The 235337-nt window shown below is 55.0% G+C and overlaps 1 protein-coding gene across 6 annotated transcripts; it reads left to right on the forward strand.

Moving 5' to 3' along the window:
- Positions 1-26300: 26300 nt before the first annotated feature.
- NBEAL2 (neurobeachin like 2) lies at positions 26301-199218 on the forward strand. Of its 6 annotated transcripts, none has more exons than XM_045003706.1 (55): positions 26301-26366; positions 87362-87450; positions 101162-101326; positions 116073-116154; positions 117764-117888; positions 118217-118299; positions 127196-127281; positions 128837-129143; positions 129881-129987; positions 137335-137418; positions 142882-142965; positions 145132-145230; positions 150648-151228; positions 153808-153940; positions 156102-156221; positions 158248-158575; positions 159335-159417; positions 161162-161254; positions 163704-163875; positions 164061-164194; positions 164582-164741; positions 164968-165070; positions 165900-166053; positions 167177-167335; positions 167452-167611; positions 167911-167996; positions 169402-170139; positions 171611-171789; positions 172939-173098; positions 173454-173591; positions 173846-174151; positions 174833-174982; positions 176750-176907; positions 177291-177415; positions 177860-177980; positions 178982-179139; positions 179697-179830; positions 180778-180885; positions 182050-182145; positions 183524-183648; positions 184178-184318; positions 185194-185324; positions 185892-186001; positions 186147-186264; positions 187126-187223; positions 187446-187562; positions 187982-188071; positions 188797-188906; positions 189644-189816; positions 190348-190442; positions 192124-192240; positions 194506-194667; positions 195232-195380; positions 197424-197559; positions 198210-199218. In XM_045003706.1, the coding sequence occupies exons 1-55, from the start codon at positions 26316-26318 to the stop codon at positions 198309-198311; spliced, it is 8373 nt and encodes a 2790-aa protein (XP_044859641.1). In that variant the 5' UTR covers positions 26301-26315; the 3' UTR covers positions 198312-199218. The 6 variants fall into 6 exon arrangements, with proteins under 6 accessions (XP_044859641.1, XP_044859643.1, XP_044859642.1 ...); XM_045003707.1 differs by lacking the exon at positions 26301-26366 and adding an exon at positions 82069-82131; XM_045003708.1 differs by lacking the exon at positions 137335-137418.
- The last annotated feature ends 36119 nt before the right edge of the window (positions 199219-235337 follow it).

Consider the following 235337-nt stretch of genomic DNA (forward strand, 5'->3'; position numbering starts at 1 on the left):
GGTGTGGGAGGGGAGCAGAGGGGGTGGGGCAGGAGGAGGGAGCAGGGTGGGGGAGGGGAGCAGAGGGGTTGGGGCAGGAGGAGGGGAGCAGAGGGGTTGGGGCAGGAGGAGGGAGCAGAGGGGTTGGGGCAGGAGGAGGGAGCAGGGTGGGGGTGCGGGAGGGGAGGGGCTGGGGCAGGAGGACGGAGCAGGGTGTGGGAGGGGAGCAGGCTGGGAGGGGGGTAACAGGACTGAGAAGGAGGAAGGGGCACGTGGGGAAGTGAATGGGAGAGGAGAGGGGAGGGCAGGGGAGAGTCAGGGACAGAACAGCAGCAGCTGCCCTCAGGAGCAGGCCTCCCTTTCCCTGCTAGTCTCTAGGCTTGCCGGGGTTGGTAGGCTGCTGTCCCTGGCTCCCCACATGCCACCCAGGATTCCTGTCATTGGGAAACCCCACCTGGCCCCTAGGTCTCTCCAGCCACAGGACCACAGTCTGGCCTAGGAATCTCTAGCCCCATCTATCCCAAAGCACTGTGCGAATGGAGACACAAATGGGACGCTGGGTTCATTTCACCCACTCCTGGGCTGGGAGGCTGCAGCATATGACAGCTCTATATGGCAGTCCCACGTCCAATTGAAACGACAGATGGATTTAGGGGGCATGAGTATAATTGGCTGAGACGGATTTTCTAATGTATAAAAACAAGAAGAAAATAACCCTTACACAATCCCTCTTTCCGCCCTTTATATGGCTTTAAAAAAGCTAAAAGGGCAGAATCCCAGGATTTTTCACCTTGTTTTCTTTGTGCTCATCCCCCAGCCCTCTGACTGTGAACCATTTGTTTGTATCACTCACACACCTCCTCCTGGGGCTTGACATCTACCCGGGGGGCACAGCTGTCTTCAGGGATCGTGACTAGAGCTGTGGTCATGAATGTAGCTGGGTCCAGACCTAACCCACCAGAGGACAGCAGAATCCCCGTGACCCTTTCAGTGCCTGGCCTCTCTGCTCAGAGTGACAACCATGGGCAAAAACAGCCCGAGGAGAATTCCCCTTGTGAAAGGGACCTTCCTGTTGGGTTTGTGCCAACAGAGGCAACTTCTGCACCAGCTGCAACTCTTCCCTTCCAGGGTAGCGGGTACTCCAGCGGTGTGGCAGACCAGAGCTCTGATTCACTGACTGCTGGTATAAGGTCCCTTGGCGAGGCCGGCAGCAGAGGAGAACTGGGCTCAGTGACTCCAGTTAGTGTTGACTATTCTAGTGGTTTCTGGGATGTGGACATTTGAGACCCACCAAATTCATTTCACCAAAGAACCCACCAGTAAATAAGTAAATATTAGTAAATAAGTAACACCTTAGAAGCAAATAAGTTATACTAACTTAATTCAGCCTTTAAGTTAATAATTTTCCAGCAAATCTGCCAACAAACTGGAAGCTGCTTTGCTTTTTTTGTTACCGGTGTGGGAACCTTTAACAACCCAATGCACTGAGCAAAGATCAAACAGGACCCCTAGGGGGAAATAACCTTTCTGATGACACAGTGCGGCACAACCTTCAAACCCAGAGAGGAGCCCTGGTTCAACCGTTTTTACAGTCACTGCATCCGCACTGAGTCTATGACATTATACAGCAAGCTACCTTGCCTGCTGGTGATAAAGCACGTTTGCAAGCTTTGCATTTCTCGGATGGCAGCTGCTGTAACTTCTTGGCTGCCAGACTGAACAGAAGCACACTTGGCTAGGTTTCAGGACAGACACTTATGTCTGACTAAGATTCTCACATGATTTAGAGTAACCATTTTAGGCCCTGATCCAGTGCCCATTAAATTCAATAGGAAGAAAGTATCATTATCCCCATTTTACAGATGGAGAAACTGAGGCACAGGGTGGTTAAGTGACTTCCCCAAGGGCATATATACAGTCACTATAATAGACGGGTTAGAGCTCCAGGGGTCCTGACTCACAGACCCGTAATCAGACCACTAGAAAACACCTCTCTCAAGTTAGGTGTTCGTATTTCTTCATGCACAACACAAATGTGGCTCTGGGCTTGTCAGAATTACGTTAGTGTCATGAGTTGTTTTCAAGAGAAAATCAGTCCCACAACAGCCTCTGTCAGTTAACTAAACAGGAAATCCTGCTTTTAAAAATAGCTAGAGACAAAATCAAAGAAGAATTAAACAGTTTAAAATACAGTAAATTACACCGTTAAAACTTTATAGAGCTCCATGCCACAGGTATTAGGCAGGTCATTTTGGAAGGGAAAATATCACACCCAAACAACTGGTTCACATGCTGCATTAAAGAGTACTGTTATGTGAAGGTCTCCTGAATCCACATTTTAGCTGGTTTCTGCCTAAATGTAAACAAAGCGTGAGGCTGTCTAGATAGATTCAGGTAGGAGGGCACTGACTGTGCACAATACAAGGCCTTGGGAAGGATACTAAGCTAGATGGGCCCATTGGTCTGACCCAGCGGGACAGGGAGGGGGAATACCCGGCTAGGTGGCCCCATTGGTCTGATCCAGTGTGGCAGAGAGGGAGGGATACAAGACTAGATGAGTCCATTGGTCTGATTCAGCCAGGCAAAAGGAACAGGATCAAGCCAAATATATATCAGGTATTGTTGAAAGTGTATAAAAACTGCAAAGCTCCAGTTTGCAAGATCTGCACAAACATTTCTGGTTTCCTTAAGCCAGATGTTTGCATTTTAAAGAATTGAAAAGTGGTTATATTAAGCAGATGTCAAGGCAAGCCTATGGAAGTAGCATTGTCAGCAGCCAGAACATGCATAATGAGACATCGGACGAAGGAATCTGTAGGTCAGTGTCAGAACGGGTGAAGGGCAGGAACGAATGCAACTCGTTAGCATATTGCTTATCTGCTCAGAGGTCTTTTGGAGACATCCAGCAGGAGAGGGGACCTATTTTTAAGTTTAAATTTGATAGAATGCCTTTTTAAACATGCTTGTTTGTTATGACCTGTAGAGTTCTTCACAGAATTTGTACTGGGGCCATCTAAGTGCCTTCATTGTTTTAAACTGATGTGTAATGAGATTTTATAAGAACTATATTGTGTATGTAAAGATAATAAAACTGTATTTTCATAGTTGCAATCTACACATCTCTTTTTTAATCTCATCCCATTTCATTTGTTGTCCTAGAGGCCCCACTGCCCTGAGAGGGGACGTCCAGGATTCTGGGTTCTACTCCCAGCTCGCCAATCTTAGCTAAATCGTGTCTCAGCTTTGTGCCTCAGTTTCCCCACATGTAAAATGCAGCTAACACCTACCTGCCAGAGCAGTTAATTTATTAATATTTGTAAAGTGTTTAAAGAGCCTCAGGTGAAACACTCATGAATAGGGCCCTACTAAATTCACAGCCACGAAAAACGCGTCACTGACCGTGAAATCTGGTCTTCTGTGTGCTTTTACCGTATACTATACCGCAGGGGTAGGCAACCTATGGCACGGGCAGCTGGGCAGCTGGAGAGCGGTGGCTGTTGGCCAGGCACCCAGCTCTGACAGCAGCGCCCTACCAGCAGCAGCACAGAAGTAGGGGTGACAGTACCATACCACGCCACCCATACTTCTGTGCTGCTTCCTTCAGAGCTGGGCGGCCGGAGAGTGGCGGCTGCTGACTGAGGGCCCAGCTCTGCAGGCAGCAGTGCAGAAGTAAGGGTGGCGATACCATATCATGCCATCCTTACTTCTGCGCTGCTGGTGGCGGCGGCTTTGCCTTCGGAGCTGGGCACTCAGCCAGCAGCTGCTGCTCTCCAGCTGCCCAGTTCTGAAGGCAGCATCACTACCAGCAGCAGCGCAGAAGTAAGGGTAGCAATACCACAACTCTCCTACAATAACCTTGTGACGCCCCTCCACATACACACATGCACAACTCCTTTCTGGGTCAGGATCCCTACAATTACAACACCGTGAAATTTCAGATTTAAATAGCTGAAATCATGAAATCATGGCACAGAGCGGGAGCTGTAACGCACACTCACCAGTGGATTACACATACACCGAACTGCACGTGCAATAGTGCACATCTCGATAGGTGCACAATTGCACATGCACAAATTTTCTGGCTGAAAATCAGGCCTTCAAAATAATATATCCAGGGCACAAGTTGCAATTTCCTCCCCCCGGTCCCCCGCTAAATAAGCTGTAACGTTGAAGCTGTCATGAATGCCTCAGCAATTTATTCTGTTCATTTTCTTCCAGCAGTAATGCTGCATGGAGAGTAATTGGTCCGAACAGATGTTAATAAAATCATTCCTCAAAACATGCTGAGTCAATGAAACCCTCCTGGTGTTTAAATAAAGCCAAAGTGTTTGTGAGAACAGCTGACTTTCCTCCACCCCCAGCTCTAAAATGTAGTCCACATGCCCTGGGTTGTGTCAAAACTCACTCCCTTCCTGGGTTTTGACTCTGTTAACAAACACACAAGACAACACAAAGTGCTGCCCAACCCTTCTTCCCAGGCTTGACTGCTCTTCCGGCTCCTCATTTAGGCCTGCTCAGCTCACCCCCTTGGTCCTCTCTCTCTGCCTGAGGCTATGTCTACTCTGCAGCTGGAGGTGTGAGACCTGTGCTAGCTTTAATCTAGATAGGGCAAGTACCAAGAGCAGTGAAGATGCAGTGGTGAGGCCTTCAACACGGGCTAGCAATGCAAGTACGTGCCCAAGGTTCCGGGCAGGCTTGTACAGCCCACATTTCTGCGTTATTTTTAGCTACACTAGTTCAATTAAAGCTAGCGTGGGTACGTCTTCCCAAGCTGCAATCACACTTCAATTGCAGTGTAGACACAGCCTCAGACTCCCAATCCCTCTACTAGGACAACCACCCTCTGAAGTCTGCTTCCTCCCTTATGATTGCCTCTTAGGCTTGATGTTCCTGACAACTGTTTCAGGGTGGGACTAGCTTCAGGACAGACCCCTCACCCTTCCAGCCCTGGGCCAGTGTGTGTAGGGTTGTGGGGGGCAGTCTGGTCTCTCTACCTCAGTACATTTCTGTCTCAGGAAGCTCATTCCTGGGAAGCTGGCACTGAAGTTGGAGCAGCACTGGGTCGGTGAAATCATCCCCTCTTGAAATTCACAGTGCGGGTGGATGAATTCCCCTAAAATATAAATCAAGCATAGACTGCGTTCCAGTGCAACGATCCAAAGGACAAAATGAAGACGGGCAGGTGCTGTCCCTCGCCGTGTTTGCCGATGGCCTCCCTGACCCGGTGCTGAGATCTGCCACTCACGTACTAAATAATGATGGATGAATGCTTTGCGCTTCTCATCCATGGACTTCTAAGAGCTTTATGGGCATTAATTAATGGAGCCTCCCAGCAGCCCTGGGAGCTGGTATGTGTCTTATTCTCATTTTACAGCAGAGAAAACTGAGGTCTGGGAGATTAAGTGGTGAGGTGACCCGGCCTGGAGGTAGCAGAGCAAGACAGAATACAAGATGCTTGGTTTCCAGTCCCTTGCTCTAATCACTAGGCCCTACTCCCTCCTGGATCTGAGCTCACTACAGTAGCAACCTTTTCCTTAAGCCTCCGCACTTAGACACTATCCGACTTTTTAAGGATTCCAGTTCAGTGCTGGCCCTCGCCAGGGGTCCCAGCTTTTGTCGTGGGGTGTGGTGCTTGCTCTGTAGGACTCCCCTCCTCTGCTTTAAATGGTCTGGCTTTTAGAAGAGGAAAATATCCGACATTTACATAGCCGCTTTCTTCCCGAAGCAATTCGGACACTTCCCACACTGCAGCGACAACCTTCTCTAGGGATTGCTCCCTCCAGCAAGGAGATGCAGCCAACAGTCATGGTCAACAACAGGATAGGACCAGAAGTGAAAATGAATCCCATAGCAGGCTGACCGCACAGGGCGAGGGAGATGCAGCACAACATTAGGACCTCCACTGGAACCGAGGCAGATGTACTGACTTGCTTTTTGGTTGTGTTACACCCCTTTCCCCAGACCTGACCTAGGGTAGGTCTACACTACTGCTTAGGCGAGAACCCCCAGGGTACATACCCTATACCTCCCACGTTTACACTGCGATTTCTAACAGTGCCAGAGCCTTTCCCCACTGCCTCCTCTCTGCCAGAGCCTTTCACTGCCACCTGCCGTGTGGACACAGCCAGCCTTTCACTGCTGGGTGTAGCTACACATACCCTGCATGCCGCCACAAGCATAGACATGGCCCTATGGAGACTGTAAGCTGCTCGGGGCGGGGAGCTTGCGTTTGGACTGGACATGCTGTTAGTGCTGCACAAATGAAATGAATAGAAAGTCTTGCAGAAGCACCGGGGGGCCTTTCGCAGCCAGGCCCAAGGTTTTCAGGCTGCTGTTAGCTGTATGGCAGTAGCCCTTAGAGACTCCAGCCGAGCTCAGGGCCCTGTTGTGCGAGGCATTGTACAGACCCATCGGAAGAAAAGCTCCCTGCCCGGAGGAGCTTACAGTCTAAACAGACACAACAAAGGGAGAGGAAGTGACTTACCCAAAGTCATACAGCAGACAAGGTCTTACCACTTCCAGTCAAACATTCCAGCTATTAGACCACACTTAACAGTGATGATGGTGCAGCCAGTGCCCTTCCCAGGGCATGATTTTAATACTGGTTCAAGGCAAAGCACACCAACTACTGACTGATCAACAGCATACCTACAGTGCCCAGCTCTTTTCCAAGGCAGCCTCCCCTCCAAGGGCTGACCCTGCTTAGCTTGTGAGAGAGAAAGGGGAACTCAGCCAAGCTGGCCTGGCTGTAGGATGGGATGGTTTCCTTTATTTCAACAGCTTCAGCACCAATTGCTAAAAAAGGCACCTGGGGACAGAACTTAAAATAACACCAAGCCTGAGTATCAGGCACCTGGCTCAACAACCCAGCCACGGAGATCATCAGCTCACGTGTGTCGGGAGCTAAGTATCACGTGTTCACAGTTATTAGGCCAGCTCTGGAGGCTCTGGCCTGTTACACTGTTTATCCACCTGGCCCACTCAGCGGAGAGGCTGAGGAATGTTAATATAAACCCACAGTCTCGGGTTCAAAGGTTTCTGAACTGCTGTGACCCTTAGTCAGGGGCCCAGTCCTGCAGCCTGAGCGGGTTGGTCCATTGGCCTCAGAACACTGCTTGTTTAAATACAGATTGCAGGATCAGACCCCGTATTGGGATGGTCCTGCCCACGCCTCTGGATTTTTAGGTGCCTGGTCCTGCTCCCAGTGAAATTAATGGGCATCAGGGTGGGGGCCCTCTGTGTGAGGAGTGGGTCAGGAAGGCTGTTTGGCTATTTGGTGCTGTAAAATAAGCAGCAGCATCCCTGCCTGCGGGCTAATTATACCACCAGGGACTCAGCCCCCGCTGAGTGATTATCATGCTGCAACCAGCTCACTAGCACCCATGGTTCCTGAGCCGCCTCAGGCGCTCCCAGCAGGCCCCTCCACATCCGGAGGGGTTCCCGGGTCAAACTGTGATGCCAGCTGATTGCCGGCGCCTGCGCTGTGCTCTCCCCAGCAGCGAGGGCAGAGGGGGGCGAGTCCAGGCCCCGCGAGATGAGTCCCACTGCTCGGGCTGTTGCTGATGCCTGGGGACTCACACAGCCCTTTGCCTCAAGGATCTGGAATAAGCGCCTCTCCCTGGTAGGGGGGGATATCGTATGGCCAGCCTGCCCAGCACCCCTGGGCACAGGGGACATTTCAGGGTGTGCCGGGGCAGAACAGGAGAGGGCCACGGGGGGTTGGGGGGGTAGGAGCAAGGCCTGGCACACCGGCACCCTAGTAGTTCTGGGTGACTGGGCAACAAAATGGCAGATGAAATTCAATGTTGATAAATGCAAAGTAATGCACATTGGAAAACATCATCCCAACTAGACCTAGAAAATGATGGGGTCTAAATTAGCTGTTCCCACTCAAGAGAGAGATCTTGGAGTCACTGTGGATAGTTCTCTGGAAACACCACTCAGTGTGCAGCCACAGTCAAAAAAGCGAACAGAATGCTGGGAATCGTTAGGAAAGGGATCGATAATGTGACAGAAAATATCATGTTGCCTCTATTATAAATCCATGGCACACCTTGAATACTGTGTGCAGATGTGGTCGCCCCATCTCAAAAAAGATATATTGGAATCATAGGCGCCGACTTGCCCCTTTTCGCATGGATGCTCGACCCCCTGCTCTGCCACCGGCTCCGCTCCCACTCCATCCCGTCCATGAGGCCCTGCCCCTGCCTTGTCTCTTCCAACCCCTTCCCCAAAGTCCCTGCCCCAACTCCACCCACTCCCTCCCCCTATTCCAACTCCTTCCCCAAATCCCCGCTTCTTCCCTGCCTCCCCCCCTGAGCGCACCACATTTCCACTCCCCCCCTCCCCGACCGTGCTAATGCTGCCAAACAGCTGTTTGGCGGTGGCCGGGCGGGAAGCACTGAGAGGTAGGCGGAGGAGCGGGGATGCAGACCGCTTGGTGGGGGGAGGAAGAGGAGGAGGTGGGGGGGAGTGAGGGGAGCTTGGCTGCTGGTGGGTGCAGAGCACCCACTAATTTTTCCTCCTTGAGTCCTCCAGCCCCAGAGCACCCACGGAGTCGGCGCCTATTATTGGAATTGGAAAAGATACAGAAAAGGACAACAACAATGATTAGGGGTATGGAACAGCTTCTGTATGAGGAGAGATTAATAAGACTGGGACTTTTCAGCCTGGAAAGGAGCTGACTAAGGGGGGATATGGTAGAGGTCTATAAAATCATGACTGCTGTGGAGAAAGTAAATCAGGAAGTGTTATTTACTCCTTCTCATAACACATGAACTAGAGGCCACCCAATGAAACTAATAGGCAGCAGGGTTAAAACAAACAAAAGGAAGTATTTCTTCACACAGCGCACAGTCAACCTGTAGAACTCTTTGCCAGAGGATGTTGTGAAGGCCAAGACTATAACAGGGTTCAAAAAGGAAGTAGATAAGTTCCTGGAGGATAGGTCCATCTAGGGCTATTAGCCAGGATGGGCAGGGAGGGTGTCTCTAGCCTCTGTTTGCCAGAAGCTGGGAATGGGCAACGGGATGGATCACTTGATCATTGCCTGTTCTGTTCACTCCCTCTGGGGCACCTGGCACTGGCCACTGCCGGAAGACAGGATACTGGGCTAGATGGACCTTTGGTCTGACCCAGCATGGCCGTTCTTATGCTCTTCACCCCAAAAATCCCCATAGGCCCATAGCAGCAGGAATGGCAGGTCCCTGAGAAGCCAGGCTGCCTTAGCCTGTGCCAGGTCCCCCATCATCCCCTGCAGTCCCTGAAAGGGAAGATGCCAAATGTCTCTCCGCTCTCCTTGTGCCAGTGCAGGGATGATGATAGCTCCGAGGAGACAGGGAGCAGCTACCTAGGGGTGATAAATGCAGGGGTGCTCAGTGGCTAATGTTGATCTGTACCCTACCTTGTGTTTCATGTATGGGATGGCTAAGCTGGGGCAGGGGGAGTCAGAGCATGTGATTTGCCACAGCATTACCAATTCTTGCCATCGTAGAGCCCTAGAACCCAAGCTTGCAGAGCTGCTAGATAGCTGGTATCTCCCAGCTGCTGTAACCAGCTTATGTGCTACTGCCCCTGATCCCCAGTGGCCACAGACTATGGGAAGTCCCGCCTTAAGGGGTCTGACAGGCAGCAGCCCCATGGCTTCTGATTGGTGCTCCATCCCATATAAACCCAAGGGGCAGCCAAGTAACAGTATAATTCTCCTGTAGCTGCCATGGTTATTTCTGGTCCTGGCTTTGACCTTGACTTGATTTGGATTTTGCCTCTTGAGTGGGATGCTGACCTGGAACCTGACTATGCACCACTCCCTCCCAGCCTAGGGTTTGCCCCTGGGTCCTGACTGCCCTGGTTGGGATCCTGACAGCAGTGTTAGCGTCGATCTTGCCATGTTTGATGTTTTCCTGAAGCCCCAGCTCCCGGAGCCATGGGCTTTGCTGGGGATCACCACTTGCATTTTCTTAAAAAGAGAAAGATTGGAGCCCTTGCGTTGGGAGGAAACCTTGAAAATGTGGCCTGAGGCTGACCTCAAGGCTCAGAAACCAGAAGGGAAATAAACAGAACCAAAACATTCCTTTTAAAAAAACCCTGCATGTGATTTCTAAGCCCATCCTGTGATTTCTGAACAGCTGGGATTGGCGAGACAGGTTGACAGAGCAACTGAGCTGTCAGCTGCAGAGGCTTCAAACTAAGTGAATCTGGTCCTGCTCTGAAGTCAAGGGGAGTCTTTCTGGTCCCTTCAGTGGGCTTTGGATTGGGCCCTGTGTGAGCACTAGGGTCTTTGATGGGGTGAAACCCATCCTGGGCTAGACAGGGTTAAAAGTTAGTCTCATCTGCTACACGTGTGCTGTAATTAATCAATTAGCTGCTCCTCAGCCAGAGGGGTGGGACTGAAGTGTCAGGTGATAATTTAATGGACGCATGGATCTCATACAGAGACATTTTTGGCTGTTAGTCACTCTTGGTTACCCCAAAAAGGATCTGAACTAGCAGCTGCTCAGCTGAAGGTCTGAACTGTACACAAAGGGGGGTGCCCAGCAGGGGGCACTAGGGTTTGAACCCCGGCAATGCGAAGCCCTGACAATAGGGGGTGCTATGGCAGGAAGTGCAATGGCTCACAGAGGCCTATGGCGGGCAAAATTAGATTTATCTCCCTTTCCATTGGCCAGAGTTTCCCGTTCTTCTTTTCCAAGGCCTGTCTAATGCCCCTTCTTAGCAGGGGTGTTGCAAGGGTGGTCTGCAGCCCCCTCAAATCTGAGCAAGGGTGTAGGGCTACCACAGTGGCCCAGAGCGTCACCCGGGCCCCTGAAATCCAGGATGGAGCTGTGTGCTCCGGCAGCTCTGCCTTGCCGCGTTCTGAGCTGCCCCATGCGTGTGCCCAGCTCGGCAGGCGAGGCCCCGTGTCTGAGGGCACCAGGGCTCGGGAGAGGGCGTGACGTTGGGGGAGGCGCTGAGCTAGCACTGTCTGTCCTTGCCCACCCACCCGAAAGTCGGGGCCCACCGAAATGTCCACTCCTAGCTCCGCCACGGCTTCCTAGCGGCCTGAGCTTAACGGATTGGCCCAAGAATGGCCCCTGGGGCTGTCCGGAGGGAGGTGGACCAGCACCGGGACTTCAGAGGGAGCTGGGATTGGAATCTCAGGCGCTGAAGACCCTGCTCGCTCCTTAGCTTGGGTGCGAAAGACAGAGCTACAACCACACACACAAAACAAGCATGGGTGTGTGTGTGTGTGAGGGGGGGAGAATCCGGATGCATGAGAGCGGCAGCCAGCTTGAGAGTAGAGCTGGGCCACATTTTTTTTTGGATGCATCGTTTATTTGCCACAAAGCCGTTTGGCGGACCTGAAACGATTTATGAATGAGACACACGCAGGTTCAGTCAGGCACCAAACGGATGGGGGAGGGGTTGGTTCTGCTGTCACCTCCACCCCCCAAACCCTTTACTGAAGGAGTTGGTGGTAATTTGCGGCTTCAACCCCGAGGCCACTCACTGCTCTCCCTCCCCCCTGCCCTTTCCTCCTGGAAGGTGGAAAGTTTATGAAGCCCGGGAGGAAAAATACTCCCCTGCTGCTGAAAACATCCCTGACTAATCCCCTGGCTGGCACTTCCCCTGCGTTGTTAGCCCAGCAAATGCTGCCTTGCATTGCAATGTCTGACAGGATGGCACTGGACTTTCTGCAGAATCAGGGCTCTGCCAAGAGAGGAGCGTTCACGGGCACTCGAGCAGGCATTGGGGGAGGAGGTGTACGTGCTGGGTGAGGTGCCGCTCTCATTCCTGCTGCTGCTTTAGGTGGCAGTAAGATCCAGAGGCCCAGCTGAGATCAGGGCCCCATTGTGCTGAGCACTGCCTGGACACCTAGTCAGAGACAGTCCCTGTCCCAGAGAGCTTGCAGTCTAAATAGACAAGACAGGTGTAGGGTGGGAGGAAGGGAGAATTACTATCCCCATTTTACAGGTAGGGAAGTAGAGGTTAAGTGATTTGCCTGAGGATGCTCATGGAGTCTGTGGCAGAGCCAAATCTCCTGGGTCTCAGGCCTGTGCCATACCCATCAGGTCATCCTTGCCCTCTCAGCACTGCTCAGAATGGGTCCTTCAATGTGATGACCACCCCAGCTGGTTGCATCCACCCAAGCTAGCCCACACTGTTGTGGCCTGGATAGGTGCTGCGTGCATTTTAAGGAAGTTCCCGGCAGGGCTGTGATAGCACCTGCGTGGCCTTGGCATTCTTTGCCGTGGCAGCATCCCGCTGGAACAGTGGCCCTTCACAGAGGACAGCCTGACTGTTTCCCCTCCAGCCCTTGTCTGTCCTTCCTATTGAGGCTGCAAGATCCTTGGGCGGGAGCTCTCTGTTCACTGTGATGTAAATGAGTGGCGTCTTCCCAGGAGCCCCCTCGGAGCAGGTCTGCAAGGGGCCGTTGTCTCAGTTTCCCTCTCAGGTCTCTGGTAAATCTATGCCAGTTTGTCCTTTAGCCCAGCAACATAGTTTATTAACAAAGCATAGCGCAGCCAGTCCATAACCAAGTCTCTCAAGCCACAATCCAGACCACCCCCATACAGGTAGTCCTTCAACCTGGCTTCCTTCTCCCCATCCTCCAGTGTCTTCTGCCACACCTCCATCCCTCTGCCAGGACATCCACCCCTAACCCTTCCTTCTGGAATGCAGCCCCAGCCTCTCTGCCAGGAGCATCCCTCACTCCCTCTGGCCCTCTCTCTGTTCCTCTGGGCTCAGCTGGAGAGAGCAGAGGGTAAACGCCTCGCTGTTCCCCTGCCTTCAGCCCTCTCTAGCCATGGCTCGGGGATGCCAGCAATGAAACCCCACTTGCTGCTCTCCTGCCTGCAGCCTTCTCCTAGGAACCATCTTCTGCCTCTAGCAGCTCTCTTTTCCTGTCTGCCTCATGATTGCTTTTATAGATTCCCAGCTGCCTGTCACGTTCTGGGGTGCAACCCCGACCTGCAAGGGCTTGTGACGCTGCCTGCCCTGTGTGCCTTAAACGCTTTGCTATGTGGCTCACCGCCCAGACACCAGCAGACAAGCATGTCGCATCCTGAGTGTCTGGGAGCTGCACAGCCTAGGATCAGCGCTTCCGAGCCCACCTGCCTTCCACACAACAGCCCCACCCTGCTCTCCTCCACCAGCTTTGGTTACACCCGGCAAGATGGCACCAGCACACTTCCAGTCCCAAATTTCCCCCAGACTGCCTGTCCTGAAGTGTCCAGCCCCCTCCCGGACAACTTGGAGAAATAATAAGGTTTATTTGCTTCTTTAAAGAGATAATAATTGGAGATATACCAATCTCCTAGAACTGGAAGGGACCTTGAAAGGTCATCAAGTCCAGCCCCCTGCCTTCACTAGCAGGACCAAGTACTGATTTTTGCCCCAGATCCCTAAGTGGCCCCCTCAAGGATTGAACTCATAACCCTGGGTTTAACAAGCCAATGCTCAAACCACAGAGCTATCCCTACCCAGCAGCTCACCACACAAACTAGAGTTAATAATAATAATACTTCCATTGACGCACTGTACTGGGTTGGTTTGGACTGAAATAAAACAGGGTTATTAACAGGAGGACAGAGGTTAAGTGATGCCCAGTGGAAGAAGCAAAGGCGGAGCTGGTTACATGCAAAAAAAAGTGAGAACGCGCCTGGGAAAGGCTAACGCTTCATCTAGCAAGGGACAGTCTTCTTTGAGATGGTTTCACTCCCCAATTACTCTTCGTCCAGCCCGGCTCGCTGCCTCTCAGTCAGGTCCTTCCACTGCAGGATAAGTTGCTGGTTTCCGTTGTCTTCATAGGAGACAGCTAAAGATGGAGTCTCTCTCTGACCCTTATATTCCCAAAGAATTGTCATCATTCTCAAAGTCAGAAAGGCCTGGGGATCATTCAGTCTCCTGTCTCTCTCTGGGGTGCAGCAGCCATATTCATTCTGTCTCTCGAGTTCAAACCCCTGCTGCTTTGCTTGATGGCTTTGTTTATAGCTAATATGTACATTGAGGTAACTGCTCTAATCACATTATACAGAGGAAATTCGTAACTTCGAGTCTAAGGATAACGCATGCATTTGACAATGGCAGTGATGACCAGCGTGCTCTTAATTTTCAAATGATACCTCACAAGGCATATTTTGTACAAGTAGTGTATGGGGTGTGAATGCAGGGGTGTGGGGGTGTGTGAATGCAGGGTGTTTAGGATCATACCATCCTCTTAACTGGCCCAGCTAGGAGCGCCTGAACTGGAATAGGAGTGTTGAGCCCAGGTTCATGTAATGGGCTAGCTCCCCTGTTCCATGCGTATATGTACAGCACCTAGCACAATGGGACCTTATAGGGTGACTAGATAGCAAATGTGAAAAATCGGGACGGAGTGGGGGGGGTAATAGGAGCCCATATCAAAAAAGCCCCAAATATCGGGACGGCCCCTATAAAATCAGGACCTCTGGTCACCCTAGGCCGTTATCTTGCTTGGGATCTCTGGGCATTACTTTAATACAGATAATACATAGTAATGGCCAGATGTCAGGAGTCAGGCTATGATTAGACCTTAGTATTATTTCAGCCAAAACAATAGGAAAGGACTTCACGCACCACTGACATGCAGCCAGCTCTGGGGTGGAACGCAGCAGCTGCACAGTATAGCTACCTCGTCTCCAGACTGGCTTTAACAAACTTCTGCCCTAGCCACCCTGGCCAGCACCAAAGTGTTAACAGACAAGGGGTATACAAACCACATCTGGTCTTGCAGTCAGTGAAGCTACGTTACCTGTAGGCCGATCTGGCAGCATATAGGGATCTCAAAGTGAGCGGGAATGTCCCCACGAGAATACCCCCTGTGCAGAGAGCTCGCCAACTTGTGCAGCGGGGACACGTGCCTTCTCCCAGTGCCTGGTGTAGGGCATGGATCAGAGCGATGACAGGAATCTGGTGGGGCTATTTGCTTCCCACGGCCCACAGGGGAGAGTTTAAGCCACAGTAGCCTTGAAGCTGCTCTAACTTACACCACCAGCTGCATGGATTCAGAGTACGGGGACCACAAAGGTGATTAAAGCCACCCTAACCTCCCCCTCCATCCCTGCCTCACGTACAGGAAAGGAATGACTGAGAACCAGGCTCCATGCTTAGAAAAAGCTTCCCGACAAGGCAGATATAAACAAGGCCAGATAGCGCCTGGGGATCTTGAGAAGAAGCGTTCAGGACCTGGGCTTCCCACCCTTTCCAAAAGACACCACGTCCAGCAGCATGTCTTTCCCTCCGGCTTCAGTTCAGCACTGTCCCAGAGGGAAGAGCTCCACCTTCTGAATACTCAATAGCACCTCCTCTGTGGGCTGGGTTTCCCTGGGAGGAATGCAAGTACATCCCGAGGAGGCTGGGGTCGAAGGCAGGGTTAGAACCTTAAAAAGCCATAAAAAGCATGAGCCTGAGCTGCAGAAATAACTCTGACCTGTAGCAAACTCATAGCTTCTTATGGGCACCAGCCAGAAGACGGGGACAGATCGGTGGGGCTCACCCAGGGTGAAAGGGAGGAGAGTCCAGCCCATTGTGTTGACAAACCAAAGGCATAAAAGCATGAGCCTGAGCTGCAGAAATAACTCTGACCTGTAGCAAACTCATAGCTTCTTATGGGCACCAGCCAGAAGACGGGGACAAAGACCCGTGGTTTAGTGTGGTTTACACAAGGAGCATGGGAAACAAGCAAGGAAAGCAAGGGCCCAGATCCTCAAAGATAGACACCTAACTCCCACTGATTTCCCCTAACTACCTTTGAGGAGCTGCAGCTGGGCTTGGGACCAGGTCTCTGTCCTCCAGCAGACTAGATGAGCAAATGGTCACTATGAATCTCTGAAGTCACATTACACGATGGAAACAGAGATCTGCTGGGAACAGCTGCAACCCGGCGTGATGATTCCCCTAGGTGGGTTCAACCTCCCCGCTCCCCACGCTGCTTGTGTGTTCTGTCCCTTTCCTTTCCCCTGTCCTGTCCTTAGGGTCGTGCACAATTTGAGGCAGGGACTGGCTCTTATTCTATGTTCGTACAGCGCCTAGCACAATAGGGCCCTGCCCTTGACCGGCTCCTAGAATAATAATAGAAATAATAAACAAGGTTAACAACATGATGTGTGTGGGAGTGATCGCAGAAGAGGAGGTGGGGTGGGGTATGTGGCACCCACTTGGGTTTCTAGTGCTGTGCAGTTCCCACTCGTGCTATTGACTCATGCCCCTGGCAAGTGTTGATTTTATTCGATGGGATCAGCACTTGCCTTTGGTTTGTCAACATGATGGGCTGGACTCTCCTCCCTCTCACCCTGGGTGAGCCCCACCGATTTCAGGGTAACCAAGAGAGGAGAAGTCGCCTCGGAGCAGCTGTATGGATTGCACAGAAGCACACAGAATTAGTCCCCAAGGCCAGTGTAGAAGGCAGTACGGTCTAGTGGCTAACGTACCACGCTGGGAGTCCGGAGCCAGGTGTTGTGTCCTCTGCCGTGAGGCCTCGAGCAAATCCCTTTCCCGCTCCTGCCCTGGGTCTGCCTTGTCTATTTAGAATATAAGCACCTAGAGGCCGAGCCTGTCTCTCTCTTGGTGGCAATACAGCCCCTGGCACAATGGGCCCCCGATCTCAGCTAGGAGCGCCAGGCACTATGGTGATATAGATAATAATGGGAGTCCTGTGGCTAGGTCCCCTGCACTAACCATGAGATAGCGGAGTTATTCCACTCGTGGTCAGCAAGTGTCAATGCGAAGGCAGGTAAAAGAGGACCAATCACACCGCATTTTATAGCTTGTTTCTTTCTCATGCAGAGAGTGGGGGATACCAGACCATGCTCTATTTTATGTATTTCAGTATTCGCTGTCTACAATCCCACTCCCATCTAGGAACACAGCAACTGTCAGATGGGATCAGACCTGAGATCCATCTAGCCCAGTAGTCTGTCTCTGCCAGCAGACGGCACCAGAGGAAGGCGTAAGAACCCTGCAGCAGCAGAGGTGGGATAATCTACCCACCTACCCTCTTACCTTTGTTTCCTGTTGCCTTTCTGGACTCTGTGCTCACGATAACCCTGCTGAAAGCTCGTGTGTAGTGTGAGACCTCCCAGCCACAGCTACCCCCTGCCACCATCTAGCTGGGCTCACAGTGACGGCTGTATGGAAGATCCTGCCATAGAGTACAGGTGACCGATAGTGCACGTACTCGGTGATCCGAGTCTGAAAACTCTTCTGAGCAGGGATTTGGGATCATTCACACGAATTCAACAGCAAGCCTGAGGCAGGCCCGGGAACTGATTTTCCAGTCACCTGACACATAGTCTAGTGCCCACCCAGGAGACTCTCCTTCCCCGTGACTTTTTGGGTAACGTTTCCCAAGCGCCTAAGGCAGGGGCAAGCCAGGGGGCCATGGCCCTCCCCCTTTTTGACAGTGGACGGGCCTGGCCCGTTCACTTTTCACCACAGGCCCCGCCCCTGCCCCGCCTCTTACCCTCCCCCCCCGGCCAGTCCAGCAGCGGGAGCCTGGGCAGGGAGCCGGGGCAGCTGCGGGGAGCTGCAGCCCCTCCACCTGCCTGCAGGGCGGGGATACAGGCTGGGGACTGCCCTTGGGCCTTCCCACCCCGGGCAGGTGGAGGGGCCCGGGCTCACCGGCCCCACTCCAGCTTCTGGCTTGGCCGGGGGCAGGGCCTCGGGGGGAAAAGGAGGAGTGTCAGTGGGGCCGTGGAAGGGCGGGGCTCCTGCCCCTCCCCTCCCCCCACTTTTGGGAAGGCTCCGCCTAGGCACCTTACTCCCCCCTGAAATCACCGAAACATCTTTGAGGAGCTGCACCTACAGCACGGTTAAAGAGCCTAATTTCCAAAAGTGCTGTAGGCGCCTCAGTGCCCATGGACTTCAGTGACTGCTCACGTGCAGAAGCGTTGACGGGCTCCGAGCCTTGCACTGCAGGCTCTCCGCAGCTGCAGATCCAACTCCCCACGTCCTGTCCCAGCATGTACTGGGTTCTGCAGAAAACCCAGGGATGCGCCTCTTGGAGGACGGACTCTGCTTTGGATGGTCCAAAATCCTAGGGAGGAGTTGGAAGGGAGAGTCCCACTTGCGCTGCCGCAGTAGGTGTCACTGTTTGGATTACAGTAGCACCTGGGATTGGAGCCCAGGGTAACCAGATAGAAAGTGTGAAAAATTGGGAGAGGAGGTGGGGGGTAACAGGCAGGGCCGGCTCCAGACCCCAGCGCGCCAAGTGCGCGCTTGGGGCGGCTCCGGTGGACCTCCCGCAGGCATGCCTGCGGAGGGTCCGCTGGTCCCGCGGCTCTGGTGGAGCATCCGCAGGCACGCCTGCAGGAGGTCCACCGGAGCCGTGGGACCGGCGACCGCCAGAGCGCCCCCCGCGGTGTGCCACCCTGCTTGGGGCGGCGCAATTCCTAGAGCCGCCCCTGGTAACAGGCGCCTATATAAGAAAAAGCCCTGAGTATCAGGACTGTCCCTATAAAATTGGGACATCTGGTCACCCAGTTGGAGCTCCACTGGGCTATAAGAGGAAGAGACGGTCCCTGCCTCAAAGAGCTGCGGGTTAGACACAGCTGAGACAAAGGCAGAATTACCATCCCCATTTTACAGGTACAGAACTGAGGCTCAGAGAAGGGAAGGGACTGGCCCGAGCAGAGACACACAGAGAGCCCCCATCACTTGAGTTCCAGGCAGGCTGGGAGCAGCAGAGCTCTGTAGAGGAGCCAAGGTCACTCTTCAGTGCTTGCAGCGGTCAGCAGTACAACCCCCGCGCCCCGTTCCCGAATTAGTTGCTGTCCAAGGCAGCAGTGCAGTGGGGGGTTCAAGAGGTGTAGGCTTCCCCCACCCCCATAGACACTACCCAATAGGATATGGGGGAGAGGTTCCAGCCGGTCCCTCTCCCCCAAGCTCCCCACTTCCCAGAACTCTGGGCTGCCTTCTCCTCATGCTGCCTCCTCCACCTCTTCCATTTCTGGGCCGGCACTACTTGGCAGGTAACCTGCCCCACCACCCCCAGAAAATTCTGGCTGCCCCCCAAGTCCAAGCGCTTCCTGGGACAGGGAGGCGGCAGCCCAGAGACACAGTTACAAGGTTAGCACAGGATGAGTGACCTCAAAATAAAACATACTTCCCTTTGTCGGGCAGGGCCAAAGAACTCGTAGCCCACCTCAGGGCCCCTGCCAGGCACTGGGTTCTTTATGTAACCCATTTCCATGAACTTTGGCTCTCTGCCTGGCAAGGATCTGGATGGCCTGACCTCCAGGACTAGATGCTTCCTGAGCAGGCGTCTTACCGCATTGTGCCAAGCAACACGTTCCCAGAGAGGGGAGTGTGGCAGGCTGATGTCACAGGAAGGGAGGGGCGCGCAGGACAAGGAGTACTCAGAATACATCAGCCAAGATGCAGGCCGGATCATGCAGAACAAGGCTCAGCTGGGGACTGTAGTGGGGATGTGCCAATTTACGCCAGGGGAGGTCCTGGCCCCAGAGAAGCAGCTGGCTGGAGAGGTGCTCTACAAACCCAGCATATAGCACAGTTTGGGAATGAGTCTAGCAGGGGCCAGGAAAGCCAATATTTAAGTCAAGACTTGCCCTCCCCTTCTTATCCTGGGAGAGCCCTGATGGAAACGGGATTAGAGCAGCTCCACAGATCAACGGGCAGCTGGCAGGATTCTGGGATCTCCTCCCTGTTATGTTCACAGCACAAACTCACACACACAGACACCAGATTTAAAAAACAAACATAAATACTCTTGCCAGAAGGTTGCAATGAAGCATGACTTTATTTCTTAGAATCCAGACCAATAACACACAAGAACCAAAACCAGAAAGAGACAAAACAGACTGCTCCTTAAAACAGCAAGGCACAACTTACCCCACCTATAGGCTGCCTATCTGCAGAACTGACTCTGCTAGTCCCTGGTTGCATGCTTCCCTACAGAATCCCCAAGCCTGCAAGTGGGAAACACTCCTGAGCATTTAAAGTGGTAGCTTACAATTTTAATACAGATTTCAATACACTACACTCCCCCCCCTGCGTGCCATAGAACTGTGCTTTCTAGCAGTTCTCCGGGCAGGATGCAGGGGATTTGTGGAGTGGTGGACAGGCCAATGAATCTGCAATTACTTTGGGTAGCCACAAGGTTTCCTGGAGCCCTGCAGGCTGCTGAAAGAGCAGTAGGCAATTGTGGGGCTAGAACACTGAGTGACCTATGGGTCGCTGTCAGGCAGTCTGGGACACAACAGGCAGTCTGACCTAGCAGTTAGAGACAGGGATGGAATCGGGGTCACAGCTGGAAGTCACGCCAAGGGTCAGTGCCAGAGCTGGAAGCCACACCAAGGATTAAGTCAGAATTGGAGTCATAAATCAAGCCAAGGGACAAGCTGGAGTCAGCCACTGGAGTTAGGGTGAGGAAGCAGAAGCGGTAGCAGGATCAACCCGTGGAAACCAGGCATGGTGGCAGGAGCTAGGAACAAGGGGCAGTAACAGGAGCAAGAGCCAGGCAAAAGGGGAGGCAGGAACAGGGGTCTCAGCAGCAGCAGCAGCAGCAGCAAGCCTAGCAACTAGCTGCTCAGAAAAGAGGGTGGGACAGCCTGCAGCAGGAAGCTTTATGCTCAGTGGTGTCCAATCAGCAATCTGCTTCAAGTCACCTGACCCAGCTCAGTCAATGGAGGTAACCTCTGGCATTCGGTGATGTGACCTAATGGTGCAGAGGGTGTGAGGCACTGGCAGAAGTATTGTCTCCCAGCTAAGCCAGTGGGCTGGGTTTCAGGAAAGCTGCCTTTGATTCTTGGTTCAGCCACAGGCGACCTTGGCCGAGTCATTTAACCTTTGGCACCCCCCTGGACGCCCCCTGACCAACAGAGCGCAGAAGTCTGTAGCGTAGACACAGCCTGAGATGACCCATGGGTGTAAATTTACCCACGTGTGTAAGTGTTTGCAGGATCAGGGTGAAATTCCGAGGGGAGGGGAGGAAACCCACTCCAAGCTGCAGAGGAGACAGCCGGCATACCTTAATGAGTGAAAATTAAACCCATGGTGCTGTAGCAGAGAATCTGGCCCAATATATTTAGCAAATCACTGGGGAAGTGTCTCATATTTAATTAAATGGGGGCTGTCAGGGAGTTTAAATAAAGCCAAAAATCACAACATGGGCTTTAAACTGATTTTTAATATGATAATAAAGATGCCCTTTTGTTTGGATTTCCAGGGGTGCTGCCTGGCTATGAATGATGCGCCTGACTCCCCAGCCCTGCACTGTGTGTTGCCATATACAGCTGTAAGAAGTGAGTGAGAGGGTGTGTGTGAAACACTGCTCTTCTGATCTGGGAGAGCTTCCAGTGGTTACAAGATACAGATGGGAGACTCTTGTTGCCATGTACCTTGTCTACATGGGAAGGTGATAGCAGTGCAAGCTAAGGTGTGAATTTATACCACTACAACCTGCCATGTAGACACTCTTATTCCAGTCAAAGAGTGTCTTTTTTTCAGTTTTGCTGATGTCTCCTTGGAAGGGATTTTGGTTCTGGTGCAGATGTAATTCCGTAGGCGAGTGAAGGGAACTCAGCCGGAGTTCGTGAGTGGCTTGCAGAGGCACTAATGGATGGGAAGTAGTGGTGAAGACTGATGAAGAGGCAAAGAGCAGAGAAATATGTGCACTGAATGGGATTAAAGAGGAACAAAGGCTCTTAAAGCGTGTATTCAAGATGTACTGCTGGATATGGGCATAGTTTTTAGCAATCCTATCCGCAGAAATGAATCACAGCCCATATCTTTAAAAGCTGCAAAAGACGTGGCACTATCAAAAGAGGAAGAAAGCGCTGATGTCAACAGTAACATGGAGACTCAGTCTGCAGCTGCTAAATTTTTATGCAAAAGCGTATTGTCCTGCAGGACGTGGGAGTTTCATAGCTGATGCTTATCTCTTGGTAGTGTCCAGATCTCAGCGTGGTGTTGATTTATGTGAGACTTTGGGAAAGTGCAGGTTCTCCATGGTACCACGATGGGCGTTTGAATGCGACAGAACAAGGTATACGTGCAGGTGAAAAGTAAACTGATGCACATCTTCCATCTTCTTCCTAAACCAGCACCTACTGACGACGTGACTGGTACCTTACACCAGCAGATGCCTTTCAGCGTAGCAATCATAGGTGGTATGGCTGATGTACAAGCTCTTGACAAACCAGAAACTGTGAACATCTGCCGCGATTTAGCTGAACACTTCATTATGAGGCTAGAGAGAAAATATTGAACCTATGACGAAGTCCACCTCATGTTTGACACATATGCAGAGGAATCAATTAAAATCCAAAACCATGCTCTGAAGTGTCTCTAGCCTCTGTTTGCCAGAAGCTGGGAATGGGTGACAGGGGATGGATCACTTGATGATGGCCTGTTCTGTTCATTCCCTCTGGGGCACCTGGCATTGGCCACTGTTGGAAGACAGGATACTGGGCTAGATGGACCATTGGTCTGTCCCAGGACTGCTGTCCTTATGTTCTTATTACCAGAAAGAAGAGACTCCATGGTACTACATTTGTCCAATACAAAATCCCTGACTCCATGAACATCTCCAATGTCACAATGAAGAAGCTACTGTCTCATACTTGCACGGAGGATGAGTTAAACACATACCTTGCAGGAAAAACTCCCCAACATGTGAAGAATTGCTCAAAGAATTTCATCATCATATGGCATATTGAAGCCACTGCTTCCTCGCACTGTTCAGTGGACTTTGTTTGTAGGTCCCATGAGGAGGCTGATACTAAAATGATTTTGCATGCCATCAGTGCCACAGAGAGGTGCTACGAAACTCCAGATTTTTGCACAAGATGCAGATGCTCTAGTGCTCGCTGTGAGAGGCTACCCAAGACATCTTGCAAGATTCTGGTTTTGGGCCTGCTGCAGGGGAACAGAATCGCTGCATATCCCTCAGAGATGTGTTCCTGTCACTCAGACCATTAAAAGCCACCCAACTGGCAGGTTTCCATGTTCTTTCAGCATGTGATACTACTGGAAGGCTGGCTGGAAAGACCAAATAATTTTACTGAAAGACATTTGATTCAGCCTCCGAAGACTCTCCTTGCTCTGAAGGTGCTTGGAACAACTGAGACCATCGCTGATGAGCTCATTGGTTCATATCCCAAGTTTACTATTTGAAGACGAACATTACGATGCTTGCACAGCTACATTGGTGACTGTTTTCCAAGAAGCAAAGAAAAATTGCCACTGGCAAGGAATCAAGAGGGTAAATTATCAAGCAATGGAATGGCTCTGGGATTCTAGCCTGCCCAACTGGGTATGGATAGGGCTTGGAGGATAGATGGATCACACCAATTATGTGTGAAATACCATGCCCTCCCAAATCAATCCTTCAGTTAATCAAGTGCTTGTGTGCAAAGACTAGATGCTCACCAGCCTACAGATGTTTGGCCAGCAGCCTGCCTTGTATGGAGATATGCGAGAGCAACATGGAAGAGAATCAGTGTGACAATGTGTCTAGCAATGATGCCCTAAACAGAGAGGACACTGATGATGACCTTGAGGAATAAATGCATTCATTCCTACATGTCAAGGCTAACTTCCCTAGGATTACTAAAGATCAATGTCTTTTTTATGGAGGCACTGCATCCCTGTGTTACAGAATAACAAAAAAGTTGATTTTAAAACATTTTCTCAAATATATATCGACATACAGTAGAACCTCAGCGTTCCGAACACCTTGGGAATGGAGGTTGTCTGATCTCTGAAACGTTCATAACTCTGAACAAAACATTATGGTTGTTCTTTCAAAAATTTGCAACTCAACATTGACTTTAATACAGCTTTGAAACTTCACTATGCAGAAGAAAAATGCTGCTTTTAACCATCTTAATTTAAATGAAACAAGCACAGAAGCAGTTTCTATACCTTGTCAATTTTTTTAAAAAGTTCCCATTATTTTTTTAGCAGTTTATGTTTAATACAGTTCTGTACTGTATTTGCTTTTTTTTTTTTTTTGGCTTTGCTGCTGCTGGATTGTGTACTTCTGGATCTAAATGAGGTGTGTGGTTGACCGGTCAGTTTGTAACTCTGGTGTTCATAACTCGGAGGTTCTACTGTAATTGTTCTAGGTTTGTCATGCTTGGTATCATTGTGTTCATGGGAGAAAAGGCTTTCTAATGACACCCAACTCAATCCATTTCCAATGACATTGGGTTATCAATATCCACCAACAGGATGACCTGGAGCTGGGACCATGGGGGTGGGGTGGAGGGGGAGGTCACTGAATCCACCCACCACACTGCAGAGGGTGACACCATTGTAATTATGATTCTGTAGATTTTTACAAATAAAATGACACTTCCTTTACATTTCTATCAGTACCCTGCCCACAGAATGAGATTTTATTACATAATGGTCCCAGATGGTTAAGCTACACTGGAAAACAGCCTTCTTATTGCAGGAGTGTCTACATGGGTAGTTATACCGGTATAACTATAGTGGTTTAATATACCAGTATCATTGTACTGATGTAACTAGTAATAATCTCCCCTGTACACAAGCCCTTAGATACTACCAGATGGGAATGATAACATTTTACACCTGTAACTACACTTTGCGGCAGCGGTAAGGAGCTGTGGAATGGGGATCTATGCATTCGACATGGTAAAGTGAGGAGAGTAGCATCAGATTGGGGGAGAGGGTTGGTAAGGAAAGGACAAGGTCTACAGAAGGTCACAAAATTATTTGTCATATGGCCTCGTGGTGCTAGTTCCTATTTACTCCTTTGATTGTGTTCTTGTGGATTGTGCTGTTAATTTCCTTTTAAGGGTGGGGATGGGCAATGGAAGCATCTAGTATCTGAACCAGAAAGGAAAATGGATTGTAAACAAAAGAGAAAATGACCAACCTGATTGCATTTGCTATTTCCCCATGCCTAGACTTCACCCATGGGAATACCACAGAGGCACAGGTGTTGGAGGGAGCAGATCCTAATGCAGGACCAGAGCCATAACTTGTAAAATGCTGTAGAAAAGATACCTAAAGATTGTCATGACAGCTTATCTGTCAATTACAAATCTCATCTATCTGCCATCGCTCACGCATGACCTTAACTTTGCACACATAACTGGGACCACCCCCATGCTTATAGCTAAGCACCCGCATGTTTGCACCCTGCTAGAGATATTTATAATAGGCCCGTCCTTTGGTAGCCTAGATACTTCTAGCCAGATTTTTAAAAGGTATTTAGGCTCATAGTGGGATTTGCAAGCAGGCCTAGATGCTTTTGAAAATCCCACTCGGTGCCTTTCTAACATTCTTTCAGAAATCCAGCCCCTTGAGGCTTTACACACTGAGGCCGCCATCTGCAAATGTTTTTTAGCTTCTTTGGGGGGGGTGTCCCCTTGAAACAGGCTGGGCCTGATCGGAAGGCGTTTATCAGCCAGGCATCCAGCTGAATGGGAGCTGTGTGGGAGCTTGGTGCCTCTGCAAATCAGCCCCCAGGCCCCTCCAAAAATCAAGACACTGAAAATCAGGGGCCACTTTTGAAACTCTTGGTCCAAAGGCCCATAATCCTTTGGATTCTAGGGCTGCCGGGGGGGGGGGGGGGAGTGGGGCAATTTGCCCCCCATGAGAACATAGTATTCTATAGTGTTGCCACATTTTTTTTAATGGAAGGGGCCCCTGAAATTGCTTTGCCCCAAGCCCCCTGAATCCTCTGGGCAGCCCTGTTGGATTCCCCCGGCCGCTGCCGTTCTCTGGCCGGCTTTAGGGGCTGTTCGTTGGGCCCTGGGCCCCGGCTGCACCTGTTGGAAGTCAAACCACTGACTCCAGCGGGGCCCAAGACACCCACGTGCCTTTGGCAGCTGGGGCGCCGGGGCTCCCTGCTCGTCAATCCGCGGGGGTGACTGGCCCAGCAGCAGCAGCAGCAGCAGCAGCCGCCCCCGCGGGCAGAGCGGCGCACCCCGCCTTTGCTAACCCAGCCCAATGGGCTGAACACACACCCGGGGCCGGGCGGGGCGGGGCGTGTCCCGCTCCGCTCCCCCAGGCCGGGGCAGCGCAGCGCAGCGCAGCGCGCAGGCTGGGTGCGGGGCCAGGGCGCACCTGGGGGCGGCTCCCCGCGCTCCGGCCCGGGGCTGTTCGCTAATCAGGCGCCAGCGGAGGAGGGGCCGAGGCCGGCCGCCAGGCGAGCCGCGCTGCCCCCCAGCAGCCATGGCGGAGGCGTAGCGCGCACCGCCGGAGGAGGAGCAGGAGGAGCGGGGCGCGGAAAGTTGCCATGCCCGCCGGGCGCACGGGCTGGGGGCCGCGCACAGCCAGCGGCCGCGGCCGGCGGCGCTAAGCAGGGGGGAGCCGGCGGGGGCGGCGGCGGCGGCGGCAGGATGGCTTCCAAGGAGCGGCTCTACGAGCTGTGGATGCTCTACTTCGCCAAGGTGGGTGTGGGGCGGGGGGCGCCTGCAAACACCCCCTCCCCGCCCGTTTGCCCCGGGGGGGGCACCTGTCACACCTGTCCAGGGCGCCCCTGTTAACTGCCCCCCTCTCCGGGGCGCGGGCCGCACCCCTTGCCCGCCCCCACCCAAAGCTCGCCCGGGATGGGCTCGGAGCACCAGCAGGTGCGTGGGTGCCGCCTCCCCCTGCCCTGAGCTCGCGGGGAGAATCCGCCCCCTGCCCTGGAGGAGGAAGCTCCCCCCCCCGCCCCGGCTTGGCAATAGTTCGGTGTCGGTGCTTTGCAAACAACGGGGCAGCCCCCTCCCCGACCGGCGCCGGCAGCCCGGGGCACCGTCCGCTCACTTCCTGGGCGCTTGTTTGTTTGATTATTGTGCCTCGGCTGCCGCTGGACTCCTGGCCCCTGTGCCGCAGGCCCCTAGCAACTGTTACCTGGTGTGTGCGCAGGAGAGGCCGGCTCCGGTAACACAATAGCGCGGGGAAGTTTAGACACCATCAGGTCGAGGTGGCAAAGCCTTGCACGTGTGAGGTCCTTTGCAGGTGGAGCAGGAAGGAGGAGACCCTCGGGTTTAAAATCATTGGGGGGGGGGCAGTAACGTGCCTTAGTCAACTATCAGGGGGTAGCCGTGTTAGTCTGTATCCACAAAAACAAGGAGGAGGCCGGTGGCACCTTAAAGACTAACAGATTTATTTGGGTATAAGCTTTCGTGGGTAAAAACCTCACTTCTTCAGTGCCCCCGGACTCCTTGTTGTCTTTGTGCCTCAGTTATAAACTGTCATGGTTAATGCCGTTTGATGCTACACCTGCCTCTGACTCACCTTGCCAATTGGTGTGGTTTTACCAGCACGCTTGGCTGTTGCTGTGTGTGTGAGACTCTAAGCAAACATGAGGGAACCTGGGTGGACGCACAGTGCAGCCGGATGCACAGGAAAACGGGGGAGGGAAATGTCCTAATCTCTCTTCAGTTACAGTCATGGTGCTTTTGACAAGAGTAAAACTTTTTCGAAGCAGGAGGCTTGCAAAGTCTGAGCGTGTAGGTTGCAAGTAACCTGCTAAATTAAAAGAGCAATTTATTTAAAAGATCTTAAATTCGCTGTTTACATTTGTTTGCTTTTTGCACTTCACCCAGGCTAGGCGATGAAACCTGGCTACCCAGTTTCACTGTTTTTTGCTGGCACTTCCGTTTGACTTTGTGTCTGCCAGGCACCATGCGTCCTGGTTGTGCTTTGATAAGGTTTGAGTTGCAAGTGCTCTATAGAAATACTTATTTGCTAAGCTGGTTCCTTTTCAGAATTTTTAAAAAAAGATGAAATGTTTTTGTTGGTCTCTTGTTTTGTAAACATGCTTTTTCACAGTGCTGCCCAGATTTGAGCTGCTGATGTCCTTCTAAATGACATTTGGAATAGGGGACACTTAAACTGTCTCTTTAAAATTAATTTTGGTCTCTGCCTGTAGAACACTGTTTTGCAAAGAGGAGACAGGCATTGTATGTTCATGTCAACAAGATGCATGTGGGTTATATTCTTGTTTAATGTCTGAGTCTTCCCAGAACTCTCTTGTTTTGGGCACTAGCTGGCACTGATGATTACATCTGATGTGTGCCTCATTTTATTCTGCTAGTGCAGCTCCAACAAGCAAACCCGGCCCCCTACAGCAGAGCTTTGTTTTAGTGCTGTAAATATGGCATCAGCTGGGGGAATTCCTCTTTTGTTCTGAAAAGGAAGTTTTCTCAGCTTTTAGCATACTGATAAAGTCAGTTCAATGTCATGGGGAAACACGGGATAACAAACTGTCACTTCGTCATCCAAAGAAACCATTTGTAATGCAAAATCATATGGCCTTTGCCTTCCTCTGCCACCTCTTGCTTTTCTAAAGGCGCAGGCTTGCATGGAATAAAAAGATTGAGCCGGATGGGGAGATGAGAGCAGCAACAATGAAACATTCCCAGTTCTGAAATCGATTTTTCTAAAGGTTGAATTTAATCCTGAGTCCACTGACTGTAAAGAGGTAATTCTAGTGCACTAGCTTGATTCTTTGGGGAAAGTTCCCACCCTCTAAACCTGAGAACGTGATGAACCAGAGCTAAGATTGGTGCTTCACCTGCACCCACCTGAACAGTTCCAGGATAACAGCAAGATTGAAGCCTTCATTCTGTATCTGCCTTTCCCCTTGTGTGGATTGTTCTGTCTCTTCCTGCTGTGTTGAATCTTGCACTTGAACTGGAGTGAGAAGGTAAATTGACCGCTGGAAAGTCTGCAGGCTGGGGCTCATCCCTGAGAACCAAAAGAGGGTGATGTGTGCATGCAGCAGAATGTCAGAGGGAGGGATATTACAGTTGACTTCAGTTTTTCTTAAAAAAAAAACAACAACCAACCTCCCCACCCCAAACCAACAACCTTTAAGAAATTAAAATGAGTAGATTCCTTGTGACAAGAGTTGCTTCCAAGCAAAAAATCACACTTAACATTCTGGAAGGATGCACAGAATGTTCGTTGTAAGCAAAGGGGAGTGGATGCTATCTCAAGAGACCAGGTAGTTATGAATCACAGAATTGACGTGTGTGTGTGTGTGTGTGTGTGTGTGGTGCACACACGCTGTTCAGAGTTATCTGGGTACCTGATGGAGGAAGAAAGGGAGGTGAACAGAGAGAGAAGTGGATAAGTAAAGGCCTGGATGTCTGGGGACAGAGGGATACATGATACCTATGCCTTACTGGAGGAGATGTATTGGCTATGTTGGATCTTGTTGAACCTCCGAGGAGGAGGAGTATCCATCTAGATTGTTGCAATGGCATCTTCTCTGTGATAAGCACCAATATCCTGTGCGGGTAGGATCTCTGCTTAACTGGGATATGTCACCATTACCTTGCAATGTGTTAATAAGCATTAACAGCTCTTCCTGCAGGCGTCTGAGACCTCATGCTGGATAACAAGGAAAGCTGGAAACTGAATTTAAAATGCTATTTCTGTTTGCAGTGGAGGTGTCACTAATGTGCAAATACAACTCTTCAGGGGCCTGCAGGAGGCTACGCCGTTCGTTATGTTAATACTGGGTTTTTCTACACACAGCCTTCATGTTTTATGGCATGATCTGCTATTTATGTGTACGAATACTTACAATTGAAGTCTCTAGGAATGTCTGTACACCAGGGTCTGACGCATTTGCCTGTTCCTACGGTGTTTGCTACGTGAAAACACCAACTGCTCTTAGGAGTCCTCTGATCGTGAAGATTTACTCCAGCCACGGTGTCCTGTGAAAAATCCCCCTACAAAATCTCTGGGGGCTGCTGGTTTTGGCTAGGAGTCTGGGCTGAACCTAATGCTGGGAATGTAGGCCAGTCGGTCCAACAGCAGGCCCTGTCTTCCGGCAACTGCATTTGAAAGGCAAAGACAAGAATCATGCCGAGATATCGTTATCTCTCTTTAACATCCTAATGGAATGCATGGCTTGCTAACTTTGATCATTTGATTTGGGCTGAATATCAAATGCTGCACACGAGTCCGTTTCTCTTACATTGTCCTTCATTGTGTCATAAAAATTAAAATAAAATCCAGGGGGGCTTGTTAGGCGGCTCGGGAGACAAAATCAACATGATGATGGAGATCAGCGAAGATGCCATGTGTGTCTACTAACCCACCAGTAAATTGCATCTTTTCCAGTTAAAGAATAATTAACATTGCTGATGGCGTCTCAGCTTGTAAAAATGCCTTTGTTCATGAGCTGTGTGAGTTCTTTAACAGATCATACTAAAGCCTTATTGAGCAGATGATGGATCTTCAGTATTCTTATTAATCATCTTCCCTCTGAGCTTTCTCTGTTAAGTACATTAAGTACTGGGGAGCGAAAAATGATCACTTATGTTGTATCATGCCATTAATTAAACCCATCCCTGCAGCGTAGTGAAATGGGACTAGAAGTAAGTGGCCTTTGGGGAGGATGTGAGCTGCTTCCAGCCCGCTGACCACCTGACAAAACCCCAACTTCTGATATTCGGTAGTGACATGACTGATATCACAGTAGTGCCTAGAGGCACTGAGATCAGCGTCTCCATGGTGTGAGGCACCGCACAGAAAGACAGTGCATCTCCATCTAAACAGAGAACATAAGAACGGCCATATTGGGTCAGACCAAAGGTCCATCTAGCCCAGTATCCTGTCTTCCGACAGTGGCCAATGCCAGGTGCCCCAGAGGGAATGAACAGAACAGGTGATCACCAAGTGATCCATCCCCTGCCACCCACTCCCAGCAGAAAGGAAGTATTAGCCTCATCTTTTGGCTGAGAAACTGAGGCATGGGGAGGGGGGCACAGAGTCTGTGGTACAGCCAGGAATAGAGTCCAGATCTTAAGTCCCAGTCCAGTGTCTTAACCACAGGTCTGCCTTTCCTCTCGGTGAGGAGACGGCTCGGGCTTCGTATAACAGCTTGCCCTGGGAGGGCCTTGGAACTGGGCTAAGGCCTGCTTGTTTTGAAGAACTGTGGAGAACTTGAGCTAAACTCTCTTTTCCATTTAGAACTAGGTATGTGGCCGTCTCCGTGCACCAGCTGGCCTGGAGGCTCGTGGTGAGAGGAGGACATCCAGAGTGTCTCTTTGTGGGGCTGCTAGACTCTCGCAATGCACTACACGGCGTTGACTAGTACCCTAGAATGCCCTTGTGGCTCCCGGCTAGTCTGAGCATTGGGAGTTGCTGAAAGCCTCGAGGTGTGTGGGGCTGTGCCGTCTCTCCATTTGCCAGAGGAAACCATTCTGGAGCCGCAGGTCTCTCTGCGGCTCATGGCAGAACTCCACTCTTCCTTGTCACGGCCCGTTGCAGCCACCGGCGGCTCTTATTAAATGACTGCATGCGTGTACCTTCTGTTAACGTGGGCCAATCAAGTGTCCGATCAGCCAGGTCCGTCTGCTCTGGGTTTGTTTAGAACTTGGTAACCAGATCTTGCCTCTTTAAAGGAGTTTCCCTGCTGCTGTTGACACTGCAGGGCTGGGCTGGCTTTGTTCGTTTTCCCCACCCACCAAGGGAACTATGCAGCTTTGACAACAATACAGTGGACAGGCAGGCACAGACAAGCCTCGGTGTGCACAGTGTCTGGGGATGTCAGGCAGCTGGAGCCAGCTCAGGGGGTGACAGCATCCTCAGCCGAGCCCTCTCCTCTGAATATCTTCAGAGCGTGTTTCTATTTTATCTTGGCTCCCGTTTTCCAGACACCCTCCCCTTCATCTAGGCCTGGTTTGCGCAAGCATTTTCCTTCTGGTTTCCCATCTGTGCACTAGTGCGGCTCCCCGGCGGTAGCATGTGTAAAGGCGAATGTGCACAAGGTGCTAGTGGTGTCTGGCAGTCTAACCGCGTCGCCTCGGCCAGCTCCGTGCAGTCTTAGGCCTCCACTACATGGTTAGGTTGACATAAGCTGCCCTGCATCAACTTAGCTGTGGAAGTGTCTTTGTTAACTTTGGCTCCCACCAGCATAAGTGCCTCTCGGCACCGATTTAGCAACACCGCCTCCCTGAGTGGCAGAAAGTCCCGCTCGATGTAGTCGGGTCGGCGCAGTGTCAGCGTAGACTCCACGTTGCTTGCGTCGACTGTTCCCGGCTTTCTGGAGCTGTCCCGCAATGCCCCGCGCTGACCGAACGAGGAGATGCACCCCGCTGCACAAGGTGCCGAGCGTGCACGCGCACAAGCGATTTAATAACCGCGGTGGCTGTGTGTCAACGTCATTGTGTAGCATCGACATGGCCTGAGTGTGGCACTGGTTAAAGTGCAAGTGGCTTGGCTATTAGTAGTGGTAATAATCATGTTTATCAGAGCGGTGCTGAAAAACCAACCCAGCTCGGGGCTCCAGACACAGGGTGGGAGAAGGGGTAGAACACACCACTGACAAATGGCAAGTTCTGAGATTTCTTTGGGTGGGTTTAGTTGGGGGAAAGGGGGAGAAATCAGCCAAACGGGAAGGGGGTGAGGATGACAGGGCAGAGGAGAAGGGGCTAAGAGGCAAGGCCTGGATTGAAGCTGAGGTGGTACAAACGGGTAATCGGCACAAGGCAAAGTCGGTCCAGTCAAAGCTGTGGAAAGTTCCCTTCTCCGGCAGCTTCTGCAGCGGTTCCTTCCGGCTGGGCCTTCCTGCCGTTTTTCCCTTAAGTCTGCATGGTGTGGGGATCTGGGGTGTGTGTGTGCTGGTCTCCCCAACACAATCCTGGGTCCGAGAGGTGTGACCCTGGCTAGGCCCCTTCTTACCCCTTCCCCTAGCGCCTGCGTCAGCAGCTTCTGTAGCTGCTTCTACTGGCTGGAGTTGCTGGCTTGTTCCTCTTCTGTTAGTGGAGGTGCAGCTGGGTGATGTCAGTTCGAAGCCAGCGGAGACCAGCTTTAGTGGCCTCGGGACGTAGGGCTGGTCCATCCTGGGAACGGACATTGGCATGGCTGCGTCTCTCGAGGGTGTGAGAAATATACTCACACCCCTCCCCCCGTGACATAGCTGTACTCTCAGGGCGGTGGATTAACTGCAGTGATGGGAGAAGCCCTCCCCTGGCTGTAGTGAGTGTCTACACGGATGTGCTGCAGCGGCACAACTGTAGCGTGTTGTGCGTAATCATACCTGTAAGCTCTGGCCAGCTTGCTGCAGGTGTTCCCAGCATTGCTGTCTTTGCTGGGCTAAGGAAACTGGAGAGCTTCCTGGGTTGGGTGCAGGTGTCTTGTGCTTGCTCTTTGGAAGGGATCCTGGCTTCAAAGAACCTTTACTTGGTAACCTTTCCCTTGCTCGGAGCGTACAGAAACGTACGGCTGCAGCTGTAGCAGCAGACCCGTTGGCAAACCGTCACGATGAATTGCAGCTCAAAACCACAGTTTGTATACTTCAGTGCTTCCTTAGGCCTTTCTCCACCATCAGCAATCCCACTTCATGTACGGAAAATAGCTTTCCTCCCTTAGTTGAAGGCTTTAGGTCCAGGTCTCTGGAGGACCTGTCTAGTGATGTCGACAGGTGGGAGATGAGATACAGCTCTTCTTGCTCTGGGGGAGTGGAGAGGAGATGCAGGTTCTTGTGCTGTCTCCTGGGATCTCCTCACCGCCCCCGGGGCTGGAGCTCAGGTTTCTGTTACCTGAGGCCTCCCCAGGTCTCTCCAGGGGAAGAGGGACGCAAGCACCTGGGATGAAGTGCGTGTGTCATACAGATATGCCAAGGCTCCTTCAAACAACACTGGATCTCGTGTCCGGTGTTGCAACGGAGCAGCGGAGGACTGGATTGCTGCCGTGGCTGGTGCTGAAAAAGGAAGCACTCCAGAGGCTCCGGTTTGTACGGACAGCGCCGAATGCGCTGTGCCCGGCACTGAATGCGCTCTGCTAGTGCAGTGGGGTCTCTGCAAGGCTACCAGAGATGATGGTAGCAAGCAGAGTACAAAGGACTTAGTACGTGTGAATTACATTTTGTCCCATTTACGGGTCCCCTTGTGCTGTCAGACTAGTGTAAAGGGGTCTTGGTGTAAGTCCTGGTCTAAATGGTTCTTTTTGCACAAGTGTAACTCTTTTGGATTAAGGTGTGACTTTTTTTTACTGATACAACCTTAGTGTGCAGGCATTATACAGGTATAAAGGTACTTTCTACCACTATAGCGTATTCCCCTTCCCATCTGGGAATAAACTGTACTTGTAGAACGGAGAGGTATGCCACTCGGTAAAACAGGCCAGCTGTGTAGCGTAGACGAGACTTAGATGAGAATCCAGCCCTTAGTTTAGTGGCTTGTCAGCTGATGGTCACAGCAAAGGAGTTTCGTCTTGTACAGTATTTGTCTAACCACACTTACAGCACATGTCCAGCAAGGTGAGTGTGTTTTAGTAAGTGCCTTTCTTGTAACTGATTTATATGTGCAGCTGCTCTGTACCTCTGCAAACTACATCGACTTCTGTAAGCCATCACCACTGTCTCTCATCTGTTGATGAAATGCCATTTAGTGTTGCCTGACTTGCTTTGTTTTGATCACTCTGTAAGTCTATTTAAACAGATTCATTTACATTGGTACCGCTTGCGTTATTTTCCAGACTTATTTCATGTCTCATAATCGCAGCTCCATCAGCCAGCATCTTGCCCGAAATGCTGTGTATTTTAAGTCAGTGATGAACACCTCATTTGTATAATGAACTAATCAAAGTTCATTTAGTCTTGAGTTACACCCCGGTGGACAATTGTCCGCATACCAGGAAAAAAAAGTCTCACAACTGGCATTAATTGGCCATTTGTCAATCTTAAGAGAGACCGTTTTCTAGGCCTATTTAGCCCTCAAGTTCCCCCCTAGGTCAGGATGGAAGTACAGTAGAACCCCGTTTAACGAGCCTCCATTATCTGGCTCTCCATATTTACCGAATCACCAGCCGCCTGGGGCTGACAGCGGCTGGGGGCTCCAGCTGTCGGCCCCCAGGCAGCCGGGGGCTCCAGATTTTCGGTTATCTGATCTGACTGCAGTCCAATTAGGTCTGAGATTTGGGGTCCTAATGTGCAGAGGTTCGGAAGCTTGCAGATTAGCAGCCTGTGATGAACTTAGGCTGCAGCTCTGTCTAGGCATATATCGTACTCCTCCTCATGTGGTGGTCGTCATCATTATTGAATGTGCATGTCTCAGATCCTTCCAAGAAAGACTTGTCAAGTACCGAACCAAAGAGTGTAAAACTTCTTTCTCAGGTGCAGTTCTTAAACTTTACAATGTCAGGGAATTGTACCATAATAGCTACAGGCAGGCTCTGAATGAACAGATTTAGCATGAAAATGTAGCATAAAAATCCAATGGGGATTTTGCACACTTTGCAGGTCTCAATTATGCCCCCTCTGAATAGTGACAGCTACTACTTGATATTTGGATCAATAACAGAACTGCTTCCCCATTTTTTTGTGCACTAGGAATACAGCAGGATCCCTATTTTAGGAACTAATTGGAGATTGAGGTGCTAAGAACATGAAATTGAACATCTCAGAATTGCAGGGGGTACAGTGCACAAGTTAATGTATCGCCCAGTGACAGAGTACGTAGCAAATAGTTACACATGTATAGTGTCTGATTAGTCTTCGCTGCCAAACTGCTCAGTCTATTCAAACTAGTACAGCTGCTTGAAAGTTGGCTGAAGGATTGAAGTCCCCTTGGGTGGCAGAAAAATGGTTCATATGATGGGTCATTCATTAGATTGATGTTCATAAAATCGGAGTTCTGCTGTCCAGGTTACTATGTCATTGGCAAAGCAAGCGGCGTATGAAAACAAAGATTTGACTAGGAGAGAATTGTGGGAATTAGCAGAGATTTTGGACGTGTGGGGCCGGGGAGTGGAACGGGGCTGGCTGTTGCCAAGCACGTGGCTGCAGCGTGTAGCCACATCTGAAGAGTTAAAGGTGACCCTGAATCAGGAAACGGAACGTTTTGTGCCTTTTCTCTGCCTAAGGGTTTTCTTTACTACTGGTGAGGACGTGCTGCGCACGTGAATGGCATCATCGTGTAATGAAGCCCATAGTTGACTTTATGGACTTTTTGTTTCTCTTACCTGGTTATTTTTTATTTGTATTGCAGTAGAGATCCAAACTGGGGCCTCATGTTAGGTGCAGTATTTACATGTTGTACACGCTTCAGGTCTGTTCCTTAGACCGTGTCTGACCACGCAAGTCACTGCTCTAACAATACCACCGTACTGTGTGTGAGACAATAGGGAAGGTCTGACCAGTGTCTGGACAGCACCTAGCACAATGGGGTTCTGGTCCATGATGAGGGCTGCTGGGAGCTCCCAGGATACAAATAACACAGCTGCGGAGAAAAGAATGGGAGCCTGCCATACGAGCCCGAGATTGGGAAATGAGGCACAGAGATTAAATGACTTGGCCTGTGTCCGTGTAGGTGAGCCAGGCAAAGCTTGGAATAGAACCCAAACTTAGCACCTTAGCAATAAACTCCTCCTCCTCCTTCCACCGTTCACACTCGCAGCCCATTTGTTTTTCAGAAAAGAGAAGATTGTTGGTAGTGCCTGGGAGCCTGGCGATTCGTACCGTGTCATGACATGAGCTGGCTGGGGATCTTTCGTGGCTTGTTGAGTTTTTTGGTATGCGGAAACCACTGTGACTTTTTTGCCTGGCTGCCGCCATGGCTGAAGTGTCGCCCATCTGCCCATGGTGGTGCACATAGAGTTGTAACCTGTGTGCACACGCACGAAGCTGTCTGTGCTGTGAACACGACGGTCGTCCCCTTCTCCGGAGGTACAGGGTGGCAGCTCTCTCTAGCTTCCTGCTTCAGAGACGCCCTCCGCCTGCTTCTTTAGATGAGAGCCCCGTGGATGCTGACTGCCCTTGGTGCTGCTTCTCTGAGGGCAGAGCATTATCAGTCCATTGAGCGGGCGCTTCTCAACGTCCGCCTTGCTCTAGTCAGAGGGAGGGTGATTAACCACTACAGCAACTTGCTGAGCGCTGTGGTGGATTCCCTGTCACTTAAGCCTTTCAGTCCAGGCTGGCTTCCCTTCTTAAAAACATGCTCTAGCTCGACCTCAGGAGATGGGCCTGCTGCCGGAAAGGTTGGGTGAAATCCTCTAGCCTGGGTTAGACAGCAGGTCAGACTAGATGATCGTAATGGTCCCTGCTGGTCTTAACAGCTCTGAATGTTGAAATGCAGGGTTATCTAGCCACACGTTTGTATTACAGTACTTCCATCTAATGGTTTAGCTGAGATTGGGTTCCCCCTTGTTCTGGCTGCTGTACAAACACATTGAGACAATCCCTGCTCCAAAGGAACTTAGTCTGACTAGGCAAGGTAGGCAAAGGGAGGATTGTAATCCCCATTTTATAGATGGGGAGACTGAGACTGAGACCCAGAGGTCAAGGACTTAATCCTGCAGAGGGCTGAGCACACTGAGCCTGATCCAGCATTGGACTTCAGCCCATGCATGTCTCTTGAGCATTCGCCTAGTCAGTGGGAGTGCACACGTGCTTTGCGGGGTCAGAGCCAGAGCATGTTGCAGCATTGAGCCCTACGTGACCTGGCTCAAGGCCACCCAGGAAGTTTGTAGCAGAGCTGGGACTCGAACCCAGATCTCCTGAGTCCCAAGTGCCCATAACCACACCAGTCCATTAATTCTCCCCCTACCTGTTTTAGCCCCTCTTCCTCCCCACCCCGTGTGACTGTGTAGAATGTGCCTGTTGGTAAAACACCTGTCCAGGTCGTAATCGCTATCCTAACTTTGTGTCTCTGACTGTGGAGTTGATCCACTTTTTAACGCCCCGGAGTCGATCCACCTTTTAACGCCCCGGAGTCCACTGCATGTGTTCATCCCATGAGCCGGCTGCCCCCCTCTCTTACGTTGGTGCTGCATCTGTCATCCCCCTGGTCCTCCTCTTTCCGCTGGCTTTAAAAGCTCATCTGCACTATCCTCCTTGACAGGTGAGGGCCCATCACTGATTCACTTCTTCTGCTTCTGGCGTTTATACCACAAATAGCAGCGAGGCAGAGGACTTGCTCTGCGCTCCCAGTGAAATGGATGCGAAGCAGGCCTGGCTTTGAAGTGGTTTTAAGTAGCTGTCCCTGCTCCAGGACACTCTAGCACTGTCCGGGACGTGGGAAGACTAACAGATCCGAGTCTGGCTTGGCTGGCCCGCACGGTGTTATGGGACCAGGACATCAAGCGCTGTGTAAAGGCCTGTAGGGAAACAACTAACCAGCGTGGTGGTGAGAGTACAGCATTAGGCTCTTGTAGCCTGTACAGGCTGAGGAGGTGAGCGATTGTCCAAGCAGTGTGGCAGTGATGGGATATTAAGAAGAGCTCGGCCTTATAAAAAGGTCCAAGCGGTGGTGTCTGCCAGACTGACAGTCAAGCTCCCAAGGGAGCAGGTGGAAGACCCTTGAGAAATGTGGAACCAGACCAGGCACTAGAGAAAAGGCTGCCTGGCTCAGTCTCCTCCTGGTCCTTATGAGATGGCCTAGTGGGATCTGATGTGGCACCCTTCCTCCCAGCCCTCCTCCCCTGTTCATGTGATGGGCTCCTCAGCCCGGGCAGCAGCTCTGCACCGTGCACGCCAGCCCGCTCTGTATCGCCAGAGAGGGGGACACAACATCAGACTGGAGCAGCTGCTGCTCTCCTGCTTGGTTTCTAACCTGGGCCCCTGAGTTCGCTCCTTAGGTGCCAGGTCGGGCTGGTACCTCTGCATCCCGTCTTGGTGCCAAGGGCTAGAACAGGCTGGGTCGGGGGACGCCAGCGAGGCAGGAGAAGAACAAAGGTGACAGTAAGCTCTCTGGACAAGCTGTCGTATCCTTACATTTGTGCGGTGCCTATTGCAAGGAGGCGTTGGCTGGCGCCTCTGGTCCCCTCCACGATGCTAATGGGAAGAGAAGTGTCTGTCCTGGGAACGTTTTGGTTCCTGCCCCACTGAACGGGTCCAGATCCCAGCCTCCTGCTTCCGCTGGTGGGGGCAGTCAGAAGGGGCATATGCCAGTGCTGTCGTTCCAGGCCCTGATCAGTTCCATCCAGCCACGGGCCATGCTCAGACACTCGCCAACTCATTGCAATGTTGACACCTCATCAGACATTGCAGGTCAGAGCCCACAGGTGGATTGACTTCAAATTGCTGGCTTCAGTCAGCAAGGAGGAAACCTTGGTTTAAATCATGCAGTTAATTTGGTTTTGCATTTGTACTTTATTTTCCTAAAGAGATGTTGATACTCATTGGTTGGTGACGTGAATTTGGAATTAAATATAGCTTTTACACTAAATTTGGTACTATGACTTGCTAAACAGGAGGATACGCTGGAGATCTATACACATTTAAGCAGTTATGTAGCTTAATTTGTTCATGTTCTTAATTTTTACATTTGTGACATTTAGAAAATGGCAAATGACTCTTCCTATTTACTAGATTTTTACTTGTCACGTTGCGTTTGGATGGCACCTGGAATTCAAGTAAACACACAGCATGTTAAAACATTAAAACTATCTTAAATGTGCTGGATACATAAGAATAGAGTTTATCCAAACATTTTACATTTAAAACTGATTATGAAAGGAAATCTCTGTAGCTAGTGAATTGAACAGATTGTTTCTGGTCATATGTCCAATAAGGTTTTAGCGCTAATAGAGCTCATCTTTACACCTTGTTGTGATTCCTGGATCAGAAGAGGAAAACAAGCTTTCATGCTTTAATTCCCAGTTGGCTTTTAGTTCTTTCAGAGTTCGATCATGTAACTGAACTAGATGACTAAACGGAACTGAAGAAAATATTCCGTCTGTACCCGCAGAAGAGGCTACTGCTGGCAAAAGTTGATTTAGTCCTTCAGCTGGGTCCATCTGTTTAGCTAGTGACTTCCACCAGTTGAGTGGCTGGACTTTTTCATGTCCTTGAATATTTTAGATGGGCCTTAATATTGCTTCCCTTCTATTACCCAAGTGGCTAGCCAAAGTTTTGGGTCCTGGAGATGTTCTAGTTAGGAAGAGAAATTGGTGACAGTTGGGTATTTCTTTGCAATCTTCTTATTTACAAGGAATGTACAAACTCCCATGTCTCTAAATATGGAGGGAATCAAATAGCAGGAAAACCGCTGCTTTTGCGCTCAGCAACCACGGGCAGCCTCCGTCCTTTGCTCAGAAACCTCTCTGCAGGTTTCTTCCAGGGTCAGACACCTGGCTTTCAGCTGCCCCTTCAGGCTATCTGTTTCTCTTCTGTCCTCTGCGTTCTGCCTGCCCTCACTCGCATCCCTACCCAAAACAATCCTCAGCTAAAGTTCCTGGCCCAGTTCATAGTCCTTTGTCTTAGATGGGGGCTTAACTGTACATTTACATTAATTCAGTCGCCGTGAGGATGTAACTCAACCCATCACAAGGTTTCATCCCATTCAGAACGGCATTGCGGGTCACATTTTAAAACCGTAGAGGTTTTCTTTTAAAAAGAAAAGTAAAACCCACTTGTCTTGATAAATCCTCAATCTTCATCCATCCAGGAAACCATCAACCTAAACTGGGGACACGCTTCATCCCGCTCCTGGTAACTGTCCCCATTACAATGAGCCTTGGGTGGATCCCTTTGGCTTGCTAAGCTGTACCAGGGCAGCAGCTTGCGTGGAGATAGCACTGGTCCTACTCTACAGCCAGCTGAAGAACGGGGGGTAACCATCCTGGATCGGCAGTGTTTGCGGGGACCACCAGCTCGCTAAGATGTTAAACCAGGGCTGCCTTTGCTGTGCACGAGGATGCGAGACTCCCATTGCTCTCACTCTTGCAGTGGTCTGAAGCCAGAATTCCCTCACGTGGGGCTCTTTTTGGGGCGTGGGGGGGCGCGCATGGGTTGGCTGCTCCGGGGTGTCTGCCCTAGGGTGGCTGTACCTAGAACTCGTAAAGGGATGAAGGATGCCATGGGCGTAACTTTCAGTGAAGTGACACCAGCCCTCAAAACTTCATCCCCTTAGACACAAATTTTCGAATTCCGTCTAGCAGCCCACCATGGCCCATGGCTGCAGCTCCTAGGATACAAGCTGTGGCCATGGTGGGCTGCTGGATGGAAAAGCACCATCCAAATTGCAGCTGTTAGATTAGTGACCTGGGGAGAAGAGGGCCCTGCCCCCTAGACAAGGACGTTCCATACAGGTGAAGAGTGAGTGGGTGTGCACAGGTGCACCCCTGCTTTTAAGATGGGCTGAAAACCTGAGCCCCCTCTTTCCTCACACAGGGGTCCTCTCTGAATGCGGTTTGTGTTCTGGTAGCAGCTAGAGGCCTCTGCCATGCTCAGGGCCCCAGTGTGCAAGGCGCTGCACGTACGCTGCATGAGACACTGAGCCCACCTCGGTGTTTACCGTCTGCTACATAGACAAGACGGATGGAAGATTTTTATAGCGGAGGAACCGAATCCTGGAGAGAGGAAGTGACACAGCAGCTACTGGCAGCTGAACCCAGATCTTCCGAGTTGTGATCCATTGCCTGGAACTCCTGACCATCCTCCTCCTGCTCTAAACAGCAGCGTGGGAGTGGTCCTTGGCAGCAGCTGCGCTGGGGAGGCTCCCCGGTGGACACTGCAGGGTTTGGATGAGAGCGGATGCCGAGGAAGGGAGGCCTGCGCTGAGCTGCGTCTGGCTGGAGCTGGCCGCGGCGTTGGGCTTGAAATGGTTTTTCCATCAGGAGAACGGCACCTTCTGCAGGAAATGTTTGGTGTTCAGCAGAATTCGGGGTTTTGTTGAAAACGCAAACTCCTCAGCAGGAAAACAAACTGGTTAAGGATTGCAACCAACCCCCTCATTTTCCACCCCAGCTTGTCTCAGGAACAAGCCCCCTGCTTCTCTTCTGGCTCTCATCAGGATATGGGCTCCCTGAGCCATTGGCCTACAACTGAGCCCCAGGCCTTGGTTTCTGGAAGGCGTCTAGCCTGGAAAGTGTTCAGACTCGGCCACGCACTGCTGCAAGGGGACCCGCTCTGCCTGGCAGGTGGGGAAACCCAGCATGGTGTGAACGGAGACACTGGACTCCGTCCTCTCCTGAAGTGTAGGAGCTACCTGGAAGGTCCCTCACGTTAAATTCCACCGACTGCAATGTGTCCTGGTCCACTCTGGTAACGAGAAGGCCGAGAACTGAGTTCAGCTCAGCTCCCTGCTGGGTGGACCTGGGTTAAACAGCAGTTGTGTGGGAGACCGGTGAGGGTCACGGAGGAGCTGATGGGGGTGTGGTAGGCAGCGCTCTGCTCCGGAAGGTGGCACTGACTCAATACCGCAGCGTGGTGCAAGGGGGCGCGCCGATACTGGAGGGGGGCCTTCATTCAGATGAGATGAGGCAAACCAAGGTCCCTGCTTTCTTGTCTCTAAAGATTCTCGGGCCCTTCCTGTGATTGGGGCGGCTGACAGCTTGCTGCCCTAACCCCAGGCCAGCGATGATCCCCTGCAATTTCAATGGTCCTCAGATCTCAAGAAAAGGGCTAAAAAGAGGAGGGGTATTTAGAAACTTGGTCATCTTTTAAGTGTACTCCGCTCTCCCCAGCCAGTGAGATAAAGAACCTGGCTAACGATTCTGGCTATTAACTAGCCCCTGAATAAGTAAGGAGCATTGTACAACGTAGTGTGTTAATGTTGTGTTGTAACTTTTGCCTTTTATTTAAAAGGTATCTAAAGAAATAGCTGTGAGAATGGCAGGGCCGGCTCTAACTTTTTTGCTGCCCCAAGCAAAAAAGAAGAGCGCCACCTTGCCATTACCTCCCCCCCCACGAGCGCCGCACCGCCGAAGCCCCGCCCCCGAGCACCACGCTGCCCAAAGCCCCATCCCCCAAGCGCCGCACCAAGCCTCTGCCCTTGAGCACCGCGCCACACCAAGCCCTGCCTGCCACACCGCCCGAAGCCCCCGCCCCCCTGGAGCGCCGCACCGCCGAAACAAAAAAACAAATCCTCTAGTGCTGCCCCGCCCCGCCCCAGGGTGCCGTCCCAAGCACGTGCTTGGTTGGCTGGTGCCTGGAGCCGGCCCTGGAGAACGGGCACCCTTCACTTCCAATCCCAAGCTGTTGGATAGCGTTGCTGTATGCTGTCATACAGCTGCCATGGCCCACCCCAGAGGTGGTTGCAATTTGTCGGTGAACCCGGTTTGTGTGCAGTTCACGTAAAGCCATTTGCGATCCCTTGGGCTAGAGGTGCTGTATAAATGCGAGTTACTATCTGTTCGCTATCTTGGTGTCTGGTGCTGTATGTTCCAGCAGATCCTTCCTGCAGCCCAGCCCCACAAATGGCTGTCTGGACACACCCCTGGAGGCGTTTCCTTTCGCTGTTCTGAGCTGGGCTGTTCTTGAGTGACTCGAAACTCTGTGGCGTCGTCTTCTGTCCTTTTCTGGGAGCTAAGCTGTCGGACGTTGTCTTGTTTTTCCTCGAGAACCTTGGCACTTCTGCCCATGTGGCCCCCTATTCACAGGCAGAGCTCCCTGTAATGATCCACGGGGCTGCCACGTGGTCCCCTTTCAGCCACCGTTTGCTGGGCAGTGGGAGTGCTGGGACGACGTCTCCTTATTCAGCTAAATGGACCAGGTGACCGCTCCAGGTCCTTCCAACCCTGTGATTTTGTTGACCTCCCCCCGTTTGTTATCTCTGTCTCATCGTATATCTAGCCTGTGAGCTCTTTGGTGCCGAGAGTGTCTATTAGGTATATGCAGCGCCTAGCGCAGTGGGGCCGAGGCTGCGCCCTCGGAACAGAAATAACACACTACTATACAGGGAGAGGACAAATCCATTGGTATGTTTTGAGGACCGGGGGTCCATTCCTGGCATTGCCACTTGAGTGACCTGGCATGTCCTGGGGCATGGAGAGGGGACTGGAACCCCCTGTGTGAAGTGGAGCGAATCCCCCTTGCTGGAGTTGGGTGGGGGAAGCGACACCCATTAAAGGGTTTCCGTTGCACTCGTAGGCTGTGCTCTGGAAGGAAACAGCCTCTGTCCTTTCGGAGCCACTCCGCCTCTTCCCACCTTGCTCTGACCTCCGCTGCTACTTCCCTTAAGCACAAATAGTGCCAGTGAATTGACCAGCCCTTCCCCGCCGCCTGCCTTGTCAGCTGTCTGGCGCCAGGTGCCAAGGAATTAGCCGCCTTGCAAACCTGTTCTCCTTCCCCTATTGTGTTATCAGCCCCTGCTCCTCTCCGCCCTGGGAGCTCAAGGTTATTGGCTGGCTTTGTACGTTCTGCAGATTGTGTAGCCCTGCAGTCGGCATGGATCCTAGAAACCGGCATGGATCCTAGAAACCAGCGTGGTGGTCAGCTGTGGCTGGTGCCTTCAAAGTGGAATATGTTCATCCGCTCCACCCCTTTGTTCCACCCTCTATCTCCCATCCCCACCGCACAGAGCTGGAGTCATTGCTCAAATGCAGCCCCTCTCCACCGGCCTCTCTAGTCCCTTCCTTCCTCTCTCTGCCAAGGCTCTTGTATCTCTTCTCTCCCCTGGTTCCTGGGGAGCAGCCACCCCGGGAGACAGTTATTTCTGGCCAGATGTCACTGTGGCTGGCACCTCCCCGACGGATCGGCAGCCAGGGAGAGGGCGTGTATTTTTCCAGTCGCTGGTGCTGCAGCATTTCCACAGTTCTGCCTGGTTTCTGGTAGGCTGAAGCAGCTGTGCGCCCTGTGGAGCTGCGGACTTCACGCACAGCGGTGACGCAGTTCTCACCAGCTCTGCCTTGTGGGGGGAAGAGGGCTTTCCCTTGGAGAGAAACTGCAGGGGAGGAAATACGATGATTCATGCTGAGAGCCGCCTGGGCTAGTGGATAGGATACTGGGCTAGGTGTTCAAAGACTTGGTTTCTGTTCCTGACTATGACATTTAGCAAGTCGTGTTCCTCCATGACTCAGTTTCCCCTCCCACCCCGTCTTGCCTCTTAGACTGTAGTCCCTTCGGGGAAAGGGCGGTTGTGTTCGTACAGCGCCTCACGCAGCGGGCACCCCGGGGCTGCTGTAATGCAGTGAACAGGGAGCAGCGAATTAAACATTGAGTCGTTCCAGCACTGAAATCAACAGCGAGCTCGAAGTGTAGATCCCGACAATGCGCAAAGCCCTGCCTGCCCCTCTGATGCTGTCCCTTGGGGAGGGATCGCTCAGTGGCTTGAGCATTGGCCTGCTAAACCCAGGGTTGTGAGTTCAGTCTTTGAGGGGACCACTTAAGGATCTGGGGCAAAAATCAGTACTTGGTCCTGCTAGTGAAGGCAGGGGGCTGGACATGATGACCTTTCGAGGTCCCTTCCAGTTCTAGGAGATAAATTAATAAATAATTGGAGATATACCTAATTTAATTGGGGAACCAGGCCGTTGTCTAATACCCTTTTCCTCCTGACCCTCACCCTAAACTTCCCCTCTTCAGAACGGGATTCTTCTTAGTCCTCTCCCCTTGTACTGCCCTCGATAGCCCCTCCCTCTGCTCGGGGGTCACGCCCTGTCTCCACACCCCGCCTCCCTTTACATCCCTGCCTGGTGGGACCCGGGATGCAGCACCCCAAGTAGGTGATGTGCTGTGCAAGGTTTTCCCCAGCTTTGCTGTGAAAGCCACCAGGCCCACAGACCCTCCAGAAATGGGGAGGGCAAGGGGTGGGGGAGGTTTCTCTGCCCGTTGGCCTGGTAAGAAGCAACTCTCTCTTCCTCCCCCCCCCCCCCGTCCACCTCCCGGGGAAGTTAAACCCCATTCAAGCTGCTGGGGGCCTCTGACCTGGCAGGAGCACGCTGGGCTGCAGGAGCTGATCGAGGTCCTTGCTGCTTTCAATGCAATCCTGAGTGAGGGGTTTAGGGTTCGGGGGGCCCTGGTGGCTCCCTGCAGAGCCCAGCCAATGATTCTCCCTAATAAACCTTGCTGGGGTTCGGCTGAACCCACAGGGCCTGCAGCAAGCCTGGGCAGGAGGGAAGCTGCCCCCAGGATCGAACGTACGGACAGACCCAGACAGCGCCCATGGCTGCAGACCCAGCCTCGCTGCCCCCGCTAGGAAGGTGGCTGAAGTTGGTGGCAGAGAGACCTCAGGGCCGGGCCCGTCGTGTGGCCGGTGGTTCAGGAGGGAGCTTTTGTCTGTGTATTGGCCAGAGTGGCCAAGGCGATGCCTCCCTGCCCCCAGCTTGCTGCAGCTGCCAAGTCTGTGTCTGACCCGACTGGCCAACAGTGGAGGTGGGAGGAGAGACCCAGCTAACGGGAGGCTCTGGTGCGAGTGTTGGGCATGGGTGTATGGGGCTGGGCTGTGGGGCAAGCCACTTGCGAGACCTGAAGGAGCCTCTGCTGTTGCATGAGGGAGAAAGTCCAGTTCCTAGGGCTGGCTCTTCCCATCTCCTGTCCCGAGCTGGCCTCGAGTTGGGCATTGTGGGAGGGAGTCAAGAACAAGCAGGCATAGGTGGGGAGCTGCCCAAATCTCAGCCTTGCTCCAGGAAGGTATTGTGACTTCCAGGGAGCAGACAGGCTGCTGGCTCCTTGGCAGCTGCTCTCCTGCCCGGGGGTGGTAGGAGACTGCTGTTCCCATAGGTGCTGGTGGAGGTCGACTCTCGCCAGCCGGCAGCATAAAACTGCCAGAGGCCTGGCATGGGGGTGAGGAGCACGGCAGAGACGCTGGAGCAAAAGGGCCCTTTGGTGATGGCCAAGGGTCCTTCTCCAAACTTCTCAGGCCTTCCCTGGCCACCTGGGGCACCTCAGGCATTCTCCTGAGCCTATAGGCCTGGTCAACATCACGAGGCTCAGATGAGCGCAGGGGGATGCGGAGACCTTCATGGTGCCTCCAAGCTGCTTAGGAGGGAGAGCTCAAGCTCCGTCCCCCCCGCCCCGGTGTGAGATTCTGTCCTCGTGCCTTCTGCTCACCGCTCAGCCTAACCAGGCTGCGCCCACTTCTTGTTCCTGGAGCCTTTGGGATCCCCCCTGCTTCTCGCTGCTGGTGCTGTAAGGGGGTCCCTGCCGAGCCCCCGCTGGCTGGGGAGGAAGTTTTTGGCGCTCTCTGTTCAGGCAGTGCCAGGCTGCCCCACTGATGGGCCATGGCGCAGTGGAGAAGGTGGCTCAGCCTCCCGTTCCTCTATCTTCCCCAGCCCTTCAGAGCAGTTATTGAACGTCGCCTTGACATAGGCTGACTCTGTCCTCCTTGCTGGCCAACTCGTGCATTGTCCTCGTACCGCAGCTCTGCTCCTCCGGCAAAGTGCCTTCATACTGTGGTGGGTGCCCCTGGATGGACTTCCAGTGGGAGCCATCCGTGGTGCTGTGTTGTCTTAGTTCAAATCAAGATCATGTCTCACTGCCGCACGTCAGTCTCCTACAGTGCACTGGTGACCGTGAGCGTTATAGTGACAACTCAGAAAATATAACTTACCAACTTCCTTAATTCTCCAGTTCCTGACAGAGTGAGGGGACTTCAATGTGCTGTCTCACTCTGTGTTCATTAGCAATGGAACGATTGAGAGAGGAGATAAAGGCATATTTACATCATGCTGTCAAGTAGCCTGTATCTAAATCTGACTTCATTCTTTAAAGGTTTATTGGCCCGAGAGTGGGATGAAAACGCTGGTGACTGAACCAAGAGTGACTTGTACAAGATGTGCGTGCTGCGTGTAAGCGCACTCAAGATTATCTCTAGGCTGGGAAGGATTCGATTTTTATCAGTCAATGTCGGTAAACCTAGATTTCACCCTACACAAACTGAAAAATATTTCCATTGATGATCAAAATATACAGATAAGCAAAGGAAGACTTTGTGGGCGAAAGCTCGTGACTTAGACTTTTGAATTAGGCTTGTTACAAATGGACCAGTGAACGAATAGTAAAAACAGATGAGTTTTAAGGATATCGACTTTGTGTATTTTGACATGTGATGTTCATGGCTTATGGAGCTTTAACTTTGTGAATCAACGTCTGTCATTGTCTGGCCCCCTCTAATTTCCTACAACTGTGAAAACGTAAATAGACAAAACTTACAAAAATGCTTAAACGTTGATATTATCCCTCAATTATATAAAAACATTCTAATTCCGCCAAGCCTAATTATCTCAAAATGTAGCCTAGAAGTCTTGCTGCTATATTTAAGACCCAGAAAACCTGTAAAGCTGTCAAATGCGCAAAGGAAACAGACTGATCTAATCCCTTTCATAGAGGCGTAGCATAACGCAAGTTATGGTGCAAAAATCTCAGAGAGAAATGTGATTTCTTGTTTCAATGTATGGGGCGGGGGCTGGTTCCTCTAACTCCAGCTGATCCCTTGTTCATTCTAGCCTGCCCCGCCCCCTCACCAGTGGAGTGCGATATAGTCTGAAGTATTTAGCTGTCTTTATTGGCTCCATGTTGCAGTGGGGGAGGTCTAGGTTGGATATTAGGAAACACTATTTCACTAGGAGGGTGGTGAAGCACTGGAATGGGTTACCTAGGGAGGTGGTGGAATCTCCTTCCTTATTGATTTTTAAGGCCCGGCTTGACAAAGCCCTGGCTGGGATGATTTAGTTGGGGATTGGTCCTGCTTTGAGCAGGGGGTTGGACTAGATACCTCCTGAGGTCTCTTCCAACCCTGATATTCTATGAGATTCTCTGGCTCCTCCTTTTTCTTCGCTTGGCAGGCCTACTTAAATATTTGCCTTGCTGCTCTAATGGAGTGTGTAGGTGGTGGTTTCTTGTCAGGCTTGTAGTAGGGAGTAGGCCGAATGCATGTGATGGAGAGACGATATCACAATAAAAAGGAGGAGGAGGGGAAATGAAACTCAACTTCAGATCAAGATTTGTCAACAGAGATTCAGTGTTGCTGATGTACCAGTTGCTGCGGTCCCATCTAGCCCTTCATGTACATCTGCTTTTGAGTCTCTGGCAGATTATTGATTTAGCCAATGTGGCAAAAACAAGCTTGCTGGGGGGAGAGATGGTGAAAATATGGCATTTGACTTTCCATAGCATCCCGAAGTGTGCTGATGGGCAGCTAGATTGGCGCTGGCACGTGGCAGGAGCGGTCAGGGGTCCCACTAACCAGCATTATGAAGGTGGAGGGACCAACTTCTGCTGGTGAAAGAGAGAGACAAGCTTTCGAGCTGCACGGAGCTTTTCTTCAGGAAATATGGGTCAGTGTCACAGCTGAACGCAAGGTGGAACAGATTGTTTAGCGTCGGTAGCTCTCACCCATTGTAAGAGACCACTCGAGGTGAAGTGGCCAGTTAATCCAGACTGTAACAGGGTGCGGTGTCCTTTTAGGGCATGTCTACACTCCACGCTGCATCATAAACCTGGGTTTATGGTTTCTGGCCCCAGGTCTCGCAGCCATGCTAAGACGTCCGTACTGCGCTACGCAGTTCTTCTGACTCTCCTCTGCCTCCGCTCTGCAAAATGCCAGGCCTTGGACAAGAGTCGCAGCGGGACTCGGGCTCTGACGCCCCCAGGGCCCTAGAAGTGGGGTGCTGACTGCTTGCTGACCCAAGTCACAGCTTGGTGTTACACGGTGAGGGGGCTTGGGGTCAAACCGGAGTCAGAGCCTGGGCTTAGAGCAGGGGTGGGCAAACTTTTTGCCCCAAGGGCCACATCTGGGTAGGGAAATTGTGTGGCAGGCCATGAATGCTCATGAAATTGGGGGGGAGGTTGGGGTGCAGGAGGGCGTGAGGGCTCTGGCTGGGGGTGCGGGCTCTAGGGTGGGGCTGGGAAGGAGGAGTTGGGGGTGCAGGAGGGTGCTCTGGGCTGGGAGCCAAGGGGTTCAGAGGGCAGGAGGGGGATCAGGGCTGGGGCAGAGGGTTGGGGCATGGGAGGGCGTCGGGGGGCAGGATTTGGGCAGTGCTTACCTCAAGCAGCTCCCAGAAGCAACTGCATGTTCCCCCTCCGGCTCCTATGCGGAGGCGCAGCCTGGCGGTTCTGTGCGCTGCCCTGTGCGCAGGCGCCACCCCTGCAGCTCCCATTGGCTGCAGTTCCTGGCCAATGGGAGCTGCAGGGGCTGCTCATGGGGTGCAGGCAGCGTGCAGAGCCCCCTGGCTGCCCCTACACATAGGAGCCGGAGTGGGGATGTGCCGCTGCTTCTGGGAGCCGTGCGGAGCGTGGCAAGACCCAGACCCCACTTCCCAGCTGGAGCTCAAGGGCTGGATTAAAACATCTGGAGGGCTGGATATGGCCCCCGGGCAGTAGTTTGCCCACCTCTGGCGTAGAGGGTATTTCTGCCCTGCACACTAAGGCCTGGGGGCAGCCGGCCCTGTTGGGAAATGATGCCTTTTTTCAGAACAGGTGTTTGGGCCTGGGATGATCGGACCCAGCTGGGTCAGGGGATTCCTATCAAGGGCTGGAAGAGCTGCAGGATGCAGGGTGGCTCGTCCTGTGTTTGGCACTGGAGCGGGGGGAGATGCAAGGGGCAGGGGTCTCGCTGAGTTCCGGCAGCCTCCTTTGGTTAGGGACCTGGCCTGTGTGTGGCTGTGAATCTGTGTGAAGATCCAAACCAGGCTGGGAAGGAAAGGCCAGAGAAGGCATTGGTCCCTCCTGGGCAGGAGGAGACAGGCTGGCAGCCTGAGGGACCAAACAGGGCAAATGGGAAATTGGAGGACCTAGGAACTGAAGGACATACAGTCCACAGTTGTCAGTGAGGTTGATCGTGGCAGAGCAGTGCTGAAGCTGGTGTTAAGTACTTGAGTTGACCAAAAACTTTCCTTTGAATTTTTGGGGGATGGAAAATACTGGTTTTTCAACCAAATTTTGGATCAAAATTTTTTTTTAGTGCACAATATTAATTACAAAAAAAGTGTGTGGGAGAGAGCCACTTTCGTTTTCGTACATTTCCCCCCCTCCTCCCCCACTTTGCAAGTGGGGAGTAAAAACGTGAGGGCCCCCCCACTAACTAGAACATTTAAAATCGGTTACAGAATTTCTAACCAAACAAAAAAGTTGATTCCTTTGAAACTTCTCGTGAAACAGAGGCTTCCCTCTTTTTTTGTCCCGTCAGCGCTGTTAATGAGGATGGTATGAAAGCTGTTGCACTTCCTTGTGTCTCTCAACTGAATAAACACACGCTACTGGAGTCCCTGCCAGTGGGTGCCCTGCTCATGCTGAGCCTGCGGTAGCAGCTAGCAAAGCTGGAGCGGACTGTGAGAATCATGAAGTGTTTGTGGATGGAGCGGCGCTCGGATCCTCCTGGAAAAGCCCTTTGGCTTCTTTCACTGCGAGTTTTGGGTTAATGTGCATGGAGGACGGATTTCTGGCAATGTCTAACAGTCCCGTTTCAGTAGCGATGGGCTGTTTGTGGGATTAGATGATTCTTTTGTAATTTTCTCTTGCATATCCCTAAGGGAGAATATGATAGAGGTATATAAAATCATGAGTGATGTGGAGAACGTAGATAAGGAAAAGTTATTTACTTATTCCCATAATACAAGAACTAGGCGCCACCAAATGAAATTAATGGGCAGCAGGTTTAAAACAAAAGGAAGAAGTTCTTCACGCAGCGCACAGTCAACCTGTGGAACTCCTTGCCTGAGGAGGTTGTGAAGGCCAGGACTATAACAGGGTTTAAAAGAGAACTGGATAAATTCATGGAGGTTAAGTCCATTAATGGCTATTAGCCAGGATGGGTAAGGAATGGTGTCCCTAGCCTCTGTTTGTTGGAGATGGATGGGAGGAGAGAGATCACTTGATCATTATCTATTAGGTTCACTCCCTCTGGGACACCTGGCATTGGTCACTGTTGGCAGACAGGATACCGGGCAGGATGGACCTTTGGTCTGACCCAGTATGGCCGTTCTTATGTTTCTTGCCACTTTTCACAGTAGTAAAAATAACCCCCCTCTGCGCTCCACTCCCACCAGGTGAGGTGCGGGGAGTGACTTTTAAGGTGATGCCACTCGTCAGCGTAAATGGATTTTGGTTTGTGCTACTGTTCTTTTGACTAAAATCTCCGAAATTACTCAGAATTTCTTCTTCCACGCTTACAGGGTATTGTATTTAGAGACGGATTCCCCTATCTCCCGCCACCCCTCCAGCTGTGAATTATACAGCCCGATGGTGAGTAAGATGATGCAATGAGTAGGACCTTACTGCTGGAGTAGTCAGTGGGGAGGGAAATCGAGGCCTTACGGAACTACTCAATGGAAGTAGGAGCGGCAGAATCACTGTGGCTACAGAACATAAGAATGGCCAGAGTGGGTCTGTCCAATGGTCCATTGAGCACAGGACCCTGTCTCCGACACCAGTCAGTGCCAGCTGGAGATAGCATGAGGTTGCATCCCTCACCCTTCTGGCTAATAGCTATTGATAGGCCTATCCTCCATGAACTTGTCGTCTTCCTTTTTTTGAGTCCATTAATGATAAAGAGAGGGCTATTTAAACAGGGCACGCCCCAGTCTGAAATTGACTGCTCTGTATATTTTTTTCTTCTTGAATGTACACAACCAAAGCATCTCTCTTGCCTGTGAGGGCCGGGTTTCCAGAGGCCCGTCTTTGACAATTGTTTGTTGGCTTTGTGTTGGCTTCCCTGTTTTGATTGTCCTAGAATCCAGCACCGGTTGCCAAAGCAAAGCTCTTTGTTCTTGAGAAGAACCCAGCCAGCTGATACTTTGGCACTCAACGGCTTTTGCTTTTTTCCCTATAGCTTATGAATAGGCCATTAAAATGATGCTTTAATGTTGTAGGTGCAATAGACTCCTCCAGTTCTAGGGTTACAGGGATCTATGCAGACTGATCTTTATTGAATTCCATCAATGTCCTTGGTAACACAGGCTCTTTGGCAAAGGGTCCCCTGTTCTTTGCAAACAACTTGCTTCAGATCTGACAAACTCGCCACACCAAACACTGCTTGCAGGGTATCTTTCCATAGAGAGTAACGTGTAAGGTATCTGCAGAAAGCGCGGGACTTGTCAAGATTCAAAATGATTGCGAGATGTATGGACAGGGAATGTATTTCTACTGAAAGCATGCTACTCCCTTAGCTAGGAACGGTAACTTCTAATAAATGTAGACCCCGGTCAATGTGGTATGGGTTTGGTATCGTAACCACTTGTTTCCACCACTCCCTTGTTTCTACATAACTCTCAGTTTGTTCTTTAAGAACTTTACTGTTTGAAGCACTCACGAGTGCAGTGTGACTTTTACAGAGTGGTGACTTCAGGTAAAACTAGTAAGCTGGGGTATATGCCTTTGGGGGCGCAGGAGTTAAGATTTGAGTGGCCCGTGTCTGGGGCTGGATGTCCTAGAGGAACAATGCAAAGCGACTACAGGACTGGGGTGCGCCTGTTAATCTGCAAGGCAAAGGCCGGGCTGGCATAGCCCAGAGGAGAGGGCTTGAGTGGCGAGAAGGCTGGTGGTGGTAGCCCTGCCCAGGATGGCTAGAGGCAGTGGAGTACGAAGGTGACTCGCGGTCCTGGGTACCCCAAGAACCGTCAGTGCTGTACAGCACATAAACGGTGGTTCTAGTCCCAGGGAGCTCACAGTCCACTTAAACCGTCCATGCACGATACAACCCCATCCCACCTCTTACGGCCCTTGCTCTGCAGTGTCACTTGCTTTTGTGCAGCTAAGGGTGAGAGCAGAGAATTGTACGTTGTGAGCAACCAATATGTATTCAGAGGTTCTCCCCGGCTTCCTGCTGGGTGTGTCCTAGACCCCTCTCCTCTTACCAGCCCATGCGGTCTCAAAGTGAAAAAACACGAGCGCCCGTTTGGGTTGCTCGGTGCTAACTCAAACATCGGGTCACAAAGGAGTGAGAGGACCTGCCGGGCTCTGAGCTCCTAGACGGCCCTGAGCAGCTCTGCAAACAGCAGTGGTACAGAGGACGCTGGTTAATAGTCTTACCCCATATCTGCTCCTACTTAATTGTGTGTGTGTTGGGGGGAATCTCTTGTGATTTTGTTTCCCGTAGGCCTGCACAGCGTCTAACTCGGCAAGGGCTCCGGGTTACCGCAGTACGATATTAGAGAATCCTATTCGTATTCTCCCTTTTGGGGGGGAATTGGGAAAGCTGAGCTATTTCAGTACAGCGAGGTTTAATGTTTGCTTCTGCCCCCATCCCATCCCCATCCGGGTTCTTGTATGCCTCCTCTACGGGGCAAAAACAGATTTACTGTTCTGATTTGTTCCCACCACGCCCCTGAAAGATGACTCCTGACTCCCCCTGCGTTGCCTGGGTGCTGCGCCTGCCTTTTGTGCCTTTGAAAATCTCCCCCATATTAATATCTCCTCAAAGGTCAGGAGATGCTGTGAGAGCTCCACAGACGCTCTGCCCAGGCCTCTTGGATCTGGTCTGGCTCTCCAGATAAGCCAGTCTCACTCAATGCTCCCTTCTTAATCCGGCTCTGACTGGCATATAGATATAGATATATTTTTTGCTGGCCTATCGCTGCTGCTGTCACCTATTTAAGATAAAGCTTGTTTGCATGGTGCATGTGAAATGAGTGATTTCTGCTGACATACAGCTGATTTCTCAGTGCATAATGCGTTTTTAATCAGTCAGAGGAAGGCAGAGTGGCCTGGAAGAATGGCTGAGAGTCAGGAGGATGTAAGTTCTATTCTTAGCTTGGCACTAACTTCCCGTGTGAAAGTCACTTTACCTCTCTGTGCCTCCTGGGAATGATGCTACTGACCATGTACCTATGCAGGGGATGGAGAGGATTCATTAGCTTATTATCTGGCCCGCATTCCTGCAGTATCTGAGCGCCTCACAAGCCCGAATGTGTTTATCCTCCCAACGCACCTGTGAGATGTGGCAGTTCCATCAGCCCCATCTTACAGATGCTCTGGACATGGAAAGTGCTGTATAAATGCCAGGTGAACTCTAAATGAGTGGGTGAACCCAGACTTGAGAGGTTGATGTGGAAACTGTGCTGCCTTTCACGTTGCTTGTCAGTGTGTCTGTCTGACTCCAACAGGAGTTTACACAGCTCTGAGAAACTGCCACGCACCCTTACGTGATGCTTTGGAAAAGATGGGGTATTGCCACTACAGGTGTATTCCCACACGTAGGAACTGGACCGCACACACTGGGTCTGTCTCCTTGGACTGTCTCACCCTCTCCGGGCCGAGCTGCTTGCGTGTGGTCTGGGCCCTTCCCCGCAGGAGCGCAGTGACACCATGGACGTGCGTGGCATGAGTGTGCAAGACGAGTTTCTGCCGGGAGGGCAGGGTTCAAAGATGCTGCCTGGGATCCTGACCCCTCTGCATTGACTCTGATCAGATTTCTGTGGCTTCCCATCTAAAGCAAGACACTCCCTCCCAGGGGACCCCAGCCTCTGAGGACCGCACCTGAAGGCCACACCACTGCTCTAAAAGCTTTGCTGAGTAAGTGGGGTGAGACCATGTGGCAGGGTTAATGAGCTCCTTGGTTTGGGGATCAGCTCTGCTGTGGCTCGACTGTGCTCAGCCTTTGACTTTTCAAATGCATCCAGTGTTTTGGGTGTTGGTTGAAACGCCCTGACGGCATCACGTCAAATTCATTGGGATGTTGGTCGTACGTGCCCTGAACTGAACATGTTGCTTTACTGATGGGGAATTTAGTGACTTGTGGTGGTTTTCATTCATTTTAACCAAAGCAACTCTTTTCTGTACTCTTGTCACCCAGAGTCTGTCTGTCTGTCTGACTCTATCCAGTGTTACAAAGACATTAATACAGATATGGGTTGGATGACAATATTATGACACTTCTATTACAGTGTTGTATCTTGTAATACACCAAGGTAAATTAACATTGGGGGCCCATGAATCAACACACAGTGTGAAATCAACACGCTGTCTTGGAAACAAATGTACAAAAAACAGGAGATCTGCTAAGCAGAAGAGTCTAAGGACAACCCGCCCTCCAGGGCAAGTTCTTAATTTTAAGATCACCTATATGATGTTGGCCACATCTTCTTGGCCCCTTAACTACCTGGTAACATTACGATGCTTTTCACCCATGAATCTCAAAGCTCGTCTCGAAGGGGATTATAATAATCCCTAAATAAGGAAACTGAGGCACAGTTATGACTGTGGGCAAGTTACTGGTGGCCAAGCGGGGAATAGCATTCTGATCTGCTGGCTCCCAGTCCAGTGCCCTATCCCCTGGACACCACTCCACTAAGGAAGGGGAGAGTGAAGGCAAACTCCTCCCTCCTGCTGCTGCTCACCACCTCCAAAGCAGCCTTTGTGGGTGTTTCCTCTCCCTTGGGGACAGGTCGCCCGGGGTGGCCCTCTGGCTGCAGAGTGCACAGCTGTCACCCGCACCTACCAATTACCATCGTCCAACCCTGGCCTCCCCCATTCCTCAGCAACTGGATCTGCTGCCGAGGAGCCGTTCCCTGTCCCCAAGCCCGTAGTGCTTGAACACTGCCTGTTGGATACACATCCTGTGCTCCGCGAGGTCTGCCGTGGTTCAGTACTGGGAGATGGGGTTGCTGGCGTTCAGCTGAATGGCACGGGACTTCCTCTCCTGCGTACACCTGTCAAAGGGCCGAGATGGGGTTAACTCCAGCGCTGCGAGGAGACGTCAAACTCCCGACCGTGAGAATTTTTTGCCCCCTCCCTCGTGACCTCGCTAATCAGACTGCTCCTTAGACCTGTCATAATTTGTTTGAGTCAGCTCCCCTCTCTGGAAACGTCACCCCTGTTTCTTGTTGCTCCTTGGTCTGGCAGCTCAGCCACGGGGTTAACCCTGCCAGAGCCCCTTTTTGCGTGGCTCCCTTTAGGGAAAGGTGGTCCTGGGGATGTGCTCACTGCTTATGGCAAGAGGCGAGCGGGCAAAGTGTCTGCAGTATCCAGCCGTTATCCTTTTCCCGCCTTTAAAGTATCGTCCCTGATCTCCTCCTGCTCCTGCTAGACGGCTGGAACTGGTTATTGGGGAGTGCGGAATAACTTTACCTGGCACGTAACACTCTCTTCTCCAGCCTTAGCTAGTCCGTGCAACACCCTTGTGATGCGCGTATTTATTACTCAAGTATCAGAGGGGTAGCCGTGTTAGTCTGGTTCTGTAGAAGCAGCAAAGAATCCTGTGGCACCTTATAGACTAACAGACTGCAGATTGCAGACTGCTGCAAAACGTCTGTTAGTCTATAAGGTGCCACAGGATTCTTTGCTGTATTTATTACTCACACTTTACAAATGAGGAAACTGACTCAGAGGGTAAGTGATTCACCTGGGGCCACAGAGTGTCCATTAGAATCTCAGTACTCTGCAGGCCGCTGGCACCCAGCTCTGCTCCCAACACCGCATTCTTCAATGGGATTCTCACATCGCTGTCCCCCTCTTCTGAGCGACCCTCCCACGATGGTGGTGGTCTCTCCAGAGCAGCCTTTTCGGAAGGCTGGGTCTCTAACGTGCAGGATTGGGGCTTGGGGTGGTCATAAAATCATAGAATCTCGGGGTTGGAAGGGACCTCAGGAGGTATCTAGTCCAACCCCCTGCTCAAAGCAGGACCAATCCCCAGACTGATTTTTGCCCCAGGTCCCTAAATGGCCCCCTCAAGGATTGAACTCACAACCCTGGGTTTAGCAGGCCAATGCTCAAACCATTGAACTATCCCTCCTTGTTTTTGGTGTGTTTCTGGTCACAGTTCTGTAGCTGCGGGTGCAAGTGCCAGTTGGGGAAGCAGAGCTGCGGAGAGACCATCTGGGCGTGGGGCCAGAAAATGGTCTATCAGGATTGGTTTCTTGACCTGTGTGTTCCTCCCAAAGAGAGGCTGCCAGTTAGGGGCGCTAGCCACTTAGCTCAGGGTGCAGAAGCTTAAACTTTGAGGTGGCGGGGTCCCAGGTCCAGCCCTGCTGGTGCCCCTCATATGGAGTGGGGTTCGTCAGTGGATTTGGATAGAATTATGAAATCTCCCTGACGGTTGCTATGATACAGGCCGTGGTGTTTCAGGCCTTGGTTAGAGCACTTCCCATACAAGTATTTACTAAGCCAAAAGGGTCAAATGCAGCTCCCTGTGTCACCCCCAGCCAAGGAACTTGGGGCAACTTCTGGGGGGAGAAAAAAGACCGTGTAGAAAAGGCCTCCATGGCTTGATTATCCAGTGCTGGTTAGGGTAGGGTCTGCTAATACCCCACTTCCCCACGGCCATGATCTGCAATGAGTTCTGCCTGCCTGCAGGACTCCTGTTGGTGACCTGTTTGAGGGATCCGGCTCGCAGAGGAGGCACCGTGAGCGCAGTTGTTTGTGGACCTGACTGGCTGGCGGGGGAAGGTGGCAGGATGGGTGTGTACATGCAGAGCAAATATTTGACATCTGCCTATTGCAAAAGTACACACCACCTGGCTACACCTCCGCTCCGTTGTTCAGCCCATTCTCTGCTAATCAGAGCAGTGAGGCGCGCTGCCGCGCCCCTCCTCCTCCATGTGAACCGAGCTGCAGAAACGAGCACTGCACCTCAGTCGGAGAAATCAGGGCCTCTTAAATCCCCGGGGTTGGGCCGGGAGTCTGGTTCACTTACAAAGCTGCAGTGCAGCAGGGTTCATGCTCCGTAGTGCCTCTGTCGGTGCAATTCTTTAGTGGGGTTCATACAGCCCCGTGGCTAGGGTGACCAGATGTCCTGGTTTTATAGGGATAGTCCTGGTTTTTGGGTCTTTTTCTTATATAGGCTCCTATTACCCCACCACTCCCTGTCCCGATTTTTCACGCTTGCTGTCTGGTCACTCTACCTGTTGCATTGAAAACTCCTTTGGTTGACCTGAGCTGTGCTTCCACAGTCACCTCAGTGGATTGCGGCCTGCTGTTCTCAAAGCTCTTTGCAAAGATCAGCCAGTGGTGGTGGTATAGTAAGGAACCACAGCTTGTATGCTTATCCTAGTGTATTGCTTTTATGAGTTTCTGCCAGCTAGCCTGCGTGCTTTAAAGAGAGAAGTGGAACACATGCAGTCAGTTATACACAACTATAACTTTAGGGTTTTTTGTTCTCTTTAGGAAGTACCTAGCCGCATGATGAGCAGGCCACACCTGGAGCTGCTAGGTGTGATCACAATACAATAGTGAATATTCGCTCGCTGCACTGGAATAGTGCATGCAGAAGCAGAAGAGGGCACGCTGGTTGCAAGTCGTGTTTGTGCGTGAGGTTGTGGAGTTTTTCTGGTACAGCAGTTAATGATGTTCCGAGGTATCTCGTCTGTGTCTTTCCCATTCTCTGGGTCTGTCGGTGTAACTCTAGAAGGCTCCCTCGGTGCTTGCATTCACACCAATGGTCTCTCTGATCTCTGCTGGCTGGCGAATTTATAATTGCAGAGGAAAACTGAACGCAGCAGACAGGTGTGAAAGTCTAGAATAAATGGTGCCCACTGGGGGCAGATTGTTAGTGGATGTGAAGGGGTGTTCTCTGCTGCTGCCTGGCTGGGTGGCTAAGAACTGCCCACACAGTCTGTGTTAAAACATCCTACAGTTACCCTCTCTCATCCCTTTCCCCTCCCCTGCACGTCTCCTCCACTGGTTATGTCTTGTCTTGGGTTAGAAACTCTTTGGGCAGAGATTGGCACTTCCTGTGTGTTTGTGCAGCGCCTAGCGCACTGGGTTCCAGCCTGGCTGAGGCTTGCTGGGGCTACTGCAATATCAAATGCGTCCTTCCGCTTTACAGGCAGGGGCCTGCCACGCAACCTGCAAGTCTTGGCCAAGATCAGAATCGTGGGCTGGGATTGCAACATGGAATTTCCTGGCTCCTGGTGCCCTGCTGTGACCATGGACCTGCTTGTCAGTGTAGCTGGCTCATCCTGGGTATTCACAGGACCTGCTGTGGGTGCTGATAGCCGACAGTCACGGGAGTGCCATGCATGGGGTATCACCGCTAGCTCAGCAGCCATCTCCCCTTCCCCCCGATATCCCTCATGCTAACGGCACCGAGATCATGAATTCTCTGTCTCTGTCTCTGTCATAGCTAGTCTACATCGCTGTGTTCCCCGAGCTGTGTCTCCTTCTCCCACTCTCACACCCCCTGTTGGTCTTGCCTTAAATTAGACCAGGGGCTCTCAAACCTTTGTCCTGGTGACCCCTTTCACATAGCAAGCCTCTGAGTGCAACCCCCTGTGACGATGCGGTTCTGGCGGGACCCAACTGAGAGTGCCAGTTCAGGACAAATCGCTTCAAACAGGGCAGTCACAGCCCTAGGCTGGGGTTTTTCCACCTCTAAGGCAAACCAAACCAGCCAGACACAGAGGACTTTGGTCTCACCCCACTGGCTAACCACAAGTCACAAGCAATTCCCTTAGACACTCCAGTCTCCCAGTATCCCCATCAGTGCCACTCGTTGTGGAGATGAATGGTTATGAAAACCAACACCCCAGTAAAAGAGAGAGGTTCTCTCCATCCCAAAGAATCAAGCCCCAGACCCAGGTCAATATACAAATCAGATCTTACCCACAAATCACGCTGTTGCCAATCCTTTAGAATCTAAAGGTTTATTCTTAAAGGGGAAAAGGTAGAGATGAGAGCTAGAATTGGTTAAATGGAATCAATTACATACAGTAATGGCAAAGTTCTTAGTTCAGGCTTGTAGCAGTGATGGAGCAAACTGCAGGTTTAAATCAAGTCTCTGGAATATCCCCCGCTGGGATGGGTCATTCAGTCCTTTGTGTAGAGCTTCCATATGTGGCAAAGTCCCTCCAGAGGTAAGAAGCAGGACTGAAGACAAGATGGAGATGAGGCATCAGCCTTTTATAGTTTTTCCAGGTGTAAGAACCTCTTTGTTCTCACTGTGGAAAATTCCAGCAAAATGGAGTCTGGAGTCACATGGGCAAGTCCCTGCATACTTTGGTGAGTTACAAGGCGTATCTGCCTCCTCTCAATGGGTCAGTTGTATAGCTCGTGGTCCTTAATGGGCCATCAAGTAGGCTAGGCAGAGCTAACACCAACTTGTCTGGGATGTCACCCAGAAGCACAGCATAAGTTTGAAGTACAGACAGTATAGAGCCAATATTCATAACTTCAACTACAAAATGACAGATGCATATAGACAGCATAATTATATCCAGCAACCCATAACCTGGTCTTAGACACCTTATATGACCCCCTTTACCTAAGATTTGGTGCCACTACAGGACCTCGGTTGCAACCATGTTCTATATGGTCCCAGATTATATCAATAACGTCACCCCCACTTATAAATTAAAAGCGCTTTTTAATATATTTAACACCATTATAAATGCTGGATGCAAAGCGGGGCTTGGGGTGGAGGCTGACCGCTCATGACCCCCCATGTAATAACCTCGTGACCCCCTGAGGGGTCCTGACCCCCACTTTGAGAACCCCTGAATTACACTATAGGTTCTTCGAGACAGAGACTCTTTTCATGTGTTTGACTCTTCCCCCTCCCCCCCGTGTCAGGAGCTGTACAATCCCGATGGGGTGGCACCGTCGTATCTGGTCTGGGTTCCTTTCTACATGGCTGGATTCGAAGCCAGCGGTTCCTGGGAACCCCACTGTCTTTGAGCACGTGTCATTTGGGCTGGCTCCTGGGGCCCATCTGGCCGCAGCAGTGCAGCCTGTGTTTGCGAAGAGCAGGTGTTAGGTGGCATGGCCCCATAGCTGCTGTCTGCTCAAGGCTCGGCCTGGGGTCATAAGAGTTGCCATCTGTCTCCTAGGCTGGGTGTGCTCTTCTGGGGGTGATGGGGGGGGCTTCAGTGGATCCAGAGTGGAGCCCCCATGCGTTGCAAAGCAACAGCTGTGCTGCGCCCACTGAGCCATCCCCCTCGTTTCGGGAGGAGAGCCAGCAGCCCCAGTGTCCGTGAAATGGTGCCCCAGCCCGAGGGAGGTGGTTGGCATTCCATTCCCAGGGCTGGGATGGGTGTGATGCTCGCCTTTCAACTGGGGAGCCTCCTGGCAACCGTCCCCGAAGCTGATCTGCACAGATGAGTGAGTTGTGAGGGGCGGAGCGCTCTCCTGGCCTGGGGGATTAATGCCGCTGGCTGCCCCCTTCTTTCTGGCTGCTGCTATAGTCTGACCCAGGTGAGGCAGTGAAGGAGGCAGTCCCTGAAAGGACAACATGGAGCTTGCGACATGACCCAGGGAGCAGGTGACTTCCAGAGACGTGGTGGGGAGACCTCCCCTGGGCTGGAAGCCCCTAACCCACCAGTAAACCATTCACTGCCACCTTACGCTTGGAAGTGAAGTCAGGCTTTATGTGCTGGTGGGTGGCTAACGAGCCCTCCTCCGACTTCTGAAGTGGAGACTGGCACGTAGCACGGCCAGCGTCCCACCAATGAACCTCCCCCACCAAGAATCCAAAGTCCCCGACCCTGTGGCACCCCTCCGCCTGCTCCCCTAATGCCTGGACTAAAGAAGGGCTTGGCAGGGCAGCCGTTGGGCTAATGAATCTGGACTTCCGTGGATCGAGGGTGGGGGAAGCAAGTTCCAAAGGGATTTTACTTGGACGCCCCGTCCCAGCCCTGCTGAAGGGAAGACCTGGATTTTTAGCCATTGCTCCCATGGGTCACTCGCTCCATCAGTGTGACGTTTTGAACCCCATGACATCAACTGCACGTCAGCCTTGCTGGGTGGGCCCGGGTGCCCCAGCAGGAATAAAAGCTGTGGGTGGAAAGCTGTGAAAGGTCTGAGGCTTGGCACAATTCTCCCTGAGAAACTGCCCTGGTATCGGAGAGGGGTGGATGTAGCTGCAGATACCAGGGTGGTGAGGCGGTGCAGGGTGCTGGCTCAGCAGTATTCACGCGCTGCTGCCTCGGATTTTTTTTTTTTTCTAGGAGCTCTCTGCAATTTTTGCTGCCATCTCCCAACTTTTGGCAAGTTCCAGGCTTTCAAAAAAGGAGTCCTGCTCCTACTCCCGTTGAATTCAGTACCCCGACTCCCCCGGTGCCTCTTCCCTGGAGGCTTTCTTCACCGAAGGGGGAGAGGTATAGCTCAGTGGTTTGCGCATTGGCCTGCGAATGGGTTGTGAGTTCAGTCCTTGAGGGGGCCATCTGGGGGAAAATCAGTACTTGGTCCTGCTAGTGAAGGCAGGGGGCTGGACTCAATGACCTTTCAGGGTCCCTTCCAGTTTTAGGAGATAGGTATATCACTCTTTTTTTTAATGAGAAGGGACCAGGTGTGGGTATCTGCTGACTGTCTGAAGTGGAAAGCCATCTGCAGCTCTCAGCCCCTTCTGGATCTGACAGGTGCAGATCTGGCCGCGGCAGTGGAGAGGATCAGTGTCTGTCGCACATGCCGCACACTTGCCAACGCCATAGGGGGCTTCCAAATAGCTGCTGTATTTTGCTTGAATCAATGTAGGCTAACAGCTATAAGAAACCTATTCACAAGGAAGCCTGCCCAGTTCCCGAGGTCTGATCTGAACTCGCACCAGGTTCATTGTGCCAGTGAGACCGTAAAGCTCTGTCTGCACCGTGCTGCGTGGGAGGTGATCTTACATCCTTCTCTGCCATGGCTCTGACGCTACCTCTCTGGGAATATCGTGTCCTAGAATTCAGTGCCCACTTCTGGACATGGGGCCAGAAAGAGACGAGAAACCGATTGATCTGGGGGCTGATCAGTATCAAAACGGGGAGAAAATAGAGGGCTGGATATGTCTGACTTGGCCATTAGATAATAACTAAGACAAGAATGTATGGACTTTAGTGAAGGACTGTTCAGGGTGGATCAGGTGAAGGAGGATTAAGGGATAAAGAGAAATGAGCAGGGAAAGATAAATTTAGTCTGTAAAAATATCCTAATGGCAAACTCTGGTGGGATGCTCTCCCCAGTGAGGTTCTGGAAGCAATGGATCAGTTAAAATGAGACTGAGTGAAAGCCTTATGGGGAATAGCCCTGTGCTGGTTTGCTGGGGGACCAGTGAGGTGGGATTCGATTGCCTGGGTCGTGCAGGAGGTCAGGCTTAGGGGGTGTGGATTTAAAACCACTGTGCTTATTTACACGCAAAGTTGAGCCAGTGTAACTTTCAGGTGCTTTGGGGCACTTTTTTTTTTTTTTGTGGCTTAAACTGATTTTTATTTTGGTTTAACTTCAGCTGAGTGGGACACAGGAACCAAGAGGAACTCCAGACCAACCGGAGCGCCCACACCTGGGTTTGTAGAGGTTTAACGAACCCGGGTTGATCAAATCAGTGCAGGTTTGTGTAGACAAGGCCAATAACCTGAGGTCTCTTCTAGTCTCCAATTTCCAAGATCGAATCCCGCGAGCCACAGAAATGATTCAGGGGTTGGAGAAATTGCCTTGCACGGGGAGCCTTTAACTTATTGAAAAGATTGAGAGGGTTACTTGTTACACTAAATACCTTTCTGGGGAGAAACGGCTGGGTACCACCGGTCTCATTAATCTAATGGCAAAGGGCCTAACAGGCTCCGCTCTTTTAGGTGAGGTTGCTTTAACCATTAGAACACGCTGCCAAGGGAGAAGGTGGATGTACCCCCTCTCGAGGTCTTCAGATCGAGACTGGAGGTGTTTTGGAAGATGCTGCAGTCCCACACAAGTCACTGGATTCGCTACAGGAGTCACTGGACGAGAGTCCCTGGCTTGTGTTACACAACAGGGTAGCGTCGATGATCTAATGGCCCCTTGTGGCGTTCAGATCTCAGCGCTGGAGCATCTGCAAAGCCTGGGGTCCCGGTGCATGGAAAGCTGGGGAGGCCAGAGATGTTTGCGTGGTCTGAAATTGACAAGGAAACTGCCCTGCAAGCAGTTGGTGACTCAGAGAAACAGCGAGCGCCTGGCTCCGCTGAGCCTGTCACTTTGATAAATCGCAACTTTCCTACTCAGGGTGAGAGAGGCTGAGAGGCAGTGATAAGTCAGCCTCGCCCCTCCCCCCCCGCCCAGCCAGGTGGAAAACGTGGGCTGTGTTACTGGCCTGTGCTGGGTGGGGACAGGCTGCTTCAGCTCAAATCAAGTTGAGGCAGGAAAATGTGAGTGGGGTGAGGCTGTGAGCTAGCCGGGAATGGGGGGAGGGGGTGCCCTGACACGCGTTCTGACTCGGGTCACGTCTGCGCAGCCCCAGCCAAGCTGTCCCCACTGCAATCAGTGGCTACGTCTGCCCCGCGAAAGGACAAAACCCCACAGCAGCAAATCTTGGAGGTCAGGTCAACGGGCTCAGGCTCGTGCTGACAATAGCAGTGGAGACTTTCCTGCTTGGGGTGGAGCCTGGGCTTGGAGACCCTCCCTCCTCCCCGGTCTGAGTCCAAGCCTGAGCATCTCCGCTGCTATTTTTCAGTTGACCGGGGTTCGGAGACACGCTGCCGCGGCTTTTGTTTTTGCATGAGTACCCGGTGCGGCTGCCTGGGTGTAGATCAACATTCATTGGGATTCCCATTCGCTAGCAAATCCCCTTTGGTTTTCATTTCCTTGGCACAGCCAAGCGCGCAGTGTCGAACGCGGCGTAGCTAGTGGAGACCCTTACAGAGCATATTTAACATCCGAACCTAGAGTTAAACTCTAGGGAGAGGAAGGATGGTGCAGTGGTGAGTGGGCTCGCCTGGTACTTGGGAGACCAGGGTTCGATTCCCTGGTTTGCCAGCAGGAGAGAAGCCCGTAGTTTGTCGCCTACATAAGTGGCTGAGTGTCCAGGAGTGAGCTGTGTACGCTCAGCATGTCCTGCCTCTCACAGTATGTCTACCCTACAGTGTGTGCATGGCCTCTGATGTGCAAGCCCAAACCCCCCTACTGTTCACACACGCGGCCCTCTGGTATGTGCCTGTGCCACCCCTGAACGAGGCGGTGCTGGCTTATCTCGGGGTCTGGGTACAAGCCCGTGTCCTGCTGTAGCATGTCCCAGCCTGTCTGCTCTGCAGTGAGGATGTAGCTAAAGCGGCCATGCTCTGACAGGCCACTGCTGCTATCCCACAATTCCTGGGGCCTGTGTTCCAGCCCCCATATACACTACAGATATATACATCATATCCATATTCATATGTATTGATTAGCGGGTAGTGCCCCCCAAGGCTCAATCATGAAACGACATTCCTCAGTCAAAGTCCCGGGCCCACCATAAGGCTACTCTGCTGGCTTATCTGGTGCAAAGACAAAAGGGTGGGTCCAGGTCTCAGCTTATTCCTGGCCATCTTATCACAAGCTGAGGGCCCAATGGAGGCCTGAGAGAGTAGCAGTCTCTCTTGCCATGGACTCTGGTAGCGGGCTTCCCAAATGCCCCGTCTCAGGCTAGAGCCGCTCTCCAGGGTGCAGCGTCTGTCTGCCTTGCCGTATGCACCATTGCTGCTGGGATTGTTTAGTTGAACCTTCCCGGTCTCCACCCTCCAGTGCAGTTTGCTTTATCCCCCTCAGTTTCCCCGTTTGTTTAAGGCAATGGGAAGAGAGGCAGGGAGCCAGCGCTCTTATCTGAACGGGTCATCTAGCAATTGCACACTCAGATTAAAAGCACCTGCCGCTTTCAGGAAATGAGCCGCCTTTCACACAGCTCGGTCCCAGGTGCTGCCTGCCAGAGCAGCCCTGCACCTTGCCACCCCCGGGATGGCAGGACAGAGGTGATCCCCCCCAGGGCACTGGGGTATTAGGCTGCTTGGGGCTTCGTAGATCAGCTGCATTTGAAGTAACCGGAGTAAGATCTGGTGAACTCAGGACTCCATGAGCAGCCATGGATCTCCTGTGGACTGAGAAGCCCAGCAAAGCTCAGGCGTAAACCTCTCCTAACCTGGCCTGTTCCCTTGAGTGTTTACCCTTCCTATCTGCAGAACTTCAGCTGAGAGCTGAAGCCACAGCTTTGGTCTGTTTCAGACACTGGCCATGCACAGTAACTGCTGGGTCTGGACTGGAGCAGGAGGAAGGCTGAGGTTCTGAGTCATCTGCATGTGGATGACCGTGTCTCTTGCTGCTTCCCCCTACCCGCAGTGGATCTCCATGCGCGTGAAGTAGGAGGGGTGGCGAGTTGGAACCCTGCAGGGACCCACCCCACAGGCGAGTCCTGGGGAGGGAAGAGGACAGCCCCACTGCACCGCTTCGGGTGCAGCCCACTCGCACGGGATCCCGCCGCAGGGAGCGGACCACAGCCGGCCCGTGTCTCGAAGGCTGCGGCGGGATCTTACGCTATCGGCAGGGATGCTTTACCTTGGTCCCTCGCTAGGAGGAAGTTGTGAGCCAGCGATAAGAATGTAATCTGAGGAAACCAAAATGACTAATGACTGTGGGTGCCTCAGGGCTCATTCTAAGAGGGACCTTGTTCTCAGAGGGCGGGGGCCCTGCACGTTCTGAATCGGGGCCCTCTGTTCACCCAAAATCCTTCAGCCAAGAGTGTGCTAAACCAGGAGTGTGCAGGGGGAGCTAGGAACTTCTTGTCCAACCGAAGTGGGTCTGGAGCTGCTTCAACCTCACCTCAGTGACCCTCTCGGGCAGTGGGGAGGTTGTAGACGGGGCAGCGATGGGATGGGGCTGGATTGCACAAGAGGGCCAGAGATGACTCCCTCGATCTGTGCGCGTTTTGTCTCTCCGCCTGCCCTGCGGTTTAGAGGATTTAGTGCGGGGGAATTAGCTGGTAAAATTGATAAGGCTGCTGCGTGCGCTTTGGGTTTTTGCGGATAGAAGGGAGGGTGAGAGCACATCATTGCCCTGGCGAAGGGGCTTTAAGACTTGCGTCATGCACTCGTGTGTTGGAGGAAAGGCGGCTTTTTGACCTCCTGCTTGCCTCTGTTGGGCTCATTTTGAGATTCACCTTGAGCTTTGACAGATCCCGGAAGCTTAAAGGAACCTCTTGGATTCTGTCCCTTTTCTCTCTCGTTCTGAAGGTGCCGCCACATCGGTTAACTCCGAGCGCCCTGTGGCACGAGCCGACTCCAGCAAAAAAAAATAATTAAAAATTAAATAGGTGGGGCCGTGAGAACCTCAAATAAACTCGCTGGCGCCAGGGGGCCAGAACAGCCGCCTGCTCGTGGTGTATTGCAAGCTCCTGCAGCCGCTGTTCTCTGTAAAACGCTGTGATAACTGGGGGGGCTGCATTGAGGCAAAATGTTGCTGCTGTTTGGGACAGAAACTGGCATGTCCTCACATTCCTCTCCCCGCTCCCCGTAAAGCCAGTTTCAGTATGAAACGGCAAGGGGTGTGGGCCGCTAGATCGGTGTCTCTCTTGCTTGTGGCTGTGTTGACAGGAAACGAGGCGGGTCGGCTGTGCCGAAAGGTGTAAAGTGCAGTGGGAGATGGAGCTGATCAGCAGGAGCCTGTCCAATCCCCTGCGTCTGAGGGTGACCAGAAATGTTCAGATGGGGGTGCGGGCGGGGTGTTCTCATCCTGACGCTGTTTGCGGTGGCTTGTAATTCTCAGCAGTATTTCATCAGATTAGGTTGGGGGCTGGCGCGGCCTACGGTGCTGCCATCGTGAATCTTCCAGTCTAGAGCGAACCTGGGCTTATGCTTACGTCCTGTCGCTTCCTCCCCAAGCGAGTCAGTAACTGAGATCCCGTGTCCCAAACACCTTTCTGCTCGCCCAGACGCACGGCCTCTGCCGCTCCTTGCGGCTGGCTGGGAGAGGGAAGGACCATGGAGGCCCCGTATCAATCCAGGGACCGTGTCTTGCAGGATGTGGGGAGCCATTCCAGCCAGTCTGTATGGGCTGGGTGTGCTTCTCCGCACAGAGAGGCACAACCGTGTGTCCAACATCCTCGGCCAACCCCGCTGTTCCCTATTTGTTGCAGGGTTTAATGATAAACACCTCTCCTCTTCAGCCGCTCCCACCCCTCCGCTCTGCTAATCCAGCACTAGCCACTCCTGTCCCTTCCCAGAACCTTACCTCTGCCGGTGCCCTACGCTTGGTCTGCTGCCCTGCACCTCGGGGGGTGGGCCCCACCAGCCCACCAGGGGGCTGTAGATGGAAACAGGGGTGTATGACATCCATGCGGCTCTAAGGCAGCAGGGACTTGGCTCTCTGCTACTGCCTGTAGAATGGCTTTCCCGATCTCTCAGCCTTGTTTCGTATCACAGCTGAGATTCTATTGTCGCTCTTGCCTGGTCGCCTCTCGGACTGGGTCCCCTGCACGATCTCTCTCTCGGCCGCGTGCCGCGCACGATACGGAGGATGAACCGAGCTGATGCGCAGCTGACGCCCCTGTGACCTTTTTATCTTAGTGTTAGGCAGGAGCACGTCAGCTGGGCGAGTCTCCAGTATTCTTTGAATCCCTCTGGATGTCCCGTTGGTGAGCCTGTGTGTTCGGGCGTGGGGAGAATAGTCGGGACAAATACCAGGCGCCCCCTGAAGGGAACGCATGGAAGGGCTCCCTCCTGCCCAGCTTAGTGGAGAGCGGCTACGCGGATGTGACTGATTCCATCAGTCCTGGGTATTATGCAAGCTGATCCATAGCACGCTAGCATGTCAGCACCAGGCGAGATGCTGTAGACTCTCTTCCACCCTGCGGCCAATAATTCTGACACCGGCAGTCCCCTGGCTCAGTATCTTTCTCTACAGTGCCAGTTGCTCTGCTTCCTGGTGACCTGTGAGGTGGGGCCCAGAGCAGTGTTTCTCAATGAGATCTCCCTGGCACAGGTTAGGAGGGCAGCAAACCAGTCCCTGGTATCCTAAAGGCTGAGAAACACTGGCCTAGAGGCACGTTCTGCATTTTTAAACCATTTCATTTTGCATGAACAAGGCACAAACCTGAGCCCTCTGTGGTTAAGCCTGGGGACGGATGCTTGCTCTGTCATCACTTTAAAGTAGGACACCATACACATGACCCGGGCTTTGCGTGCGAAGCGCAAGGTGTACGCAAGCAGTTCTGATGGCCCCTGACCCATATCCGCAGTCCTCTCTGCTGCTAACCCCTCGCTGCCGTGGGCCTCGGGTTCACCCAGCTTCCCACCCAGCCAAGTCTAGGACAAGAGAATCTTTGCAAAGGTCTGTGACCTGGGAGCCTCGGCAGGGAGATCCCGCTTTCCGCTGGGAATGTGCTGTGCCTAGATCGGCGAGGCAGGCTGACTCCGCTGGCATTCAGAAGCAGGGCAGGCTCTACCAGGTGGCAAAGGGGGTCACTAGATGTCCACGTCTGCATCTCCGGTGTGCCCTACTGCACCCAGCAGAGCGCTGTTGGGCAGCTAACAGGATGGGTGGCTAATCCAGGCCTTTTTGTTCCTTGCTGACTCTCCCTCCAATGTGCCCATCCTCTGCAAGCCAAACTGGCATCATTTACTCCACGTTCAGCTGCATATGTAACCATGCCTGGAGCTGCAAGCGCTTTTGCCTCCTACCAAGTAGGTAATTGCATCCCCTCTGCTGTCCACGCTGGCTCAGGGCTGGGCTAGTCTCAGCCGTTGGGATTCTTTAACTTGCCCGGTCTTCTGAGGGGGGAATGAAAGACCTCCCCCCCCAATCTTAAAAACAAACCTACAAGGCCTGCATCGGGCGAGTTGCAGAAATGGCTTCTCTGCTAACGGCCTTACTCTCCTTGTTTAGCTGCTGACAGCCGATGTGAAAATGTTTAAGTATCTGTGTCTTTGGCAGCATTGCCAGCGCCTAGAACTCGCTAGCCCATGAGTCAGGCTCCCCTCCCACCCCGAAGCATGGGACTGGATTAAAAAAACCAACCCACGATCTCTTGAATACACTTTGGATTCTTTATTCTTTTGCCTTCTGGATTCAGCACCTTTAACTCACTTTATGCTTTTTAGTTTTCTCCAGCAGTGAGGGCTTTCCAAAAGTTTTAGTGAAAGCTGCGGGTCTCATGTTACCACTTGATTTCAGGGGTTGGAGCTCTTAGAAGAACACCAAGTATCATGAGACCCGTGAGAGTTGGCGATGCTGTATCTCTTGGAAATGAGGCTTGACACCCCATGGGAGAGATTTACGTCCTCCAGAACTGAAATCCATCTCCTGTCATCCTCATTCTGGATAGCGCTCCGTGATCTAGGTTCAGAGGACATTTGTCTTAGGTACCTGTCTGGTTCCCATAGCTATCCCATCTGAGTGCCGTAGTATTGATTGGCTTTACCCTGCCAGGGCAGTGCTGTTATCCCCATTGTACAGCTGAGGAGAACTAAGACGGACTAGGTGACATGCCCAAGGTCACACGGGAAGTCTGTAGCAAAGCAATTCCCTGGCTATGGGCCTGGGCCGTTGTACCAGGTCATCTGCCGGGATTGAACCCTGAACGCTGGATCTAAAAACAGGAGCTCTGCTGCTGCTGGTGCCAAAGGGCCAGGTCCGGTGACTTAGGTTGGGTAGCAGATTCTGAAACCAGTGGGTGACAGAGCCGCGTGAGGCGCATGCGGGTTACGCAGTGGTTGCTAGAAAGGCAGGGGGGATACTGTGTTGGAAATGCAAAGCAGCACTCTGTGTAAAGCTGGGGGTCCCCAAGGTTCCCTGGAGAATCTGTGTGGTGCACCGTTCCCTGCTGCTGTCACTTCTGCTGGTGTGGGACCCCTAACTGGGGGATCCCTGACTGCAAGGGGGCAGAGGGTTCCCCAAGCAACGCATCTCATCCTTGTCGTGCTCTCCACTGCTGCCGTCAGGGGCTGCTCCTGGCCCCAGCACTCCAACCGCGTGCTTGGGGCGGCATGCCGCGGGGGACGCTCTGCCGGTCGCCGGGAGGGTAGCAGGCGGCTCCGGTGGACCCCTCCCGCAGACGTGCTTGGGGCGGCGAAATGGCTAGAGCTGCCTATGGCTGCTGTAACCCTCTGACTCTGCCTGAATGCTCGGCTGGCCTGTCCAGGTGAGGCTGTTCCAAAGCTGAGCTCCCCTGCAGCTCCCAGGCGGCCGCACTGATGGCGTCCAGGTTGCTGGTGAGGCTGTAAACGTGCCGTTCACCCTGACAACCTGTCAAGTTGCTACCCGGGGTGACAAACACTTGGCCTTTCTAGCCATCTGGTGCCACCAGGTGCTGGGAAATGCAAGGCACCGAAGCCGTAATGTCAATATTGACGAGGCAGGCGGAAGCCGTGTGACCGCGGAGACGGCTGGCGTGCATTGATTTGGTGGTTTTTCTTCCCTTGTTGGCAGGTTTTCGTTCTCCCCTGGGAGAGTTTCTCCTTGGGCCCAGATCCCTTTGCACCGGTTTGCTCTGAGAAGGGACAATGGGCCCCTGAGTGATCACTTAAGGCACAGGGAGGAATCACAGGTCTGGAGTATCTCTAACGGCACCTGTCCAATCGTTTTCTTCTCCCTTAATCCCCAACCCCATCCCCTTTCTCCACAAACCCGCCAGCTGTATTGGAACAAAATTGGGCCACTTCAGCCTTGCTGCTTGAAGTTTTGAGAATCCTGCTCCAGAGGCACAGATCTCTATTGCTTGAGCTAAGGAGAATCTGTTACCATTATAGGGCTCATGACGCGCAGTGGAAAAGTTGCAATTCCATCCAGTAGAGGGCAGCGGTGTATAGACTCCCAGCTGGCGGAGGCTTGAATCTTGGGACGCAAAGTGTGTCAAAGACCCGAAATAAAGAGGCCCAAAAACTATTAATGAAGGAAATGGAAAATTCTGGCGGTGTTCGTTGCTTTAATGTAAATAACTTCCCATGGCCTCGGTTTCATGAGTCGTTTTTGTTTTGGATGTAGATCCCTTTCAACCCTGAAAGTGAAGGCTCAGCAAACTTACGGGGATCTCTGGGACTGAAATGTGACAATCCTTCAACATACGTCCTATTTGAGAGGTCTGCCTGCACCCATGAGCTCTGTGCTCTGGAATTTGAACTACACGAGTCCTTTGGAGAGGAGGCGGATTTACCCACTGAGTTGTTGGTCGGGCTTTATTGTAAGGGTCCATTATAAGTTTATAAAGGGCTAATGAATGATTGATTGAGAGGTTAATATACAATTAGTCCGACAGTTCACTAAGCTGCTTATGACCATCTAGACTACATGCTACTGATGGTAGAAGAACTAGATAAGTTCATGGAGGTTAGGTCCATCAATGGCTATTAGCCAGGCTGGGCAGGGAGGGTGTCCCAGCCTCTGTTTGCCAGAAGCTGGGAATGGGCGACAGGGGATGGCTCACTTGATGAGGTCCTGTTCTGTTCATTCCCTCTGGGGCACCTGGCATTGGTCACTGTCGGTAGACTGGGTACTGGGCCAGATGGACCTTTGGGCTGACCGAGTGTGGCCGGTCTTATGTAGATGCCTATTACAGACATCAATTAATTTGTTCATTAACCTGTTTGTAAACTCTAATTGGAACCTTAATATAAGTGTGGCCAAATCCTCGTTAGTTGCAGGCCATCCAGGCCTAGCTGCCGCTCGCAGGGCAGCATGACCAGTGTGTGGGATTGCCAGGAGAGCCTCTTGGCAGTGTAGCGCTCTGAGGATCGCGAGCAGCTGAAAAGGGGACGTTCGAAGTGTGGGTTCCTTTGTTGGTCACTGTCAAGATGTTGAGAGCTCAGGTGCTCCTCCCCAGCACAGCTCTGCCGTTTGTCTTGTCTGCTAGATTTGTCCATGTGCGTCTGGTTCTTTGGGCTGGAGAGGAAATTGATTTTTTTGTTTCCCTTTTTGGGAAAGGCTCTTGCATCCTTGCTGCTTCCCAGGTGCCTGGAGGGGAGAACGAAGATACGGAATCTCTTGCAAGGGTGGAGTGGGGGGAAGCAAGGTCATGTGGGGTGATTGGCCATGCGGGCCACAAACCTGGGCTCAGTGTGCAGCGTAGACCTGCTCTGAAAGGCAGTGGCTGTACGCGCCCGGGCTGAGACGGGGGCTCCGTTGCGCCTGTGGGTGCTAGTGCTATATAAATAACACACTGCGGTGCAGCTCCTCTGGCCAGTCCCAAGTCGTAGGGTTTGCCCAGGGCTCGGGGAGGGCACGGAGCACACGCCGGCGCAGCATCTGAGGGGTGCCGAGGCCCGCGGACACGTGGGGAGTAGCGGTCCGGCGGAAGAGTACGACAGCCTTGCATCTCCACCCTCTGAATTCACCCCACGCGCTGGGGGGATTAGAGATAGGGTTGTCGCCTCCTAAGTTTGCTCCTAAGTTTGCACCTGCACCTAGTTTCAGCTTGTGTCCAGGTGCCATTTGACAATGACCCGGGAGATGCCCTGTCCAGCCGGCCTAGAACCCACTCTGCAGGCCGGGCCGTGACTGCGGCTGGATACGGATGCGGCTGTTCTGTGGGGCCCTTTGGCCAGCCGGGGCTCCCTCTTCTCCGGAATCTCCTGGGCTCCTGAGTCCAACCTCTTCCTTCAGCGTGCAAGCGGCTAACGTAGGAACGCCTCAGAGCTGCCGAACAGGCTCTGCCAGCCAGGCCCGGGTGTGAGCCGGGGCCCGGTCCAGCTGTGTGAGTGTCGGTGTCTGGACATGTCGTTTCTGGGTGTTGCTTGCTGTGTGCTGTGGAGCACGCCCCCACCTCTCCGAGGAGGAGCCTCGGCGGGCGAGAGCTGTGGAGCCGGGTCCCAGCTGCACCATGGTTTCTCAGCGCTGCGGCGGGGAGCATACGGTAAGACCCGAACCCGCTGTGCGTCAGCCCTGGGAGCACCCCGGGGGGGTTGAAAGTCTCTGGGAAACAGACACGGAGCCCCCAGGGTTAGGGTTCACCCCCCACAAGCAGCTTTGTTCAGGTTCCTGCGGAAGCTGCATGTCGGATGCCGGCTTGAGGGCTGCCTCTCCTTGTCATGCTGGCCGGGCCAGGCGTGGGCACTGTTGCCATGAAAGGGTCAAGGGGACCTGGGCATGGTCCTATTTCCAATCAGACCCCACCTCTAAATTTTGTGTGTGAAAGAGGGAAATTTAAAAATGGATGTGAGGCGGTGTGGCCTAGTGGATAGAGCACCGACCTGCCAGGTGGCCTTGGGTTAATCATGTGACTCTGGTGCCTCAGTTTCCCTATCTGTAAAATGGGGGTGATACTGACCTTTGAGATCTCATGAGCACTACATCAAAGATTGTGGAAGAAAATCAAAATTTTGCCAGCAGGCAGGGTGCCCCAGGGTTGATCCTTCCCTGAGACTTTTATGCAAGGTGGGGGGAATGTCCCGACCCAGCACTCTTCCTCCCTCTCACCCCCAACACTTTTGTCTTGACATCAGGGTCATGCTTAGCATTTTTATAGCACTTTACAATGGCTTTCTTTAAACATGTAGAGACACTATCTCATTAAACCTCCCAGCCTCCCCGGTAGGCAAATACGTGGTGGGGGTCCCACTTTGTGGGTGGGGAAACTGAGGCACAGCAAGGCAGTGTGACTTGCTCTAGGTCAGTGGTGGAGCTAGGATTAGAACTGGGGGCCTCCTGACTGCAGCCCTAGAGCTGTTCTGTCCACGTCGCTTTGCACAATAGCTTTTCCCCTGTCCCATGTTCTGGGCGGGGTGAGGCTCGGTGGCTCCGTTACGACTCTGGAGGGACGGGGATGGCTAGAGCCGCTGGAGTTGTCCCGAACTCTCAGCTGAGTGTCTGTGTGCCAGGGTAGTGCTGACTCGACCTTTGGGGCTCCCATGCCCTGCCCCTCCCAAAGACACTAGGGGATAAAATCAGAGTGAAGTGAATGTGTTTAGGTGGCCACTCGCGGCTTCCTGGAGTCCTGGCCGTTCTGTACCTCCGGAGGCACCTCGCCTGCGAGGTCATGCCATGCAGTGCGTGCCACTCTGCCCCCACCGGCATGACCTTGTACGCACTGGGCAGGCGAGGCCACGCTGAAGCAGTGCGCGTCGCAAAACGGCGTCCCACGGCTGGGATTAAAAGCACCTCCGGTTTTGTCTCAATACCAGCTGGGGAACAAAGTTTTAAAAACAGGCCTGTTGGGCTTAAAACCGCACGAAGGGCCTGCCTGCTGTCCGTCCGTCTGTCCTCCCCGGTGCTACGCCGCTGGCAGCTGTTACTCCAGCCTTGCCCTCGACCACCAGAAGCAGCGGTTAGGGTGCGCTAGCTGAGCTTACGGCTTGCCCCGTCCCGTCTACACTGGAGAAGGCCAGACACGGATGCAGCAATGCCCTCTTCCGGGTCCCACCAGAACATCCAGCCTAGAGCGGCCACTAGGCTGTTTGAGCCTGTTGATGAAGTCGGTGCCACCAACAGCTGGGTTGGCTCTCCCAGCCCTGTTTCCTTCCCCGTCTGCGTTGCGTGGCCCCTTGTTGTGAGAGGGGGAACTAAAAAGAAGTCCACAGCGGCTGTTAGCCACTATCCTTTGGCTGTATCAGAGACTGCCGCTCACCCTGCGGTCAGTGTCCTTAACAAACCCACTCGGACTAAGAGCAGGTGTTTTTGTAGCCTCTCCCTTGTAGCGGGTCTTCTTTCTGCCTCTCTTAACGTGAGGGAGAAGGAGACTGAGACACAAACCCCTCTGGGGATTTCAGGGTTAATTCAGCCATTGCCCGAGTCTGACCGGTCACTGTTTGTGCTGAATTTTATATACAGGGAGTGCACCTGATGCTGGGGAGGCGCTAAAACAGGGGTTGGCCAATGGCAGCCACTGGGTCAGGGCAGCTGGGGGGAGAGGGGGTGTTATGGAGAATGCAGGTCCTAGGGTTGAAACTCCATCTGGATCTGAATGTATCGAAGAGATGGGTGGTAATGGATCCATGTTCTTCAATTTCAAGGACATAAGGGACCCGTACGATCATCTAGTGAGCCTGATCTCCTGGATGATGCAGGCCAGAGAATCTCACCCAGGGATTCCCGCCTGGAGGCTGGTAACTCGTGTTTGAACAAGAGTAGATCTTTTTAAATAGCTTTGTGCGAATCAGGTCTGGCCCCGTGGCAGGCAAGGTGCCAATCAGGCCCTGAGCTGGGCTGAGCTGTAAAGGGGAGACATGGGGTTTCTGTGCTTTGGAAGATTGTGTCCTGCAGGGGGCATTTGTTTTAGTAAAGGGGGTCTTCCTGAAAGATGCTGCACTCCAGATATAGATACTGTCGGCCACCGTGGCCCTGATCCTAATGCTAAGAGAGCAATAGTATCTGCTTCGATGCTCCGAATGAACACACGCCTGGTCAGCGGCACCCCTCATTTATCCTGCACAAGGAAAGAACCTCTAAGAAACGTGGGCTTAATGTAGAACTTGAAACGTACTCCAGATCTTCGGCCTGGCCTGGCCTGGCGGCTTAGTCAAAAGATGGAGGGCCAGGGCCTCATCTGGCACCAGTTCCCATAGCTCCCTCAAGGCCAACACCTGCATTGAAATTCTGGAACTATTGAAGCCAATCAAGTGGGTTTGTCTGTGTTCTGAGAAGTACAGAGCCATTCTTCAGCTAGTGACGCTAACAGCAAAGTTGTTTCACTTGTGACCCATGATGGGATTTGAACCTGGTTCTCCTGCTGCCCCTTCTCCTGGGGTTTGTCTAGACTAGAGCATGGTCCTGTTCTCACTCCAGCTGAGTACCCAGGACGGCATTAGGGTGAAGCACAGATGTTTGTGTTATGTCCAGAGCGGTAGTTAGCTCAAGGACCACTAACGTTAGACAGACCCATTGTGCTGCAAGCCACCTGGCCTGGTTTGATTTCCTCCCCCTCCCGCACTATAATAACTAATACCTAGCTCTTACCTGTTGCTTTCTAGCCAGAGATCTAAAAGAGCTTTCCAAGGTCGGTATCATTACCTCCATTTTACAGATGGGGAAACTGAGGCATGGGGGCAGGGAAGTGACTTGCCCAGGGTCACCTAAGAGGGGGGAGAGGTCAAGCCAGAAACTCAGGTATCCTGTGCCCCCGTGCTCTGTCCACTAGGTCACACTGCATCCCATGGATTCCCTTTTCTGTTTTCCTGTAAATCAGACTGAAATGTTAAAAGTCCTTCCATGACCACGTTGACTATCTCAGGCAGTCGATCACTCCCCTGCTATGGGCTTCCCCCACCCATGTCTGGCTCCGTCTAGAATCGCAGCTGCCTCGCAGGCTGAATGGGCTGGGGGGGACGGGTTAAGCACCTGAATACAAACCAACTCCGCCAAAACATGAACCACTGAGCCAGGCAGCAGGCGAAAGGCTCAGCTGAATGGGAGCCAAGCACCGAGGTTCTGTCGGAGCTGGGAGCAGTCTGCGCTGCGGCTGAGAAGCGGATGACTCAGCCTGTCATATCCTGCCTTGTCACGATGATTGACTTTGAATACAGGTGGATCGCTTCTTTGCCACTCTCCTTCCCTTTCCAGGAACCCCCCCCCCCTTCACTGCCGCACCTGTCGGCTCATGATTGGTCCCGGCCATGGGAATCCTGGTGCGGTTTGTTGGGGAATCAGCCTCGGCAGCTGCTTGCCGGCTGTTAGTCACTCTTGGGAAGTCAGGCTCTGATCCCTTGGCTGTTTAAGAATCCTCCTGCGTCCTCATGCAGACAGTTGCACGTCAGGGCTAAGGCCTTGCGTATCCACCGTCTGCGCAGTCAGCCCCCCAGCACCGCCTTGAGGGTCTGTCCTCACTGCAGTGAGGCCAGGCTGTTACCCCCCCACCCCCAGCCCTCCTCGTGTTCGCACACAAACCGCCCCTGCGAATCTGCTGCTTTCAGCCTGGGCTAGCTGGCCTGGCCCTGGAGCACAGGTGCTGCTTTGCAGTGGGGACGCAGGCGAAATCTCTGGGGGTGGGGGGCTGGTAGTCCTCCAAAGCCTTCCCCCGGTGTGCCCAGAAGGACAGATGAGGTCACCCACAAATCACTGGGTGAGCGGCTCAGCTTAGTGCAGCATAAAGAACCATGGGCTGTGCCCCGGCAATCCCAGCGAGAGAGACAGAGCCCGGCACCAGTGAGGACACGATAACGCATGGAGGGCTCCGTGGTGGGGCTGTTCGTGCCCAGGCTAGGCTGGCCCGGGTGCCCATCAGCTGCGCTAGCTCTGCTGTGAGGACACCCTGAGAGAGCGAGTCCCTTCCAGTTGTATTTCCTTCAATGGATGATCTTCTTTAACATTTATATTGGGGCAGCCCTGGGTCAGGCCCCTGCTCTGTACAAAAGCCCTGCCCCAAAGAGCTTGCTGCTTGAGCTTCAGGAGGGATTGAGACCTAGTGGCTAGAGCAAGTGGGACTGGCTGTCATCCTGATTCTCGCACTTACTCACCATGCGACCTTGGCCAAGTCTAACCTCTGCCTCAGTTTCTCCATCTGTAGACTGAGGGTGATTAAGACCTGCTTCATGCTTAAATGAAACCGCATCCGTCACACAGAATCATAGAAACGTTGTTTTCCAAGGGTCTCAAGACAATAATTTAACTATCTGCTTTTATATGTGATGGCATTCAAGTGCCTTTACGTTGCACAAATGGCTCATGGCGTTTTATGACTCTGTAACAAGCACTGTCGATTTAAAAGTAAAACGCGATTGGTGTATTCCGGTTGCAGACTCTGACTGGGATCTGAAAGTCAAGCTGGGCTCCTTCTGGCAAGCACAACACCCAGCAAGAAGAAATCTGTGACTGGAACTTAATTAACACTCCACTCCGTGCGCGAGGTGGATTAGAACCCAGCTCCCTCTCCTTTTATGCCTAACAGGCATAAAAATGTATTGCTGTCTAGAGCTGGCAAACACTCCTTCGCTGGCCCCAAAGGAGACATTTGTATTTGATTCCTCTTCTGACTGTAAGCGTGTTCCAGTGAAGCGTGATGTCTTTAAAATTGGCTTAGCCACTGGCTCTTCTGTATAATCAATTTTCATGCTTCAGGGCATCAAGCGATTTTCACAGGGGTCAGGCAGGCTTGGGGCAGCATTGCGCAGCTGGCTGGGTGCATTGTGGGGTTTATTCACATCAGGTGTTGGTCACTGCAGGAGGCTACTTGATTGGTCCAAATCCGGTATGGCAAATCCTGTATGATAAGATAGTGCCGGGTAAGCCCCCAGTTGTTGCTCTGAGTGCCAGTCCTGGGAGGCCCTCATCACCCTTCCTTCCTGTTGACTTGCATGCTATATCCCAGGGATAGGCAACCTATGGCACGCGTGCCGAAGGCAGCACACAAGCTGATTTTCAGTGGCACTCACACTGCCCAGGTCCCGGCACCGGTCCGGGGGGGGCTCTGCATTTTAATTTAATTTTAAATGAAGCTTCTTAAACATTTTTAAAACCTTATTTACTTTACATACAGCAATAGTTTAGTTATATATTATAGACTGATAGAAAGAGACCTTCAAAAAACGTGTATAACTGGCACACGAAACCTTAAATCAGAGTGAATAAATGAAGACTCGGCACAGCACTTCTGAAAGGTTACCGACCCCTGCTATATCCTATTGCCTGATCACTGCAAGGTACATTCTAAATAGGTCCAGCACGCTCATTCTAAGGCCTTTCAGAGTCCTAGAAGCCACTTCCCCTTCTAGCATCCCACCTCTCATTATGGCTTTTCCGGCTGCACTGGGGCTGTTACCCAGGGAGCAGGTGGGAGCTGGCTGGAGGATAATCTTCCCCGCTCCTTTGCCAGACTGCAGGGTGTGAGCCGCCTGCTGGTAAGCGGTGACCTGGGCAGGCACTCCCAGGGCAGGTCGATCTAACCACCTCTTCTTGCCCAATATCCTCTTCTTGCAAAACCCTCACTGTAGAGAGGGAAGCTTTCAGGGCCCTCTGCAAATTCTTCCTCCCATTGTTGGCTTGGGGCAGTCGGCTTGTCGCTCGCTTGTTTCCATTTCTCCTGCCAGCTGGTTATTCAGGGGTGTTCTGACCATGCGTGGAGAGATGCAGGGGCCAGGGCTGCCACAAACAGGGAAGCAGTTGGGGCAGCTTGGGAGCCTTCCCCTGGACTGAGAAGGGCCTGAGATCGGAACCCTGAAGACCCCTGAACTTTGGGAACGGTTGGCAAAAGGGTTGGGCTCATCTCTAGTGCAGAGATTCATAGATTATAAAGGCAAAAGGGACACCTGTGATCACCCGAAGCACCGGATGTAGAACTTCCCTGAATTAATTCCTGTCTGAACCAGAGCCGAGCTTTCAGAAAAACAGCCGGTCTTGACATAAAAATTGCCAGAGCTGGAGGATTCACCACAACCCCCAGGCAGCTGTTCCAGTTAACTAGACACGGGCTTAATGTCTCTGCAGAACGCCAGTTCTGAGCTCAAGAACTGGCCAGGTCGTGTGCTCCTTAAAGGTGGAATTCAGCGTCTCTAGAAGATGATAAAATCCAAATGGAGGGTGGAGGTGGGCAGAAGAGAAACAGAAGGTATGGGAAAGATCAGACCACCTTAATCTGGGCACTGCCAAACTCCAAGGTCCCTCCAGTGGACCTATGTCCACCTCCTCCAGCCCCTGACAAAGCAGTAAGTGGGTGCGTAGTGAACTGTTTGTACTTACCCCTTTTTTCTTACCGTACTCCCCTGGTGTGTGAGTTGCGCCCACATGAGTTCCTTTGTGCTCACTGAGATTCAGAGGCCGAACTTTGTGGTGCAGTGTGCACGTGTGAGAGTTACGTCTGGCTCTGTAGATAGGAGCCCTGCGGTTGGTGTAACCTGCTGGAAGAAGGTAGAAAAGTCCTATAGAAAACGTTAACCTTTCTAGGGCATCCTTTCTAACCCTGCTGTAGAATCCAGTAGGCAATTCTATCCCCGGTGAACCTGGCATCTTTCGCTCCTGCAGTCTCCCTGCTGAATTTTAGTGCGCAAGGAGTAGTTTGATGCACTTGCCAAGTGTCGACTGGCTGTGAACCCTTCTCTGACACGTCGCTACGTTTTGGGCCTGGTTCTCGCCTTGCCCCCTGCGTGTATCGCACGCTGGCGAGTCTGCCCTTAGTCCCCCGGCGCAGGCTTGTCCAGAAGGCGTTCCCGTGGCTGGGCAGCCTGCGAGCTGGGCGAGGAGGCCCTAGGGGCCTGTTTCTGGTTCCTTTGGGACAGCACTGTGCCAGAGGAGGGCATAGGAAGGGAAGGCGCGGTGGCTGAGGATTGAGGTTAATCAGCGGAGGTGGCCGAGCCTCCTCCGTGGACTAGTAGAAGGGGCTGCAGCTCAGGGATGAGGTTCGTGGGTAGAACTGGCGGCATGGGAGAGCCCAGGCCTGGGAACAGCAAGAGTTCCTGGGGCTCCGGCTTGAGGTTCGCACAGCAGGACTGGAACAGTAGGGGGCGCTGCAGGGCAGGAGCCTGGGCTGTTGATTGGGAGGTGTGGGGTGGTGATGCTCCGGACGCCCTCTGGGGGACCTTGTGTGGACTCCATAAACCCGACGTGACGGGCCGCCCGTCCCTGGAGTCGCTCCGTCAAGGTTGGCGGAGCTGACCCCGGGATGGACCTGCCCCAGTAGCCTTAGAGAGGTAGCTGGGAAGGAACAAGCTGATGCTGCTCTGAGACCCACCGGTGTCCCCGTCTCGGTGCGGCCAGGGCCTTGGGCTGGTGCTGTTAGAAGCAAGTGCCTCTCGGAGACCCAGCCTGTCCCCCGGCCGCTGCGGCGCTGCGGGAGGAAGTGTCGCTGATGTTTCTAGTGACTTGGCATTTCCTGGCTGTTGCTTTACACAACGCGGTTTTTTAAAGTCACTTTCTTGTTTTGCTGCTCTCTGCGCTCACGTTCTCCCTCCCCCCCGCCCCTTCCCGGAGCATCGCCGACCTTCGCTGGGGCCGCCCGCGCCGCCAGCGGCTCTGCTCTCGCCCCGTCGCCTGCATGGGCTCCCAGCTCAGGCGGCTGCCTCTGGATTTGGCTTAGCCCTTGGCCGATGATGGAGCTGCCCAGCTGTCAGATGGGATCTCCGGCCATGGCCTGCCAGGTAACACCTGCACACTGGCTTTCAGGTAGCTGCGGCACCAGCTTGGACGGCGTGCAGGTGGGAGCCCTCTGGGTTGCATCGGGGGGGTTGTGGGTGCAGGCTAGGTGGGCGTCTGCCTCTGAGCTTGCGCTTGCAGGTGTTTGTCGTTACAGGAAACAAGCTCTGTGTCTGGGGTGTGAAAAACAAGCTAGCAAATAGAGCTTCCACTTGCTGTCTCTGCAGTGCTGGGCAGATGGATCGGTCGATCGCTTGTAGCAGGAGGGAGGCTTGCATGTGTCACGTGGGGGAGAGCTTTTACTGGTCCACTCTTTGGGCCTGATCCAGCCAGGTGCTGGGCACTCCCTTTGAGAGTGCTGTGCCGCTGGCAGGCTCAGGCCCTTTTGAGGACAGCGACTCTTACACCTGCGGGTCCTGCTAGGCTCCCCCAGGGAGAGGAGCCATGTCACTTGGAGCTAGGCTAGGCAGAGGTCCATGAGGCTGGCCTGGTGTCTCTTCCTGTGGCGAGCAGCGGGTGTAGGGAAGAGGTGCTGGGACAAGAAGGATAGGCCAGGCATGTGAAGAATATCTAAAGGGTGTATCTGATCCCCTCTTCGCCTTCCTGGGAATGCCCTGTAGACCTTCACAAGGAGCACTCTGAAAAGCCGTCAGCTGAAACAGAGTGAAATCCTTGCTCCAGGGACTTTCGCCACCCTGCGGAACGATGTAGGAGGGTTAAGAGTCTGTCACGTTCTAGTGGCTGATCCAGAAAGTCTGCAGAGGGGAGATGAGTCTCTAAAGCTTAGAGGGCTTTTCCATAAGGGTGCGACTTCTCCTCTGCTTCTTCCCTTCCTTTAAGACCATCCGTGGTGGGAAGGAATTGGAGCATGGAATCTCCGTTTACTTTCCTGGCAAAGGTTACCTGCGATGGGAGGCGTTGGGAACCTTGGTTGCTACCAAAGCTTAACAAAAGCGCATCTTGCTCCTGGTGTGCTCAGTGGGCAGGAGACCGTGACTAAAGACCTGCTTCCTGGCTTCCGTGACACCAGGATTTAGATGGGGAGCTAGGGCCCAGCCCGTCTGTCTGCCTGCTGCGAACTCCACCCTCCCAGACTGGCCGTGAAAGCCCCCGCAGGTCTCCTAACCCCAGAGCTGCAACTGTCAGCAGAGAAGCAGCTACCTCTGCCTGCAGTGACTCTGCCTTATCGGCCTATCTCTTCTGTAGAACTATGGTGAGTTGAGACAGAAAGAGCGATGGAGCGATAGGCAAAGTGTTCTCAGGGGAAGAGGCTTCACTGTGGAGCGTCCAGAGGAAATCGGGCTGATCCGGCATCAGATGGCTTTCAAGGCACCCTGCCACTCAGAGGAGGAGGGGAGACCTACACACACATACACCCCCTGCGGTGGGGCACAGAGCTCTACTAGCAGGGAAAGGAGAAGGGCAGAAGATTCTGGGAAGTGCCTAGATACCAGGGTGATGGGTGCTAGAAAGGTGCAGCAGCAAGGGAGTGCAGAAGAAATGGAGGGAGGGTCTCTCTGGCCCCCTGGTTTCAGCTGTCCGTCTGTCCCAGGGGAATGGCTCTTGGGGGAGAGGCTGGACTGCAAAGGGGCTGGTGCGTGTGCTGCTGGCTGTTGGTTATTGGCTTCCCTGAATGTGCATGTCTGTCTCTGGATTCTGGCATTGGGTGGGAGGTTCCAGGCCCTGGTTTAGCGCATGGGGCTGAATGTACCATTGCAGCTGGTTAACCCAAGCTCTGCCCTGCCTGTGCCGCTCCGATGGCATGAAGGGAGCTTGGGGATTCCCCCAGGGCCTGTGTAGTGCGGGTGGGGAGGGGGAGTGGCTGGTGCATAGAGAGCTCTGGCGCTCTCTAGCTGGCACATGGTCCCTCGGGCTCACAGCCAGCTGGCGTGAGTTGGAGCAGCCCGCTGGCTGGGCTGGGGCTGCCTCTCCGCACTGAGCCGGGGGGAGCAGCCTTGAGCGGCACTGCAGAGCCTCGCGGGCAGTATGCCAGACCGTGGGCATTGCACTGTGACCCTGGCTTTACAGGCTCCCAGAGTAACCCGTGTTAACCCAGTGTGGGTCCTTGTCCCTCTAGTCAGTGGACCACGCAGAAGTGATTTGAATCTGCCGCTGCCTCTGAGCCAGCACATCTGGCCCTTCCGCTCGTGCAGTCAGTGGTTCTGGGTTCAGTCCCTGCAGGTAGCCCCAAGGTTGCTGGGAGAGGGACCGATTCCTTCTCCTGCACCCCTGGCCTATCCTGACTGTTCAGTCCCTTTGTTTGCATGGGAGAGAATAGCGTGGGTCTTTCCTCCCCTCCCCCAAGAGTGACCTATGTGACCTTACAGGCAGCTTGTCTGATACGGCAGTGATGGGGGAAGGGCTTCTGGTCCCTCAGAATGGGCTCTGATTGCTGGAACTGGCTACCCTGTCAGCTTGCATTTTGTAAAGCACCAGCTCCTGGAGTCCTGGGATTATGCAGCAATCTCAGCTTCTGGGAAAAGTTTCCAGCCCTCGTGGCTGCAGAGTGACCTGAAGGCTCAGGAACTAGTGGACAAAGCAGAAGAACCCGAAAGGTATTAAAAACCTCAGGAGAGATCAGGTGGGTGAGAGAATCTCTTTTGTTGGACCAACTTCTGTTGGTGAGAGGGAGATGCTTTCAAGCTTACTCTGTGTCACAGCAAAATACAAGATTGAACCTATTCTAAGGTCCATTCACACTGAGTGGTCCCCTACAATATATGTGCCAACTACTTATGCTGAGCTATCTATTCGGTCTTGTATTTAGCTGTGACACCCTCTTTCCTGGACTTGAAGAAGAGCTCTGTGTAGCTCAAAAGCTTGTGTATTTCTCACCCACAGAAGTTGGTCCAATAAAAGAGGTTACCTCGCCCACCATCTCTCTCTCTCTCTCCTTGTTTCCTGGCATTCACTGGGAGATGGTCACCAAGGTGATGGCACGAAGCCTCTCCGACTCCCCTGGATTATGGTCTCTGCTCTCCGCTTTGGATAGTCGGCTGGTCTCCGGCCTGGTTTCTGATGTACCCTGCAGTGGAATTGTCACAGAGACCCCGGGCGATGCTCTGGAACTGTTCCCCACAAAGCCAGGCAGGACTTTGGGGAGCCTCCTCTCCCTCGGAGCAGACTGTCTGCAGGGCAAGAAGCTCACATGGCTTCACCTCCTGGGTCTCTCAGAGCATTCAGCATATGCCCCTCCGTGCGCCTCTCACAGCGAGTCCACCAAGGTGGGGAAGCCACAGGGTCCTGCACCCCCACTTCGCAGTCAGCCGTGACTCTCAGCCAGCCAGTAACACAGAGGTTTATTCGATGACAGGAACACGGTCCAAAACAGAGCTTGTAGGTACGGCGAACCGGACCCCTCCGCCGGGTCCATTCTGGGGGGCAGTGAGTCAGACAACCCCGTCTGCACTCACTCCTCGTCCCCAGCCAGCTCTCAACTGAAACCCCCTCCAGCCCCTCCTTTCCAGCCTTTGTCTCTTTCCTGGGCCAGGAGGTCACCTGATCTCTTTGTTCACCTTTAGCTATCCCCTTGGGGGTGGGGGGAGGGCTCTGGCCATTTGTTGCTAGGAGACAGAGTGTTGGCCATTTATGCACACTGGAGACATAAGAAATGCATAGGGGAAACTGAGGCACCCACACAGTATTCAGAGGAAACATTAAGAACAGTCCCACTTGGTCACAGGAATCTGTACCGGCTGGCCTTGGGGAGTTTTGCATGGATGTCTAGCAGTATCTTTCCCCTCACCCTCGAATAGGGGGCACGTGTGCAACCATCCTATAAGGATTTTAAGATCATATCAACTTATGGCGGAGCCTGAGTTTGCTGCTCTGTTACTGCTTGTGTTCTGAGTTGGGGTGAGTTTAATAAACATTTTATACAGTACCGGGTTGTAAACGTACATGGCGCTTTATAGCGCATAGATGAGATGTGCAACCTGCCCCTCAGAGCTTGACATCTGGAGAAAACAAACCCAGCATGCAGGAGAAGGGGGCTAGGACTCGGCCCGCCTCACCTACGTGCTGTCTGTGCTGCTAGAAGGGCCAGGGTTACAAAAGGCAGAGAGCTACTGTCTCGTTTGGGGGCTGCTGAGAGCAAAAGGCTGTTCCAAAAAGTGTGTGTAGTAATAACTGTATTGCACAACTTGCACGGCATCTGTTTTGAAATCTAGCCTCGCGTTCTACAAACTACGGGCACCGTGGCTGAAATGCAGCCCTCTGTGGGGGTGAAGGACAGCGACCTGTGTGTGTGTGTGTGTGTGAGTGAGAGAGAGAGAGAGAGAGAGAGAGAGAGAGAGACACGCCTCTCTGAGGAGGAGCGGGGAAATTTTAGCCCAGGATACTGGAGCAGAACTTCTCTGTCGAGCACACCGGGCCCCTGGAGGTCAGATCAGTGAGGTGCCCGGTGAAGCTCCTGGAGCTCAGTGCGCCTCTCAGAACATGCAGGGCTGGGTCAGCCTTGCTGAGAGTGGACAGTGACTGATGGTGACTGGCTGCTGTGTGATAGGAGAGCTCCCCTCCCGGATATGTACCATATAAGGGGGTGTGTCACAATGGAGGGGACTGAGATGGGCTGCTGATCATGTGACTTGTCAGCCTGTCCAGGCTTGGGTGCCCATTGCTCTGGGCTGAGGTGGGGCCATTTAAACCATCTAGTCTGACCACCTGTACATCACAGGCCATTCAATTTCACCAGTATACCCCTATATTGAGCCCGAAGGCTCCAGTTCACGTCAGTCCTTGGGAGACTAACCTCTCAGGCAGAGAACAGGAGAGATGGTGGGACCACCAGTGCCCGGGCAGTGACAGGGAGGTGATGAGGTGAGATCTGCCCAGTCGCGCCTAGCAGGTGAGCTATGCCCCATGCTTCAGAGAAGGGCAAGGAAACCCCCCAAGGTTTCTGCCAATTTACCTGGGGAGGCAATTCCTGCATGCCCCCAAATCTGGCCGGCAGTTTGACCCTGACCATGTGACCCTCTTGCATGTACATACGGAATGCGTGGAATTATCGTGGATTCTGCACTGCTGTGTATCCTGCACTCTCATCTATCGGTCAAGGTGTGGGAAGCTTGAATCTGGAATTGCCTCTGTTTCTAACTTCCCCCGAAGTCTGAGGGTGTTCAGACTAGCCGGTTCTAATTCGGGCCTGTCTCTTCAGCTCACAGCTCTGTGTGTGGCGGTAACCTTTGGTTTATATTTACTCCTGACTTCTCACCACGTCCTCGCTTTGTCTTTTAGAAAGACTTGACCTACCTGCAACAGTGGCTGGAGGCGTTTGTCATGAACTTTGAAAAGATCATCGCGGTGCAGTCTTTGGACCCGAGGAGGTGAGTCTCTCCCCTCCCCCTCTCTGGATATTGGGTTGGGGGCTGCCTTGTGGTCACGCTGGTTAGTGCAAACACTTGAAGATCACACGGGCAGTTAAAGAACTTGGATCGAATGGAACAAATTCTCGTGGGAAGCCAGTGCCTTCAGTGGATTTCACTTGTTTCTCTGCCTAAGGGGTTCACAGATTACTATCTAATATTATTCCTTAAACCAGTGTGAATGGAGTGCTGGGCGAATAGTGCCAGAACAATAGCATCTGTGGAGACTTCTTTGTACGCCCACAGATAATGAGAGCCAGTGGCTGAGAAGCGGAGTTAGGCAAATTCAGCCTAGCGACAAGTCACGCTGCTTTTAGCAGTGAGGGGAACTGACCATTGCCGAGGGACACACAAGATTCTCTGTCGCCTGATGTTTTTTTTAAATAGTCTCTCACTGAACCAGAAGCTGGGGGCTTGATGCAGGAGGTGCTGACTGAAATTCTCTCACCTGCTACGGTGGAGGTCAAATGAGATGATCTTAATGGTCCCTTCCGGCCCTTAAAATAAAACAAACAAAAATCTGTGAAGAGGAGCAGCCTACGCCACGGTGCCACGAGATTCGCCTGTCCTGTCCTCTCAAATGTGCCTGAGCTTTCTCCTAGACTGACCACCACCCAGGGCAGAGGGGCCAGTTTCCATGGCCCATTTGGATTTTAGCTGCTCTCTTGCCAGGACCGGGGCCAGTTAGTGCCACTTGGGGTTATTGTTGTGAAGTGGACCCTCTCCTTCCAGGGCCTGCACTGAGACCCCCATATCCATTGCTGCTCAGCTGCTAGCGTGAAACCAGGCGGCAGTGACATTCAGGAGCCACCTGCTCGGGCCAGGTCCAGCACCTTGGAGGTGACTGGCGCTGTAGCCAGTGATCCATCCCAAGAGCTATCCCTGTCTCGCCTCACATGGCTTCTAATCCTCCTCCGCCTGAGGGTGCAGGCATCACTTCTCCAGGAGGAAGAGCTTCATGACCTTGACTCGTGATATTAATGTGGAGGCATCATTGTGCTCGGTGTATTACCTGGAAGGGAGGTCCCTGCCCCAAGGAGCGTGCAGTAATAGTGAATCTAACAAGGATTCACAGGAATGGATGTTCCTGCCCTGCTCTGCGCTAGCTGCTGTTCCCTGGAAGCCCTAGTTAGTGGAAGTGAGGGTCCCACGGTCTCCCCCCAGGTTGTATTTGTTTCCAGGCCTGTTCTCCACCGTCCATCCCAGGCAAGAGAAGCCTTCTCTCTAGATGGGACGTGCAGGAGGGTGAGACTTGACTGCTAATGCTGGAGAAGATCTTCCTGCAGGACAAGACTGAGGATGTGCATCATTGTGTCCTGCGGCGCCCACTACTTATGGGGGATGGTGCACCTTGCTAGTGCCCATCACTTGTGGCTTTGGGGCTCTCGAAAACCTCCTCCTAATGCAATTCCACCTAATACAGAATTTCTCCAGTGGCAGCAGCCAATTACTGAGCTGCTTCTGTGCTGGGGAATAGACAGAATGGGGGCAGCCGGCTGAAAGTGCGAGGGATTTGCACTTACAACAGTGCCCTGAAATCCCATGTGCTTCATTGCTCGCGTTGTTCAGGAGGGGCAGGGATATAAATCGTTTGTGGGACTTTCCACTGCAGGACTCGTGGCGAGACGTGATGCAGGCAGCTGTAGCCAGTAAAGCTTTTCTTTCCCTTCTGCTCCTCTGTGCTCCAGTGCTTGTACTGGCTGAGCTCTGTGTTTGTAACTCGGCCCTGACCCACAGCACCCCCTGCTATTCCAGTCTTGGGCTCCTGCTCTCCCTGGCCATGGTTATTCCCATGTCTATAGGTACGATTAGTCATGTCATACTTCCTAAGTGACGATCCAGGAGCTCTGTGCTGGGGAAATGGAGCCCAATCTGGATGGCTTAAGGCAGAAGGAAAGCCAGGCTCCAAATATCATCTGTATTTAGCAAGTCCCCTAATTGTTATACAGTAATTGCACTTGGCCCTGTCAACGATCAGCTAATCTACACTTAATGCCATTTGCGGCTGCTCCTCGGCCGGCATTACACACAAGCGGAACGCGCCTGTGGTTGTGCATTGTGAAATATTTCACAATGCGTTCATTAAAACCTGTAATCTCATTGGGCTACCTCGGTGTAACAAAAGGAGGAATTGGATTTAGGGCGTGCCAGGCTCAGGAATGGTGGGAAGGAGGTTTCGCTAGTCGTCTTCTGCTTCATTTATGCAGCTGAGCTTGTTGTTGACGCTACCAGCGCTCCCTGCTCTGCGTTGGCCTTTTCCTTGAGTTCTCTCCCCCACCGCCAACTGATCTAGATTCTTTGATTCAGCTCCTGCAGCCTCTGTAGGATCAAGGAGCATATTTCTGAGACTCTGGAGGATCCTAAGTCCTTGGTCTCCTGCCTGAGTGCCTGGCTTGTGGCGTGGCTGGTTCCTGGACTCCTAGCCCCCTGCATTGACCCCTCTGGGGGTACATCTGGCACTCGAGCAGAGAGGAGCCTCCAAAGTTCTCACGCGCTCCTGCCTTGGTACCTCGGGGTGGATTTAAACGTACTTGCTGTAGGAGGCTAAAATCTGGACTCTCCAGCTTCTTCATTCCACTGGCCAGTTGTGGAAGGGACATAAGATGGGCTGGGACTGCCCCAGGCTTTGAGATTAGGAAAGTGCCCATGAAGAGATCTGGAATAAACCTCCGGCAGGTCAGAGGGCGCTCTGCCCATTAGGCGAGCTGACTGCATGGCTGAGGATTATGTTCACCCCTTGGAGAGGATTTTTTTTTGTTTGTTTTTTTGTATTTATCCAAAATTTATTGACAGTCAGATGGGTGAGGCTACAGGGACAGTATCTGACCAGCTCTGAGACAGTAAAGCCAGACTGTGCTCCTTGTGGGTGGTCGTTCAGATGAAACTCTTCTCACGCTCCCACCCTCCCTTGCTCAAATTTTGGCCGATAACTGATGCTTGACAGGAAGTCCTATACCACCTCTCCACAGTACAGAACCTGATCCTGAAAGGTGCCGAGCCCCTGCAGTCCATATTGAAATCAATAAGGTGACTCAGGATGAAGCCTGTAATGCATCTGACCTTTGGAGCAATGCTGGTTTTTCTGTGACTGAGTCCTTCCTGACCCATTCTTTGGTCAGTTTTATGACCTGAAGCATGTGGATTGATAACTCTTACCCAAGCTAGCGTCAGTGCAGATTCATGCAGGTAACCACAATTGGGCCCCTGGGTGAGATTAACAGTTAGGCCCTGGATAGTTGAACTCCAAGCAGCCATTTGTGGAAACCTTTGCGTCCAGGTTTCAGATCATGCAGTGGCTGTGCCTCTCTCTCCCTCTGCCTGCGGTTAACACCGACACAGTGTTGATTTCCACACCCCTTTGTTCTATTGCAGCGAGCGGACGAAACGTTACAATCTGTCCTCGCGTCTTCCAACCATCAGTGCAATTTCCTGGCGGCTTCCCTCCTCTTGCGGGGGTGGGGCAGGATGACAGAGAGCTGATTTCCCTGCGCCATGCATGGGGAGGTGGTGACAGCAAGGAGCTCTCCATGGAGATGACATTGCCACCTCCTTTGTACTGGGGTATTAGTCAGTTCTGTTTCCTTGTGCAAACTGCAGGGCAAACAACCTCTCTAGCTACTGAATTAGACCAAAGTATCACAGCCCGCAGAAGAGGAGGCTATTATGCGCCACAGGCAGAGAATAAGGGGGATCGAGATGCACCAATCTGTGAGTCCCCTGCAATGGCAGGCAAATGTTTGAGATACACCCATTATTCCTGGCAAGTGGCCCTCAACCTCACACTGCAGAGCAAGGCAGACCCTCCCCTTCTTCCCCCCTCCGGTCACTGCCAATCTAACCTGGGGGGAAATTCCTCCCTCACCCCATATGTGGTGATCAGTTAGACCCTGAGCACGTGAGCAAGAACCAGCCAGCCGTGCCCCTGAGAGAGAGAATGCTCAGTAACACCTCAGAGCCCTGACCCTCCCCATCCAACATCTCCTCTCCAGCCATGACAATCTCTGGTGTTTCAGAAGAAGGAGATTTAAAAAAACAAAACAAAAAAACCCCTCCCAGAGTACACTGGGGGAAATCCCTTCCTGACCCCTGCCAGTGGCCGGCTGAAGCCCTGAAGCATAAGCTTTGGTACATAAGATATAAAGCAGAAGTAAGCCCTGAGGCCGTTGTGCATACTTAGGACTGTCTATATACGTGTACTTACAAAGTCCCCACTACACAGTACCCGACTGCCTTACCATCTTGAATCAGCTTCACACTATAGGAAGACTATGGTGGAGCACAGGCTCAAAGCCAGCTCTTCAGAGTCCCAGGCTGCCTCCCTAACCACTGGGCCATTCAAATTCTGCTGGCGGCGCTAGTTAATCTGAGTTCTGGGGCTGGGAAGAATGTGTCTGGCTCTTATCTCCCTCTGAGCTCAGCTGCAGAGAAATCCCTTTGCTCTCTGGGGCTGGGCTCCACGCTTAGCCTGCTGGATCCTGAGCGAGTCTATTTTTGGAAGGTGGCTGTGTGTGGAGCGGGAGATAGAGCTGTGAGTGGCAGCTCATTGAGCTCTTAGCTCAAGCAGCCGTAATCCCCTGCCAAGGGACGCCGTCTTAAGCCTCTGCCTATCCCAGTCTGGTGAGGGTGTTTTCAGGGGTTTTATCAATGACACTTGGCATGCCCTGTCTTCAGTGCCTCTCCGCTGAGAGGGACATGCCAGCGTGTTTAAATTTGTGCTAGGCCAGAAAGAAGAGGCTTCTGGGCAAAGTCTTATTTGCATAAGTGCCACGCAGCCTTCAATGCACCAGCAACAATGTAAGCCGGGGGCATTTCTGAAGCTTACGTGCTGTCCCACAGTTTCCCAGGACACTGTTTGTTGGCGTACTCCTCTTCCTGTTCCTTGCACCTTCCCCTCCCCCCGGCCTTTGGAGTCGGGCTCGGAGCACAGTCACTCTGCTCTGCTAGCCCTTGTCCTGCGGATGGCAGCAAATTTGATGGCAGTGCTGACAGCCGTGTATTCCGTGGCGGTGCATGCACACCCAGTGCACCGAAGCTGGAGCACTTTGCCTAGCAGTACCCGTAGGGGGAATGCCCGTGCCTTGTGGTCCTCGCTCCTCCCCAAACTATGTAAGGGTGCTGCCACCCCGACCTGCCTCAGTTCCTTCTCACCGCCCACAGCTAGAGTCGGCACTCGGTGTGGTGTGTTCACGTCATGTTTTCAGTCTGTTTTCTGAGGATTTTTTCCCCCCTCTAGTTAATAGTAATTTCAGTTTAGTTAAGTGCGTCTAGAGTACTTGGCTCTCACTGTAGTTCAAGCATTGTTTGGCTTGGGGCCTGTGATTCCCCACCCAAGGTGCTTGTGTCTTGCTGAAGGCCATGTTAAGGAATGGTGCTCCATCTGTAAGTCATTCCAAAAGAGGCCTCGGATGGCCAGAGATGCGTGGCTGACGCATCAAGGCCCTCATCTGATCGGTGGTCGCCTTCAGAACCGGCAGGTGATGTCACTCCACGTTCGGACTCTGCTGTTTCACCCAAGAGGAAGCGGAGTTCTCCCTCCTCTAGCATGTTGAGGAGGAGGTGGTCCCATAAGACTGATCGGAGCTGCTCCAAGGCTCAGGGAGACTCTTCCTCCATTTCTAAGAGTAGTGCTGACTAGTGCCGTACTCTTTCCAGCACACGGGATGGAACAGGTCTGATCAACCGCTCCCCAGTGTCACGTCAGGATCAGCATGGAGAAATCCCCTGTCCAGCTTCAGTTCATGCTAAGCTTATTCAACTGTCTTAGGTTTCATCCTAGGATCCTAAATATCAAATGGAAAGCTTGAATAATCAGAGTGTAGCAATAGGCATATACTACCGACCACCTGAGGAGGATGGTGATATGCTCAGGAGATTAGATTCCAAAACAAACGCCAGCAAAGAGAGCCATCATGGGAAAATGGGAAGGTCCTCTCAGGGACAGTGGAGAGAGGTCATTAGTGGGGTCCCTCAAGGATCTGTACTGGGACCTGTGCTTTCTCAACATAGTCCTAAATTGTCTTGAAAAAGGGGTAAAACGGTTGTGAAGGCCAAGATTATAACAGGATTAAAAAAAACCTAGATAAATTCATCGAGGCTAGGTCCAGTGGTGAGCTGGAGCAGGTTCCCAAGAACCGGTTGCTAAAATTAGACCTCCGTGGAGAACTGGTTGTTAAAGGGCCAGGAGGTGGGCAAAGAACTCTGGTCCGTGGGCCGGACCATCCTGTTGCTCCCAGGATTCCCAGCTGGGGAGGCTGAGGCTCCCCCGGCCCCTCCCCCGCTTCCTCCCAGCTGCAGTGTGGCCAGCCACCGGCACCAGCTGGGCAGCTCAGCTGAGCTCCGGAGTCATCCTGCTGCCACTTTTTGAATGGCCCAGCAAGGTGGGGGTGGGGGCTGCTGCAAGCTCCAGGGCTGGCCAGAGGAGAGGGGAGGGGGCAAGTGGGGCAATTGGCCCAGGCCCTGCAGGGCCCCCCGGCCCCACGAGGATCTCTCCCCGGCCCCTCCCCCCCCCTTAAATCAGAACTTTTTATAGGGAACCGGTTGTTCAGATTTTGGCAGCTCATCACTGGCTAGGTCCATCAATGGCTGTTAGCCAAGATGCTCAGGGATGCACCCCAATGCTCCAGCTGTCCCTAAGCTTTTAAGTGCCAAAAGCTTGGACTGGACTAGAGGGGATGAATAGACAATAAATTGTCCTGTTCTGTTCATTCCCTCTGAAGCATCTGACACTGGCCACTGTCAGAAGACAGGATACTGGGCTAGATGGACCATTGGTCTGACCCAGTATGACCGTTCTTAACATCAATATTGGTCCCTACTCGAAGAATTGAGTTCATTGGGGCCCTGCTAGACTCTACAAGGTTAAGGGTATTTCTGCCAACTGACCAGTTCCAGGCAAATTTGCCACTGATGTGTGGAGCAGCAGTCTGTCCCTTCAACCACAGCCTGCGTATGCCGGAGGTTGCTGATCATATTGCTACTTGCACACAGGTAGTCCAGTCTGACAGACGGTGCTTTCATCCTCTTCAAACGTGGCTGAAGTCGTGCCATCATCTAAACAGTCATCCCACGGGCAGACGGGTCCGACTCACTCCACTGATCCTGGACTCTGTACGGTGGTTAATGGTTCAGTGCAATGTGTGTCAGGGTGTTACTTTCACTGGTCCCCTCCGCCCAGGACTGTAGTCACCAGTGGATCCTTCATAGGTTGGGGAGCACATCTGGGGTTGTTGAAAGTTCAAGGCCTGTAGAAGGAAGCTTCTCTGCATCTCCGTGTAGCAGGGCTGGCTTTAGTGCCAGCTACAGCGGCTGTCAGGCCCTTCGAGATGACATCAGGGACTCAGCAGTTCCATACTCACTCACAATGCCATTGTGACGTATTGGGTGACCCCGACAGGGAGGAGCACACACCAACATGCTGTGTCGGGAGGTGATCAGGCTCTGGCAGTCTTGCATCAGGGAAAACGTTACCCCTGTGGCCGATCACTTACCTGGGATCCAGAATCACCTGGCGGATGGCCTCAGCAGAAACTTCTCCCTGAATCATGAGTGGTCTCTGAAGCCCAGCATCCTGCGGGCCATCTTTGCAGTTTGGGGCATTCTGACGATCGACCTGTTTGCCGTGAAATGCAACAAGAAATGCAGGCTGTACAGCTCTGGAAGGGGTTTCAGTCCAGGCTCCCTGATTGATGCTTTTCACCTGAGCTGGGAACTGGCATTCCTGTATGCTTTTCCTCCAGTGCTGATCATCCCGCCGGTCATTCTCAAGCTGAAATTGGACCTTGCCAAGCTCACTTTCATTGCTCCAGCATGGCCGAAACAATGTTGGTTCTCTGACCTCCTCACGTTTATCAGTTCAGCCTCCCATACCTCTTCTTCACCCCGACCTCCTGACTCAGCGTTATGGTCAAGTTTTGCATCCAGTGTTCAGCTCCCTGCATCTCATGATGTGGATGCTGCCTGGTTAGAGGAGGAATGACGTTTGAGGCAATCTGGCAAAATTTAGAATCATAGAATATCAGGGTTGGAAGAGACCTCAGGAGGTATCTAGTCCAACCCCCTGCTCAAAGCAGGACCAATCCCCAACTAAATCATCCCAGCCAGGGCTTTGTCAAGCCGGGCTTTAAAAACCTCTAAGGATGGAGATTCCACCACCTCCCTAGGCAGGGCTGGCTTTAGGCCTATTCCACCAATTCCCCCGAATCGGGCCCCACGCCTAAGAGGGCCCCGCGCCCAGTGAGAATCCCTTCCCTGGCTAGAGACGCCTTTTTAATTTTTACTCACCTGGCGGCGCTCTGGGTCTTCAGCAGCACTTCGGCGGCGGGTCCTTCGCTCGCTCCGGGTCTTCGGTGGCACTTCGGCGGCAGGTCCTTCAGTGCTGCCGAAGACCTGGAGCGAGTGAAGGACCCGCTGCCGAAGACTCGGAGAACCGCCCAGTGAATACAAGCCCCACATGGTTTTGGTTTTTTTTAGTCATCCCTGCCGGAGCCCTATCGAAACTGTTCGAATTGGGCCCTGCACTTTCTAAAGCCGGCTCTGTCCCTAGGTAACCCATTCCAGTGCTTCACCACCCTCCTAGTGAAATAGTGTTTCCTAATATCCAATCTAGACCTCCCCCACTGCAACTTGAGACCATTACTCCTTGTTCTGTCATCTGCCACCACTGAGAACAGTCGAGCTCCATCCTCTTTGAAACCCCCCTTTCAGGTAGTTGAAAGCAGCTATCAAATCCCCCTCACTCTTCTCTTCTGCAGACTAAACAAGCCCAGTTCTTGCCTAATAGTAGAAAGCCTTCCATCAGAGTGGGCTACTTGGCCAAGTGGAAGCAGTTCTCCATGTGGTCGTTAGCCTAGGGAGTTAAACTGAAGTTGGCTTGTAGCCAGGACATTTTGAAGTACCTGTTACACCTTCAGTCTTCCAGTCTTGCACTTAGTTCGTTGCAAGTCCACTCGGGTGATTTCAGCATTTCATCCACTTATCCATGGAGAGTTGGTGTTTTCGAACTCCATGGCAGAGAGGCTCTGGAAAGGAATCACTCGTCTCTACCTGCCAGTTAAAGAGACGGTTCCTTTGCAGGATCTTGGTATGGTCTTAGCGGCTCTTACGGGCCCTCTGTTCGAGCCTCTGGCAACGTCTTCTCTCTCCGTTTCGTATCAGAAAACACTTTTCTTTCCTCTTGTGGCCATAACATCTGCCAGCGGGAGAGTGAGTTGCAGGCTTTGAGGGTGGCACATCCTTACATGTAATTTTCCAAAGACACAGTAACCCTGCAGCTGCATCCTGAGGTGGTGTTTTTTTTTTAATCTAAAGTGGTTTCTCAGTTTCACTTAAACCAAGATATACATCTCCCAGTGTTTTTTCTCTAAGCCGCATTCAACCCCAGATGAGCAGGATCTTCATACGCTGGATGTCAGGCCAGGTTTGGCTTTTTACCTGGATTGGACTAAACCGTTCTGTTCTTTATGGTGTCTGTTTCATATGCGGACAGAATGAAGGGGCAAGCAGTTTCTGCACAGACAATCTCCAGGTGGATAATAACTTCCTGTATCATGACAGGATTCGGGGCTAGATGGACCTTTGGTCTGACCCTGTATGTCCGTTCTTATGTTTTTAAATGCCAAACTCTGTGGGGCTACATAATCCCCGCAAGTGTCCATAGAGCCCTGATGAAGATGAATGGGATGGTTCACACTTCTCCGAGCTATTGGTTCAGGCTCTCTGCAGATTAAGGCAGGCATTACCCCATCGGTTCACAAGGAGGTTCATATTGGCTAGGGTATCTCATAGCCATGAAGGCTAGAAGCATACTTTTAAAACACAGTGCATCTGGAACAAAATTCTGCAGCAAGGAGGTGAACTCTGGAGCCAAGGCGCATGCTGTGTATTATCGGGATGATGGATTTACCCCACCGAGCTGAGCTTTTGTACTGGAGTTAAGCTGAAAGTCTGTACCTGAGCCAATGTCTCTCCAAGTTCCTACGATCAAAGGCTTTGCCGTCCTTTTGTAACTGCCTGGCAGTGCTGCTGTGTGACGAAGGGCGCCCCGGGCCCCTGAAGAGAGAACTGGACTGGTGGGCACAAATAACCTGCTGGTGCTGCCTGGATGGATGGCAGTGGGGATGGTAAATGGTGGCAGCAGCACGAAACAGGCCAGCTGGCCTGAGGGAGACTCCACCTGATTGTTGCTCCGTTGTCTTGGTCCTGGCATGAATTGTTGCCATGGAGGAAGGGCTGCTGCTGCTCGCATCATGTACGTGTCTCCCACCTCCCTTGCCAAGCAAATGAGCGGCACTGGCATCCAAAGAGCCCGGCTGCTCCTTAGGTCCTGGCCAGGATGTTAAATTGTGACTCCCCTAGATAGAGCTCTGCTGCCTGGGGGTATGGGGAGGTGGAGGGGACAGGGAGACCTGGCCGCGGTTATGCCGTATGTTAATGGGGGAGCTCTGGTGTGGCTCTGAGCCATGGCTGCGGTGGGGGAGATGGAGCAGAGGGCATGCAGAACACCACTGCAGCAAGGGGTAGCTGAAGACATGAGGAGCGCGATGCAACGTGCGATGAAGGTAATGGAAAGGCTTCCACTGACTTCACCGGGCTGTGGCTTGGGCCTAGGCCTGCGGAGGCCAGAACTGGGCATGCAGCTTGTAGGCTGAGTGACTTGCTAGCATGCTTACTGCCCCTGTCCTGCTCATGCCCCCCATGACACCCCACTGAGCCACCCCTAGGACCTTTGCATTGTCCAGACCCCTGCTTTGCAGGTTGTGGGCGTAGCCAGCCAAACCACAGTGCCTGCATGGGAGAGGTGAGGAGGGACTCCCTCCCCTCCCCCCCCGTACTGTGGGGCTTTCACCCAGACCAGGGGCAGTCTCCTGAGGGCACCCATGTCCCTGTACCGATAGGTCACTCACAAGGTGGCCTTGCTTGCTGCCCTTGCCGCCGCCTCCCTGCTTCCAAACGTCCTCAGCTGTCCGTCTCGCTGGGCTGCCTTCCTTTCCCTCGGAGGCTTGGAGAAGCAAGTCTGACATCTCCTCCTCACTTGGTAAATCCTGGTGCCTAGTGCTGTGGTTCCAGGCTCCACATGGTCCATTGGCCTGGACTTGTCTGAGAAGCTGCTTTCTGTCCGGCGAGGGGGAAAAGGGCAGCTGAAGGCACCTGCCCGTGTCGGGAGAGGCTCTTGCTCTCCAGTGCAGTGGCCTGTGTAAGCTTAATACCATGCAGCCTAGACAGTGTGGCACAGACACCACCCCCGGTCTATGGCCTGGCACTAACCGGGGCCTGGGAGTTGTCCTTATCTCCCTCTCCCCAGCACTGTGCCCAAAGCTCACCAGACCCAGTCCACTTCTTTCATATGACATCTGGTGGGTCCCTCTTTACCACCAAAGCCCGTGGTGGCTCTGTCACACAGGGCATTTAGTTTAGTTGTCATGATGAGTGTCCGGTAACCAGATTTCAGTTTTCAAGAGCTCCAGTAAAAGTCAGTCCTGCAGCTGCCCCTGAAGTCAGACAGGCCGTTATTGAGCATTGCTGACATTCCTAGAACTATCCAGTTACCACAGCTCTGAACCCACTGATTCTGGGTCAGCGATCAGGTGCAGTTGTGGGATAGACTGCCATGGGGGACAGGGATGCGTATGTGAGGAAAATATCTTGATAGGTTTCAAATATTGGAATTGGGAAAGGTTCAGAAAAGGGCAACAAAAATTATTAGGGTATGGAACAGCTTCCATATGAGGAGAGATTAATAAGACTGGGACTTTTCAGCTTGGAAAAAAGCCGACTAAGGTGGGATGTGATAGAGGTCTATAAAATCATGACTGCTGTGGAGAAAGTAAATCAGGAAGTGTTGTTTACTCCTTCTCATCACACAAGAACTAGGGGTCACCCAATGAAATTAATAGGCAGCAGGTTTAAAACAAACAAAAGGAAGTGTTTCTTCACACAATGCAGGCAGCCTATGAAACTCATTGCCAGAGGATGTTGTGTGAAGGCCAAGACTGTAACAGGGTTCCTGGAGGACAGGTCTATCAATACCTATTAGCCAGGCTGGGCAGGGAGGGTGTCCCTAGCCTCTGTTTGCCAGAAGCTGGGAATGGGCGGCAGGGGATGGATCACTTGAGGATTCCCTGTTCTGTTCATTCCCTCTGGGGCACCTGGCACTAGCCACTGTCGGCAGACAGGACACTGGGCTGGATGGACCTTTAGGCTGACCCAGTGTGGCCGTTCTTATGTTCAGCTAGAAACAATCGGCTGTGCTGCTGCAGCCCTCACCTGTTAGGTGCGAGCTGGGAGTGTCAGTGCATTGGTGGTGACCATGACAGAGCTGTTCTCTTACCCCTATACAACAAACAAAAGCAGAAATTTCCTTTAGCTGCTGCCTGCTTTGCCCTAGTGTCAGTGACCTACTTCGTGTCTCATTTGCAAATAATAGCCCAGGGCAGGTTTTGCATTGAAGCCGCGCTTGTTTCTGGACAGCAGTCACTCGAAAGAACTGGTTGCTTCTATCCTTCTGGCCATCTTTGTCCCAGTGGGACCCTGGAGACTCCACTTTGGATGAAGCTACACTGGACCAATGCAATCTTATTCTGGAATAAACGTGACCCCACATGGAGTTATTCAGGAATAGCTTTTGTCCTTTAATGTGCCCTCTGCCTTAATCTGAATTAACTTGCACATGTAAACGAGGCCTAACAGAAATGTTTGCCCCAAGCCCACAAGGAGTGACTTCTGTTTCCCTCCCTTTCAAAGCTAGGACATGTTGGCATGGGCTGGAGAAAGATCCCAGTGGTTCAGTAGTCACTGAAACGTAGGAAGGGACCTCAAGAGGTCATTTAGTCCAGTCCTCTGCACGAGTAAACTAGACCAGCCTTGCCACGTTTTTCTAACTTCTCCATAAAAACCTCCAAAGAGCTAGAGTTTGCACAACCTCCCTTGGAAGCGTATTCCAGTCCTTACCTAGTCTTCTAGTTAGGGGCTTTTCCTAATATCTAACCTAAATCTCTCTGCTGCAGATTAAGCCAATTTGCTGCTTGTCCTACCTTCAGTGGACATGGGGAACAGTTGATCACCATCCTCTCTGTATAACCACCCTTGACCCATTTTGAAGACTGTTAACGACTATGTCCAGCCTTCCCGTAGCACTTCTTACCTGTAGGTCTTTGTGTTGGTGCAGAGGTGGGTCAGGATGACTCCCCCGCCTCATGGATGGAGGTGTGTGTGGGGGCGGAGAATGAAGATGACCGAGTAGAAGTGACTCCAAGAGGGGCCATAGCGGGGCAGGACTGGGATTAGAACCCAGGAATTTGTTGCCAACCTCAAGCATTCCAAAAACCACGGGTCGGAGCCACACAAAATCAGGAGACTTAGAATCCAGCACTCATGAGTTTTTCCCGCCAGCTGTCTTTATTATTGAGACCTGGTAGGGGTCACACTTTCAAGCCTCTTCTCTGCCACAACAAGGGCTAGACCCTTTACTTTACTTTTTTTTTTTTAATTAAAGCTGAGATTCTCCTGGAATCCCATGACTCCCAGAGTTGGGGCTTGAAGAAAAACACCAAATATTGTGAGACTCAGGATTAAAAACAGCGCGGTGGCAGCATCTCCACCCTCCCAGAATGCCGAGGCTGGGGGTGCCAGCTCTTAGACTCATTGTTTTGTTCCCTCTCTTCTCCCCCACCCCCAGGCCAGAAGATTCAGTCTCCGAGATCCCGCTGCTGCCACGCGACGTCCTGCATGTGCTGAGCCAACAGCTGGCGCACTGTGTGGCCCAGATTGCCCGCGAGGAGGCGGCCGAGGCGGGCCTTGGCCAGGCGCTCCTGCACGTCAAGTTTTTTATCATCATCTGCAGGTAGGCTGGAGAGTCGAATCATTGCTCTGGTGGAGTCTGAGGGTATGGCTACACTTGCGAGTTGCAGCGCTGGTGGAGGCTTTCCAGCGCTGCAATTAGTAAGTGTCCACACCTGCAGGGCACATCCAGCGCTGCAACTCCCTGGCTGCAGCGCTGGCCGTACACCTGGCTCAGCATGGGGAATAAAGATTGCAGCGCTGGTGCTGCAGCGCTGGTCATCAAGTGTGGCCACACACCAGCGCTGTTATTGGCCTCCAGGGTATTAGCAGATATCCCAGAATGCTTTTATAAATTACTCTCTTTGTTTTGTTATGCAGCCTCTCTTTGTTTTGTTGTGAGCTCCGTTGATCCCGGAGCTGCTTATCTACAAACACAGCTCCTGTTTGCTGTGATCAATCTGTGAACAATCAAATGAGATAATGAGGCAGGCAGGGAGTGAGTGTTTGCTTGACAGAAACGGGGCAGAGGGGAGAGAGGGAGTCCGTTGGCTGCAGGCTGTTTGCAGTTAAGGGTAAGGGGTCGGGAACATGTTCTGATTTTTCAAGGCAGGAAGCTAAACACACAGTGTTGGCTCCAAAAATCCACTCTCTCTCTCTCGCCCGCTCCCTGTCACACTACGCCCCACCCCACCCCCCTCTTTTGAAAAGCACGTTGCTGCCACTTGAACGCTGGGATAGCTGCCCATAATGCATCACTCCCAACAGCACTGCAAATGCTGCAAATGTGGCCACACACCAGTGCTGGCCCTGGACAGCTGGACGACCAGCGCTGCAGATTTGTAAGTGTAGCCATACCCTGAGAGAATGTAGCACCTTCCCGCTTGCAGGCCTCAGGACTGGATCCTGCTTCCCAAGCCCTCCAGAGGCAGGAATGCAGGGCTGGGCCCCAGGATTTTGTATGTACGTGCCCCCAGCAACCCGGGTAGTAAGTAGTGGCTCTTGTTTTCTGACCTCCGAGGCACAGAGAGGCTGAGTGGCGGGTCCAGGCGTCAAACTGGGAGGCAGAGGTAGAGCTGGGAACAGAACCCAGAGCTCCTGGCATGCAGGGCTGTGCTTTGGCCACAATAACCAGGCTCCCTTTTGGTTATCCATAGTGGAAAATGAAACGGAGTTACCCATACAGCTGACCCCTGCCTTAGCCTCGGGCCCAAGGAGGGCTCCCAATCTTAGCTAGCCAGCAAGGAAACCTGAGCCCAGGACCTTGGAGTCAGAGCATGGCGTAGGGTAGAACCGTCAGAGAACGGGGTCACGCAGCGAGTGCGTACAAGCGGTCGGTGCCAAGGCCGGAGAGGCAGAGCGGGGGCTGTGAGGCCGACCTGAGGGCGTGTGAGGTTTTCAGTGGGGCTGGGGAACTGGAGAGGCAGAGGTGGCAGAGTGGCGGGGGGAAGAAGGCGCTCTCACTAATATCTACATCACCGGGGGCAGGGGGGAAGCAGAGAGACGTACTCTGGTAATGAAATAAACCTGTTCGCTCCCTGTCTTCCACACTGACCGGGGTCCTAGTGGGGGGCCAGCTGTGGTCAGTCACTCAGGGTGAACGTCAAAGAAGGGGGCAGCCAAACTCAGCATATTCCAATACTTAGGATGTTTAACCCTTTCTAGCCATGCGTCACACCCCCAACATGAGTTTCGTGTGGAAGGGTGAAATTAGAGCTCCTGGATGCACCTTAAGGACCTTCCAACATTGATATGAGCTGTGTTTTACACTGAATTCTTTGTAAGGCCAAATTATTGATGCCTGATTTGGCCCCAGCCAAAAACTTAGCCCATACTTTGTGCAAGACTTTAGTGATTCCAGGGTTTGGTCTATGTGTTAACAGAGCCATTAATGTTTTTTAAAGAGCACTTACTCTGGCATTCAGCCATGAAGGCTGTGAAGTGTTGTACTTCAGTTTCCCTTTGTGCACAGCAGTTCAAGCTTGTGGTGGTTTTTGTGCTGTGTACAGTTTTTCATGATCAGATACAGACACTAACTGTGAAATATCAGTATCACCAGGCCATTTAACATAGTGTGTTTTATCATGTAATGAAACAGTATAATCATGAAGGCTTTTACAGCATGATGAGTTCTTACATATCACCCCCGACATGTTCAGGGGTTTTCCCCCCAAAACCCTGCACATTGTACGTTTTTACAGTTCTTGCTGTCAGCAACAAGTTAGTTACAGCCACTAGTAATAACATCAGTTTTATCACGTGTACATTTAGAATTATTTTGGTCATGCCAAGCCTTTGGTTTAGACAAATCATTCTTTAGGTCAGCTTGTTCAATATCCCTTTTGAATCTTCGTAGCTTTTTCTTGACCTCAGGGTCTTCCTTAACAGAGGCTTTCAGTTTAATCACTTCCTTGGGGTTTTGGTATTTTAGGGTTAACCGGTGGCTTTTATTTGCAAGGTTTAATCCTTCCCTCCCTCCTTGTCCAGTAGGGTCAGAGGGCATGGCTACACTTGCAGATCTAGAGCGCTTTGAGTTAAACCAGCCTTCGTAGAGCGCAGTAGGGAAGGTGCTGCAGTCTGTCCCCACTGACAGCTGACAGCGCACTGGCGTGGCCACATTAGCAGCTCTTGCAACGGCCACAGAGAGCAGTGCATTGTGGTAGCTGTCCCAGCATGCAGCAAGTAGTTGCATTGTGCTTTTCGAATGTGGGGGTGGGATGGAGTGTGATGGGGAGTGTGTTGGGTGTGTGTGTGTGTGTGTGTATATATGGGGGAGAGAAAGTGGGTTTTTTTGGGGCTGAGAGTGTGTCAGCTTGCTGTCTTGTAAGTTCAGACAACAGCAGACCCCTCCTTCCCCCGACCTCTCTCTCTCACACACAGCATTCCACAGTAATGGTTGCTTTATCTTGGAGCAGATAAGCAGCTGGCTGAACAAATCCAAAGCAATGACAAGAGTGGCCACTTGAAGGGATTCTGGAGGCTGATCAGAGCACAGTAATGCAACATCTCATTCACACTGACGCTGGGGCACTCCAGCGGGGGCGCATCAAACATTATTCCTCTCGCCGAGGTGGAGTACCAGGAGCGCTGTAGCCATGGGGTCAGAGCGCTCTGCGTGCCTTGCCAGTGTGGACGGGTAGTGAACTAGGGGGCCCGGGGCTGCTTTAATGCGCTGTAACTCGCAAGTGTAGCCAAACTCTAAATCTGAACTCTTTTATGTAACATAATCCGTTGGCTGGCTGGGTGCATTCTCTTTGCTAACAGCTCTGCGGAAGTCTTTCTCCCTGCGGCCAGTCAGGTAATTTACATCAACACAGACACTAGCTTGTTTACTGGTTTTCAGATCCTCACACTTGATCAATTCCAAGGCTGGACTCTTGTCTTAAAGAGATTCCATCCATTTTCACTAACAAGTCTCCTGAACAAACTGTTGCTTTCTCTATACAGTGATTCACCCTGAGTTAACTCAATCAAATCACTTCCACACCCATCCATTGCAGCAAACTGCTTGCAAAAACTACTCTGAAGATTTTTCTCTTCAGGAATCTTTCTAAGCAACAACCCATTTTTCACAGAAATTCTTCCCTTACTCTTTTAACTTAGGATTTGCTCTAAAGGAACATTTTCCTGAGCAACAACGGATGCTTTCTGGGTTTCACTTAAATCCAGAATCACCTCTGTCCCATCAGGAGGATAGTCACAAAACCTCCTTTTCAGATAAACTGCTAGACTTCACAGTCCAAGATTAGAAGCATTCTCTTCCTTGTTACAAGTTTCCACACTGTCAGTGGGTAACACAGTTAAATCACCTTCATGCTTTCCTTGTGCCCTGGCTATATCATCACCCTGATCAGACAAGGTTGTCATATCTTTACCCAGCAACACACTAGCAATAGGCCAAATAGAAGCACCAGAATCTCTTGGTCTCTGGGAGCTATTTATGACATTGACTGGATACAACCTAGTTACAAAGTCATCATCCCTAGCAGACACAAATTTAGGACCACTTCCTTCCTGGGCTTTAGTTGTATCCAGAATCAACTCTGGGTCAACTGATAAATTTTCAACCATCATAGGCTGACAGGCTTTTTCTGTTTGCTTTATAGACAGAAAAGAGCTGGAGAAACATTCCCCTTTAACAGACAAACAGCTTGAGATATCCTTTCCTTTGTCCTAGCACACATGGCTATTCACAGCCAACTGCTTGGAGATTGGGGTAGCTCCCTTCATAGGCAAGTCATTACCCCTAACTGACACAGGAACTTTTCCTTCACTGTCACAATTCTCCACATTGGTAACAGGTATGGTGTAGGGATACTCACTTTCCGCTAACCTTGCCTTCCCAAACTGCTGATTAGACAAATCCATCAGCTAAGAAGGCTGCCTCTGCTCATCTAAACTTTCTTTGCCTTTCCCTCCCTTAACAGAGAAACTGCTGGTTTCCACAAATACATCTTATTACACTGACATCACTTTTACCTGGGTCAGACTTACTTTCACAAACTTTACTTGCCAACAATCCATCACTCACCAAGACTGTACCCCTTCCTTCCTCAGTTAGGGCTTTAACCTGATCACCAACTTTAGTTTGCTCTAGAGAAACATTTTCCTGAGCCTTATCTGGTGCCAGATTTGTTCTGAGATACCAGACAGACACTCAAAATTTTTTTCCACATATGCACTGCTTCTTTGCACAGACAAACAGCCATCTTCCTCAGACAAACATTTGGAGAAACCTTCCACAAGCCAATCCTTGCCCCTAATAGACACAGGTTCAGGATTATTTCTTTCCTGTGACTGGTTTATGTCAACCTGACTGAACAAAGCTTTAATATCATCCCCAATCAAAAGATCCTTAGGCAAGAACTTCCTTACACCAGCTATAACTTCGTGTTTAAGAATGGATTCTGGCTCAAGGCACACTTACAGTGAACTCATAGAGGATCACAATATTCACACTCTTATTTGGTAAGTAATCTTCCTCTTTGACAAGATCTGCTTTAACAAGAATGATGTTAGAAGCTGTAATTTGCCCTAAGCAGCTTTTACCATTGACTTTTATGTTCTCTGCACAAATTATGGGGTTACCTTCACCTGAGCTCCCAGTAAAAGCATTTACATAAAAGATGGCAGTGTTGGGGTAAATTTGGTTACACCCAGACAACTGCTTAGAGTCAAACAACAGACCAACATTGTTACAAACTGGATAGATTCTATCCACATCTTTGCTGTTGAGAGGAGCTGGCTGTCCAGGATGATACAGTTCCTGCTGTTCCTTTATTCTCTTGAGTTGGAGCTTAAGTCTGTCCACTTCTGCCTTAGCTTCTAGTTCCTGCAAACAAATATATGCCATTCTTTGTTCATGTTCAAAACCGAGGCGTTCTCTTTCAGCAGCTTCTCCTTCCATATCAGCTATTTTTTGCTTTTGTTTGGGTTCTAACTGCTGGTTTCTTACTGTAAGCATTTTCGCTGGGTCTGCTTTCTTATCCCTGGCAATTAACAGATTTTTCAGTTCCTGCTCTGGAGACCTTTGCTTAAAATACAACAGTCTCTGTAAGCACAATTCTTCCAGGGTTTTCTGTCAGGATCTTGATCATGGGTCATTCACTGTAACTGATTTTTACCCCTTAAATTCTCCAAAATAAAAATTAAATTTTGACAAGCGCGTGGTTCTGATCCAAAAATCCAATTAACGGTGGTAATGTGTATCCAAGCAGCACTATGCCACTGTGACCGGGGTCCCAGTGGGGCCAGCCGTGTTCACTCAGGGTGAACTGCAAAGAATGGGGCAGCCAAACCTCCCAAAAGCTGGTGGATATTCCAATACTTAGATTTACCAGGCCAGCATAAAACAGCATCTTTGTTACCTTACTGGTTACTCAGAAGTCCAAACAACACAGTTCCCTTAAAGTGATCCAGCCTCCGGCCCCCATCTAGGTACCCACACCAAATATGATGAAAATTTCTGTAAATCTCATCATATAAAAGGAAAGGTTCTACCAATCCCAAATGATCAGACACATCACTTCCCAGGTTAATGAATGTTTCAGATTTTACCCAAATTTGCCACAGCCAATTCTTACTAACTAAACTAAAATTTATTAAAAAACACGAGAGAGAGTATGGTTAAAAGATGAATATACATACAGATATGAGTTCAGTTCTTTTAGGTGCAGATTCATAGCAGAGATAGTGAGCTTTGTGGTTGCAAAGATTTCTTTCAGAAATAGGTCATAGTTTATAGTCCAGTGTCCAAATCTCACATTCAGGGCTTACTGGCATAACTGGGACCTCAATCTTGCCACTCAAACTTCCCCTGAAGAAGCTTAAGCAGATCTGAGATGACAGAATCAGGACCCAAGGATCTTGTATACAATTTCATGTCCTCTTTGAGTTGGGAGTTCCAAGGTAATGAGGATGACTTTGAAGGAGGTCCATCACTGGTACTTAGCTATACGAATTAACATAAGGCCATTTGCTTGTTCCTTCCCCATTCATAGATTATTCGCTATACATTTCAGAGAGAGATGAGTACCGAGAGATCCCCTGTTTACGATTCATTTAAATGCTAGGATCTCCTTTTGACCTCTGAATGATCAGAATACAGCATAGACAGGGACTGTTGACCCTACTCATACATATGTAAATACACAAAAACACAAACCACCTCTCCCCACATGTCTTCTGTGGGTTATTTATTTTTCTAGCCATGTGTCACACCCACAAACCAAGCGCCCCCTGCCTGGTTTTGGGGGACCTGATGAGGCAGAGCCCTCTCCCCCAGAGATGTGCTGGGGGGACCCTGTATCCAAGACAGCAGGTCGTACAGTTTCTATCCTCGGTTCTGTTTCCATGGAAACCAATCCACCATCACTTTCAACATCTGTGTTTTAAGCTTGGAAAAAAGACTCTCCCGTCCCTGCTGCCCCTTCCCTCCCCTGCCCCGTCCTCAAAGCGGCCGCATCTCCATTGTGGCTGCCTGCAGACAAGTTTTGGGGACCTCCTCCTTTTCTTAAGGGGCGCCTAGCGTCCCTCACGCCTAGAGCGTAGATTTCCACCTAGTGCCCTGTCTACTGGCTGTGTGTGCTGTAAAACACCACTCGAGGCGGCCTGCCACTGATCATCCCGTGATGAGTAGGACTTTAGCCAGAGGCTGACGCGAGAAGGTAACCTCCCAAGTCTTGCTCCTCTCCACTGCATCCTCCCCGCAAGCCAGAGCTCCCACTACAAGCCCACCTGTGCGTTTCCATTGCTCTGCAGCCTTGGGATTCATGCATTCAGGCAGACGTGCCCGGGCTTTGCAGGGCTTGGAAGCGAGAGAGCCTTAAAGCATGTGGGTCTGAGTTTTCCTCAGTGTGCTGGATTTGGGGTACTGTTGGGAGGGTTCCTGTTTCATCTACCTCAAGCCTAGTTTCAGATCAAAATGAGCCCAGGGCCCCGGCTAGTTCCTGCCTGTGGTCGGTAGCCCTCGGCCCTGGCCTCCCCTTCTCCTTTCAGAGGACGAGCTGGTGGTTTTTATTCTGTTGCTAATTTTTGTGGTGAGACCATCGTGTTCCTTCAACGGTTACCAGGATGTGTGAAGCCTTTAGCTTATTTTCCCGCTATCTAGCCACCCTGGCCTTCTGAAGTGGGGAGGGGGGACGGTCCGACGCCACGTGGGGGTAGGGGAAAGCACCGGGGTCTGTCTCAGTTCTGCTCGAGGCGAGTGAGCAGGAGGTGGGTCCCTGTGCCCAGGAGTCTCGTGGCCAGTTACCAAACATCTGTCTCAGCGCTGGGTGATGATGGGGCGCGGCTTAGCTTTCAGCAGCCTTATCTCCTGGAATTTCAGGGGCCCAGTCACTGCTCGTGTTTTGGGTTGGGAAGGGAGGGATGGCAGAAGCGTGGGGGTGGGGGAGCCAGGGAATGATGAGAGAAGGAAGGAAGGTAGCTAGAGGGGAATGAAGGGTGAATGCAGAGGATATGGTGCTGTCCAGGGGCTTAACCTCCAGACCGCATGGTTCCCCCAACACCAGCCATCCCCACCCCCAACTTTCACTTTGCTGAGATGCTGAAATCTGCCAGGACAACATCGAATGTTGCTGCACCCTTGACATGGCTGGGGGCGGAGGAGGGGCTTTCCCTGGATCAACCCTGCCAGAGCCCTTGATTCTGAGCCAGCCCAAGTCTCTGCTGAGCCAACTTAGGTTGGTTCCCCCACCCGCCCTGTTGACACGTTATTTCTCAGCGACTCCTGCCCAGCTGCGAGGTGCGTGCTGCACTGTCACGTTGCCCTGCTCCCCCGCCTCGCCCGGGAGAGCAGCCCGTCCCGCTTCAGTCCAGCGTCAGGGGTAGGTTCGTGCTGGAGAGATGCTGGAACTCGTTCATCCTTCGAATCCTCCACCTTGCAGAGAGAAACTTGGGCACTAAGCAACACCTGGGGCTTACTCTGATCTCTGCTCTGCTGGGGGTGACTGAGTTGACCCTGGTGTGACCTGAGAGCACAACTGGACTCCCTCCTTTGAGGTGCCCCTGATGTCCTGCCACGTCCTGCTTCGTTCAGGAAACGTCTCCAATTCCCGACCCTCCCTTGCTGCCTGCCTCCCTCCCCCAGCACTTGCAGTCTGCGTGGTTCTTCCTACCCAGGTCCTCCTCTGGTCTTCCATGGCCATAGGATCAAAGCTCCTTGCAATCGTGAATGGGCTGTCAGTGCCCCCAGGAGATAGGCAGTGCTAGTATTCCCCATTATGTACACAGGGAAACTGAGGCACAGAGGGAGTGATTTGGCCATAATCACACACTGTGTCGGTGGCAGAGCCAGGAACAGAACCCCGTCCAGTGTTCTAGCCTCTAGGTCACAAAGGGCCTGGCCCGTCCTTCTGACCCGTCGCGCAGAACATGCTGCAGCAGGTACGGTCCCTGCCTCAGCTCGGCAGGTAATGCAGCACTGAAGTATTTAGCTTCACAGCACCCGTGAGAGGCAGGTGCAGTGTTTACCCATTCTACCCATGGAGCGACTGAGGCACACAAAGTGACTTGGTGAGGCTCCTCCAGCACTTGCCTGGCAGAGCTGGGGGTAGACCCAGGAGTCCTGTCTCCCAGGGCTGCGCGGTAACCCCGAGTCTGTCCCCGCCTCGCTGACAGAGCCTTTGCTAGGGGGATGCAGCTGCTTGTATTGTCAGTTTCTCCCCCACGTCCTCCCCGCAGCAAGAGCGAGGGAGGAGCCACACGCTGGCTCGGGAGGTGGGCAGGTGCTGGGGGGGGCTCCGTTTACTTGCCATCGAAAGGGGAAGTGGAGCAGCCACTTCAGTGCCTCTCTCCTGACTGCGGAGCACTGCAGCTTGTCCCCAGCCTGCTCGCCGGGGCTGCCTGCAGCGCTCAGCGGGAGCCCCGGCGGTGCCGGGGGAGCACATCCAGCTTGCAGGAGAGCAAAGGGGACAGGGCACCGGGAGACGGGCTACGGCGCGGCACGTCTGTCCCCGCTCCGGTGCCCAGGGTGTAAAGATGCCCAGCTAGTCTGTGCTGTCCGCTTGGGCGGATGATGAGAGGAAGGAGGGTCTGTGTTTACAGCACCGGACTAGGCTCTGCCACTGACTCACCGTGTGCCCTGGAAGTCACTTAATTGCTCTGAGCCCTAGTTCCCCATCTGTACAATAGGGTTAGTGACTCTTCCTTCCTCCCACACTCTGCCTTGTTTGTTTAGGTGGCATGTTCTCGGGGTCCATGTATTTGTACAGCACCTAGCACCGTGGGGGCCCCCATCTCGGCTGGGTGTCAAGAGCTGCAGTAATACCAGGAATGGGCTATGAGCAGAGAAGCAGCCCCACTGATGCTCAGAAAGGGGCCTTGCTCCTGAGGCTCCTATCAGACAGCCCTGGTCGTCTTGCTGGGGGATGAATGGAGCTGGCAGCCATCAGGGGAGGGAAGAGACTAATGTGGGGTTTGCCAGGCTGCTTGGGGTTTGCCCTCTTAGCTGCGTGTGGCTAACAGAAGTCACAGGAGTGAAAACCTTGTGCGTTAGATGCAGGTCTAAGCAGGAGGATCTTTAGCATTTGCGCTTCTGTCTTTACATCAGCATTCCTAGTGTCCTCCCTGTTGTAGAGCGGGAAACTGAGGCACCAAGCAGGCAAGCGACTTGCCCAGAGCCACGTACCATGTTGGCAGCGGAACTGAGATTATAACCCAGGTCTCCTGGCTCCCAGTTCCCCTATTCTTAGCAGCTAGATGAGCTTTCAGTAGCTAAAAATGACACTGTGGCAAAGTTTCTCACTTCTCCCTGTCCTGTGGGCTGGTGGTAGGCTGGCTTTGTAGGAGATGGTGACGGTGGGATATTGGTTTTAGGGGATGCTGAATGGCTCTGAACATTACAGATTGCCTTTGGGAGGGGACTCTTAGATAGTGCCCTGGTCACTTCCTGTCTCTCTCTCCTTAGCTTCCTATCATCCCCAGAGATGAAACATGTCCAGTAGGTCTCTTTCAGCCTTTGCGTCCTTCCCTCAGCGCACCCTCAGGATGGGGATGGAGGCTCTTTAGGAGAGAATGCCGATCCCCGAACGTGAGTGCTAACCTGGTCTGAGGATGTGGACAGCTGGAGCGGGAGCTGTCAGGTCCAGCAGCAGGAGCCAGACCCTCACTAGCTCTGATCAGGCTAGCGCGCTGGAAACGGAAGTGTGGTCGCAGCGGCGCAAAGGGCTCGCCCTTCCCCGTACACTCCTGTCTGAGGCGCTGGGCACGTCCTCGCGCCACCTCTGCTCTGCGTCCGTTTTCAGCCCCCTAGCCCGCTCGGCGCTCGCGTGGGTGTGACTCCAGGAGCTGGCGTCGATACGTCCAGCCCGTAGTGCGGACATCCCCGAAGACACAGCACTTGTTTTGTTCTTTCTCCCATTGTAACTTGCAAATCTTTCCGATCCCTGGTCAGTTTAAATGATCGACAAATGAACAAATCAGCATTCCCGTGGCCTTACAAATCTCATTCTTCCACAGTCTAGTACAACCCTCCATTAGAAAATGTTCTTTGCTAGTGATTTCCTCCTCCATTTGGTCCTACCTGTACCCCTTGGTCCGCCCTCAGTGAAGAGCGCTAGCAGCATTACTGTTATGTATTATGGCAGCATGTAGAAGTCCCAGTTGAGATCACAGGCCCATTGCACTAGGAGTTGTGTATGAATCTAGTAAGAGACAGCTCCTGCCCTGAAGAGCTTACAGCATCAATGGAATAGACAGGGGGTGGGAGAAAAGTAATAGTATCCCCATTTTACAGATGGGAAACTGAGGCACGGAGATTTAGGGGCATGCCCAAGGTCTCATAGTGAGTCTGATGTCCCAAGTGTCATGACTGGGGCATGTGCAGTGAGGACTAGTGGATGGAGCTGGAGTCTGGACCCTGAGACCCGGGTCGGGAGCCGGAGTCAAAAGTCAGAGCTGGGCTTAGAAACCAGAGACAGGAGCAAGGTGAAAGAACAGGATCTGTTGTAGCAGCCAGCTGGGGATCTGCGTAGGTGCGCGCACACTCTCCGGGTGTCCTCTCCAGATTTTAGTAGTGCACCGGCGCCTACCAGGCCCTTTGTGGGCGGCACATCCCGTGAGGCTTGGGCCCATGAGGTTCATGGCCCGTCAGTCGCCGTTCTGCCAGAGTGATCAGGTGGCAGTGTGGATGTGTCAGCCGCCCAGGCAGCAGCAGATCCAGCTTCTAGCCTGTGGATCCTCGCGCAGAGTCCCAGTTGTGTGCCTGAACCACAAAGGCCATTGTTCCTGCCAGGGGTTCCTTCTTCCTTACACCGATCACGTGCAATTCTGCTGGCATCCTTCGTCCGCAAGAGACGGTGGGCATTGCGACCTGTGATGTAGATGGTTTGCAGTGTATGTACATGCATGTAGCCGGTTATTCTCTCTTCCTCCCCCCTGCTTAAGTAGTGCCTAGCTGGGTTAAGAGACCTGCAGTTCTTCTTAATCATCTCAGTCAGTCCCTGATCACCTCAACCACTTTCTGGTGAACTCCTTCTGGTTGGGCTGTGAAATAAGACTGGGGGGGGGTCACCCCTCCTTGGATGGCTGTGGAGTCCCTCCTCCACTCCCCCAATACTCCCCCCAGATGCTTCTGCCATTCTCCGCACTCACAGGGGGAGTCCCTTCCATTGCTTTTGAAGAGTTAAGTGCAGCGGTGTCTCCTTTCCACCCCTCCCCTCCCCTTCCAGACTGTGAATTTTGGATATTCCTGGAAGGAGGCTTTGGAAACCCTTGTTTTCTCTCCCTTCCTGCATTCCTGCCTGCTGGTGCCTGCCGTCTGCCAGCCAGAGATAAGGAAAGGCTGATAATTGACTCATGTTCATGGTGGAGCGTGGGGGCCAGGGCCTCAGATTCAACCCGGTAACTTGGGAGACTTGGCAGCTGCCATCCTCATTAACTGAGCTCTTGAGGGTCCCTTTGAAGCATGATTCTGAGGAGAACCCATCCACCTGCCTCCTCCCAAGTCTTGCAAAGGCTCATCTCTTTCACCCCTCACCCCCGGAACGGGCGCTGCCTTTATATTTAGCTCTGGAGACAGGCCAGTTCTGAACAATTGGACTTGTGTGTGTCAGGATTTGTGGCTTGTTTGTGCAGACCAGTGACGTTCACGCTCTCTGGCTGGGCTGACCTGCTCTTCTCCCCTCTCTTAACCATTGCGGGGGGGAGGACGTTCTCAACCAGCGAGCTACCCCTTCAGTTCCCCTCAGCAAGACCAGGCTCCATCACTTCCCTCACCTGCCTCGCTCTCCACAGCCAGCTGTGGGCTTCATCCTTCATTCCCCCAGCACGGCCTCCCTTCTAAGCTGCAGCCAGAAGAGCTAATTGGCAGCAGAGAGGGAGGGGGTCCCAATGGGAGCTCTGGCCAGCTCAGCACTGGGGGAGGTGGGTGGCAATATCTATCGAACTTCAGGCTTTTTGGCCCAAAATGCGGGTTTTTCAGGAGGTTTCTCAGGACCCCAAACCTCAGAGCGTTTAGCCACACTGTGGTCATTGTTGCCTCCAAATGCTATGGCTGGAGGTGCAGCCATGATGGGGACGCTGGACTGAACAGAGGGAATCGAGAGACTGGTCCTGCCAAGAAGAGAGGTCTTGACTAAAGATGGTTGGGGCGGAGGGAGGAATTTGGGCAGAAAATTTAGTTTTTCTTAGCAAAAATTTGAAATTTTAGCCAAAATCCAAAAGGCCTTAAATTCTGAAGTGCTGCTGCAATACCTCATGGGAGTTGTAGTTTGGGTGACTCACACCCCATTCTCATCCATGGGGTGGGCTCCCTGGGTGGACTACATCTCCCATGAAGCAACATGGTCTCTCCTCTTGGTCAGGGGAGGTCATGCATCATGGGAGATGTAGTCCGACCAGGGAGCTCAGCCTATAGAATGGGGGGTGGGGGGGAATAGGAGGTGAGGCAACATGTCCAAATACTTCAGGTTTCCACAGAAAGCGGACGCTTTTTTGCAAAAAATTAAGTTTTTGTAGAAAATGGTTTCAATGGAAAATTCTTGACCAGTGCAAATCTTGAGCAGCTACCCACTCCCCCATGTCTGTCGGGAGCATTTCAAATGTCCTTTGCCCATCACGGTTCTCTCTGGTGCTCGAGTTGGACTAAGGGGTTGGTAGAGGAGAATCTCAGGGGCTGTGATGGCTCATTGTGGACTGATGTAACTGGAACCTGCTGTACACCAGATCCAAGCTGACCTGGTCTGGCACGGGCTGGTAAGCTCTTCCTGGCACCTTCTACTGTCCCAGCCCTTGGAAGTTCACTTTTCTCTAGGCAACGTTCACTTGGGACTGAGTTAATTTCCTAAAGGGAATTTGTGTGTTTGCCTCTTTGTGTCCTGATCAGAAAGTTCCCCTGGCTGAGAAGGGCTCCCGCCCTGTCTGACTCCCCCGTTGCTGGGGAGGTGGATGGACAGACATGGCCGCCCTTTCCTTTCCTCCAGTTTACCGCCTCTCTGGGTGGCAATTGTCAAGGGACTTCCCTTTAGCTGAGGGGAGCTGGGTGGGACTCCACCAACGCCTCTCTGAGAGAGGGCACTGGGCTTGGCTGTAGGCTTGGGACTGGTTCTGCCTTCAGTTACTTTCCCATCTGGGGCAAGCACAGCTCTGCCTCTGCAGCCCTCCAGTGCCTCCCCATTGCGGATCTAGAATCACAGAATATCAGGGTTGGAAGGGACCTCAAGAGGTCATCTAGTCCCACCCCCTGCTCAAAGCTGGACCAATCCCCACACAGATTTTTAACCCAGTTCCCTAAGTGGCCCCCTCAAGGATTGAACTCACAGCCTTGGGTTTAGCAGGCCCATGCTCCAGAGGAGAACGCTCTTCTTGGGAGTGAATGGAATGAGTGGCCCCATTTGCTACCGTGCTCAAGCACTTATTCCAACAAGCACTCTGAAATGCTAGTCAGCCAGCAGGGTCAGCGTTACTCTCGGCTGGTGTTTGGTCTCTCTGTCTGACTGTTCTCATCTGCTTGAGTGCCTGTAGGGTGCAGCGAAAGACACAGCCGGTTGAGTTAATTGACCTTGGGACAGTATTAGGGGTAGGGTGATGGCTCTTTATTTTTTTTTTTTTAAGACCCAGCTGATGTGGCTAAAAGTTGCCCTGAGGCCAGGGGAGCCATGGGTAAATCGCTAACTAGTGTGGGGATCGACTAATTCACTTAAAAACCCGGCAAAGCTCAGCTGATTCCACCGCCTCCCCCCCCCCCCACCAATTATTGCAAACCAAACTGTACGCACTTTGCAGCTTTCGCCTTTGCTGCTCCTTATCTAAACCAGCTGCAAGAATTTCTCATCCTCCCCCTTTTTTCTCCCCCCCCCCCCCTTTTGCAGGAATTTAGAAAATGTCCAAGCCGACAGGACGCCAGTTTTTATCCACGAGGTGCTTAGCTTGCTGGTTGCATGTACAGCCAAGGTAAGCGCTGGCTTCCTAGCATGTGTGTTTGTGCCAGGCACATGACCCGTTACACAGGGCCCCTAGATAACCCCACATGCAGCAGCAGAAGTTGCACGCTGTGAGCATGGAAATGCTTATGTCTGGGCTTGGCCTGTTGTTGAAATCAACCTGAAATCCATAGATGGGCTAGTGATATTAAGAAGCCAGCAAAACGCAAGGGTTTCCCCTGGCCTGTGTTATACAGATCAGACTAGATCAGTGGTTCCTTCTGCCTTCGAATCTATGAACCTGGAATATACTGGCTCTTGGGCCATAGAGCTCTCTTCTAAGGCCTCATCCCAGATGAAATGTGTCACTGACATGTCATACAGGGGCCAGGACACTGAATCCCGCAAAGAACAGCCATGAAGTGACATGTTCCTATGCTGCACACATGTTCTGCACTCAGTGAGTGAGTCTCCTGCCAGCGCAGCAGGCCCAGACAAGTACCATGTAATGCCATAATGTGTGGCTCTGAGTGGGGCCCCTATGCTGGGATGAACTGTTAAATTATGGAGCTCACATTTTCATGACTTCTGGGGGACTGCCGTGACTTGAAAGAAATTCTGATGACCTGCTGGTTCACTTCCCATCTCCAACACTCCTTACAGGTGACCCACAAAGATGAAACAAATTGGACGTGTGCCTGATTTATTGTGTTTTATGATGAACAAAGGCAGCTTGAAAATGATGCTGCCTGTTTAACGCTAGACACCCAAATCCTGTCTAGCATGCAAGACTAAGTGGAGAGCTGAACAGTGGCCTCATAAATGTAGGGAGGGAAAGCTGAGCTATTATGAGGGGCAGGGATTTTTTAATTAGGCTGCATAAACTTTTTTGGTGACATTTAATGCCAATGCCTAATCAACACTTTGGAAAAGGAAGCCTTTGTTAAAGACTTCACACCTTCAGCCCTTGTTAAAATCCACAGTAAGCATCCCCAAGGCCTCCCAGAGGTCGTCCAGAAACACCAGGAATGATCAGACTTGGGGGGATTTCAAAGGTAAATAACCAGGAAAAATTAAAACAAAACAAAAAAAAATCAAACAAGCTTTTTCAGGCTGCATTTTTCTACCAAAGGAAGCCAAAAATGGTCAGTTTGGTTGTTAAAAAGATCCTTTGTGGTCATGGGCCACATTGCAACTGCAGTTAGTATAACACACCCCGTCATTTGGCTGTCTTCCCCCTCTGCCTTTTTTGTTCATCTCCCCCTGTTGTGCCCCATAACCTGTTAAGATTGTGAGATCTTCAAGGTGGGGACTGTCTCTTTAGGGTGTGTGTACAGCACCTGGCGCAGAAAGGCCCTCCGGTCCCAGCCCGTGTCCTCTGGAGGAGGTAGTGATGATAAAGGTCACCTTCAGGAGCAGCTGCGACAGACTCAAACACACGCTCTTCCACTTCCTCTGAAGGAGCTTATGATCAAATGAGTGAAATTAGCCTGAATAATAATACAGCCTCTCAATAGCACTTCACATCTTCAAGGCACTTTTCAGCAGCATGACTGAATGTTAATGAAGATTATTTAGTGGGGGATGGGCAAAGTGGTTTTAAATGCTGCGGATTAACCAAGTTTCTTCTGTCCTTGCAGCTAAAGAACACCCCAGAGCAGTGTGCCCCCGGCAGGTCTCAGCTAGAGACCGTAACCGTCTATGCATTGCACCTCTACGAATGCCTCTTCGACCCCTACCAGACGTGGAGGCGGCAGCTGAGCGGGTGAGTGGGTGTGGAGCAGTGTCCTGTGTGGATGGTCTCGCTGTGCTGTGGTCTAGGCAGATTGTCACAGCTCGGCTGGCCTGCGGGGTCAGATTTGATGAGGAGCCATAATCCATTGCATAAAACACATTGGTGTGGGGTGTCGGAGAGTGGGGTCTCGAGGCATGTCACTCCCCATTTCAAACGTGCAGCATCTAATGACTCAGTGCTATACCACTCGGATGCCTTGGCCGAGTAATTTCAACGCCCCCGTCTCCAGCTTGCTCCCTGTTAGCTGCTCCCTGCCCGGAATCCTGTCTCACTTCCCCTGCGTTTCCTGTGTTTCTAGGGAAATTGTCAGCATGAAAGAGAAGAGCAAGTACAAGTTTGCACCAGCTGCTTTGCCTCTAGAGTTCAGCACTTTCTTCCAAGGTAAATGCCAAACAACCAACTCCCCCTCCTCCAGCCCTGATTGGAGGTTGGTCTGTCTCCAGTGCTCTTATCTCTCCGTTCAGGAGCCCTCATGCTGGAGTGAAATGTCACCCTAACCTTTCCAGGCCTTTGCAGGCAGTGATCGTCTTTAACGACCCTTGATTTCCTCCTCCCTGGCACCGGGGGCTCTCTGTGGTGTTGAAAAGCGCAGTGTGTGCACCCAAAGAGCACGCTTGCGCTTCCCAGATTTCCTCCCTACAGGCGGGACCCCAGCGCTGCCAGATGGCGGCTGTGAGCCGGCAGTACATGTTGAGAAAGTGTGTTTGCATATTACCCAGAACCCCATTCTGCCTCTCATGTCCCTGTATGCCAGAGGAGTGGGGACCGAGTGCGTTGTTTCAAATGGGGATGGGGAGCGAATGTAGTTTTGGCGAAAGGCACTGGTTTCCCAGCCTTGGAGACTGGACCTGCCTGTTTCTCCACGTAGCGGGGGCAGCAGCCGGTGTGCTTACTGCTTAATTTGAAGGTCCCGCTCCTTGGGTGTCCGAGAGGAATTGACTCTCCAGACCCATTCAGTCCAGGCCCTCTCCGCTGAGGCCGTCTGCAAACGGGCAGAGGGTTCGTAATGCGGACGCTCCTCCACTGGGACGCTGAGCAAGTTCCACCCAGTAGCCTTGGCCTGGTCACGTGTGCCAATGTATAAAACTCTCCTGCGGGCCGTTGAATGGCTGGGTTTTGTTCTCATTTTGCTTGGACACCAGGAAGGCTTCCGGGGGGTTTTCCTAGCTACCAAAGCCGCCTCCCATCCCTTCCGGGCCCATTCTCTGTGGGCTTGCAAGGGGAATTCCACACGGTGGTTGGCGTTCCCTTTGCTCCTTGCTTTCCTCTGGCTCTTGGAATCGTCTCGCCAAATGTGCCGTGTGCCTCTGGCTGAGCCTGGGAACTACTTCACCCCACATCCCTGGGGCAATAAATAGCCTCGTGTTAGTTTCTAGGCAAGGTTCCCCCAACTAGCGAAGGAATTTCCTTCGTTGCCAGAGCCGAGCGCTCTCTGTCTTGGACTCTGAGCCTGACCACGTTGGCTCTCTCGGCTCATTGATTCGTTAACTTCTATAACGAACTTCCTAAGGAACACTGTACAGTAAAGGGGCGGGGGGCGGTGGATATTCCTGTGTGGAACCCACAGCTCAGAGGCCGAGGAAAGGCCTGGCATTTGGGAGCCGTCTGGGGGCTTTCACTGGCAGTGCTGAGACACACCACAACGGGGGAGGCTTTGGAAGCGCTGTAAGGGGGACGAGATGGAACGTCCTGACTGAGACTGTCTTCCTGTGGCCAGGACAATGGGGCCCTTCTCAGCTGGTGCTGCCAGGAGCTCGTTCATTTCAGCCTTCCTCCAGGAGAGGACAATGGCAGCGAAGCGAGAGGGAATGCTACAAATTGAGGCAGCAGCGTGGGTGGCCCCCCCAGTTCCCTTTCAGCCTCCCAGTGGGAGCCTGCACCGATCAAATGGTCCGGAAGCTGGGCATGGGGGATGGCTCGGTGGCTAGCATCGGTACACGCCATGCAGTCTCCTACCGTTGTGTGTTTGCTCTCTGTGGCCAGCTAGGCTCAACCTGGGGCTCTCGTCTTGGTGCCATCCAAGCGCCAAGTGATGATGGAGACTCCGGGAAGCGTGACTGAGTGCGCCCAGCCGGTTTCGTTGGGTTCTCCACCGAGAGCTAGGGCTACCAGAAATAACCAGTGCTAGCAGCTGCCTGATAACCCGTTTCACAGGGAAACGGGTTTGTCCTGCCCCTCAGAGCGGCAGAGTCCTCCTGGCCCCGGCCACTCCTTCCCAGCTACTTCATCCCCGAGGAGCAAGTGACTGCTTCCGAGGGGTGTCCGTGCTGCTGCTCCGTCCCGTTATCATGTCCCTCCGTGTGCTGATGGCATCTAAAGAGGAAGAGTCTTGATTGAAGGGGGCGGAGCTGTTTCAGAAAGCTGGGCGTGTGGCTGTCTTGCAAGGAGCTGCAGCCCATGAGCCTCTGGACTTGATCCCATTCACTTCACAAATGAACTTTTCCTTCCTTTGTATTGGAGTGAAAAGCCCACTGCAATCTGACTGGAAGGGGGGGAGAGACGAGAGCTGCTTGCTTGCCATGCCGTAGAAATATGCTTTGGACATTTTCTTTACTTTTTGAAAGCCCCATCCCCCACCCCAGCTTGGTGATTTTTTTACATTAGAAACTCAGGTCTTGGCTAACCTGCTGTTCTTGGAGGACTCTGTGGCTGGCTGGAGGGAAACCCGATTTAGGGAAAGGGATTATTTCTGTTCACTCTTAAACTTTATTTTGTGCTTGCTTTACTCAAACACTGAGAGAAACAGACCCCTTTATGAACCATTCCAGCCTCCCCCCCAAAAAAAAAACTTCTGCGTGTTTGTTTTAGAGATGTCAAATCTCATTTCCCCTATTCTTGGTGGAAGTTCTGTTGGAGGACCAGGGAGCTGGAGTAGAGCTTTCTTAGCCTTTCAGTGAAGGAGGTTTTGTTTTTATCGAGAGCTTTTCTCCCAACTGTTTCTCGGGCGTTGCAGTTAAAGAGGCATTGCACACGATAAAGAGTTTTAGACAATCTGACTTAAAGCTTTGTAGGTTTTGCTTCCCAGATGACACAACCTCTTTCATTGTCCTATACTTGGAAATCTTCCAAGAACGAGACCTGAATTTCTAATATAAAACATCATTTTTGAAAATACCCCTGCAGGCTTTTCCACAACACTATAAAGAAGGAAGAAAGTCTGCAAACACAATCCTCTCCCCATGTACAAGTTACTTTTTTAACTAGGGTGTGGGAGGGTTGGGTTTCATGAAATTCCCCCACCCCCATTTCAACATAGCTCCTCATTTTCTAAGATTAACTTGAATTCACCAATAACTTCCTGACTAACTGGAGGCCTGTAGTATCGGAGGAAATAGAGCGGGGGTGGGGTTACAGAAAAACCCTGGATTCAGGCACCCCGAAACTGCAGGGATATGTGAAATCCAAAATCTATATCCAGGCTCCGATTTGAACAAGTCCTGTGCTTTGTTGATGAGCTGAGCTGAAGCCCTGTATTTTAGTATGACGAATAAGCTACACAGGGTAACTCCTTGCATTGGGAGACTTTCGATTGGCTTTTGTATTAAACACTTTGGACTCTATGAACGTGTGGGTTACTTACACACATGTAGGAGGTGACCAGTAGAACTGCGCACGGTGAGTATCTGATTAGATAACACATGGTACTTGGATGACTAGTGCAGGGGTAACCTCCCAGGGCTCAGAGTTTGGCCTGGCTCAGGATTACCAATATCTGCACAGTGCCCTAGACATACAGGGCACAAGTAAAGATGGGGGCCTTGGCCTGGGGTGTTTAGTCTGAATTAGACCACACGTGTCTGAGAGGACTGAGCGGCGGGGGCAAAAATCAACGCCAGGATGTTAGCGCTGCTTTTAGAAGAGGCAGCTGTTCCCGTGGGGGCAGGAGCCCGTTGGAGTGGATTGATTGCACGTTACTCGCTGGCTACTCAGGTTTTTAATATTCTCTGTTGCTAGCTGGGGATTTGTCCTCGCCGGCGCTCTTTCCTTCGCATGCTAATGGGTTTGCTCTGCGCACCAGCAAGCGCTCCCTGTGCAGCGGGGAGGCCGTAGACTCCAGATTTTTCAGCTTAGGACTGGGTGCCCCTAATGCTTTAGTTACCATTTTCCATTGATCACACGGCACCGGAGTATTGGATATTTCTAGAGAGGGAACAGCAGACTTCCTTTTTCCTCCGGTATCTCAGCCCCTGTTTGGTGTACTCAGTAGAAGCGTGACATTGTATCCACGCCAGGAGCTCCTGCCAGGCGCCTGATGCCAGGTTGGACAGGAGGGTGCGTCATTGGATGGACCCTTCTTAAAGCTACACACACACACAGAGTCACTGAATTTTCCACACCTGAGTCCATGCCGCTGAGCTACGAAGCTGCAGGGTTGTGGCTGGAGTTAATAGAACTTGCATCTGACTGCTGCGGGGAAGCTAATCAGTAGCCCCTTTCTAGTCATGACAGGGCAGAAAAAGCCCCTAAAACTACGCAGGAAGTTTTTCTTTGACCACATGGTGTAAATCCCCTTGCCCAGTTATTTTTAGGAGGAAAAATGCCCTTTGCATCTGGGCTGATTTCTCACATAGCACGTTCTGTCCTGGTGACTATTGGACATATAAAGCCGTAAGCACTGTGCACCTGCAAGGTTGGGGCCCTTCGCGGCGCTGTTAAAATCCCACCCTGTCCCACAAAGAATCGGGGCACCAGGAAAACCTCCCCTGAGCCCCATGTCCAGCAGCCCTACTAGATAATGAGCTTTCAGGCACACGCTGTGCCTGGGGATGAGTCTTCTCGTGGAATTAATTGGCAGAATTTCCTTTGGGGAAAACCCGCTTCTGGGCGGTGAAGCCTCGTGGGGTTTTCAGTGGCTGGTGTTTGTATCGATGCAGGTAGCTGGGCTTCTGACCATGTGCCTGCTGGTATCATCTCCAATCTGTCTCTTTTTTTCCTTCCCTTTTCTGTAGCACCCTCCCTTCTGCTGCCAACCCACCCACCCGACTCACAACCTCTCTTCTCTCATCCTCACTCTTCCCCTCCTCAGTGCCCATCCTGCTGCTCGCCTGGGGAGCTGGGTTCTCATCCCAGATTGCTGTGTGGCGCTGCGGGAGTCTCCATGTGCCTCGGCTTTCTCGGCTGTAAAACAGGGTTAGCGCTAGTGAGCCTCCCTTTGTAAAGGGCTTTGAGATTTACGATGAAGAATGCTGAGATCTCAGCAAAGCTCCTTGCTGCCATTAAAGGGTAATGGTCAGCTCAGAGTTGGCCCCAGACATAGGTCTTGTAAAAGCAGCGTTTAATCATAGAACCATAGGGACCGGACGGGTCATGTAGTCTAACCCCCTGCCAAGATGCAGGATTTGTTGTGTCTAAACCATCCGAGACGCATGCCTCTCCGGCCTCTACATAAACCCCAGCGTGATGTGCTTGGAAATCCTCTGAAAAATGGAGCTAGAGCAGGACAAAGCTTGGCATTGCAAACCTACGGTCAGGGCTGCCTAGACTGAGGCAGTCTAGTCTGATCTGCTGCTAACCCAGGCCAGAGAACATCTCCCACAAGGATTCCTGCACCGGGCCCTGGTCCCAGACCCTGTAACAGCACTACGCTGTGCTGTGCTGTGCCTGGACAGCACTGCAATCTCCTGTAAGTGAAACAGCAATCCAAGCTGGATGCCCAGTTACCAGCTCCCTGAACCATGCGTGTGGCATGCAGAAATGCTGGTGCCGCAGAAGATGTTTAATGCTGAAGGTCAAGAGGTGTTTCCATGAAGGTTGTTTTTAAAGAAGCTTCCATTGAGAAGGGCTTTATTCAAGAAAACACCCATCTAAACCCCATCCATGTCTTTCCTGCCCGAATAAGTTTGCTTTGGAGGTAGCACATGACACCTGGAATGTGAAACTGACCAGTCCCTTTGCCTGTGAAATGCAGAGAGTAAACAGTGTAATGCCACTGTTCTTGCCTACCCAGGATGGTGGTGTGTGTAACCCAGGTGAGTGAGTGTTTCTAGCCAGACGGTGATCCTCATAGCTCAGTCAGTAGGTAAAGCCAGCAGGAAGTTGTGAAGGGAAGATGTGAGGAATGATTAAGTGTCTTAGAGAAAGAAGCTCCAGATACAGCAAAAGGGATGACTCACAGGAGGTGTCTTTCCTGCTCTCGAATCTCAGTGCATTGCATCTGTGTTGGTTGGGTGGCTTTTAATCCATCTGTTACGTTGTTTCTCCTTTCTCCCTTGGGTTGGCATTGCTTTCCCCAGTGGAGTGTGGAACGCGCTCTCTGCAAAGCCTAGTGCGATGTTCTGCACAAACGCTGCTGTGCAAAGGTTGTGTAATGTGTCCTTGGTCTTTTGTATTTTGTGTGTGTTGAGCATTCTGCGTAATGGGCCTCTGATCCTGGGTGGGCACTATGGTAACTCAAACAGAAATGCTAAAGTGACCCATATTAACTACATACGCTTACCATGCTCGGTATACCTCTTAACCCTGAGCCCCCCAGCGCGGTTAAGTGACTTGCCCAAGGGCACATAGGGGAGGCTGTGGCAGAACTGGGAATTGAATTTGCCTCTCGAGTCCTCCTCCAGTGCCTGAACCATGAGGCCTCTGATGCTGCCACTAAGAGGAAAACTATTGGCAAGGGAGCAGGAACTGCTGGCACGTAGCGTACATGCAGGTTGTGACAAACCCAGCTCTTGGTCCTGCCTTTCTGTGCAGTGGCCCTGTTGTGGGGGAGAGGGGAGGTGAGTTGTGAGCTAACAGCCCATCAGCTTTGTGTCCCGCAAGGAGAGCGTTGAAACGTGGAGTCCTGTGAAGCAAGTTTGCACCGACTCCCCTAGTGGGGGCGCCTGGGTCAGATCCTGTGTGTCCGGTCAGAGACCGGCGGCCGAGAGCTCCACGGGTGTGTGGGGGGGAAATGGGAGGGCTTGGCCTCTGTTCTGTGCGTCGCTCTGGGCCGGCTGGGGACTGGCCATGCTCCAAGGATTAGAGACCGGGGTCACGTGCCATTGGTCTCGCCCCCTCCCCCCCCCAGCAGTCGCCGTGCCCCTCGCTAGGAGGGAAATGCTGCTCTCGTCTCCCGGCCTGCGCTCGACACGTGAATGTCGTGCCAGCCCAAGGCGCCGAGCTGGCAGCACTGGCTTCCCCCCACGCTGCCTCAGCCTGACCTGGGGGGTCGGTGGGGAGAAAGTCTTCTGGCTTCGTCAGTCCCTGGCTTCTCCACTGGGTCTGCCAACAAGGGGGAGCTGATTGAGGTGGCAGCATAAGTGCTGGAGATCCCGTGGCCTGAGAGGTGACAGTTTTGGGGCAGCGGGACCCCCATAGGGGAGCCCAGGTTGGGGATGGAACCAAGTGTGGGCAGAGCCGGACTAGAGGAGGAGAATATTCCCCTCTCCCCCTGCCCTCCCCTGCAGCGAGGGTTCCCTGCCCCGGCTTCGCCCGACGGCCTGCTTGCAGGCGTTCCAGGGCGCTGAGCAGTCTGACCAGTCCACCCTTCGCAGCCCTTGGCGTGAGCGCTGAGGGGCCCAGTACCGTGTCGCTCGTCTGTTTATATCCTCCCGGGGTCTTTCCTGTAGGAAACTGGGTTTTGGCTTCCTGGAAGCTTCCTGTAGGTGAGATGCTGCCTCCCAGAGTAGCTGCACCGCGAGCCCTCTCCCTGCACGCACGCCCCAGCCGGAGGAAGTGGGGCTGCCGCACCCAGCCGGAGCGCTTTCCATCTTCAAAGCACTCCCGAGCGCCCGTCACGTTCTGTTTGATCCGCACGCTCTGGGCCGGGTTTGACACCGGGAGGGTTTCGCTGTTGGGTACCCGTTAGAATGAGAGAATTCCCCACCCCTCTATCCCCCGACATCCCTGTCACAGCAGGACCGAGGGAGCGTTCCCACCCTACAGCGGTACAGCTCTGATCTGGGAAGGGCGTTAGCTAATGCAGCCCCTCTCCCTCCCTGGCTCCCTCCCGTATGCTCGCTGGGGTCAATTTTAAATAAGAGCATGTTTGCCCTTCGGTAGCATCTTCCAGCCAAGGAGTAGGAGATGAGCTTTCCAAATAGCGAATGAAGAGCTGGGGGTGGAGGAGCAGCTGTGTCAGCCTCCTCTTACAGATGGGGAAACTGAGGCCCAGAAACAGTCTAGACCAAGGCCGCACGGTGACTCAGTGACAAAACTGGAAGTGGGACTCAAATCCTTGGTCTCCCAAGGGGCACTAGCACCCCATCCTAACTGGCATGACTTACTCCACCTCTGGAGACATGGTGGTGATCTGAGTGTGCCCTGAGTTACTATTTATAATGTGTAGTGTGGTTAACGCCTAGAGGGGCAACACAAATGAAGCCTGCATGTGCTAGGTGCTGTACATACACCCAGTGAGAGCCAGTCCCTCTCCCACAGAGCTGACAGTCTAAATCAGGGGTCAGCAACCTTCAGAAGTGGTGAGCTGAGTCTTCATTTATTCACTCTAATTTAAGGTTTCGTGTGCCAATAATACATTTTAACCTTTTTAGAAGGTCTCTTTCTATAAGTCTATAATATATAACCAAACTATTGTTGTATGTAAAGTAAATAAGGTTTAAGAAGCTTCATTTAAAATTTTAAATTAAAATGCAGAGCCCCCCGAACCCGTGGCTAGGACCCAGGCAGCGTGAGTGCCACTGAAAATCAGCTCGCGTGCCACAGGTTGCCTACCCCTGGTCTAAATAGACACAGCAGAGAAAGGAAGCCACGTCATCCTGGCTGTACTGGTGGGGAAACTGAGGCACCAAGTGACAAAGATTCTGCTACAAATCCCCAGGAAGTCTTTCCATTGATTTCAGCAGGCCACGTAGCGCCTGTGGCAGGTCTGAGTCCCAGCCCAGCACTGCCAGCCTTCCTTGCTCACGGTGAAGAAAATGTAACCAAGAGAGGCCCCTTCTTCCTCTGATCCCCAGTGGTTGGCATCCCCCGCCCGTGCCGCAGCAGGCAGCCTGGGTAAGGGCTCTGGCCGTGCCACAAGTGGAGGGGAAAGTCCCTGTGTTCTCTCGTAACGGCCATATACCATTAGATCAGCTGCTGCACGTCCCCTGCTGACTGTACGCTGGGAGATCTCTCCCCATCCAGGGCGTCTCACCGGCAGTCGTGCCCCCGGAGCCCCGTGCTCGCACCCCATAAAGAGAGTGGCCCTTGGTCCCTGATTCCCAACCTGCTACTCCCCCTGCCTTTGCTCAGCGGTAACCCAGGTTCTCCACCTGCCCCAGAAGTGGGAGTTTGGGGTCGAGCTAAATCCACCCCCCTGCGACTGACCGGCTACACCGCTCTCCCCTCTCGCCCTTTGCAGGGAGCTTCCAGGACGAGGGGCAGCTTCCCGAGGCGCTCCAGCTGCGACTCATCCACCTCTTGGGAGCCATTATCTCTGGAGCCAAGGTAACTCCTCCCTAGCTGCTGCGGTCTCCCCCTTCCCGAAAGCCAAGCTCCGCCCCTGGGGAGGGAGAGGTGGGCGGGGGAGCGGTGTGGCATGTCTGATAACCAAGGATGGGGGATTCCACACCCCTTTCTGGAGATCTTTAAGGACGGGGAGGGGGCCAAACACCTGTCGGGGATGTTGTAGCTTTTTGTGGTCCTGCCTCAGAGTGGGGGGTGGGGCTGGACTAGGTGACTTCTCGAGGTCCCTTCCAGCCCCACATTTCTAGGACATAAAAGCAAACTGCTTGGATCCCCTCTGCATTTGCCGCCTGTTGTATGCTCACTCCCCCTTGCCGCCCCGCAGCTAGTGGGATGTCCTTCGTGAGCAGGGGAGGCGTAATGCGCAGCTGGCTGCGTTCGGCTGGCCTGAAAGCCCCCACGGAGCCAGCGCTGCCTTTAAATATCCCTTGTGTTGTTTTAGGGGGAAAATACTTGTATGGCAGCAGCGCTTACGGGCCCCAGCAAGATCGGGGCCTCTTGTGCTAGGTGCTGCACGCATGTCTAGAGAGGCCCTGCCCGGATGAGGTCACAGGTCAACCAGCAAGGCGGTGGGAGGGGGAGGATGTTATCCTCATTTTACAGGCCCCCGGAGTCTGATACACCGATACTTAGCCACCTGGAGGCAGTGTGGCTCAATGGCACTAGACTGGGAATCAGGAGACCTGGTTTGTGTTCCCAGCCCTGCCCCATACCTGCTGTGTGACCTTGGGCCCGTCACGTTCTCTCCCCGTGCCTCAGTTTCCCTGCCCATAAAATGGGGATAATGATACCGATCCTTCTGTGTGACCTAGGGATGAAAAATGCAATATGTCGTGTCAACACACTTGCCCCTCTCAGGCATTGGGAATCCTGCCTCTGCTGAGAGTAGGGCAGTGTCTGGCCTCGCTTCGCCCCGCGAGACCCCATGGATCTGGGGCAGGGAGCTGGAGTCTCTCGTCCCATCCACTGGTGGGGAGGGGATGCGGGAAGAGATAAGAGCACTGCTTGGATTTGGGTCCTGGGAGGAGCCTATGGCCGCTCCTGGTGCTTTGGGAATACAAGAGGGGGGAGGTAGGGATTGTGGGGCACAGGCTGTCTGAGACAGATTCACAGCGGGTGAACTTCAGATATTGCAGGTACCTTCTTCCTATCGTCCTCCTCTTCGCTGCTTTTCTTCCCCATCCTCCCTCTGCTTTCCTCCCCGTAAGCTGCAGCCAGTCGAGGGCGACGTGAGCCCACGGCTTTTTTTAGCCTGGCTGCGTTACTGCCCTCTACTGGGCAGCATGTGCAGGACAGACCCAAGCCTTGTGCGTTTGATGCTCTTGCAGGAAGCTAGCAGAGGGGGAGTTTGACGCCTGCTTAAGCCCAGATTCCCAGCCCCTGGTGCGTGAACCGCACTGCACGTGAGCGTGCTGAGCGCGGTGTCCGTGTGTTTCTGCACAATGCCCAGCGCGCTGGCGCGATTCCCGCCCCGGGTCTGAGAATCTGGGCTTGGTTTCCTGGGGCGCCAGCTAACGGGGCTGCTTTGTTTCAACAGCAAAACGCCCTGCAGGTGATCACGCCGGCCTCCGTTGAGGTCCTCATGCTGGTGCTCAGGCGGTGGTGCTCCCCGCGGAACGGAGACACCAAGGACCCCAAACTGCTGCAGCTGACCTTGAAGACCCTGGTGGGAATGATTCACATCCTGCACGCCAGCAACCCGGGCCAGCGCAAGGTGGAGATCAGGACCATCTTGGACAGCTACTTCAAGGTCCTCAACTCAGACCAGCCCATGGCCTCTCTGGAAGGCTCGCCGGCCGCTCGCTGGGAGGAGGGCATGATTGCTCTCAGGGTGAACATGCTGGGTAGGTCGCTCTGGGAGGAGCTGGGCCTGGAGTTCACGGGGTACGGGATGGGGACAGGGCTCTGGGGTGATGAGCTTTTCCCGCACAAGATGGGTATGGTTCCCTGACGGTGCACCACGCTGAATGGAGCTGCTGGGGTAGTGGAATGAGATGAGGCCGTCCCTGGGGTTAGTCCTGTGGTCCCTAGCAGGGCGATGCAGGCTGCTCTGCACCCCAGGGCAGTGTGGCTCGGCCGCTGCTGGGAGTGCTAGTGAAGACCGGGCACGGCTATCCGCCCGGTTTTAACCACCCTGGCTAGCCCGGCCTAAGCAGGGCTCAGCCACGTGTTGCCTCGTCTTCACCTGCTGTTACGCTGGGCCCATCGCGTGCCCCTGGTGCTGACCGAGGCAACCCCGCCGGACGTCATCAAGGCCTAGCCGTTCATCTGCTGTGAAATCGGCATCCTCTTTGAGTGGCTGCCTCTCTCCATTGGGCGCCTCTCTGGAAGGGGAGGACGATCTCCGTACCCTGCTAGAAATTGGGTACCTGCCACTTCCCAAATTCCCTTTTGTCCCCCCAGGAGCTCTGGGGGTGGGTCGCGTGCGGCCTGCTAACCCAGCTATTGGCAGTCCCAGCCTCCCGGGTGTCACTAGCATGGCCCTTGGGCCTTCTTTCTGCTCCTCTCCCCACGACTCTGCCATGGAGCGAGGCTCAGACGCTGCTCCCCTCTCAGATGACTCTCTTCCTCTCATCTTCAGATGCAATTCCGGAAATGCTGAACTGCGGTGACCGGCCAGTCCTGCAAGCCATGTTCCTCAGCAACAACTGCTTCGAACACATCATCCGGCTGATCCAGAACAGCAAGGTATGCTCCCCGGCTCTCGGGGGTCGCAGGCAGCGTGGGAGGGACCTCTCCGAGTTTCCTCCTGCTTGGAAAAGCCTGAATGGGGTCCTTCAGCTTCAGGGCTGGTCTCGGCAAGGAGACTTGTTCTAATACTGGGCAGGTAGAAGTCACTGAATGAGCCAGGCGCTCTGCGGGAACTTGAGCTGTTGACCTTGCGTTGCCCTCATCCCTCCGACGCCATTAACCGTCTCTTGAGTCACACCCCACACACCCCACCCCAAAGATCAGGGCCTGTCATGCTGCAGTACAACAGATCACCCTGCTAACAACGAGGAAGCTGAGAGGCCGTTGTTCTGGGTTGGGTGCCCTCTCCGAGAGGAGTCCGTAATTCCTGTGCTACATCCACCCGGACCCATGCTGCGCGTAGGTTGTAGCCTCAGCTTCACCCTAGATCTGCGGTTTGTCATTCGGCTTGCGTGCTGTGTGGGGCAGAGCCTGTTTTCCTAGGCGTGTGCAGCACTTAGTGTCCCGAGAGGCTACCACAACGCACAAGGGTCCTCACTATTATTGTGGTGCAAGTATTGTGCCTCTTACACTAACGTCCTGACCACCAAGGCACATTAACGATTCCAGTCCACTTTTCTCAGCAGTAGGGCTGTTAACCCTGCTGCCCTGGCCAAATTCCAGCAGGGCCCTAAACTCCCCGACTATTTTCACTTGCGCTCAGCATCCTCCATCCCCTGTCCTAAGCTGTTGCATAGTGTTCCTCTGTGGTGTTAACCAGCACACCCTAGAAGTGGCCGCACATCATGGCACGTGAAAGCTGATCCTGTTTAGCCTTGTGTATTAATTTCAGGCTCTTTATTACTTGTTGCTAATGGAAGAGGCGGAAAGAGCCCAGCTAGGTTTTTGATCCCCAGGCTGCATTTGCAGGGCTGACAATTGGGAAAGATCTGTTAACTTACTTACTGAGCGGGCTTGCCCTGGAGATGCGATGGGCGAGGGTAGGGGGCTGCCGCACTCCCATTTCTAATCGGAACTCAGAGTTCCAGCCCAGATGCCTGCAGTTGATTCACCTGCCTTTATCTGGGGGCCGCTTTTTATTCATCTGACGGTTAATTTGAAGGAAAAAACCCCAACATCATCTTGCTCTTCATTTTGTGCAGTCTGTTCTGTGGCAGTGGATCTCTGTGGCCTGTCAGTTTGTGCGGCGTACAGTGCTTCCTTCCACACAGGAGATCTACATCCGTTCATCCATCTCGCTGCAGTTTCCAAGTCCGGAGAGAACAGTTTCCAAGCCCGGCCTGGCTTTGGTACGGTGTGTGTTCGTTCTGCCCGGAAAACCCCGTAAATCTCACTTGTACACAGAAGGAAGATTTACATTCATTCGTAACAAACCGAAAGCCGGACCCTGCTGGAATCTTGCTCTGCCTCTCTCCCGTGTGTTATTTTTAACTTCGGTTTAAACAAACCAGGTGCGGGTTGGCTGGAATTTTCCCATTTATGGCATTGACCGGAGTGGTGGCTCAGAACACGCACTGTTCACACGTGTCTCTCTCCGCCAGCTGCCCCCTGCCCATGTTTGGCACCGAGAGCCCCTCTCGGCTCCCTCTTTTCAAAACAGGCGATCCAGGGGGGCTCTTCATTCAGCAGCTTCAACCAATAAGGTGCCACTCGGGCAAGCTCTGAATCTCAGTGACCACCAGCGGGTGCTGTTGCAAACGCTTGCAGCTGCAGAGAGGGTGTCTTTTCCCTAGGAGAGGCTGGAATTGGCCATGTTACCAACTAGATTCCTAGATCTACAAGAGGCTGCACCTGAAGCTTTTTCCATGGCGAATCCGAGGGGGCCTCGTGACAGGCGAAGATGTGCGGGTGAACGTGGCTTGGAATTGGGGACGGCAGGCAGGCAGGCAGGCTCTCTGAGTTGAGGAGTGGCTGCAATATTCCCTGAACCAGCTCTTCTTCCGTTGTTAAAATCCGGGCCGCCGTGGGAGTGCTCTTAGCCCTTCTCAGCCCTGCCAGGGCTTTCGTCCGTTCTGAGTGTTTCAGAACTTGGGTTCACGTGGCTGGGAGCGTATCTGTCAGAACGTCACTTGCCACCTTTCCAGCCGCAAGAACCGGTGGTGGAGAGCTAACAGATTAGCGCAGGGGGGCCCTGATTGCTTGGCAGGTCCGGAGCCATTCACCTTATTGAAGAGGGTGCTTGGTGCTGTACGGTTTGCGATGGGCTTCGTGCACAGTAATCAGCCCTTGGCAGGGGGATAGGTGGTGGCATAACCCTGCTCTGGGGGTCTTGGTGGGGGGCGGGGTGAGGCAGAGAGGGGGAGTGACTTGTCAGAGGCCACGGAGGCAGTCTGCAATAGAACCAGGATCCGAACTCAGGACGTCCTGACTCCCGGTGCTGTGATCGGGTCCCGCCTCTCTCGTATGTGCCCTCTAGGTGCCCCTTTGTCCCAGCACGACTGGAATAGTGCGCATGTTACACGAACTCTTCGGCACAGGCTCATGTGTCTGCAGCAGCCGCCAGCTTGTCTTGGGCATGCTTGGAGTGTCTGCCGGGGCCCTGTGTCCCAGCAGGGCGCTGTGGGCCGGTGCTATGCAGTGGAGGTGAACGCGGCCAGCTAGGAGGATTCTCCGAAGGACGAGCAGCCCCGTGCGGGTTGTGTCTCGGAGCTCCCGACCAGACTTTCAAAGAATCAAGTGCAATTAGATTGAGCTCTGCTCCCTGCTCCTCCTTGCTCCCCCAGGCCCGCGGGATCAATCATCGGGGAAGCTAACAAGATTTTCCACCTCTCTCCGTCATCTGACGCCATCTCCAGCTGCTGCTGTTGCCAGGGCAATTGCAGCTCCGGTCCTGTCCTCGGCAGAACTGCCGCTGACTGAGGAGCTGCTGGCTAATCCGTGTCCGACGCAGGCTGCAGCCGGGAGACGGGGGAGCTGGGGAGGGTAACTTCCAGCAGGCAACTTCTATCGTGGGCTTTTTTAAATGCAAGGAGCAGGCTACTCTCCAGGGCTCTGTGCTGCTCAGTAGTGACTCCTGTGGTCAAGGGAGGAAAGCATTGTTGGCAATATGAGGTGTTGGTCCGCGAATCCTTGTCCTTCCTCTCTGATCCCATCTGCCTCCAGCTCGATGCAGAAACTCTCAGACTGGCTGCATCACTTTGACTCCAGATTGCTTTTGGGACCATTACATGGGTACCCTAGCTGGTGACCCAAGTCCCCATTTGCGCTGAGCAGCCTCCTGTAACTGTCTCCCTTTGAGCTTCCTTCCGCAGATCCCTAGTGATTCGTCCTCCCATCCTGCTCTCCGGGGTTCCCCGATCTTCCCTTCCCAGTAACTCACTGCTGCCTGCTCAGCACGCCAGCCCCAGAACCCAGTGCCTCTGCACTCATCTGCCGTTGGCCCTGCAGGCGGAGGTTTCCTTTGGCGGCTTTGCTACAAACAGTGGTGCATCTTCTTTCCCCTGCTGGCTTTGCCCGTCGTTCATCGGAAAGGGGCCAGAGACACAGCGTAACCAGACACGTAGCCCGTTATCTCAGAGCCTGACGGGAGAGCAGCAGAACAAAACCCTAGTACAGCTGCTTTCTGACAGTGAGCGTTAGCCCTGACCTGAGTATAGTGGGAAGGGCTCAGCCGGGGCCTCGGACAGGGCATTTGAAATGTCTCTGCCCTCTTTGAACTTCTCTCTGGAGAGCAGAGAGGCCTTGACGTTTATTCCTGCTTGGTTTTGTTCCATTAGAAATTCAGGTCTTGTCCATCCTGACTTTCTGGGAGGATGCTGTGGACAACTGGAGAATTAGTAGGGTATTATGAGGCTTTCAGGAGATCTGCTGTGACTCTGCATAGGATGGGATAACTGGATGTAATGGGATGGAACTGAGTAAAGTAGGACTGTTAATCGCGGTTAACTCGCGCAATTCACTCAAAAAAATGAATCGCGATTAATCGCACTTATAAGAGTAGAATACCAATTGAAATTTATTAAATATTTCTGGATGTCTTTCTGCATTTTCAATATTAATTTCAATTACAACACAGAATACACAGTGCTCACTTTATATTATTTTTATTACAATATATGCACTGTAAAAATGATAAACAGAAGAAATAGTATTTTTCAGTTCACCTTGCACAAGTACTGTAGTGCGATCTCTTTATTGTGAAAGTGTAATTTACAAATGCAGATTATTTTTTTTTTGGTTACAGAGCTGTGCTCAAAAACACAAGTCCACTCAGTCCTACCACTTATTCTGCCAGTCGCTAAGACAAACAGGTTTCTTTACATTGACAGGAGATACTGCTATGTGCTTCTTATTTACATCACCTGAAAGTGAGAACAGGCACTTTTGTAGCCGGCGTTGCAAGGTATTTGCATGCCAGATATGCTAAACATTTGTATGCCCGTTCATGCTTTGGCCACCATTGCAGAGGACGTGCTTCCATGCTGATGATGCTCATTAAAAGAAATGTGTCAATTAAATTTCTGACTGTACTCCTTGGAGGGAGAATTGTATGTCTCCTGCTCTGTTTTACCCGCATTCTGTATATATTTCATGTTATAGCAGTCTCGGATGATGACCCAGCACATGTTTAAGAACATTTTCACAGCAGATTTGACAAAATGCAAAGAAGGTATGGCTGTGAGACTTCTAAAGATAGCTACAGCACTCCACCCAAGGTTTAAGAATCTGAAGTGCCTTCCAGTATCTGAGAGGGATGAGGTGTGGAGATTGCTTTCAGAAGTCTTAAAAGAGCAACACTCTCATGCTGAAATTACAGAACCCAAACCGCCAAAAAAGAAAGACAACCTTCTGCTGGTGGCACATGACTCAGATGATGAAAATAAACATGCGTCGGTCCACACTGCTTTGGATTGTTGTCAAACAGAACCCATCATCAGCATGGACACATGTCCTCTGGAATGGTGGTTGAAGCATGAAAGGGACATATGAATCTGGAGCGCATCTGACCTGTAAATAGCTTGCAATGCCAGCTTACAACAGTGCCATGCGACCGCCTGTTCTCACTTTCAGGTGACATTGTAAACAAGAAGCAGGCAGCATTATTTCCTGCAAGTTGTAACCAGCCTTGTTTCTCTGAGTGATTGGCTGACCAAGAAGGACTGAATGAACTTGTAGGCTCGAAAGTTTTATAATGTTTTGTTTTTTTAATGCGTTTTTGTAATGTAATTCTACATTTGTAAGTTCAAGTTTCGTGGTAAAGAGATGGCACCTACAGTACTTGTATGAGGTGAATTGAAAAACACAATTTTTTTGTTTTTTACAGTGCAAATATTTGTAATAAAAAACAAATGTAAAGTGAGCACTGCACACTTTGTATTCTGTGTTGTAATTGAAATTAATATATTTGAAAATGTAGCAAAGATCCAAAAAGATTTAAAATAAATGGTATTCTAGTGTTTAACAGCACGATTAATCGCAATTAATTTTTTTAATCACTTGACAGCCCTAGAGCAAAGGTAAATCTCAAATGGAATTGCGGGGCAAGTCTCCTAATGGGGAGATCCATTAGACCGTGTAAAGATCTCCCCAGGGGAGGGACCTGGCCTTGGTTCTCCAGCATCCTAGGACGTGGCCTCGGGGGTGGCAGGCAGATATGGACGTCTGGCTCTCCCAGGCAGTCTGAGTGTCTCCCTTTGCAGCGTCTGCCTAGGGCTCTGTGGGCCATTGCCATTTGTATTTGTGAAATGATGCCATCTGTGCAAAGGCTGTGCCTGCTGGTCCTCCAGACCCCATGTTGGGACGTAGCTGATTGTAGAGGCCAGCAATTCCCCATCTTTCCAGGGCGTTATCACCAGGGGGTTGTGGGAAAGACAGGCTGTATAGGTGACTCATGCCTGATGGTATTTTAATACACTGGCGGTGAGTTAAGACTGAAACCTCCAAACGATGCCCTTCCAGAAAGCCCCACAATGCAGGGAGGGAGTGACAGCTACTCTGAGATTAGGGAAGCAATGGCTGGTGGCAGAGGGAGACTGCACCTAAGGTCTACTCTGCAGGGTAACCGGAAATCATCTGTGCACATAGCCATGTGATGCTTTCCGATCTTGCATTGCACGGGGGCCCAATCCTGAAGAGTCAGTGTTTCGTTCACGTAGCCGGCGTCACCTGGGTCTGGCCTCACATTAGCCATGGAATAATCTATGTTGAAGCTGCTTGGCCTGCTGCCCATAAGCGTGTTCACAGCACTGCTAAGTGACTCTGTGCCCTGAGATGGTTTCCGAGGTCACCCCCTCTCCAGGCACCCAGGGAGGGATTTGGAGCTCAGTTACGCTGTCACGCCGAGAGTAACACCGCTGATGGCAGTGGCATGGCTCCGGCGCTGTGCTGGTGTGACCTGGCTGCTGATAGTTCAGAGAAGGGCTGTTTTTCCTGTGTCCTGATCTTTGCTCCCCAGATGAGACCAGCTTTCCTTCCTCCGCCCCCCTAGAAGCTAGAACAGAGACCGAGCCCTGGAACCTGGCTCAGAGCAAGTGTGCTTGAGACTTTCTTTTTACAAGAAATTCCGATTCCTCTGATCCTCGCTGGTTTCTGCCCCGCCTTACCGTACTGGGAAGAACCGGAGAAGACAGTGACAATCCGGTTCTTGAAAGCAAATAGACTCAGGCGGGTTGATGGGGCCAGACTGAAGCCCTAAATTGGGGAGCCCTGTATTATCCCCGCAGCCAAGGCTGGAAGAATGCAGCCTTCCCCATGCACATGCTGCCCCATCCGTGTTCCTTGTCTCTGGCCCGCTCCGTAGAGGCTGCCGGTGGCGGTCTCTGTGCTGTGCGTGGCAGCTCAATAGGAGCTGGATTGAGATTCCCCCCCGAACTCGCTTCATAGATGCCACTAAACAGCGGGGGTTCCTCAGTCGCTGCTTACCCGGGTCAGTGACCTGGAGGGGAAGCTCCATTGCTAGTTCCCAGGAGCAATTGCTACCGGGCTGTTTTACAATCCACTTACAGCATTGAGATTTCAGGATCTGCCTTGTTTCCCCACCCCCGACTCCACCCCGCCATGCTCTACCCTGCCATTTAAAGTTAGTGCACAGGAGAAATGCCAGCTGATCTGAGGCAGCAGAGGCGAGACTTCATAAACCATATGTCAGAGGCAGGCTGCAGGCCAGAGTTTAGAACCTGATCCAGGGCCTCTGGGGGCCAGTATCTCTCCCCTGGACCCTGTCCCAGATCCCTGCACCCTCTGGCTGTGGGGGGGCGTCCAGGTTGGAGCAGTGTCCCAGCGATGATGCAGCGCAGTTGAAAGCCCAGCTGGTTCCTCCTAGGTGCGCCCGTCTGTCGTGTGCTTAACCCTCTCTCTGTCTTTCCCTGTGGCTGACGTAAGCTTTTCTGACCACCTTTTCGACAGCTCTACGTGAGCGGGGCGCGTAAAGCGGACGAGACGGGGAGCGAGCTCGCCGCACGCTTACTGACCGAGAGCGATGTCCAGAAGGTATTGCACGTCACTGGTGGTGGCCAGGGCAATGCTCAGGCTGTGGCTGCTTTCGTTAATTTATTTTCCGCTGCAACAAACCGGGTGATGTCAGCAGCACCAGGAAGCCCGGGGTGGGGGGATGCCAAAGGGATGAAGGAGATGCCACCCTTTTGCCCGTGGCTCTGTGCCCAGTCAGGCAAGTTCACCCTGCACCGTCCAGCTAGAGGTGGGGAAGGAAATAGGACCTGAGCCGGCCCAGCTCCTGTTGGCTTTGATGGAGGTTGCGCATCCTGAATGGAGGGTGAGATTTTATCCTTGCTTGGTGTGTTCTGTCCCCAAGGGCTTGGCGCTGATAGGGAAACTGAGGCAAAGCCCCAGTGGCTGGCAGTGGAGTGAGGTGGGTGCCTGGTAGGCCCCTGTCTAAACCACACAACCTCACCCTTCCTCCGCCCCTGCTAAAATTCATTTTGCCTTCACACAGCCAGGGACTGGATCTCTGAGCAGAGCTGACAGTGATGGATGCACTCCACTCATAGTACCATAGTGCCTCCCAACAGCCCTAGGAGCGAGACACAGGCAGGTATTCTCCGCCCCCTTTTACAGATGGGGAAACTGAGGCAGAGTGCTGCATGGAGTCCTAGAGTCAGTCACAAAGTTCAAGGCCAGAAGGGCCCCCCCAGATCATCTGCTCTGCCCTCTCGTGTGACACGGGCCGCTCCCATCAGGACACCCACCCGAAACTGAGCTTGGACCGAAGGGTCACAGCCTGCCGGAGACTCGACTATGATGGGCCCCAAGCACAGGCTATCAGGGACCAAAGTGCGCTAGTGCCCGATGCCCCTGCAAAGGCGGAGATACCCAGAGAACCCCAGCAGGTGCCCTGCACTCCATCCTTCCCCAACATCACTGCCAATCTGACCACGGCTCCTGGGTCCCAGTCCAGTGCCTTCCCCGCCAGGCCATCCTGCCCCCTCCCCGTCCTGCCGGCCCTTCAGTGCCTGCCTTGGGAGCCGGGCTGGATTTTAAGCTCTGGCGGCACAGCACGACTGGCCCCTGCCATAGTCCTGTGCCCAGAAACTCTCCTGTACCCCGTGACTAGGTGAGAAATCACCCAGCCACCTCACCTCGCCGACGGCTTTGCGAGGCTCTTTGAACCCGCTCTTGGCAGCTTTCCGGGGTGTAATAGCCTAGGAAAGGGGCTGGGGTGCCCCAGAGCCTGGGGAAAGGGAGCAGCGGGCATCATGTTGGAGCAGGTACGTACCCTGCTCTCTTCCGCTGTCTCTCTTTAAGACAGAGGATGGATTCAGAGGCTAAAATATGGGCGGGAGCGGGGGCAATCCACCGTTCCATTTGGACATCCCTGGCGCTGACATCCCTGGTTTGTGCAAGGTGATGGCACTTTGGGAGTGAGCCTGCACCAATCACGTGGGTGTGGGTGTGGGTGTGCACGTGTCGCGCTAGTCTCACGTCCGTCGCTCTGAATACGTCCTGGATCCAAGAGAGCCGCCCAGCACTGGCTCGCTGTTACTTGCTTCTCAGCCTTCCACGTGCGTAGCAACCGGGGAGCAGGAAGGCAGGCTTAGAAAGGGAATATCGGAAGTCACCAAAGCCCATCAGGTTGCCGGCCGGGAGACTAGCCCAGCGCGCTGTTATAAACAGAGCCACGGGCTGGTTCCCTCCTACGCCCTTAGCCAGGAACCCCGGGGCCCTCCTGGGAGTAGATTTCCAAGCGGTGTTGTCAGGAGGGCTAGGCCCAGTCCGGTAAGGTGCCAAGTGGCCTCGAAACCCAACGATTTCCGTGGGAGTGGACGGGCGTCCAGTGCTGCCGGGGGAGGCGCTGAGGACCCAGGATCGGGCCCGTATAATCCACCTTTGCATTGAATACGCCCTTTCCAAATCTTATGTCAAACTGGACGTCTTGTAAAATCCTTCCATTGCTGCCCCCCGCCCCCCCCAAAAAACCCCTTGAGTACGATAGGGCAGCTGGTCAGGCGTGCGCTGGAGAGGAAAGGGCGCGACATTAATATTGGGCATTGAAAAACGCCCTGTTGTTGGTCGACACCGGGCAGACCTGTAGTGAGCTCCGTCCTTCCCCCCTCAAAAGCCGGACGCTTGGGGCACCGCTGTTCAGGAGAAACAATCCAGAGCACGCGCCAGAGCCTCAGCTGGTGTGAACAGGCGTCACTCCATTGAAACCAGTGTAGCGCTGGCAGTTAACTCCAGTTGCCCCTAAGCGTTTTGGGTAGCTCCCCCAGTGGGGCTATTGAGTGATGGGGAAGGGGGTGTCTCTGTCCCCTTCTAGTTCTAAGGGCCCTGTTGCATGAACGGCCAGGAGTAATTCTCCTGCAGCCTGTGCTTATAAACAGCGTCTCCCCCCCACACACACTCCCTGACCTTGTTCCTGAATTCCCAGCCTGGCGAGATTGGAAATGGATTTTTTTTTCTTTTTAGCAGTAGATGGAGTCTCCGCCCCTGGTTGGGAGGCTCTGACCTGCGTTCCCATTTCCCCCTTCCTTATCAGCCTGGTAGCTAGGGAACCGAGAGAGGTTTTCAGAAGCCGGGGGCTGTGCCTGGGCAGACAGGCTCTTCTGGCGCAGCCTTTGAAATTGAACAGCAACTTCCTGGAGAAGCCACTTGGACTGTCCCTCCCGAGGAAGGGAGCAAAGATAATCTCCTAACAGAGGAAGGCGGGCCTGGCCAGATGGAACAGCTGAGAAGTATTAACAGCTGGTGGCTCACAATACAATTTAATTACAGAAATCCAAGGGAGCCATACAATGTTCCCTCTCCTTCCCTCCCTCCGGGCTCCTTGCTGGCGGCTGCGGGAAAGCTTGTCGTTTGGTTCTGTACCTCTCCCGTGTTTGCAACATGCATGTGCATCTTTGGAGCGGGTTTTGTGGCTTTCCCCGGGGAGTGGGGGCTCTGGGGGACGGGGAGAGGGGTGTGTGTGTGTGCAGAGAAACCCTTGCTGAGCTTGTACAGCTCACCAGAAAAGGCGTGTTCTCACGCTAACCCTCTTTCTCCTCCACCTTCGCATGCTTCAGGGACGGGATGGGAACAAGCCCCAACCAGCTGGCCTGGTGACCTCTTGATCTGTTTATGCCACTGGTCCTCTGGGCTGCTCGAGGTCTGCAGAACCCTCCTTGGGCATGAGCTGAGCGAAAGTGTTTGAGGCCCTGAAGGGGGTGGTCTGTGGGGGAATGACCCCGTTTGGATGAACAGGCCCGGGGAACCCCTCACTGATTCACTCAATCAGCGTCTCCTGTTTTGGGTAGGATCTTGTCTTTGCTTCAGATCCTTCCTGTCACCAGCCGCCTTTCCTCCGCCAGCTCCTTCCCTCCAAGTCCTGCGTGCCCTTGAACAGAGCTGCCTCCAGCTGCCGCGGCTTGGTGGCCCGATGCTACCGCTTCCTGCGCTGTTTGGTAGTGACGCTTTGGCAACCCAACCTCGGTTTGCATGCAAGGCATGACGGCTCCCCTTTCCGTTGCATCTCAGAGGAGGGGGGTCCCTTACGGCTCTGAGATGGGAGACGTAAGCTCTGCTACTTGGCTGCACCTCTTTATTTTACAGGTCACTGGGACATGCATCTCAAGTGGCCCTGGCTATTGCAGGGATAGAAACAGCTGCCAGTCCAAAAGATTAGCCTCCTGGAATGGGCCCAGTCTCCCTCTTTCTTACCAGAAATATCCTGTCACTTCTGGCCAGAAGGGAAAATTAATAGAGGATCTCCCCTCCCCCTCTCCCCCCTCCAGGTTGAGCTGGGGTTTTAAAGCCCAGATAGACACGGCGACACAAGGGAGCATTGGGCCAGGAGGCTGAAGGCCGGGGAGCATGTCTCAGCGTTCGCTGGGGGCTGGCTGTTTTCCACAGGAAGGGCGGGGACGGGGTCTCAGGGCGTGGAGAAAAGGGAAAGCCGAGCCCAGGACGCGGAGGTTTCCCCCTCGCTCCCACGTGGAGCCTTGTTGCTCCGACAGCTCCCTTCTCAAACGCCCCGGAGGCTCTGGCAGTCCTAGGCCTCGGCTCCCGGGGCACAAACCTCCCTTCCGGGGCTGACCTGTGAGCGGTGGCGGCGTTTTCCACAAAGAACCTCCCCTTCCTCAGCTGGCCAGTGGCTGGGACCCTGCCCCCACTGACGTCAAAGCCCCGCTAATGGCAGCGGGTGCAGGAAATCGCCGATGTCTGGCTCGTCCTCTTCCGGGGGGGTGGTGGCCGATGACAGCCCCTGTTCCTGCCGTCCCCCCTCTGGCTCTGCTGGGCATCGTCCAGGGATGCCCTGCGCTCTGTCTGGCAGGGCCCTGCTCCTTCTGTCCACCGGATGTTTCCTCTTGGGGCTTCTGTGCGTCTTTCTCAGACTGCACTTCACTCTTTAGCCACCCCTGTAGGGGAAAGGACCCAGCCTGGGAATAGCCCCCGGAATCTCTCCAGCCCCCAAAGGGGTCTCAGGATCACAACGGAGGCTGGATTAAAGACCTTTCCATTCCCTCTTCCTTCCCCACCCGTACTGGGTAACAGTCCTCCATCATCCTAGCCCCCTAGGGGCCTTTAACAGCCCCAGGGAGAATGGATCTGCCCTGAGAGGCAAGGCCCGGTTGGACTGAATTTCTTTGCAAGGTAAAGCAGCAGATGAAAGCAGGGGGCATGGAACAACCCCGCTACCCTGTGGTCATCTCCTGTAACCGCCGGGTGTCTGCTTACAAGGAGAGCGTTGCCGGGTGGTCCCTCGAGGTGACCTGCAGAGTTTAATATTAAACAGGTGGATCTGAGCCCTACAACTGGAGTGTGGATTCTCCCAAAGTTTTGGGGGCAGGCGTTATCTCATATAAATAGCATGCTCCCTGTAAATCCTGCCTGCCAAGGAGAATCTAGCCCCTGGGGTTCAGGGAGGGATGGGGGACGAGCGACCCTTCCTTCCTGTAGGTCAGGTACAGCTGTGGAACTGTATGGATCTCTGTCCTATAGCCCCTAGCTCCTTTGGTGGCTCTGGGTGAAAAGTTTGGCATCTGCAGAACTAGGATTGTCCCAACTGCCTGTGGCCGGGAGGGTTTGCTCAGGGATGAGCCTGAGTGAACTGGTGGTTTCTCCCCATCACTGACACGATGTAAAGAGAGAGAATCCTGGCCGCTCCCTGTTGGCCAGTGACTGGTTCACGTTCTGATTTCTCTGAGATGCCGGGTAGCCGCAGCTCCTGTGAGAACTGCGGCCGCTCAGGCTCTCAGCGGCTTAGAGGGTCTGCGCTCGGATCTCGCACCGGTACATGAGTGTGCTTGTCAGCCCTGCGGCTGCCGACTTGCCCTGACCCGACTTGAAGCTCTTCTCTGCTCAGAAGCCCCCGGTGTGACGTTGTAGTTCAGGGCTTGACTCGTGTTGCGGTATGGCCGTGGGAGGAGCTGTGAAAACGGGCGGATCGGCCTGCCAGCCCAGCGGATTTTAATAGGCCGGGGTCGCCACATGATCGTCACTCGCTTTCTCCCCTGTCTTTAGGTGTTCGACAGCAGTTCCGACGCTATCACAGTTCATGCCATCAGTGTGCTCACCTCCATCATGAGCAATTCGCCGTCGGCCAAGGTAAGAAGCGGGGAGGCTGACCCCCTTTGGGGTTCTGCTCGGTTGTAAGGGTGGGGGAGTGGGATGAAACGTGTAGGTGGAAGGGGACGTAGTGTTGCCAATTGGATAGCGCACACTGGACTAGGACTTGGGAGACCTGAGTTCAAATCCTGGCTTTGCCACTGGCCTGTTGGGTGATCTTGACCAAGCCAGTTCCCCTCTCCGTGCCTCAGTTTTCCCATCTGTAAATTGAGCATAATGACACTGACCTCCTTTGTCAAGCACTTTTGAGATTGGTGAATGAGAAGAGCTAAATATTATTAACAGTAACAGTCATGAGGGTGAACACACTGGAATCTAAACCTAGTCTACTTCCAAAGGGCATCTTCAGGCTCTAGGACTGTGACCAGTGGAGTATACTGGGGGAGATGAGGTCCAAAGGAGAGCTCCAACTGCGAGGTGTGGCTGGGTTTCATTTTGTGCTGTAGGATAGGCCATGCTAGTCCATGTCGTGTAGGTTGAAGGGCAGTGTCCTAGTCTGTGGGTATTCACCTTGCCATTACTGGGAATCCGGGCAAAGTCAGGTACTCCTCCCGGTGAGGGTGGCAAGACCTCGGGCAATCTCGGCATCTCTAAAATGGGAGCTGCTGGCACGACAAATGTGGAAGGGTCGGGGGGTAACTGAAACCAACCAAACCACTCTGCAGTGGAAGTTGCGTCTGGGAACGAAAACATCTGCTGGTGTCTTGAACTTTCACGGCCTTGCCATGGGTTCTTGCCGCTTGCTTTGGGTGATCTCAGTACTCTGGGATGGAGAAGAGCTGTACAAACTAAAGGACAGAACGAATGGGGATAAACTGGCCAGGAATAAACTTAGGTTGGGAATGAGAAGATGGTTTGTAGCCATCGGAGTAGGGAGGTCCTGGAGCAGCCTCCCAATAGGAGAAGCAGGGGCGAACAACCAACTAGTTTGAAGAGGATGCTGGATAAATTTTTGATAGGGATGCCTGTGAGGTAGGGGGCTGGACTTGATGCCTGAAGAGGTCCCATCCAGCCGTGTGTGCTGTCTAGTCACCAGTTGACTGGATCTTGTCAGAGGGTTTTTTTCGTTTTGACTTGTTGTCTCCATTAGTTGTCTGTACCCTACTCACCTAAGTCATGCTGTTTAGGCTGCACACTCCTAAACACAGCTATATGTATGCTCCATGCCACCATGAGTGTGCCGTGTAGACGTACCCTTCCTGAGTGGGTTTGAACAAATCGTGCCAGGCGGCTGTTTTTTAACTCCCGTTCTAGTTCCATTACCACGGAGTCAGACCTGGGTTTGGTTTGGCTCGGCTCAGGTTTGGTTGTATTCAGTGTGCCACCGAAAAACGATAACGGTGACCAGTTTGATCCGGTTCAAATCAAATTCCAGTCAGAGTGGAAGTACATTGAAAAAAGTGAGTTGAAACTTAAAAGTGAAAATCTTTTGATTTTTTTTTTTGACCATTTATTTTTTTAACTTTACGTGAGTTTTCCTGGTGTTTTTTTTGCACTGTCAAATCAACAGGATTATTTTGGGAAAACTAAAACAGCATCTGCTGATACTTGCTCTTTCATCTTGGACCTCTGCAGTGAAGGAATAAATCTGAGTTTGGAGCCTGGGCCCTGCCTCAAGTGGGGCGACTGGAGGGAGGAGCTGTCCAAGGTGCTGGGGCTGGTGGGAGGAGGCGTTATTTTACCTTTGGGGACCCGAGAGCAGGCCTTTTACGTAGCAACGTGTCGTGTGCAGGCAGCTCCCCAGGCTTCTCCTCTCCTTCCCTACTCTTGTGGGCTGGTCATCTACTTCTCACATTTTCATCTCATTCTAGGGGGGGCAAGGCCTTTCTGGGAGTTGGCACAGGCCTGTTGGTTATTTTGTTGGTTAATAATGACACTAAGATCAGTCTTTTATTTATTTATTTATTTATTTATTTTGAATCGATTGTAAAAAATGCAGCCCCTTTATTTTAACTGATAACCCCAATTTTTTTTCAGTTCAGGTTCTAGACAGGACAAACTTATGGTTTTAGTTTGGTTCCAGTTCAAGTAAAAATACCGTTTTGAATGGGTTCCGGTTCCATGCCCTGTACGTCACCCCTGCCCAGTGCTTGGGTGTATGGGGCCATGGCGTGCGCTTATCGTGGATGTGTGTCTTGCTTCCAGGAGGTGTTCAAAGAAAGGATCGGCTACTCCCACTTGTACGAAGTTCTCAGGTGCCAGAACCAACCCACCGCCCGCCTGCTTGAGGAGCTCCTGAACATGGTAAGGGCGGAGCTCTGCCGCAGGGCGGCTCATGGCTTTGCAATGCCCGGTCCCAAGAGTCCCATTCCCCAAACGGGATTGGCGGGGCTGGGGATGCTACAACACTGCTGTTTGGCCAGGCCATGGCTAGAGGCTTGAATCTGGTACTGCCTCAGCCTGGCCCTTTGCCTCAGCCCGTAGAGGCTGATAGTTTTAGAGCCAGAGGACCTAAGTTCAATCCCCATTGCTGGTGACTCACCCAAGGCTATTGCTAATGCAGGGCTGCTGGGTGCAGGGGAGACGCATGGGTTTTACAGCCCATCTGCTTTCTCATGGGCAGACCAGTGCAGTAATAAAATGCAGCTGTTCTCCTTCCTTACTGAGCGTGGTCCTTTGCTGGTCCCTCTTCACTCCCAGTACAGTGGTGGTGATTCCATGGGCCCGACCTTTTATAGTCTGACCTATGCAAGCCCCCCGCCCCACCCCCTCCTTGGAGCCAGGTGGGAATTCGGCCCATGCGAGGGCAGTGCCATATTTGCTGACCTGTGGTTTGTTTTGTACCCGTGCCAATACCACCCTCCGTCCCTGCCTGGTGCGCTAAACCATCTGGGTGAGTAACTGCAGCTGTGTCCTCGCACTGAAGATCGAGGGCACGATAGGGGGTGAAACTCACAACAAACACACCATTGTGTAGTGCATCAGGAATCCTCGGTCTGGATCGCCGCGAGGAAAAGCTCTTTCCCGTGAATGCCACGGGCCCGGTTTTAAAACCACAAGTGCAGAGAGCCCTGCGCCCCAGTTCCATTGAATCAGGCAGCTCCCTCGTTTCCAGCACGCCTTGGAACCAAGGCAGCGTAGGACAGAACGCATGCCCGTGTGCCTGCGGGCTCTTCTCCGAGCGGGTTTACATGCGTTCGCAGGCCCTGGGCCGGACTCTTCCGGAGGGTAGGGCTACATTTGAGCTGCAGGTGTGAGTTCCAGCTCAGACGGACATACCCAGCGAGCTTTCCGCAAGCTAGTGCGCTAAAGACAGAAGTGTAGTCCTGGCGGGATGGGCTAGCTGCCCCTAGCAAGATCCCGCCTGGGATCCTAGATACGTATCCTGCCACCCACGCTGCCCCAGCGACGCTCGTGTTAGCCCGCGAGCTCAACAAAAGCCATGTGTGCGTGTGTCCACCCAAGCTGGAAACGACCCGGCCAGCTGCAGAGTCGTCATGCTTCCAGCGTCGCACAAGTAGAGGTCAAAGGTAGCTAAGAATAGTTATACCCATTAATGGACCTGGAGCTGCCCCAAGATGGCACAGCACGTCTGTAAGAGCTGGCAATAGAGCCCATCTCCTGTCTCCTAGCCCCGAGCCATGTCCGTGAGATGGTACTGCTCCCTGCGGCATGAGTAGGGCCTTACCAAATTCTCGGCCATGAAAAACCCGTCATGGACCATGAAATCCGGTCTTTTGTGTGCTTTTACCTTGTACTATACAGATTTCATGGGGGAGTCCAGTGCTTCTCAAATTGGGGGTCCTGACCCAAAAGGGAGTTGCAGGGGAGTTGCAAGATTATTTTAAGGGGGTTGCAGTATTGCCACCCTTACTTCTGCGCTTCCTTCAGAGCTGGGTGGCTGGAGAGAGACTAGGGTGACCAGACAGCAAATACGAAAATCGGGACGGGGGTAATAGGAATCTATATAAGGAAAAGACCCAAAAATTGGGACGGTCCCTATAAAATCAGGACATCTGGTCACCCTAAGAGAAGCAGATGTTGGCCGGGCACCCAGCTCTGAAGGCAGCGCCCCGCCAGCAGCAGTGTAGAAGCAAGCATGACAATACCATATCATGCCACCCTTCTGTGCTGCTGCCTCAGAGTTGAGCAGCTGGAGAGTGGCAGCTGCTGGCTGACGGCCCAGCTCTGCAGGCAGCAGGGCAGAAGAAAGGGAGGCAATACCAGACCAGGCCATCCTTACTTCTGCGCTGCTGCTGGCGGCGGCTCTGCCTTCAGAGCTGGGCTCCCGGCCAACAGCCGCTGCTCTCCAGCTGCCCAGCTCGGAAGGCAGCGTCGCCCCCAGCAGCAGCGCAGAAGTAAGGGTAGCAATACCGCAACTCTCCTACAATAACCTTGCGACCCCCCCCACACACACTCCTTTTTGGGTCAGGACCCTTATAACCCTTAGGGGGAGGGATAGTTCAGTGGTTTGAGCATTGGCCTGCTAAACCCAGGGTTGTGAGTTCAATCCTTGAGGGGGCCATTTGGGGATTGGTCCTGCTTTGAGCAGGGGGTTGGACGAGATGATCTCCTGAGGTCCCTTCCAACCCTGAGATTCTGTGACATTTCAGATTTAAATAGTTGAAGTCAAGAAATTAGATTTTTAAAATCCTATGACTGTAAAAAAAAAAAATGGACTGTGAATTTGGTAGGGCCCTAGACATGAGCAAAGGGCCCCAATACAATCAAAGGAATACGAATGAGGCGTCCGTTCCACCTGTTGGTTTGTCTCTGGGTGCAGCGTGGCAGGCACAGCCTTTGGCTTTCCCTCCAGAGATCAGGGTCAAGATTTCTCTGCCTTCCACAGAAGAGACCCAATTACTCTAGGTCCCAGAGGAGGGGGAGCTCGCAGAATGTGCCACTTCCCTTAATTAGCTTGTCAGCTGAAGACAGTTGGCGATACAAAGGGCAGGAAGAAAGCCTTGCTGGGGGGAGATGCCTTGGCGATGATAAGGCAGCAGAGTTCTCGTGTTAGAAACGTGAAAGGTTATTTCTCCATTCACAAGTTATGGGAGGCCTCAGCCGCAGTTCTGACGTCCATTCAAGCGATACTCTCATCCGCAGCGCTTGGCTTCCTCAAAAGCAGCTGCTTCGTCACAGCGCTGGGAACAGACTAATTAAAGCAGGCCGGGGGGAGGGGGGGGCATGAAGGGTGACGTTAATAAGGATCTGGGTCGGATGGGAAAGGACAGCCAGGGAGCCGTGGAGAGCGTTCCACGTGCAAACCATGAGTGCAGCAGTGAAGAGGTTTGGGCGGGGGCCCCGATCCAGGATTGGGGCCCTGATGCTATTGTCATGCGAATAATAAAGAAATGGACGTAGCTGCCAAGCAGCAGAGCCATTTCCGTGTCTTCAGGACTCCAGAGGTGCAGATCTGGGGCATTCGCAGCCTCTCAGTCCTGTCGTCTGAGCGATGTCATTTCTAGAGGAGGCTGATTTGTCTCTCACCCTTACGTGCACAGATACATGCTTACAGCCTGGCTCCGGATCAGATCTTACTGACCTGGGGAGAGGCTGCAGCTGGACTCTGGGGGCGTCAGCTCCTTTGCCTAGCACCCGAGCTGCATGGCTAGGTGCTGCCTTGTCCAGAAGTCTTCATTGGCTGATGTTAGGGGGCTTATTCCTTCACCCTCTCACTGCCCTGGTCCTTCTCGCGTGAACAGAGAGCAACAATACCCGAAGTCCAAAGGCGCAAACAATTCAATGTTTATTGGGGTGAACTTCCAGCCAGCAGGATTCCAGTTTCCTTCCTCAGTCTCCCCCTTCCCAGCTCTGACACCACAGAGCCTTGCCTGTGTCCCTGTTCCTGTTCCCATCCCCTGTTCCCATTTTCCCCTTTAGCAAGACATGATTTTAATTCCCCCATCCCCGGTCCCTGTTCCCATTCCCCTCTTAGCAAAACATGATTCCAATTCCCCCACTCCCACTCCCTGTTCCCACCCCCTTACTTCCTGATTGACTGCAGACCATATAGTAAAACTTGAGTTCTGCTTAGCTATACCTTAACCAATCATTTTACTGAAATTTAACTAACCAATCCTGACACATTGTAACAGGGTTATTTAACTAATTATACCCCACCACCTTAATTGGTTAAACCCAACAAAATTAATTACACAGCAGACAGAAACAATCACAGAACCAGACAGAGATTATACAGACAAACAATGGAGAAGTGGGGACTACAGTGCTAGAACAATACAGAAATGAGGATTTTACATCCCAGCTATTGATCAGTGAGTTCTTGCCAGACAGGATGCTATCAAACTAAGTTTCCTTTTACACCTTCTAGGCTCTTCCCTTTCTCTGGAGGTGACAGGAATATCAAGACAGGATTGTATTCCTAACAGCCCAATAGCACCTTATTTCAATGTGACTAGTTTGGAATGTGAGGATGTGACTGTTCACTTCCCAGTGTATGGCTGCCTCTGCTGCTTAGCCGAAGGCCTTAGCCTGAGAACCAGGCCTCAGACTGTCACAGTGAGAGAAGGCCCTTACACAGACGGACAGTGATTTTGATTCTTTCTTTTATACCTCTATAACTAGCTAAGTGATAAGAATACACCTAAATTCTTAAAGTATAGGCCTTTGCAGACAGGCCTAAATGTCTATATCCTAACAGCTGATAAACTATTTCTGCGCAGAGTGGGTGGGAGGAGGAATTCATCCATAATCAAATTCCCTCTACAGTGCAGGGATGCCCCTGGTTGGCTCGGGTGCAGGGACTGAACCCAGGATCTCTGGATCTAAACTCTCGTGCCTTTTAATGCCTGAGCCAGCCTTCCAGGATCAGGGCAGCAGTAGCTAGCTCATAAGCCTCTGTCGGTGGCCCAGCCTCCAGACAGGGGCAAACCTCACTCTGTACGTCAGTGACGTGCATCCTGTGGGCAGAGCAGCTCACGTGCCCCGGTGGTGTCTGGGATTGCAAGGTGCTATTTCCACAGCTCGTGATGAGCTAGGGCTGGTGGGAGCCTCACACCCCTTTCTCCTCCGCTGGCCCGGGCCCCCTCTCTCACCTCCCACCCCACCCCGGTCAGCTGAGCCTTGGTGTGATGCGCCTGCCAGTCGGTGTGGAGTCGTGCATAGACACTGCCAGAGGCGATGCATGGGGGAGTATGGGTGGATCAAGTGCCCCCCTAGATTGGCATGCCAGGGGCAGGGAGAGGAGCTCTGTCCTTCTCTCCCTGGCAGCTGGGTGGGGAGCAGGATGGAGCCGCTTCTGCCCGAGGGCGCCTGGCTGGGACGCAGAACCGGCTCCATCCTGCGAACGTGCACGGGGGAGGCGCAGGGAGAGGAGGACCGAGAACCTCCCCCCGCCGCCCCCTGCAGGTAACATGGGACAGGGAGAGCGCTGCAGCCCTGGGCTGGGGAGCGGGTCACTGGGCAGGGGAGACACGTGTGGGGGGTGTGGTCACATGTCCTCCCCTTTAGCTTGTGCGCTCCCAGTATACGGAGACGCTAGTCGTCTGCGGATGCTGCCGTGCGTGGTGGGATGGCGTTCTCCATGGTTTGGAATGCCCCATGATGCTTTGCGGCAGCACAAGTACCACTGACCCGGTGGCCCATTCGTGGGCTGAGCGCCGAGCAGGCTGGGCGCTGACCCTGCCGGAGGGCAGCGGGGAGGTGGCTGGCACGCCCGTGGGCCGAGGGACATGACCCTGTGGCTTCTGTCTCTCCAGGCAGTAGAAGGTGACCACAGTGCCTTCCCCGTCCGACTCATCCGCAACGAGCAGCCGCTGCTGATGCTCATCGCGTGGCTCCCTGAGCTGAAGTCGCGGGACCTGCAGGTGTTCCTGTCCGACTGGCTGAAGAGGGTCTGCGACGCCTCCCTGCCCAGCCGCGTGACCTGCGTCAAGGCAGGGATGGTCAGCTGCCTCCTGGACGCCCTGGGCTCTGAGCAGGAGCTGGACCGGAAGTGCGCCGAAAACCTCATCTACCTTCTGCAGGTGCTGGGCAGCCTCTCGATCCAGCCGGGGGAGCTCCGCCAGCTCATCAGGCTGCTCTGGACCGAGCCCGGCAAGGGGCCCCACCCTTACACCCTGCTGGTCATCCGGGCGCTCTCTGGCATGGCGAGGAAGGACCGGTCCGAGAGGGCGCTGCAGTATTTTGACCTGACGCCAAGTATGGCCGGAATTATGGTGCCGGCGATCCAGAAATGGCCTGGGAGTGGCTTTGCCTTCCACGCCTGGGTCTGTCTGAACGAGGAGCCCGAAGACTTGCCAGATCTGCCTACGAGACTGAAGCGGAAACAGCTGTACAGGTAGGGCCTGCGGAGGGGAGTGGGGTGTGTCCACCTGCCTCCTTTCCTTCCCTTTCGTGCGAGCGGGAAACCCATTGAAGGTCCCTGGAGTTTGGAAAGCAGCCAGCCAACAAACACAGCTTTAAGAACTGAAGGCTGTTGCCTCACAGCTTTATTTGACTAGTTCAGATTATTTAGGCAACTGAGTCGTTACTATGGTACGCTTTGTGGAAGTGCTGGGTTCCTTTATTGTAGGATCTCGCCTCAGTAACGACAATTTGTGTTGACAAGCAGCTACTGTAGCAGTTCAGGACAACTGCACCTGTATTTCCTCTCATGGTCTAGCAAGAGTACCCTTTCTGGGCTCCCGGCTCCTCAGCCATCACCGCGGTTGGTAGAGACCCATGTCTTCCTCCCTCATGAGCAGGATTTTTCCAGGCTGCACAGTTCCCTGCCTACACTGGGATATCCCTAAACAGGCTATGAACAGTGTATTGCCAGCACCTATACGTTCCCAGCAAGCACATTTATTCTTGAAGTGAAAGCATTACAAAGAAAACAATCAAGAACCACCCCCACAACACAAGCTAAGCTTACCAGAGGTCACCCATCAGCCTCATGGGGCCTTATGGACTCAGGTCCTTCCAACCCTTCCCAGGAAGGATTGCCCTCCGCCTTCCTCTCTTGGACAAAGTCCTGCCTGTGTTGGATCAGAAAGCCGTCCCAGAGTCACTTTACCAAAAGGCCTTCCTTTGTCTGCTGGTCTCTGGAGAATCTAGTTTGACCCAGTATATGCAAGCTTCCCCAGAAGTTGGTACTTCTTTGGAGGGTTTGGGGAGAGGGTACAACCTGGCTGATTTGCCTTCATTACCCCACCCCCCCCCCGCCCATTGCCTGGAGGAGCTGTAGCAGTCCTCTCCCCCCCCAGAGTAGAGCAATGCCATCAAACAGAACTGTTGATATAAAACAATGGACGCTGAAGATACCTCATGGGGTTGCAATCTTTGTCTCACCTTCCCTCATAAAGAAATTGCATCCAGTGCCGGCCCACAGTAATACATACGCTTCATACTGTGAGTTTTTTCAAGGGTATTTCAGGAGATTGCCTGTCACAGCAGTAAGAGTTCCTGTTACCTCTTGTGCATTCATCACTCACGTTAGCAATGACATTAAATACCTGCAGTGCCCACACAGCTCTGGGAGATGGAGCTGGAGTCTACCCTGACATAAACGTTAGCAGCATGTTGCATGAGGGGAAGGATGGCACAGTGGTTAGGATGCTAGTCTGGAACTCAAGAGACCTGGGTTTGAGTCCTTGCTCTGCCACAGAGTTCCTGTATGACCTTGGGCATGTCACTTAGCCTCTCTGAACCTTGGTTCCCCAGCTTTCATGCCTCTCAGGTGGTTGTGAGGATAAATATGGTTCTGTGAGGTGCTCACAAACTAGTGTGATGAAGGCTAGATAAATACTTAGAGCAGAATTGATAGCTAAGCTCCAGCCAGGCTAAACTCGGGTCTGTCACACCTATGCAGCTCAAGCGTGGACAGGAGGTGCATGGTGCAGCTTTGGGCAGAATCTGAAGACCACAGGGTCACATCTGTAACTTGGAGTGCTGATCCTTTATTACTGGGGGTGGTGCATGGGACGAGAAGAACCCAGCTTGACTCTCAGAGCCCAGGGTGAAGTAAAACCCCCCTCGGGCATAAAAACTTCCCCTTGAGTACTCATCAGCATGGGTGGTGGGTATAATAGGCAGGGGAGGCTCGGCCACGGGACCCCCGGTTGCAGGTTTTGGTGGCAAAGATTTTGCTTTATTATGGCCCATGCAGGTTCCGGGGCAGCTGAGGCACATACCACCACCTCAGCTGCCGAAGAACCTGCATGGGGCATATCAAAAGCATCTCCTAACAGATGCTTTCCCCAGCGTGGGTTGGGTCCGGGGAGGCGAGGCATGGGGCAGCTCCTGCCAGCCCGGGGCTCCTCTGGGCGCGGGGAGGGGCTCCTACAGCTTGGGGGCAGGTGGGGTCTTGTAGCTCCGGCGGCAGGGGGTCTTGGGGCTCCGGCCATAGGGAGGGTGTGGATGTGGGCGGAGTGGGGGGCTAGCCTCCCCAGAGCAGCTTTTCGCAAAGCACCCAGCTTTTCGCAAAGCATCTCAGCTTTTCGCAAAGCACCCAGCGGGTCTCGGTCACGCCCCCTGCATCCAGTGCTGGGTGAACTCCCTTCTTTAAATCCCTTTCTGAACACGGCAGGTAGCTTTCCTCGAGGAGAATAAGAGTCCCATCTGGTGTCTTTCTCCCTCCCTTCCTGTTCTGTGTCTCGATCATCCTTGCTGTACTGTGAGCTCAGCGTCTGGTTCCAATCATCCCCGTCTGCCTATGATTTTTCATCCTCCAGTGATTCACTTGACCCTCCCACCCCAAGCTGCCTGCAACCCTCCTCTCTGCTGGTTTGACTGTCCTTCTCCAGACTTTTACTTCCAGCGGCGTGTTCGTTCACACGCCTCCCGCAACCGGTTCCTTCCACCGGCCTCAGGGGCCTCAGGCCAGCTCCTAACTCCAGAGTCACCGGTCTCCCTCCTCCTTGTGACTTCCCCCTGCAGCTTTTTCACAGCCAGCGGCACCGGCTTCGAGGCGTTCTTCACGGCCGACGGGATGCTGGTGGTGGCGGTGTGCACCAAGAAGGAGTATATGACAGTGGCGCTCCCAGAACTCACCTTCAACGATTCAGTATGGGTGAGTAGGGTCCCTTTACGCTGGGATGGGACGTCCCCTTTCGTTCCAGTGCCTTCTGTTCCAGCCAACCCATGCCCTTCCATTGGCCTTACCTGATGAGTGAGTCATTGCTTGTGGCAATCTCGAATTCACTAGGCCAGGGGGCGAGGTGGGGGTCAGCATACACCCTGAAATGTGCCTTGGGTCTATCGGACTGGTATCGTCCGGCCTACTTTAAAACTAGCCCCAGCAATGGCTGTACCGGAGGCGCCAGAGAATTCTGCCCTTTGCCCATGTGCCCTGGCGTTTCTTGAATCCATTCCAAACCTACAGGCTGTTCATGTCACGCAGTGACCCTCTGCTCTGCAGTTACAGCAATGGGTTTCCTCTGAGCCCTTTCGTTATGGGGTGGATCCCCCTCCACTCCCCCAAAAGATTGAGGCCAACCTATTTAAACGTGGGTGTGGCACCTGATGTGAAGACAACCTGATGGTCAGGATGCAAATTGCTAGGGTCACCCTTAGCAATCCCAGTGGAGATCAGGGCCCAGTTGTGCTAAGCTCTGCGTATGCATGGACTGAGAGACAAAGAACTTACAGCTCAAACAGCCACCGGGTGGCAGGGGAAGCAGAGGGCAAGTGACTGGCCCAAGGCCACCCAGGAGATCATTGGCAGGGCCGGTACCCCCTTCACCGGACCATATCTCAGGCTGGTGTCCGTTGGTGGGGAGAGAGAGCAGCACGGGAACATGCAATTCATGAAGCAGTAGTCCAGGGCCTCTTCGGTGCCTCACTCAAGGCAGTAAATCAGACTTGGTTTCCCCTCTGTACAAGGAGATGATAAGGCTTGGAGGCAAAGTAACTTGCTGAAGGTCACGCGGGGGAAGGTTCGTAACTGGGTTCATCACAGAACTGGAGAAATTCACGGAGAATAGGGTCCATCAATGGCCATTAGCCAAGCTGGTCAGGGACGCAGAACATGCTCGGGGTGACCCTAAACCTCTCACTGCCAGAAGCTGGGAGGGGAAGGCAGGGATGGATCTCACCAAAATTGCCCTGGTCTGTAGGCTCCCCCTGAAGCTCTGGGATGGGATACTGGACTCGAGGGACTATTAGTTGGGCCCAGTATGGCCATTCTTATGTTCTTAGGATCTTCACTGAAAGTTCTGAGACCTGCAGACACATCCTAGTGTAACGCCGACAGACCCCAGTCGTCGGCGGGCGGGGTCGAACCTGGGACCTCTGGAGCTTAGTGCATGAGCTTCTACCACATGAGCTAAAAGCCACCTGACTGCTAGCTAAGGCTGTAGAGCAAACTCATTAATCTCTCTCTCTGTGGTCTCGGTGCCACTAGAGGGGACAGAACCCCATACCCAGGAGGTGTGCGGGTTACCCTAGCAAACGTCTGTGTGAAATAAACACTGCTGCAGTGTCAGGTCTGCCTGGAGAACGAGCCGCTGGCTGTTCAGTTCTGCAGCTCCACTGCAGCTGTATGCACCTGGGCTGCGAGCGTGTCTCTGACAGGCTCTCGCAAGCTGCTCGGGGTTGAGCCGTACCAGCGCATGCGTGGGAGACCTTTGGTGAGCCCCTAGCTGCTTGAGCAACGCACTGGGGATTTGGTCGGTGGCGCTCTTCCCCGTGAGTCGCTACTGAGTCGGTCATCCAGCATGGAGCTGTCACCGTGCTGCTGGACCGACAGCAGCCATCACGGGCTGCTTTCCCGAGTGCAGAGGGGCTTAACCGCGCTCACCGGCCCGGGTTCTGGCTGGCGTTCCGCTGCAGTGGGGTACAGTGTGGTTCACCCCCTGCCCTGTGGTGCTGGAGAGCAGCACTGCTGTGTCTTGCTTACGCAGCTGGTGCCTTCCACCCAGAGGAGGCTGCTTGTACGTCCGCCGCAGCCTTGAGAAGCTAAACCTCCGTTGATCTGTCATCTGGGCTCATCTTGGGTCCTGAGCTGCCCCCGGTTCCAGGAGGAGATGGCTTGGATTGGGGGCTGCTGGTTCCTCGATGATCTGGCAGGGGGAGAGTCTGGGAGGAGGGCATCCGGAAGCCTGAGTGACTGGCGTTTGGAAGGGGGGGACGAGCGTAGCTTGCACGGCGTTGGGCTCGTGCTGTGTATAGTCAGTAAAGGAGCGGGGTTGAAGCTGGCGCTGACTCCCTCCCCGCCCTGCTCTCTCCTCCAGCACTGCATCGACATCGTCCACGTCACCGGCCGCCGGCCCTTCGGCCAGAACCTGGTCAACATCTACACAGACGGGCAGCTGCGGCAGGTGGCTCAGCTGCGCTTTCCTTCCCTCAATGAGGTAACGCGGGGGGGCCGTCTGAGTCCTGCTGCCTTGTGCCCATCCTTCCCCTCCCTGCGCTCCTGGGCCAGGCCCCTCGCCTCCGAGGTGACCCAGACAGATGGTGCTGTGTCCTGCCGCCTCCCCCCCCCCGGCTTTCCACTGCTGACTTCTGTAGTTCCCTTCTCCTCCGGCCCTTCCCCCGTACAGCGACCCGTGAGGAGGAGGTGCAGGTCGTGGGGGAGAGGAGCTGTGCTCTGACGCTTTTGAGGGTGCCCGGGCTGAGGAGGATTAGCTGAGCCCCATTCAGCAAAGCATCCTTGCTTAGGACAGGGCTCCGAAGCATGGGCTGAACTTGGAGTCAGCGCTGGGCTGAACTGAGACCCGGCTGAGCAGTTTTATCCCCATCAGGATCGAGGGGGGGGAGGGTGAGAGAGAAAGATCAAGGGGTGGTTGGGGGAGGCGTGTCAGAGAAAGGTCCGATCGGAAGGGCCTGACTGGAGAATCTGCAGGTGGGCAGTGGGGGACACCTTGGATGAAGTGAGGCCAGACCATGGAGCTCTGCCGGTGGAGAGCGACCGTGCCCAGGAGCGTTAGGAGGATGTGCCTCAAGAGGACACTCCCCTCTGATGCTCTGTTACAAAGGAAACCCTCAGGGCCTGATCCCGACTCGGCGCAGGAGGTTGCTCCTTCCTGGGTACCCTCCCGTCTCTTCCCACGGCTGGGGGAGAGGTGGGGAAGTGGTGGAGCTGGGCCCATCCGCCCTGAGCAGCTGGTCGCGCTGTGTCCTGAGCCGCCCGCCCAAAAGGATCCACTTTGGCGGTCCTGAGAGCCCGAGGGGCTCCGTGTGGCTAGCTGCTGGCTTTCCCCACTGGCCCGCTCTCCTCCCTGCTTCAGGTTTAACCCCTCCCTGGGTAACCAGCGCAGTCCAGAGCCTGGCTGGTGGGGAGCGCTGTGTATGGCCTTCGGGGAGCCTCTGGCATCCTTGGTGTGGCTCAATGGGGGGCGGACGTCCTCGTGTCGAATGCAGCAGTGGCGCCGTGATAGCCGTGCTGGGCTCAGAGCGCAGGGTGTGGGCGGAGAGGCTTGGGCGCACCGGTTGGCACAGGGAGCCATTTCCTCTACACTCTGCGGGTCCTTCCGACAGCAGCCTCCAGACGGTTCCTGGATCTCCTGGGCCAAGGACCATGAGTGCAGCTCTGGAGTAGGACTTCCTGCAGCCAGGCTGCTGAGCAGGATGAGGGAGGCGCTGGGCAGCCAGCGTACTGAGCCAGGCTCTGCCCCATGAGTGGCCGCTCGTCGGTGGACGACGCTGGGGCTCCCTGTGAGCATAGGGGTCCCTCTGCCTGGAGCAGCTGGCAGGGCCGGGGTCTAAAACAAGGGGCATCTCCCAGCCGAAGTGTGTGAAATGCAGAAATGCTGCCTTGGCTCGTTGTCTAGGTGACTGAGAACTAGAAGCGGTAAAAACACGACAGCGGCGCCTCCTTTGGCCCTAGGGAGATGGATTGGGTGGGTCCTACAGTAATAGGTCTCGTTCATCTCTGAGCCATAACGTTAGGAGGCGCCTTTCTGTCCTAGACCAGCTCCCAGAGAGCCCATCCCCATTCAGTGCTGGGAGGCTCCGGCTCAACAGCGGCCCCTCGTTGCTGAGGGGAGACGCAGGAGCCTCCTTTTCCATCGTGTGCTGCCCGATCCGGTCGTTCCAGGGGCCCGTGGTGGAGGGCAGGACCTAGTCCTGCATCTTTGGGTGGAAGAAGAGGGCTTGATAAAGGGGGGCTACAGAAAGGAGAGGACGGCAGCCACCTGCCGGGCCTGTCTTTGGGAACATGACGCTTCCTGCTTGCGTTGCGGCAGCACCGGGAGACCCTAACTGAGGACAGGGCCCCGGTGCGCTAGGCGCTGTACAAACGCACATAAGAGACAGCCCCTGCCCTGACGAGCTTTGTCTAAATACAAGTCAAAGGGCCTGGGGAGGTGGGCACTGGAGGGAGCCGCGTTACCTTCCTCTCCAGGGTTCCGTGCAATTGTTCCCCCCGCTCTCTTTCAGTCGTTCACCTCGTGTTGCATCGGCTCTGCTGGCCACCGGACGACGACCACCTCCACAGTGTACCCCTCGCCTTCCCACTCGCCGGAGCCGGTCTTCCCCTCTCACCCCTCCCTCAGCCGCTCCCAATCCTTCCCTGCCTCGCTGGCCCCGCACTCCTGGACTCCCGGGGCCGCTCAGCCCCCCAGAGAAGGCCAGGTGTCTACGATGGTGGCAGGGAGTCAGGACACAGAGTGGGGGACCCCTACGTCCCTCGAAGGACACCTGGGGTCGGTATCCATCTTCTGCGAAGCTCTCCAGCAGACCCAGGTCAAAGCACTTTTCTCCTCAGGTAAGTTCTGGAGCTCAAAGGGAGAATCTCCCCCTTCGGTTCCTCCCCTCGCTCAGTGAGCCGGTCTGAGGCGTGACAACCCTCGTGCAGCTCGGGGGACGGCCCGGGAGGCTGTTCTCCTGCTGCAGGGGGGTTTCTGTGGGGGGGGGAGGGAAGCAGGAGGATGGGGGCAGTAGGAATCTCTGGAGGCCTCGGCCACGCAGGGCTAGGCAGTGACACAAGTCACTGCTGGCCGGGTTGTGACCCTGAGTACCAGCGGGGTCCGGAACGCGCTGAGGAATGTGTGGGAGCTGCCCTGCCCCATCCCGGCAGCATGGCTGGGGATCGCACCCACCCCCGCCCCACTGGTGCACAGACGGTCCAAGCTGGGCAGTGATTCCAGAGCACCGATAACGCGGACTGTGACGCAGGGCCGAACAGGACAGATTTCCATAGCCTGGCTGGGGCCCCATGCTAGCCCACGCTCCCTATCCCCAGAGTGGGCGCTCGCAGGGTGTGACGCCCCACGGTGTCGAGTGCACCGCTCCCCTGGCTTGGGAGGAGGCTGCCCTGGCAGGGACCCGTGCTGGGAGGGAGAAGGGGGCAGGTCGCTCTCGCACAGGGTCCGGGCCCAGTGGGGATCAGACCAGGGATAGCTGTGCTGGCGTCTGCACTCATTGGCCAGTAGGGTCAGCCCCGGGGGGAACACGTGCTCGGCTCTCTGGGCCAGCCCGGGAACAGGGTGCTCGTCGCTCGCTCACTCACCCCGCTCGCCCGCAGGACCAAACGTCACGTCGCCACTCAAGCCGGAAGGCGACTTCCTGGAGCTCAGCAGCAAGCTGCTCCTCTACTACACACCCCAGGTAAGGAGAGACCTTCCCGGGCACCTCTCTGTGGTTCTGTCCCTGCCGGCACCATCTCGAGGGATTGGCACGGCCGGTGCTGCTGGGGGTTCGCTTGGCCATGCTCGGATGGGCTGCCTGGGCTCGGAGAGAGCACTGCATTGAGCGCTGGCCAGCTCTGCAAAGGGGGTGGGAGTTTGTGGGTGGAGCTGGAAGGGTACGTGGGTAATGGGGTTACAGAGGTGAGGGGCGTGCTGCAGCGGGGTGACATGCTCTCTATGGAATTACCAGTCTCCTGGGCTGGCAGTTGCTTTAAACAGCTCTAGGACCTTCCTCGTTAGGTGTTAGTAAATCCTTCAGTCTGGCTGGGTGCCGCTCTGCAGTCGTGGCAGAAAAAGGAATGAGACACAGCATCCAAAACGGATCCTCACCACACGCACCTCAGCAGAGCCCCGCACATGGGGGGCCTCTGGGTGTGGGGAGACATCACAGTCAGCCTGTGGAACTCTTTGCCAGAGGGTGTTGTGAAGGCCAAGACTATACCAGGGTTCAAAAAGGAACTAGATAAGTTCCTGGAGGATAGGTCCATCAATGGCTATTAGCCAGGATGGGCAGGGAGGTTGTCCCTAGCCTCTGTTTGCAGAAGCTGGGATTGGGCGACAGGGGATGGATCACTAGATGGACCTTTGGTCTGACCCAGTATGGCCGTTCTTATGTTTCCTGTAGTAAACACTCAGTCCTTCAGGGGCCAGATCCTTCTTCCCCCGGTGTGTGTGGAGGGTAGGGTTAAACCACATGCCATGGGCCGCCAGAGTACCTGCCTTCCCGGGCTGCGAGTTCGGCACAAGGGACTCGGTGACTGTCTGAGGTTGCTGTTTGTAACAAGGGCTTTCCTGTGGGTGCCAAGTCCGTGGCAGTTGAGCTGTTCTTTGTGCTAAAGCTCTTGGGTCATCATCCAATGGGTCACGCCCACTGGGCTTCATTGCAGATGATGGGCTTGGTTTAAATTCACATCTGCTTTCTGCCTGGGGCTGTGAACCCCTCCGGGCCGGGGGGTGATGGGTTCCACTGTGTGGCGGGACTTGGCTTTTACTGCCCGCGTGGGTCGGTGAAGCAGAGTTTGTGCCGCACCACATACTAGCAAGACAACGCACACAAGATTGAGCTGTTCGGCGTTGTGAGTCCTCTCCCCAGAGCTGAGCGCGCTGCCTCCTCCAGAACTGCCTGGGGAGTAAGACACCCGGCTTGGGATATCAGTCGGGCTCTCGCACAGCTGGGAAGCCTTTCCTTTAACTAGATCTCTGGAGCAGCCACTCTGACTCCTGGTGACAAGGATTACGCAGGCAGACGGGTGCCCCTGCCCTTGGTTCTCCAGTATGCTTTGTGGATTCAAACTATTCCCTGGGTACCTGGCGTTTTCCATAGACGTGCTCGCTAGTGCTAGCGACTGTCCGTGTGCTCGGTGATACAGCCCCTGCCTTGAAGAGCTTCCAATCTAAACAGACCAGACGAAGTCAGTATCCCTGTTTTACACAGGCTTGGAGAGATCAAGTGACTTGCCCAAGGTCACGCAGAGGTTTGTGGCAGAGCTGAGAACGCTGGATCTCTGGAGTCCCAGCCCAAACCCCAAGGCCACCTTTCCTCTCCTTCTCACCCCTTGTCTCGGGCGATGGCTTATGCCAGGACAGGAAGCATGTGTGTGGTGAACCTGTTGGCATGGCCATGGCGTGTGCTAAAGACATGTCGTTTGCTTGCACTGTTGTAGGCTTGTAAAAATAACATCTGCCTGGACCTGTCTCCAAACCATTTTTTTGACGGGAGGCTGACCGGACACAAAGTGGTGAACTGGGATATCAAGGTACGTGCTGCCTCTCATTCTCCCCTGGCTCTTGGAGCTGGTGGGTGCTGGCCCAACAAGACTGGGACTCAGTGGGAACCGTGGTCTCGGATAGCCAAGAAGTCCAGGAACTGGTGCTTTCTACAGCACTAAATTGGGATCGACACATCATCATGTTGTCAGACAGTCACATGGGTTAGATCACCCAGTTCATCTCCTTCCTTACAGGACATAGGCGCCAACTCTATGGGTGCTCCAGCACCCATCTGGAGGGTGGCGTGGACTGAACTCTCAGCCAGTTTGCAGATGACACTAAACTGGGAGGAGTGGTAGATACGCTGGAGGGTAGGGATAGGATACGGAGGGACCTAGACAAATTAGAGGATTGGGCCAAAAGAAACCTGATGAGGTTCAACAAGGACAAGTGCAGAGTCCTGCACTTAGGACGGAAGAATCCCATACACTGCTACAGACTAGGGACCGAATGGCTAGGCAGCAGTTCTGCAGAAAAGGACCTAGGGGTTAGAGTGGACGAGAAGCTGGATATGAGTCAACAGTGTGCCCTTGTTGCCAAGAAGGCTAATGGCATTCTGGGCTGTATAAGTAGGGGCATTGCCAGCAGCTCGAGGGACGTGATCATTCCCCTCTATTCGACATTGGTGAGGCCTCATCTGGAGTACTGTGTCCAGTTTTGGGCCCCACACTACAAGAAGGATGTGGAAAAATTGGAAAGAGTCCAGCGGAGGGCAACAAAAATGATTAGGGGGCTGGAGCACATGATTTATGAGGAGAGGCTGAGGGAACTGGGATTGTTTAGTCTGCAGAAGAGAAGAATGAGGGGGGATTTGATAGCTGTTTTCAACTACCTAAAAGGGGGTTCCAAAGAGGATGGATCGAGACTGTTCTCAGTGGTACCTGATGACAGAACAAGGAGTAATGGTCTCAAGTTGCAGTGGGGGAGGTCTAGGTTGGATATTAGGAAACACTATTTCACTAGGAGGGTGGTGAAGCACTGGAATGGGTTACCTAGGGAGGTGGTGGAATCTCCATCCATAGAGGTTTTTAAGGCCCAGCTTGACAAAGCCCTGGCTGGGATGATTTAGTTCGGGATTGGCCCTGCTTTGAGCAGGGGGTTGGACTAGATACCTCCTGAGGTCCCTTCCAACCCTGATATTCTATGGTTCTCTCTGATTCAGAGCACCCATGGGGGGAAAAAACAGTGCATGCTCAGCACCCACTGGCAGCCCTGCTAATCCGCTCCTGCCCGCAGCGCCTGCCGCGATCAGTTGGTTGGCAGCGTGCAGGAGATGCTGGGGGAGAAGGGGAAAGGAGTGGAGGCAGGAAGAGGTAGAGCGGGTGTGGGGCTTGGGGAAGGGGGGGCGGGGCGGGGCTCGGGGCGGAGTGGGGAGTCGAGCATCCCCCCCGGGAACAGAGGAAGTTGGCTCCTGTGCTGCAGAATGTGTAAGAGTGTGGGGGTCTGTCTGCTATGAAAGATCTCCTGTGCTCAGGCTTAAGAGACTGTTCTCCAGTCTAATATTTCACTGCCACGGAGATTTTCCCGACATTGAACCTATATATTACTTTTCTTAATGCCATCCCATTCGCCCCTAGCGTCTCTCCCTGCGGGCCCCTTGGATAATTCCGCTCTGACACTCCCACCCATAGGGTTCCCCTTGCCCCGTGACCCCCTTCCACTGAGCGTGGCTGAGCAGTAGTGGTTTGTACCCCGTAGCCCCTTCACATCCCAGATCATTTCCTTGCTCTTCTCTAAACCCACTACCAAGATATTGACAAACTGGAGGAAGGCTCAGGATTGCAAACCGCTGGCAGTCTTGTGCCGTCCAGAGTGCCCCCGATAACGTCACGGTGTACGGTCCACAGTCGCGCTGTGCGACTCATGCACACACAGCGCAGACGCCGCGGCTAATCTAACGCTGCTCTAGGACAACAATCCGCCCAACAGCTTTTGAGACCGATCGCCCAGAGGATGCAGAGACCAGTTTATTTGCTTTTATGACTTAAGCTTTCGGTGCTCCAGACCGTTTCGATTCAGTGGGCCTGATTCTCTTCTGCTAAGGAGCAGCCCCACTGAGGGCGAGAGTTAAACTGGTGTTGGTGTCGAGGAGTCAGGCTCAGCTGCTGACACAATCACACACGGATGGGTTTTTTGCACTGCTAAACCCTTGTTGCCTGGCTGGCTGTTGGGCGGCACCGCCTGCAGCTGGCTCTGGGAAGCGGTGGCTGGCTCTCTTGCTGACTCCTAGGGCGAGCAGTCCCCGGGCCTGAGCAGGCTTGTTCTGTAGGGTCTCTCGGGCTGGTAACTCGCTGGAGTCTTGCATGCACTGTTACTTACCCGAGCGCTGCCCTATCAGAGGCAGCATCGGTGCTTCTGCGCGGGCGGAGCGTGAGCTGGCGAGGACGGAAGCTCCGTGCATCAGCCAGGGCCCTGTCTCTCTCTCTCCTCCTGTAGGACGTGGTGAACTGTGTGGGCGGCATGGGGGTGCTCCTCCCGTTGCTGGAGCAAGTGGCGGACGAGAGAAAAGAACCGGAGGACAGCCAGGAAACCCACGACCTGGTTGGGCCGGAACTGACATCCTCACGGAATCGGCAAGGGATGCTCATCCCCCTGGGCAAGTCCTCCGGTGAGCGCAGCATCTGTGGGGCTATTGGGAGTGGGGGCAGCGGGAGACCAGTTCCTCCATGTGCTGCTGGAGCCCTGAAATTCTCCTGGGCCACGAACCAACCTGTCCCCTGGGCAGCCAGCCCCACTACCCGCCTTGGCCGTAAGAGCTGGTCCCTGGCTGACCCTTCTCGTCCCCTCCTGCAGAGAGCAGACTGGAGAAGAACGGCGTGGCTGCCTTTCTGCTGCTGGTCAAGAACTTTCTCCAGCATCACCCCGTGAACCAGGAGAGCCTGGTGCAGTGCCACGGGCCGGCGATCATTGGAGCTCTGCTGCAGAAGGTAAGAGACGTCCAGGGCCAGCCTGGGTCACCTGGGGCAGCCTAACAAGGCGGTGCTGAGCCCAGGGCCTGGCACATGGTGCATTAAAGGGGACCGTCCAATCAGGGAATGCACATAACGCCATGCAGTGCTTGCTGCAGCCCAGCTGGAACAAGCTATGATGGGTGACCTCTGCTCCCAGTCGTTTCAATAGGGTGTTGACTCTGGAGTGTATTGATGGAGAGACCCCCTCTGGCTTAGGAAAGCGTCTGCCCGTCTTTTGCTGTCAGAGCTCTAAGGCAGGTTCATTTTCTGTGGGTCACATGACTCGTAAGTCCCAGAATGCCCTGCGGCTGCTGGATGGAAATGGCGCCGCCCACCCAGCTCTCATTGCTTTGCGCTCATCAGGTCTCCAGCCTCGTGATGGACATGAACGTGCTGATGGCGTCGCAGATCCTGATGGAGCAGGTGGCCGCTGAGAGCCACAGCTTCCTGCTGCATCTCCTGTACCAGTACCTGCTCTTCGACTTCCGCATCTGGAGCAAGAGCGACTTCGCTGTCCGGCTCGGTAAGCGCCGCCTGGGGCGTCGAGCGCTGCTGGGGGCCTGCTTCCCAGGTGGGCTGTGCCTTGGCAGCTCACGGCTTCCCCCCGTGGGGGTCAGGATCAGCTGCCTCCTGGCCAGGGTGGTTTGGCCGAGAGCTGGCTGCATGTCCCAACTGACTCTGCTTGCCAAATACAGGTACTTAATCTTCTGGACGGGTCTGCTTTCTCCCTCTCTTCCCCACGGCTGCAGGTCACATTCAGTATTTATCGAACACCATCAAGGACCACAAGCAGAGGATCCGCAAGAAATACGGGGTCCAGTACATCTTGGACTCCATCCGGACGTATTACGGGTGCGTGGTTGAAGGCTGGCTCCCGGCTTCCTGCTGGCTCTTGTTTGGCTGGGGAGTTGGCAGAGCTGCTGTAACCCTCGGTGCCTGGAGAAGAGGGGATGTCCTGGCAGCACATGGGAAAGCAGAACTGGCTCCTTGTTCTCTCCAGCCAGCACTGCCCAGGACCCAGCCGTTTCCTTTCCCTCATCCAAGGGGCTTCCACAAGCCAGCGGAGGCGTGCGGTGGGGGGGAAACGCGGGCAGCAGTAAAAACCCCACCCCCTCCTTGGTTGGTGAGGCTGGCCTGCGGCCCTGCATCTTCGGCCTGAGGAGCCCTGGCCGCCAGCTGGAGCAGAGCCCCCGCCAGCTTCAGGGGAGATGGGGAGCGTGGGCGGGGCCTGGGGGGAGCGTGGGCGGGGCCACACCGGGTTAGGGGAGGGTTAACCTCCCCTGGCCTTTGCTGCCCGCTGCCCATGGCAGGCTGTTCCGTGGGCGCGTCTCAAGGCTGGAGTGGAGCTGACTCCCGGTGAGGATGCTTTGCCCCGCTCCTGCCAGTTCTGCTGCTGCTTTCGGAGTCCCCCCTGGGCGCTGCGTGTGGCGGTGAGATTCTCACCCCATCCCCTCCCCCGGTTCGCCCTGTGGCCTGGGAGTTCCTGCCCCGCACACCCCACTAGGCAGCTCTGTGATCGGGAACCATGCCTGCCTCCGCTGTGGGGGCTGGAGCCCTGTAGGGGGTGGCACTATAAAGTGAAGCTAGGGGAGGCTGAGGAATGTGGTTCTCCCCCATTTCTGCATCCGGGCCATTCCGTCGGTGCCCTTACTGTAAAATCCCCCCCTCCCCTCTCTCGCAGCACTCAGAAGGAGAAGCCGATTCCCACGGACAATGTGAAGACGGTGCAGATGTCCCTGTTCAGCCTGGTGAAGGACTTCCTCTGCAGGAACTTCTCTGCCGACGAGATGCAAAGCACCCTGAGCTACCTGGCTGCGGTGCACGATGAACACCAGGTGCGTCGGGAGAGGCACCATTAGGGGGCAGCGTCTTGTGGTTAAGGTTCAGGATTGGAACTCGGGGGTCCTACGTTCATTGCCTGGCCTTGCCACAGCCGCCCTGAGTGACCCTTCATTTCTCTAGGCTTCAGTTTCCCATCTTTAAAAGGGGGAACGATCCTTCCTTCGACCTGCCTGTTCAGACTGCAAGCTCTCCTGGGCTGTGACTCTCTTACCGTGGGTTCGTGCAGCACCTAGCGCTGTGGGGCCCTCCTCTTGACCGGAGCCCATTGGCGCTACTGCAGTACAAATACTGCCTCCTACCAGAGCTCAGAGGCGGCTGGGTTGTCCCGGAGGTGTGACGAACGATGGCCATGGCCTTGCCTTGAGACGTGACCGCTCGGGGCCAAGCCGGAACCGCGGCTGGAGTCATGATGCTCGGGAGGACTCTGTGTATTTTTACTTGGGGGCCCCCAGATCCAGCCCTGCACCCTAGAGTCTGGAAGCCAGGCTGTGCCCTGAGCTAGGTCCCTACGGAAAATCCCTGACCCAGCGTGCTCAGCTGTGGCTGGGCTGGCCCTGGGTTAAACCGTGGGTGGCGAGCGATAATCTGTAAGACTTGGGGACGCACAGGGAGCTGATTGGCTAAGGGCTCGTTTAACCAGCCAGCTGGAGCGGGAAAGTACAGCCCGCTACCAAGTGTCTGTGCGGACTCGGCTGCCGCGCTAGCGGTTCTGTCATGCACTCGGATCTGCTGCTGTTTGCAAGCTGAGATCGGGCTGCACCACGGCACTTCTAGCGCACGGCAGCTGGGTCCCCGTGGCCAGGTAGCGCACAGCAGAGGCGCGTGCTGTAGATTCACACCCACCTGGCACTGCGTTAACTGGCCATGTAGACACGCCCTCAGGGGCTGTTGTCGGAGCTGATTTTCCAACCGTTACAGCACTTTCCTCAACCCCCGTTACCGTGAATATCCCACCTGAATCCCTGCCAGTCACTCGTCTGAGAGCCCCGGAGGCGTGGCTGTATCCTGAGGCCGGGCCGAAGGGGGGCGGGGCTGCTGCGGGCTGGGGGCGATGGCCACTCGGCGTACGTGGGCCGGCTCCGTTTGGGGGGGTAACTGCGTGCGTGGCCGTTGCAGGTGTGCGGGGTTCTGGAGGTGATCCACAGCTTGCTGAAAGACTCGGCCTCCCAGGAGCAGCTCTACGCCTTCCTCTTTGAGTCGGGGAACGTGGAGGTCCTGTTCTCGCTGCTCGTCCAGAGGAAGTTCTCGGACGAAGTACGGGAGAGAGTCTTCAAGGTGAGACGCGAGTCCTCGAGCCCGTGCGTTGTCCGAGTCCCCCCGGCCTCCAGCACCAGGCCCGGGGTGGCTCCCGCCAAGCCCCACCCCTGAGGCCGGCACCCTCCCTCCCGCAGGTCCTGTACAAGATGCTGAAATACGAGAAGGCCCACGAGCGCAGCAAGTACCGCCTGAAGCTGAAGGACGTCGGCTACCAAGGGCTCATATCGAATCTGAACGACATCCCGGTGTCCATGCTGCTCTTCCGGTGTCTCCTGGAGCAGGTCCTTGGCTCAGGTACGGCGCCTGCCTCGAGGCCGTGGGCCTGCCACGCTGCAGCCACGTGGCTTAGGGGGCGTGTTGTTAAAGAGAGCCTGGGATTTATGCAGCCAGGGGTCAGCCATCGTTTTCGGACCCGGGATCCCATGCTGAACCCCCTTCCCCCCGCAAAGTGTGGGGGAGTGTCTGGGCCAGGCTGGCTCGGAGCGCCCCCCTGCAGCCGCCGGTCTCCGCGGAAGGCAGCCGGGGAAGGGTCCGTTAGGTCAGCGCGCCGCAGGGCCGCGTCCCACGCCCGTTCTCGCCTCTCATCCCCGCAGACTCTCCCAGCTACAAGGACCTGATGGCCGTGGTGTACCTGTCCCACCGGGCGGAGCTGGCAGTCAGGCTGGATACCTGCCGGAAGGTAGGACTGTCCGGCGTGGAGCCCTCGGGGAGTTCTGCAGGCGTCCCTGGCTGTGCGCTCTTGCAGAGAGACGAGTCCATGTCACTCCCTGCGCGTACAGCCCCAGATGGGCTAAACTCGGGCCTGGTGCATTAACCCATCGGCCCCCAAGCCTCCCTAGTCAGCTGGTTCTGTCTCTTTTACGTGCCCTCCGGGCCCCATGTCCCTGGAAGCTGTTGTCCGACGGCGGCTGGGTGTCCTCAGGAGCTGGCATCCGTCACTAAGGCACTGCCGTGTCTCACACCGAGCAGACGCACTGCAGGCTGACCTCCCATCTTGCCCTCTTGCTCAGGGCAGGGGCATATTGGCAGGGCCATGAGCTGCCGTTGTTCCATAGACAGACCGACGCTAAACGCAGACACCCTATTCCATCCCCCGTTGGTTGCAGCCGGGCTGATGGTGTCCCTAGATCCCTCACACGCTGCGGTCCTGGGTGACCGTGCTCAGCGGAGCCAGGCTTGACCCCATCTCTCCATTTCCCTCCCAAGAGTGGAAGGCGGGGAGAGATGCTGATTAGCAGGAGCTTGGAGCCACACGGGGCGGGAAGCCAGCTGAGCAGCTGGCTGGCTGGCATGGAGACTCTTCGAGGCAGCCGGACAGCCGGTGTCATGAGAAGGGCTGGCCGGGGAAGGAGCCACCGAGCTGACAGAGATCTGGCTCAGCGTGATCAAAGGCTTTCAGCCCTCCCTTGACATCACTGCCCAGAACTCGGAGCCATCCCCAGCGTGCGGCCGCAAAGGGGTGGAGGAACCAAAGGGCTGAACGCATCCCGACAGTGGCCCTTGGTCTCTGCTGGACGGGTTTCAGCTGCTCGCCAGATCTGGGGTTGGGGAGGGATTCGGCCCCACGGGCGCGTGGGTGTCTGAGCAGGTACTTGGATGCAGCGATGATGGGGCCGTACAAGTACCTAGTGAGGTGAATGGAGCTCTGCTCGAGGACTGCGGGCCTGGCTCAGGCCGTTGCATCCTCGCTGCTGGAGCAAGGCCAGCGGAGCGCGTGGGGGCTGCAGATGTGGGAGCCCCGATTTCTGGGCTCGGGAGCAGCAGGCGTGACCGCTCTCTCGACCACACATGGGGCCCTCTAAGGAGGGTTCCCCTACCCCACGGTGCTACCGTCTTGAGGGATGCGGGAAGCAGTAGACAGGCCCGGCGCCCCTTGTTAACCAAGCCTTGCCCGATCCCTGAGGGCGAGTCACTGGTGGTCGTTGGGCGAATCCTCGTTTGCCCCAGTAAAGGTGGGCGAGTGGATTGTGCAGCCGAGCGCCCTGGCGCAAGGGCCAAACTCCTCCCTCTCTGGCGGGCGCGGGAAGTGGGAAGGGGTCTGCTCGGCCACGCTGGTCCGTGACGTGCCTCATTCCTGCCTGCAGCTCTTCCACCTGATCTACTCCCAGCACGACATGGTGAGGCAGCTGGCGAAGCTGGCCGGCTGGCAGGACACGCTCACCAAGCTCTACGTCAAGGAGTCGTACGAGTCCCGCCAGCACAGCCTGAGCGGCTCCGCCAACGGGGGCTGCCTCGGCCTCCTGAAGCTCTCCGAGCATGCGGGCAAGGAGTCGGGCACCGAGGCTGGGAAGGAGCATCTGGACAGCGCCAGCCCTGCCCTGGCAGACCTTCAGGACCTGGACGTCTTCCTGCCAGTGGGGTTCGAGTCCTCCGACCAGGAGCTTTCCGAGGGCTTCTCAGACCACTCCATCTCCCCGACCGGCGGCTCCAAGCCCTTCCGCTCCTATAACTTCAAATCCTTCGACTCCCTGGACCGCACCAGCCACTCCTCCTCCTCCAACACTATCGACATCCCTGGCCAGGGGGAAGCCCCCTCCACCGACGCCCTCCAGTTCGACAGCATCTACCACCCGCTCTCGCCCTTCTGCATGTCACCCTTCGACCTCGGCCTCGACCTGGCCAGCACCTGCTCCACCGCCACGGTGGAGAGCGGCAACCAGACGCCGGGGAGCTTGCCGGGGACCCCCTCCCCTCTGGAGTACTTCAAACCTTTCCCGGGCACGCGGGCTCGGAAAAGCTCCAGCCTCTCCAACGTCCTGGACGAAAGCAGCTACCAGGAGACGCTGGCCAGTGACGACGCCTCCAATACCAGTAACCCCCAGGTAAGGTGCTGCCCCCTGAGGGCTGGCAAAGGAGCCACCCTCCTGCTGTGGCCCGTGATGAGAGCGTCCAGAGGGGAGCCGGCAGCGGTGGATGAGCGATGGTGCTGCCGTCTGGAGTAGGAGGGGTTTGCTTCTCTGCCAGCCGTGGTGTCGTCCCTTTGCCACTAACAATAGGCAGATACCAACCCTTGAGTGTCCCCCTGCGGTGTCTGGCCCACTGGACGCTCTCAGAATTACCGGCCCTGCTGCCCCCAAAGCCCAGCCCAGTTACTGGTCCCACCGTGGCGCGCAGCTCTGCGTAGTAATGGCGCTGCTTTCTCTAGGAGCAGATCGCAAACGTGAGTGGATTTACCCGAGGGCAGGGATTTAGGTGGTAGCCCGCAGCAACAGCGGAGACGCAGGGTTAGACGTAAAACATGCCTGCTAAAGCCCATGTCCCACTCACCGGGTGCCCCCCACCTAGGTGCCCAGATGTCCTAATTTAATAGGGACAGTCCCAATTTTTGGATCTTTTTCTTATATAGGCTCCTATTACCCCCCACCCCGTGCCGATTTTTCACACTTGCTGTCTGGTCACCTTACCCCCATCTAAGAAAGTTCTGCTCACTGCTCAGTCCTCCTTGCAGCATCTGTTACCGCCACCCGCCTTTCACAAGACCATAGGGTGACCAGACAGCAAGTGTGCAAAATCGGGACGGGGTTGGGGGGTAATTGGCACCTATATAAGAAAAAGCACCAAATATCGGGCCTGTCCCTATAAAATCAGGACATCTGGTCACCGTACGAGACCATGCCCGCTGGCAGCTGGCCTCCCCAGAGGAAGGATGCCAGGGTGTCTCTGCACCCCAGACCAGCCTTTTGATGTTCGCCTGTAAACCAGGCTCTCCCTGCTCCCCGCCGTTCACCTCTTCCAGTTAATTTATTCCCCTCAAGTCCCCACCGTCCCTTCATCAGCGTTTGATTCTGTGCGGACAGCCACCGGCTCCAAGATGCACAGGGCGCAACAGCAAGGCAGGGAGAGAAGTCTCTTCGCTCCAGCGGGACCTGTCTTAAGACGTGTCCGTTGACGCCGAGTCTTTAAGAACAAACTTTCCAGGCTAGACACACGTCTCCTTGCGTGTTATCTGCACCCACGTTTCCCAAAGGTTCTGCTGCCCCGTGTGACAGAGGCGGTACATGACACTCCTCGCTATCTACATAGGAACGCGCTGGACCCAGAGAATCCCTGTAACCCATACGCCCCCTGGTGCCCTCTGCCAGTTGGCATCAAGAGATCCTTGGGTCATGGCCCTCTAACGCCTGCACTCTGTCCCCAGAGGCCCCACTCCCGGTCCCACCCCATCGTGTCTGAGCAGGGCAGTTGTCTCCCCCAGGGGGCACTGCGTCCGCCATCCCCTCTAGGAGAAGCCCATGGGGGGGCAGACCAGCTGCTCAGATCAGCGTGTGTTTTCCGGCTCTCCCCCCATCTCAGCAAACGCCGGAGGAGGAGCTCTGCAACCTGCTCACCAACATCATCTTCTCGGTGACCTGGCGCGGGGTGGAGGGCTGGGACGACGCAGCTTGGAAGGAGCGCGGGCAGGTCTTCTCCGTCCTCACCAAGCTGGGCACGGCCTGCGAGCTGGTGCGGCCGCCGGACGAGATCAAGCGCAGGTGGGTGCTGGCGGAGCGGCCAGCCTGCTCCCGCCTGGTGGGCTCTGACCAGCTTGGGGGAGGGGGTTGGGAGGTGAAGAAATAGGATCAGAATTGGGGCCCTTTACCCCGTCCCCCTCAGCTGGGCCAGAGGGCTCAGGATCCTGGCTGCCCACGTGGCCAAGCTTGTGGGTTTCTGGCAAGTTGCCCTGGGACTCAGATGGCCCCTGGCACGGGGGCAGCTCACTGCCGGGCCCTGAGGGCACCTGGAGCTGCTTTCATTTTACCCTTACAGAGCCAGGGTCCCACCCCGCCCCCAGACCTGCCCATTTCTCTCCCCCATTTGCCCCTTGGAGGGCGTGGCCTTGTGAAAGTGACGCGCTAGTAACGTAGGCAGCTGTCCTGGCTAGTAACCCCCTGCACCCCCATGCCCAGCCCGTGTCCTTTGCTCCCAGCCGGCAGGCTCACGCCGTCACAGCCTTGCATCCCCATGCCCAGCCGGGCCCGGGCCCCTCGCTCCAGCCCCCTGCGATCCCAGCTGTGGGACCTCGCCCGCCCCAGCTCTGCCAGGGCCCCCTCACTCCTGACCTGTCCTTTCTAGTCCAGTCTTGGGCATCGCGTGTGTCCGGCGAGTGGGCTGCATTTCATGATGTCCCCGCACACATCAGGAGTAGGCCCCTCCCCGCCCCCCAAATGCATTACACTTGCCACTTGGGTTGGTGGCTTTTCCCCGTACAGATGCCCCTCTGTCTCCTTGAAGTAAGGAGCTTCCCAGCCGGTTCATGAGTGCCAGAGCCTGGGGTGATCCCGGGTTGGGGCGCTGCAGAGCGCGTGCCCCTGAGACGCTCCCCAGGGGGATTGGTGCTTTGCAGAGAAACTTTGGTCTTGGGCATCTGCTTCCCGTGGCTGGTGTGCTGGCCTGGGACTTGTGAGACGTGAGTTCAGTTCCCACCTCTGCCGCTGCCTGCCTGTGGGACCTTGGGCACGTCCCTTAGCCTCTCCGGGCCTCAGTTCCCCATCTGTAACACGAGGCAGGGGGTGGAGGATCTTGAAGTGCTCAGAGGGAGAGAGAGGCTGCGTGACCAACACGATATCCGGCAGCTGCTAGCAGCGTCTGTCCCCACACACACGCGCACACACACACACACACTCCCTGTCTCTCTCTCGCAGCCTCCTGGAGATGATGTTGGAATCGGCCTTCACAGACATCAAGGAATCGGCCCCGGCCACTTTGCCCAGCCTCACCCAGAACGTGCTCAAGTTGCTGAGGCTCCTCCAGGACTTCTTGTTTTCCGAGGGACACAACAACCAGGCCCTGTGGAGCGAGAAGGTCCGTGCTGCTGGCGGGCCTGGGGGGTGAAGGTGGCCTGCTCCCTGCGGTAGCGTAGTGCTGACGTGCAGAGGGCTCGTCGGCTGCTGGGCGTGTGCTGCCGTGCCAGCCACAGCAGAGCCGTGGGTCTCTCTCTTTCCCGCCTGCCGCGGTTCCCTGGCTGCCGTCCTTTTGGGGTCACTGCTTTGCAGCTGGCTCTCCCATTAAACACCCCAACCTGGGCTTCAGGCGCAGCCCCCCTGGGCGATCCCTGTCCCCGTCCTTAGGCCGGGGAAGCACAGCGCGGGAGCTGGGAGGGTGACCTCCGTCGCTGTCCTTGCCGGGAGGGGTCACTCTGCCCGTCCTGTGGCTGCAGATCTACGAGGGGGTGAACAGCCTGCTGGACAAGCTGGGGGTGTGGTACCACTTGGCCAACGGGACCTCGGACCTGAAGGAGATGGCTCAGATCGGCCTGCGCGTCCTCGTCGGGTACAGCGGGCTGGAGGAGGCGCAGGTGAGCCGGCCCGGGGGCTGGGGACCCTGACTGGCCTCGCTGGGGCACCCTGCGGGCTCCCCTTCGCTCCGCGGGGAGGGGCTGGGCTCTGAAGGGAAGTATCAGCTGGCCGGGGGGGGAGAGGGAGGGATTGGGCGGGGGGCAAGAGGGAGGCTCTGAGGGCCCCAAAACCGCAGTAGCCCCCTCCCCCCATGCTGGGATGAGCCTGGGGGTGTAACAGACTCTCCCCTGCCCCCACCCCCTGTGCCCCGCAGCTGCACGCGCTGGCCTACGTCAGGCTCCACGGCCTGCTCCAGACGGCCTCGGCCCCCAGGGAGGAGGAGGCCTGCTACCTGCTGGGCAAGCTGGCGAGCCCCCTGAGCCGCGCGCTGCACCCCAAGTCCGAGGCCTTTTCCTGGCTCCTGCCCATCCTCCGCGCGCTGCTGGACCAGTGCTACGAGACGCTGCAGCTGCAGCGCCGCCTGCCCTCGCTGCCTCCCACCAACGGCAGCCCCACCTTCTACGAGGACTTCCAGCTCTTCTGCACCGGCCCCGAGTGGCGGGCCTTCGTCGAGACGCACGTGGGTGCCGCCGGGGGGACCATTGCCGGAGGAGGGAGCACGGAGCGGATAGAGCAGGGGTGGGAGGGGGTGGCGTCAGACCGGGCCCTAGACGCGTCTCCTGTCTCCCTGTGTCCCCGCGGGACGCTGGGCCACGTGGCTGCGTCGGACGTGGGCTCTGTCCCTGTCTCTGGCTGTGGCGCTGTCCGTGTCCATGGGGAGTCGCTTCGGTCGACATGCTCAGCCACGGATGCTGACAGCCAAGCCCCGAACCGAGGCGGGGGGGTTGTCGGGAGGCATGGGCAGGGCAGGAGGATGCCCAGCTGGGCTGTTTGTGGGCACAGGAGATCTGACCGGCCGGAGAGCTGAGCTGGGTCTGAGCAGCGCAAGGAGCTGTCCCAGCTCTGAGACTGCCAGGGGGTTGAGGATAAAGTGCTCAGACACTGCAGTGATTTTGTGGGGGTGGCAGTGGGAGAGGGGCTGCAGTCACCTAAATAGTAGATTACAGATGGGGAAACTGAGGCACAGATCATATGCCCTACCCAGGGTCATGCAGCGAAACCCACACCTCAGCTGGGAGTTCCTGGCCTCCCAGTCCTGCGCGCTCGCTGCTAGACCTCACCCTGTTCTAAGGCAGCGTCCCCGAAAATACGTCCTGGCCGCCGCCATTCAAGGGCTCTCTCCCCTGCGTCCCCTTGGCAGGTACAGCCCATGATGGCGCAGTTTGAAATCGACACATTCGCCAAGAGCCACGACCACATGTCCAATTTCTGGAACTCCTGCTACGATGCCTTGATGAGCAGCTCCCTGCGCAGGGAGCGGGAGAAAGAGGAGAGCAGGAAGAAGTTCCAGGTACGGGCACTTGGCTGTTCGAAACACACACCCCCGCTGCTGTTGTCCAGTCAACGCCTCGGGCTCCTCAGTGCTCCGGAAATACAGCCAATATCACTCGGCCAAACACCAACCCCGGGGGCTGAAATAGCCAGTGCCGGGTGTCTCCTCCTGGCATGTCTTTCCGCAAAACCCTAATCTCTGCTGCAGAGTCTCCTCCCTGGGCCGGGGTGGCTCCAGGCACCAGCAAAGCAAGCACCTGCTTGGGGCAGCCCATTTGCAGGGGCGGCAGGGATCCAGCATGGGAGCTGACAACCAACAGGGGGCCCTGGGAGCTGTAGTTCCTTGGTTAGCTCCCTGCCTATAGAGCCAGCCCTGGAGCAGGGAAAGAACTACATTTCCCAGCATTCCCTTGGGCACTACCAACTGGAAAGGAAGGAGGGGGACCTCATGCGGCAGTGTGCTGTGAGTGGAGAGTTGCACTGCGAAGGGTAGAGTTACCATATTTTAACATTCAGAAAACAGGACACTCCAGGGGGAGGGAGGGTAGCCCCAGCCTGCCACCATCCACTCCCTCCGACTGCCCCCCACAGAAACCCCATCCCGTCCAACCCCCCCTGCTCCCTGTCCCCTGATCACCCCTTCCCAGGACCCCTGCCCCTAGCTGCCCCACAGGACCCCACCCTTTATCTAAGCCGCCCTTCTCCTTGTCCCCTGACTGCCCCCTCCTGAGACCCCCCCCCCAACTTGGGACTCCCATGCCTGTCCCCTGACTGCCCCCTGAACCCCTGACCCATCTAACCCCCCGTTCTCCCTGCCCCTGACTGCCCCCCCGAACCTCCACCCCATCCAACCCCCCCTGCTCCCTGTCCCTTGACTGCCCCGCGGAACCCCCTACCCCTTCTCCAACCCCCCAGCCCCCTTACTGTGCCACTCAGACCAGCGTGTCTGGCTCCGTGCAGCACCAGACACGCTGCTGCATACATGCTGCCGTGCTCCCCCGTGGAGCCACAGCCCCACCCCCCCACCCCCCGCCTTCCAGATTTGAACTCCTCAGAATTCAGGAGGGCTCAAGCTCAGTTTGGGCAGCTGTTACTTCATTTCTCCCAAATCAAATATACTGATCCACTGTAACTTGCTGTAGAAAAAGTAGGATAAAATTGAGCAAGAAATGCTTCCCAGTGGTTATTAGGACTGGAATTGCTATTTTCAACAGCCATTGCCTTTTTGTTTGTTTGTTTAAAGGGAAGACAGTGATATTGCATTGGCAAATTCCCCATAGAAAGAAAGAGTGGAACAAAAGAATAATAAAGGCACCTCAACTTTTCCTCATTTATGGAGGACAGTCTTATAATATGCATCCAGATATTCTCCAATCACACAAGCTGAAAATTGTTCCACTTTACGGCAGCTCTGTAACTATATGGGAACCAATCCTGTCTGTGTTCTGTGCACATCCAAAATTCCTGCTAAATGACCCGCCCTGGGAGCGAGTTACCAGTGACCCAGGGCTGCGGCAGAAGGAGGGTGCAGGTGGGGGGGAGGGGAGAGACCAGGGCTGGGGCGGTAGGAGGTGTGGGGGAGGCAATGGGGGGGAAGAAGGGGGAGAGCCCAAAGCTGGGGCAGCAGGGGGTTGCGGCGAGGAGTCCAGGGCTGGGACGGGGGGCAGCCAAAAAATTTTTTTTGCTTGGGGCAGCAAAAAACCTAGAGCCGGCCCTGCCCAGGGGAGATCCGTGTGGTTGCCTGCCCTTTTCCTCCACAGTCTCACCTCATTCTCTGCCCCGCCAGGAGCTGATTCTGGAGCCGGTGATGAAGCGCTCCAAGTACGAGCACATCCGGCACGTGAACGTCCTGAAGCAGATCAACAACCACCACGGCGTCGTCCTGAAGCAGTGGAAGGCCCTGCGCCGCCTGCTGACCTCGCAGCGCTCCGCCTGGGCCGACCGGTCAGGAGATAGCGCTCCCTTTGGGCCGGGGGAGGGGATGCTGCCCAGGGCCCCCTCCTGCTCAGCGCCTATGGGGCAGCCCAGGGTTGGGGCTGCTGGATCCTCCGGGTGGCTCCCAGGCTGAAGGCGTGATGGGGTGTGGTAGAAACTCCCCCGGGGCCGCTCTCGGAGGCGGATGGGCCCTGGTCCGGCAGCTCCTCTGCTCAGTCTACAGTCCTCGTAGTCCCTGCAGCAAGCGGGAGCTCTGTCAGCCAACACCTCGTGAGCCCAGGCTGTTCCCTGGCTCAGGCTGCATGGCCCCATGCTGGCTCCAGGTGCCCCCCATCCAGTTCCCAGCTTTGGGGTGCTCAGGGCTCACTTTTCTCCCTCCCCATCCCCCGCAGAAGCCCCCCAGAGATTCGCTGGAAGCTGTCGAGTGCCGAGACCTACTCCAGAATGAGGCTGAAGCTGGTCCCTAACTACCACTTCGACCCCCACGTGGAGGCTAGCGCCCTCCGGGACAACCTAGGTGAGCGACGCTCGCGGCGTGGGGATGGGGCCCGTGCGCGTGGGTCGCAGCCTGGCTCTGCCAGCTCACCGACGGGCAGTCAGCTGTAACGCCAGCAGACCCCGTGGGCGGGATCGAACCTGGGACCTCTGAAGCTTAGTGTATGAGCCTCTGCTGCATGAGCTAAAAGCCACCTGCCTCTTAGGCAAGGCTGTAGCAGGCTCTTCAATCTGTGGCTGGGCCAGGTGCTACTGGAGGGGGACAGAGCGACACACCCAGCAGGCCTGAGTTACATTTTCACATAGAGGGATTTAATGTACATTTTGGAGGGAGTGGGGCCTGACCCCACCTCTGCCTGCAGAAATAAAACCTCGATCACGGCCCCTCAGCCACAGAGCCCCGGGGGCGACTCTCTCAGAGCGGTGCTCAACCTGGCGTCTCCAGTTTAGTCTCTGTCCGTTTCAGGTGCGGATCATTCTCACAACCTTGCGGAGCCTCTGCCGCTGGCCGTGGCCAAAGAGGCGAAGGTGAGCGAGCTGGAGGATGATCAGCTGGCGGAGGAAGACCTCGAGTTCTTGGACAATCAGTGAGTCTCTCCCTGGGTTCACGTATCGGAGGGGTAGCCGTGTTAGTCTGGATCTGACATGCATCCGACGAAGTGGGTATTCACCCACGAACGCTCATGCGCCAATACGTCTGTTAGTCTATAAGGTGCCACAGGACTCTCTGCTGCTCTCCCTGGGTTGCTGTTGCTGGGCGCAGGAACAAAGCGTGTCCTGCAGAGGAGGGATACGGTGCCTCGGAGGCTTGTATCTGAGTCTGCCCGTGTGTCTCAGTGTCACCCCACGTGGTCCCCATCTCGAGGAGGGGGCAGTTCGGACTTCCCGGCCAATAGTCTGTGGCTTTTCTGCCGAGATCATCGACAGGGGGCCAGTCACGGCCTTCAAACAGCCATCGCCCAGTGACAGCTCTTGATCCAGGACTGTCACAGGCGGAATTTGAACCCGCAGCCTTTACATTGTGAGCAGCGTGGGGCAGAGACCACATCCCCCCCATGTCTAGTAGAGCAGGGCCCCGATCCTGACTGGGACCTCTGGCCACTAGCACAATATAGTTGGAAGAGGTGAGAGGCGCTATATCCTCTTCCATGTTCCCCGAGCCACCCATCCCCCTTTGCCTGCCTGGGCCCATCTCCCCCTTCTCCCAGCTAACAAGTGCAGACCCCTCCCAGTTCCTTCTTGGTACTGCGGTGCCAAGCGGCGCTCTGCACGCCGCTCAAGCTGGTACTCCTGGAAGCGGGTAGGATTTTCCCTGGCGAGGGTGCAGGGAGAGTCGCCGAGCTGCCCTGGATTGGCTGAGCAGCAGAGCACGTCACGGTAAGGCCAGATATCTGCTACCGTTACTGGGAGCAGAGCACGCGGTGTGGCGTACGGCCCAGGCCAGCACGGGGCGCCAAAGGCGGCCTCTGTTCTCTAACCAGCCAGTCCCACGCGCCGTATTGGACAACTGTGCGCGGGGATGGAGGCCGTGGGCCGTAAGAGGGGTGCGCACGGGCGGGACACCACTCATGGGTACGATCTCTTCCAGGGCTGAACCCAAAGAGCAGAGCCAGAGGGAGAAGCTGGTGATCTCCGAGGACTGCGAGCTCATCACCATCGTGGCTGTGATCCAGGGCCGGCTGGAGGTCACCACGCAGCACGTCTATTTTTACGACTGCAGCAGCGAGAAGGAGGAGACGGAGGAAGGTACCGGTGCTCGCCCATGCCCGCCCGTCTCCTTCCCTGCGTCGCAGCCTCTGATACCGGAGGTTCCCCCCTCCATCCTCTCACTGCCGGGCTGCTGTGAGATTACTCGTTAATCTCGATACTAGCACTGCATGAGAGTAGCACCTAGTGGCCCATGCTGCTAGGCGCTGGCTCTCCCTGCCCCGAAGAGCTCACGGACAAAGATGGGAAACTGAGACATGGAGGTTAAGTGACTTGCCCCAGGGCATGCTGGGAGTCTGTGGTGCAGCTGGGAATTGAGCCCAGATCTCCTGAGTCCCAGTCCAGTGCCTTAACCTCGAGGCTCGCTTGGCTTGGGGGTTAGCCCAGCACTGAGCTTAGACCCGAGGTGTGACGTGGGGGAGTGGGGGAGGGCTGGGAGCCTGCGCTGGGTCTCCCCGGTGTGACGATTGCTGGCTGAGCTGGGTCAGTGTCTAGGATCAGGGCGGGCCCCGCGGCGCTGGGAGCTGTCCAGCTACGGAGGTGCCTGGGTATAGGATGGGGGGTAACAGCTGGCCTGCTTTCTGCCTTTTCCCCAGGGATCGGCTATGACTTCAAGCGCCCCCTGTCTCAGCTCCGGGAAGTGCACCTCCGCCGCTACAACCTCCGCCGCTCGGCCCTGGAGTTCTTCTTCATCGACCAGGCCAACTACTTTGTCAACTTCAGGAAGAAGGTTCGCCCCGATCCCCTCTGCTCTCCTAGACGGGCCGCTGCCCAGCCCCGGGGGGCACCCCGCTTCTCTTGGGCAGCCAGTGGCACCCTTCCCGGAGCCTCGGTGCCCAGCCCAGACCCCAGCGCGGTGCTGGGCTGCCGTTGGGGCGATGGTGGAGACCCAAAGCAAGGTCCTGGCCCCGTGTGGTCAGAGCCTGGGGCACGTTGCCATCTGAGGAATGGTGAATTCAAACGGGGGGGGGGCTTTGATCGGAGGGGGGGATAACACAGGAAGTCGAGCGTCGCTGGTGCAAGAGGCCTGACGCAGGGTGATGGGCAAAGTGGCCTCATACAGTGGGCGGCGCTCAGCCAGGAGGGGGGTGGTCTGGTATTGGGATGGAGAGGGGGGTGACCCTGTAGCAGTCCCGGCTCCCCCAGCTTTTCCAGCCCCCATCCCCGCGCGGAGAAAGCAGGGGAGCCGCGCCCGGCCAGCGTGTTCCGGAGCCTTGGTAAGAAGGGAATTGCACGTGCGTTTGATTTAGGATTGAATTCCTTAGACCGGATCTTTTGCTGATGTAAATCAGCCTGGGGCCCTTGATTTCACTGCTGATTTACACCGGGGGGCTGGCTCTTGGAGGGCTGTCTCTTTCACGTGGTTTGTCCATGTAGGGCTCTCCCAGCCCCTACTGGAAGAGCAGGCCAGCTCTCACGGAGAGGCATGGTTGTCTTTGCTAGAGCAGGGCATCGGGAGAGCTGGATTCTGTCGGCTTCCAGTGTCCGACCAGGGGCAAGTCACCGCCCCTCTGTGCCTCAGTTTCCCCATCTGTAAAATGGAGATAGAGCCTGATCCCCCCACCCCCTAGGGCAAGTGCTTTGAGCCCTGGGGGAGAGGTGCCTTGTTCATGGGCAGGCTGGACGCTGGACGTGTGCTCCCCTGAATGCTTCATGCACCTGGTTTTGTCCCTGCAGGTTAGAAATAAGGTGTATTCCTCTATTCTGGGCCTGCGCCCACCCAACCAGATCTACTTCGGCAGCCGGTCACCCCAGGAGCTGCTGAAGGCCTCAGGACTGACTCAGGTGCCGTTAGCATCTTCTTGCAGCCGCCTCCTCCTCCCCGCTTCAGCTCTCTCTCCTCCAGAGCGGAGTGTGTCCGTCGGGGCTGCCTCGTAGCCAGAGTGCCGGGCAAACTTCCCCCAGCCTCCCGGCTCTGCCAGAGGTCCCGGGCCTACCCCTCTGTCCCAGCCCCGGGCCCCTGGGAGCAGGGCTTGCCAGCTGCGCCCAGCTGGGTCATGGTTCTGAGATCCGCCCGGGCTGGCACTTCATTCAGGGCGTGGTCCGGGCCGTGAGCCCAGCCCCGCGCTGGGAGACGGAGCACGGGCTGGGGTCGCTCAGGGTGTCGCAGAGGGAAAGTGAGCGCCGCCCCGCTGAGGGGTCGCACTCCCAGCGCGGGTCATTGTGCTCCGGGGCAGAGTGGGCACCTGAGGGGTTAAATAGCCCGAGGGGGAGCTCAGGTGTGGGCGGCTGCTAGCCTGGCCTCCCGCAGGTGCCGACCACTGGGGTGTGACGGCGGGGTGGGGGGAATCCATTGCTCGAGTTTCCCTGACTTTCTAGCAGCCTGTGTCTGTGCTGCTCCCGGTGAGGGTCCTCCCCCACCCCCAGCGTGGCGACTCCCCTCCCCCTCCCTGCAGAGTCTGCTCCCCAGCCATATCCTCCCTGCTGTCCCAGCCAGGCCTCACCCCCGGCAGCGACTCCCAGAGGGTGACCCCACGTCCCGTCCCGTTTGGCTGGGACAGGCCCCTTTTTTTTTTAAGCCCTGTCCCGGCTTTTCTGGCAAAACTGGGTGGTTTGTCCCGTTTGCAACTGACCAGTTGGCAAGAGCAAAGGGGACAAGTGCACAGTTGGGCCAGAAAAGGGGGGTGCAACCCCCAGGGAGGCGTGGAAGAACGTGCGGGGGCGAGCGGCGATGCCTGCCCCACATGGGAGGGAGGGCCCAGGATTGTGGCTTGGGTTAGGCTTGCCCTGCATGGGTGGGTGGCAGGGGGCTTGGGCTGACCCATGGGATGGGTGAGGGGGGGCATTGGGCCCTCCCTGTGGGGTGTCCCGTTTTCTCTTTTGGAAAATATGGTCACCCTACGCCACCCCCGCCCAGCCCCCATGCAGCGACTCCCCTCCCGCTCACCCAGCCAGGGCCGCCCCCTCTGGCCCTGCCGTCCTGTTTCAGCCCCGCCGTGTCTGTTTCAGAAATGGGTCTACAGGGAGATCTCCAACTTCGAGTACCTGATGCAGCTGAACACGATCGCGGGGCGCACCTACAACGACCTGTCGCAGTACCCCGTGGTGAGCATGTCCGCCGGGCCCTTCCCCTCCGCCCAGAGCCGCCGTCAGCGGAGACGGGATGCTCAGAGCGCCCCCGCGACATTCCTTCCGGGGTAGTCGTCTGGTCTCCACGCTCCCTCCCTGGGCTGGCAGCGTGGGATGGGCCCCCAGCCTCGGCCCGAGTCCAGCTCTCGCTAGCCTGGGGCCGGGTGGTTAGCAAGCCACCCTTCACGTTGCAGGGACGCTCCCGGCGTGCTTTCCACGGGGTTATGAAGGGATTGGTCGAGGCGTTAATGAATTGCTAACGAAGGGCGATAGAGCCAAGCGGGTGCTAGGTCACTCCCAGCCGTCTCTAGCACCCGGTGGTGCTGCTGACCACCTGCACTGCGCCTACATTGATGGGTCATGTCGGAACCCTTTAGATCACAGTGGCGGTGGGGTGGCACCTACAGGCCAGCCGGGTGGGGGCGTCTTTGCGCTAGGGGCTGTACGAACCTATAGAAGAGAGTAAAATTAGAGCTGCCCAGCCCCACCCCCTCGTAATGCAGAGCTCAGCCATAAAATCAGAGAATCTCAGGGTTGGAAGGGACCTCAGGAGGTATCTAGTCCAACCCCCTGCTCAAAGCAGGACCAACCCCAACTAAATCAGCCCAGCCAGGGCTTTGTCAAGCCGGGCCTTAAAAACCTCTAAGGAAGGAGATTCCACCACCTCACTAGGGAACCCATTCCAGTGCTTCACCAACCTCCTGGTGAAATAGTGTTTCCTAATATCCAACCTAAACCTCCCGCACTGCAACTGGAGACCATTACTCCTTGTTCTGTCATCTGTTACCACTGAGAACAGTCTAGATCCATCCTCTTTGGAACCCCCCTTTCAGGTAGTTGAAAGCAGCTATCAAATCCCCCCTCATTCTTCTCTTCTGCAGACTAAACAATCCCAGTTCCCTCAGCCTCTCCTCATAAATCGTGTGCTCCAGCCCCCTAATCATTTTTGTTGCCCTCCGCTGGACTCTTTCCAGTTTTTCCACATCCTTCTTGTAGTGTGGGGCCCAAAACCAGACACAGTACTCCAGATGAGGCCTCGCCAGTGCCCAACATAGGGGAGTGATCACATCCCTCGATCTGCTGGCAATGCCCCTACTTATAGTGTCCTCCTGGCTCTCCCAGTGGATCGAGAATGTCTCCCCCTGTAAGAGTCTGGAAGGCCCAATGGGCCTATCCAGCCTGCCCCAGAAGCACGGCTGCTAACGCTAGCCCTGTGCACCTGGGGAAAACTGCCCGTTGTGCCACTCCCCTGTTGTGTGTCTGGCCGCGGGCGGCGCTAGGGTTTGAAGGCCCCACGACAGGCCGGGCCAGGTAAGGAACTGACAGGCATCTGACTGGCCTCTCTCCTCCGCAGTTCCCTTGGATCCTGCAGGACTACGTCTCCGAGACGCTGGACCTGAGCGACCCGGGCGTATTCCGGGATCTCTCCAAACCCATCGGGGTGGCCAACGAGAGACATGCCAAGGACGTGAAGGAGAAGTGAGTGCGCGTCCCGGGCGCTGGGACTGGAGGGGGGCCGACATCGGAGCGTCACCGCGGCCGCCGAGAGCCGGTGGTGTGCCCTGGGCGTAGGAGTCCGACCCCAGCACGTGGAGTAGCGAAGGCCTAGAGTCGGGGCGGATCACCGATCCCATTTCCTCTGTGGAGACGGAGCAATCGTCTCGTGCTAGAAAAGGCCGAGCGGTGCGTGGGCAGGAGAGCTCGCCCTGCGCTCTGCTCCATGGCTGGAGAGAGGCCCTGGGCCGCCGGGACTGCTGCTCCAGCCCCTTGGCCGAGCAGCGCGGCGGCTGGGGGCGTGCTGGTGAGAAGGCTGTGCCCTCTCCGGTGCCAGTCTTCTCTTCCTGATGCAATCGCTCCGGCTATTGCAGCACATGCCGGCAAACCAGCCCGGCCAAGGCAATAGCTGTGTTGCAGGTCACCCTGGCCTCCCCGCTGGGATTCCCTTCCCCCCGCCCCCACCGTCTGTGTCTCGGTGGCGCGCTCTGTTCATTCCCCTCCCTGTCCCCAGGTACGAGAGCTTTGAGGACTCCACGGGCATGATCGACAAGTTTCACTACGGCACACACTACTCCAACGCGGCGGGCGTCATGCACTACATGATCCGGACCGAGCCCTTCACCACCCTTCACATCCAGTTGCAGAGCGGCCGGTGAGACCCGGGGCGGGGCTAGCACCGGTGTGGCAGGACGGTCCTGCTAGCTTCTCCAGGCCCTGCTAACACAGGATCGCCACTTCCCCCTCGCTCGTTCTAACTGTCCCCTGGGAGACTGAGCCGCAGCCTGAGAGCTCGCTGGTGGGGGATCCTTTCCTGTGGCTCGTTCTTCGAGTGAGGGAGGAGCTTCTTCCCTACATTCTGTGTGTCTGTGCAAGGAAGTGTGGCCTCGTGACTAGATCACCAGGCTCAGGAGAGCTGGGTTTTATTCCTAGCTCTGCCGGTGACCTTGGGCAAATCACGTCCCCGTGCTGTGCCTCAGTTTTTCCAGCTGTACAATGGGAATGGTACCTCTGTGAAGCGCTGGGAGATCTGCTGATGAAAGCACTAGATAGTCTTTATTACCCGTTGCAAAAAGTGTCATAGAGCCAATTCTGAGCCTTGCCTCTGAGTTGATAAAAGTAGAAAGAGGGTTTGGCCGGCCCTGTATCCCGCTGTGGCTGGGTGACTCATGGGTTTTACCCGGCACGAAGAAAGCGAGAGGGCTAGGGATGCAGTGATTTGGCTGACGAGGCTGATTTCTTCAGACCATACGGTAAACCCGGGAGCTCGCTGGATGACAGGAGAATCTACGCGTTATTGATTGTATTGCTCTAGTGCCTAGAAACCCCCACCGAGGTCAGGGCTCTGTGGTGCTCGGTGCTGGGCAGGTAGCTAGCAAGAGACAGTAAGCCCCCGTCCGTCTTCGAGCTAGGCAGCTGCGGCACAGACATGCGAAGGGTCAGTGGTGGAGCTGAGTCCAGGTTCCGGTTCTCCCAAGTGCCCGCCCAGCGCCTTCGCCACTAGGCCAAGCCTTCCTGTCTTGCCGGCAGGTTTGACTGCTCGGACCGGCAGTTTCACTCGGTGCCCGCGGCCTGGCAGGCGCGCATGGAGAACCCGGTGGATGTGAAGGAGCTGATCCCGGAGTTCTTCTATTTCACAGACTTCCTGGAGAACCAGAACGGTAACGGGCACTCCTGGGGCATCGCAGCCCGGCTGGCTGAAGTGCCCTGCGTCGAGAGCCGGGGTTGGCATGGGGAGGTGCCTACTTGGGGTCTCCATTGAAGGGGCAGGATGCGTTCTGTGACTCTGGCTTCCACTTCCGTTGATCTCTCACGATCGTCGCAGGGACGCTCAGTCCTCGTCTCTAGCCACTGGCCATGCTGGCTCATGCAGGGTGTAGTGCCCAAGCCAGCGGGGGTTGGAGCATGTTGGGTGCCCCAGGGCTCTGTGCGCCTCGTTACCGGGCTCTAGACAGAGCTGGGATGCAGGCTGAGCTCCCGGGGGGCGGGGGAGCTCATTTCGCCCTGCATGGAGCTGGTGCTTGGCAGACGTGCCATGGCTGGCGCATGATCTCCTGGGACCCTCAGGATTCCCCGTCCTGCTCGGTTCTAGCAATGGGCAGCGAGGTTATAGCATCCAGCACGAGCCGGTGTTGGCCCCGGGGCTGCGGGGGCCGTTGATCGGAACCCGGGCCGTGGGATGCTGCAGAGGGGGACGGTGAGCCGCCCTGCTGTATCACCTTCCCTAGGGTTCGACCTGGGCTGCCTGCAGATGTCGAACGACCAGGTGAACGACGTCGTCCTCCCGAAGTGGGCCAGATCCCCAGAGGATTTCGTCCACAAGCACAGGAAAGCGCTGGTAAGTGGGCAGGGGCTCCGCCCAGCCTGCGAAGCCGTCACCTGGCCTGCCAAACCCACTGGGCCTGGGCTTTCCCTAAGAGGCGACCCAGACCCATGGGGGTGTCCCCGTGGCGCTGAACGTCCCCGTCCTCTCCCTGGAACAGGAGTCGGAGCACGTGTCTGCCCACCTCCACGAGTGGATCGACCTGATCTTCGGGTACAAGCAGAGGGGCCCAGCCGCCGTGGAGGCGCTCAACGTCTTCTATTACTGCACATACGAGGGTAAGAGGCGCCGGGGCTGGGGCCAGGGCGGGCAGGGTGCCTGTCACTCCCGGCACCCCCCCTCGTTCCCCAGGGTAGCTTATAAGAAGCACGCAGGATCTTCTTTAGGGGATAAGGCCACACGCCGCGTTTGTGAAGAATACAGTAGGAAAGCAGCTGGCATATGCTCACACACTGCCCTGCCAGTCGATTATAGTTACCAGTCCAGGGTCCGGATCAATCTACTGGCCAGCTAGATTGATCACGGTCAGGGAGGAGCCGGGTTCTGTCTGCCCCAACCCGATGCTCCAGGGGAAGTCTTGGCAGGACGAACCCAAAGCCCCTCAACTCTCACCTTTTATAGCAACGAATCCCCATGTAAACCTATGGACCCTGCTGTGTCGTGCTTGAATTATTGATCACAAACTAGTTGTTTTTGCAGTTTCTTTTTCATCATTAGCATGTGGTTTTCACAGCTATTTTCCATTTCCTTATTTCGTATCCTGTTCTTAGTTCAGGGCGGCTGCCTGTGCACTTTAGGGTTGTCACTTTGCACTCTCGTCCAGGCATCAGGGTCTCAGGATGACGACGCTGGCAGCTTGTTTCTTCACCCCCCTCTTGTAGTTCACTGGCGTGTTTTTTTATTTATTTACTTACATTTCACACATACTTATTCACACACAGAACGGTACAATAATTTCAAACACCAACTTTTCACAGAACAAAACAGTCCTTTCAAGGCAGAACAGAGCAATCTCCAATATTACTAAATTAAGTATAAAACCTTAACGTATAAACTTAAGTTAAAACAATTTCATCAAGTAACTTTACTATAAAGGACAAAACAATTTTGTCCCCCAATCCATGTTACCGTACACTCAGGGGCCGTGGACCTGGACGCCATTGCTGACGAGACGCAGAGGAAGGCTTTGGAAGGCATCATCAGCAACTTCGGGCAGACTCCCTGCCAGCTGCTCAAGGTATTGGGAGCCGGAGAGGGCGCGTGTGGGGATCCCCCAACAGGCCCTGAGAGCAGAGCGCCACTCTCCCAGCCAGGGCTTCGGTCCATATATGGCCACCCCGCACCCCTGGGTCCTTTCGCCCTCTGCTTCCTCTGTCTTCCTGGGAGGCTGGGCTCTGGGATCTCGCTCGGGGCAAGGATCTGGCACCTCCTGACTCGCTGGTGTCTCCCCCCCCGGCAGGAACCTCACCCCGTGCGCCTCTCGGCCGAAAACGCCGCCAGGAGGCTGGCCCGGCTCGACACGTACTCCCCCAACGTCTTCGAGAACCTCAACCAGCTCAAGTCCTTCTTCGTCGAGGTGAGAGCTCTCCCTGCCGCTGGGCTCCGAGGGTGGGGCTGGCCGGAGCTGTGGGGCCTGCCTGGGAGAGCTTACAAGGGAATCCTCCCACGTGGTGGGGAGGGAGGGGTGCGTGTGGGGGTGAGGGGGGGGCGAGTGATGGGGTCACAGTGGCCAGAGGAGGCGATACGGGGTGAGGGAGGACACGGGTTCCAGAGAGACGGTGCTGTTACCTAGCTCTTTGGGGCAGGGACTCTCCGGTGTGTCTGTCCAGCGCCTGGCACGACCTTGTCCTGGCCTGTGACTGGGGCGCCGAGGCGCTACAAACACCCGATAATGCCCAGCGCTGACGCAACGTGCGCGTGCTGGCGGGGCCGCGGCAGCGCGTAGTCCCCGAGCTGCCTGGCAGCAGCACCGGAGCTCTCTGTTCTCTCCCGCAGGGGATCAGCGACGGGGTCCCGCTGGTGCAGGCTGTGGTCCCCAAGAACCAGGCCCATTCCTTCATCACGCAGGGCTCCCCGGACGTGCTGGTGAGTGCCCTTGGGGGCGTGGCATGGCTTGTTGGCTGGGAATTCGGGGGCTCTCAGCTCGGTGCGTCTGTAGCCCCCCTATCAGAGCACCTCTGCTCTCTGTTCATTTTATCCTCCCAGCCCCCGTGCACTCCGGGCAGCTGATTGCCAGTTCACAGGGCCGGAAATGAGGCAAAGAACCATTGAAGGGACTCACCTATGGCCACATCGTGGGTCAGTGGCAGAACTGGCCACCAGGTCCCCTGGGTCCCAGCCTTAACCACAAGCCCGGCCTTCCAACTTCCAGCACTTGGCTGGGGAAACTAAAGCTCCCTCCTGCGGCTGAGGACGAAGCGTGAGAGCCGAGCAGGCGTTGGCGCTGGCTGTTCCCGGGAGCACTAGCTAACCTCTGGCTTATGGAGAGAGAAGGGGATCTGTCCTGCACGCATCCCACCGGGTGCGGTGATCGGCCTCGGGTTGCAGTAGCTAGGTAGGGTCAGGCCTAGTTGATATTGGGCTCGGACACCCCGGAATCACCCAGTGTGGTGGGGGTGGCCATACCACTGCCATCATTGTGCTGCAGGGGCTGGGGGAGTGGGGGGGGCACCTTTCGAACAAGTCGTAAAACCGAGCTCCTGACCGGCCAGGGCCTTCCCGTGCCCCGTGGCGCTTTCCCAAGAGCGGGGCTGGAACCCTGGGGGCTGCGTACTCTGCATTCTCCTGCTAGCCTCCCTCTCCCTGCCTAGGTGACGGTGAGCGCCAACGGCCTGCTGGGAACCCACGGCTGGCTGCCCTACGACAAAAACATCTCCAACTACTTCAGCTTCACCAAAGACCCCACCGTCTCCAATGCCAAGTGAGTCTGGGCCAGGAGCCCCGTTACCGGATCCCTCCCGGGCTCCTGCCGTTCAGTGCCCTGGGAATCGGCCCCGACACTGAGTCCCCGGAGGCTTTGTCCAGTCGGGTTCTAGGTGGCGCAACCACGGAGGCCTCCACCCCTGCCCCATCCAGTAGGCACGCTCCTCCGGGTGTCACCCTGCGGCATCCTTTTCACCGCGCTAGCCCACTTCTTCCAGCCGCCCCCTGGAGGAGCTGGCTCCAACCCCCCCCCGACCGGCAGCCTGCTCCCTGGCTCCCAGCCAAGCCGTGCATGCCCGTTCCTGGCCTTCGCCCCCCAAGGGCCAGTCCTCGTAGCCCCTTGGCCAGTTCTGTTGCTCTTAGCTCATTGGGAGGGAACAGAGCAATCTTCTGGCCGGAGGGCAGCCCGGCAGAGTGCCTTGGGTGGGTCATCTCCCTGCTCTGGGACATAGGGATGCCTCTGAAGGGGCAGCCCCAAATGCCTTCTCTGGACACAGGATTGCAGGTGATCCACTGCCCCCTTCCGGGTCCTGCTTGTACCCTCCGCCCTGCCTGTGCCAGCCGGGGTCCCGTGCCCCCTCTCCCGCAGGCCCCGGCCCCCTCGCCATGACCCCCCACCAGGCTGGCTGCCATTGCAATCTGCTGACAGCACGGTGGAGAGTTCCCGGGAGCCAAAGGGCCGGCGGCTCTCTGGGGTGATGCTCCGTAGCCATGCGCTCTCGTCTCCCCCGCCAGAGCCCAGCGCTTCCTCTCCGGCCCCTTCGCCCCGGGGGTGGAGGTGTCCTCGAAGACACTGACCATCTCTCCCGACGGGAAGCTCCTCTTCAGCGGGGGCCACTGGGACAACAGCCTGCGAGTCACGTCGCTGAGCAAAGGGAAGGTCGTCGGGCACATCACCAGGCACATAGGTATGGGGCCCGGACGGGCTGGCGGGGGGGTAACCCGATGGGGGGCGCGTAGGCCGGAGGGACTCTCATCCTGCCACGGTTCTGTGGCCCATCCCTCCAGTGCACCTCCACCCCGGCCTGCAGCCCCCGAGCTTTTCCACCCCGTGCCCAGCTGATCAACCCTGGCATGACCTGCGGGGGCGCTAGGAAGACACTGGCAAACTCTCGACGCTTCGGGCCAGCCAGGGTCCTGGAGCCGCCCCTTGCTCTTTGCGGCTCGTCTCCGTGACCTGGTGCTTTGGGGGGAGGAGTTACCAGCCCGCAGGACCAGGTGGGGTTGAAAGGAGCCGTGCTGCTCACCCTGCGGTCACTAACTTCCACCCCCTCCAGAGTGCCTGGTGGGCTCTGCCCCAAAGCCCCCCTCTCGGGTGCGGAGCCTCCAGCAAATCCCAGCCCCAACTCAGAGCCCCAGGGAAACCGGGTGGGGATCGGCATCGTGGGGCGCTGGGCTCGGCGTCTCGGAAGCAACGTCTCCTCTTCCCCTGCTTGCAGATGTGGTCACCTGCCTGGCGCTCGATCTGTGCGGAATCTACCTCATTTCGGGCTCCCGGGATACCACCTGCATGGTCTGGCAGGTCCTGCAGCAGGTGAGGGAGAGACGGGCTCCGGCTGGGTGTGCTCCGTTGAGGAGCTCGGGGCTGGGGTCCGAGGAGGCTTCTGGGTGGTTGGAGACTTCCTGGCAAGGCACTCGCGTGACTCTTGGGCTTGGTAGCGGGGAAGGCAGATCCCCGGCCTGTTTCGCTCCTGGGCTAGGAGGCACCATTCTGTAGGCCCGAGGGCGTGCGGGCAGCAGGCTACCCCGATGTCTCCTCAAAGGTTTTCAGGATCCTTTTGTGCATTTGGTTGACTTGATACTGATTGGCTGGTGGGAGTGGTACTGCAGCCCCCCCACCCAGCTCTGCCAGTGCCCCTCACTCCCGTCCCGCAGCACCCCTGCCGTGCCAGCCCTGGGCCTCCCCCCCAGCTCTGCCAGTGCCCCTCACTCCCGTCCCGCAGCACCCCTGCCGTGCCAGCCCTGGGCCTCCCCCGCCAGCTCTGCCAATGCCCCTCACTCCTGGCCCACAGCACCCCTGCCGTGCCAGCCCTGGGCCTCCCCCCCAGCTCTGCCAGTGCCCCTCACTCCCGTCCCGCAGCACCCCTGCCATGCCAGCCCTGGGCCTCGCCCCAGCTCTGCCAGTGCCCCTCACTCCTGGCCCACAGCACCCCTGCCGTGCGAGCCCTGGGCCTCCCCCCCAGCTCTGCCAGTGCCCCTCACTCCCGGCCCGCAGCACCCCTGCTGTGCCAGCCCTGGGCCTCCCCCCCAGCTCTGCCAGTGCCCCTCACTCCCGTCCCGCAGCACCCCTGCCGTGCCAGCCCTGGGCCTCGCCCCAGCTCTGCCAGTGCCCCTCACTCCTGGCCCGCAGCACCCCTGCCGTGCGAGCCCTGGGCCTCCCCCCCAGCTCTGCCAGTGCCCCTCACTCCCGTCCCGCAGCACCCCTGCCGTGCCAGCCCTGGGCCTCGCCCCCCAGCTCTGCCAGTGCCCCTCACTCCCGACCCGCAGCACCCCTGCCGTGCCAGCCCTGGGCCTCCCCCCCAGCTCTGCCAGTGCCCCTCACTCCCGACCCGCAGCACCCCTGCCGTGCCAGCCCTGGGCCTCGCCCCCCCAGCTCTGCCAGTGCCCCTCACTCCCGGCCCGCAGCACCCCTGCCGTGCCAGCCCTGGGCCTCGCCCCCCAGCTCTGCCAGTGCCCCTCACTCCTGGCCCACAGCACCGGCCTTTGGCCCCCAACCCCCAGCTCTACCCGATGCCAGTTCCCCACACTCTTGGTCCAGCCCTGTCCCGAGCAGAGATTGCTCCATCATACTAGCTTCTGTGGCAGTTCTGTGCTGGGGCCGGTTGCCTTCTGGAGACGAGGATAGGAACTTACCCGGTTCAGCCTGCCCTGCTGGAAGGGCTCTGAGCTCTGCTCCCCTAACGTGTCGGCCTCGCTGCCACGTGGCTGGGGCTTCTCCTGAGCCATCCTGGCGGGTGTGGCTGGAGTTATTCCTCCAGCCTCGCTCAGCCCCGGGGGCTTTGCAAGCAGCATCGGTGGCTTCACACGGTGATTTCAAACGCTTCCCACCCCCAGCATCTGGCTGGAGCTCTGTCCCCTTGGCTCCGTTTCCTCTGGGCCTTTCCAGGCCAGATCCTCCGCTGCTCTAAGCGGCGATAGCTCCACTGACGTCAGAGGGGCTGCGGGGCCGAGACTGGCTCAGGATCTGGCCCACGGACCCTGGTTTCTCTCTCCAGGGTGGGTTTTCCAGTGGCCTGGCTCCCAAACCTGTCCAAGTCCTGTACGGTCACGACGCCGAGGTGACGTGCGTCGCCATCAGCACCGAGCTGGACATGGCCGTGTCGGGGTCGAAGGTGAGGATGTGTCACGGTGCGCGGGGGGGGCGGAAGGCGTCAGTGTTAGGAGTTTGCTGAGGTGCCAGTTAGATTTTAAAGCTGAACTCCAGCCAACTTGATTTGCCAGTTGGCTAAGTGCTGTAGCCAGTGTCGGGGTCCAGCGAGTGTTCACTTCCTAATTTAATGCTGGGCCCTTTTCATATCCGCTCTTCACTTGAACAGTATTTCTCAAGTCAGGACACATAACCAGTCAGCACTGTATTAACTGATCCAGAACCAGATTAATATACACAGCAGTTCAACACTCACATGTAGGTGCACCCAGTGCTCGTGGCGTGGTACGAGCACACACACCAACGCAGTCTTGCAAGCAATTGTCAAAGACTAGGGTTCAACTCAGCAGTTAAACCAGCAAGATATTTTATTACATTTACTTACGAGCATCATTTCTCAGTACCTAACATGCATCGCCCTGCCAGTGTTTCTCCAAGGAGGTCGGGTGCACGTCTCTGTAAGGCGGTTCGGAGTCCCTGCTGTTTGAATGGATTGGTTGCAAAAGGGACAAGTTTAAAATATCAAAAGCAGTTGCTTTAAGTTTCAGTTCAAATCTCTCGTGGGCCAGTTTGCCGGCGTTATGAAGGAGAGCGTTCGTCGAGCATGAGCTCAACCCTAAACTATGGTTACAGGAGGTCTCTCTAGAGCAGTGGTCCCCAACCTTTTCCGTGGGGCGGGCGCCGGACGACTAGCCGCCGAGGACCGTGGCCACTGGACGAGCCGCCATGAAGTGGCAACGTCAAGAGGCATCGCCACCGAAATGCCCCCGTGAAGGAGCGTCAAGAGGTGTCGCTTCTTGACGTTGGCACTTCTCTGCGGCATTTTGGCGGCTGCTTGTCTGGCGGCTGGTAGGCGGGCGCACATGGATGCACATTGGGGACCCCCTGCCCTAGAGAATGGGCACTTGGTTACTTATATTCAGGAGCAGAAGGGGAAATCCAGTCTGAAATGAAATCTCCCCAATTCTTATCCTCTTAACGCTGGAATATGGAGACTGCCCACCGCCAGTCCTGGCGTCCATTGCACTGGGGATTCAGAAGCTTCCTCATGGGTTCAGTCAACTCTGGGGGTCCCATGGAGTGACCTCAGCTTTATATACTCTGATTTCAGGGCTCCTTGGTGGGGACCACCCCCTGATTTCTAACAGCTCAGATTTCAGCTCTGTTTCTCTTACACTTCCATCGGTATCCAGTAGATGGCACTGGCGTATAACACATTTCTTCAGTCCTTTCCCTGTCTGAGGCTTTTTTATGGTTGATTCGTATCCAGGATCCCATCTCAGTATTAGCCCTCGTTATTAACTGGAATTTCTCCCTTTTTAAGCCATTTCTGTGGATAATCCAAACTTATTCCTGTGTGTATGTCTTTCAACATTCCTTCGTTTGGTGCCAGACAATTCCTGTTGTTTCTAGGCTGCGGTGTGGTGGTACCCATGTGGGTCCCAGGATTTTAGAGAGAGAAGGTGAGGGAGGCAATATCTTTTATTGAGCCAGCTTCTGTTGGTGAGTGGGACAAGCTTTCGAGCTACGCAGACCTTGTGCCTCCCACCAGTAGAAGAGATCCTCTCACCCACCTGGGTGCTCTCTTTCTAGTGTCAGCTATTTACAGTGAACACCAAAAAATCTTCCAGGTTTGATGGACGTACTTTATAGGGCCTTTTATATAAGCATTTCATGTTATTTAGAGTTTAGAACATAAGAACGGCCACACTGGGTCAGACCAAAGGTCCATCCAGCCCAGTGTCCTGTCTGCCGACAGTGGCCAGTGCCAGGTGCCCCAGAGGGAATGAACAGAACAGGGAATGATCAAGTGATCCACCCCTGCCGTCCAGCTCCACCCTCTGACAAACAGAGGCTAGGGACACAACAGAACAAGAGCCCCTGTCCACACACACACAGAAGAACCTCAGCGTTCCGAACACCTCAGGAATGGAGGTTGCTCGTAACTCTGAAATGTTCATAACTCTGAACCAAACACGGTTCTTTCAAAAGTTTACAGCGGAACTTTGACTTAATGCAGCCTTGAAACTTTGCTATGCAGAAGAAAAAGGCTGCTTTTCCCTGTAGTTTTTTAGTAGTTGTCCTCATGAAAGGCTCAGGGCCGGTGGAGAATAAGGCTAGGGTTTTGAGAGGCCTATGGGAATTAGACACTGAGGGCCCATTGATGGTACATGAGAGCAAAGCACCCAGTTGCCCTGGTGACAGCCGAAAGGCCTTGTCGTTGTGGCAGGACGGCACCATCATCGTCCACACCATCCGCCGGGGACAGTTCATGAAGTCCATCAAGCCCCCCTGTGAGAGCTCGCTGCCCGCCACTGTCTCGAACCTCGCCGTGGGGCTGGAGGGCCAGATCATCGTCCAGACCACCGTGGCGGGGAGATCCTCCCTGAAGGTGAGTGGGCCGAGACCTGCGGGCCCAGCAGCAATACAGGGGCAAGCATGGCCTTCCCCTATGGGACGCTGTGGGCAAGGACGGGCGTCTCGGACACGCTCCGAACCCAGCAGGGAAGGGACAGTAACTCCACCCTGCTGTGGTGATGGCACTGTGCCTCGGAGCAGATCAGCAGCAGCCAGATTCCGATCCCAGATAAACATAGCTGGGGACTTATCCCTGAATAGGAACAACCCAGCCACCACCCAGCAGGAGGCGCTGTCCTTCCCCCCCTTACTCCTTTATGCGCATCCCAGCGGAACGGGGTAGCAAGTTCCAGTTGCGCCTGTTGCGGGCAGTGGGGAGGCGTTGCTGATGGTATAGCTCGGCCTGCAGAACCTTTATGGCTGGTGATGCCCGAGAAGGTAAGAACCAGGCCCATTTGAACGGGGAGTCGTGGAGAGATGGTTCCGCGGCCACGCCGAAGGCTGTTCGCCCAGTCGCCTCCTAGAATAGAGGTGTGCTTGGAAAGTTTTCAACCCATCATCGGTTGCTCCCCCAACACTCTTCTCGTTTCTCTCGAAGGATAAATTTGCCCTGCACCTTTATTCCGTCAACGGCAAGCATCTCTCCTCCATCCCGCTGGAGGAGCAGGTCACAGCCCTGTGTGTCACCGAGGAGTTCGTGGTTCTGGGGACCATGCAGTGTTCTCTCCAGATCTTGGATCTTCAGAGGTAAATGTCCCCTCGATGGTTTCCTGGGCCCCCCACTAGTGCCATGTGTCACTCTCATGCAGGGGACGAGAGTCCCGAGTGTGTCATAGCCATGATCCCCCGCTTGCGGCAAACGCTTTTCCTCCGTCGCTGTCTCTCTAAAACCACCCAGCATGTGGGTCGATAGCATAGCGTGTGGGTCTTGCATCTGCACCTCTCTTCACCTCAGGGTAGCCTACCATCTTCTGGAGGAGCTCCCCACGCGGACGAGCTATACTCATGCAGCCATTAACATCCCGTTTTATTCAGGGTGAGGTTAGGGCGTGGCTGGTACCTTATGCTCAGTTGCACGAGAGGTGAAATGTACTAATGGATAAGGCACTGGCCGCCTAAGCGGGGTTGTGGGTTCATGTCCCATCTGGGGGTGAGGTGAATGGGTTCTCTGGCCTGTGTCCTACAGGAGGTCAGACTAGATGATCACAATGGTCCTTTCTGGCCATAAAGTCCATGAATGGGAGTGGAAATTATTCTTTGGGGATTAAATTGAAATCCTCTGCTGGTTTCCCAGGCCCTAGAATCCGTACTGATGAGGTGTCTGTTAGGGCCGTATCTGGGGGCTCCTTGCAGGGATTAGGAAGCTGACATTTGCAGTGTGGAAGAATAACACAGACCTTCACACTTGTGTTGGTTGCAACATGTCGGAGGCAGTTTATTCTCAAGCAATATTGCAAGGGGGAGAGTGCACAACGGCAGGTCTCCCAAAAGCTAAACAATTCGGGCAAGTAGTTCTACCTTCTGTTACACACAGTAAGGATCCACAACTGCGTTTTGTTTATACACATTCCTTCCTGAGATCTTGCTTTTCTCAGCAGTTCTTGCTGGAGTCTGCGTTCCATGCTTATCTAACACAGGGTCAAAACACCCTCTCTTACGGTTCTTTTCCACGCGCCCAAGCCCTGCCTGGACGTCTCGCGTTATTAGCTGGCAGAGTTAGCCCGACTCTTGCTCTTCCTAAAGGACTAAGATGTCTGCACGTTTTTTCCCGCTCCCCCAGCAGGTTGGGGCAAACCTGCCTGTGGCCCCGGCCAGTTTGATCTGGTCTTGCCGGCTCTTGTGGGTGAAAGAGAATCACCCGTTGTAACTGTCTGCGCGGGGCTGGGCTGCTGGACGGCACTTAAAACTGGATTTATCAACCCCTGAAAACGTGGTTGGTTCCCCCCTGCTGGCCTTGTGGGATCAGGGCCGCCCAGAGGATTCAGGGGACCTGGGGTCTTCAGCAGCAGGTCCCGGGGTGGAAGGACCCCCCACCGCGGGTCTTCGGAGCTCTTCGGGGGCGGGTCCCGGGGCAGAAGGACCCCCCACCGCCTAACACCCGGAGCAGAAGAAGCTCCGGGGACCCGGGACCCGCCCCCGCGAGAGTTTTCCGTGGCCCCCAGCACGAGTGAAGGACCCCGCTCCAGGGGCCCCAAAAAACTCTCATGGGGGCCCCCACAGGGCCTGGGGCAAATTGCCCCACTTGCCCCCTCCCCCCTCCACCCCCCCAGGCGGCCCTGTGTGGGATTCTGCATGGCAGGAATTCCAGATCAGATTGACTCTTGTTTGCGAAGAGAAATGGTTTGGTTTTCCTACCCACCAGCCTGGGATCTGAGAGTCAAGCTTGGCTTTCTCCTTTTCACGCGTCGCCCCCATCCCAAAGGGTCTGTGGAATAAAACTCTGCCCTCAGATGCCCGCACAAGCCAGTTGTCCTGGTGTGGCATTTCTCCCTGCAACTGGGACTTAGCCAGCTAGGTGACTGATGCAGGAGCCAGACTGGGACCCAGCTCCCTGTCCTGGAGCTGCATTGGCTTGGCAGGGTGAACAGGCGTGAAATGCAGTAAAATCCCCAGATCTGGCTTGGAGTGCAGCCAGGGCGCTTTGAGAGACCCCTGATTTAAAGATCTTGGAGAGGGGGGGTTTGGGGGGTCTCTGGCAGGGCCCCCTGCCCAGCTGTCCTTTTCCACAGTCCGTTCCGAGTCCCCAGCAGCTCTCCCCACTGTTTAAATGCCCCCCCCTTGCCATTGCAGCCTCCAAGCAGCGGTGTTGCCAATGCCCATGAAGGTCCCGGTTCACAGCGTCTCTGTGACCAAGGAGAAGAGCCACATCCTGGTGGGGCTGGAAGATGGGAAGCTGATTGTGGTGGGAGCGGGCCAGCCCTCGGAGGTAAATGGAGACCACCCCTCCTCGTGGTTCGGTGGGGGCGGGTGCCCCTTGCTGGAAGCACCAGTGAAGTAGTTGCATGATTGGAGGGGGGCGGGGTGCACCTTGCTGGCAGGAGGGTGAGTCGGGGAAGGCACTGCACTCCCGGCCAGCCCAGGTAGGCGCCAAGAGGGGCCCATAGCCATGAGTGAAGTCAGAGCCGCTGTCTGCAGACTGAGGGATTGACTCCTCGTGGGCCGCGTGACGGCAGGGCTGGATTTCCCACAGCAGAACGCTTGAAATCCGGCTCCTCTCCGGAGCGTGAAATGGCTGGGATCAGCCATGCCTTGGCATGAACCCTTAGGACAGAGGTTCTGTCCGCTCCACTCTGCTCTCTTTGGTGAGACGGCTCATCCGTGCCAGAGGGTGGGCTCCAACCCTCGAGGTGCTGGGCGTCCCAGGGGCCGGGCGGCTGCACAGCCCAGCTGTGTGATGAGACCCTGGCCTGGAGGGAGGGGCTCCGGGACGCAGGGCAGCCCCCTTTACAGAAGCCGGGTCTGTAATGTAGCCAAGACAGACTACGGCCCTGCTTCCGCCGAGCGACCCCATCCCTCTCCGCAAAGCACCTCCACGTCTCTCCTCAGCCCTGCCCCTTCATTCCGCTCTCTCCCCAGGTGCGGACAGGGCAGTTCCACAGACGGCTGTGGCGTTCCACGCGCCGGATCTCCCAGGTCTCCTCCGGAGAGACCGAGTACAACCCGCCCGAGTCCAAGTGACAGGCTTGATGTGAGGTGACCTGTCCCCAGAGCATTACTGGGCAGAGATGTCCTGCAGCAGGAGGTCTCTGAGAGGTGGCGGAGGGGGCCGGTCCAGCCTCGCCACTCGGAGGTATCTGCACGTCCCCTGGGAGCATGGCGATCGCTGTGAACCGTGGGAGCCTAGCTGCACTGGAGCTCTCGACCACTCACTCTCCGAGGGTCCAGAGCTCAGGATCCCGTTCCGAGCCAGGGGCCTGCACCAGTGACTCTGGCTTGCCGAGCCATGATGCGCGTGGGACGATCTGGCGTCCCCCCCCAGCCCATCCCGTTTCCTGCAGAGCTTGAAGTGGAAAACGTTTTTGTATTGTTCTTTGTGACTTTCTCACTGGACGGAGAGGCCGGGAAACCTGCAGCCGGTGCCCCCTGCCGCCCAGCAGGGAAACGTCGCAATAGATGCGAGACGATGACCATCGCTGCATTCTCAGTCCTCCTTGGGTGGCCTTAACCAGACCCTGTTGCACTACGTAGAGAACTTGTACCAAAACCAAGGACTGCTTTCGGCAGGAGGCCAGTCTGCTGCAGAAAAGCTTTAATGTGATCAGACTGGCAAGAGCCCGTTCTGTTTTCCTCCCAGGGGTTGAATTTCGGAGGGCAACAAATACCAGGGGCCCAGAAAGATACCTACTGATTGTCTCGAGCCAGCCCCAAAGCCGAGATGTGTATAGACCCCCTGCTGGCAAAGAAGGGTGTTGCGCTTTCACTGGGATTCTCCAGAATGGTTTGTCTGCCTCTTCCAACAGGGGCACTCAAATTCAGCACCTCCCAGGGCCCCAGTCATTTGCTGGTGGGGCCTCTTCTAACTTTCCTATTGATTTATACGTTTTTTTAAAAAAAAACCAAAATAAATGTGCACAATTTTCTTGTCTCCCAAGACTGGTCTGTTCCATGGAGCACGAGCCAGCGGGGCTCATTGGATGACTTCACCAGCAATAAAACCCTGCCGTTCGTTAGCTTTGCCTTCATCCTGTAGCGAAACTCCTCTCTGGCTGCACACCGGATACCCCTGCTTGTAGCAGGAAGGAGAGTTCTTCTCGCCCAACCAGGAGAGGATCAGGCCAGCGCAGGTGCAAGAGGGGTCGGCGTTTGCCTCTCCCAACGAGCGTGGATCTTAGTAAGAGAGCCCGAGAGCCCTCGTAACATGGCATCTCCACGAGGGCTCCCGGAGCCAAACCTGAGCCCTTCTGAAGCTTCGAAGGGCTCGGTCAAAACCTGTGGAGGTCAATGTTAAAGAGATCGCAACAGAAGTAAGAAAGCTCCAGCAGTAGAGATGAAGCAATACGGGGATTTTGTCTCCTTCGTAGTCTGGGCCCAATATTGATCCCATCTGCAAATGCCCCTCCCCCTCCAGGAAGGCCCATCTGTCCCTCCGTCAGTCTGTCTGTTTCTGATACTGAAGTGGCCGCAGTAAATAGGAATTCGCCCAGAAAGGGGCTTGTTTTTGCAGCCAACGGCCAACCCTTCTCTGCTTTTAACCAACTGGGTGGGTTGCAGGGGGCGGGGGGGAGGGGTCCAGTCCTACAGACTTTCCATCCCTGGTCATGGTGAGATTTGAAACCACGCTGGCACCTTCTCTGAGGGACCCAGGTTCTGATCTCTGCTTGGCCAAGGCCTCGTTGCTCCAGAGCGGAACAGGGGAGTGGGGGTTGCGTTAGGCGAGAAGCAGCTGTCTGAGGCTAGTAGATGCTTGTGCCTTGGGCATCTCCCCATTCAGACGTAGCTCGCAGCTGCAGGGAGCCCAGCCGTCCCCGTGAAAATGGAACGTTCCATGTTTACGATGCAGGGCATGAGCCCATCCCCAGAGCGTCTGGGAGCGAGTGACCCCCAAACAAGGGGCGATGGATCGGTCCTTGTAGGACGCGGTTACTGTCACTTAGCTGGAAGGTGGAGGAAGCTGCCATGTTGTTCCCCACACTTCCTCTCCCTGATTTAAAAACGCTCCTGCCGTCAGGTAAGCCAGGGGGTGGAAGAGGCTGGTGGGGCTTTACTCCGGATGCGTCTGGGTGCAGAGCCGTGGAACCCGCAGCCTTTCTGCATCACGTTGATGCTGGCGATAACAAGCGCCCTGGTGCCAGCCAGCTCGCCCTGCCTCTGGCGCCAGTGACTGCCCGTCGCTGGGCCGGGCTTTGGTTTGGAGAGGCAGGGCAGGGACTAGCTTGAAGCGGTCGGGAATTCCACGCCTGACTCCAACCACCCTCGAACTCTGGAGATGTCGGTATCTTGGCTTGAGCTTCATAACCGGGGCCCCTGTTCTCCGTAAACGGCTGGATCCGAACTTCCCAGAGATGAGGGAGGGGAGATTCGGTTCGGGATCCAATCCCATCTCTCTGCAGAACCACATGAAACTTCACAGTCCTAGAGTCAGGAGGGGGTGTAGTGAGGTGGGGTGTGGGTTGAAGAGCAGTCTGTCCTTTCCTCTCCCCCCGAACCCATTCCCTGGCTCTAGGAAATGGATCTCCCCCCTGCCCCCATATACTCTAGGTATTTTTTGCCGTGTTACTGATGCCACAGTATGGAGACAGGGTGCTCCCTCATGTCCAGGGATTTCTCCTAGAAGTCGCTGGTCCCTGGTGAAGATCTGTGGGAGGGATGCAGGGCGGACGGTGTGAAACGCAGAGATGGTCAAGGAACGTTAGGATCTGAGTGCGATTCTTGAGGGGCTCAAAGCGATGAGCTTTGCTTTTATTATTCATAACGATGGGTCGTTAAAGCCGCTGCACCTTCCATCCTCGCAACTTTCTTCCATCGGTCCTCCAGGGTCCCTTTCCGTCAAACTACAACATGATGGTTACAAATGGTTTGGCCCTTCCACGCCGTGACGCCTCCTGACCAAAAAAGGGACAGTCTCTGCCTTGGGACACTGTCATTCGGTAGCTTCTTTCCAACAAGGGCTGAGAGGAGAGGACATGGGTCCGTTGTGGCTCACGCTGGAGGAAACATCTACTGTAGGCTGGGACAATCATCTGCAGATGCTGAACTGCAAATGCCGCTAATAAGGGGAGGGAGGCTCTCTAAACGCACTGCTTGTTAGCCACCGGACCCTGTTGCGTGCGGAGGTTGCTACTGGTCTGGAGGTGACGTTGTGATGGGCGGCTGGTTAGATCACGCTCTGCACTGAACAGCGCCTCAATTCTCTTCACAAAGAAAAACAAAAAAAAGGCAAGAACCACCAACACTGGGCAAGAAGCTCAAGCAACGCTCTCAACTTCATTCCCTGGGTGAAGATCAGGGTTTAACCACCGACAGTGCAATATTTGCAACTTGTAGAGAAGACGTTTTTAGCACGTGTGCTGTATTGAGGTTTGTGTGTATATAATACTATATATATATATATATATAGTTTTTGTAACTTTTTTGAATGATGTAAATCTAAAGATTTCTACTACTTTTTTTTCCAAAAGTGGGGTGGTAAGTATTTGGAGCTTCCCAGAACCCTGCTGGCTTTTATAGAGCACCAAGGGACCTACAACCCTCACCGTGGGTTTGTCTGTCACCCTTCTTAGAATTGCTCGGCCCAGTGGAAATTCAAGGGGTCATTGCTGGCCCTGTTGTGAAGATGCTTGAATTCCAGGGGTACCTGCTCTCTGGTTGGCCTCTGCCATGTTCTTCTACTTGAAGAGGTTTTTCTTTCCCTCCTTTCACTTGGCTTGTACCTTCTCTGGTTTTATGGAGTCAGGATGGAACTTGCTGAGGGCTCTTCCTGCTCCAGTCTTCTTCACAGACAGGAATGCTTGGGCCAGATCTCTGAGACTTCTGTGTGGGGAAGGGTCTGGCAGGCTTGGGATGCTCCACTTCAAAGGGAATGGTTTCCTTCTGACCCTGCAAGATTCCTTCCTGCTCCACCCACCCCTGGAATACCAATGTGAAACCTGGTCTTGAATCTTGAGTGTCTACGTTACAGGGCCCGGTTGTTCGAGTTGGCATTTGGGCAAGCTAACGTAAGCACCCAAATTTGGAAGAAAAAAAAACTGGCCCCCATGCCTGATCCCTGCATGCAGTGGTATGACTGTGGGGTGGTTACATGGGGGTCCCCTACTTCTCTACCTCTTTTGGGAAGTGAATGGCTCACGGTGGATCTGCCTTTTGGGGAAGTGAATTCAAGCAAGTGGTTTGACCAGGGTAGCACCACTGGTACTCCCAGCTCTCTGGCCTGCCGCATGTAGTGTTGGAGCCTTCGTGCCAATCAGTTGTGCTACGAACTGATCTCCCAGGATCCTGAATCTTGGGGAGGAGGGGTGTTAACAAATCCGCCATCCTTGTGCCAGAGTGCATCCCACTCAGACCTGAAGGCAGTTCTCATTCCTCTATGGCATGGAGCAGGGTTTGCTTGGGGAGACTGGCAAAGGATTTGAAGGGACAGGTTGATAGCTGAGAGCCAACCCAGGAATTCAGACTCCCCATCTCTGACCAAGGGCTCCTCCAGGCGTTGTGTATGGGACCATTGCCTATGCTTTTCCTTTAGAACCAGCCGTGAGGAGAAATGGACCAGCCAAGTCTTTCACTCACACTCCTGTCCTCACTGTCCAGAAGGGAAGAGAAGGGTGAATGACAAATCCACACAAGGGGTGTGTTTGGTGCTCGGAAAAATGTATTTCTATTGTAGCTTTGTCTACAGAGTCTTTCCAAAAGCAAAATAAAGCACAATCCGCTGAGAAAACATTTATGCCTTAAACTTGAAGAGGAGCATGGCCTCATTCTGTAGGGGGATGGGTTGTCCGGTTTGCTAGCAACGTACGGTGTATGTGATCTTTAATAAACTTTATAAAGGAAAACACGTTCTCAGCTCCGTGACCTTCCCTCCCCCTTCCCCCACTGCACCCACTTATTGTGTGATAAAACTCTGCATTTCTTTAGCATCTTTCATAAGAGGACCTCAAAATGCTTGACAGCCGTAAATGAAGACTTGATTTACTCATCTGCAATATGGGATCTTTCTGTCTTGGGGATTTTGATGACTTGCCCAAGGTTGTACCCCAAGTCTGTGGTGGAGCGGGGCGCCGAACCCAGGTGTCCTGGTCCCCAGCACAGTTCTTCCTCATGGCCATCACTAAGTTGCATGGGTAATTTTTGTTGAGTTTCCCGCAGCAGTGTAATTTCATCCATATCGACACCGTGGATATTGTGTGTGTGTCCTACACATTTAGGGCCCTGCCTTCAGCCTGTGCAGACAGATGGCGCTTCGTGATCATTTCTGAAAACCTACAAATACATTGAACTATGCAAGAGAAATGATGCCAGGAGCGCAACAGGGCTGAGTTGAGGTTGCTGTGAGGACTTAACATCTGCATTTCTTTGAACCTTCCTGGTCTAAAACTTTCACACGGCTCTCAATGTAGCTTGTGCGTGAGCCGAAGCTGTAGAGATTCGTGTGCTTTTAGAGACAGATCAGGGGTTCAGTCCCCACAGGTGCCCCAACCAATGAGCCAGCATGAGACCTCTGCACTGCTTGAGCCCCCAACGTCGGCATGAAGTGGTGCCTAGGTCTGGGACTGGCTTTTCTGCCCGAGCTGAACTTCTCCATTCAGTGAGGTCAGGTACTGGAAAGAGCTCCCTTCCCAAGCTGTTCCTGTCCTACGAACTCCGTGACCAGCCCCGTACAGCCTGTACTTTGAGGCTGGAGTGGGTCGCTGGCCAGCTGCATTCTGGAGTGACTTCTGCAGCCCCTTGCATCACCAGGCCAGCGTGAGAAGTGGCATGCTTGCGTGCAGGAGCAGCTTGGCTCTCTCCCACTCGCTCAGTGCAGCGGGAGTTGGGTCTCCTTGCATCTGCATGCGATCATGCCCTCCTTGGTGCTTGGAGGGCACTTGCTGCCTCCTATTGGCACCACCTGGGCTGGTGGCCAGTGAGCTGACAGGCTTCTGCCTGCTCCTAGAGCAATGTCCAGGAGGACAAGAGCAGCAATCCCCTGGGAGTTTGTAGCCACTGGACTGAGGGCACACTGCATTCCCAGGGGCCCATCAAAGTCCCCCCTCCCCCCACAGGCTGGAGGGTCCCTGGAGCCGCAGCCAAGCCTGGAAGTTGGATGAACATTCCTCTGCCTGCCAGGTAGGATTCCACGCTCTCCCGCTGTCCCCTGGGGAACAGCCCCAAGAGAGGAACTTGGGCTCCCGTTCAGCCCTGGTGCAGGGCTGACGGCAGTGGGCTTACGCCTGTTTGCCCTCACGTCCAAACTCTTCCACCGGGGCAGGCGGCGTGGCCTCCTGCGGGGCTGCAGATATGGAAGTCGCGTGCGTAGCAAAAAAGTTGCCCCAAGCTGGAATCAAAACTCAGGGAGGTGGGCAGCCATCCCCGGGGGGGCAGAGACTGACTCTTCCTTTGGCGCAGGGGAGGGCCCCGCCCAGCCTGGATCTCATCTCAGCAAGGAGGAGGGGACGTGGGAGCATGAGCCCCTTTGCTGCACTGGGCTTGCCTCCGTGTTACTTGCCCAGCTTCTGAATGTCCGTCGAGCTACGATCCCTAGGGTGGATGGGCCCTGAGCCATTTCTCTGGAGCCTTGTCGCTGGGCTCGCTAAGGACCTTCCCTGGGAGCCAGCCGGAGCTGGCCCTCTCTTGTGGCAAGGATGTGGGCATCTTGGCTAAAGCTCCAGCCCCTAGGTGAGGTGTCCACAGAGCTCGGACCTGGCCTGCCTCCTGCCAAGTCCTCAGCCAGGGTCAGTGCCGGGGGCTCCTGCCCGTCTGTTTAGGTTTCAGCCTCTAATGAGAACCAGAACATGTCCCCCTCTGTCGGACAGCATCTGCACGCAGCGGGGCATCTCTCTTCCTCTTTGCAGGCCGTTTGAACCCTGGACCGGCATCCCAGACCTCTGCCACTTGGACTAGAGGGACGGCTCCCTTAGCTGGCAGCAGTAGCAGCCTGTTCACGCAGGCTGGGGTACTCCAGAGAGAATTGCAATGATCCCTTTGCCCTGGTATGGGCTTCTGGAGCAGTGCCTCTCTGAGTTAACCCCTCCGCTGCTGGCTGGCATGCTGTAGGTTCCCCCCGTGAGCTTGTGCCACTCAGTGACCCCATTAGACCCAACCACTGCCTGGCTGGCAGCAGGTTTCTAACGGGGAGAGCTACTGCAAAGGGCCTGCGCTGAAAGGGTTAAACAGCAAAGACAGCTGCAGCTTCCAACCTTCCTCCGTCCCTGATGCCCTCCCTGAAAAGCTTTTAACATTTCAAGGCACCAAAGAATCAAGCTTGACAGGAAGTGTTACCCTAGCATGCATAGGGAAACTGAGGCACAGACTATAAAGCCCCATCATTTCACAGACGGCTTCTGCTTTGGGTTGCTTTACGGGATGGGCACCCGGCTTTAGACACCTGACTCTGCGGGACGTAAGTCGCCCTCGGCTTCAGCTGACAGCGATCGGCCCTGCGGGCACCCAGCACCTCAGGGGGCTGGGCTCCTTCCTGGTGCCTCGAGTTGGGGCCAGCCAAAATGGAGGCACCGAAGTGCCCCAAGGAAGCCAGCAGCAGCGCTAGCCCTCAGGGCTCCTAACCACAGTGCGAGAGGGTGTATCCGGGGCAATGAGCATTGAAGGAAGCCTGCATTCATCAGCCAGTCGCGGAGGGGGGAGTGGGTGGCACCTGCAGGAGCGGCCGCACCTGGTGCTGGTGGTGGACGAGGTGGGGTGAGGCGGGATGCCAGGCAGCTGCTGGAGCGCTGCCAGGCACTGGGTGCGCACCTGAGGCCTCATGTGATGAAGACATACAGGCTGGTGTGTGGGCTGGGTGTTGGGTGCCCCTTGGATCTCCCTTCCCCCTGCCTCTGGGTGCCCCCCGGATCTGCCTCCCCCTAGCCCTGCTCTCCTCGCCTGGCCTCTGGCTCCTGGTTCTGTGCTTGCCCTGCAGGCGAGCCGGGGACCTCCTGGCGGGGGGAGAAGCGCCAGGGCATCGTGGTATCCACACTGGCCGAGGCCCAGCTCTTCGCCATCCCCCACTGCCCTTGGACAAGCCGGAGCGGTGGCAGCCCTGGGCACGCCCCTGCCGGCTTTCCAGGTGGCCTGGGCCAAGCCCTGCCTGGTGGAGCTGAACCTGGAGTGTGAGCGGCAGACGTGGGAGTCCCTGGGGGGGTGTCTGGGGGCAGGGACGCCCCAGCCCTGCCGGGTGCCCCCTCCTGGGCTGTTCCTTCGAGGGGTGTTAGTGCCCCAGTCAGGCACTGGCGCGGTCTCAGTGGAGGGGCCCAGGCCTCACGACCTTCAGCTCCAGCAGCCTCTGAGGTGTTGGTAATGGAGAAATTCGTTTCTCTACCACTGAGGGGGCCTGGGGCTTGGGCTGCCCCCTGCACTGAGCGGCATCAACCAGCTCACGGGGTGGGGGGGTTACGGTCCCTTTTTGGCTCGGTTTGCCCTCGCGCACTCTCTCTTCTGGGCTCCAGGGGGCGCCCAGGAGCCAATCTGCCGCGGGGGAGGGGGGAGCGCCGTGGCCGATGCCCATCGCTCCTGCCCGGTTCCTACGGGAATATTTCCGTCAGATGTTTCTGAGGATGTTAAATTAGTTGCAGACAGGAAGTGGCATGGGGGGGGCAGCACATTCCAGGCCTTTACAGCCTTTAATCACCCAAATATGAAGCAGAGGCGGCGGCGGCCGAGAAAAGGGGGCGAATAGCTACGAGCCCCAGCTGGGGTAGGAGCCGCTGGTCGCAGGGTTTGGCTGGGCGGGGAAGGCTGCTCCGGGCGGGGGGAGGAGGCCGCGTTGTCTTTGGGCTGTCAAATCCCAGGGTGCCCAGCCTCTGGCATCGGCCGCTTCCCAGGGCTGCTTGCGAGGCAGGGGAATTCTTCAGTAACGTGCTACGACCCCGGCTGGTGGAGGGCCTTGCGGTTACGGCGCCGGCATGGGCCTTGGGAGCCTTGGGCTTCCACACTTTCCTTGGGCATGTCCCTTAGCAGCTCTCTGCCTCGGTTTCCCAACTTGTGCAAGGGGGAGATGATACGGGGGGAATAAATCCAGCTGTTAACGAGCCCCGATGCTGCGCTGCCGGGAGCCCTAGACGTAGCTAGGTAGGTAGATTGTCCCTGCTCTGGCTGCATGAGGCTGGAAATGGTCCTCTCCTCAGTTACGGCCCTGCCTCTTCCTGTCGGCAGAGGTAGGGGCTCACCGGAGGGATTGCTGCTCCCTTTGTTCTGGACCGGCTGTGTGCTGAGAGAGCGAGGCCTTGGTGCCAGCAGGGGGCGATCTCCCTTCTCCTGCCCTCCCAGTCTGCCGGGGCTTTTTAGGGGGCTGCCCCCACATCTCTTATGCCCGGCTGCCTGCTGCGGCACAGGCAGACGGGGCAGCGGACGCTTCTCTCCCCGTTCCTCTGCACTGCCTACCCGCCCAGCAGCTCCAGCTCTGGCCAGCTGCCCCTGACCCCTGCAGCAATGGGGGGCACGAGGGATGGGTGGAGGAAAGTGGGGGAGCCCAGCCCTGGAGGGGGAGGGGAAAGCGGGGAGCCCAGCACTGGGGTAATACAAGGTCAGGGGTTGGGGGGGTCTGTAATGCCTAGGGCCTCCTCCTAACTCGAGCTTGGGCCAGATGAGTGGGGACCCTTGGGGACCGACTGCCTGGTGATAGGATGAACGGGGTGCGTTGAACTAGGGTCGCTCTCCCTTTTCCCAGGGGTCTCAAAGATGCCGAGGTCTGGGGGGCTGCAGGCAGTGCCCAGAGAGGGGGGGACGCCCGGATGAGTCCTCCAAGCCCTTCCTTGTTCCAGGCCGTGGGACACCCCCCTACAAGCCCTTTGTAGGATGTTCTTGGCTCACTGCTGGGCACCGAAGTTACGCAGTCCCGGGGAGGGGTATTGGGGGAGATGCCCTGATTGCTGCCCCCCCCAACACACACACACACGCCCCTGCTCACTCCCCAGAGGATTGTGCCCTGGAAGGACTCCCTGAGCCCATCTGTCCCCGATTAGCAGCTCCATGATCTCATCTCCTGCCAGGAATCTGCTCTGAACTGGGGCCTGTTTACATACCTGGCTGAGTGTGTAAAGCCCTGGGTGACTCAGAAGCTCAGCCGGGGGCCTGGGAAGGAGCCGAGCACTGCAGAGGACAGCGCACTGGGGAGAGAAGCTCAGACCCTGAGGCAGCTCCCCCCATTGCATGTATAGCATTCCCCAGGCAGGAGCCAGGTGCAGCGGCAGGGCAGGGGGGATCCCGGGGCTGGACTGGTGGGGTGCTGCGGGCCGGGAGCGAGGTGCAGCGGCAGGGCCGGGGGGATCCCGGGGCTGGACTGGTGGGGTGCTGCGGGCCGGGAGCGAGGTGCAGCGGCAGGGCCGGGGGGGATCTCGGGGCTGGACTGGTGGGTGCTGCGGGCCGGGATTGAGGTGCAGCGGCAGGGCCGGGGGGATCCCGGGGCTGGACTGGTGGGTGCTGCGGGCCGGGAGCGAGGTGCAGCGGCAGGGCAGGGGGGACCTGGGGCTGGACTGGTGGGGTGCTGCGGGCCGGGAGCGAGGTGCAGCGGCAGGGCAGGGGGGACCTGGGGCTGGACTGGTGGGGTGCTGCGGGCCGGGAGCGAGGTGCAGCGGCAGGGCCGGGGGGATCCCGGGGCTGGACTGGTGGGTGCTGCGGGCCGGGAGCGAGGTGCAGTGGCAGGGCCGGGGGGATCCCGGGGCTGGACTGGTGGGTGCTGCGGGCCGGGAGCAAGGTGCAGCGGCAGGGCTGGGGGGATCCCGGGGCTGGACTGGTGGGGTGCTGTGGGCCGGGATTGAGGTGCAGCGGCAGGGCTGGGGGGATCCCGGGGCTGGACTGGTGGGGTCCTGCAGTGCTGTGGGGGATGGTCCAGGATTGGGAGCTCAGAGGGTGCTGCAGATCAGGTTAGGGTTCCCTAGCAGAGTAGTGTGTGGAGACACTTGCACAGCACCTGCTAGTTTAAGAGAGTCTTGCTTTCCCCATCCCTTTCACCCAGGAGGGTGTTTGCTGCTCTGAGGACTGGTCCCAGCTCTGATTCACTGGTTGACTGGCCTCAAATGAACCCCAGCTGTGCCTCAGTTTCCCACTTCTATCCTGCTCCCCCCAGCCCCATGGGATGATAAGTGACCCCACTTTTGTAGAGCTGGAGCCTGGGCTCTGAAACCCAGTGGGAGGGAGGGTCTCAGAGCCCCAATGTCTACATTGCTATTTGTAGCCCTGCAGCACCAGCCCAAGTCAGCTGACCTGGGCTCTGAGACTTGAAGCTGCAGACTGGGGGCCCATTGTGCTAGGCGCTGCATGTACACACGGCAAGGGCAGCCCCTGCTTGGCAGAACGTACAGGCTAACTAGCGAGAACAGCCAAAGGCTGGAAGAAAGGCAGGCTGATTATCCCCATTGTACAGATGGAGAACCAAGGCCCAGGCACATTCAATGACCTGCTCAGAGGCGCACAGGGAGGCTGCAGCTGAGCCATGACTTGAACGCAGCTCTCCTGAGTCCCAGTCCAGTGCTGTGACCACGAGGCCAGCCTGCCGCGTCCATGTGAGGGTCCCAGGAACTTGGGCTGCGGGAGCTCACAGGCGGCAGCCAAGGGCGCTGATTCAGCTCGATGCTCCGAGTCGCTGCCTCCGGCCGTGCAAGGCCCTGCCACGGCACCTAGGGCTTCCCACTTCCCCTCCCAGCCAACTGCGTTGGCCAGCTGCTTCCCTGCAACACCATCCAGCCTCTCGCTGGCTCACAGGACGGGGCTGACCTGGTGTGACCCTGTGCGCTCACCCTGCCTGGCTGCAGGAGATGGGAATGGCCCCTTGGCCAGACTCCCAGAGTGCTTTGCGCCCATGGTCTGCAGTTGCCAAGCCCAGGCGTTTGAGGGGACGCAGGCGTGATGCAGCCCCCTGTGGTCGCGGGGCGACCGATCTTGGGAGCTGCCCAGCCAGGTTCTGGCATCCGGCAGGTTTATCTTGGCCCTGGACCCCAGGCTGTCACATGGGTGGGAAGTGGCTGTGGCTTTCGGAGCAGGGCTGCAGGCTTCATCCAGGCACAGTGCTGGGAGCTGCCCACAGGCTCGCTCCCCCCGCTGCTCTCGCCCTACCAGCCTGGGAACCTCACTCGGCTCCGGAGAGGCCGCGAGGTTTGTTTGTGGTGGACGCAAGGGTGTTGGCTCCGGGCGGATCTGCTCAGAACAGCTGCGGTTCGCTTTGGCAATACGTAGGGCACGCGACTGCTTCGCAGAGGCAGGAGGAGGCACTTGGAAAAGGCGCCACCGGAGATGCCTCAGCAGGAGTTGGCATTTCTGCTGCATTGGCAGGGCAACCGGAGGGCAGCTTTGCACCCACGGGGTGAGGGGCTCAAACCAAGAGGGCTGGCTGGAGGAAGAAGCCGGGCAACAGAAGGGTTAAAACTCCTGCAGTGAGACAGTCCTGTGCCCCTCTCTAGCGGGAGGCATTTAACCCCGAGGGTGCGGGATGGATGGGTGCCCTTGACACCTGATGGGGGTTTTGCCCTCCCTGGCATGGCTGGGCCCTGGGGGATCGATACACCAGCCAGGATCTGCTGGGGCTTTCCCATCTCCTCCCCGCTCTGCTCTGCCACTCGGTGTTGGGCAAACTGGTGTCCCGACGTGCAAATTCCCAGGACGGCCCTTGGCTGAGGACACGGGCGATTGGTCGGTCCCCTAGCTTGGTGATGGGCCTTCTGCTAGTGCTGCTCCACCGTCCCTGGGCTCGGAGCCAGGGCCTTCAAAGCCTACGTAGCCCTAGCTGTTGTGAGCTGCTGGGGAGCATGCGGAGGTGGTTTCCAGCCTGCGTCTCTGGTGTGTACGGGTGGGTTCGGCCGGCGTAGCGAGAGATCTACATGCAGCCGGGGAGATGGGGGACAGCCTGGGTTGTTTAACTGGGGGGGGCAGGGGACTGAGGATCCTGCTTCTGCTAAACTTTATCTCCTCCCCCTTAATTGAAACCACTGGCTTGTCAAATTTAATGTGAAGGGCCCGATCCTCAGTGGGTGCAAATCAGCCTCGATCCCACTCCCTTCAGGGCCCAGTGGGCCGTTAAGGCCTGGTGGTCAGCGAGCTCTGGGGTGCCAGGCAGTGAGGACTGAGGGTGGAGATGGCACCGCGCTGGGTTTTAGCCATGTTCCAGGACCAGCTCTGTAGCTTAGGTACTTAGCTGGCCCCCTGTCACCAGAGTAGAGGGCTGCCAGGTGTCCAGTTTTCGACCAGAACGCCTAGTCGAAAAGGGACGCTGGCGGCTCCGGTCGATACCACCAACCAGGCCATTAAAAGTCCAGTCGGCAGCACAGCGGGGGCCCGGGGCTAAGGTAGGCTCTCGGACGGCCCTAGCTCCACGCGGCTCCCGGAAGCAGCCAGCATGTCCCTGCAGCCCCTAGGCTCTGCATGCTGCCCCCGGTGCCGGCTCCACAGCTCCCATTGGCCAGGAACTACGACCAATGGGAGCTGGGTGGCGGGGGTGATGCCTGCAGGCATGAAGGTGGCACACACCGTGCAGAGCTGCCTGGCCACCCATGCGCCTGGAGGCCACAAGGACCTCAAAGCCATGGTAAGTGCTGCCGGGCCCCTGTCCCCCCACCAGGCCCCCAATCCCCTCCCACACCCAAACCCCTCATCCCCGGTCCCACCCCCAGGCAGAGCCCTCACCACCTCCCACACCCCAATCCCCTGCCCCAGCCCAGTGAAAGTGAGTGAGGGTGGAGAAGAGTGAATGACGGACGGAGGGGAGATGGAGCGAGCGGGGGCGGGGCCTCAGAGAAGGGGTGGGGCATGGGCGGGGCTTCAGACGGGGCGTGGCAGGGTTTTGGTTTCGTGTGATTAGAAAGTTGGCAACCCTAGCTGAGCACTTCCCAGTCTTGAACGGCTGGGCTGTCTGGTCACCCCAGGAGGTCAGGCCGTGCTGTTACTGCCACGGTGCAGGCCTGGTCTCCTGCACAGCGTGGGAACGTGGCTAAATCGTGGCCTGACCCGTGTCAGAAGGGACGGCCCTGTTGCACTCAGCGTCTAGGGACTCGCAATGGGAACACGTGCTCTCCGGAGGCTGCTGGCTCCACCCTCGGTTCCAAGCCATAAAGTCCTGCTCTGGAGTCGAATCGCTCCCAGGTTATGGGGTGTTGAGCCAGAGGGGGGATTTGGCTGAGCCGCTTTCAGCAAAGCACTTAAGCACGTGCTGAACGGCTTAGCCCTGCCCCCGAGGACGGCGGCGGCGGCGGCGGCAAAGTTCCCGTTGGCTCCTGTGGGAGTGGGATCGAAGCCGAAGTGCTTTGCTGGATCGGGGCCATGGTGAGAGGGGCCGAGGCAGACATTTGCATGGGCCCATCCGGAATGTGGGGGGGGGGGTTTCAGACGCGGCGCGAGCACCTCTCTCTCTCCAAGCCAGCATACGCGCCGGTCACGAAGAGGGGAGAGCAATGGGACCGGCCTCTCGGAGCTCAGTCAGCAAAGCCTGATCCCTCCCTCCCCAGTCTTCTCTGCCCCGATCGGAGCAGGCTGAGGCGCTGGGCCTCGCTGGGCAGCCAGCTTGACTGTGCCGGAGAGAGGCCAACCGGCTGCAGTGGTGTGTGTCCGGCAAGCGTCCTGGCCGTGCTCTGTGCTTCGCTCTCCCAGGCAGCTCCCCACCCCTGGGCATGGATGAAGGCTGAGCACAATGGGAGGCCGTTGGCCTGAAAGCATTTCTCTCTCCCTTCCCCCCCCCCCCGTGTCATTCGTCCCTTTCGCTCGCCTTGTTTCTGCACCGGACAGCGGCATGACCCCCAGGGTCTGGCACACGGGGCTCTTAGTCAAATTGCCGAACGCTCCCAGCACGGGTAGTCAGCATCGTTGGCCTCCTTCTCCACCACAGAGGTTTCCGAGTGCACGCGGGAGATTGAGTCAGCACATGGAGAAAACAAACCCATGGTCTACCCCCAAGCTCTCTGCTGGCACCGACACGTTCCAACCCGTGCGCACATGACCTCTGGCTCTCCCAGTCCCGCACATTCATGTAGGCAGATGACATTTGCTCAGGCGTCCAAGCACGGTCATTCCCAGAACTCGAAGGCACCCGAAATGCTGATTTGACTAAGATGGCTGAATACGGTAGTCAATGGTATTTGCAACCATGTGTAACCAAGACAGTTTTGAATGTGTTCCATCCTCATAACACCAGAACATCCTTAGAGCTGGATATCTTTCTCAATGGACATCGCTTGAACCACGAATCTCACCCAGTCTACCTGGAGTAACCTTGGATAAATCTCTCACATATCAACCACCTGAGGAAAACTGCAGCTATGCTGAGGACACGTAACAACCTCCTATGCAAACAGGCCAGGACTTCATGCAGCGCAAACACTCGAACTCCACGCTCATCTGGTCTAGCGCTCTGTTATTCTGCAGCAGAATATTGTGCTCCGGTCTGGCTCCATCCGTCTCATGTCAAGTTGGTTAACACACAACTACACTCAACCAGGCGCATCGTTACTGGGATGATTCGACCCACACCAGCACCGTGCTCCCTGTGTTAAGCCACCTCACTCCTCCGCACATCCGTCGGGAGGAAGCTACAGCCAGAATAGTTGAGAAGATCCGGGCAAACCCACATGCGGCTGTGGTCTGCCCTCTGCCCAGACTGGACGGTGGTCTGAGGGCTCTGCACTTCACCGATGAAGCTGCTGCAATGTTGGCTTGGCAAGCTCCTCATCCAATAAGACAACGACTCGGCCTCCCCGACTCGCCTGTGTTTAGTCTAACGCTAGGCTCTATTTACAGTAGTTCACCCTTCTGTAAATACAAGGGATTCCACCAGGGACCCTGGTGCAGAAGCAGGAAGGCAGCTGCTGTGATGTGGCTCTGCTGGGACCCTTCTTCAGAAGAGCGGAGGAGGGTGAGGAGGCGCCTATGCCAGGCTGCGTCATGTCCCTCTCCAAGAAGCCGGGGTATATCCGTCGCTCTGCAGGACGCATGCTAGCGCCGCTCACTTGTGACGCTGACCTGGCAAGTTGGGACTGTGGTTTCTTAGATGCGAATTTGGTGCTGACCTCACAATCTCAGACCCTGGAGTCTGCTCACCACAGAACAGCCACTGCCTTTCCCCCCTCCACCCCGTTGTTGTGCCTGAGCCCTACTTGGAAGGGACCTTTTCAAGAGCGAGAGGGGAGTTCGTGTCCATGGCCATTCGGGCCTCGGACTCTGGTGCCAAGCCAGCCACAAGGAGGTCAATCCTGCGGGGGGTAGAATGGTAGGGACCTAGCAAGCGGGAGGAGCTGGCAGGGTCCCCTGTTTATATTACTCTGTATTTGGCATGGGTGCGACTGCTGCTGGAATGGTGCGTCCAGCTCTGGTGCGCACCGTTCAAGGAGGACATTGATAAATCGAAGGGGTTCTGGGAAGAGCCAAGAGAATGATTGATTGAAGAACTGGCAAACCTGCCTTATAGGGGGAGACTCCAGGAGCTCCATCGATTGAGCTTAACGAAGAGAAGGTTAAGGGGTGACTTGACCACAGTCTCTAAGGACCCACATGGGGAACAGAAATTTAATAAGAGGCTCTTCGATCTAGCCAGTGGCTGGAAATTGAAGCTAGACAAATTCAGACTAGAAATAGATGCAATTTTTTTTTTAACAGTGAGTGGAATTAACCATTGGGGCAGCTTTCTAAGGGTCCTGGGGGATTCTCCATAGCTGGACATTTTTTAAATCGAGCTGGGATGTTTTTCTACAAGATCGGCTCTAGTACAAACAGGAGTTAACTCAGGGCGGTCCCGTGGCTCGTGTTAGACACGAGCTCAGACTAGGTGACCACAGTGATCCTTACAATCGATGACTCTGTGGCTGGTTCTCAGAGATGTGAGTGTCTCCATTGTCTTTCAGAAGAGGCAGAGGGAGTCCCTGCCCATGTCTGAATAGACACTTTGCCGCATAGGGGGCAGGATCAGAGGCAAACCCAGCCCTGGGTTCTGCTGTGGCTTCCTGGATCTGTTCCCCATACAGAGAGCAACAAGGTGTATGTGGCTGGACCGTGTTAGGGTGGGAGTAGCAAGCAGGAAATGGCCCCTGGGGGTCCGTGTGCTGCACAGGTTTTTGAGCTCTTGCCTTTGGGTCGCAATAATGACTGGGCTTTAGAGAGATGCACAAGCAGGAGCCATGGGCAAGGTACGAGGTGTATTACAGGTGAGGTGCTTACTTCTAGCCTCCAAACTGCGTCTGTTTGTGAGACGGTCACTGCCCACCAGCGCATTAGGGGCTCTTGCATACAGGCTGTTGGATTGTTTTGGTGGCTGGAATTCAGACAGCCCCATAGGTCTGAAGGCGTCCAAAATCCCATGAAATTATACGGTAGATGCAGGGATCTCGTCCCCCGCCTCTGAACTGCAGCCTCCTCTGGGTGAAACTGCCCAGCAAGCTGACACCGCGGTTTGGGACAAAGTGCAGAAGAATCCAGCTGGAGGGTAGGGACTGGAAGGCAGAGCGGTGTAGCCCAAATTGCAATCAGAACAGGCTGCGGGGTGGGGAACACCCCAGTCGTATATAAAATATGGCCTGGGATAACAAACGGTAACCAGCTTGATTTTGTGGAAAGCCAACAGCAGCCTGGCGCCCCCTAGGGTCAGTGGTTCAGTACTGACCCAAAGGAGGACTCCGCTTCCCAGAGATCTCCCATCCACGTACTGCCCTGGCCGGCTCGGCGTGGCAGCAGTGCTGTGATGCAAGGCAACGTAGATGCCGGGCTCAGAGAGAGCACCGAAAGAGAGCCAAAGAGCCGCTGATGCGCAGCGGTGGGTGGTGTCAGCAAGGGGATCCACAGCCTCCCTCGTCCGGGAGAGAGGATGTGTGTGCCCGTTCTGTTCCTCTCGCACAGGCGGGCACGGGGGTGGCTGCGTTATGTCAGCTCCGCCCTGCTGGGTTTAGCTTGAATCAAAGGCCAAACCCACGCTCTGCCAGAGCATAACCCTCCCTGGTAAACCACGTCCCCCGCGGCACTGCTCCAGTCACCGCTGTGAAATTGGAGCGCACGCCCTGCCGGGCTAGCAAAGACACAGGCACTGGTCTGCTGTGGGCATTCAAGCCACGACGGGCTGGCATCAAGCCTAGTGGAACGCCATTGACTTCAGTGAGCATCCTCCCTCTCTCCCCCCTTAACCCCCTCCAGGCCAGGCTGGTGAACCCTGCATTGAAGTCAGGCTGGGGAAGACGCCCCTTGACTCAAGCCCATTCTAATCCCAGCCGCTCTTTGGGAGCTTGATTTTCGGCAGCTGTTCTCGCCCATTGGGCCGAGGTGATTGGCAAAGGTCCCAGCCAGGTGGGCAAGGACGAAGGTGGCTTTATCTCCACTGGAATTGTCACCAGAGGTGTAACGTCTCCTGGGCAGACCCTGCCCTTCTACCTGCTGGCCTGTCCCCCAGGCCGGGACGGAGCAAGGGTATCGGCTTTATTTCCTCCAACTAATGCCCATTCAGCCCCCTCTATTCCCCCCAGGCAAGGGCCTTCTGCTGCGGACTGTCCGTTCTGGACAAGTTTCCCTCCTACTGGCCACATTCCTGGCTCACCCTGCCACTGGACCCAAGCTGTAGGAGTGTCTCTCCGACGCCCGGCCTGCCCCGGCCCCTCTCCCTCCCCTTCTGCAGCACCCTGTGGACTCCAATAAAAACCAAAAATGCCCTTGAAGTGCAACCGGTTAACAGGCTGTAAATGCCACTCTCCTGCAGCAGGGGCAATAAAACTCCCTGGAGGTGGGGTCATTTCCTGAGCTGCCTCTCCCACCCCCACTCTGCTCCCCAGGGGGGCTAGCAGCTAGCCTATCACCTCCCCCCCCCCATGCTAGAAAAGAGACCAGAGCTTCAGGTGAACCGCTGCCTGTGAAACGCCTGCTGTTTGGAAAGCTCCCAGCTGGGCCCTTTTGTCCCTGGACAAAGCCAGGGGTGAAGGGTGGGTTTTGCATCCGGGAGCAAATTGTGTTGGAATGTTGCTCACTGGACGGGGAAGATGAGGCCGCTCGGGGTGACTCTCCAGGTTCCCGGGCACCCCCGGGCCACGCTTCACCCCCTTGCTCTGGCTGGGACTAATTCCGAAGGCGAGGTGCAGTATAAACCCTGACAGGGTCTGTTCCCAGAAGGCCTTGCTTGCAACTGCGTTGAACCAGCGCAGACTGCCGCCATGGGAGAGCCCATGCAGTGTGGCAGCGGCACAGAGTGCGAGAAAAGAAGCTAGTGAGTGACAGTACCGTGCTGAAAATAGCCCGGTCGATTCTATTCTGTGCAGGTTCTCATCCCACGCCCAACACTGTAGTATCTGGGCACCTTCCATGCGTGCATTTAGCACCGTGACTTCCCATCAGGTGTGTGTGTTCTCTCAGCCGCTCCCTGGTGGGCAGTGGAGTGTCTTGTTTCCGTAGGATTTTAGGGTGGGGGGGTTGGGGTTTTAAATAAACCCCTTGCTCTGCATTTGTGGCTGGGAAGGCGAGGTCAGAGAGTTGTGCCGGCACTGGAGAGGTTTGTGAAGAGTCTAGAAAGGTTTCATAAGCCGGCTCCTCCTCTGCTGGTGTGACCTGGCGCGGCTCGGCCCCGCTGGGGGATTTCCACCCGCCGAGGAGCCGATCAGCTGTAGTGGTGGGGGAGGAGGACTGAAGTCCTCCCGAAGCAGCAGGCAGACTGCAGATGGGATTCCACCCCGACCTCCAGGGACTTGCCTCTGGCAGTTAAAGGACAGTTAAACCCGCTGCCGTTTTCTCTGCTGAGGCCCCTCCACTTCATGCCAAGTTTGGTCCTGGGCTTGGTGGGGCTAAGCCAGGGGTAGGCAAACTACGGCCCGTGGGCCACATCCGGGCCGCGGGACCGTCCTGCCCCGCCCCCGAGCTCCTGGTCCGGGAGGCTCGCCCCAGCCCCTCCCCCGCAGCCTCAGCTCGCTCGCTCCGCAGCCAGCGCAATTAGGGTGACCAGATAGCAAGTATGAAAAATTGGGACAGGGTGTGGGGGTAATAGGAGTCTATATAAGACAAAGCCTCTATTAAATCGGGACATCTGGTCACTGTAGGCGCAGTGCTCTGGGCGGTGGGGCTGTGAGCTCCTGGGGCAGCGCAGCTGCAGAGCCTGGCCTGACCCGGTCTCTGTGCTGCGCGGTGGCGGCAGCGTGGTCCGGCTCCCGCCACCGGTGCTCCAGGCAGCGCGGTCAGGGGGCAGGGAGCAGGGGGCTTGGATAGAGGGCAGGGGAGTTCGGGGTGGTGGGCAGGGGGCAGGTGTGTGGATGGTGGTCGGGGGGGAAATGAGGTTGAGTGGGGGCAGGAGTCCCGGGGGGGGGCAATCAGGAAGGAGAGGAGGGGTTGGATGGGGCGGCAGGGGCCAGTCGGGAGCAGGGGTTCCGGGGGCAGTCAGGGGACAGGGAGAAGGGGTGGTTGGATGGGGCAGGGGTCCCAGAGAGGCTGTCAAGGAAGGGGGGGGTTGGATGGGGCAGGAGATGGGGGGGTGCAGATAGGAGGTGGGGTCCGGCCCTCAAGCTCCTCCCCTCCCCTCCTCTCCCCTTCCCGGCCCTCCATACAAGTTAGGAAACCCGCTGCGGCCCTCAGGCCAAAAAGTTTGCCCGCCCCTGTGCTAAGCCCTGGTCCCTGCTCATAGTTTTCCACTGGCTCTCACACAGCCCCTGAGCCCTGTCGAGCTGAGCTGAATTTGACTGGGTGCAAAGCTCTCCAGATGCCCGGGTGCTAGATGCAGCCAACCTTGGAGCATGGGTGACCCTAGGCGCAAACCCTGATGTCCCGCGCGGCACGAGGGATGGGGATTGGCTCTCAGTCGTACCGCGGGCGCTGTATGAGTCTCCTCCGGGGGTGAATTTTTCCCAGCCCTGAGCAACGTGGCTCCGTCGACCTAAGTTTGAGGTGTAGACCAGGCCTTAGTGTGCGTGGGGAGGGATGAATGTGAGAGAGACGGTGGGACATGGGGGTGAGAGGCACAGCGAGCCGGCCGTGGGAAGGGGGACAGGGACGGGGATGTGAGAAGAAGGCAGAGAAGAAAGAGGATGGGGAGGCTGAGGGTGCAAGTGGAGGAAGAATAGGCTGGGGGGGGGGTGTCAGAGGGAGCTGATGCCAGGCTGGTGTCAAGCAGGGCCCTCTCCTTTCCTGTTCCTAGGGTTACCCGCACTGCCCGCCTGGGGCTGTGGAGGGCGGGGCAGGGGACGGAGATGCACAGGGTCTGGCTGGCTTTGCACAGAACCATCCTGGCAACACAACACTACGGCAGAGGCCTAATGAAAGACACGTGGGCCGTGAGGAGGCAGCAGCGCAGCCCTGGGGGGTAGCGGGGGGGCTGGAGAGGCGCCAGGGAGACCACAAGACCCAGGAGGAGGAATGAAAACCTCATGATGGGGGAGGGGGAGGGGGGGTCCCAGACAGCCTCCCCCCAGCTGGGGAGAGAGACAGACAGCAGGGGCAAAGGGGGGACAGGGCCCTGGCGGCTCCTAGTGCAGCTGGATCCACGTATCTTGGGCCTCCCCCTGAGATGGGGCAGCCCCATTTTGTCCCTGGGGTGCTTTGCAGACTGGTGAGATCGCTGGGGCCTAGCAGGCCCGCGCCCGGTGTGACCTTAACTGTTGGCAAGCGGGTAGCGGGTCCTACCAAGCTTGCTCCACCCAGGGCTGAAATGCAGCCACCTCTGGGGGGGAAGGGGGAATCAGGCAGCGGCCCCACCCCTGCTGCCTCCTTCCCCCTGGCCTCAGCTCTGTGGGCGATGGGGCTACACCGCTGAGCTGTGCGGGCCACGCTCGTGTCTGACAGCCCTGCCTCCTGGCTGCGCTAACCCAGCTGTTCCTTCGGCCTGCGGTTTAGGGCCTCGCCAGGGGCCGACAGGCTAGTCTGCCCCGTCCTGGGTGCCTAGTCTGCATGTGACCCCCTGCCTGCCCGGGAGCCCTCCCGGCAGCCACGTTCCCCCCGGGACTATCACGGCTGATCCGGGGGAGGCTGGATTCGCCATTCAGACAACCGCACCGTGCTGTGTTTGGGCCTGGCCCAGCTGAGACACCAGGCTTGAGAGGCAGCTACAGCACGTCCAAGCAACCACCAGTTTATATCCTGCTAACCCGCATGGGTGGAGACAGGACAGCTCCGGGGCTGGCAGTGGGGTTTGGAGCTTATCCTGTGATAACATGGAGAGCCAGGGGTGTCAAACAGGGATGGGGGGGTGGATACAGAGCAGGCCCTGTTTCCTACATGGATCTCTAGAAGGAGAAGTCCTCTGCAGGAGTTCAGCTCAGGCTGGGACTTGGTAGGGCTCGGTCCAGTTCCTTTCAGGTGCTGCCTAGGGACAGTCATGGGCAGGGAAGTCCTGGGTCGTGCGGCAGGATTTGAACTCCATGTGTCTCAGCAGAGCCCCGTGGAGCCCTGCTCATTGTCCCTTCTCCGGGATTTCCTCGCAAGAGCTGCCGTTATCACAAGTACGCTGTCCTTGGAAAGCGTAGGGAAATTCCTTCGCAGTTGCCGGGGAACAGCACGTGGGGAAGAGAATTCAAAGCAACCACCTAGGCACACGTGTGAGCTCTCCCCCAGCCGGGACTGTTCTGTGCACGTAGCCAAAGGGGGGTTACTTGGAATGCACAACCAGTCTTTGGTACTGGCCAGAAACCTGGGCCATGAGTACAAAATATTTCCCGGCCTTCAAACACAGCATTTTCTTTTGGTCACTGGTGATTGAGTGTTTGCCTGGGGATATTCCCTGGGCCAGGTCTACACTAAAAAGTTAAGTCGACCCAGCTACACCGCTCAGATGTGTGAAAAATCCACACCCCTGAGCCATGTAGTTAAGCCAACCTAACCCCTGGTGTAGACAGCACTACGTGAACAGGAGAATTTTTCCGTCAAACTACCTACTGTCTGGGGGGGATGCGGATTAACTATGCGGCCAGGAAACTCCAGTAGCGCGTGTGTACTCTGAAGTGCTGTAGCATTGCAAGTGTAGACAAGCCCTTAGTCTCTTGGGCTGCGTGGACTGGTGGTGCTTTGGGCAGCAGACTCAGGGTAGCAGTTCTGTCAGTTTTCAAATATGTATAGAGTTTAAGGCCAGAAGGGCCCATTGGCTCGGCAGTCTGACCTCCTGCATAATCCTGTATTGAGCCCAATAACTTGTGGTTGATGAAAGCATCTTCCAGAAAGGAATCTAGTCTAGATCTGAAGACGTCAAGGTGAAAGATCCGCCAGTTGACTTTGTTCCAATGTTTAATTACATTCACTGATTTAAAAAAAAAATGGTGCCCAATTTCTAATTGGAATGTGTCTGACTTCAACTTCCAGCCACTGGCTCTTGTGCCGTGTCAGGAGAGAGCGGTCCCACCAAAATCAAGGCTCCAACCCCCACCCGTAGACTCTGGATGGGTTTGGAATCAGAAGCCGGTTCAAAATGGTCACCACGTCTCCGGCTTTCCACACCTCTTCAATGTCCTCCTCGTGCCCGGGAAAGGAAATAGTTCTAGCCAGTGGCTCTTTAAGGAAGGCCTTCGCGTTGACTAGGAGCACTGTTCTGAGCCACCATTGAGATCCAGCTCAGGCTCCGACGCGGAGATGCTCTGAGGCTCTTCTTTTGGAGCGTGGGTGTTTCTGCTCTGAGAGAGGGACACGCAGGATGGAAAGGAGGGGAACCAGAGACAGGCTGGAGAAGGAGAGCAACTAGCTAAGAGGGACCACTCGGTTAGGGGTTGAGCAGAACATAGGCGCTGAGGTTTTTTCCCCTGGGGTGCTCCATCCCCCAGTCTGTCCCAAGGCCCTGCCCCAACTCTGCCCCCTTCTGAGGCCCTGGTCTCGCTCCACCTCTTCCTGCCCCTGCTCCAACCCCTTCCCCCGAGGCCCTGTCCACCCACCACTCGCTACTCTCCACCTTCCCCCAAGCACCTCCCCCAGCTGCCAAACAGCTGTGGCTGATGGGTACTGAGCACCCACTGGTTTTTTTTCTGGCGTGCTCTAGTCGGCACCTATGGATCAGAATTTTTCAAATTTACAAATTTGAAAAAAAAAAACAACACTGGGGAAATGTTGGACGAAATCTCCATTTCTTTTGTGTTTTAACCAGCGACGGAGCGGGCTGAAATTGATTTGCAGTTTGAAATTTAAAATGCTGAAGTTTCAAAATTTTGGCCCACAAAAAAAAAACGGATAACATTTACAACATTTTTCTCTTTTTTATTTTTAACATGTTGCCCCCTGTAAATTACTTAAAAGAATCTTTCCATAAGGTGCTTGGCACCTCTGCTACTTTGTGACCGAAAGCTGCGAAGTTGCATCTCCATTGACAGAAGGGGAAACTGAGGCACAGCACAGTGAAGTGGCATGCCCAAGGCCACACAACAGGACAGTGGCAGAGCCATGATGCTCAGCCCTGTGCTCATTCCAGTGGACGTTAGCCGCTCTGTCTAGCCAGGCTCTGACTGGGCCAGCACTGCTGAGCAGCTGCAGCTCCTATTGACTTCAGCTAGATTAGTGGGTGCCGTCTGAACATCAAACCCATAGAGGCTTCCATGCTGAAGGTTTCCAAGGCTCCTCACACTATATGTATGCCATCCCTGAAATGCAGCCCACTCTGGGGTGGAGCGTGGCAACTAACTGCCATGTAACACGCTGCATGGGCTGTTTTGACCAAGACGCTAGGCCTAACCCTGACTCCGTGCTGAACTCAGTAAGGTCAGATCTTAAAGACACACACACACACACACACACACACACACACACACACACACACGCACGGGATGGGCGTGAAAAGGAAGGCGGCGGCTGGGCTGCTTGGAGACCGTGAAAGGGAAGCGGGGTGGGGAGGCGGGTGCCTTGTTGCATGGCTTTGGTAAAACCACATCAGTGGTGGCCGCTGGGTGTGCATGAATCTCTCCCTCCCTGGCTGAGTTCTCCCTCCAGGAAGGAATGTCTGCCAGATGCTCCCATTCTGACATCATTCCCCAGGGGGCAGGAAGGGCTCTGGGGAGGGGACGTACCCTGCGTGCTATTGCAAGGACAGGGCCGGCTTGGAAAAAATGCAACAAAGCCGTGCTGCGATTCACAGGTATCTAGCCTCATGTACACACAATATTAGGGCCCTCCACCTTCCCCCGCGCTTACTCCCATTAGCAAGAGCTGCAGGGCTCTGGCCCTGCCTGAGAGAGGGACTGGGTTGGAGCAATACGATGGGTTAAGGAAGGCGAATGGGGAGTGAAGGGAAATCAGGTCATTAATGGGGCAGAGGAGAAGAATTAGCCCCTTGGACTGTTCTTCCAATTCCAGATGTGTGTTAACCCCTTCCTGGCTTGTGGGGTCAGGACCCTGCCTATGGTTAAACCCGGTTCTGTAGCAACATTATTAATATAAACATAATAACAATGTGCCGACTGGGTGGGAGAGTAACAGAGAAAGAGGAAGTGTCACCGGCGGAGGTTTGGGATGAGCTGAGCGGTCTGGTTCAGACTGCACAGGAGAAGGCTCTCTCACCTCGACGGTGGGGTTGTGTGAAAGGACGGCAAGGCAGCAGAGACAGAGGAGCAGCCGAAGTGCGGGAAGTTGGCCAGAGTAAGCGTGGAGGGCGTTAAAAAGAAGGGGGCTGACAGAGGTGCCAGTGCAGTGGTTCGAGGCTGCAGGAGCTGGACGTGGGAGAAGGTAGGCAGCCGGCTCTAACACAGACTGGGCAGCTGCCTGGGACTTGCCCACAGACAAGGGATGTGGTTTGACTAGTGGAGAGCTGGAAGCTGGGGTGAGCTGAGACCGGGGCATGCTGCGGAGGTGGTGACAAGCCGAGTTAGACATACAGCAGAGAGGAGGCAGGTGTCATCGACCAAATGGCCTTCCACTATCTCCTGGGGTAAGCACATTGGGCCCATAAGCCAGGGCAACACTTCATGGTCATCAACCCAACTTCCTGCACCGGCTGGGCCAGCTTCCCCCACCAGCTGCGTCCGTCTTTTGACACCGCCTACATGTTGGCACCTTTCCGGGTATGTGCCTAGCACATCTGGACAGACCTGGCAGGTACTTCACATGCGCAGGTGTGCGTCTGGGTGTACTGCTACTTCCCTCTACTGGACAGGCAGTGTCAGCGCTGCTCTCAGACCTGTCTCCTGACTAGTGGGACCCACTGGGTATGTCGACACCACATTGCAAACCCACGGCTCAGATGCGAGTCCTACCCCCTCCCAGCCGCACACACATCTGTCTGATTCGAGTGAGCAACCGCTCAGGACCTGGGTTCTCTACCGAGGGTCTCTGCTGATACGCGGGTCGTTATGCAGCGCGGCTGCAGCTCAAGGCCCAGCCCCGCGTCAGAAGGTCTGCATAGCTGTACGGACGCATTAGCACGGCTGTGAGGCCCTGATTTCGCAGTTGTAATCCCAGGTTTACAATGCAGCGGGCTGCTCAGGCACAGGCTCGGACACACTGAGTCCACAAGGCCAGGTCCTGCAAACCCAAGTTTGCAAGCTTGTGTAGACATCCCCGTTCAGGTCAGTCCTTCAGCCCGCATCTCTCTCCAGTGCTCCAGGGCTTTGTCGCCTAGCTCGTCTCCCAGGAGCTGGATTCTTTAGTCAACGCGTGTTAGCTGGGGCTTGGATCAGCTGCCGAAAACCCTCACAGACGTGCCACTTCGAACCCCCACCGGCCCAGAGGAGCCCAGAGGTGGCACCAGGCAGTGGCACTGGAACACTTCTAATAGTGGAGGTGCTGAAAGCAGGGCCGCCCAGAGGATTCAGGGGGCCTGCAGCACAGCGGGGGAGCTGCGGCGCTTGTACGCACCCGGTGGCGGTCTGGGTCTTGGTCAGTCGCTCCGCATCTTCTGCAGCACTGAAGCGCCCGCCGCCGTCAAAGACCTGGACCGCCGCTGGGCCAGGGCTCGCGGGGCTCCCGCTGGGCCCGAGGGCTGGGGCAAATTGCCCCACTTGCCCCCCCCAGGCAGCCCTGGCTGAAAGCCAGCCCTCTTATTCCTGTCTGCGCCCTCCACCCACCCCATGAGCTGGGACTGGGAGCAGGGTCATGGGTCCAGGGGCGGGGGACCCAGACAAGGATAAGGGGGCTGAGGCTGGGGTCACAGCCGGGGGCAGGTGTGGGACCAAGGGTGGAGCCCTGGGCATGGGGTGGCAGCCAGGATTCCAGGCGCTGGGCAGCAGCTGGAGCCCGGGGCATGGGGTGCCAGCTGGGACCCCGGGCACGGGGTTGGGAGCAGAGCCCCATGCAGCACCCCCTGCACCCCTCGTTCCTGTGCCTGTGGCCCCAGAGAAGGGCCTGAATTCACACAGCCAGCCGGAGCGGTTCTGTGAAGGCCGCGGACTGAAATGAACCTGCTCGCAGGCCAGTCTTCGCTCCCCAACGCCTCTCGGCCTTACCGCCCCCAGGCCGTGGATCTGGTCATCGCTAAAGCTGTGGAACTCCCCAGGTCCTGATTGTCCTGGAGCCAGTGCTCAGTAACCACCTTGGGCTGGATCCCGGGGTGAGGCTCTGAAGGCCGTCGGCGTCCTGTTGGGTGGCTGGGAGATTGGGCTGGGCTGGGTGAGGGGAGGTTCCTGTGTCCTACCTCCAGGGGAAAGGGGCCACAGCAGAGCTGGCGTCCAGGGCCTCGCGGAGTTGCAAGCAGCCACTCTTCGAGCATGATGCTCAGCTGCCATTGCAGGTTCTGATTCTCCCCCTGTGATTGCCGAGCCCTTCCCAGCATGCCGGCTGGTGGGCCCCAGGCCCGTGGGAGCCAGGAAACGGGGATGGTACAATCCTTGAGGGGGAAGGGCGGGGCTGGCTTTGGGCCAGGAGTACATCGGCATTCCACAGGCCTGGGCTGCATTGTTATTTATGGGAGACGTCTCACTCAAATTAGATTTTGCAGGGCTGATGTTCTCCAGGCTTCGTTTCGAGATGGCTTCAGAGTCTGCAATGTGTTTCCTCCCTCCCCCGGAGCCTCCAGCCTGTCAGCAGCATCTGAGAGAGGGAAGCGTCACTGGCTTCTAAGTAGTCTATTCATATGTGAGACACCTCAGTAAATGCCGGACTGTCTTTTGAAGCTTCCAGAGGGGAAAGGCAGCAGCTTTGTGATGAAGGCAGTAGCCCGGACCTTGGGAGAGACTGAGAATTCCCAGCTCTTATACAAGGCTTCTCATCAGAGGATCACAAAGTGCTTTATCCCCATTTTACAGATGGAGGAAACTGAGGCACGGGAGGCTAGTGGTAGAGGCGGGAATAGAACCCAGGTTTACCAGAGTCCCAATCCCCTACTCAGTTTTCTAGGCCACACTCTTCCTCGGATGAGTCACTTAATCCCCTAGGATTCACACGCCTGGAGCGGCAGGTTGGCACAAAGATTAGGGCACTAATCTCGGATTTGAGAGACCTGGAGTCTAGTCCCTGCTCCTCTGCAGCTTCCTTGTGTGAATCAGGGCATGTGCCTCAGCCTCTCTGTGCCTCAGTTTCCCATCTGTACAATGGGGATCACTGCACTGGCCTGACTCGCAGAGGGCTGGGAAGATAAATACCTAGACTGTGAGGTGACCAGCTACCATGGTCCTGGGGGCTGAGTGAGAGGCAGATAGACCCCGCTATGATTCTTACCACACGGGGTAGGAGGTTGTGTCTGTTTTGTCTCCGCAGGCTCCAGAAGGCAGGTGTGACACGTCCTGTGTCTGGCACTGGCTCCACCCCGACCCGCAGTCACCCCGTGACTGACGTGGGCGAAGTCCCGCCCCGGGAACTACATCTTCTGATGGAAGCAGGGATGGAAGCTTCTGAGCTGGGCCGGGGCCCTGGCCTCCTAACCCAGCCCCGTGAGGTGGGGCCTCTTAATGTCGCTCTTCAAACACCATGCAGCGGGGCAGACGGGGAGCCATTCAAGCCCCCTCCTGCCTGGGCTGGTGGAGAGGCCTGGGCATAGCAGCAGAGCCAGGTACCATTGCTAAGTCCTTGGGTGAAGCTCCCCACCAGCCTGACCCTCGGTCTGTGGAGCGGGGCAGCTGCACTCAGGGGCAGGGATTGTCTTTTGCTGCCCATCTATTTAGCATCCAGCATAATGGGGCCCTGACCCCTGGTACTGCTGTAATTCAAATAAATCGCATTATGGCAGGAGTCACCAGGGGGCGCTGGTGCACACAGTCTTCCAAGTTCTTGGCGTGTGAGCAAGTTTTTAGTCTTGGATGAAATGCCAGCCTCTCCATTTCAGGACTGGTCTATGTGTGTAAATAAAGCAAGTTCCATCTAGAATATATCCAGACTCTGCCACTGATTTCTGCCTAAATTCTCCTTCACTCAGTTTTATCCCCGTTACACCCCAGGGACCCACCCTTTGCAGAACCCCCTCCCACCCACCTTCAAACCCTTACTGACAGGTGGAGGGATCAAATTCTGCACTCGGCCACACTGGTGTCAAGCGGGTCCCCTCTGACACCAAAATATCAGTCCAGTTCCCTGTGTCACCATCACAAAACCCATCCCAGCCTTGCTGGAAATCCCTGGAGGGAGGCCACGGATTGAATGGGCCACAGACCCTGAATGGGTGGAGCCACCCCAACAGCTGATCCTAGCAGACCAAGTTGGAGTTAAAAGGGATAAAAGGGAAGGTCCTTTCATGGATTGAGAACTGGTTAAAAGACAGGGAACAAAGGGTAGGAATTAATGGTAAATTTTCAGAATGGATAGGGGTAACTAGTGGTGTCCCCCAAGGGTCAGTCCTAGGACCAATCCTATTCAACTTATTCATAAATGATCTGGAGAAAGGGGTAAACAGTGAGGTGGCAAAGTTTGCAGATGATACTAAACTGCTCAAGATAGTTAAGACCAAAGCAGATTGTGAAGAACTTCAAAAAGATCTCACAAAACTAAGTGATTGGGCAACAAAATGACAAACGAAATTTAATGTGGATAAATGTAAAGTGACGCACATTGGAAAAAATAACCCCAACTATACATACAATATGATGGGGGCTAATTTAGCTACAATGAGTCAGGAAAAAGATCTTGGAGTCATCGTGGATAGTTCTCTGAAGATGTCCACGCTGTGTGCAGAGGCGGTCAAAAAAGCAAACAGGATGTTAGGAATCATTAAAAAGGTGATAGAGAATAACACAGAGAATATCTTATTGCCCTTATATAAATCCATGGTACGCCCACATCTCGAATACTGTGTACAGATGTGGACTCCTCATCTCAAAAAAGATAGACTGGCACTAGAAAAGGTTCAGAGAAGGGCAACTAAAATGATTAGGGGTTTGGAGAGGGTACCATATGAGGAGAGATTAAAGAGGCTAGGACTCTTCAGCTTGGAAAAGAGGAGACTAAGGGGGAATATGATAGAGGTATATAAAATCATCACTGGTGTGGAGAAAGTAGATAAGGAAAAGTTATTTACTTATTCCCACAATACAAGAACTAGGGGCCACCAAATGAAATTAATGGGCAGCAGGTTTAAAACAAATAAAAGGAAGTTCTTCTTCACACAGCGCACAGTCAACCTGTGGAACTCCTTGCCTGAGGAGGTTGTGAAGGCTAGGACTATAACAGGGTTTAAAAGAGAACTGGATAAATTCATGGAGGTTAAGTCCATTAATGGCTATTAGCCAGGATGGGTAAGGAATGGTGTCCCTAGCCTCTGTTTGTCAGAGGATGGAGACGGATGGCAGGAGAGAGATCACGTGATCACTACCTGTTCTGTTCATTCCCTCTGGGGCACCTGGCATTGGTCACTGTCAGTAGACAGGATACTGGGCTAGATGGATCTTTGGTCTGATCCACTATGGCCATTCTTATGTTCTTATGAGTTGCCTCTGTGTCCATATGCTACCTGGACTGAACGACTTAGATTCTCAGCGCCTTGGGGCAGGGACTGTCTGGCTGTTCTGAGTTTGTACAGCACCTAGCACAATGGGGTGTGACTAGGGCTGCTAGGTGCTATGGTAACACAAGGAATATATAATAATATGGGGACAGCGGATTCCAGTCTCTTGAGCCATCAGGTACCCTCTGGCTGCATTTCCCCAGCCTCTCCATCTTTGAGCATGGGTGTCTTAACTAGATACCGGCAGTGCCGGGTTTACAATGGCTCCAGTGGCACCATGGAGCCGGGCCCATGCTCAGAAGGGAGCCTGGCTGGGGCAGGCCCTGGCCTGGCTGATCGCGCCACTCCCGAGGGGCCGGAGCGATTCCCATGGCTGCGCTACCGGCTCAGCCCGGCAGACACAGTCACCTCCCAGCAGGGCCGGTGAGTGCAGCCGGGAGGCGGGGAGTGGGTCTCTGAGGGGTCTGGGGGGGTGCTGGGCTGTGAGGGGGCAGGGAAGATCTGTGTGTGTTGGGCATTAGGGCGTGGGGGTTGTGTGTGGCCTGCTGGGCAGTTGTGGTGGGGCTGTGAGCAGGGGGCGCTGGGCTAGGTGGTGTTGTGAAGGGCTCTGTGAATTTTGAGGGGTCTGGGGGTGGGTGTTGGGCATAGCGAGTCCGGGGGGGCTCTGGCCATAGGGAATCGGGGTGGGGGGGCTGTGTGGTGAGGCATGGGCCCACCCCCGAGGGGAAGGGACATGCTGGCAGCACAGGGCCGGGCAGGACACTGTGTGTCTGGCAATGGCTGGTTTATAAATAGCGCCCTCGCACTGGGCTGGGTGGAGCGGGGCCGCCCCTGCCATCCCATGCCCCTGGCTGGCCCCTCGCTCCGCGGCCCGATCTCCCCCTGCCATGAGCCATTGCCCCCAAGGGGGCCCGCAAATATATTTGGCGCCCGACCCACAAAAGGTTAATCCGGCCCTGCTGGGGTATATTATTTGCACTGCAGTAGGGCCTAGGGGGTAGGTGCTGTGTGAACAGAGGGAGCCCCGGCCCTGGGCCTGAAGCATTTGGGAGGGAAAACCTGGGCACAGAGAAGGGAAGGCCCAGACCCTCAAAGCCAGCTCGAGGAGTTAGGCGCCTAAGTGCGTTAGCCACCGGTAGGGTGACCAGATGTCCCGATTTTATAGGGACAGTCCCAATTTTGGGGTCTTTTTTATATAGGCTCCTATTACCCCCCATCCCCGTCCTGATTTTTCACATTTGCTGTCTGGTCACCCCTAGCCACTGGCCAAAGCTGCCATCCACTGATCTCACCTAGCACGGGCCTGTCAAGTCCCTTCGGCCCAGCTCTACGAGTATCTCTTCGCCGTGCGGCCGGATTCAGGAAGCCAGCAAGGCTGCCCCTGCCTTTGAAACCACAGCAGGTCTCATAACATTTTGACCTGGGGGGGTGGGGGAGATTTGGCAATAAAACTCGCTGCTCCTTCCTGATAACAAAGAGCCGGGGAGATTAGCAGGCGGCCCCAGGGAACTCCAATTAGGCAGATAGGCAGGGGATGGGAACAGTAAAAAGATCCCAGCCCTTGAAAGGGATCCAGGCATTGGGTCATAAAATTCTATTGCCCTCTCCGGCTCAGTGGGGGGACATTTGGTTACAGTTTGCCACTCTCTGATCTTCCCCCTCAATAGCCCCTTTGAAGTCCCTCCCCGCCTCCCCTTGCCTCCCTGCTCACCATCCTCGGGATCCACCATTTGTTAGACTGGAAGCCGAACAGGCCCGGTGCGAGTGGCGAGGGCTGGGCTGGGCTGGCCAGTGAGACAGCGCTCCATGAAATGAACGGGCCTGCTAGCTCCAACCCCCACAGACCAGGGGCAGCTGAGAAGTTCATTGGCCTAAGTGGGGGGGGGGGGTTGGGGAGAGCCAGCTGCCATGGGCGTAGGTGCATTATAAATAGCTCAGATTCATCAGCAACACTGCAGGGCCCTGGGGGTGCTGAGAGCCTTTGAACCAAACTGTAAACCCTGCATATGATGGAAACTGGAGACGGCTTCTTAGAGACCATCAGTCCATTGCCTGCCAGGGCAAGTTCATGCCCACCAGTGCCTTTGCTAGGGTCTGTCTTCACTCTAGAGCAACCCCAGAGGCTAGGCACTCTGATTAGCCTGGCCCGGGTCTGAGCAGCCCCACTGCAAAGCCCTACGTGAGTTACTGTGTCCCCGTGGGAGTTCCTCCGTGCGTGTCACTGGGGCGACTGGGGGCTTGTCCCACGTTTCTTTGTGCCTCACTAAACTGAGCTGCTCTCTGGTCTTTCCCAGTGCATCATGGGAGAATGGTCTGTCCTTCTACATGGGGCAGGGGGGAATTCTGGGAAGGCATCGGAGCCCTCTCAGCCCTCATGTGGTTAAACCTGCGTCCTCATTGCAAAGCAGGCGGGTTAGCAGGCCAGTGAAAGCAGCTCCTGGATTCTAACTCACCCCCCGCCTGGCCAGCTAGCGCAGGTCGAAAGCACCAGTAAACAACTGAGGTGAGAGGTCTGTACGGGGGGTGATGGTTGGGGGCAACAGCTGGGTAAGCGTCTGGTTAATGCTGCAGTGAAAAAGACCCAGGGTGTCCTCTCCAGTCTTGTTTTCATCAGCTCTCTGCAGGGCTGAGGGTCCGCAGAGCACTTGCTGGTGACGTGCAAAGAGCTGGTCACGCCCGGCTGGCTCTTCATTTCCAAGTTGTGAAAAGGTGGCTACGGCTACCTACCTTCCTGCTGTCGCCTGCCCATGGAATTAATCACTGTAGTCTCCACTGGGACACTGTTCAACTGCATGCTGAGGGGAGGAGGGCCTGTGTACACGGGAATGGGCTGAGAGGCACCTGCTGGACAAAGGGAGCTGGGGAAAGTTTCCACATGGGATATTTTGATGCCATTTGCCACGGAAATGTCAAATTTCAACCAAAAAAAAGGAACAAAATGTTTCTCGACCTGCTCTCTTGATGATCTGTCCATTGAGATGTGCCCCTCAGTGCACATCCAGCTCGAACACTATAGTTTCCTGCCCAGGAACTTCACAGTAACCCGGACCTTGCTGAACTCCAATGCACAAAGCCCCAAGAAACTCTTATTGGGGTGTACTACAAACTGTGTTAAAATGACAAGCTATCACTTTAAGTTCTCCGGGGTGTCCTGGTCCTTCTTGCAGACTAGGGGGGCTCTGTAGGGAGGGAGACATGCAAATACAATCTGCATCTATTAGTCTGCAAAGAGCCAGCCTAGAGTAAAGCGGGGTGATTTGTGGGAGCAGCCTGCTTTGTCTCTCTCTGAATTTGGTTGTTGTATGTTGGAGTGCTGAAGTCTAAGATACATGGCCACCTTTCAGCAGGTATATTCAAGTTTTGTTTCTAACGCTCTCTGTGTAGGTCGGGAATGTATAGAATATAGAAATTAGGGTTGAAGCCTGCTCATGTTGAGACCAGAGTGCCATGCAGTCGTTGGAGCCACACTGGACTAACACTGGTTTAACTGGGGTCAGCATCTTGGCTCTAGTGCCGACACACTGAAACCAGGGGCTGCATGGTGTGTGTGAAAGCCAAGTGATTGTAGTTTGGTGATCCGAGTGGCCGGGGGGAAACTGAGGCAGAGAAGCCTTTTCTGTGTTGCTGTACAGACTCCAAAGCTGCACTGGAGTGAGGCCGGGAGTACTGTAGTAAATGGATTCCTGCTGGACCATAAGGGGAAAAGTTCTCCCAGCCTTAGGGAGACAAGGTGGAGAGGCCGAAACAGTGGCTGCCTGAGAGAGGGAACAGGGGTACTGCCAAAGGACCCCGTGCTGGGCTGGATGCTGACCTCGGTGTCCCTCGTACGGTCAGTGGGATATAACTGAGGGCTGACTCTGGCCAGCCCCACTGACAAACATGTCCAGGCACAGCACCCAATCCAGCCCTCCTGTCAGCAGGTGCAGCTGCCATCGATTTCAGCGTGCACACCCCCAGAAACGTGTGCAGGGCTAGAACCAGCAGAGGCAGTACGGGCTAGTGGGTAGGGCACTGGCCTGGGGCTTTGGGTCTCTTACTGCTGTTGGCCCTTGGGGCCCTTTCTGTGCCTTGTTTCCCCACCCCCTTTATCTGTTTAGACTCCAAACTCTTTGGGGCAGGGCTGGTCTCTCTCCAGCACCTAGCCCCAGGGGGCTCTGATCTCAGTTGGGTCCTATAGATGCTGCAGGGGTGGCTGGGTGTCTCAGTGGATAGTGCAGGTAGATAACAGGGTTTGGCACGCTCAAGCCAGGGGACCCTAGATCTAATCGAACGTGCGGCACACGCGGGCCCATGCGTGTATTAGTAGCTGATTAAAATGTCCCTGCGGCTCACCTCAGCTAACAGCTCTCAGCCGGCGAGGCCTCATCCCAATTGCTTTGCAGTTCAAACCAGTGTCAGAGGGGCTGGGAGAGGGGGCAGCAGGAGAGCCCAGGATCCAGTCATGCTTTGCCTGCAGGAGGAACGGACCATGAGCTGAACCCTGCCTGAGAAACAAGCTCCCCACGAGGTGCTTAAAGCCCCATCATCTAGCTCTGGGGAATAGCTTCTGGAGAATGGTACATAGAATATCATGTGTTTTTCTAGAGCACAGAACTGGGAGCATGGAGCTTCAGGGTTCTAATCCCAGCTCCGACACTGGCCTTGGCCAAGTCCCTTAACCTCTCTGCCAAAGAGAAAATAATGCTCCTTTCCCCATAGGCACATGGTGAGTCTTTGTGTGTAAGACGTAACGCCTGACAGTCTCTGCCTCGAGCCATGTGCAGTCATCAAGGTGGACCTGGAGAATCCTATGGCTGGAAGGGACCTCAAGAGGTCATCTAGTCCAGGAGCAAATATATACGTAGACCATCCCTGCCAGGTGTTCACCTAACCCGGTCTGGAAAACCTCCAGTGATGGAGATTCGGTAAGCTGGTCCCATGTTTTAACTATCGTAGTTTGAAAGTTTTCCTCAATCTCTAACCCAAATGTCCCTTGCTGCCCGGGAGGGGGCTGATTGAAGAGGTTTGAGTTCTCCCTTCATTCTTCAGGCGTACACAGCTGTACAGGTGCGCACAGATATACGCAGCGCCGCCCGCTGGCTGGTCCGAGCACCCCGCCTCGCGCATCGGTGGGGCAGTCGGGTCATGCCGTGCTCAGCAAAACGCCTTTCTCCGCGCGGCTCCGGCCGCCAGGCAGCGGAGGAGAAGGCAGGAAGGGCAGGGTGGGGTTGGACTCATTGGCAGGCAGGAGATGCAAGTGGAGATCGGTGATAAAGGTCGGGGCAGAGCTGACGGACGAGGGTGCAGTTTTAAACCATCAGAACGGCCATACTGGGTCAGACCAATGGGCCAGCTAGCCAAGTGTCCTGTCTGCCGATCTAATTCTTTCTTTCCAAGGAAGAGGGAAGTGAGTTAGGTACAGCACTGGAGAGGGCAGCGAAGAACTTGCAATGGCCCCAAGGGACAAGTTTGGCGCTTACTGGTCTTCTCCATCTCTTGATCTTCCCTCCCCTGTCTCCCCAGCCCCCCCGCCCCCCAGGCCTTGTCTGCATTGCCATCTTCTCCCAGGGAGCGATTGCAACAGGGAGACAAAGGGCCGGCAGGGGGGCCGGAGCCGGAGCCTGCAATCCACAGCTTTACAACCAGCCCCCGAATGTCAGGACAATGTCAGGGTGAGCTTGGCAACAAGGGGCCCTGACGGGACGTGTGAGTTTTAGCCTCAGGCTGAAATCAAAGGGCCGCCCTTGTCTGAGAGCTGTCCCTGTGCGGTGTCTGCATTAGGGACACACGCGGCTCTGCTCCACAGGGCTGCCCCATTGTATTCAATATGCCAGGCGCTCCGCCTGGACCCTGGCTACCCTTCCCATCTCTGAGCCTCTGTCTCTCCCCGCCCTTCCTCTGCCTCGCCTACTTGAACTCTAAACAGTTTGGGCTAGGGCCGCTCCCTCACGACATGTACGTACAGCGCCTTGCGCCATGGAGCTCTGATCCCAACAAACAGCGGCCTGCCGGTGCTACTGTGATCGTTAACAATGGTCATCATGTCAGCGAATCGGAGCCAATCTCCTTCTCCCACTGGAGCAGAACGTCCCGCTGCTGCATCGTCTTTTCACTCTGGGTTTGCTCTGTGCTTTGTGTTCCCCCAGTTTAAGGTCAAGGTGCCCGTACTTGGTGAGAGTCTCTGCCTCAGTTTCCCCACCTGTAATATGGGGGTAATAATGGCTCTCCCCATTTGAAAAGCCCCGCTCAAATGCAAAGCATTACTAGGGCAGTAGGAGACGTCATTGACGCCATCAGGGCTCGAGCAGGCAAGGAAAGGAGACTCCTGAATTCGAGGGAGCCCCAGAGTGAGGGGGCGGGGGGCTTGGGCTCTGAGGGGGGCAGGCAGGGCAATGAGA

Source organism: Mauremys mutica, chromosome 2 (assembly GCF_020497125.1).
Source record: "Mauremys mutica isolate MM-2020 ecotype Southern chromosome 2, ASM2049712v1, whole genome shotgun sequence".
Classification (NCBI taxonomy): domain Eukaryota; kingdom Metazoa; phylum Chordata; order Testudines; family Geoemydidae; genus Mauremys; species Mauremys mutica.

Excerpts from the sequence above, each read along its gene's own strand:
- NBEAL2 (XM_045003706.1), top strand. The coding sequence starts at position 26,316 with ATGGCTTCCAAGGAGCGGCTCTACGAGCTGTGGATGCTCTACTTCGCC. Across the intron at positions 26,367-87,361 it reads GGATGCTCTACTTCGCCAAG|AAAGACTTGACCTACCTGCA; the intron begins GTGGGTGTGGGG and ends TTTGTCTTTTAG. Across the intron at positions 127,282-128,836 it reads CCATTATCTCTGGAGCCAAG|CAAAACGCCCTGCAGGTGAT; the intron begins GTAACTCCTCCC and ends TTGTTTCAACAG.